Source organism: Myotis myotis, unplaced genomic scaffold (assembly GCF_014108235.1).
Source record: "Myotis myotis isolate mMyoMyo1 unplaced genomic scaffold, mMyoMyo1.p scaffold_m19_p_17, whole genome shotgun sequence".
NCBI lineage: Eukaryota > Metazoa > Chordata > Mammalia > Chiroptera > Vespertilionidae > Myotis > Myotis myotis.
This window is the reverse complement of record NW_023416321.1, coordinates 39,964,328-40,211,677: the sequence shown is the minus strand read 5'-3', so window position 1 is coordinate 40,211,677 and position 247,350 is coordinate 39,964,328. Positions and strand designations below refer to the sequence as shown.

The window sequence follows — 247,350 nt, the reverse complement described above, 5'->3', positions numbered from 1 at the left end:
CCGAGGTGACCAGGCAGTGTGTGGCTGGTCTTATTGACAGGGGCAGAAATAGAATATTGGGGACCAGCTATCATAGTAAGAAATATTAGTCATGCTCTGTTAGCCGTGATTGTTTTGTTCTGATTAAAGACGGCACATTCTAACCTGGCTGGGAGTTGCACGTGGGACCTGGGAGCTCACCTGGAAATGCGGCCCATCCTCCCCATTCCCTCCTCACCCAGGAGCTGCCTATTTTCATGGAAAGATTAACAACTTTGTTGCAGAAACCAGAGCTGCCAGCCCTTTGAAGACCCCCCGCCTTTGCATATGCCCAGGCCTTTGCAAATCTCCAGCCCGCATTACCTGTAAAACTGCCCATTTGGCACTTTCTTTTGCCCACTTCCCCAGGTAATCTTCGTCCTTCTACCCAATATAAGCAGCTGGCTCATGGTGGGGGGTGGGAGGAAGAGCAGATTTTCGTGGATGACCTGCTGCTCTCCCACACTACCGGTAGTATTGGGATAAACGCTCATACAGGTTCAGCCCTGTCTCTGCTGAATTGGCTCAAGTAGTGACAGCAGCCCGGACCCATTGATTGTCCAGTTACATTTTTATTCCTCAAAGGTTCCGGGTTGGGCCAGGGTTGCACAGAACCGACTCAAGGCTCAGTGTAATCAAAATGATATTTATTCAAGGCACCTGGATGCAGGTGGACTGAGTCAGGCGGCTTCTGAGAAAGGAGCCTGGGGGGGAGGAGAAAGCTTTTTATGGGCCCGGGAAAAGCTGCAGGCTTCAGCTGACATTTGTATGTGGGCCGTGCTGCAGGCGGCTTCTGTTGACGTACGTATCTGGGCTGTGCGTCAGGCGGCTTCTGTTGACGCAGTATCTGGACTGGGCTGCTGGCGGCTTCTGCTGAGCACGTATCTGGTCGGTGCAAGAGTTGTGGTCTCAGAAGTTCCTGTAAGATATTCGCTCAAGGGGAACATGTTTTTACAAGGCTCAGGCTTCCAGAATGAGTTTCCCTTTGACATTTGTTAGATTTTTGTAAGACTCAAGCCTTGTGTTCTCCGGTGAACCCTTTCAATTCCCTCAGTCAACATGGTGAGGACCAAAGCACACTGGGATTGTATCAGCGGCACCTAAAGTACTTTCCTGCAAGTAACAAGGAAAGAGCCTGAGAACATCATTAACATGGGTCCTGTTTTCACTTCTTCCAATAAATCAATTGGTAGTTGATTTCAACCTGAGTGTCCTGCAACTAGGTTGAGCAAACTTCTCTAAAGATGCCAGATCCCCCCTCACCACCCCCACCACCCCCACCCCCACCCCCACCCCCACCCCCAGTAGGTGTTCTCCAACGGCACATCTGGAAACACAAGGGCCACGAGCTAGTAACAGGGCTCGCCGGAGCTCGACGTGGAGCACAAGAGCTCCGTAAAGGGATTTAGTAAGAGATGGACCCTTTTTGCTATGGAAACACTGTTGTGATCAGTAAGGCCCTCACAAGTTCATTTAACCTGTACTGTTCACTTCTGCACATTTGCAGTGAGAAGTATTAAAAACACTGGCCCAGCTGGTATGGCTCGGTAGTTGAGTGCTTACCTAGGAACCAGGAGGTCACGGTTCGATTCCCGGTCAGGGCACATGCCCCAGTTGTGGGCTTGATCCCCAGTAGGGGACATGCAGGAGGCAGCCAATAATGATTCTCTCTCACCATTGATGTTTCTATCCCTCTCTCCCTTTCCCTTCCTCTCTGAAATAAACAAACAAACAAACAAACAATTCTGGTGCAAGAGAGATGATTAAACAATAGGGTAAGCAGTGGTTCTGCATAATGTGGGAGCCTCGTGCCCGGTGCCCCTGCTCAGTCCTGCCCCTGCTCAGTCCTGCCCTCTCCCCTCTCCCCTCTACACTCCTCTCTTGCTGGTTCCCTTTCTGTTCTGGAACCTGCTGAACTGCTTTCCTGCTTCAGGGTCTCAGGAACCTGAGCAATCAGACCACCTCCACCCCTGGCTGAAGCCACTTTTGAGAATTTTTCAGATCATCTTTTCTAATTAGGATCTTAACTCCCTCATTCTCTATTCTGGTGCCCTTTCTTTCTTACTTATCACAATTTATAATGACCGATTTGACTACTATCTATCCATCCACATTGTAAAATATAAAATTACATATTTATTGGTTTGTGTGCTCATTGTCTGTCTCTAGAATGTAAACTTTATGATGACGTTATTCATTACGATAGCCCCAGAACCTTGTCAAATGTTGGCTCTCTGAGTAGCACTAGAACAACCCGTTGACAAGACCAAGTTTATTACTTATCCCTTAACACTCTGACTGTTTTACAGGTAATGCGGGCTGGAGATTTGCAAAGATCTGGGCATATGCAAAGGCTGGGGGTCTTCAAAGGGTTGTTTGGGGCTGCTTCAGAGTGATAGTGTAATCATTAAGATGAACACCAAAAAAATGAAGATTTTGAGGTGAGGGATTCAGTCTAACAGTGCAAACTGTCAGTTGATGCTGTCTATTCAGGAAGTTCCTGGAATAAACAATAACATCAATTTTCAACATTCATCTTAAATGTAAAAGTCTTGCAATAATAGTTATGCCCATGAAGAGAATGGAACAGTCGTGTTACTATAGATATAAGTTGTGTGAGTGTAGGTTTCAGTTTTCAACCTACTGCAGTGCCTTGGACATAATAGACGTTTAATAAACATTGTTGGTTGATTGAACAGAAAGATCCAAGGGGGCAGGGATTACATATGTGTTTTCCTCTGTTTATACTCCATGACTAGTGCAGTGTCGAGCATTCAATGAATATCTCTCTCTCTCTCTCTCTTTTTTTTTTTTTTTACAAATCTATCCCTAGAAATTGGGATTGTGTGAGTATGTAGCCAATTATTTATTTACTTTTCAATAAGTTTGAATCCTTGAGGGGTACAGCACTACATGGACCCTGTGTCCATGGCCTTCGCAGGAGGGTTGCTTTGGAATTCGGCATGAACCATGCCACTGTTTCCACAAACATGAGTTACCTTTCCCCAGGTTTTGTTCAGTTTGCCACCTGGAGTCACTGTGTTGTTCTTTCCCTTGTACATATAAGCATATCTCTTGCCTAGATGGAATTCAGGTTCCTGTTGACAATAAGCACCTTCAATTTTAAGAACTGTGTGCTCCCTCTGGTTCCAGAGACCCCACTTAAAGCCAGCAGAGCCCTAGCCGGTTTGGCTCAGTGGATAAAGCGTCGTCCTGCGAACTGAAAGGTCCCAGGTTCAATTCCGGTCAAGGGCACATGCCAGGGTTGTGGGTTCGATCCCCAGTGGGGAACTTGCAGGAGGCAGCTGATCCACCATGATTCTCTCTCATCATGGATGTTTCTTTCTCTCTCTCTCTCCCTCTTCCTTCCTCTCTGAAATCAATAAAAATATATTTAAAAAATAATAATAAAGCCAGCAGAAATGGCCTTGAATCATAGCTTTCCAGGCATATTTTATTAGTCCTATTCCCAGAAGGCCTCCACAGACTCCAAGATGGTGGAGAGAGCTCAGTAATATTTCTTGAATGAATAAATGAATGAATGAATGAATGGACAAATGGATTTTAGTGCGTTGACATTTAACATAGGGGGAAAGAAGGCGCACCGGAGATTTTGGTGAAAATCCCAGAAGGAATTCTGGTCATTTTCTGGAGCTATATAACTCAATGGCACTGATTTAAATTTACTTTTACTTCAAACTTGTGACTCTTCTTTTTCCCTAATGGAAGGACCTCTTTGTCATTATTCTGTGCTTAATAGATACAGTGTTATGGAAGGACTGAGGTCCCAGGAAACCTCACCGTATTGGTTGTGGATTCCACATAAATAACCCGGAGAACTGGCTGTGAAGGACATGGATTTATTAGCACTTACATGTGCACCAGTGGCGGCCAATCGGGTAAGTTCACCGCCACACAGGCTGTCACTGGTGAAGTCGAACCGCTAAGTTCCATCTGGCCTGTGGGCCAGCCGCACTGGTCCATTGTTCCCCCACGCCCAGACTTTCCCAGCACAGGGCTTTCTAACAGAGTACAGAAAACAGAGCAAAACAAGGCATGCGGGGGAGGGGGCGGGCTGTGTGAGAGGAGCCGGCCGGCCTCCCCAGGCCTCACAGTCCGCTGGCTGATAGCCTCCACTGTAGCTCCCACGGGTGGGAGGGGAGTGGGAGCACGGGAAGGGGCCGGTGGTCCCATTTACCACACTTTGGTTAGGGTTATTTGGCTGCATCCCAAATGATATGACGAAAGGGATGGTGGAGTTGAAAGGAGTTTTCTAACGTTAGTGAGCAAGAGCGAGCAAAATCAAGGAACGAAGAGGGAGATGCAAATTGGTACCGGAGACTGCTGAGTTAGTTTCCCCCACGTTCTGTGCGGAGTAGGGTTCGGTATCTGAAAGAGGGGCCGCACACAAATGAGAGAAAAAGACACGAGATAATTTTGCAATATTGGGGGACCAGGCGGGCAAGTCTAACTCAAGGAGAGAGACTCCCCCCATCCGCTCCAACCTTTTATTTGGTCTGGGGTCGCCCTAGGGTAAGGAGGTTTCAAAGACACACAGACTAGGTCATAAACAGCCGTGGGCCGGATCCAGCCGTTTGACGTACCCTTTCATGTAATGATGTTTACTTTGAATTTATATTAGTTCACACAAACACTTCATGCTTTTGTTCCTGCCCTCCGGTCCAGTTTAAGAACCCATTGTGGCCCTCAAGTCAAAAAGTTTGCCCACCCCTGTCATAGCATGACCCTTAGGCTATTTACATGATTAAAGGCAGGGAGGTGGCTTCAGCTACCATTATCTAGGTTAACTGGGTGGTACACAGCCCTGACCTTTGCTAGGGCTTCAAGGTTACTAACTTTTGGGGGTCTCTGTCTATACTCAGCTAGTGAAGACAATACATGGACTCCGGCAGAGACTCTTGTCTGAGCCAGGTGAAGAGCTGAAGCCCAACAAAGGGAGTTTGTACGCAGGCTGGAGGGAGGCTGGCTCTTGTCCTCAGACCTAGGGTGGAGGAAGGTCCTGGTTTTTTCAATCACGGGGGTCTGTGCCTGCCATTAACTCCCTTCCTTAAGGCGACTAAAAAGATCCAGGTGAAAAAATCTGACCCACACAACTGCGACACCTGTGGTTTTTTTTATTTTTATTTTTTTATCTTAGAGAGGAAGGGAGAGGGAGAGAGAGATAGAAACATCAACAATGAGATAGGATCATCGATTGGCCGTCTCCTGCACACCCCACACTGGTGACTGAGCCTGCAACCCGGGCATGTGCCCTGACTGGGAATCGAACCGTGACCTCCTAGAAACTAGGACCTAGTTCATAGGTCAGTGCTCAGCCACTGCGTCATACTGGCTAGGTGACATGTGTGCTTTCTTTTTTTAATGTATTTTTTATGTATTTTATTGATTTTTTACAGAGAGGAAGGGAGAGGGATAGAGAGTTAGAAACATCGATGAGAGAGAAACATCAATCAGCTGCCGCCTGCACACCCCCTACTGGGGATGTGCCCGCAACCAAGGTACATGCCCTTGACCGGAATCGAACCTGGGACCCTTCAGTCCGCAGGCCGACGCTCTATCTACTGAGCCAAACCGGTTAGGCTAACACCTGTGCTTTCTTAAAGTAATTCAGTTTCCTTCCTCAGTTGACCAGCTCTCTCCTCAGCTCCAAGGCCAGGGGCCTTGAAGCCAGAGCTCTGAGATACACATGCAAGTCCTATGTTTGCAACATGACCCTGATACTCAGTAAATAACTCTTCAAATTTAGCGAGCTTTATGAACGAGCCATTACCACGGGCCTCTATCACTCTGGGTACTGAATGTGTAGGAAAAATAGCCCTGGCCAGCATGCTCAGTGGTTAGAGCATCAGCCTGTGTACTGGAGGGTCATGGGTTCGATTCTGGTCAGGAGCCCGTACCTGGGCTGCAAGTTGGATTCCCCGCCCCCGCCCCTCCTTTGTTGCTTGTGGGAGGCAACCAATTGATATGTCTCTGTTACATCCATGTTTCTCTTTCCCCCTCCCCCTCCCTTCTACTCTCTCTAAAAAATATCTCACTCTTCAGGTGAGGAATAAAAAAAAATTTTTTTAAAGAATAAAACAAGGTTCCTGATTCCAGGCCAGGCACACACCTTTGTCTCCAACTCCTCCTGGATCCCATTGAAATAAAGTAGAGAAGAAAAAAAAAGAGAAAGAAAGCAAAGATGGCGTGGCTGTGCCAGCCAAGCCAGGTCAGTTCGGTTGCCAAGGACAGGCAATATCCTTGGTCAGCAGGCAACGGAAGTGGGAGAGGTGGGGCTGAACTTGGAGTTGAAAGCCTGCGAGATAGGCAGCAGCCTCCACTGAGGGCCTCCTCGCCTTTCCTCACCCAGAAGGCATTTTCCCTCAGGCAAAGTGTCAGACATCTTGTCTCCAAAGAAATTAAATCCATTATCTGAGGGAAGTTCAGCTTCTATAGTAATGTTGGTGATCCAGAATGAATGCTTCCATTCTAGCATTCGGGATGACCCACAGTCTGACCGCTGACCATCCGCCCTTCCTATCGAATTTTGAAGCCTTCCATTTGACGTCCTAACTGACCCACAAAGAATTTCTAGGCAGAATTCCCACCAGAGAGAAACTTAGAGGAAAAAGAGTGTGATTTACACACCAGCAGAGGAAATCCAGGATAGCTAGGTAATTCTTTATTTAAATATTACCAATGACCACCATGCATACGAGGAGAATCAGCAGCATGCAAAGAAAGACCAAAATAAATCGGCACGAGGCGTGCTCCAGATAAGGAATAAAAAAATCATCTACTTCTAGATTCTTCCTTACGAAGTTTTAGAACATCCAGCATAGAGGGAACACCCTAGTTGGCTTGGCTCAGTGGATAGAGCATCGGCCTGCAGACTGAAGGGTCTCAGGTTCGATTCTGGTCCGCGGCACATGCCCAGGTTGCGGGCTCAGTCCCCAGTTGGGGGTGTGCAGGAGGCAGCCGATCGATGGTTCTCTCTCATCATTGATGTTTCTAACCCTCTCTCCCTCTCCCTTCCTCTCTGAAATCAATAAAAAGATATTTTAAAAAAAAGAAAAGAGGGAAGATGTTTAAAATTTCTAAAAAAAAAAAAAAAATTCTGCCCAGCCGGGTTGGCTCAGTGGATAGAGCGTTGGCTGGCAGACTCGGATTAGATTCTGGTCAAGGGCATGCACCTCAGTTGCAGGCTTGATCCCTGGCCCCAGTCGGGGCCATGCTGGAGGCAACCAATGTGTCTCTCTCACATCGATGTTTCTCTCCCTCTCTCTCCCCTCCCTTTCACTCTCTCTAAAAAATCAATGGAAAATACCCTCAGGTGAGGATTAACAAAAATAAAATAATAAAATAAAATAAAATAAAATAAAATAAAATAAAATAAAATAAAATAAATGCCCGGCAGGTGTGGCTTAGTGGTTGACCACTGACCCATGCATGGGACCAGGAGGTCACGCTTTGATTCCAGGTCAGGGTACATGCCCGGGTTTCAGACTCGATCCCCAGTAGGGGGGGTTGTAGGAGGTAGCCCATGGATGGCTCTCTCTCATCATTGAGGTTTCTCTCTCCCTCTCCCTTCTTCTCTGAAATCAATAAAAATATATATTAAAAACTAATAAATAAATTACAGTAAAGGTTACATGACATAATATAGTATCAATTAATGACCTTAATGCTTGAAACGTTCTCCTGGATGGTGGAATTGAGTGTATAGAGAAGTGGCTGGAAGCCAGCCCAGTGTTTTGCCTGAGCTTGACCAATACTCACGTCGCCATCACAGTACAAGTACTGCTCAGTGGGCTCAACTTTTAGAATCGCCCGTAGAAAAATCCTGAAGACTTGGTTGTGGTTGCAGAAAAGACTGTAACTACTCAAAATCTTCGTCAATGTGAGGCTGCGAAAAGGCTGCAGGTGGAAATGTGGAGAAAAAGAGGCGTTATAAGCTGGCCTCCCTCCCCAGAGACACTGGCAAAACTACACGGAACAATGGAGGCCTGCTTATATAACCGAAATAATTACCATAAAGCAAAACTACTTAAATCACTAGTCATCCTTGGGGAGAGGGGGGAAGAGGCAGTGCGAGTCAAATGCCTCCTGCTTTATTCTGGAAAGTCAGTGTTCACTAAAGCTGATATATAAAGAAACAGAAGTCTGAGACCTTTAGCTAGGGTTTTGGAAATAACTTTCAGGAGAACAAAAAACAGAAACTGTTGCCCGGCCGGTATGGCTCAGTGGTTGAGCGTCAACCTATGAACCAGGAAGTCACGGTTCGATTCCCGGCCAGGGCACATGCCCAGGTTGCACCCAGGTTGCGGGCTCGATCCCCAGCGTGGGGCGTGCAGGGGGCAGCCAATCAATAATCCTCTCCCATCGTTGATGTTTCTATCTCTCTAGCCCTCCCCCTTCCTCTCTGAAATCAATAAACACAAATTATTAAAAAAACAAACAGAAACTGTGAAAGAGGTTGCTCCTAGGCTGCAGGGATTCGGTGGGTGGAACAGGATGGGAAGGGGTGAGGCCCTGTTGTTTTTCATCATAACCTTTGTTCTACTCCGCGTGTTATCAAGTGAATGCAGCATTTTAATCTGTAAAGAGCAAAAATGTGTAAAGCAGGAAGCCTTGCTGAGGAGAGGGAAAGCCCTTACCCACCGAGGCCTGGCCTGTGCTCACACCTGCTCATGGAAAAATACAGGACTGGCCCTTGGAGACAGCGGGTCATCCTCAGAACCTTTAACTTTGGCTTGAAAAATTAATTCAATACACTTATCCTTTTTTGTTCTTGGTTCGCGGCCAAAATTAAAATTAACTTGTATTTTTTGGATGCTGATCGGAAGTGACTTGGGAAATGTGTAGGAAAAATACTGAAAGGAAGTCTGCCAGTGTGATTTTTTTTCTCTGCCTTCTTACGTTTTTCTTCTAGAATGTTCTACCATTACAATGAGGGAAAATAAAGTTTTTTGAGTTTCCTTTAGAGATCCAGTCTGATTACTATCATTGAAAGGAATTTTACATGGTCTATAAGGGTGGGGATTGTGTATGCTTTGCTGGCCTTCTCTTCTTTAACTGCAATATAACTACCAAATTCTGGATATTTGATATCTATACCAGGGGTCCTCAAACTACGGCCCGTGGGCCACATGCAAACACAAATATTGTATTTGTTCCCGTGTTGTTTTGTTTTTTTACTTCAAAATAAGATGTGTGCAGTGTGCATAGGAATTTGTTCATAGTTTTCTTTTAAACTATAGTCCGGCCCTCCAACGGTCTGAGGGACAGTGAACTGGCCCCCTGCTTAAAAAGTTTGAGGACCCCTGATCTATACAATACCATCATCTAATATAGATATTCAAATGTCCCCCATTGTCCCAAAAATATCCTGTATGGCAACTGTTTCTTCTGAGTTAGGATCACATGTAGAAGTATGTCTTTAGGCTCCTTTGTTGAAAACTGTTCCTAGGTCTTCCTTTGTCTATCATGACATTGATATTTTTGAACGCAGGCCAGCTGTTTTACAGAATGTGCGAAAGAAACACTCACTTCCTCTGTCTGTCTCCTCTGCTCTTCAATACGCTACTTCGCTTCTGTGTGGGTTTTCCAAACATCAAGCCATTCTGTGACACCAACTGGATGAATGTCCTGTCCTACAGTTTAACTTAACTTGAGCACCATCTACCTGCAGATTGGGTCAAATCCCACAGGGAAGGGCTCAGTCCTACAAGACTGTTCCTCTTCCCGACTTCAGGTGCCAGTCGCAAATCCAGGTCACCCTTGCTTCTCCGAATCCGCTATAAATCAGAGCTTCTTGCGAATTCCTCCTCAGGTTTGATTAGTTTGCTAGATTGGCTTACGGAGCTCCATGTTTATTTACCAGATTACCAGTTTATTACAAAGTGATACAGCTCAGGAACAGCCAGGCGGACAAGATGCACAGGGCAAGGTGTGCGGGAAGGGGCGTGGAGCTTCCGCACATTCTCCAGGCATCCTCCCCCCATTCCCCCACCCCGTCCCCCTGCACCTCCACATGCTCCCCAATCCAGGAGCTTTCTGAACCTGGTCATTTCGGGTTTTTGCAGAGTCCTCATTAAGTAGGCACAGCTGACTAAATCATCAACCATTGGCGATTGAGCTCAATCTCTAGACCAGTGGTTCTCAACCTTGGCTGCACATTAGAATCACCTGGGAATCTTTTTTTTTTTTAAATGTATTTTATTTTTTACAGAGAGGAAGGGAGAGAGATAGTTAGAAACATCGATGAGAGAGAAACATCGATCAGCTGCCTCCTGCACACCTCGCACTGGGGATGTGCCCGCAACCCAGGCACATGCCCCTGACCGGAATCGAACCCGGGACCCTTCAGTCTGCAGGCTGACGCTCTATCCACTGAGCCAAACCAGCCAGGGCAAAAATATATATTTCTTATTATGAATCACAATATCACAGAATGTCCCCTAGTTTTTTCTCATGATTAAACTTGGGTTGCCGAAGCTGGTTTGGCTCAGTGGATAGAGCGTCGGCCTGCGGACTGGGAGGTCCCGGGTTCGATTCCGGTCGGGGGCATGTGCCTGGGTTGCGGGCACATCCCCAGTGGGGGATGTGCAGGAGGCAGCTGATCGATGTTTCTCTCTCATCGATGTTTCTAGCTCTCTATCCCTCTCCCTTCCTCTCTGTAAAAAATCAATAAAATATATTTAAAAAAAAACAAAAAAAACTTGGGTTGCGCATTTTTGGTGAGGAAAGCCATAGAAACGCTTTGTGGTCCTTCTTGGTGCCTCTCACATCAGGAGGTACAATACGTCAGCTCCTCCCATGACTGGTGATGTTAACTGTGACCCCTGGTGAAGGTCACATGAGCCAGGCTTCTCTGCTCTAACGCTTCCTCTTCTATCTTTGTAATGAACAAATCGTCTGTGGAAAAACACTTTGAGACTCTGTAAATACCTTGTTTTCTTTTTTCTTTTTACTCTATTTTTAATTTTTGAATCATTATATATTTTTTTAATTGCTTAAAGTATTACAAAGAGTATTACATATGTCTCCTTTTTTTCCCCCGCCCTTGACAATCCCCTGGCCTCCCCTACCCCCCAGTGTCTTATGTCCATTGGTTATGCTTCTATGCATGCATACATGTCCTTTATTTGATCTCTTACCCCCCTACCTCCTGCCCCCCAACCCTCCCCGGCCTTCCTGCTGCAGTTTGACAATCTGTTCGAGGCAGCTCTGCCTCTGTATCTATTTTTGTTCATAAGTTTATAATGGTCTTTATTGTCCAGAAATGAGTGAGATCATGTGGTATTTTTCCTTCATTGACTGGCTTATTTCACTTAGCATAATGCTCTCCAGTTCCATCCATGCTGTTGCAAATGGTAAAGAGTTCCTTCCTTTTTAGAGCAGCATAGTATTCCATCGTGTAGATGTACCACAGTTTTCTAATCCATTCATCTACTGATGGGCACTTAGGCTGTTTCCAGATCTTAGCTATGGTGAATTGTGCTGCTATGAACATAGGGGTGCATATATCCTTTCTGATTGGTGTTTCTGATTTCCTGGGATATATTCCTAGAAGTGGGATCACAGGGTCAAATGGGAGTTCCATTTTCAGTTTTTAAAGGAAACTCCATACTGTCTTCCACAGTGGCTGCACCAGTCTGCATTCCCACCAGCAGTGCACAAGTGTTCCTTTTTCTCCACATCCTCTCCAGCACTTGTCGTTTGTTGATTTGTTGATGATAGCCAGTCTGACAGGTGTGAGATGGTACCTCATTGTTGTTTTGATTTGCATCTCTCCGATGATTAGTGACTTTGAGCATGTTTTCATATGTCTCTTGGCTTTCTGAATGTCCTCTTTTGAAAGGTGTCTATTTAGATCCTTTGCCCATTTTTTGATTGGATTGTTTATCTTCCTTTTGTTAAGTTGTATGAGTTCCCTATAAATTTTGGAGATTAGGCCCTTATCAGATATGACATTGGCAAATATATTTTCCCACACAGTGGGTTTTCTCGTTGTTTTGTCGATGGTTTCTTTTGCTGTGCAGAAGCTTTTTATTTTGATGTAGTCCCATTTGTTTATTTTCTCTTTAGTTTCCAATGCCCTAGGAGCTGTATCGGTGAAGAAATTGCTTCGGCATATGTCTGAGATTTTGTTGCCTTTGGCTTCTTCTAGTATTTGTATGGTTTCCCGTCGTATATTTAAGTCCTTTATCCATTTTGAGTTTATTTTTGTGTATGGTGTAAGTCGGTGGTCTAGTTTCATTTTCTTGCATGTATCTGTCCAATTTTCCCAACACCATTCATTGAAGAGACTATCTTGGCTCCATTGTATATTCTTGCCTCCTTTGTCAAATATTAATTGAGCGTATTGGTTGGGGCTGATTTCTGGGCTCTCTATTTTATTCCATTGATCTATATGTCTGTTCTTGTGCCAGTACCAGGCAGTTTTGAGAACAGTGGCTTTGTAATACAGCTTGATATCTGGTATTGAGATCCCACCTACTTTGTTCTTTCTCAGGATCGCTGCAGCTATTCGGGGTCGTTTTTTATTCCAGATGAATTTTTGGAGAGTACGTTCTAGGTCTGTGAAATATGCCATTGGTATTTTAATGGGAAGTGCGTTGAATTTATAGATTGCTTTGGGCAGTATGGACATTTTAATGATGTTGATTCTACCAATCCAAGAACATGGTATGTTCTTCCATCTCTTTATGTCTTCCTCTATCTCTTTTTTCAACGTCCTGTAGTTTTCTTAAGTACCTTGTTTTCTGCAACTTTCACCTAAAGATGTTAGCATCCATTAATGACTCTTGCCTGAACCAATATCTACTATGTTGATTTCAAAACATGGCCTGGCTCAGTGGTTGAGCATTGACCTTTGAACCAGGAGGTCCCGTTTTGATTCCTGGTCAGGGCACATGCCCAGATGGGGGCTCTATCCCCAATAGGGGGCATACAGGAAGCAGCTGATCAATAATTCTCTCTTATTATTGACTAGAGGCCCAGTGCACGTGCACCGGTGGGGTCCCTCGGCCTGGCCTGCGCCCTCTCGCAATCCAGGACCCCTCGGGGGATGTCGGAGAGCCCATTTCGGCCCCATCCCCGCAGGCCAGGCCGAGGGACCCCACCAGGGCACCATCAGGGCGGGGGAGGGATCGTGGGAGGGCTCCAGGGCGTGTCCAGCCTCCTCTCTCCCCACATGTTCCAGGACTTCCTGGAAGAGGAAAACGAGGACCTGGTCTTGAGGACTGTTACTCCCAGCTCTCCATCCATTCTATATCTGCCTCAGAGTCTGACGGCCCAGACCGGTCCCGAGTTCAGCCGGTGCCAGATTTCCAGGTGCTGTGCGCACTGGACCCCCCTCCTGGGCCTGGCTGTCTGGCCTGAGCTCAGACTTGCTGTGTTGGCAACACGGTGCATTGCCTGACGGTTAATGTGATCGATCGGGTTTGGCCCGGCCCTTGCCACCTGCCTCAGCCTTGGCCCTGAGCTACAGCTTAACTCGGTTCTGGCCTGGCTGTGATAGGTCAGACCATCTGGACTCCCTCCAAGCAGGAGAGAATGTACTGAAAGCAAACACAAGTCCTGAGACCTCAATGGCAGCCACTTCAGACCCTTTGGGGAAGTCAAATAGGAATGCAGAAATCAGTCAAAAAAATACACTGTGTCCGCCAACAGTCACTAAGGCCTTGTCCAGAGGTGGGTCCGGAAACGGGGAGCCTGAATTCTGGTCTCCACTGGCTTCAGGCCTCTGGTAACACCACCCAACTCTCTGGTTCTCAAGTGGGAAAATGGGCTGAAAAGAACTTCGGCCTGGGTGTGTGTCGGGGGTTCTGTTGGCGTGGAGAGTTGGGGTCACATCATGGCCCATTTAAAGCTGTGTATTTGTCATTGTGGAATTGCTTGTGGCAGAAAAATAATGGACAAAATCTAACGCATAGAAGCAATTTAAGGGGAAAAAATCCAAAAATGTAACACACACACACATCTTGTATATGCAAAAACCTGTGTTCCTGGAATGAGACACAAATTAGTAATAGCAGTTTCCTCTGCAGAAAGGAACTGGGCATCTGGGGGTTTGTGGTGAAGGACTTTCCCTCCATATGCATGTCTCATCTGTTCTAAATAAGTAAATAATTAACTGTTCACAAGAAGGAAATTATCAACAACTTTTGTTTGTTTATTTGTTTCTAATATTTACACTGATGTCACACATTTTATTTAATTTATTTATTTTAAATAGATATATTTTTTATTTCAGAGAGGAAGGGAGAGGGAGAGATAGATAGAAACCTCAAAGATGAGAGAGAATCATTGATCGGCTGCCTCCTGCACGCCCCACACCGGTGATCCAGCCTGCAGCCCAGGCATACTAGTATGTCTTGACCAGGAATCGAACCATGACCTCCTGGTTCATAGGTCAATGCTCAACCACTGAGCCATGCTGGCCAGGCAACACATTTTTTAAATGTACATTTTCAAAACTAACCTCAATCTAGATCTAATTCAGATCTGTGCAACTATATATACACACATAGTTAGCACACACTTATAAAGTTTTTTAAAAATATATTTTTATTGATTTCAGAAAGAAAGGGAGAGGGAGAGAGAGATAGAAACATCAATGATGAGAGAGAATCATTGATCGGCTGCCTCCTGCATGCCCCATGCTGGGGATCAAGCCCGCAACCAGGGCATGTGCCCTTGACCAGAAGCAAACCCGGGACCCTTTAGTCCGCAGGCCAACGAGGAGATAAAGTTTTATATATTAAAGATATGTAAAGAGAATTTTGTAGTTATATATGTATGAATAGAAATACAAATATAATTTTTATATTTTAATAAATGTAAATAATTATATAAGTTATACACACGCACACACACAATTCTATATGTTTCCCTGTAGAAATATGAGCAGTGTACACTGGTCTAATTGAGTTGAACGTTAAATTATGAGCAACTTCAAAGGCCCGGTCCCTGCTGGACCCCCACAGCCTAACGCGGCGCCTGCCCGCGGGGGGAGCCCAGGGCAGCCTGTGCGCGCCCGTAGCCCGTACGCGAGCCCCACCACGTGTTGTGCTGGTGTTTAGGTTGCACATTTTTCATCTTTGGCGTTTTAGTTCGTGCTGTCATCGTTTCATGTTTCAGCTCAGATAAAATGCTGCTTTCATGTTTTATCGTCTTTGATTCTCCAAGCAAGCCTGGGAGTGGAGGTTGTTATCTGCGTGTCACAGAGGAAAAACAGCGAGCCTGAGAACCCGGGCCGAGCCCACATTTGCACAGCTGCCCACTGAGAGGACTAACCGCTCCCAGTGCTAACGGCGCCGCTGCCGTTCGGGTGAGTGGTGCGCCAGGAGCCGTGGATGCGCAGCGTTCCTTCCCTTAATCCTCACAACAAACCTCTGTGGTGGTGCTAGACTCCCCATGTTACAGACGGAGAAACACCTAGACGCAGGAGGTAAAGCAAAAGCGTACAAAATCCAGGGCTAACTCAGAGTCTGGTTTCTGCCTGTTGCCTTTTCTGCTGCACATGGCTCTTCCTTAAAGTGACAGAGCAGATTTCAGGGTGCATCTAAGTCACCTAGAGCAGCGGTTGCCAGCCTTTCGGACCTCACGGACCGCTGACCTAGAGGACTTGTCAAAACACCAGTGGTGGCCCTGACCGGTGTGGCTCAGTGGATAGAGCGTCGGCCTGCGGACTGAAGGGTCCCGGGTTCGATTCCAGTCAAGGGCATGTACCTTGGTTGCGGGCACATCCCCAGTGGGGGTTGTGCAGGAGGCAGCTGATTGATATTTCTCTCTCATTGATGTTTCTAGCTCTCTATCCCTCTCCCTTCCTCTCTGTAAAAAAATCAATAAAATATATTTTTTAAAAAAAATCACCAGTGGCGCCCTGGCCAAGCGGCTTGGTTGATTGGAGCATCATCCTGTTTACCAAAAGGCGGCAAGTTCGATTCCTGGTGGAGGCAGGTACCGGAGGCATCCACCTGATGTTTCTTCCCCACCCCCCCTTCCTCTCTTTAAGCTTCTGAAAACAAACAAACAAAGAACACCAGTTGCTAGGGCCCATCCTCAGGCTTTCTGATTCTGCCAGGGAGAATCTGCATTTCAGGCGACGCCTCCGCTGCTGGCTGGGACCTCGGCCCCATGGCTTCAGGACCCCCTCAGAGCGGGGCCAGCTGTGCTGACGTAACACGGAGATGAGAATAGATTCCGTGGAGATGGAGGCAGAAACCAGGCTGCAGGGGTGAAGGTGAAGTTTGGCTGCCAAGGGGTGTGTGTGTTTGTGTGTGTGTGTGTGTGTGTGTGTGTGTGTGTGTGTGTAGAGGGCGGGTAGCTGAAGGGGGCCCTCAGGGATGGTGGGAGGGTATTGTTGGGGCTCAGGGCAGGCCACCCCAAGTTATCTCACACTGGCACGGTGATTATTTCCAACTGAAATTGTGTGAGAAGGCAGCACTAGCTCTGACTCTCATCTGTCTCTCTAGATGCAGAAAATGAATGTCCGTGCCCACCCGGCTCGAGGGCTGAGACAACTTTATCACCAGAGTTATAAAACCCAGAGCCGAACAGCCTGTGCAAACAAACCCTGCACGGCCTTCACTAATTTACCACCCAAGCCCAAAACTTGCTTAGATTCCTTTCGGGTGAACACTAACTTTCTTTGTTCTATCAGTTTCTCACAAATGTATTGTTTCTTTGTCTAAAAGTATAAAAAAGGGGCCTAGTTCATCATTTCTTTCAGCCTCATTTTATGACGCGAGCACCATGTGGTCTCCCATGTGCCTGTATCCACTTGGTGTTTGCCTCTTAATCTAGTCTGTGTCAATTTTTTATTTTAGTATCAGGCCCACCATCAGAACTAAAGAAGGTAGAAGGGAGAATTCTCCCCCTTCCTGACAGCATTTAATCACTTTTGTTAAATATGTTTAATGTCCCCTTTCTGGGTTTTTTTTTTTAAATTGATTTCAGAGAGGAAGGAAGAGGGAGAGACAGAAACATCATTGATGAGAGAGGATCACTGATTGGCTGCCTCCTGCAGGCCCCACACTGGGGATGGAGCCCGCAGCCCGGGCATGTGCCCTGACCAAGAATCGAACCGTGACCTCCTGGTTCATAGGTCAACGCTCAACCACCGAGCCACGCCGGCCCGGCCCTTTCTGTTTTATTTGAAAAAGTTCATGGTCCTGATAAGAATTCACACAGCAAGGGGGTGGTGCTGCCGGCGGAGTGTGCGAGTGGGAAACCTCTACTGTTCATGAGAGTGGGGTTGTGGGGGTGCCCCTGGAAAAAGAGTTTCAGAAAACCCGACGGGAGGATGAGAGGTGGTAGAAGATTTTATTGGCGAGGAGTTACATTCCTCAGTGTCCATTGTCCCATGGCCCCCAGGCCAGTCCTGAAAGAGGGGCAGCTGGGCGTGCGGCAGGGCCAGTGTCCAGAGCTGCCGTTCCATGTTGCAGCCGGTGAAGTTCAGCACCAGCTCAAGTCCATTAGCCCATGTGTGGAGTCCAACATGGCCAGGCGCCACGTGGGCACCAGGGAGGACATCCCCTGCCACAGGAGAGCCAGGGACCCTGAGCATGAGAGGGAAGAGAGAGGGAGAGAGAGAAAGAGAGAGAGAGATGAGGTTATGGGCGCTGGCAGTGGCCACGCCCATCCTGGCCACTAATTTGTTCTCAGGTATGACTGGCAGACAGGTAGGCACCTTCCCATGTCACTCAGATCTTACTGGGCATGCGTCTCAACTGCCTCTGTCTAGTCCCTTCCCCCACCAATCAGCGGGGACAGACTTGGAGAGTGTTAAATGCAAAGCTGTGTACATGGCATGCCCAGATCTAGTCTTTCCTTTCCTCCTTTCCTGTTCAATAACAATCGGTGATTACAGCGGCATCCGTGGGACCCCTAGGGTCCTTCATAATAAAGGAACTCCATACTTCAGGAGGTTGGCACAGTGGTGGCCCCCATCCTGAGTTTCCTGTGTTGCAGGAGAGTCTTGTCTATTTGATTTTTGGTTCTCACCTGGGAGATGCCAAAGCACACCTGAGTGTAGAAGGGAAGGGCCTCAGGGGGGTCCTGGGCCCTCGCCCTGGGCTCGGCCTGGGCCGGGAGAGGAGGGTTTGAGCTGCGGTGTGAAGTGGGAGTCCCCTCTGGCAGCTTCTGCTTTTGCTGTGAAGTCTGTGGTCAGGTCATCGGCTGAGAGTGAAGGAGAAGAATGGGGTCAGAGCTTTAAGGAGAGAGGAGGAAGCCCGAGCAGGAGGCCGAGCTGGCTCCCGGGGTCACTGCACTGGTCTCCTGTGGCTCCAGCTTCTACTGACACCCCCTCCAGCCTCCCACCCCGCCCGCGCCCCCGCCCCCGGCCTGTGCCCAGCAGCCCCACGGAGCCTCTAACACAGTCAGTGAGATGATGTCACTCTCCCACTTCAAATGCTGCAGTGGCTCCTCACCTCAAGACACTGGAGTGCAGTCCTCAGTGCCTCCCCTCCCCTGGCTCCCAGCCCTCCAGCCGCCCGTGGCTCTGAGCAGTTCTGTGAGCACCAAGCACACATCTGCTGCAGGTCCTCACACTGGCTTTTCCCTCCGCGAGACCAGGGATTCTCACCTCCAGCACCATTGACTGTTACAGCCTTTCCCTACTAGATGCCCCAGCACACACACACACACACACACACAAACACACACACACTTGTGACAAGTAAAAATATCTCTGTAACCTGGCAAAAGGCCTCTGGATAAGAGGAGGAATCACAGTGGTTAAGAACCGCTGGCCTAGAATGAGCCGTCCCTGGAGACCCATGGCAGTTCTCCGTCCCCGCCTTCAAGCCTTTGCTCCAACAGCACCTGCTCAAGGTCTGCCCTGGCCACTCCACGTAACCCTGGCCCCCCAGCCCCGAACTCCCAGTCCCCCGGGCCTGTTCTTTCTCTTTCTGCCATAGAATTGTCGCGGTCTCACATGCCACCGGATTTACCGACTTATTACAATTGTTGTGTGTCTTCTACCGTTAAAACGTGAGCTCCCCAGGGCAGGGGCCTTCCTGCCTTGTTTACTGATGTAACCCATGTGTCAGAGCCGGCACCTAATAGCCATAAACTAAATAGTACGAGCTGCTCAATAAACCAGAGGAGCACAGATTGCTGCGTTCCCGGGGGCCCGGTTGAGGCTGGCGTGCAGAGGTTTAGGGTGATAGTCATCTTCTGAGAGGTGTAGTGAGAGGCGACTTTTACACGTGTGGGTCAGCAAGCCCCGCATTTAATGGAGTCCTCAGTGCCCCCCCTTCACCTGGCACAGTGACAGGCACATAGCAAGGAGGGTTGATTGGATGAACTGTGGAGACTGAGTTTGGGGATGGGTTGAAGGAGGTGGAAGGTCCATATGATTAGAGATGGAGAGGGATCGATGAAACAAAGACGAGAGTCACCCATAAGCTGGTGTCCTGGGAAGCACTCAGGCTGGACAGTAAGAGGTGGAGGACGTTTCCAGACCTGAGGCGGGGAGCGGGGCCTGGTCCGAAGGCCAGAGAGGGTGGCATCCACCCTCGGCGCTCCCCCAGCATCCTCTGCTCTGTGGCTGTCATTCTCCCGACGGGGAGGTAAGCTCCGTAAGGGAATGAGCCGCAGCTGGGGCTTCTCCAGAAGTTAATAGCCTAGTTATTGATGTCCTTCACCGCCCAAGAGAAGAGGTAAGATATTTGAAAGAACCCTAACCGGTTTGGCTCAGTGGATAGAGCATTGGCCTACGGACTAAAGGGTCCCAGGTTCAATTCCGATCAAGGACACATGCCCAAGTTGTGGGCTTGATCCCCAGTAGGGGGTGTGCAGGAGGCATCCAATCAATGATTCTCTCTCATCATTGATGTTTCTATCTCTCTCCCTTTCCCTTTCTCTCTGAAATCAATAAAAATGTAAAAAAAAAAAAAAGATATTTGAAAGAATGCGTGAAAAACAGTAAGAGAATACATTAGAAGCAGGGGAGAGCGGTTTCAGGGTGTGGGGCTGACTGTCAAGGACTATGAGGGGACCTTCTGGGAGGTAGAAATGGTCTTTCTTTTGATTTGGGTGTTAGGTCTGAGGAACAGAGTGAAGACATAAAATGGAGTCATTATAGTCAAGCTGCTGAAGACTAAAACCAAGTGGGCTGAGGTATGAGGAACCGATCCTATTATTTTAACTAGATACTTCGTTCCCAATTATGAGTCAAATTGGTGTTTGCCCCTTAATCTAGTCTGTGACCCTAGCTTTTGAACCTAAGCTTTGGAACTTTCCAGTCCTTCAACAAAGCCTGCATATACATCAAACCTCCAGATACCCCGCGAGTTACCCCGAAGGACTGAGGAGAGAATGTCCGGGCACTGGGTCCACCAGGCACCCATTATCCAGGCCCCGTCACCTGCAGGATGGACACCTTGGGCCGCTCCAGAGGGACGCATGCAGGACGGATTCTTCTCAACAATGTTGTTGTCACTGTCAGAACTCATACCTTTTCTTTCTTTTTTTGAACACTCTGGGCATTGCCTAGTTCTGTTTCTGCTTTGCAAACACTGACACCCTTTGGATCTTAATCATTTATTTCCAGCCAAAGCCTCCAGAGTTAGTTTGAAAGGTACATGGTGTCGACATTTGTGTTGTCTAAACTCATCCAGTTGTATACTTAAGACTTGTGTACTTAGTTGGATGTAAGTTTCCCTCAGTAAAGAAAAGAACAAGGAAGAAGAATGAAAAATCAAGGTGGGGCCATCACAAACCAGAAACACCTCTGAAATGCAGACTAGTGATGCCCTTTTGCTTTGTGTGGGAGGCACAAGTCTTCTCTGAATGTCCCCGCAGTTAATGTAGAAAGAGTGACTTTCTCAATAACAGTTTCAAGAGTCCCCGAGATTAACAACAAAGCGATTGCTCAGGGAAACTCCTACTCTTGGTATTAAGATAAATTGCATGGAGGCATTTCTCCGGAGAATCTGCTAAACGGGTGGGGTAGCCCTGACCGGTTTGGCTCAGTGGATATAGAGCGTCAGCCTGCGGACTGAAGGGTCTCAGGTTCGATTCCGGTCAAGGGCATATGCTTGGTTGCAGGCTCATCCCCAGCAGGGAGTGTGCAGGAGGCAGCTGATCGATGTTTCTCTCTCATCGATGTTTCTAACTCTCTATCCCTCTCCCTCTCCCTTCCTCTCTGTAAAAAAAAAAAAAAAAAAAAAAAAAAAAATCAATAAAAATAAATCTAAAAATATAATAATAAAAATAAATAAATAAAAGGGTGGGGTAAAGACTAATCTCACAATGTTTTGAGAGCAACAGGCATGGAGCATGGCTCAGAAAGACCGCCGTGCACGCGGGCGGCAGCCTGGCTGAGGAGCACTTGGGTGAAAACAGCTCTGGAGGTTGGTGATAAGCTCTGACCTCCAGGGCAGTCCTCTGCGTCTGCAGCTTGGCCCGGCCTAAGTCTGAGGACAGCAAGCGCCTTCGGAAGGGCTGAGCAAGGAGTCCTGCTCCCTGACCACGGTCCTCTCACCTGGCTTCCAGCCTGATGGGTGGCTGTGAGGTGGCCGCAGGGCAGCGGTTCTCAACCTGTGGGTCGCAACCCCTTTGGGGGTCGAACGACCCTTTCACAGGGGTCGCCTAAGACCATCGGAAAACACATATATAAGTACATATTGTTTTTGTGATTCATCACTATGCTTTCATTATGTTCAATTTGTAACAATGAAATTGGGGGTCACCACAACCTGAGGAACTGTATTAAAGGGTCGCGGCATTAGGAAGGTTGAGAACCACTGCCATAGGGGCTCAGGAAGATCCATGGCTGGCAGAGCACATAGTCTGCCCCCTATAGGCACGGGGAAGGGCTAAGATCCACAGGCTTGGGGGTGAGGGGGGGGGGGTGCTGAGGAGCAAGATAGAGACTCAGAGCCCCTGCCCCAAGCCTGTCCTCGAGCACCTTCGGCAGGGTAACCGCTTCCAGGTTGCCTGGGATTGAGGTGCTTTACGGGACCCTGGACTTTCAGTCCCAGGTAAACGGGTGAGTCAGTCACCCCACAAAGGGGCTCCTGCAGGCAAAACCAACACCTCCTTTCCAGGGGCCCCAGGAAGCCGGCAGTGGGGGCTCAAATCCTACAGCAGCTGTGCAGAGTTTGACTCCTCAGAGACATGCATGGAGCCAGTAAGTAGGCAACCGATTCTGCATGTTTCTGTCTCCCTCTCCCTCTCCCTTCCCCTCTCTCTGTAAAAATCAATAAAAACATATTAAGAAAACCAAACGAACAAATCACTGCTGAGCTGGCACAAAAAGTATTCCTACAGAGGCCGAAAGCGAAGCGAAGTCAGGAAGCCTAAGAGATAAGGGAGTTCCAAAGTCACTTTGCTCCCAAGGCTTTCTGTTCCACAGAAGAGACCTTGAGTTTTGCACGGCTTGGTTTCTGGGATGCGGGGGGCAGGAGATAAAACTCGGGGCTCTCCCTACCAAGAGAGTGGGAGGTTTGTGCATGTGGTCGGGACTTCCCACAGCCTCTGTCTAAAGACGTACAAAAGCAGCCAGAACGCATTTCCGGGAAGGAAGGACCCTGGGAACTTGCCTGCCTTCACGTTCAGCAGAAGAAAAAAGCAGTCTCCCTTGAGAACCCGAAACCACGATCCAGCCTTTTCGTGGTCTGTGCTGCAATGCCCACTGCGTCAGAGCCCAAGAAAACCTACAGCAGGACGCAAAGGGCTTCCCTGTTGGCAGTGCACCCAGGGACCCAGCACAGCAGACACAGGTTCGTTCTAGAGGTTCGGTTCACCCCCTCAATCAAGGACTCAAAGTTCTCGCACAGATAAAGTTCCAAGGGAAAAGAGCAACGCACAATCGATAGCTATAAAACGCACAAGCAGGGGGTGCCAGGAGGAGGGCAGACTTACACCTACAGACCAGTGTCGTGCTGAGCAACACTGGGGCAGAGGCAAAGGGGAAGCAGTTACTAAGGTTGAGCCTTTATAAATTTAAAATGTTGATATTTCATTCATCATGGATTTTTATACTAATTTTGCTTTTAAAAATATTGCTTTAAAATAGTAATTATATTTTTATTTATTTATTTATTTTTAAAATATATTTTATTGATTTTTTACAGAGAGGAAGGGAGAGAGATAGAGAGTCAGAAACATCGATGAGAGAGAAACATCGACCAGCCGCCTCCTGCACATCCCCCACCGGGGATGTGCCCGCAACCCAGGTACATGCCCTTGACCGGAATTAAACCTGGGACCTTTCAGTCCGCAGGCCGACGCTCTATCCACTGAGCCAAACCGGTTTCGGCTATAGTAATTATATTTTTAATTAGGAGATTTTTGTTCCCCTTAAATCTTGTGCGTGTGTCTTGCTTGCCTCACCTTAGGTCTAGCCCTGGCAACGACTTCACTCATTATAATTCCCAGAAATGAAAGACCAGTGAACACTCTTTACCGTGAGGGGCATTTTTACTATTCACTGATACCTCTTCCTCTCCCTGCAAGCCAGTTACACTTTGCCACCCGCTGAGAGTTAGTCATGACTCACAATGAAATGTGATTGAGAAGTGTTGCATTTTGACAGAAGCTTTTCAAATAATGTGTCACCAGTTTCTTTCTTCCTCTGCCACTGCAACCAACAAAGTTTCGGGTCGGGCTCCCCCATCAGCCTCGGCCCCAGAGTGAGGACAATGACATAGAACACAGGCCCAGCCAAACTGCAGCGGGGGAAAAAGCTTTGTTGTTGGAAGCCAATCAGGTGTTCAGGTTGTTTGTTACCACAGCCGTAACCTAGCTTCACCTGATTGATGTGTTTACAGGGATGAAAAAGATGCTTGGAAATTTGAACAAGAGATAAGAATCTGTAAAGAATGACCAAGCAGACAAGAAGGTTTGAAAAAAGAACCATACAGAACTTCTAGAAAGGAAAAAATATATAAAAATTATATATTATCAAAATGAACTCAATAGAATGAAATAAACAGAATAGGCTTAACTAAAGAAAATAGTGAATCAAAGGATAAATCTGAAGAAATTGTCCAGGATGCATTCAAGAGAGATAAAGTGACAGAAAACAAAAAAGAGAGAGATTAAGTGGCAGGGACAATTAGAGTAAGAAGGTCTAACATACATCTAACCAAATTTCAGATGGAGAAAATAGAGAGAATGAAAAAAAGGTAATATTATCTAGAATTATTGAAAGATATCAATCTTCATAGCTAGAAAGGTTACAACGTTACAGGAGGGCCATGAGAAATAGAAAGGAAGTCACATTTAGACATGTCATAGTGAAATTGTGACGCACCAAGGAACGGAAATCTTACAACAGCCGAAGAGAAAAGACAGATTTCCTACAAAGGAAAAGCAATTGGATTGATGACTAGATTTTCAACAGCAAAAAAGGTAAACCCAGGAGACAAAAAGAATAATCTTTAATGTTCTGAGAGAAAATAACTGTCAACCTAGAATTCAATAATCAGCAACCTGGCCAGGTGGCTCAGTTAGTTGGAGCATCATCCTGTATACCAAAAAAGGTGGCGGGTTCGATTCCCAGTCAGGGCATATACCTAGGTTGCGAGTAGGATCTCCAATTGGGCTGCATACAAGAGGCAAGCTATCCATCAATTGATTGATTGATGTTTCTCTCTCCCTCTAAAAAAAAAAGAAAGAGAGAGAGAGAGAGAGAGAGAGAGAGAGAGAGAGAGAGAGAGAGAGAGAGAAAATCAAGAAACATATCCTGGGGTAAGGATTAAAAAATAAAATCAGGCATACCAACTTTACATGTGAAAAACATGAGCAATCTACAAAAACATACTTTAACCCTCACCCAAGGATATTTTTCCATTGACCTTTAGGGAAAGTGGAAGAGAGGAAAAAACAGAGAGAAATATTGTGTGAGAGAAACACATCGATTGGTTGCATCATGCATGTGCCCCAACCAAGGCCCGGGAAGAGCCTGTAACAGAGGGACGTGCCCTTGGCCGGAATCGAACCCGATCCTTCGGTCGGGCAGGCTGACGCTCTGTCCACTAAGCCAAACCCGCTAGGGCTACAAAAACATTTTTGAAAAATCAGCAACACTATCTTTCAAGAAAAAAGGTAAAAAGAAACCAATCCCAAATGAACACATTCTATGATTCCATTTATATCAGATCTTCAGAATGAGCAATCCTATTCAGACAGCAAGTAGATAAATGGTTGTTTAGAGATGGAGGGGGGGTAGGGCAATAGCTAAAGAGTATGGGGTTTCTTTTTCTCAAGTGATAAAAATGTTCTGAAATTGATTGTCATGGTTGCACATACCTATGAATATAACTAAAGCCATTGAATTGTACGCTTGAAATGGGAGAAGTGTATGATGTGTAAATGATATCCCAATGAAGTTGTTATTAACTTTTAAAGAGAGAGAGAGAAGACAAGAAGAAGAAGAAAGGTGAAGTTTCACCTCCAGGATGGCAGCATGAGGAATTCCATGGACCACTTCCCAAGTGAAACAGATATAACTGGTGAAAGCTATTTCAATTATGGTTTAAAAGTCTGGTGATTGTCCTACGAGGATTCCAGAGGTGAGGAAACATTTATTCAAGAAAACCTGCTAAAACTTAGTAAGAACAGTGAGGATCTACAGCATTTGCACCACAACCTGCTGCTCCCTCTCTGTATCTGCCCCCCCGCCCCCCGGCCCCAGCCCACTTTGATGGGCGCTCTGGGCAGGTGTGGCCAAGAAGACAAGACTTCCTCTCCTCTCAGCTCCCAACCAAGGGACAGGTACCATGGAAAGAGGCTTTATCCCAGGTGTGGCTGGCCAAGAACCCCGGAGCCCCAATTGTCCACGCCTCAGCTCACTCAGGACGGAGGCTCCCTTCTGGGGAGAGGCCAGCTGAGAAGGTCAGAGGCTACTACCACTCCAACCCCGCGCCCAGGGCACTGGCTAAGCGATTTTCCCCAGGGGACAAGGCCGTTCATAAAAACAGAGAGATCTGCCACTCTCTCCAAAGGAACTGACTTTATTCGAAACAGTGCAGAGAAGTTCAAGTCTAAGGGTGCTCTCTAAAACAATGAAGATTTTGTAAGCAAATAAGAGGAGGCTGGTAGTTCATCGTAATTAAAAGCAGTAAGTTAAACCATAGGTCAGCTGGTTCACCAGAGAGGATGGGGGGCAGGAGGCGCAGCTAAGAGTTCTCTTGGGGTGAGAACAAAGCTGAAATAACTGGCCTCAAAAATTCCCCCTGCCTTCCACCACAGATGAGACAATATTTGCAGTTGGGTCTAACCAAGTCAATTGCCTAATAAAACAAAAGTACACAGTCTTTAGAGTAAGACTAGAGGCCCAATGCACAAAATTCGTGCAAGAGTAGGCCTTCCTTCCCCCGGCTGCCAGCACCAGATTCCCTCTGGCGCCCAGGACCCAGGCTTCCCTCGCAGCCCCAGCTTCAGCCGGAAGGTTGTCTGGAAGGACGTCTGGTCTAATTAGCATATTATGCTTTTATTAGTATAGATTACAGAATCCAGAGTCACCATAATATAACATTAATAATGTACAAATAGCCCTGACTGGTTTGGCTCAGTGGATAGAGTGTCGGCCTGTGAACTGAAAGGTCCCAGGTTCGATTCCGGTCAAGGGCATGTACCTTGGTTGCAGGCATATCCCCAGTAAGAGGTGTGCAGGAGGCAGCTGATCCATGTTTCTAACTCTCTATCCCTCTCCTTTCCTCTCTGTACTGTAAAAAATCAATAAAATATATTAAAAAAAATAATGTACAAATACAATCCAAAATTACTTTACATACATAGAACCAGGGAAATATGACAATTCAAAGGGAAAAGAGAAGTCAACAGAGGTCTATCTTGAGAAAAAGGTTGGTATTATTATAAAAAGACTTAAAACAGCTATTGTAACTACGCTCAATGAGGCAAAGAAATATACTCTTGCCCTGGCCAGTGTGGCTCATTTGGTTGAGCATCGTCCAGTGCAACGAAGGTTGCAGGTTCAATGCCCAGTCACGGCACATGCCCAGGCTCCTGGTTCAGTCCCACTCAGGGTGCGTAAGGGAGGCAACCGATGGATGTTTCTCTCTCACATCGATGTTTATCTGCCTCTCCCTTCTTCTCTCTCTAAAACCAATAAAAAAAGACTTTTTAAAAATATATATTCTTTCCTAAAAATATATACTTTTAAAAAAATCTTTTTTTATTGATTTCAGAGAGGAAGGGAGAGGGAGAGATAGAAACCTCAATGATGAGAGAGAATCATTGATCAGTTGCCCCCTACTGGGGATCCAGCTGGAAACCTGGGCATGTGCCCCTGACTAGAAATCAAACCACGACCTGCTGGTTTATAGGTTGACGCTCAACCATTGAGCCACACGGGCTGGGCAAAAACTACATTTCTAAAATGAGTAAAAAGATATGAAATTTCAACAGAGAAAGAATGAAAGGTAAACATGATACACACAGAGTTGATGCTATTGTTTGCTGATTCTATATTCAAATTTGCCTTCTTGCCAAAAATTTATTTGTAAGGCCAAAATCAATACTCATGATGCTTTCATGGTCATTTGCATGACAGGCAGACTGATGAAAATTCAATCACCCAATGTTCACTTTCAGGCTGAGGTTGAAGAAGGCAACACTCTGCCTTCTTGTTTTGGCTTTAATACTTACTTACGTGTCCTTTTTGAGGTATATTTAGGAACACATTTTTCTGCTTTTTGTTTGTGATGTTGAAAATGGTCCCCAAATGATGTGGTGACTGGGAGTGGTGGTGGTGAAAGAGGATATATGGATGATAAACGGTGATGGAAAAAAATAATAAAATAAAGTAAAGGGAGAAAAATAAATAAATAAAACACTCAGTGTTTAAAAAAAAAAAAGGTCCCCAAATGGAGTGCTGAAGTACTGCTGTCTGTTCTTAATTGAAAGAAGGCTGTGATGTATCTTTTTTTTTTAATATATTTTATTGATTTTTTACAGAGAGGAAGGGAGAGGGATAGAGAGTTAGAAACATCAATGAGAGAGAAACACCAATCAGCTGCCTCCTGCACACTCCCCACTGGGGATGTGCCCGCAACCAAGGTACATGCCCTTGGTCAGAATCGAACCTGGGACCCTTGAGTCCGCAGGCCGACGCTCCATCCACTGAGCCAAACCGGTTAGGGCGGCTGTGATGTGTCTTATGGAGAAAATGTGTGTTAGGCCCTAACCGATTTGGTTCAGTGGATAGAGTGTCAGCCTGCAGGCTGAAGGGTCCCCGGTTCAATTCCAGTCAAGGGCATGTACCTTGGTTGCAGGCACATCTGGCAGCTGAATTGATGTTTCTCTCTCATCGATGTTTCTAACTCTCTATCCCTCTCCCTTCCTCTCTGTAAAAAAACAATAAAATATTTTTTAAAAAAAGAAAATATGTGTTAGATAAGTTTCATTAAAGCATGAGTTATAATGCTTTTGACAATGAGTTTAATTATAATGAATCAACAATATACTATATTAAATCAGGTGTCTTTACACAGAAACACATAGCCCGGCTGGTGTGACTCAGTGGTTGAGCATCAGCCAGGATACAAGAGGTCTCGGGTTTGATTCCTGGTCAGGGCACATGCCCCGGTTGCGGCTCGATCCCCAGTAGTGGGGGTACAAGAGGCAGCAGATAGAAGATGATTCTCTCTCATCATTGATGTTTCTCTCTCTCTCTCCCTCTCCATTCCTCTCTCTGAAATCAATAAAAACATATAAGTATATATTTGTTGTTGTTGCTATAAATGCTCACCCTGAGGATATTTTTCCATTGGTTTTTAGAGAAAGTGAAAGGGAAGGGAGAGGAACATCGATGTGAGAGAGACACATTGATTGGTTGCCTCCTGCACGCCCTGACCAGGGCCAGGGTTCGAGTCTACAACCGAGGAACGTGCCCTTGACAGGAGTCCAACCCAGGTCCCTTCAGTCCTCAGGCCAACACTCTATCCACTGGGCCAAACCGGCTAGGCTACTAGGGCAATAAAAAACATATTTTTTAAAATAAAAATAAATAAAAGGTCACTGGATAGGCTTAAAAGCAGAATATACTAGTAGATGACAGGAGGGGAAAAAATCTCAGTGAACCTGAAGATAGATCAATAGAAATGATATAAAGAAGAGAAAAAGTGGGGGAGAAGATTGGATGAATAAAAGCCTCAGGCATAGGGCAAAGTAAAAAAAATCTAACCCACGTTACTGACTGCCAGGAGAGGGAACAATGGGGCAGAAAAACATATTTTAAAGAATAACGGCCCTGGTTGGTGTGGCTCAGTGGTGAGCTTTGTCCTGTGCACTGAAAGGTCGCCGGTCCGATTCCCAGTCGGGGAACATACCCAGATTTTGGGTTTGATCCCCAGTTAGGGTATGTTTGGGAGACAACCGATCAATGTCTGTCTCTCTCTCTCTTTTCCCTCTCCTTTCCTCTTTCACTGAAATCAGTAATAACATTTAAAAAGAGAAACCAATCATAAAAAAAGACATAAACTTACAAAATCAAAAATCTCAGGGAAACCCAGACAGGATAAATAAGAAAACTATGCCTCGGAATATAAACGTCAAACTATTGAAAAGCAAAGACAGCCCTGGCCGGTGTGGCTCAGTGGATAAAGTCTCGGCCCAGGGACTGAAGGGTCCTGGGTTCAATTCTGGTCAAGGGCACATACCTTGGTTGCAGGTTCCCTGGCCCTAGTTGGGGTGCGTGCAGGAGGCAACCAATCGATGTGTCTCTCTCACATCCATGCTTCTCTCTGTCTCTCCCTCTCCTTCCACTCTTTCTAAAAATCAATGGAAAAATATCCTTGAGGACTAACAACAAAAGCAAAGATTAAAAAAAAAATCTGGAAAGCAACCAGAGAAAAATCACACAAGGCTGCAAACTTATCAGAAACTGCGAAGGCCGGGAGATTAGTCGGACATCCTGAAAGTGCTAGAAGAACAACAAACCTGTCACAGCAGAATCTTATATACAGTGAAGCGACCCTTCAGAAGTGAGGGCAGAGGACTGTGGTCACGTGTCACCAGCAGCACTGCTCTATGAGAGACGCTAAAGGAAGTTCTTCAGGCTGAAGGGAAATGATACTAGAGGGAAAAATCACTTTCAGGAAGGAAGGAGAGCATAGAAAATGCTAAATATCTAAGCAAATATAAAAGACTATTTTCCTCGTACTTAAAAAAAATACAATGTATGTGTTTACAGCTAAAAGGCTAATGAATACCCTAGCGGCTAGCTTAGCCGATTTGGCGCAGTGGATGGAACTTTTGCCTGCGGACTAAAATATCCTAGGTTCTATTCCGGTCAAGGGCACATGCCCAGGTTGTGGGCTCGATCCCCAGTGGGGGGCGTGCAGGAGGCAGCTGATCAGTGATTCTCATTATTAATGTTTCTATCTCTCTTTCCCTCTCCCTTCCACTCTGAAATCAATATATATTTAAAAAATAAAAAGCTAATGAAACCATTAAAAGAATAGCAAAATAAACCCCAAAGAAACTAGAAAGTCAGGAAACAATATAGCTAAGAACAGAAATTAATTAGGATTTAAACATCTAATACAATCAATAAAGCCAGAAGTTCATTTAAAAGTGAAAAAGTGATGCCCGTGGGGGGCGGGGAGAGGACTCGGGGGGGGGGGGGGGAGAGGGTCAATGGGAGGAAAAAGAAGGGGACGTCTGTAATGCTTTCAACAATAAAGATAAAGTTTTTAAAAAGTGAAAAAGTGACAACCTTAAGGCAAGATGGCTAGAGAACAAATAACCAATACAGAAGCCCAGCTGGTTGTGGCTCGATCCCCAGTAGAGGGCGTGCAAGAGGCAGCCGATCAAAGATTCCCATCATTGATGTTTCTATCCCTCTCCCCCTCTCCCTTCCTTTCTCTGAAATCAATAAAAACATAAATATATGCATATTAAAAATAGAGGAGACAAAATGGTGACATAACTCCAGAAATGGCAGACATTAAACAAATCATAAAAATAAGATATTATGAATATCTTTATTTGAAAATAAGTTTCTATGAAAATACTATTTACTAAAACAAAGGAGAAATAGAAGTCCTATAATTAATTAAGGATCTGAATCAGTACATAACTATCTTCCTACAAAGAAAACACCTAGCATCTTGCCCTGACCAGTTCAGGTGAGTGCTGCCAAATACTAGTGTTTGGAGAACAGGTAATCCCATACTTTGAAAAAAACAAATAGAAAATGAAGGAATAATCTCAAACACTTCTGAGGCTAGCAAGGCCCTGGAGAAAAAACTATGTTTCATAAAATTTGATATTAATTCATAGTAAGGTAAGAGTACTTCCCTAACTTGATAAAAGTTTATTTAAAAACTATAGTGCCTTGCCGTAACCGGTTTGGCTCAGTGGATAGAGCGTCGGCCTGCGGGCTCAAGGGTCCCAGGTTCGATTCCGGTCAAGGGCATGTACCTTGGTTGTGGGCACGTACTCACTAGGGAGTGTGCAGGAGGCAGCTGATCTATGTTTCTCTCTCATTGATGTTTCTAACTCTCTATCCCTCTCTGTAAAAAATCAATAAAATGTATTTTAAAATAAAATATCTCACCCTAGCTGATTTGGCTCAGTGGGTAGAGTGTTGGCCTGCGGACTTAAGGGTCTCAGGTTTGATTCTAGTCAAGGACACACGCCCAGGTTGCGGGCTTGATCCCCAGCAGGGGGCGTGCAGGAGGCAGCTGATCAATGTCTCTCTCATCACTGATGTTTCTATCTCCCTCTCCCTTCCTCTCTGAAATCAATAAAAATATATAAAATAAAATATCTCAAGTAAACCAGAAATAACTTGCAGACGTTATAGAAAGCTGTTATCTACATAAAGGTGCTAATAAGAGAAATTATGCAATGGCCAACTGAAAACAGCAAATGAGCCCCCAATCCTTTAACTCCAGATTTAAAGCATATTACATTATTTATAATTTTCTCATTGTCAGTTCGAGGTCAAAACAAAAACTGGTTAAAAGTGACTTGAGAAACATAAAAAATACCAAAAGAAAAGCTGCCTCCTGGTGGTCGTGTTAAGCATGGTAGCTTTTCTTCTCCTGTACCACATCATCTTATACTTTTCCAAACTATCTCTATATATAAAAGGCTAATATGCAAGTGTCCCTGCAGGAGTTCAACTGTGAGACGTGGAGTTCTATTACTGGCTGTGACGTGGGCTGACCACCAGGGGGTGGCACCGAACGGAGGCCCCGGCCAGCAGCCAGAAAGCCCCGATCAGCCCTGATCGCCAGCCAGGCCTAAGGACCCTACCCGTGCAAGAATTTCATGCACTGGGCCTCTAGTACAACTGTGGGCAAACTACGGTCCCATTCGGCTGTTCTATCCGGCCCGCGGAGCCGAAAGAGCGGAGGGTTCTCTTGCTCTCCGCTCCTTCACCAGCAGCAGTGTTAACATGGCAACGTCGGGAAACACGGCCGCAGCTCCTCCTTCTGAGTCCAGTTTAAGAAGCCATTGTGGCCCTCGAGTCAAAAAGTTTGCCCACCCCTGCTCTAGTATATTATAATCATGAAAATAGGTTAAAAAGCCATTATGTTCAATATTGCTTTAATGTGGGACAAGTGCTGTATCTGTTTGATGACAGATCCAGAACACTGCCTGGCACATAGTAGGTATTTGTTCAACAGGTGAAATGTACCACCTGCTCTCATGTTCCTGCCTCCCCACCGACCCTACCCCCCCATTAACAGGAAGCACCTGAAACACTAAATGGCATAGCAGCCCAGGCAGGAAGCAGGAGCCTGGGTATGCCTGCCTAGCAATAAGCACTCGATATACACGCTTTTGGTCAAAATTAGTAAACTTTATTTAAATTTCAAAAAATAATACACAGAAAGGCAGCTTTAGCTTTGTTCTTGAGGATCAGATGTAACGACCCAGAGCAGGCACTACCCCTAAGAAGTCAAAATACCCTTTACCCCCAATCAAGCCACAGGCAAGGAGGGAGGGATCCTCGATTTAGGGACAGACTTGGGTGGGTGGGGTAGGAAGAACACCAGTCAGGCGAGTGGGTTCGGAGACAGCACAAGTGGAGAACAAGACCAAAGCCCCACTGGAAACAGGACCAAAACTTCAATGGGGAACACAAGGAGCTATGTACAAAGGAGCCAGGCTGGCGGCTTGCACCCCACGAGGGAGGTGAGAGGACGCCCTTCGCCCTAGCCAGCTGCTGCGCCCTGCTCAGCCTCAGTTCTCCTCATCGCTGTCATCTGGGCTGATGGCTGGGCTGGTGAGACTATAGGTGGGGCTGGTGGGCGAGTAGCCAGGGGAAGTGGGCGAGTAGGTAGAGCCTTTGGGGGAGGTGGGCGAATAGGTGGGGCTGGTAGGCGAGTACTTGGGGGAGGTGGGGGAGTAGGTGGGGCTAGTAGGTGAGTACTTGGGGGAGGTTGGGGTGTAGACTGGAGAGGTCGGTGAGTAAGTAGGAGACGTTGGTGAGTATTTCGGGGTGGTGGGCGAATAGGTGGGGCTGGTAGGAGAATACTTGGGAGAGGTGGGCGAATACTTCGGGCTGGTAGGTGAGTACTTGGGAGAGGTTGGGGTGTACTCTGGTGAGCTGGGACTGTAGGAAGGGCTGGTTGGGGTATACTTCGGTGAGGTAGGGCTGTAGCTGGGAGAACTGGGACTGTAGCTGGGCGAGCTTGGGGTATAGGTTGGAGACTGTGGTGTGTACCGTGGACTTGAAGGGGAGTAACTTGGTGAGGTCGGGGAGTAGCTGGGTGAAGTTGGAGAGTAGCTCGGAGAGGTTGGGCTGTAGTTAGGGCTTGTTGGTGTGTAGTTGGGACTAGTAGGTGAGTAGCTGGGTGATGTTGGGCTATAGCTGGGTGATGTCGGGGTATAATTGGGACTGGTTGGAGAATAGTTAGGGCTGGTGGGTGAATAACTTGGGGAAGTGGGTGAGTAACTTGGTGATGTTGGAGAATAACTCGGAGAAGTCGGCGAGTAGCTAGGAGAGGTGGGAGAATAGCTGGGTGATGTTGGCGAGTAACTGGGAGATGTCGGCGAGTAGCTGGGAGAGGTTGGCGAGTAGCTGGGAGAGGTTGGCGAGTAGCTAGGTGATGTGGGCGAGTAGCTTGGGGAAGTTGGAGAATAGCTGGGAGAGGTGGGAGAATAACTGGGAGAGGTCGGGGAGTAGCTGGGAGAAGTCGGGGAGTAGCTGGGAGAGGTCGGAGAGTAGCTGGGTGATGTGGGACTGTAGTTGGGACTGGTTGGAGAATAGGATGGAGAGGTAGGAGAGTAGGAGGGTGAAGTGGGAGAGTAAGAGGGACTCTGGGGTGTGTAGCCCCCAGGGGAGCGGGGCTCGTAGGCAGGCGATGTTGGTGAGTAGCTGGGAGACATGGCACCACCTGTAGGAAAGAAGCCGAGAGGAGGTAAGTGAGACTAGCTCCAGAGGAAAGATCAGGAAGAAATGAACTTGGCAGTGAGAGACAGACAGCTCACCTGGTGACGGGATGTACGGGCTTGAAGGGCCTGGGGAGCCTGGGGAGCCGGGGGTGGGAGACCAGGCAGGGGAGTAACCCGGGCTGAAGCCACTGGCATCTGAAGCAGCGCTGGGAGAGAAGCCGGCTGCCCCTGGAGTCATTCCACTCCCTGCGAGAAAAGTTACGTTAAAACCAGAGCGGGAGCCTGTGCGCAGTCGGCTCTCCATCTCAGGGCAAGTGGGAGAGCCGTCTGGGAGGCGTGAGGCAAGGGAAGTAAATCTGTCCAATTCAGGAGGAACGTCATACACCCACATGGCCTCAATCCCAAGTCATATTTTCTGGCTTTACAGTAATGAAGTTAACATATTAAACTTCAAAAAAAACCAAAACCCCAAAACAGAGCTGGAGTCCAACACCCTCCCCAGAGCTCCATGGCCTCGTGTTCCAACCTGGTGACCCTTTGCGAGCCCTCGATCCACCCAAAGAGCTCTCTCCCGGGCGGGGACACTCACCAACACTGGGGGACCAGGCGCCGTAGGCTGGGGTTGCACCCTGGTTCCAGGGCGTCATGGCTGGAGAAATGCCTCCCATGGGACTGGGTGCTGAGCCGAAGAACATGCCGGTGGCTGCAGAAGGAGCACAGTGACTCTGAGTAACAGCCACCCTCCCGTCCGGGGCCTGCCTCCCCGTCAAAGGCCCAGCCAGGTTCTGGGCAGCTGAGACCCTCATACTCACGTCCGGCAGCCCCCAAGCCGGGGATGTTGGTGGGGATCTCCATGCCGTACTTGCACTTCTCTGCATCGAGGAGGAGGTCGAAACAGCCAGTGCCGGCGGGAGCCAGCTGGCCCAGCATGATGTTCTCAGACACCCCCTTCATGGGGTCGCTCTCTCCGTGCGCAGCTGCTTCCATCAGCACATCCACCTGAGCAGCCAGAAGAGGGCCAGGCCCCATCAGACCCTCCACGCAGTCCCAGGGCCGCTCACCACCGCACGGCGCACCCCCCCCCCCCCGCACCCCCGCCAGGGAGGACAGCACCAGTGCCACAGCACTCCCCCCTCCCACCCCACCCAGCACTTCTGCCATTACCGTTTCCTCGAAGGAGCATTTCATGAGAGGGCCAGTATCTTGGCGGTTGACTCCGTGTCGCGTGATGGCCATCAAGTGGCCACGACAGGTCATGGTATCACACAAGAGAGCCAAGTGCCGGTAATTAACGTAGGAGCCATCAAAGGAGATAACATGGTACAGCTCCCGCTCCAGGGCCTTCCGCACGGCTTCAATACCCAGCACCTGGAGTGGGGGTTGGGGGGAAGGTCAGGGCGGAGTAGCTCTGCTCGCAGCTCCTACCATCACACAGATCCAGAGGGGCAGCCAGTGAAGCCCAGAGTCAAAAGGAGGTGCAGGCTAAAGACACTGACCACGGACACCCCAGAGTGGAAAACACAGAATGTGTCTGTTGCCAAGAGCCCCAGGGACGGGGCCTTGAGCCGGAGACACAGGACAGATTGCGGGCACGGGGCCGCAGGCTCACCGTGAAGATCTCCACGATGTCATTGGACGTGGTGCGCACGGGGTCCACGTCCTTCTCACTCAGCACCCGCATCAGGCTCACACCGTCCGTCTCCAGGATCCACTCCTGCAGGGCCTTGAACTCCCCGTCCTCGGTGATAATGATCTTCTTCTTATTGTCTGTCTGTGGCAGGTGCATGTACACCTGGAGGGGCACAGAGTGGGTTCAGGTGGGTGGGGCCGGGGGTGGGAGGGAGAGGGGTAGGAGGTGGAAGGCTGCTGGGGAGGGAATGGCAGACCTTGCTGATCTGCTCGATACCCTGCAGGGTCATATCTGTCAGCATGTTGGACTCAATGCAGCGCAGAAAAACATCGTCATCCATCTTGTCCACCACCTCTTCCTCCTGCAACGAGAGTGAGGTGAGCTCCTGGAATCCGGTCTCTTCCCAGGCTCCCCACAAATTCTAGCCTCCTCAGGGACCTAACCGTCAAGTCAGGCCCAGACTCTCCCCCTTCAGTTGCAGTGAGGTTATCTGTTCTCCAACAGTTCCACAGTAGGTTCTGATTTTTCATTATTAAAGCACCAGGCAGGCACCCACACCTGCCGAACAAGGAGCTACGCCCAAGAGTGAAGCCGTTAGTCAAACACTTTCTTGGGTCTTGTTGCACCTGCTCTCACACCACTCTTCCTAGGGCACAGCAACTCCTACTGTCCAACCTGCCCCCAACTCTACCCCCTGCCCGCATGCCGGAGCTTCAGGGAGGAGAGCGCCAATGACAGGGCTACCCCACTCCAACGCTACCTGCTCTAGCTATATGACTACTACAGATTTCAAAGACTTTTGATGCTAGAAGTTTTGAAAATCATTGCTAACCACAATTACCCATTCCTACGTTAGGGGGTGTGACTGGCACCTCCATGCTGCTGTAACTTCTTGGTCATGAACAAGATCTAATGGCTTCTTAGATCTGACATAACAAGTTCCTCCTGGCTCCCACTGACCTCCTGCATCTTGTTTTCATCACTGTTCATGATGCGGATACGGAGGACCAGCTTCTCCGCGTTATCGTCGTTAAAGATGCAATTCAAGTCATCGCCAAAACCTGGGGGGAGGAGTCACGAGAGATCACACCTATTGGACTTGCTTCGGTCACTGTCCACCTGCAGCTCTCTCCTTACAGGGCGCTCTTTTGGCTCCCCACCCCCACCCCCACCCCCTTATAGAGCCCTTTGGGAAGAGGGGAAACACTGAGAAGGAAAAGGGGATGGCGAGGGGCCTGGAGGAGAGAGGCCCTGGAGACTAGGGTGCAGTGACACGACAGAAAGGGACCCCAGGCTCAACTGAGCTGGGCTGGCCCTCCCAGCCTTACCAGCATTGATCTTTTCAGCAATCTGCTCCATGGTCAGCTTCCGGTCAGTCATGTGCTTCCGGTCCAGCTCCACCCGCAGAAGCCAGGGGGAGATTCGGGCCACATCAAAGTCAGGCATCTCATAGTAGACATTCACCCATTCCTGATCCTCTGCCACCACCGTGCTCTGAGGATTGGGGTCATAGTAGATGGCTGTGTTGGCAGTCACCTTCCTCAAGGTCGTATGTTCCAGGCGGCACAGAATGTCCTGGGAAGGAGGAAGGATCCATGACACAGTGTTTGGGTAGCTCCAAAGGCCTCTTCAAACCCTCCCGTAGAGAGATCCCAAACTTTCTATTCCAGAGAAAGAGTTCCCCTCCCTTTCCCCGGCCAGGAAGCCCATCCCCTCAAGTCCTACCTTGGCTCTCTCAGCATCTCGCGCAGACTGGCCCAGCAGGAAGACCGTGAGTGAGGGGGTCTTTGGCTTCTTGGAAATGTTGATGAGCTCCTTAAGTCGGGGCACACCCAGTGTCACATTCTTGGCTGACACACCAGCGTAGTGAAAGGTGTTCAAGGTCATCTGGGTTGCAGGTTCTCCAAGGGACTGTGCAGCCAGAGCTCCCACCATCTCCCCAGGATGGGCCTGGAGTAAGCAGAGCGAGATCAGAAAAGCCCTCCCTTTTGGGGAATGAAAGCGAGGTGCAGTCAGGGCTGAAACTATCTTCTCTTCTTAAAGGACATGGGACAGAGGCATTTGGAAAAGGCAGAGATTTGAAAAGGTGCCATACCATCTAAATCCCAAATCTCTAAAGTATGCTAAACTTACAGGGTAAATGTTCATTTGGCAACAGTCTTCTAAATAAGGTGCTCCCCAATGTATTATTTTAATTGAGATATAATCACATTTGATAAAATATAACCTTTCAATTGCAGTCATACAGTAGACAGTCTTTTTAGATGGGGTTCTTTCACTTAGTTGTTATGGATTTAAGGGTCATTACTGCCCTTTATGGCTTGATAGCCTATCACTTTTTATCATGAATAATATTCCCTTGCATGGCCGTACCAATTTGTTTTATCCATTCATTAATGGAAGAACATTTAAATAAGTCGTCTTTAATTTCTTTCAGCCATGTTTTGTAGTATTTCCTAGTGAATTTTAATTATTTAGTTTATAAAACTAGATTTAGATCAAATGAATTCTAAGGCATGCCTATAATCATAATGCTTCTCTCCTTCAATTAACCTGTAAAGTCCTTAAAGAGAGTGATGGTATATTCCAGTACCTATCAATCTCTTTTCCGCTTACTGCAATTCCCTACCTCCATCTAACTTAGAATTCTGCACTCTGGAAACATTTTAATAGATAACAATAGTACCATTTCATATCCCAGCCATGCCACTTATTTCCTGTATGACCATCGTATAAATCCAGTCACACACTCTCCAAGGCTGTTTTTATCTCTGCAACATGGGACTACCGGCCCCCTCCGACTAGGGCCGTCCTAGGACCCTCAGGAATAAAGGTAGAAAGCCTCAAACACAGGACTTGGCGCACAGCAGACTCACAATGAGTGAGTTATTGTTAGGTGTCTGTGGGCAGAAGTGGGCTGTTCTCCAAAGCCCAGAGAGGTCAAAGGAGAAAAACAAGGCTGAGGTGAGATAATACTCACAATGGCTTGGTTGAACTTGGACTCAATCTCTCCAAGCAGCCAGTCGAAGGCCTCTCCGCTGAGCCGAAACTCCTCAGCCATGCGGCGGGAGCACAGTGTGGACCGCAGGTGAATGTTGAAGAGCAGTGTGGCGTTCTCCTGGGCCTGCCGGCTCAGTGGGTCATCCCCATTCACAATCACCAGCTTCTTGCTCAAGTCTTTGACTCCTGGGACCAAATGAGAGATGAAGAGCTTGCAGACCATGGCCCAGCAAACTCTTGACGGCTATTCCTGCCTGGAGGCCTCAGAGCAGGTACTCACCCTCTACCACCTTGATGGGGTGCAGGTCCGAGGGAAGGCGAGGGTTGATATGGAAGATTTTCTGAGCGTTCCAGATCATGCGCAGCAGGTTACAGGGGAGGACAACCTGGGGCAGGGGCGAAGGGAGGAGGGATCACAGGTTGGGGACAGCCACACAGGGGACCCTTGTCCAGCCCAGCCCTGCCTGTCCACACGCACCTTGCTGTCCCCAGTTGGGAAGATGACCCTGAGCACCTCCCGATCCTCGCGCATCCTTTCAAATTCTCGCTCCAGCTCGTTCTGAATGTGCGCGTTGCTCAGCACGTCCTTCACCAGATCCTCCTGCAGAGTTCGCCGCAGGGCCCTCTCATTGGTGTAATCGAAGCGGAACCTGCAGGACACGGGGCGTGGTGTCTAGGACCAGGCGGGCTCTGGGGCCTGATCTCTGCAAAGGAGCCTGTGAGGCTCCCCAAGGTGCGCGTGCTTCAGGAACAGAGCTTTGGGACAAGAGTCCTGGGCAGGGAAACGTAAGATCTAGGCCCAAGGACTGCCAACGGGCCCTGAGCCTGCGCCATGCCCTCTAAGCTTGCTTTGTGCCGTCACCAGGAACAAAGCAGTGACGGGTCTCAGCTCCGCCCTCCACCCTCCCTCCGCCATCGCACAGCTGCTGTCAGAGGGCGGTGAGGTCCACAGCAGGACGCCTCCCAGTGATCTGGGTGGGAAGGGGAATCCCACAGCTCTGGCCTGCGCTGCTGGAGGGAGAACCACCCGCCTGCCACTCCTCACTTCTTCTCAAAAGCCTTGTTGGACGGCTTAAGGGTAGCCAGGTTCTGGAACTCCACGCTCTCGCCCGCCAGGCCGTCCTCGCCGTAGCGCAGCTGCACCACCTGGTTGATGGAGTTGCGCACAGTGGCGTCATACTTCACCATCACCGACTCCATGGACTTGATCAGCCGCCGCTGGATGTATCCTGGAGGGAGGTAATCAACCATGAGACCCAAGGCAAGAAGAGGCTGACAAAGCCATAAGAGTCCTCCCTATCTCAGGATGAGCCTTGCTGGTTATTCTGAAGCCTTAACCGACCTGAAGAGCCGGCTAGTAGCCCATCATCCCTGAGATCTCGTACTAAAAGCTCAGTCCGCTACCAAATGGAACCAGGGCCCAGCAGAGTCCCCGAGGAACCAGCCCCCATGCGACAGGTCAGTAGCAGGGAGCCCCGAGGCCCCACCCCTCATCCTGAAATGCTATAGAGCAATCAATGAGGCCATCTGCCAAGCTCTTGAGCTGTAATCTCTATTTTTTCCACAAAGGCCAAATTCCATCTCTGGGAATAGACGACTTTAGCCCAAGAACCCCGCTCCCCACCCCAGGCACTTTTCTGCCTGTGGTGCACCCTGGGACCAGCCACGGGAAACCCTGGCTCTGAAGGCCTCACCAGTCTCAGCAGTCTTGACCGCTGTGTCGATGAGCCCTTCACGCCCGCCCATGGCATGGAAGAAGAACTCGGTGGGCGTGAGGCCGGCCAGGTAGGAGTTCTCCACGAAGCCGCGGCTCTCGGGCCCGTAGTCATCCTTGATGAAGTGGGGCAGAGTCCGGTGCTTGAATCCAAACGGGATCCGCTTGCCCTCCACATTCTGCTGCCCGACGACAGCAATGACCTGGGAAACACAAGGTGGGGTGCGTCTGACTCCCTTTGCCTTGAGAGTGAGTTCCCCGTTTTTCCCCAACTGCTCCCCCAGCAACACATACTTTCCTCCCCTCTCAACCCTCAGTGTTGGCCCCAATCTGAAAAGACAAGGCTCCCACCTGGGAGATGTTGATCTTGGAACCTTTAGCTCCAGACACAACCATAGACTTAAAGTTGTTGTATTCAGACAGGGACTTCTGGGCAGAGGAGCCAGTCTTGTCTCGGGCGTCGTTGAGAATGCGGTTCACCTGGTTCTCAAAGGTCTGCCGCAGGGTGTTCCCTGGGGTGGGCTCCAGCTCGTTGTTATGCGCCTTCTCGATGACCTGGGTGCGAAGATGGAGGCAGAGTTCTCAGTGAAACACCAATCCCTGTCTTACTCGCCTTCTCTCTAATCCGCACACCCTCTTTGTTAATTAAGTTCAAAATCCATGAAAGGTTCTTGTTCAGTCTTTGCCCAGCCTTCACTCTCACCTCTATGACATCCTGCTTGGCCTTCTTGATCGTGTTCTGAATGTCCTGGTAAGTCTTGGAATCAGCAATAGAGTCCCCAATGCCAATGGTATGACCTAGAGATAAGGAGAAGCATCAGCAACACCTTCTTTGGTCTCCCAAGAACCATGGGACAGAATCACAGCCGAGAGAGGAGGAGGAGGGACACCCAATCTAAGGACTGAGAGAGGGAGGGCAGAGAACAGCCAACAGCGGCAGAGGATTCACAGAGGGCTTAGAGCCCTGTACTTACCCTCAATGAGGAGCCAGTTGTTAATGACAGTCTGAATGTTGGAATAGAAGAGGCGAGTGATGTCATGGCCCATCTCGAGGTAAGAGATGTGGACCAGGGAGCCAGCTGATGTGCCCAGAGACTTCTTACACAGGATGCCCATGATCAGCTCCCCATTCTCCACCACCACCTGCAGACAGAGCACCCACTCAAGGACCCTGCTGGGGTTCCCATGTCCAGGTCCTGTCCCCACACCCCCAGAAGCCAGGCCCTACCTTAGTGTCCCCGGGAGAGATGTGCTTGTAAGGGCCGCTGTCCTCGTCGTCGGGGTGGGTGCTGTGGGTGCGGATACAGTTGATGTGGCCGGGTATGATGAGGGAGAAGATCTGCTTGCCTGTCCACAGGGGCCGGGGCTTCAGGATGGCCGGCTGTGGGACCTTCCCGTCCCACGTGGACAGGAACATTAGGAGGTTCATCACTTCACCCTGTGAGATACAGAACAAGGACGATGGGAACTGAGAACTGCAGGCCTCAACCCCTGGAAATGCCCGGGGAGGCTACCCTGCCCCAGGAGGAAAGCCAGATTTTGGAGGCAAATAGATAAAAAAAAAAAATGTTTTCCAAAATTTTAATGTAAAAATTTGTCATAATGAGACTTAAAAAAACCCCACCAGTAAGTATAAATTACTTGTAATAATTAGGAAATAAGTGAAAGTAAAAAAAAAGCAGATAAACAGAATTTTAACAAGATCACTGATTTTCCCCTTCACCTTTACTTCCCAGACAATACCTGAAATTACATGACATTTTATGGAATTAAATGGGGAGCTCAAGTCGTACACCCTTTTGGCCTCTGATCTTTCTTAACTTACACTCCTTCCACCTCACAAGCAAGTTAATCTCACAGGACAGGACAGAGCAAGTCGGGGCAAAGGTCACAGCTCTTCCTCCCCAACCCCAGCCGCACAGCCCGGACCTGCGCCTGCCCAAGCCAGGCCCCCTCTCCAGGACACACACCCGCTCCAGGAAGACGTCTCTCTTCGTGAACTTGCGCACGGCCGTGAGTGTGTCCTGCACGATGCCCATGACCGGGCGGTTGCTCTGGGGCGTGACGATCATGCGTGGCACCATGGCCAGCTCCTGGATCTCGGCCCGAGTCTCGAGAGACTGTGGAAGGTGCAAGTTCATCTCATCGCCATCGAAGTCAGCATTGTACGGGGTTGTCACACTGCAGTGAGAGAGAGGAGTCCGAGTTGGGAGGATGCCTGACGCCGGCAGGCAAAGCACAGGGAGCAGCCCAGCCCCAGTCCGACGCCCTCGGCCAGCGGACTGACCTAAGGTTCAAGCGAAACGTCGACCAGGGGAGGATGCGGACCCGATGTCCCATCATGGACATTTTATGCAGAGTTGGCTGCCGGTTGAAGATAACAATGTCCCCATCGCACATGTGCCGTTCCACCTGGGGAGGGGAAGTGTGGAAAGTCTCGGTGAAGGGGGGATGCTAGGGATGAATGACGGGGGACCTAACATGCTTTGTAGACGGAAAGGGATGGTACTTTGGTATTATTTCACTTGAAACACTTGTCAACCACCCTCTTTGGGCCGGGCCCTGGGTTAGATACCAGGTTATCAGAGATGACCGAGAATAGTGCCCACCAACCCCAGGGAACTCAGTGTGCGGAGAAAACTAAGAGATTCTAAACAAGAAGCCTCTGTCTGTTCCTCCCTCTTCCCTGCCGTGTGTGCCCCGCATGCTGCCCTTGGGATTATGTGACTCCCCCCTAGACTGTCAGAGGCTAACAACCACAATCTAGCCTAAGCAGCAGTGTTTTGAAAAGAGAGTCAATATGAGTCTGGATCCTAAGGAACAGGACAGCCACAGCCAGCCCCCATTCTACACAGCTCCCTGCTCAGGTGAGTGGAGGCCTGGCCTGTTCCGTACCTTGTAGCCAGTCTGTAGGTGGAGGTCACTGGGCTTGGGGTGGAAACGCAGGTCAATGCGATCCCCGTTGTCTCGGATGATGTACTTGGCCCCTGGGTACTGGCTGTTCCCCCTGCGCACTAGTTCCTGAAGTCTAGGAAGGAAACACATGAAATAAAAAACTTCCCCTAAAGCTCTCATTGGCGTTCCTCAAAGCCAAGCCCAACGGAAGCCCAGCTGTGAATGTCAATGCTCCCTTCGGTTCACTCCGAGCCCATCACCCTCAGGTCTCCCCTGCAACGCCAGGCAGGACTTCTGAACTGCGCACACCTGTCAATGTTGAAGGGGGTGACAATCTCTGCAAAGGTCATGTTGGCGGCAATGGAGCGAGGCACGCCAACCTGGTCAATGGAGAGGTTGGGGTCGGGGGTGATGACCGTGCGGGCTGAGAAGTCCACTCGCTTGCCCATCAGGTTCCCTCGCACCCGGCCTTCCTTGCCCTTTAACCGCTGCTTCAAGGACTTGAGGGGACGCCCAGACTTTTGCATGGCCTGTGAGCAAACACAGGGTGAGGGGCACCCCAGCAGTCAGCACTGGCCTCTCCTCCAGAGCTCGGAGGCCTCGTGCTGGCCCCCTACCCGTTCCTCTCGTGCCCCGAGTAGGGAGTGTGCTGACTCACACGAGGCAAGCCAGGCAGCTCATTGTCCACCATGGTGGCCACATGGAACTGGAGGAGCTTCACGTCCTCTGCAATGACGTGGGCCGCCGCGCCGTTCTGCTCATTGCGCCGAAGCTGGTTGTTGATCTTCACGATGTCGGCCAGTTTGTGAGTCAGGTCATCCTGAAGTAGGAATCAGCACAGTCACAACCCAGCTCCCACTGAGCACTCAGCACGGGTGTGTGCACACAGCGCCTCTGGCGTCCTCACCCCACCCTGAGGCAGGTCTGCTCTCTCCTTTCAGTCAGAGAAGCACCTCCATGAACTTTAACCACCTTAGGGGCCTTGTTCAAGGTCATACAGCTAGCAAGGGGCAGGTATTTTCAGACTCAGGTGATCTGTCCGTCATCCATGCACACTGTACTCTCCCAGTGGCTCCTGTACGTACACCCCCCCCCCCCCCGCCCCCCGACACCTGCCAGTCAGCTGAGAGGAAGAGTCCAGAAGCCACTGACCTGGTTGCGGGCAGAACCCTGCATCACGACAGCAGGCCGCACAGAGAGCGGAGGCACCGGCAGCACGGTGACAATCATCCACTCGGGCCGGGCGTAGCGCGGCTCCATGCCCAGCACGAAGCACTCCTCGTCGGAGATGCGTTTGAAGATCTCATGCACGCGCTCGGGACTCAGCAGGATCTTCTTCTCCTGCGAGTCCTCGTTGACGTGCTTCCACTCCGCATACAGCTCCAGGCCTGAGCGCCGGATCCTGGGCTGGTACCGCCCACAGCCACCATGGCCCTTCCCAGGGAAACGAGGGGCCTTTAGAACCCAGGGATCGGGCCTCTGGGACCCCCCCGCCCCCACAGTGCCTCCCTGCCCCAGCTACCTTTTCTTTGGTCAAATCCTCATCACCTTCAGGTTGCTCCACACCAAACTTGTTGTCCATCTCCTCCCCACCCTCGCAGATGTTTTTGCCCTTGCAGAGGTCATAGACGTGTGTGAGCCGCTTCTTGGGCTGCCCCTTAGACTTAGCCAGAATGTCCTTGATCTTGGGGTTGTTCTGGGGACAGAGCAGAGCAGCGTCAGGCGGGCCTGCCCCTCTGCCCCCGCATCATGTAACCCCTCCCCTGGGCCGGGCCCACCCCCACTCACAGAGTCCACCAGCAGCTTGGAGCAGAAGAAGCAGACACAGCGCAAAACTTTCATTGTCTTCACCAGGAAGCCCACATGAAACACAGGCTTGGCCAGCTCGATGTGGCCGAAGTGGCCAGGGCACTCTGTCATGTTTCCTGTGGGAACACACACCTGACGTTTTCCTCCCAGCTCTCGCCTCAGAGACGAGGTCTCCAGGGGTCCCCGCACAGGCCTGGGTTTCTTTAAGGACTTAAGCTCCCCCTTCCCTTCATGACTCCACACCAACCCCCCCAACACTCACCTGCACATGTTTGGCAGCGGCCAGTTCGCTCAATCACCCCTTGCCTCGGGTCCATAAGCCCCCCGAGCTTGGGGCGGCCTCCCTCAGTTGTCTCAGGGTACTTGATACCACCCTCTGTCACAGACATTCGCTTCTGAAGGAAGAAGAAGGCCAAGAACAACTAAATAGGATTCTTAGTTTCCAGACTTTACACACCTAAAGCCTCCAAGGCCCACAGCTATTGGCAGAAGACTAAGCAAGTTTACCCCGGAGTGAGGGGAAGGGGGGCAGTATGTGAACACCTCTGGGAGTAACCAAAACTGAGTATCACAAGTCATGACCCCGTCCGAGTCACTGTCTGAGTCAGGGAGAAGTAGTCAGACCAGCATTCAGTTCATCTCAAGCTCCATGCAAGCTGCGGCCTCTAGGACATGACCAGACATCCCTCCAGGTTGAATTCTAAGCCACTGACATATATAGGATTGGACAGCAAAAAAAAAAAAGTTGTTTTAAGAAAAAAAAACAAAAAACCCCACCAATGCCTGTTTCTTCCCCAAAGCTGAAATCAAGCCCAGAAACTGAGCCCCTGGCAGGAGCCTGTTCCCCTGGAATGGCTCAGGTGTCCCGCTTCAAGACATGCCTGACAGCTCTACGAAGTCAGGCAGCCCATCCTCATAACCTCCCCTTCTCAAGGGTCTGGCCAGCGTGAACCCTGCCATGTTCAGATAGAGATTTTATAATAAGGCAGGAGAGCCAGGAGCTAGAGTGAAAGGTTGGTGGAATTACTTGGAGCAGACGTAAACCCAGGCCCTCGCGAGATGGAGGCAGAGGCGAGGCCTAGAAGTCTGAGAAGGTGGGGCCAGGCACCACCGGCACCAATTCAGTGAAAGGAAGGTTGAGATGAAGAGCTCAGAAGTAGATACGCACTGAAGGAGAGATTTCTGCCCTGGGCTACAGGGCGGTTGAGGAAACCTTTAGTTTTCACACACCAACCACCGAAGACCTTTAAAGTAGGTAAGGTTTCTGGTCCACTAAGCTTCCAAAGGGAAGAACTCAGACACGAGAAACCAGAGGCTGAAGTGAGCTGCTTGAGGAGCCAGCTCAAGAAGTCACACCCAAACCTTTCTGCTCCCAAACATACGCTCACCCACCCTACCATGCTGCAGCGTAAGTGACGATTTAACCTCTAGGACCCATCTTGGTGCCAAGTGCAGTGCTAGCTGATTCATTCTTATTTTCATAATTTATAAAATAGGTGCCATTTAATTTTACAGATCACAAAACTGAGGCCCAAGGTCACGCAACTAGAAGGCATAAGAGCCAGAATTTGCCTGTGCATTCTTTCCACTGCATCATGCTGGGGGGAAAACGGGTGAATTCAAATCAGCAAAGGGCAAGATGATGATATATATGAGTGCTTATTATATAGCCATCGTCCTAAATATCCCCTCCTTCACTACCACCGCTCCCTTCTCTGTCTTGGCTCGTGGGACCACTCCTTGACCATCTCTCTCCCTACCTCTCTGGCTGCTGCTTCTTCGTCTCTCCCCAGGCTCCTCTGCCTTGGTCTGCTCCTTAAACACTGCTGCTCCCTGAGGTTTCGTTCGCCCCCACTCCTCACAGCACTCTAGGCTACCCCATGATTTTCACTATATACTGATGAGGCCCAAATTCCCTCCAGATCACCCTTCTTTTGGATTTTGGAGTTACATATGAAACTACGACTAAGCCCCCTGCAGATACCTACTGATAAATCAAATTCAACATGTCTAAAATCAAACGCCTTTTCCACAAAAATCTCTCCTTTTCCTTTAGTCCCCTCTAAGGTGGTAGCACTCAAGATCCAACCCAATACTTACCCGTTCTCACTGTCAGGTCTGATGGAATAATTGAATGGACACCCCTCCCCTGGGAAGTAACCTTTAGATCACTTCACAACAGACAGTCCCTTTCCCTTAGCATCTGAGAAGACCACATTCCACTTGCTCTTTTCTGTCAGGACCCGCTCAGAGAATTCCCCCGCCCAGAGAATTCCCCACCCAGAAAAAGCCCGCCCAGAGTCCTTTAAAAATCTCTGACTCCCTGTCCCTGGATGCTGGCACCATTTTGGGGCTCAGCCCATCTGGGTAGCCAGATTACCTAATAAATTCATCATTCTTTATCCCTTTGGCTTCGTGTGTTCCTCCTTTGGCGACCCTAACACTTACCCTCAGGCATAAAACAGTAGAAAGAGCATGAGTGGAGGCCAGAGAATCTTGGTTTAGAATTATGAACTGTGTAATCACAAGGACTTAATAAGCCCAGGATGTAATTACCCATTCATTCACCAAGTACGTGTGTATCTCGTCTGTAACTCCTAAATATTTCTTGAGTTTGCCCCCTCCTCCATCCCTTCCAGCACAGCCCCAGGTCAGGCCTTTCTTTGTGGTCCGCATCAGAGCATCCCATAGGCCATCAATCTATGTCTCTCCAATCCATACATGCCACAATGGGGGTGTTCCCTCTAGAATGGAAATCTAACCCTCATACCCTCTTATTCTCAGAATGATGTCCGAATTCAGCAAGACAGCTTACAAAAGGGTTTTATGATGTTCTCACCTTCCTTTCTTTTCCCACATCTGTAACAGACTTCCCTATCACCTGGCTGTGCCTGCACTCCTCTGGGTGTTTGTACATGCTATTATACATCCTTGAAATGTCCTTCCCCGAAAAACAAAATGCTATTTAAAGACTCAGCTCAGGCATTACTTCCCCTTCCCCCTTTTTTTCCTTTTGGTTAATCCTCACCTCGGGATATTTTTCCATCTTTTAGAGAGAATGGAAGGGAGAGAGAGACAGAGAGAAACATCAATGTGAGAGAAACACATTGATTGGTTGTCTCCTGCACTCGCCCTGACCAGGGGCCAGGGAGGAGCCTGCAACCAAGGTACATGCCCTTGACTGGAATCGAACCCAGGACCTTTGGGTCCGCAGGCCAACACTCTACCACTGAGCCAAACCGACTAGGGCAGGCATTAATTCTTCACAGCCTTTCCACAGCCTCCCAAGGCAGACTGGCACTCCTCTGTGCTTCTGCAACCCCTCTATATCCCTGTACATCTCATTCAATGAAATTATCTACTGGGGTCTGTCTTCCCCATAGATTTTAAGCATCTCTTGGGCAGGCAGCATTTCTCTACCATCCTGGATCCCATGGCTCCCAATAAAGGTTTGTTAAACTGAACTAAACTACTTAGGACCCTCAAAGACCTTGGAAAAGAGAGACTGTCCCCTCCAGTCAAACCAGCAATCCCCTCCTAATGGATCTGATTGGCCACTGCTGGGTAGGAACCAAAATGTTCTCCAGATGAAGGCTGAAGAGGTTCTGAGCACCCATGACACTCCTCAAGATGACCTGATGAAATCTCAGGGAGACAGGTCTGGAGGGTGACTGAATTCACAAAGTTGGAACCTCATCAGCTGCACTGAGAGAAACACAGGGAGGTTGCTCACCTTGAATGAAACACAAAAAAGCCGAAGCAGGTCTGAATCTGGCTGTGAAGAGAGTTGCTACAGAAGGCCTAAGGGAAATCGCACGTAAAACTTTTCACCTCCCTCTCCTCCAAGCTCATGCTGACCGAGCCAACCACCTTCTAAGGACTAATTCTGCTCCCAGGCATTGAGACTGGGCCAGCGGCTGTCCTGGACTGTCCCTCTACCATAAATTAACAAATTGTCATTCTGAATTATATACAATCTGTTTTAGCCCCCAACCCTTTACCCAAACACTAGGTCTCACTATCCACATGATGAAGGTTAGAATCCTGAGGAGTGGCCGGTCCCAGGTGCCCCTGAGGTCACAGAACAAGAGGCGTGCCCTAGATTGTCAGTAAAAACTCATTCTCTTTCCTCTGCCTTTAGCAAGTACACAAGGTCCTTACAACTTGGCTTCAATCCAGTCTTACAATAGATTTTAAAATATATATATATATATATATATATATATATATATATATTTATTTTTAATATATTTTTACTGATTTCAGAGAGGGAGGGAGAGGGTGAGAGATAGAAACATCAATGATGAGAGAGAATCATTGATCGGCTGCCTCCCGCATGCCCACCACTGGAGACAGCCCGTAACCGGCATGTGCCCTGACCAGGGATTGAATCCAACCTCTGGTTCATAGGTCAACGTGCAACCACCAAGCCACACTGGTGGGGCAACAGCTTTAAAACATTGTATGGGGGAAACGTGTTTACACGTTTTACGTATTTATACGTTCTACCAGTGTAGTAGAGTGCGGGACACGTATTAATACGTTTTTTATAGACTAGCGGTAGAGTGCGGGTAACGTATAAATACGTAAACTAAAGTTATCGTAATTTTACTGAACGTTGCCATTTGCGCAAAAAATTAGCAAAAATGGCCCGCGCCACCTGTTAGCGCGCGATAAAAACTACCCGCAAACAATGTGTTAATTGGTGTCTCTCCACCCCATTTATGCTCCAACTGCCAAAGAGTTCTCAAAATTCCCTGTCTTCACATGCCCCTCCTTTCCAGTAAACTTCTTTTCACTCTTTAAGACCCAATTCAGCCCTGGCCAGTTGGTTAGCGCATCATCCCGATATGCCATATTGTGGTTCGATCCCCAGTCAGGGCACATACAAGAACCAACCACTGAATGCATAAATAAGTGAAACAACAAATCGATGCTTCACTCTCTCCCCCTCCCTTCCTCTCACTCTAAAATCAATTTTAAAAAAAAAGACCCAATTCAAATGTCACCTCTCCAATTCTTCGAAGCCTTATCCACACCCTAGCAAGGTCCTCAGTCCAATTTTTAATTAGTTATTTACACATTTGTCTCTCCCATTGGACTGTAATCCTTGAAGGCAAGGATTATGTTTCATTTATCTTTTCTATCCTCAGCACCTAGCACAGTAACCAGCACATGGTAGAGGCTCAGTAAATATTTGTTGCACGTGTAGGAAATCCCTTATTAGATTGTAAGTAATTTGAAGACAAGGATAGCTTTACACTACCTAAAAGATAGTGTGGGCTATTACTGTCTTAAATCCTTCTTGGAATAAGTTGGGGTATAAATAAATTAGGATATGCTTTCCATGGAACAAAGTTGCTTTTAATGAATAGGAGTCAATGCCTTCAAATGTATTCAAGCACCCATTTCCCCTGACTTTGCGCAAGCTTTTCTTTTATTTTTTTTAAAATATATTTTATTGATTTTTCACAGAGGGGAAGAGAGAGGGATAGTTAGAAACATCGATGAGAGAGAAACATCGATCAGCTGCCTCTTGCACACCTCCTACTGGGGATGTGCCTGGAACCAAGGTACATGCCCTTAACCGGAATCGAACCTGGGACCCTTGAGTCCACAGGCCGACGCTCTATCCACTGAGCCAAACTGGTCAGGGCTGCCCAAGCTTTTCATAAACCCCAGCACCAAACCTCCCTGCTTCCTTCCCCTTACTCTGCAACATCAAAACACTTTTTTTCTTCTTTTTTGAGAGAGGAAAGGAGAGGGAGAGAAAAATATTGATGTGAGAGACACATCGATTGGTTGCCTCCAGCATGACCCCCAACCAAGAGCCCGAAACCTGGGCATGTACCTTGACCAGAAATCAAACCTGACTCTTCGTGCATGGGATGACATTCCAACCAACTGAGCCACACTGGCCAGGGCCAAACATCTTTTAACAGCAAAGACAATAGCTTTACCTTGCAGTCAATTCTCAGAGCCCTCAGTATCTCAATATACACCCCACCTCAAGACTTATGAGAAAATATTCTACCCTTAAATTTATCTGTTCCACGAGAGGATTCTTACCCATCCTCCTCCGACCCAAAGTGGAAATTTCATTCCCTCAAAACTGGCCAGTGTGACTTGGTTGGAGCGTCATCCCGTGCACCAAAAGGCCACAGGTTCCACTCCTGGTCAGGATACATACCAGGTTATGAGTTCAATCCCCCCCGCCCCCAGGCGGGGTGCATATGGGAGGCAACCGACTGATGCTTCTTTCTTTCTTTTTAATTTATTTTAGAGAGGGAGAGAGAGAGACATCAATGTCAGAAACATCTATCACTGACTTTCTCTTCTCTCTCCCTCCTTTCCTCTCCCCCCGCTTCCTCTCTTCCTCAAATCAATAAAAGCATATCCTCAGATGATTAGACAACAGGAGCACTATATAAACAGCAAGCAATGACCCCTGTAAGTTTTGTGAACAGCCTTTCATGCTTTTTAAAAAATGAAAATGTTCCGGTTTGTTTGTTTTTCCATAAATGGGGCCTTATTCTGCATATTGTTCAATAACGCTTTCATTTATCCAGATTCCTAAACTTATTGGTCCAATGCCTTAGTGTCTCAGTAATTTTCACAACACTCCCTAGACAAAAACAAACAAACAAAAAAACACACAAAAACACCACTTACTAATTACTTAGATCCAAACAGCTTAAGTATTTATGTCCTACCAACTTAACACCATTTGAAAAAATACACTGAATTTGAGAAAAACACTTTTAATATATTAAAGCATTCCCCCCCCCCCCAATAACCACAATTATTTACTTATGATACCTGCTGGGCACTGCTCAACTTCTCAAATCTTAGAATCAGATTGGACAGGACCACCCTATTTCTTGCTCTACAATGATCTTGCCCAGAATTTAGCAACTGCTAAAATCCAAGCTTCACAAAGACATGACGTCATCTGAAAGGGTTTGGTGCCACCTAATGTTGAAAAGGAACTACCTGGCATTAGTAGTTCCCAGGTGTGCTTGTGTTTCTAGAAAATTTAAAATCTCTCACGGGCACCTGTGAGTTTGCTGCAGAGCCTCACATTTAATTTATTGGGAAGGTCTTGTTCTATTGTAAAAACAGAACCTGAGTTATTCAACAGGATTCCTATTAGTAAATTAATACTTAGGAAATTTATAATTTCAAACAATGTTGCAATAAAATACTTCTACATGTATCTTTGTGTACTTGTTCAATTATTTCATTCACTCATTTGACAAACTTTTTATTTACATGCCTTATGTGCCAGGCACTATTTGAGATGCTGAAAGAAGAGAGTGAAAACAGTCTCTTATAAAATTTACATTCTATTGAGGGAGCAAAAAACCACACACAGAAAAACGAATCCTCTCAGGTAGTGACAGGTTATGAAGTAAAATAAATCAAGACTAGAGGTTATAGGGCCATGTGACTGGTTGAGCGTCAAACCCAGGAGGTCACGGTTTGATTCCTGATCAGGGCATGTGCCTGGGTTATGGGCTGGATCCCCAATAGGGTGTGCAGGAGGCAGCCGATCAATTATCCTCTCACATTGTTTCTATTTCTCCCACCCTCTCTGAAATCAGTAAAAGAATATATTTTTTTAAAAAGACTAAGGGTTGGTTATAGAATGCAGAAGGATGTCATTTAAATAGGGTGGTGAGGAAAGAGCTCCCTTGACATGACATCTGAGCAGAGAAACATCGATCAGCTGCCTCCTGCACACACCCCCACACCCCCACTGGGGGTGTGCCCACAACCAAGGTACATGCCCTTGACTGGAATCGAACCTGGGACCCTTCAGTCCGCAGGCCGATGGCTCTATCCACTAAACCAAACTAGTTAGGGCCAAACACTCAACCTTCGATGAAATATCTGGAATTGTGTTTGCTAACTGCCAATATTAGTTTCTTGGTGATGGAACTTGCAATGGGCCCCTAAAATTCGTCTGATTTCGTTTCATGTCGGGATCTATGCCGTGCGGTGCCAGTCACCCTTCTCACGCTCCAGCCTCAGCTGCGGCCAGGCTAACACCCTAACAAAACTGAACTCTGAGGAGCCTCTAGGCTGGACCCCACGTTGCCTAGGGCTCTGGGCGTTGCGAACCCATAGGCCTGTCGCCTAGGGCTGCGAGCAGCGCCACACCCCGCCCGCAGCGAGGAGGGAGGAAGAGTCGAGGGCAGATCCGCTTACCAGTTCATCCGGGCTGAGAACTCCGAACTGCACGCGCTTGATGGTGCGCAGCGGGCATGCGCTGTCCCCGGAGGGGGGGCCACCCCCGTGCATCGCGGAGGCAGGCGCGCTGCGCAGGCGCAAACCTCACTACAAAAAGCCTGCGCCGCCTCCGCCTAAGAGCTCAGACCCCGTCGGGGCGGCCGCCGGGAAGGATCTTCCCTAAGTAGGGAAGAAAAGGCCGGAGGAGGGAAAGGTAGGGGGAGGGAAGGAGGCGGGGAAATAAAAAGGAGCGAAAGGAGTTTTCCTCCCTGTTTCCGGAGGTTTTTCGTTTCTCAAAAAGGAAAAAAAAGGAGGAGGGGGAAGGAAGAGGGTTCAGAGGGGGGAGAAGAAAGAGGGTAACAAATAAATAGTTAACCGGGCTCCCGAACGGCAGAGGTTACGGCAGTTTGTCTCTCCCCCTTCCGGGAGCCGCCTTCTTCTCCAACCGTCCCGGCCGCGCTCTCGGCGCTTCTGAGAAGAGAACTGAGCGAATGACGCCTTTTATAGATCCGTCCCTGCATCCCCGCCCCTTCCTTTCCCGCCCTCCCTTGCGCTCTCCAGGGCGGTCTGCGCCGGCCCGCACGGGGGCGCGCGCTCCAGTCGTTGCTCCTCCCTTCCCGGCTCCGGGGTTGAGCGACCTTTGAAATGACGGGGGGAAGGGAAATTGAATCCCTCCACCTCCCTAAACTGCTCGCTCCCGCGCTGAGGTTTGAGGCTTGGAGGATCGAGGGTGAATATAGGCTGCTTGGAGTCTAGTTTGGAGTGTGTTTCGTCTTCAGCCCAAGTTTGTCATTAATATCCCCCCCCGCCCGCTGGAAAATGGTCTGTTCTGTGACTCGGTAATGAAGGAGGCGGGGCCGGCGGGGGTTCCCGCAGGGGGTAGTGCTGGGGCCGCCCTTGGTCATGAATATGCAGTAGTCGCGCTGAATATGTATGAGTCAATCCAGACGGCCAGGCCGAGTGTTTGTCCGGAAGTAGCTATTTGCCGAGAGGCCTCCTGGGACGGGTGGGCATCTTCTGGCCGCTCACGGAGGAGCCCTGTCCGCGGCCCGAGTGCGGGATCCCCGGCCGGAGCCGCTCCGAGACCTCGGCTCAGGCCTGTCCGGAAGGAGGCTGGCCGCTGCCTGGGAGGGAGATCGCGGACCGTGACGATCCAGGAAAAGCAGATTAGCCGCGGGGCGGGACGCAAGCCCCGGGGGGTCAGGGCCTAAGCATCCGAACGTTAGGGAATCCTCTCCCTTCTAGAATATTTCAGAAAAAAGGTGGGGGAGGGGGGCTCCCACTATCCTTCCACAGCGGAGATGACACAAACTGTGCAGCCACATTCAGGGTGATCCTTGTTTGATGTCAATGTCACGTCACCACCCCAAATTGGCCAGAGAGGGGGGACGGGTTGGGGTGGAGGGAGGGAGGGGGCACAGCCACTGGGAAGGCAATCTCACGCAAGGAAAACAGGCAGACGCCCTTCCCCCAGCGCAGCTGATTGCTCTGCTGGCCTCCGGACGCCCCAGCCCCTGGCCTTCTCCCTGTGCTGGGGTGCCATCTCCCCGTGACTCATGGCCTGCCTGCCTCAGCTCCTTGGATCTGCTCCTCGGACAGTATTTATTACTCTTCTCCGATCCTCTCGCCCCAGGACAGTATTTATTACTCTTCTCCGATCCTCTCGCCCCAGCCTGGATTCCACATGTCTTGGTCCCCAGGCTTGTGCCAGGTCTTCCAGGCAGTCCCTTTCCACCAAGTCCCGGTTCCCCTGGACCCCAAGGTCTGTCCCTGTCCCACACCAGTTCTCTTCCAGTCGCTTGTTCTCCCAGGTTTTTATTCCAGCCCCTATTTGCCCTTGCCTTTCCCCCCACCCCCAGCTCTCAAGTCAGTCTCACTCCTCCACCTGCCCTACCCTCTCACAGCTGAGGTTCTGGGCAAGCTGTGGGCAAACTACGGCCCCCGGGCCGGATCTGGCCCGTTTGAAATGAATAAAACTATTGAAAAAAAAGACCGTACCCTTTTATGTAATGATGTTTACTTTGAATTTATATTAGTTCACACAAACACTCCATCCATGTTTTTGTTCCGGCCCTCCGGTCCAGTTTAAGAACCCGTTGTGGCCCTCGAGTCAAAAAGTTTGCCCACCCCTGTATCTGGGCCTTGGTGATGGCCAGCACAACCACTGCCCCAATGATGTCAGAGGTGCCACCATCTCTCTCGCACTGGCCAGTGTGGCTCACTCGGGTGGAGCGTCTCCTGTACATTAGAAGGTGGCATGCTCAATTCTCGGTCAAGGCACAAATTCAGGTTGTGGGCTCAATCCCAGTCAGAGGTGCGGGGGAGGGTGTGGAAGGCAGCCAATCAATGTTGATATTTCTCCCTCACATCCATGTCTCTCTCTCCCTCTCCCCCCTTCCTCTCTCTAAAAAAAAAAAAAAAAAAAAAAAAAAAAAAAAGTCGTGGCTGGTGTTGCTTGGTGATTAGAGCATAAGCTCACACACTGAAGGGTTTGATTCCAGTCAAGGCACCTGAGTTGTGGGTTCACTCTCCCCTATTAGTCGATATGGCTTTTTCACATTGATGTTTCTCTCTCTCTCCCCACCCCTTTCTCTCTTCCACTCTCTCTGAAAAAGCAATGGAAAAAATATCCTTGCCCTACCCAGCATCAGCCTGCGGACTGAAGGGTCCCGGGTTCGATTCTGGTCAAGGGCACATGCCCAGATTATGGACTTGATCCCCAATAGGGGGTGTGCAAGAGGCAGCTGAGTAATGATTCTCTGTCATCACGGATGTTTCCATCTCTCTCTCCCTCCCTCTCCCTTCCTCTCTGAAATCAATAAAAATATATTTTAAAATATATATATCCTGGGGAGAAACCAAGATGGCGGCATAGGTAAACACCTGAAATTGCTGTCTCGCACAACCACTTCAAAAATACAACTAAAAGACAAAACAGACATCATCCAGAACCACAGCAAGGCTGGCTGAGTGGAAATTCTACAACTAGAAGGAAAGAGAAAGGCACACTGAAACTTAAGAGGAGGTGCGGAAGTAAAGTGCAGAGGTACAGAGGCACGCACAGAAAGGGCTGGCAACTGAGGACACAGTTGTCTTTTTCAATTGGGAGGGAGTCTCAAGCTCCCAACTGCTCTGAACTCCAGTTCTGGGTGAGTCTCTGGGGACCCAGACTCATACGGGGAGAAACTGGACTGTCTGGCATCAGGCAGAACTCGAGGACGGCTTTCTCTCAGAGGTGCTGGCAGCGATTACCTGGACACTGAGATGCGGGGCCTCTTAGGGCAGGACTGAGGATCAGCCATAGCTGTTTGCTCCGCCCTGTTGATTCCCTGAGACCCCACCCCACCCAAGCTGTGAGCAGAGGCTTTTGCATATGAAAGGTCTGGCCCTTTGCAATCTGAAATTTACCTAACAAACTGCAGCTGGGTCAGAGAGACCCAGAACATCCAAAAAGGCCCAAGGCCCCACAGCAGCTTGCATTGCTTCACAGCTGGGCCTCATCTAGGCACCTCCAAACCCCAAACAAAGAAGAGGAATCTGCAGATCTCTCCATAGCTCCTGCTGGGTAGCCTCAGGCAGAGGCTAAATTAGCACCTCCTTAGAGATCCAAGAGCCAGTGTACCCAGTGGTCAGAGGTGGACCATCCAGATTACAATTCCTCAGATCCATAAGGGACACACTCAGGGGGCAGACTCAGTGAACACCAAAGCCCCACTGAAGCAAGTCTTGCCCCAGAAGGGCGTCTCCAGCACAGAAGTTCTCCCACTGTAGACACAGCTGATTTTCACAGCCAATTGGCCTGGAGGTCAATTCCTCCCAGTGATACCTACAGCAATCAAGGCTTAACTACAAGACTGTGCACAAAGCCCACAAAGGGGTTTACCAAGAGTGTCCACCTCAGGTAATTGGGGAGGCTGAGCCACTGGGCCCTACAGGACACCTAGCACAGAAAGCCACTCTATCAACACAGGGAAGCATAAAAAATGCGGAGACAGCCGTAACCGGTTTTGCTCAGTGTATGGAGCGTTAGCCTGCAGACTGAAGGGTCCCAGGTTCAATTCCGGTCAAGGGCATGTGCCTTGGTTGTGGGCACATCCCCAGTGTCGGGGGGGGGGGGGGGGGCGGGTGTGCAGGAGGCAGCTGATCCATTTTTCTCTCTCATTGATGTTTCTAACTCTATCCCTCTCCCTTCCTCTCTGTAAAAAATCAATAAAATATATTTTTAAAAAATGCGGAGACAAAGAAACAGGTCACAAATGACAGAAATGGAGGAAAGCAAACTACAGGATATAGAGTTCAAAACCACACTTATAAGGTTTTTCAAGAATATTCTAGAAACCGCCGATAAATTTAGTGAGACCTTTGAGGATATGAAAAAGGACCAACTAGAAATTAAGCATACACTGACTGAAATAAAGAATATTATACAGAGTTCCAACAGCAGACTAGAGAAGCACAAGAATCAAGTCAAAGATTTGAAACACGAAGAAGGAAAAAACACCCAACCGGAAAAACAAAAAGAAAAAAGAATCCACAAATATGAAGATTGTGTAAGGAGCTGAGACAACTTCAAGCGTACCAACATCCAAATTATGGGGGTGCCAGAAGAAGAGAGAGCAGGATATTGAAAACCTATTTGAAGAAATAATGACAGAAAACTTCCCCTACCTGGTGAAAGAAATAGACTTACAAGTCCAGGAAGCATAGAGAATCTCAAACAAAAGGAATCCAAAGAGGCCCACACCAAGACACATCATAATTAAAATGCCAAGAGCAAAAGACAAAGAGAGAATCTTAAAAGCAAAAAAAAAAAAAGTCAGTTACCTACAAGGGAATACCCATACGACTGTCAGCTGATTTCTCAACAGAAACTTTGCAGGCCAGAAAGGAGTGGCAAGAAATATTCAAAGTGATGAATGCCAAGAACCTACAACCAAGATTACTTTATCCAGCAAAGCTATCATTCAGAATTGAAGGTCAGATGAAGAGCTTCACAGATAAGAAAAAGCTAAAGGAGTTCATCACCACCAAACCAGTATTATATGAAATGCTGAAAGGTATCCTTTAAGAAGAGGAAGAAGAAGAAAAAGGTAAAGATACAAATTATGAACAACAAATACACATCTATCAACAAGTGAATCTAAAAATCAAGTGAATAAATAATCTGATGAACAGAATAAACTGTTGATTATAATAGAATCAGGGACATAGAAAGGGAGTGGACTGACTATTCTTGAGGGGGAAAGGGGTGTGGGGGGTGCAGGAAGAGACCGGACAAAAATCGTGCACCTATGGATGAGGACAGTGGGGGGTGGGGTAAGGGTGAGGTGGGAATCGGGTGGAGGGGAGCTATGGGGGGGAAAAGAGGAACAACTGTAATAATATGAACAATAAAAATTTAATTAAAAAAATATATATATCCTTAGGAGAAGATTACCAACAATAAATAAATAAATAAAATAGCCCAGCCAGTGGGTGTGGCTCAGTGGTTGAGCATCGACCTATGAACCAGGCATAGTTCAATTCCTGGGCAGGGCACATGCCCAAGTTTCAGGCTCGGTCCCCAGTAGGGGGTGTGCCTATTGATGATTCTCTCTCATCATTGATGTTTCTGTCTCTTCCTTTCCCTTCCTCTCTCTGAAATCAATAAAAACATATTTTTAAAAATAATAAATAAATAGAAAATAAAAGAAAAGGTGCCACAGTCTCATAGAGCACCCAATACTGCAGTATCGCGGGGGCCACCACCACCTCAGAGTGCAGGATAGTGCACACCAGGGCAGGGTGGACCTTGGTGACCGAATAGCTCACACACAGGAGACCAGAGCAAAGATCACCACTGCCCTCACACAGCTCCAGCTCAGAGGAGAGGATCAATGGGCAGCAGGGGAAAGGAGAAAGGCCTGGTACACAGCCCACCGGGTCCATCAAGCCGAACAGGAAGGCACTGTTGGTAGGCAGGAGGGGAAGCCCCAGCGATAGTGCCAGGCCGCCCAGAAAAGCGAGCACATAGCTCAGAGCCATGCAGAGGCCCTTCGTCCCCTCGGTAGTATCCCTCGTCCAGGTCCCACAATGATGATGAGTCCCACGGTGCTGCCCACTAGGCCATACCAGTCCTGGTGACTGAGACCCTGGCTCTCGAGACAGAGGGCGAGGAGAACAGAGCAGATGATGGAAAAACTTTTGTGGACGAGGACAGTGTTGCCAGCAGGCATCACCTGAGTGAGGGCATACAGGCAGGGGCCAGGCAAAGGGGAGGTGGAAGAGGCATCAACGGATGAGCAGCTCCAGCAAGGATAAGTGGGAAATCTGGTAAGACGCCTGGGAGAAGGGGCCCAGCCCGGCCACAAACAGACTCGTGGGTGGCAGTACAGGTGCCAGGGGGAGGCTGGGCGGAGTGGAGGGCCAGCCATGATGACTGGGTGAAGTTGGCAGGTTGAAGGAGGGGTGAGTGCCAGCTTGTTAGGGAGAAAAGAGCTCAGGCATTAGGGCAGCCATAGTCCAGGGGACCTGAGACAGGGCAAATGTCAGGCTGGGGTCTAGGACCCCGTGGACTGTAGAGGGGCAGGCCGTCTTGCTGAGGAACTCGGGAGCGAGAAAGGGCCTGAAAGAGGGATGAGGCAGTGCAGTGGGGTAATACGGCAGGAAGCAGGGCGTGAGTAGTCCTGGAGCACCGTTTCTCTGGGTAAGTTGTTCCTGGGAGGAGAAAAGGAAGAGCCAGCGATGCTCAGCTGGTATGAGGAAGAGGAGGTGGCCTCTGACGCTATGTGTTTATGTGATGTCACAGGTTCCAGGGACATCTGGGCACACCACGGTGAATGTCATTTGTTCCTTCTCTAGGACAGCTGGCAAGTGCTAGGGGCGGGAACGGGGAGCAGCCAGGAGCTATAAGGAAGGAGGCTATGGCCCCTTAGCCCTCACCATCTTTCCTTGGACTTCCTCCACTCCTCCTGGCTCAGGGCCCCTGGGACCCTTAAGAGCTCCAGCCATTGTGACCTGATGGCAGGGGTGGGGTTCTTCCCCGAACCTCCCCGAGATGGGGGTGGGCCTGTTTCTCTCTGTGTCCCACTCTGCTGGCTTTACATCTCTGCCTCGGTGATTCCAAAGTTGTTCTGATTCTTTTTTTTTTTTTTCTCTTCTCTTTAAGACTAGCTCTGTGATGAGACTTCTTTGGTTTTAGCTTGTCATGTCTCACCTTGTTTCAGAAAGGAGCTCTGAGGGCTGGTTCTTCGGTCTCCTGGGTTTTGGATTTTTGAAGACCAGGGAGGAGCCTTGGGGACGGTCCCTCTGGAGTTGCAGGAATGTGTTTCTTCCGTGTGTGCTGTCGGTGCTGTCCGAGGAGGCCCACACCAAGGCCTCTGCATTACGGACCAGTACATAGAATTGGATATTTCCTCTGGTGGACAAAATACCTAGCTGCCTGCTCATCTGCGCTGGTAGCCATCGATGGGCCTGTTCCCAGAGGCTGGGCATTCCTGGGCCTGGCCTGGTGCGGGTGCCCTGCATTTCCGGGGAGGGTGTGTGTGTGTGTGTGTGTGTGTGCTGGCTCTGTGAGTGTGCTGAACCTGGGTCTGCGGGTCCACCGAGGCCGGATTGCGAGCCGAGCCTGCCATGTTGTGGGTCTGCGCCCTAACAGGCTGTGCGATCTCTGGGCGGAGTGCCACGCCGTGGAGGGCAGTGTGTGTGTGTGTGTGTGTGTGTGTGTGTGTGTGTGTGTGTGTGTGTGTTGGGGGGAGGGGGCTGTCCCTTCCTAGGAGTGGGTGGTCGTGCGCCCTGCGGGGGTGCTGCAGCCAGGCCCGCGCCCCGCTGGGTGCCCAGCCGCCCGGCGGCCCAGCGCGAGCCCTTCCTCCCCCGGGATCGGTCCGGTCCGGGCAAAGGCCGCAGGGTGCGCCGGCCCCAACCCGAGCCCGGAGCCCTGTGTCGGTGTCGGCTGCGCTACGCCGGCCTCCTCTCGGCGGCAGCGGCGCTGGGGGGGACTGTTTCCGGGGGTGGGGGTGGGGGTAGGACCGGGGTGGGGGGGGAGCCGATGATGTCAGCGGCGGCGGCGGCTGCGGGGCCGGGCCGGGGCCGGGCGCTGGGGGGGCCGGGGCCGGAGCCGGAGCCGGAGCTGGAGGCGGGCGAAACAGGAGCGGCCGGGGGCGGCCACGGTGATGAGCCGGGCCTGGCGGACGCGGCGCCATCGCAGTCAGGTGGGCCCCGGGCGAGCCGGGCAGGGCCAGGCGGACCGGAGCCAACAGCCGGGCCCCCTCCCCGCTGCCCGGTGCCGCGGGGGCCAGGGTCGCGCCCCGCGCCCGACCGCTACCCTTTGGGGTTGACCCGGGGGCTCCGGGGTCGGGGGCTGAGGCTGGCCCCGCCCCCAGGCGCGCACGGCGCTGGGAGGGGGCGACTGAGGGGCCCGGGTTCGGCGTCCGACCCAGCGGCGGCCGGGGCAGGCGCGATCGCGGGGGCCGGGGAAGGGGCGCCCTCACTCCCCATTTGAAAGGTTAATTCTGCAGCCGAATGCCCCCTCCCCTTCTGGGGCAGGTTGGGGGTAGGGTTGGGCGGGCGTGAGCCCCGGCCGGCGCTGCTAGCGGCTGGGAGGGCGATGGCGTAGGAGCCAGGCAGAGCGGGGGAGGGGTGGGCCGGTGAGCGCCCCGGAGTTAGGGTGCGCGGGGTGCGCAGGACCAGCCGGGGCCCGGAGCCGCTGCGCCGTCGGGGCAGGGTGGTGGCTGTGGGTCCCGGAGATTGCGTGTCTCCTGCGTGTTGTGCGGCCAGGTAAACCGCTCCTGCGCACCACCGTTTGCTGGCCTGGCAGCCAGGGGTCTGGGGAGCGCCCTCCTGGGCCATGGGGACTGGAAGCCCGGTGGTGGGGTGCCCGGGGTTGTGGGGCAGAATTACAGCAGGTGGCCCCGTGGCTTGGGGTGACAGGTCCCCGTTCCAGGCAGGATCCGGTACCTGCAGAGTTTGCTGGATGTGGGGCGTTGGGCGGGTTTATAGCAGCAAGTGTTTTCTTCTGCCTCCTGCACGGATGAACTATTTATGAACTGTTGTTTTCCGCACAGCTCGCTGGTGTCAGGGCTCTGGGCGGCCGAGCGCAGGCGTCTGGTCTGCGCCTGTTTGGAGGGGCGGCTGTTTACCTTTGAGTTGGAAGGTGTCACTTCTGGGCCCCGCGTCTGTGCCGCTGAGGTGTGGCCCGTTTCTGTGCTGCTCGGTGAGGACGGCCCCGCTGGATGGGTTCCTGTGTCTGTGCGATGAGCGGGTTGCCTGGGGAGGTGGCGCACGTCTAGAACTCAGGTACCACCCATCGTGAGGGACTTGAGAAACCCTAGGGTGTGTCTCAAGTACTTGTGGAGCAGCTGGCACTGGTGTGAGGGGCTCTGGGTGGAATGTGCAGGTCGTGTTGATGGGACCGCGGGCAGCCTAGCGGGGGGACGGTTGTGTGTGCGCTGAGGGATTCTTTTGTGACATTGTTTGTGGGGAGCCTGTCCCTGCTGTTGGGCTGGGAGGCGAGCTGCTCAGAGAACACTTGTGGGGAGGGAGGTGGCGTGACAAGGGCGTGTGGGCCTCAGCCTCGAGACCAGCCGCAGCCGTGTGTGCGTGCCTGCCTTTCGTGTGTGTGAGTGGCCTTGTGGGGCTGTGTTAGGAAGAAGGCAGGGAGATAAATGTGGGGCAGAGCAAGGGCAGCAGGCAGGAGGCTTGGGTGACGTCCGGTGGCCAGGCTCGTCTTTGTGCAGGGTCTGTGCGCTGGCCTCTCGCTGGCCTGCCCAGCGTGCCAGGGTCACTGGGAGGAGAGGCCTGGCGGCTGCGAGGAAACGGAGCTTGGACAGAGTGGCTCCTTGGTCGTGTTTACGTAAAGGTCGGGTGTGACTCTTGTCACTGAAATGGAAAAAAGAAACACGAAGTTTTCAGCCTCCGCCTCCTGCTTCACCCTCTCTCGGCCCCCCTTGCTGGTATCTCTGCTTTTCCATCGCTTCTGTGTCTGTGACGCACACTGGCAGCTCCTGTGACCGTGGAAGGGTCTGAATTCGCTCACTAGACAGATTCCTCGGAACCGGTTTTCCTCACCTTTGGGGCCTGGGCCCTTCTGTAGTGTGTGTGTGTGTGTGTGTGTGTGTGTGTGTGTGTGTGTGTGTGTTCCGAGTGTGTACACACCACTGGGTACTGCGCCTCGCCTGGCCTGGAGGGTGGATATGCATGGGGAGCGGCAGGAAGGCACGATGGCTGGGGCCTCCTGCATGGAGGGGCTGCTGGGCGCTAAGCGAGGCCTGCACAGCAGGGGCGCCGCTGCCTGGTGGAGGGGAAGGAGGTCTAGGTAGAACTGACGGGTTCTGGCCCTCCTGCTTCTTCACTGGCACTTTCCCTGAGTGAGCCTCGGTTCCCCATCTGTAAAATGGGACTAATTGTCTGCCCTGCCTATCTCCCAACAGGGTTGTAAGCAAGTAGCATATGGGAAATGTGCCAGAAAAGTAGCTACAGTTTGGGGACTATGCCAGCAACTGTCAGCCCTCTGCCAGCGCTGAGCCCCTGTTGGGGCTTGGCTCATAACAGTAGCAGTAAGCACTTATTTAGCACTTACTGTGTACCAGGCACTGTTCTCAGCTTCACATATGATCACTCATTTAGTCTTCACAGTCCCCCGTGGAGGTAGGTATTCTAATTACCTCTCCTTTTCAGATGAGACCGCTGAGGCCCACTTAGCTAGGACGAGGGAGAGCTGGATTTGAACGCAGGCAGTCAGGTTCCAGGTCCTGTGCTCTTCTGCGCTGCTTTCTGCTGCCCTTCTGCAGTTTTCTGCGGGCCTCTCTATGCACACACTTCTCCCCAATTTCTGTCTCCCTCAGCACCTGCACCAATCCATTTCAGAAGACCCATGTGCTTAGCAACTCAGCAAGGCCTCGCCTGGGGAGTGAGCTAATATCTGCCGCTGGGTGCTGGCCATAGAAGCAAAGAGATGTGGATGAGCCAGGCGAGGGAGAGCTTGTCGTCCTGTGGGCTCGGTAGGGCCACGAGGGAGGTGGCATTTGAGTTCCATCTTAACATTTTGCAGGGCTTTGGAGAAGAGGTGGAGGAAAGGCTGCATTTCTAACAGGAGGACCAGCATAGGCAAAAGCATGGAGGTCCAGGATGTGTTGAGGTTGTAGAGCACACTGGGTGCTTGAAGGGAGACGAGCACAGGCAAGACTGGAAAGGAAGATTGGAAGTAGACCCCTGAGTGCCTGGCTGAGGAATTGGAGCTTTATTCTAGAGTGAGTGGGGACCAGTGAAGGGTTCTGAGACCAAGGGTAATACCACCTGAGCTGCATTGGGGAAGTTGACCTTCAGTGAGAGGTAAGCCTGGAGGCAGGGGAATAGCTGGGAGACCATGACCTTGGACCTTGCGAGTGTTCACAAGGCCCCGAGCTAATTTGGGGGCCGGAGGTGGGTTGAAGGGAAGGCTTCCAAAGCCTTTCCCAAGTCGGGCTGCAGATTTGACCAGACTTGGGGACTGCCGGATGTGGGGAGCGAGGGAAAGGACAGAGTCAGACATGACACAGTTAGCATTTAGCACGTGAGACCTTGTGCGGTGATTCTGCAACCCGCTCGCTGGCCACAGGCCCTTTCGGGGCAGGATCCAGCAGTATGGCAGAGGGCAAGACTCAGCACCTGGATCCACACAGGCCTGGATTTGAATTTTGCTCTGCTCCTCACAAGCTGTGTGACCTTGAACAAGGTATATCCACCTCCCTGTGAGCTTCGGTTTCCTTATTTGTAACATTGGGATAATATAAATACCCACCTCGGGTGGTCGTTTGGGGGAAATCATTACATCAGGCAATGCATGTAAAGCCCTGGGGCTGTGTCAGGCACGGTGTGAGTGCCCCAGAAGTGGTCGAGTTACCGTCATCATCCCAGCTCCCGACCAGCCCAGTCCTGCACTGAGGATGACTTCCTTCCCAAGGGTGGACAAACTACAGGCAGACTTTGAAGAAGACAGGTTCATGCATTCACCAAATTTTTAAAAATCTCCCATTACATATCAGACACTGTTCTAAGCACTGGGGATAGCAGTGAACAAAGCAGACAAAAATCCCTCCCTCCCTCCCTCCCTGGCCAGTGTGGCTCAGTTGGTTGGGCGCAGTCCCGCACACCAAAGGGTTGCCAGTTCTATTCCCAGACAGGGCACATGCCCAGGTTGTGGGCTTGGTCCCTGGTTGGGGGCATGCAGGAGGCAGCTGAACGATGTTGCGTTCTCACATCAATGTTTCTCTCCTCTCTCTCTCTCAAAATCAATAAACTTAAAAAAAAACTCTTCTTCCCTTGGAGGTTACATTCTAGAGATAAATGAACAATATGTTTTACTAAGTGTCAAAGAGAAAAATAAAGTAGGGGAGAGTGACAGGAAGTTTGGGGAGGCAGAGGGTGGCCAGGGAAGACCTGGGGTGGGGTGGGTGGCTTCTGAGTCTAGACTTAAAGGGGGGGGGGGGGGGCAGCAAGGCATGAGGCTGAGAAAACATTCCCGGCAAAGGGAACAGCAGGAGGCGGAGTGTGTCTGGTGGCAGTGCTCAGATCACCACCTCAGTCACACCTCTAAGGCCACACCGCCAGTCAAGAGTAGAGAAGCAGTAAAAACAAATAAACTGAAAACCACAGAGCCACCAAACGTACCATGAAGCCTGATTTCTGCTTCTCTTTCTTCACTTCCCCGCATCATTTTCTGGGACGACGTTCTGAGATGATGATAAGAGTGAGCATTTACTGTGTGCCAGGTGCTCTTCTAGGTTCTACCAGTTATCAGCTCACTTATTCTTCAGAATAACCACACAAAGTGGGGACTTTTCCCTTCTCATAGACAAGGAAACGGAGATACAGGAGGTTAAGTAACTTGCCCAGAGTCATTTAGCTAGTTCTTCTCCACCTCCCACAAGCCCTCGTAGGGCAGTGGCCCGTGGTGGGGCCGTTGAACTCAGCAGAGCTGGGTTCAAACTCTGTGTGGTTAGCAGTAAGACCAGGGGCAAGTCACACTGCTACCGTGTTCTCTATACCTGAAAGTGAAGCGTGTAGAGCATTTAAAGCCTCAGTTTCCTCATCTGTGCAGTGGGGTTGATGACAGCCCCTGCCTCACTATGGTCCTTTTTGAGTGTTGAGATGCGATGATGCGGATAAAGCACTTAGCTCTGTACTTGGGACATAATAAGTATTCCATAAATGGCAGCTACAAGTCCGAACCATGATTATGATGTTTCTAGGACGGCGGTCGCCAACCGGTGGCCTGGGGACCACTGGTGGTCCGTGAGGCCTGAAAGGTTGGCGACCGCCGTCCGAGGTGACCTCTAAGGGCTGGGCCGGCTTTGGACGTCTCTGGTTCTAAGAAGCCTCAACGGGCCTTGTCCAAGTCAACACGGCCACCCTCGGCAGGCACCACGCCTCAGCGGGCGCCATGCGGGATGGTGGTGACGGCGGGCCGGCCTGGCCACGCGAGTGTGGGGGCTGGAAGTGAACCTTTGCTTTGCTCACTGCAGGGCTGCTGCTTCCTGGAGGAAGGGCTCTCCTCTAATTTTAACATGTGGGCTGTTGGAAGAAAAATACACTATTTTTCTGTGCTCTACGCAAACACTTCTGGCATCAGGTGTGTGGGTTTTCCCCTCACTGGGTGTCCTACAATTCACTTCTGACACCAACTGCCTGGAAATAGTGTCACATCCCCCCCCATTCAGATGCCAGTTGCAAATTCAGGCTTCCTGTGTTCTGACTGACCAGCTATAAACTGGGGTTTACCGTGACCCCTTCCTCAGATTTGATAATTTGCTAGAATGGCTCACAGAACTGAGGGATAATAAAGCATATGATAATAGAGATGAATAGACAGTGGGGAGGTGTGCAGGACAGGTCTGGAAGGGTCTTGAGCGCAGGAGCAGAATTCTGTCTCCGAAGAGTTGTGATGCGCCATCCTCCCAGCAGGTGGATGTGTTTGCCAACCTGGAAGCTCTACTGACCCCGCAGTTTAGGAATTTTTATGGAGCCATCATCACGTAGGCATGATCAATCATTAACTCAGTCTCCAGTCCCTCTCCGCTCCCCAGAAGTTGGGGGTGGGTGGAGCTGAAAGTTCCAAGCTTCTATCATGGCTTGGTCTTTCTGGCAACCAAACCCTATCCAGGAGTCCACCAGCAGTCACCTCATTAGAACAAAAAAAAATGCTCCTGTCACCCAGGAAGTCCCCAGGGATTTAGGAGCTTGGTGTCAGGAAGCAGAATCAAAGACCAACCATTAGAACAAAAGATGCTCCTAATGCTCTTACCACTTAGGAAATTCCAAGTTTTAGAGGCTCTCTGTCATGGAGATGAAGACCAAATCTGTATATTCCTAGTATATCAGAATAGCATAGCTCATAGCTGTAAACAAGCCCTTCACCTGGTTTGGTACAGTCAAGAACACAGGCGTTGGCGCCAAACTTCCTGGGATCAGGTGCCAGCCCTGCTAGCTGCTCATATATTCTTGAGTGAGCTACCTAGCACCTCTGAGCCTCAGTTGGTCACTAAAAAATGGGGAAGCTGCCCTCACTGATTTTGCTTAGTGGATAGAGCATCGGCCTGTGGACTGAAGGGTCCCGGGTTCGATTCCAGTCAAGGGCATGTACGTTGGTTGCGGGCACATCCCCAGTGGGAGGTGTGCAGGAGGCAGCTGATCGATGTTTCTCTCTCATCGATGTTTCTAACTCTCTATCCCTCTCCCTCCCTCTCTGTAAAAAATCAATAAAATATATTTTAAAAAATATATTTAAAAAATGGGGAAGTTAGCCTGGCCAGTGTGGCTCAGTGGCTGAGGGTTGGCCCATGAACCAGGAGGTCACGGTTGGATTCCATGTCAGGGCACATGCCCTGGTTGCAGGCTCCATCCCCAATAGGGGGCGTGCAGGAAGCAGCTGATCTGATGTTTCTCTTATCGATGTTTCTATCTATCCCCCTCCCTTCCTCTCTCTAAAATCAATAAAAATATATTTAAAAATAAAATGGGGAAGCTAAGCTACTTTTTAGGGTAGTGAAGAGGAAGGAGTAAATGAGGTAATGCAAGTAAAGCATTGACCCTTGGGGGTCCCAGTGGGCCAATGGCTGTCATGGGAGGGAATGCTCTCTTTCCTCACATTACAACCAGACCCACCTGCAATCCAGCAACTGACGGGCAGCACCGACCCAGGTCTGTGCCTGGCCATTGGGGCTTTTGAACTTGTGCGTTCACCTCTGTTTATTACCTGCTTCTCCAGGGGAGGAGTCAGAGGAGTATTTTGGGGAATTGAAATGGACTTCGGAGGGAAGGCCTTTTAATCCAGATAGTGTGGTTACCAAGTGGGAAGATAAGGTTTTTATGGGGTGGTGTGAATTGTGTGGGGAACTCCTGACGCAGGACACGTCAGAGAGCGTGTGACCCAGGGCATTCCGAAGGAGATCGCTCCCAGGGCAGACGAGAGGGGCCAAGAGCTCTGCTCTCAGGTCAGCAGGCCTGGCTCTGTGCACAGGCCCCACCTGTTGTTATCAGCTCTGTGTGACTTTGGCTAAGTCACTGTATGGCTCTCGAACTTAGATCTTCAACTGAAAAATGCAATCCCAAAGCCCTGGCTGTGCCCACAGGGGAGAGAGCAGCTGTGACGTGCCTTCTGTGTGGTGATTGCCACAGCTCGCCTTTGGGTTGCCTACTATTCCTTTTGGATGAGCTTCCCAGAAAGAGGTGAGATAGGAGTTGTGTCCCACCTGCTCCCACAACCCCTATTTTATTTATTTATTATTATTATTATTATTGATTTCAGAGAGGAAGGGAGAGATAGAAACATCAATGATGAGAGAGAATCATTGATTGGCTGCCTTCTGTACGCCCACTACTGGGGATGGAGCCCGCAACCCAGGCATGTGCCCTTGACTGGAATCGAACCCGGGACCCTTTAGGCTGCAAGCCAATGCTCTACCCACTGAATCAAACCAGCTAGGGCCACAACCCCTATTTTAAAGCCAAAGTCCTAAGGCCCCTAGCTCTCAGAGTAAGGAGTGGGACCCAAGTTTCCTCACTCCTGATCTGGTGGCCTTTCCAGTGCCTCCAGAAGCTGGAGCAAGCTGGGCACTTGTGTAAGAATTGTGGTCTTTGGTGGTCCCCTGGCACCTGGGCCAGAAATCCCCTCAAAGATTTATGGGGCTGGCACCTGTGAGAGGAGGTCCTTTCCTAATTTGAATATCTAGCAGCTTGGTTCAATAAAAAGTCTCAAACAAATCTATTTTGATATGTAAATGAAGCCATTATAAAAAAGACAGTATGCAAATGTTTGACTTCCTTTGAACTTTAAGATTGGGCCAAAGGGACTTGAGAGTGATCCAACAGGCCTCCCTAGGCCTAGAGCACTGCACGAAGCTGCTGTATGTTTTGAATTGGGGATATGCAAATGAGCTTGTTCCTGTGCTGATGGGGCCAGCAGAACCAGGCTGCACGACTCTGTGTGGCCTCCTAGGTCCCACTGGATGTGGCTAAGCAAATAGCCTGACAGGCCCCTGGGAGGGTCAGGGTCTGCAGAGCAGCCCGTGTCCTCTTTGACGCTGAGCACTCTCCCACCCCCTAGCTCCTGGGGTGCCTCCCATTTCAGGTCTCTTACCGAGGACATGGTTTGTTCCTTCACAGAGGCAAGAGGCCTGGCCGAAGGGACTTGCTGAGCCACCCTCATTCTGCTCCATGGTGGCTGTGCTCTCAGGTGAGGCGGTGAGAGGTGTGCAGCTGGGAAAATTTGGACGTGAGGCAGCAGGCCGGCCATTTTGTCTAGCCTTGCGAGTCTTATGAAATGGTCATTAGTCCCATGGGAAAGAGGTGTCTGTTGCTTATTTTTCTAGCCTGTGACTCTGGAGGTTTTAACCTTGGACCTTCATCAAGACCTGAGGTGTCCCTGGCATCTTCCAGCCCCAGATGTCTGACATACTGGTGCTGGATGCTGGCCAGACGTGGGTGGCTAAGGTTAACCCCTGACTTCTGTGATCGGAAGTTAGTCAGCCTTCCACTAGTCTCTGACCAACAGCACCTGGCCCCCCACCCCCACCCCCAGCTCACCTCCCTGAGTTTTGAGGCCCCTGCTCTCTGCCCAGCCTCTGAGATGCTCCCCTGACTTCTTCTCCTCTGTCTAGGCTGGTGCCATGCCCCCCCCAGCAGAGGTGACGGACCCATCCCATGCCCCCGCTGTCCTGCGCCAGCTCAATGAACAGCGGCTCCGCGGCCTCTTCTGTGACGTCACCCTCATAGCCGGAGACACCAAGTTTCCTGCTCACCGCAGCGTCCTGGCCGCTTCCAGTCCCTTCTTCAGAGAGGCCCTGCTTGCTTCAGCTCCACTGCCCCTCCCACCAGTTATTGGGGGCTCAACCCCTAACCCTGCCACCACCACAGCTGCCTCCTCCTCTTCTTCTTCCTCTTCCTCCTCTTCTCCGCCTCCAGCCTCGCCCCCCGCGTCCTCCCCACCCAGGGTCCTAGAGCTGCCAGGGGTCCCAGCAGCGGCCTTCTCTGATGTCCTCAACTTCATCTACAGCGCCCGCCTTGCACTACCTGACGGTGGCGGGGATGGGGCAGCCGTGGCAGAGATTGGAGCTCTGGGGCGGCGCCTGGGCATCTCCCGCCTACAAGGCCTGGGGGAGGGAGGTGATGCCTGGGTGCCTCCTGCCCCAGCCCCCATGGCCACGTCGCAGCCCGAAGAAGACAGCTTTGGGCCTGGGCCTAGGCCAGCCAGGGAGTGGGAGAGTGACAGGGCTGAGGCCCAGGGCCCTGACTCGCAGCCTGCCCTGTCCCGACAGCCCCTGCCCTGTCCCCGATGTGGGAAAAGCTTCATTCACCCCAAGAGGCTCCAGACCCACGAAGCACAGTGCCGCAGGGGGGCCAGCGTGAGGGGCTCTGCGGGGCTGGGAGCCGGGGGCTCTGGCCCGAGTGGCCCCATGGGCGTGGACGCCTCAGCCCTGCCCCCCACCGTGGGCTTCAGAGGTGGCCCGGAGCACGTGGTGAAGGTGGTCGGCGGCCACGTGCTGTATGTGTGCGCGGCCTGTGAGCGCTCCTACGTGACCCTGTCCAGCCTGAAGCGGCACAGCAATGTCCACTCCTGGCGGAGGAAGTACCCCTGCCGCTACTGTGAGAAGGTGTTCGCCCTGGCCGAGTACCGCACCAAGCACGAGGTGTGGCACACCGGGGAGCGCAGGTGAGTGTCTGCGAGGGCGGGGGGTGGGGGCAGTGAGTCAACACCAGCACTCGGGCACCACATGGGCAAGGGAGGGAGTGGGCAGAGCATGGAGCCTAGGACGTCATCCTGAGACTCCTGCTCGCCACTGGCCCCGCTCACCTGCTCTTCATCACTTACCCATCTGCCTCCTTTCAGCCCCAGCTCCTTCTGCTGATACTTATTAGCACCTCTAGGTGCCACGACCCTGCTTGGTGCTGTGAAGACCAAGGAGGAAAGATAAAAGTTACCCTCACAGGAAAAGACTATGCCCATCAGTCGTTATAATATGTATTTCCATAATGTGTCCCTGTTCATAAGACATTTCCCCTGTCATTTGAGCTTAAAAGAAGGCCTGGTGAATTAGGCAAGGTGTGTGATTATTCCCAGTTCGCAGAGGGAACAGCTGAGGCCCACTGTCTCACAGCTGGGTGGGACACTGAGCTCAGCAGGACTGGTGTCCCTCCCGAGGCTGGCAGGGTGGGATAAGCAGCAGGAAAGGAGGGTGAGCAGGTGGCTGAGGGAGTTCTAGGTCTGAGTGGAGGGCAGTAGAGGTTATGGGAAGCTGAGGCCCTGGCTTCAGGGCTCCTGACTCAACTGGCTCTGTCCCTACCCTGTTTCCTCTGTCCCGGCCCAGATACCAGTGCATCTTCTGCTGGGAAACCTTTGTCACTTACTATAACCTGAAGACCCACCAGCGAGCCTTTCACGGTATTAGCCCCGGCCTCCTAGCCAGTGAGAAGACACCCAATGGAGGCTACAAGCCCAAGCTCAATACCCTCAAGCTGTACCGCCTGCTTCCCATGCGGGCAGCCAAGCGACCCTACAAGACCTACAGCCAGGGAGCCCCTGAGGCCCCTCTTTCTCCAAGCCTCAACACACCGGCCCCTACAGCAATGCCAGCCAGCCCACCGCCTGGCCCCCCACCTGCCCCAGAGCCTGGCCCCCCACCCTCCGTCATCACTTTTGCCCACCCAGCTCCCTCCGTCATTGTTCATGGGGCCAGCAGTAGTGGTGGAACAGGGAGTGGGCTGGCCAACACCGGTGGGGCCCAAGCCGCCTCGGTCATCACTTACACTGCTCCCCCGAGGCCCCCCAAGAAACGTGAGTACCCACCTCCTCCCCCAGTGCCTACACCCACACCAACCAGCCCAGCCACAGCGGGCAGCCCCGCCACACCTGCAGGGCCTGCCACGGCCACAGAGGAGACCAAAGGCCGCAACCTGCGGGCCGGAAGGACTCTGACCTACATGGCCAAGCCAGCTGGTGGGAGTGGCGGGGACGGGGGTCCTCCCGCAGGGCCTGGCCGGGGGCCTCAGCTTCAGGTGCCCCCTCCACTGTGTCAGATCACTGTGCGAATTGGCGAGGAGGCCATTGTCAAGCGCCGCATCTCAGAAACTGACCTGCGTCCTGGGGAACTGAGTGCAGAGGAAGTGGAGAGTGAGGAGGAGGATGAAGAGGAGGACGAGGAGGAGGACGAGGAGGAATCGAAGGCTGGCGGGGAGGACCAGCTCTGGAGGCCCTACTACTCGTACAAGCCCAAGCGCAAGGCTGGAGCTGCAGGCGGCGGCGGCGGCGGTGGGGGCAGCGGGATGCCCAGAGGCCGCAGGCCGCCGCGCTGGAGACAGAAGCTGGAGCCGAGGAGCTGGGAGGAGACCCCGGGGGCTGAGGCCCCCACAGGGCGTGCCTGCGGGGAGCGGAGGCACCGCTGCGGGGACTGTGCCCAAACATTTGCTACCCAGAGGAAGCTGCGCAAGCACCAGGAGGCCCACGGTGGGGGCTCCCACAGCTCCCGGGCTGGACGGAGGTCTTCCACGCGCTTCGCCTGCCCTCACTGTGCCAAGGTGTGCAAGACGGCAGCCGCCCTGAGTCGCCATGGGCAGAGGCACGCTGCTGAGAGGCCTGGGGGCACCCCCACACCTGTCATTGCCTACTCCAAGGGCAGCACTGGCACCAGACCTGGGGATGTCAAGGAGGAGGCCCCCCAAGAGATGCAAGTCTCCTCATCCAGCGGGGAGGCCGGTGGCGGGAGTGCTGCGGCGGAGGAAGCGTCTGAGGCCGCCTCGGTCCAGGACCCTGTCATCTCAGGGGGTGAGGAGCTCCCAGTGGTGGCCGGAGGGGGCGCCTATGCATACCCACCTGTGCAGGAGTTCCCACTGGCTCTGATTGGAAGCGGCCGGGAACCTGGTGGTGGCAGGGGAAAGCCTGGCAGTGAGGGGCCCATGGGGGCCGGGGAGGGGGACCGAATGGAAGGGATAGGAGCTGCCAAAGTCACCTTCTACCCCGAGCCCTACCCCCTCGTCTATGGCCCCCAGCTCCTTGCCGCCTACCCTTACAACTTCAGCAACTTGGCTGCGCTCCCAGTTGCTCTTAACATGGTCCTACCTGATGAGAAGGGTGGGGGAGCCCTTCCGTTCCTACCAGGGGTCTTTGGCTACGCAGTCAATCCTCAAGCAGTACCCCCTACGCCCCCAACTCCGCCTCCCCAAACTCTTCCCCCACCAGTCCCCCCTAAGGGAGAAGGGGAATGGGCAGGGATTGAAGGAACCCAGAAGGGAGATGTGGGGTGAGCTCTGGACCCAGATCTCCCCTTTCACCAGAGGCCACCCTCCCTGAACCCCCCGCCACTACCAGCTCCCTGGCCTCCTTGCCCCTTGGGAGCCCCTCCACACTCTTGTGCAGGGACTTAGGGGCCCCTGGAGCTCAGGGGTCAGGCTGCTTTGTGTGAGATTGTAGTTTTCCTATCTCCTGGGAAGGGGTCTTTGGTGGTTCCCCTCTCGGTTCTCCTCCAGGGAATGACCTCCATGAGGGGCAGGGCCAGCTCCCATTCCCTTGGCCAGCCCTCGGGGCAACTGAGCAATATACTTACATGAATCTCTACTCATGGCCCCCACCAGCTCTGAATGTCTAACCCGCCCCCCCATTCGTATTCCTAGGGGGAAACCATCTCTCTTCCCTATGCTCCTCCCTCCTTCTGAAGCGTTCTCTAAGCCCGTGCCCAGATGCTTCCTAGCACATTCCATTCTTGGCCCAGGGACTGGACCAGACCATTGTGATACCTGACACCCACCCACATGGGAGCTCGGCTTTGGATTCTATCTTCCGGTGGTGGATTTCTGCGTCCCTTTTTCCTTCACGTTAAGATGCCATGCCTTCCTTGGCTTCCATGCCTTTGGATCTTCCATATCCCTCCTCAAACTCCTAGACTCTGGAGATGGCCTCTTCCAGTCCAGGTCAAGGGGGTGTTGGGGAGGAGGGCTACCCATCTGTTTCTTTCCCAGCCCAGGGCAGCACCAATCTTGGTTCTATCTTGACCCCCAAATCCAGTGAGTCCCAGATTCTTCCAAGGCAAAAGAGGTGAGTAGATCACATCTCTTTCTGCCTCTACATATGGCCTCTTCTGGGCTAAGCCAGATTTGGGGGCTAGGAGGGAGGACCTCCATATGGAATGGGGAAGGGAATCTACTTTTTCCCTGTGGTTTTTGTTTTTTTTTTTCTTTCTTCCTGATGGTTTCTCCCAGACTAGACCAAATAGCCAGAAAAATAATGGGGGTTGGATGGGTGGGTAAGCTCAGATTTGCACATGACCTCCCATCCTTACCTTTACCCCCATCTTTCCCAGCACCACTTCCCTCACCAATCACTCCAGATGGTTTTGGGGAAACCATACTATTCCCTTGGTGGGCTTTGGGGTATCCCCACCAATTTCCCCTCCAAAATAGCACCTTATACCCCATCTCTGATTCAGTTCCCCACACCCAAAGATCCCAGCCTAGGGATGGGGTGCAGGGACCTTAAAAAGTCCCTAATCCCTAATTTGCACTAGTTAACCCTGGTCAGGGTCCCTATGTTTCCTTCCAGTGGGTTGTTGGAGAAACATTTGCTCCTAATTCTCTGATAACAGGGCCTCCCCACTCTGTGATTGGATGAGCATTTCCCATCTGACCCACCTCACCCAAAAACACCCAGCTCATAAGGGGAGAGCCAGTTCTGGGGAGCAAATTTGAAAAATGGGAATTAGAGGAGTGCAGTTTTAGAAAGGGGGAAAGTTGCTATCATCAAAATGGCAGCCTTTTTCCCAGCTACTGTTTTCTGGGGCCAAGATGGCTGCCCTCTCAAAAGACGCTGAAAGGGCAAGATCATGGCTTTTAGAGGGAGGTGAATTTGGGGGAAGGGACAGGAAGATCCTCCTGCCCCCTCTTACCCTCCCAGACTACACAAAGGGGGAGGTTCTTGACAGGCTCCCTGAATGCTAACTATTGAGGAGTGTCGGCTCCTTCACTACTCCTCTGTCTCTTTGCACTTTTCTTGGTCTTGGCCACAGTCCGAGTGAAGAGTTTTCCTACTGAATGTACCAAGTTCCAATTTTTATGGGAGAAAAAAAAATTTTTTAACAGGGAAAAATGCAAAAAAAAAATCACTAAAACGTTCCCACAAATCTTGTTTCTGGCACTTTAGAAAAACTGCGAAAAAAGTACATAATAAAGAATACATATATATATCTATATCTACACACAGATTATATATATATATATACACACACAGCGGAACCACAAGAGAGACTGAGGAAGGCCTTGGAGGCAGGGGCAGATGAGATGACAGTCCCCTTATATCCTTAACCTGAACCGCTGAGGCAGAAAGGCACAGGAGATGGAAGGGGTGGAGGATGGACCAGGGAATGGTAATTTCTGCAGGTCACAATTCTAAAACCATTTTGGGAGAACTGAGATTGTAGACGTTTATTTTTTTGAAAATATGGTTTAGGGGAAAGTTTCCAGAATTTGGTGTTTCTGGGCAACAAATGAGATTGTGGCAAAATGGCGATTAAAAGACATGGGGAACTTGAATATTGTGAATTTCAGATGTTGGAAATTGGGGGTTTTGCAATTTCATCTTTTGAAAAGTATCGTCTTGTCAGTTTGGGCCCTTTCCTCATGTTCCCTGGGAAGAAGGGTGATGGTGGAGTAGGAAGGCCACTGGTTCTGTGCCACAGCACGCGAGATTTAGAATTCTACAGACTCTAGTTCTATATGTAGTGAGGACCCAGATTTAGAGAAATTGACCAATATTTATCTCCGCATTTGTGTGTGTGTCCAACTCTCTAGGCCAATAAACCAACAAGACAAACAAACTGTGCTCTGCAGTGGGATACCAGGTGCAATTATTTGTGTGGTCGGTGGGTCTGGCTGGACAGGGACATACTGACCTTGTCCCACAGGGATCCTTGGGAGCTGTAGCCCTATTCTCCCTCTTAGGACAACAACCTCCAGCAATTGAGTTGGTGTGAGGTACTTCATTGTAATTGCAGCAGCCTACTAGGCTCCAGCTGACTTTGGTCTGACCTCCAGGCAGAAACATTAAACTCCGTTCAGTTCACACAGCCTTCTGGGCACAAGATCCTCCTGTCCCAGAAAGGCATTGCCTTAAAGCAGGTGTAACCCTTTCTCCAAATTGAAAGGAAACAGGCACAAAATATGGGATGGCCGTAAGAGACACAACAACCTTTCTTTTTTTCCTCCCATTGGCTTCAACTCCTGTCCCCCATGCCCTCCCCTGTATTTTGTCTAGTGTTATGGAGGGATGGGTAAGTAAAATGAGTGAAGCTGGTCAGGTGGGTGGGGGCTTTGAGGAATTGATCAGAGTGGGCAGCCACTAATGAGCTCTTGCAGGTTGCTGCCAACAGGGGAATCAGGCCTGGTGTTACTGTAGGTTTTTAAAATTTTTTCAAGAGGAGCCAGAAATCCAAATTTCTCTGTGAAACACCCAAATTTTAAAATTAGCTAACTAATTTAAATTTAGCATTATTCAGGCCAAACCCTAGCCGGTTAGACTCAGTGGATAGAGCGTCGGCCTGTGGACCAAAGGGTCGCGGATTCAGTTCCAGGCAAGGGCACGTACCTTGGTTGCAGGCTTCCCCCCACTCCTCCCAGGCTCCCGGCCTTGGTTGGGGCTTGTGCAGGAGGCAACCAATCGATGTGTTTCTCTAACATCAACATTTCTCTCTGTCATTCCCTCTCTCTTCCACCCTCTCTAAAAATCAATGGAAAAATATCCTCAGGTGAGGATTAAAAAAAAAAAATTATTCAGGCCAATGCCATGGGCCAAACAAAACACAAGTTTACAACCTCTGATACATACTACATAGTGCTTTTGTTCCCATCTATAATTATAAAATTGTAATATGCTAATTAGAACGGATGTCCTTCAGGATGACCTTCTGGACGAAGCCTGGGCTTCGAAGGAAAACTGGGTCCCGGGTGCCAGAGGGAAGACTGGGTGCCGGCAGCCGGGGAAAGGAAGGCCTACTCTTGCACGAATTTCGTGTATTGGGCCTCTAGTCTTCTCATATGATCCTTAGAGTAAGGGGCAGATACTATTATTAGCTCCACTGTACGATTTAGAAACTTAGGGCAGTTTAGTAGCTTGTCCAAAGTTTAAGCACCAAAGCTGGAACTTGAAGATTTTTTAAGTGCGATTTTTCTCCTTTTTACAAATACATCCTTTTAGAAATACTTATCTTAAAGATAATACTTATTTCAAAACATATTACGTTACAGAACGGTAAAAACAAAAATGACCACTAGTCCCAACGTGCAAACATAAGTGCTATTAATTGGTGTATTTCCTTCCAGAAAAAAAGTTCCCTATTTATTCAACAAATATTAAGCAGGACATGTGCTAGGTGCTGGGGGTACAAGACACAGTTCCTGCACTCATAAGGCTTACAGTCTCATTCTTGCTCTTTGTTCCTTTTTACTGGGAACCTGGGTGTTGATAGTCAAAAGAGTTTCTTTAAGAAGCCAAAGAGTAAATAAACTGATAGTGCATTTCTGGTGGGCCCAAGGCTTCCGTATGCCCACTCCCACCTAGGTTCTCCCTGGAAACAAAATGACACGACTGGATCCCTAGTGAAGGAGTTAAGAGGCAGAAAGGGAAAGGGCCAAGCTCTCAATTCAGCTGACCGAGGACTTAGGTCTTGACTCTAGGTCCTAGGGAAAGGGGTCGGGCGGGGGCAAGTGGTATGTGGCGTCCAGGAAGATGACGAGGGTCCCGACACTCGTGAAGATGATGAAGGTCCACAGGAAGAGGCGGTCCACTACCATGGCCACAAATTGCCAGTCTTCCTTCAACTGGGGGTAAGCAGAGAAAACTGTCCCTGAGCTCCAGACCCCAGGGAAGGCCACCCCCCAAGTCCCTGGACCCTGTCCTGGTCCTCCTACAACAGCTCTGAGATCAGGGCAGGCTGCGAAACTACCAACGATTGGTGACGGTAAAGAACCAGTCAGTTTAAAAAAAAAAAAAAAAAAAAAAAAAAGGAAAAAAGAACCAGTCGGAAAACAGGGGGCGGGACCAAATGAGGAAGCTTCCAATCAAAAATAGAAACGTAATATTAGAGGCGGAGCCTGAGTTTGAGGGTGGAGCCAAGGCTGTGCCCGGCTCCACCCTCACCGGACTTACCGCATCGTGGTCCTCCTGTTCCTGCAGCTGTCGAGCGATGTAACTGATGGAGGAAACGACCTCCCGTAACTCGGCGGGCAGGCCCACAGCCCGGTTTGGACCATCGATAAATCGCCGTAGATCCAGGGCAGACAACTCAGGCTGGAACCTGGAAGAGGCGGGACCGTTTGGTCAGGTCCCGGGTGCAAAGACACAGCCTGCGTTCGGGCCATAGCCCCCGCCCCAACATCCTGCCCCTTTGCACACGCTCTCAGGCTCTCCCCGCCGGCAGCGGTGACTTCGCCAGCCTCCCGTAATTCCTCCCGTCTCTATGGCGTAGTCTCCCCCTTTCAGCAAAGGGGGCAGCAGATACTACAACTCCCATGATGCTCAGCATCTTTGGGGAGCTTAGACCGCCTGCCTCCGCACAGACTTCTGGAAATTGTAGTTCTCCCTCTCTGAGTAGGTTCTACCTGTTGGGTTTGGGGAAGAGGAAATCGTTCGGTGGCTTCCGGATGAAGTATTCATCTGTTCCCCGACCCCAGCCACTCCCCGGAGACTCCCTGAGGGCTGCAGGGGGCGGCTCCGGCATCTGGTCTCTCTCAGGCTTGGGCCTCTTCAGGCCCAGGTACAGAGGCAGCTTGTGGATAAAGATCTGCAGAGTAGAAGAGGCGTGTTGGAGGGGGTTCTCATGCTTTTAGGCCAGAAGGGAAACAGCCAGCCACCCCCACACCACATGCCCATTCCTAAGCATGTGCGCATATGTCCCCCAGAGCTCCACAGGCAGGGAAAGGCAGCCACGCAGCCTTCAGAAGCTGAAGTGGACGGGAGCCATCCTGACTGGAGAGGGAGGTTATGAGGCTCCACCCTGATAGTGCCTAACCCCGAGGATGTTCCCCTGGGACCCAGGATGGGCCGTATGGATGATGAGAGTGTGCGGGGGTTCTTGTCCCAGCATCAAGAAGGGTTCAGGAGTCTGGAGAAGGGGCTGTGCGTAGGTGACATAGGAATCCAGAGACTAATAAAGAGTCCGGAGACGAAATATAATGTTGTAAGGCATTTTGGGGGTCAGAGGAGCTTAGCTAAAGGAGCTAAGTTCTAAGATCTTAAGTCTAAGGCAGCGGTTCTCAACCTGTGGGTCGCGACCCCTTTGGCGGTCGAACGACCCTTTCACAGGGGTCACCTAAGACCATCCTGCATATCAGATATTTACATGACGATTCATAACAGTAGCAACATTACAGTTATGAAGTAGCAACGGAAATAATTTTATGGTTGGGTCACAACATGAGGAACTGTATTTATTTATTTATTTATTTATTTATTTATTTATTTTTTAGGAACTGTATTTAAAGGGCCAGAAGGTTGAGAACCACTGGTAAGGCCTTGGGTTCTCTCATCGTCCCCAGGACCCCATGCTTCTTATTAACCCAACTTGTCCTGAGGCGAGACAGAGATATACACTTCAAAGGGTCAGGGTTTGGTACAGAGTCCATTGTCAGAATGGGGGAATTAGCCTATGGCTGTTCAGGTGTTTGGCCAACAGGAGGCAATAACATGTAGATGAAGATGCCCTTTAGCTGTCTGGCAGCCACAATCAGTTTCCTATTCAGGTTTGGGGAAATGCCTTTAGCCATTCCCAACAGGTGACTACATGTGTGACTCAACCCTGCTGAGTCCCCACGTCTCATCAACCTTTTGATGAAACTCCTGAAATTATGACATGCTGGAATTGGTCTGCGGCAAGAGTGTGGGATCTATGAAATGGTCATGATGGGAGGGCAAATGTAACTGTGCAACGTCTGGACACCCAGCAGGCCTTGGCACTTCAACCGTCCATGAAGAGTTGTAGTTCTCCCTCAGGTCTGTGAAAGGGAAGGTTGAAGTGGTAGGAGGGAGAAGTCAGACCTGGACAAAAAGCCAAATACTAAGATTAAGAGTTAATACAAGCTAGAGGAGGAGATTCTCTTACCTGACGGACCCAAAGGGGCATTTGGTGGGTGTGAGGTGAGCGATGGTGCAGGTTGAGGACAACAACGCTGAGGATGACTGAGAAGGTGACGAGGACCATGGTAAACATGAGGTACTTAATGATGATGGGGACAGCCAGGGAGGTCTCGGGCACTTTGTCTGCCAGCAGCAACAGGAACACAGTAAGAGTCAGCAGGGCAAAGATTGAGAGCCCCATCTTCTCTCCTTGGGGGGCAGAGGGGAAGGCAGAAGAATTAGGCTTTGCCGGAAGACAATCTCCATGGCATAATTGGTGACCATGTTTCCAGCCCACTCACTCAAGACAGACTTTTGGAAGGACCAACTGCATGGCAATGATTCCTACATTTATACCTCCAGCCTGGACTTACTCCCTTACACTTATATTCACCTGCCAACTAAACCTCTCCGTTAAGTCTGAGATGTTAAGTAGACATCTCAAACTTAACATGTCTAAAACCTAACTCCCTCATCACCAACTCCTCCCATAGTCTTCCCATTTTATAAATAACAACTTCATCTTTCCTGTGGCACAGGCCAAAACCCTTTCAGTCATTCTCAGCTCCCTTCTCTCTCTCATCCCACATCCGATTCATAGCAAATCCTGATGATTCTACCTTCAAAATATATTTTATCACATCTACCCCTAACACTCATGTAGGTATAAACCACCATTACCTCACGTCTGAGTTATTATAAAGGCCTCCTCTTTGCTTCATCCTTTACCCATCCCCCCCCTCTGTTCTCAAGAGAGCAGCCAGATTGATCTTATTTTTAATTAAATATTTTTTATTGACTTTTAGAGAGAGAGGAAGGGAGAGAGAGAGAGAAACATCAATTGGCTGCCTCCTGGACACCCCCTACTGGGGATGGAGCCCACAACCTGGACATGTGCTCTGACCTGGAATAGAGCCAGCAACCTTTGGGTGCACAAGACGAAGCCAACCAACTGAGCACCACTGGCCAGTTAAAATGTAAATCAGTCCCTGCCCGCATGGCAGCGTGGCTCAGTGGTTGAGCGTCAACCTATGAACCAGGAGGTCACAATCTGATTAATATGTTACACAGATTAACTCAATTCTAACCTTTACAACAACTCTGTGAGGTAAGTACTGATTACCTTACAGCAAGTGCTCAAAAACAGCAACGACAACACCACCACTTACATAGAATTTACTGGGTATGCTCATGAACTCACGTGATCCTCAAAATAATCCTATTCTGTAGGAACAACCATTGTCCTTGTTTCTAGATTAGGAAACTGGAGACACATAGAGATTAAGGAATTTGCACAGGGTTACTCTTACTATATTATGCTGCCTCCTAGAGAAATGTTGGCTATTACTGCCAAGAGAAATAGGAGTTTAAGAGACTAGTTAGGTGGCCCAGCAGGTGTGGCTCAGTGGTTGAATGTTGACCTATGAACCAGGAGGTCATGTCTTTCTCTCCCTTTCCCTTCCTCTCTGAAATAAAAAAAAAAAATTAAAAAATTAAAAATAAAAAAAAACAGAATAGTAGCCCAGGAACCAAGAGGTCACTGGTTCGATTCCCTGTCAGGGCACACGCCTGGGTTGCAGGCTCAATCCCTAGTAGGGGGCATGCAGGAGGCAGCCAATCCATGATGTTTCTCTCCAATTGATGTTTCTATCTCTCTATCCTTCTCCCTTCCCCTCTCTCTCTAAAAATAAAGACATATTTTAAAAAAGAGAGAGAGCCCTAGCTGGTTTGACTCAGTGGATAGAGCATTGGCCTGAGGACTGAAGGGTCCCAGGTTGGATTCCAGTCAAGGGCACATGCCTGTGTTGTGGGCTCGACCCCCAGTAGGGGGCGTGCAAGAGGCAGCCGTTCAATGATTCTCATCATTAATGTTTCTAATCTCTCTCTCCCTGTCCCTTTCTCTCTGAAATCAATAATAAAATAAAATAAAATATAAAAATATATAGAGAGACCAGTAGGTGTCTAAAAAGTGAAGGAAGGAGGATACAAAGAATGAGGACAGGGAACAGGAGAGTTGTCTAAATCTGAGAGATTGTTGGCCAGAGGAGTAGAGGTTTCGAGGATGAGATACTAGGATTCTGAAGTATTCAGAATTTACTGGGTGAAAAGAAGTGAGCAACAGAAGACAGGCAGAGCCTGAGGCTGGAGGAAAAATCTGGATCCAGATAAAAAAGCTCTGGTTGCCCTAACCGGTTTGGCTCAGTGGATAGAGTGTCGGCCTGTGGACTGAAGGGTCCCAGGTTCAATTCCGGTCAAGGGCATATACCTTGGTTGCGGGCACATCCCCAGTAGGGGCTGTGCAGGAGGCAGCTGATCGATGTTTCTCTCTCATCGATGTTTCTAACTCTCTATCTCTCTCCCTTCCTCTCTGTAAAAAATCAATAAAATATATTTAAATAAATAAATAAATAAATAAATAAATAAATAAATAAAAAAAAAGGCTCTGGTTGACGAGAAAACCTGAGTGAGATTGCTGAAGCACAATCCGTGCTGGCTTGACAGGAAAACCTTGCCTGGATTAACGATGGAGAGGAAGAAGCTGAGCTCCTGGTAAAAATGGGGGCTGGGCCTGACCAGTGTGGCTCAGTGGTAGAGTGTCAACCCAGGAACCAAGAGGTCGAGGTTCGATTCCAGTCAGGGCACATACCTGGGTTTCAGGCCCGATCTCCAGTAAGGGGTGTGCAGGAGGAAGCTGGTCAATGATTCTCTCTCATCATTGATGTTTCTATCCCTCTCTCCCTCATCCTTCCTCTCTCTGATATCAATTAAAACAACAACAACAACAACAAACACGAGTGCTGGGGCCACTTCTCCCTTACCTGCATCTGGCGGCAGGTAGAAGACGAAGATGGCCAGGAGAGTGATGAGGATGCATGGGGCAATGACATTGACCAGGTAGAAGAGAGGTCTGCGGCGAATGATGAGGTAGAAGGTGACTTCTTGATGCTGTCCCTCTCCCGCTCCCCTAGGATCCCCTGGAGGCTGGATTAGCCGAGAGGGCTTGTGGATAATCTCCCATTGGCCATTCTCTTGGTGAAGGGGAAGAAGAACAGGAGAAGGGGACACAGATGTGGGGCCTGGTCCTTGCTGGTGCCGGTTATGGCTTGCTCTACCACATTCTAGAGCAGCGGAGGCTGATGCGATAAGGGGTTAGCTGTGAACACTAGGCTGGACAGCCCATCATTAGTAAACTGAAATAAGTCTTAATTTCCATATTTGCACAATGTAGCTAGTCATACCTATCTTGCTGACACCACAGGTTTGTATTGGCATTGCTGATGGAGTATATTTACCAGCCTGTTAGAAACTGGAAGCCATACAGCCATAGTTGTGGGATCCAGGCCCACTCACCAATGAAGGTCCCTTCATGAATGTCCACTTCCTGCCGTTCCTGCCCATCCAGGCCCACACCAGTGTGCAGGCTGACCTCTGAGCTGTCATAGCTATAGGAACGAAACACCATGGTGCAGTTCTGCCAGTCAAAGGGGAAGTAGGTGACCTGAATGGAAGGAGGAGTCACTAGAGCTGGCAGAGAACTGGTCAGGGCTGGGGGAGTTAAGGCGATCACAGGGCAGACAAGGGTCATAGAATATGGAGCACCAGGAAGATGAGGGCCACCAGGATCGGTCACAGGGAAGTGGGGGTCACAAAGGAATTGGAAGGTTATGGGGGGGGGCAGGGGCAATGGAGGGGAGTTACTGAGGAAGACTGGAAGTCAATGAAAGTGAGCAATGAAACAATGGAAAATCAGGAGGTTAAGAGAGATGTGAGGGTCAGGAGGGGTAACGAGGAGGGAGGGGTGGGAGTCAGGCTATCTGAGAGAGGGAGGGTTTCTATGAGCGCCTGGAGTTCCCCGGGTGGAGCCCAGAGACCTGGATGCTGCAGCTACTGCGATAGTTGCCAGGGGGCTTCCAGCGCACGGAGCCATCGGAGGTGACCACGACGTTAATGTCCAGCGCGACGTCAAAATTGCCGTCATTGCTGCGGGGAAGGCATCTGCTCAGGTGGGACCAGGCCCCGCCCTCCGGCTGCCGCGCCCTCCCAGAGGCCTCGGCCCCCCCCAACCCACCACCCCGTCCTGGAAAGACCCTACTTGTTCAGTAGCACCACGTCTGGGAGCCACACGGATCCAGCCGTGATGCGCAGTAAATCGATGCCTTCGTACTCGGCGGGGTCCCAGCTCAGCCTGTAGTCATTCCACTCCTAGGAAAGCAGAGGCCGAGGGGGGCTGTCAGGGGCTGGAGGCTGGGGGGAACCTTGGACGGTCCGAGGGAAGCGCGCAGTGAGCGCGAGGGTGGGGGGCAGCGCAGGTGTGGGTGAGATTCCGGAGGCAGAGAGTTCTGGTTCCGGCTCCCCCTGCACTGGCTCGGACTCCAGCAGCTGATTCCCCTTCCCTCGCAACGGGTCCCAATTTTTTAGTCCGTAACAACGAAGACGTCGCACTAACTATCCTCTAAAACAGTGGTTTCCAAACGGCAGTTCGAGACCCGTTCGTGGGTCAGGAATCAAATTAGGGGCCCCCAAATAGTTCAAAAAAATTAGAATGAAACAATGCACGAAGTACAACTCCCGCAGTAAAGATGGCATTGTTTCCCGAAGCTTCTGTTTCAGTTTGTTTGTTTTTAATATATTTTATTGATTTTTAATAGAGAGGAAGGGAGAGGGATAGAGAGTTAGAAACATCGATGAGAGAGAAACATTGATCAGCTGCCTCCTGCACACTCCCCACCGGGGATGTGCCCACAACCAAGGGATGTACCCTTGGCCGGAATCGAACCTGGGACCCTTCAGTCCTCAGGCCGACGCTCTATCCACTGAGCCAAACCGGTCAGGGCTGTTTCAGTTTTAAATGTGTTTTCTTTTTTGTTTGTTTGTTTCTTGTTTTAGTTCATAATGAAAAAATTATTTTTGACTGGGCCGGACATTCGAGGACATTTGTAAAGGCAGCGGGACACCCTTTCCCATCCCGGGGGGGTCTCCGTACCAGGTCTAAGTACACCTTTGTGCTCATCTCCTCATCCTTCTCGTTCTAGAAGGGAAAAGTTTAAAAGGTAGAGGTTATATAAGTGGAGATAAATGAGGGGGTTCGGCGGTCCAGCTCTCCCTGGAAACTCCCCGCTTTTTCTGAGTCCCACCCGCTCGGGCCCAAGCCCCGCCTCTACCTCCGAAACTTCCTGCGGTCTCTACTGTCAGTCAATTCCCCCGCAAGTCCCGCCCCAGGAGCCCCACCCGCAGCTCCAAAGTCGGACCCTGAATCTCCGCCCGCTGCTGATTGACGCGACCAGCACCAAGCTCCGCCCAGCCGGTGACCCCGCCTCAAGGCCCGCCTCCCAGTCCGCCCATCAGCCCCGGTTCCACTCCAAGGTCCGTCCGCAGGCGGGTTCATCCCCGCACCCGGCCCCACCCCCGGCCTGTCCAGCAGTCACGCCGATGTCCACCCAGGCTCTGCTAGCGACCGGTCCATCTCTCAGCCTCGTCCCGCCCCCGTCGTCCCTCGGTCCGGCCCTGCCGATAGCCACGCCCCCAGCCCGCGGGCGAGCCTGACCTCCACCGCCCGTGCGTCCTCACCAGGCTGATGAGCTGCGCCAGTTGGAGACCAATGCTGACCCCGACGCGGTCTCCGACCTCGCGCGCCGGCCGCACCGAGCTGTCATAGCCCGAGAAAAGTTTCTTGCGGAGCCGGCCTTCTGCCTCCGAGCCGCGGGCGCCTGGAGGAGGGCAGTCAGTGAAGCAGGGTGCCCGGCCATGACCTCTGGCCCCGTCACTGTCCCTCTGAAGCCCAGACTTACCCGGGGCGAACGGCGCCCCCAGCAGCAGCAGCAGCAGCAGCAGCGCTCCTAGGGTCATAGCCCGGCCGCGTCCAGTGAGTTCGCTCAGTGAGCCACCGGGATGGCCAGGGCAGGGGAAGTGACGAGGCGCCCAAGAATGTGCACCTGTTGTTGGGGGGCAGCCGCCAGCCCACCCGCCCCGCCCCTGGGACTTGATCCCGCCCCGAACAACTGCCAGTGCACGCCACCCACGGATAACAGACAACACATCCGTTGTATAAATCTTCTTTATGTGAGAATGCAGGGAGTGGAACATGCCCCCCCCCCCCCCAGCGGAGCCAGGACACGATGGGGCCCGGGCGGGGTCTATGTGGGGGAGGGAAGCATCAACGGCTCTGGCCCTCCCCTTAGGCCTCCCCAGTCTCCCCTGCACAGGTCTGAGGCTGCCCAGAGCCCACCTCCTAGTTCACTAGTGGGTTCCTGATCTTTTCCAGGCCTGCCCCTAGCTCTCCGTGGTTGTTTTTTCAGAAGAATCAGGTCAGGCCCTTGTTAGGTACCTAACACACAGCTGAGGTTATAAAGCTGTCAAATAAAGCAAGTTCTATTCAGGTAGAAGCTCTGGGGTTATATGAGTTCTGGAACCCAAGAGAGGCCCTCACCCTCCTTGTCCTGACTTAGGAGAGAGTGGTGGGACTTATTGCTGAATTGGGGTATCTTCACTGGGATGGTCAAGTCTATATCATGTTTTTTATTATTATTGGGGGTGACACTGGTTAACAAAATTATACAGGTTTCAGGTGCACAATTCTACAACACATCATCTGTACACTGTAAGGTCTATGTCATACTCTTCTTATTCTAGACCCATTTCCCTAAAGACCTCAGCTTTGGGGGGACCTGGGAGGGATTCTTGCTGAGGTAGCTGTGTTCATGTCCCCCAAACCCAGACACAGGTCCAATTAAGTCACGATTTTGACCCCTTCCCCATCCTAGCTCCCCCATAACGAGCCATGGATTCCTTCTAAAACTCCTCAGCCCTTCCTCAGATTTCTTTCCCTGGGCCCCAGCAGAATTAAACTGCATGTAAAAATAAGGTTAGCATTCTCTAGGAGGAAGAGTATGATTTTTAGAAAATTATCTATGTAAAACAAGTAGTTCTTAATTCATCCAGGACTTAATTCTTTTTGAATAATAGCTGGGTCCTCCCCAGAACTCATTCTTAATAGGTATCACTAGAGAAGTTGGGAGGATGGGTCTACTAGAACTTACTCTAGAGCAATAATATGGCTATATAGGCCCCAGTTCCATCCTGGAGGGAAGGGTGGAGAGTCGTGGTCTATATTCTAGAGCTGAGGTTCAGAAGGAAGTATGGCTCCATATGTGTCTAGAACACCATGCTCTAGTATTGGGTATCTCTGGGATAAAAAAAGTTAAACCTGTAGTAATCTGAGACTGGCCCCAATTCAGGCCAAGGCCAAGAGCTGGACAGGGCTCAAATCCAGCCTCTCTCTACTTGGAAGCCCGGGGTCTGTCTGGGTTGAGGAAGCCTGGTGGATCCAGCACAGAGCCTTAGTGCAGAAGTGGCCCTGGCTGAGGTGCCTGGTGTTGCAGAACCTGTTCAGAACAAGGCAGAAGGTGGAGGAGGGAAAGGACACTAACCCTGAGCTCCAGTAGATCTATAAATCTATGGCTCAGAGGCCATGAAAAGGGCTCCAGGAACTGGCTGAGCCTGGGGAGGGGGGTATTGGAGTCCTGTTCTCTGTTTGGAAACCCCCAGTGCCATCTTAGGAAAAGGCTTTGCGGGGGGCGGGGGGGGGGGTATAAGTGTGGAAGGAAAGAAGTGATCAGCCAGGACATTTTCAGACATCCACCTCTAAGGTCCAAGCATCTAAGGGTTTCAGCAGTTCCTAGGCTCCCTCAGGGTAGAGCACCTGGTGGGACCTGGCTGCTCAGGGCATGAGTATGGCAGCTGGGGTGAGAGCAGGTCCAGGAGCAGGGCTGGGAGACAGGCTGTGGCGGTGGCTAGACCGGTGCAAGTGCAGGAGTGTCCAGTCCAGGGTCTATATTTCAGGGGGCAGGGGGACTGGAAGGAGACGTCTCGGGGACACTGTGGAGAGAAGGCTCCCGGTACATGGCCACTGTGAAGGGGAGAGAGAGGAGCAGAAAGGAGAGTTAGGCACAGAGAGACCTAGGCAGAATCAGAGCTCTGAAAGGGCTCCCTTCCCCTATAGTCATCCTCTGAGAACCCCAACCCCATAGGAGAACTCCCCAAACCCCCAAAGGCCAAAGTCTTCCTGGCTTGGTCCTCCTCACACTTGTAGCCCCTGAGATGCGTGTCACTAAATGTCCATGTCAAGGTCAATACCCTTCCACGTGGCCCCCATTTTCTCCAGTCCATACTCACCCTCCAGGAGCTTGGGCACAAAGTGGGCAGCTGCCTTGGTCTTCTTGACTCGATTTCCCTTCATGACTCGACCCTCTTTGTCCAAGCCTAGGTACCAGGCCCGGCCAGAACGGCACTGACGGTAGAGAGCAGAGGCGTACAGGACATAGTAATTCTCAAAGACACACTCCTTAAAGCGACACTCAGCTGTGAAATGTTGCTGAGGAGACAAAGACCCAGGAAGGCACACACAGACAAAGAGACAAAGAGACACATCACTGGACAGAAGGGAGCCCTGGGAAGAACAAGACAAAATATAATCCATACATTTCAGGCTGGGAGGGCCAACTTCTGATCCATGTGGGAACTGGGAGGAAGAAAGGACAAGGAAGAGTCTGGTAGGCCCCTGAGGGTGAGGAACTAGACCAGTGGTTCTCCACCTTCCTAATGCCGCGACCCTTTAATACAGTTCCTCAGGTTGTGGTGACCCCCAATTTCATTGTTACAAATTGAATATAATTAAAGCATAGTGATTAATCACAAAAACAATATGTAATTATATATGTGTTTTCTGATGGTCTTAGGCGACCCCTGTGAAAGGGTCGTTCGACCCCCAAAGGGGTCCCGACCCACAGGTTGAGAACCGCTGAACTAGACTCTCCACTCTATTCCCAGCCTCTGACCACGCCCTATCCTGAATGACTCTGGGGCAGTGAGTGATAATGAAGCCTGGAAGGGGTAGGAAGAGAAATCGGGGCCCTGAAAGGCTAAAGGGGTTGGACAGTCAAGAAGCCTGGGGGGTATCTGGAGGGCAGTAAAGACAGGACACCAGCAAGCGCTGGCGTGGGAGGGAGTCCTGAACCGTAAAATAGCTGTAGCTGAGAAAGGTGTAGCTGGGGAATCTGCAAACCCCGAGCCACTCAGCCTCGTTGTCTCACCGAGCTGTAGAGCAGCCCCTCAGCATTCATGGCCATGTAGTGACCCAGCTTGGCACTCTGGATGGTAACCACACGGAGCCCCACGGGGATCAGATTAAAGTGGGCTGGGGATGGAGAGAGGGGGCATCAGTACCCCAGGCCTTGCATCCCCATCTGAGCCCCCCGCCCCCCATCCTAGCTTCACTTCCTCCCTTGGGAGTCAAAGAGGCCGACTGTAAACAGAAACTCAAGCAGGCATGGGATTGCCCTAGTCTCCTAGCCCCACTAGCCCCTTCCCACCCAGGGGCCGGCTTCCCCTCTCACTGAAAGAGCTGGTGTCCTCTGGGGTTCCCTGGATGCTCCCGTCGGGGTTTGCCTGGAGGTAGAAACCCTGGCGGCAGAACAGTTTGGTGACGATGCCTTTAAGTTGAGGCTCTAGAGAAAGACACATTCATCTTTAAAAATGACATCTCTGTTCCCAAAAACATTCCTACACTTGGTGGGATCAGAGAGGGGAAAGAAGGGAGAGGGGAGGGGAGGAATAGAGTGCTAGGGCCCCGGCTTTCCCACCCTCCAGGAAAGCTCTCTCCCCCCTCGCCTGGGTTCCTGAGGAGGCTGAGGTGTGGGTCCCTCCTGCTGCCTCTAACCACCGGCTTTCAGTGTCATGTATTGAAATGAATTGAAATGGATTAATTCCTACTCCACAGCTCAACCAGAACAGGGGTGGAGGAAGAGAGGAGGAAGGGCACAGGTTCATCAAAAAGCAGAGGGAGACAGGCAGGGCTGCGGAAGTGACATTGTGTTTGCGAATGTGGGGGGCCGCAAGGTGACCACAGGGTAGGGGCGCCCCCTCAAGAGTGGGGGTGGGACTGGGCCTGACGCTGACTCAGCACCTGCTGCTGCTGCTGCTCCCTTGGCACGGGCCTCGCCTTGGCCCAGCGCCGGCCAGTCTGACACTGACCCACTGTCTGTACCTGTCAGTCCGCTGGCTCGGGGGCCAGGGCCTCCCCGAGGCTCAGCCTTTCCCCTTCAGCCAGGTAACCCGCCTGGGGTGGGGGGCGCCCGGGACCAAACCTAGGAAAAGGGGGAGGTGGGGAGGCAGGGTGAGTCACGTGGCGGCCGGGTCCCACTCAAAGGGTGGGCTGCGGACCGTACCACTGCGGCGGGCCGGCGGTGGGGGGGGGGCGCGGGAGGAGGGTGCGAGGGGCTCACCCTATCGGAGCTGGGAGCGGGCGGGAGCAGGGCCAGAGGGACTCCCTGCCTGTGGCACCTGGACGGGACCACGCGCGAACCCGCACAACTCTCCATGCCGGTCGCTTGCTGTCGGCCGACTTCCGCGTACCCCCTCGTAGGTGGTACGACCCCCAGCCTCCGAGCGGGTCTCCCGCGGGCCTGGTGCGGTGTCTGAGTTCCTCGCAGCAGAGGGTCCCCTGAGCTCGTGGGGCCCGGTTTCGGAGTCTCGTGGAGGGTCATGGGGGGAACCCAGCTCCTCTCCTGAAGCTCAGGTCAAGGGGGGAGGGCGCACAGAGGGGCGGCTTGGCGAGGGAGCTGCAAGGACACCCAGGGGAGAGCTGGGGAGATTGGCGCTGAGCCAGGCCAGCTCGGCCAGGAGGAACCGAGCCAAGACGTGGAGGAGCGGGAGGAGCGGGGTGGGGGCGGGGCCGCCGGAGCCGCAGAAACTCTCGGGGTGACCCAAGCGTCCGGAGCCCCCAGGCCCCTCGGCTGTGGATGGAAAGAATCGCGAGAGCCTGCACGTAGGCGAAGCGCTGTGGGGGTGGGGATCGGGGGTGGGGGTGGGGGAAGAGCAGGAGCCACGAGGCTTGGGGCGCCAGACTGAGCCCCTCAAGCCTTCCCCTTGCCCTCAAAAGCAAGGAGACTCGGGGTTACGGGCAACAGAAGAGGGAAACTGAGGCAGGGACTGGCAGAGACTTTGTGGTCCACCCCCTTTCACTTCCCGGGAGCCTCCCTCAGTCGGGCTCCATTCTCCTCATCTCGACCTCCCAGGCAGAGAGACCCCCGTCCCGGACACCCCGCCCCAGCCACTCACCGGGGCCGCGGTCCAGCCGCGCGGGCCGCCCCCCGCACAGTCGCACCTTGGACAGCAGGATGAGGAGCTGCTTCTGGCAAAGGGACTTGGTGCCGCGGGGACACACGCGCCGCTGCGCCGACACCGGCCGGCTGCCCCCGGGCTCGCGGACCTCCCGCTTCTGCCGGATCAGGCTACTGGCCAGCGCCGCCATGGCGCCCCGGGAGGAGACACCCCCAAACCAGCAGGCGCTGGGAGCGCGCTGGGCTCCCCCGGAGAAGCCCGCTCACCACGGCATGCTCTGGACGCTCTTCCCCGACTCACCGCCCCACCCACCGGACCTTAGGGACAAGCCTCAGCACCCCGCACCCCCCCCCCCCCCCAGCGTCGGCTCTCACCCTCGGGCCCCCTTGCTAGCTCCACTGGATCCAGCAGCCTATGTACCTCTCAGGCAACCCACCCTGGACTTTTGCCCCCTCCCCTGCTCTCCAGTAGCTCTGTCCCCACTTACCCTATCCCAAAGTCATAACCCTCAACATTTCCAATACGTGGTTCCAACATCCCCAGGCATCTTTTCACCCTATTTCAGGGCCCCTGAACTCCTGCCAAATCCACTTTTATAATCTCAAGGATGTGGATCCTTAGCTTTGGGAATATTAGCTCACCCCACCCCTGCTGGGGCCCTGCCAGTGTCAGGGCAGAACCCAACTTTGCCACCCTCGAAGTGAAGAGGATCTCCCACGTTTCCCCGCTGAAATCCCCCCAAACTATGTCTGGGAATATCCAGGCTGTTCCTGTTCAGTGAGAACGGGTTATCAGACTCCGTCTCTAGACAATACCTTTTTTTTCTCTCACCAAGTCACCCGCATTTCTAGTGGCTCAGGGTTCAAATTGCTGAGCCCATGTTACCCTCCACTATTTTTGAAGTCACCTCCAAATCCACCCTTCCTGGTGGATACACCAGGTAGGTGTCTGGGGGCCCTCTGTCAACCTGGAAATAAGGAGCATCCGTTTTGGTGGTGGTTTTTTTTTTTCCTCTGGCCGCCCCTTAATTTCCTCAGGAACAGCTGGTGCTGTTTAGATCCCACCCCCTCCAATCCAACCAGCCCCGCAAAAGAGTGCGCTCATGTCACCAGTTCCCAAATGTGAACAGGCCCCCTACAAGTCTGAGCGCATCACTGCTACAGGGCTTCCTCCTCCTCCCTGGGACTACCTATAGCAACCCCCTTTTCCCCGACGCCCCTCCACCTGTCCTGTCTTGTAGATCCCGCGACGGGTGGTGCTGGCCCGGGTTCCAGGCTCCTCCCTCCCTGTCCCCCGCAAACGGAGCTTCCCTCCACGCCTGGCTAGGCGTCCTGGGCCCCCGGAAGAGTGAAGGTGTCCCCGCAGAGCGCCCTGGTCCGGCAAAATCAGAGCACGGCCTGGCGGCTGGACCAAGTGCAGCGGCGGTAGAGGCGGCAGCAGTAGCAGCAGTAGCAGCAGCGACAGTGGGAAGCTGAGGCGGCCGCGGCAATCGCAACCGCAGCTCGCGCTTCCCCAAGAGCCAGCCTGAGGGCGGGGCAGGGGGCGGAGACGCCAGGAAAAGGGGGTTAAGTTGGGCGGTAAGAACCCTGGGGTTCCTTAGAGGCAGGGAGTGGGGATGGACTTAGAGGCAGGGGGAGCTGAGGCAGGGCCGCATATCTGGGTGTTCAGAGGAGGAGGAACCAAGGTGACTCCATTGAATGGAACCCTGGATGAGGGGAGGGAGATGGGGCTTAAGATCAATGGAAGGGTGAGCACCCAGAGTGAAGGGACCCTACGGCCCAGGATGGGAGGACAGAACTGACTGAGGAAAGTGGAGGTAATAACTGAAGAGACTGGGGGGAGGGAGTCGAGATCTAGCTTGGGGCGAAATCCGGCCTCCTTAATATGATTGCTTTTGTGTGAGACGAATTAGTCTGTCTCTGATGTCCATACCGCTCTCCTTTCCACTTATCCTCCCCCTCCCGCCTATAGACTCCGAAGAGACCGTAAGAATTGGGGGAAGATAGTTGCTAGAGGCTATACTAGGGCAAGAGGGCTGCTGGCCACAGGTTTGGAGAGCAGAGAAGCCAGACGGGAAAGACCTGTACCCGGGATGAAGCGCGAGGCGAGTGGAATGATGGGGAGGAACCGTAAGGATGCCTTCTTGAACGGAATTTTGGATCCAGGATGCTCAGTGTCTCCCAAGTGAGGGACTTTCCATGCTGGTAGAAGTCCTTAATGGGCCCCGCCTCCCACACCAGCTAAGCCGCCCCCCTTGCGCGCAGTCTTGGCCTCCTCCACCGTGGCGCACAGGGCCCGGGCAGGGTCCCCACGAAGCCGGGCCAACGCCATAAGCAGCGCAGCCGCTCTGTCCCCTGCCCAGAGCTTTCGGCCGCTCAGAAAATAGTGGGGCAGAGTCCCGGCCTCGAGCGCACGGCTCAGCTCATCCAGCAGCCCCAGGCAGCAGGCGCCGGCATTCTCCGGCCGCGCCAGATAGAGCGCAGGCAGCCGCTCGCAAGCCCAGTAGAGCAACGTCCGCAGAAGGTAGGGCGCCGCGGCCCGGGTCCCGGCCACCAGCGGGCGCAACAGCGCCTGGGCCGCCGCGTGCGCTTGCAGCAGCGGGGCGGGTATGAGCGCCTTGAGCGCCAGCTCCTGGCGGGCGAAGCACAGCTGCCAGCCGGAAGCGCCCGGCCGCTCTGTGTCCCCGCCCGGCACCAGGTAGAAGGACGACGACTCGGAGGCCAGCGGGCCGGCCCACGAGTGGCTCCGAGCCCCCTCGGGCCAGCCATTCACGGACACCACGGGGATCAGGTCGAAAAGCAGGAGACGGCGTGGGGGCCCTGGAGTAGCCAGGAGGATGGTGGTGAATCCCGCGTGGCGGGCTGCGTGGACCAAGAGCGGGGCACCGGGGACCGGGATCAGGGACTCGGCGACCTCAGCCAGCACAGCAAAGAACCACGCAGCCACCTTGGCCGGGCACAATGTGGGCCACGCCTCCGGAGCCTCGGACAGCGGCGGTGCAGGACTCTCCGTGGTTGCTTTGGTGACGTCACCACCCAGTTCTTTCGGGGATGCGGGAAAGCCGAGGTCGGTTACATCTGGCCGAGGCGACTCGGGCCCCGAACGGTTACTAGGTGATTTTTCCAAAGACACGTGCGGGTCCAGCTCGGTGACGTCACCGGGCGGTTGGTCCACGGAGCTTTGCTGATCCTGGGGACTTTGTTCGCTTTCGGTGCGGGGGACCGAGTCGCGTCCTCCCGGGACTGGGGGTCCCAGGCAGTCCTGCCATGCCTTTCGCACCGAGGTTCCCTGCATCAATTCCGGGAGGCAGAGCCGGGCATAACAGGATTCCATGTCCAGTTGCAACTCCTGCCCGATGCCATCGAGAGAAAACACGGGCACCAGCAGGGTGAAGCCGGCGTCGTAGTGAGGCCCCCGGGCATAGGGGCCTAGGGGTGAAGGCCCCAGATCCACGGAGCCCTCGCGAATCCCGCCACGAAGCAGCAAGAGCTCTGCTTGGGGCGGAAAACGGGGGTCTCGGCGGTGAACCAGACCTACGGGAAGAGAAGGGATTGTGATACGCAACTCCGGGGCGGGGCTGAGCTGCGCGTTTCTGAAGCCGGGGAGGGTTACTCACCGAGTAAAGAAAAAACAAAGTCCTTGGCCCGGAGGAGGTCTGGGCCCGTCTTGGGCCCGTCTCTCCAGCTCTCCTGCACTCCGAGCTCCTGGATGAGCTGGGTCAGTTCCTGGAGCTGCGCTCCGGAGCAGAAGTCGATGTCCGTGAGCGGGCGGGCTGGGGCCGGGGGCGGCGGGCCCCACCAGGGGGCACTCCCCCAGACCGCGGAAGCCATGCGGCTCTAGGGTTTGGGGCCGGGGAACGACACAGACGAGAGGAAGCCTAGACCGGCCAAAAGGCACCTCCGCCCTTCTCTCTTTCCGAGGCCGACAGAGTGCCTCAGGCAGGTGCGCCAACGGGTCTGCAGATAAAGGGCTGTGAGTTCCGTCTTGAAAACGAACAAATAAAGACCTCCTCTGTCCTTGCCCTTTCTCCTATTCTGGTCCCCGCCCCATGGGCCGGTTCACCGGACTCACCCCTCCTTCGGCACGTGATAGCCCTCCGGCGTCCCTGTCTACCTCCCCGGACCTCTTTTTCGGAAAAGGCTTAAGGTCTGCGGCTTCCCTAAGGGGCAACTGCAAGAGTTGGGAAGAAAATGGCTAAAGCAATCCAACAGGTAGCTTCTTCCTGCGGCCCGCAGGGCCACGCCCCGAATTCCAGCCTCGCCCCTTTCTAGGAGGCGTCCAGGTGGCTCGGGCCGGCCCCGCCTCTGTCAACACTCCCTTCGCTCTTTTCAGATCTCGCGCTGTCCGGGGAGTTGCAGTTTGTTCCGTTACCAGAGCGATGGGGCTACGCCCCCACATCCTTTACTGTTCCTCTGAAGTGCCTGGTTGGAGTTGGAGTTTCTATGGAGATAAACTGTTCTGTTTCTTTCCAAGCCCAGGTCAGCCCCACACAAACATTCCTTGGAGTTGGAGCAGAAGGGTGATAGGATATATCTAAATAGCAAACAATAATGGTGGACACACCTCAGGGATTGGGGAGAAACAGGGGCCCCTCTATCCCATGTGAGTAGCGGAGCCTTGGTCATGTAGGTCTAGAAGGGTTCTTCCATGTACTTATAACTGCATCTTGGAGATGAGACTGCGTCCGAGAGAGGCTGCACAAGACCTGCCCAAGGTCAGAGCTGAGCCAGAGAGGTGTTAGAAAGGAACTCCCCTTGGAACCGGTGGTAGTCGTGTGAGGCAAGAACACACAGGTGGTGACCCAGGAGTGGACATCTGACTCGGGGAGGGGACATATTAATGATACCCACCTCAGTTACACATGTGTGGTGACGGGAAAAACACTTTGGAATCTCATACCTGGTGTGTACACAGATGAGTTATCAGAACTGAAAATCAAATCCAGAGGAAACTCCCAGTTGGGTGGGGGGGGGGGGGCAGAGCAAAGGGAAATTATGGGGAAGAAAATTGTTTTCAGTTACCAATGCTTTCAGGGACGAAGCTTAAGTCCAGGATGACAAGGGAGCCAGAATAACGGGACAAAAGTTAGGACACCAGGGACAGGCTTACAGATCAGACCTATGCATTGCTGGACCAGGACTTCTTACATACCCTTTCCCCTGGGGACTATCTCTGGAGTGATAGCCCATGGGCAAGAGAATTAAACAGAATCACCTAGAAAAATTAGAGGCCTGTAAAGGAAGGGACTCTCAGAATCCAGGGCTCAATTTGGGAAGCCCAGGTCTCAGGCGTTCCTAGTCACTGACAAAGAGAGCTCTTCTCCCTTAGCAACTCAGAGCCCCAAACACTGCCCAGAACTGGAGAGGCAGGTTTCCATACATCCGGTTGTGACCCAAGAGACCAGATCAGGAAAACTGAAGACTGGGCTCTCTCTCACATTCTGGGGTAATCAGGCATCTGGCATCCCTACATCTTACCTCCTCCCCAGAGGTGGCCTCTGAGCCACCCTAAAAAGAATTAAGTTCTCTGGGCTCTGTGGGAGTTTTGAAGAAGCTGGGGATGGATGACAGGGTAAGGAAAGTGACTCTAAACTCTAAAGCATTACTGCCTAGTAGGATTTTCTGTAATGATGAAAATGTCCTAAATCTGTCCTGTCCAATGTAGTAGCCACTAGCCACCCATGTCTATTGAGCACTTGAAATGTAAATAATGAAACAGAAAAACAATTTTAAATTTTAATTAATTTACATTCTAAAAGCCATGGATAGCTAATGGCTAGTGTGTTGGAAAATGCAGCTCCAGGGCCTTGGGGATCATGGGTTTAGCTCTGCAGCTTTGGAGGAGAAGGGGCAAGTATAGTTCCAGCTCCCATCAGACCCTGAGAGTGGCCAGTGTCGGCAGTGGGGCTGGGGTGGATGTCCTCAATCAATCACAGAACATTTCTCTCGCCTCTTTATTCCTAATGCACCTTGGTCCCCTCTTTTTCCGAGGGCCTCATTACACACTGATATCCCCACTCAGTGTTCTCCGCTGAGTTGCTGGGTGCCTCTTGGCGAAGGCGCCTGGAAGATAGAGCTTCACACTTGTCTCTGCCCATTCCGAACTGCCTCTGGCGGGCATCAAAGACCACATGCCCTACCCGGCTGCCTGACCCAGCGCAGTGAGTCTTCAAGTTGGTTTTGGGAGGCATAGCCATCTGGTGATAGTTCTGGCTAGCTGGAGGAGCTGTATTCACAGGACGGTACACCCATTCTTGGCCACCTACTCGATGGGAGGATGGTTGTAACTCAATCAATACAGGTATCTCTGAGAAGGTTTGCAGGTCACTGTAGATCACCTGGGCCTTGGAAGGGCAGGAGTGCTGACCGAGTGGGTCAGGAGTCCGTGGGAGATGCTGCTCTGCATTCTTCCGAGGAGTCTCTTCATATACAAATGACTTTGTCGAGGGCAGCGAGGACTTTGGAGTCTGAGAGGGACCCAAGACTTGGACAGAGTTAGTACCTAGAGCAAGGTCTGGGTTCTTGTGGAAGTCAGGATTTGGGATAAGGCATGAGTCCTTGTGGAGGCTTGATTCCTTGGTAAGGCCGTGAGTCATGGGGAGGCCAGAGTCTTGGGTAAGGCGTGGGCCCTTCTGTGGGCCAGGATCTTGATTAATTCCTGCGTTCTTGTGGAAGTTAGGGTTTGGAATATGTTCTGGGCTCCTGTGAATTCCAACATCTTGGGCAAAGCCACATTTCTTTTTTGCTTCATTGGCTTGGATAAGGCCTGGATTCATATAGGGGTCAGAATCTTTAGTCAGGCCTAGATTTCTGTAGTCTCCTGAGTCTTTGGTGAGGCCTGAGCCCTTATGGAAGCCACAGGTTTGGGCAAGGCCCGGGCTTTTGTAGTGGCCAGATTCCTGGCCTGAGCTCTTGTTTACTTCCGAGTGTTTGGCAAGGCATGGGCTCTTCTGTGGGCCAGAATCTTGGGTAAGGCCTAGACTTCTGGAGACTCCCCAATCTTGGGCATTACCTGTACTCTTGTAACCTCCAGAATCTTGAGAAAGGCCTGGGCTGTGATGGAGGCCAGTTGTTTGGGAGTGATCTTGACTTTTGCAGAGTACAGTCTCTTGCACAAAGCCTGAGCTCCTCTGAATGTCAGAATTTTGGAGAAATGTTAGGTTCTTATGGAGGCCAGAGGGTTGGGTGAGACATGGGCTCCTAAGAATACCTACATTTTGAGGCGGACCTAGGCGCTTTTCAGGGACAGACTCTTGGGTAATTAGATTCTTGCGAAGGCCAGAGTCTTGGGCAGGCCCTGAACTCTTGCAGAGATGAGGATGTTGGGTAAGGCCTGGCAGCTTTTTTAGGCCTGGATCTTGATCGAGGCCTGGGTTCTTGGAAACTCTAAAGTCTTTTGAAGGGCCTGGGGTTCTTAGGAGGCCAGAGTCTTGGGTGAGGCCTAGTCTCTCATGAAGTTCAGAAGATTGGGGTTGGATTGGGGGTTGGAAAATGGTGGAGAACTGGGAAGGGATGGGAAACTGGGAAGAGGGTATCGAGATTGGAGGTAAGGTGGGGGTTTGTGTTGAGGTGGAAGGCTTCACCTGGTGGTTGGTAGATTGTTGAAGAACAAAGGATCTGGGAGAAACAAGAGGGAGAGAAAGAGTGCATGGTGGAGGAGCAGTGTACATTGAATTCTGGACACTGGTGGGAGAATGAAAGCAAGGTTGAGAAGGTGAATCATCCTTGGAGTAGACCAGGAATTTGGGATAGACTGGAGGCTGGGAGTCTGTTTCTTTCCCCTCAGAATTGCAAGGATGGAAGCTGCTGTAAGGGAAGGTCTTAGGCTGTAAGAACTTGTCTTTGGCATCATTTGAGTTATTCCATCCCATATTCTCCAACTCCAGGTAACCTACTGTGGATCCTGTGGAGGTGTTGGCAGTATCCCCACTAAGTTGCTTCGATGTTTGCTCGACTTTACAAGAGTTTATCAGGCCCTCTCTGTCTTGGGGCCTGGAGAGGCTACCCAAGTCCTTTCTGGAATACCCAGTGTTCTGGGTGGGGCACCCATAGAATAAGTTCTTCTTTACCATGGGGGTAGCATAGATCACATGGCCAGTGGAGAGGTCTTGATTGAAGACAGTCAGGGTAGAGGGAATAGGAGTTAGGCTGTGGGTAAGGGTGGAGGTAGGGGTAGGAGTAGGAACTGGAGTGGTAGTTGGGGCCATGACCAGTGCTGGGGCAAGGATTGAAGCAAATTTTGGAACAGGGGCTGGGGCAGGAGTAGTAGCAAGGGCAGAAGTTAGAGGAGGGTCTGGGGCAGAGGGTGGGGGAGGGACCAACGTGTGGGCATGGGTATAGGTTAGATGAGCAGGGTTGCTGGTTGGGGTATGGACTGTTAGATGCTCAAGTATGTAGTCCATGGAGTGGCCTAAGGCATGCGAGGAAACCTTGGCTGGGGCCTGGGCCAGGGTGTGGGCTGAGGTATGCTCAGGGCCATGGGCCTGGGTGCCAGTGTGCTCAGGGGTGCAGACTATGGAGTGGACCTGGGCCTGGGTGGGGGTGTGCTCAGAGGGGTGGACTGGGGGGCGGGTCTGGGCCTGGGTAGGGGTGTGCTTAGGCGTGCAGACTATGGAGTGGATCTGGGCCTGGGTAGGGCGGTGTTCAGAGGGGTGGACTGGGGGGCAGATCTGGGCCTGGGTGGGGGTGTGCTCAGAGGGGTGAACTCGGGGGCAGATCTGGGCCTGGGTGGGGGTGTGCTCAGAGGGGTGCACTGGGGGGCAGATCTGGGCCTGGGTGGGGGTGTGCTCAGGGGGTCGGGGGCAGGTCTGGGCCTGGGTGGGGGTGTGCTCAGGGGGTTGGGCTGGGGGGCAGATCTGGGCCTGGGTGGAGGTGTGCTCAGGGGGTTGGGGTTGGGGGCGGACCTGGGCCTGGGTGGGGGTGTGCTCAGGGGGTCGGGGTTGGGGGCAGATCTGGGCCTGGGTGGGGGTGTGCTCAGGGGGTTGGGCTGGGGGGCGGATCTGGGCCTGGGTGGGGGTGTGCTCAGGGGGTCGGGGGCAGGTCTGGGCCTGGGTGGGGGTGTGCTCAGGGGTTTGGGGTTGGGGGCGGACCTGGGCCTGGGTGGGGGTGTGCTCAGGGGGTTGGGCTGGGGGGCAGATCTGGGCCTGGGTGGGGGTGTGCTCAGGGGTTCGGGGTTGTGGGCAGATCTGGGCCTTGGTGGGGATGTGCTCAAAGGGGTGGAGTGGGGGGTGGATATGGGCCTGGGTAGGGGTGTGCTCAGGGGGTCGGGGTGGGGGGTGGGTCCGTGTCTGGGCTGGGGCATAATCTGGGGTCTTAGTCTTATTCCCTTGGGGCAAGCAGAGTGGAACTGGATCCAACTTGCTCATCTTGAGAAACTGGGAAGCTGTCTCTTGCCTGCAGAGATAGGTGCCTGGGGCCTTTGAGGCTATGAGTTGAGGGGCCTCCCTAGCTCCCTTCATCCCCTCCTTCCACAGTCCCCTTAGAGTCTCTACGGGAGCCCTGGCGTGTCCATACTGAGGCTTCATCCAGTAGCACCTAGATTCCTTCTCATCATTCGTATCTGGTATGCAGGAGTCAAGCTGGTTAGGGCTCCTGAGCAGGAGGCTTGGACAACGATGGAAGCGGGAAAAGGCTCTTGAGCATAGGTTCTTGGGGTCCACAGAGGAGCGCATAGCCACGGGATGGTTGCCTAGAGAGTTGGGTTGCTTGTCTGCAGGGAAAGGTGGGGTAAGACGAAGCCTGAGGTCCTGAATGGCTGAACATGGGGACAGGGACAGAAGAAAGGGGATAGGGCCAAATCCCCTCGAGCCCATGCTGGGGACCACTCACTCACCTTTGGGGAAAAAATGATGGAAAAGAATCCGCAAGGAGCTCTTCAGATGCCTCCAGAGCTGAGGAAGCAGGGGAAGGGAGAGCCCAGAAGTAAGGTGAGCCTTGAAGTCCAACCCTAGCCAGGCCACATCCCAGCAGCCCTCTCACCTCACCCCCTCCCACCTCAGACCCTAGGGCTTCCCCACCCTGGTGCCCAGGCCCCGCCCTGACCAGAGTCACCACATTGATCCCCACGTTGAGCAAGATGAAGCTGCCCAGAATCAGAAGAATCGAGTCTCCTAGGTCCTGGCATCTCCTGGAGCTGGTGCCAGAGCACACTGGGGCTGCGTGGTGGGCTTGCTCACCCATGACCGGGGGTCCCAGGACTACCTGGGCCCCCTGGCCCCCACATACTCACTAGGAGCCAAACTCTTCTGGTGGGGGATGGGGAGAACTGGGTCATAATGGAACAGGAGGTCACAATGAGGAAGGCGGAGGAAAAGGAAGGCCAAGTGTCATTCCCTGGTAACTGGGCTTGCGTAACCTGAGCCTGGAGAGTCAAATAGGGCCCAGAAGCCAACACCCCCCCCCCCCCCATCTCACCCTCATTTTTCCCCCTCATTGCCTGCTGACTCACTCATTCGAACACTCACGCAGCAGCCCATCCCCTTCTGAGACTATGAAGACCATGGCCTCAGAGCCCTGGGGAAAGCCAGGCTGAAATCCAGAGCCTTGCCTTCTTCCTGCCCTTTGCGAGGCTGCAGGCCTGGATCTACCCCGACGTGGAACCACCACGTCTGGAATCTAACCTCAGCTTCTTACGTGGGGCGGAGCCTCTGAGTCCCCTCTGGGGACCGAAAGAGCCTCCACAGAGCAGGTGCCCGGAGACCAATGGTCTGGAGCAGGGGTCCTCAAACTACGGCCCGCGGGCCACATGCGGCCCCCGAAAACATTTATCCGCCCGCCGGGTGTTTTTGCCGCCACTGCCTGTTGCTTAGCAGCCGACTAGTTTTTTTTTAAACTATAGTCCGGCCCTCCAACGGTCTGAGGGACAGTGAACTGGCCTCCCGTTTAAAAAGTTTGAGGACCCCTGTTCTGGTATCTGCAGCGGCAAGATCTGCTGAGAGCCCTGGCGCAGGACCAGGAGGGCCCCTGCCCGACGGGGAGCCTCATGCCAAGCACACCGCTGCTCATTTCCGGGAGCTAAGGGCGGGGATCCAGGCTGGCAGAAGTGGCGCGTCTCAGCCACAGACCACACAGGGTTTCCTGGACTCTGTTGCTCTTTATTCCTCTTTCAGGGCCTGCCCCACCGCCCCACCGGTCAGTTCAGTTTCCCAGCCCGGCTCCTGTGCAGCGAGGGCCTGGAGGCGGAGGTGGAAGGTGGCGGCAGGGAGCTGGCCCTCGCTCTGTTCTCCTGCACCTGCCGCTTCAGCTCCAGGCTGTCGTACACCTGGTGATTGGCATTGCCCCCTGGGCTCCGGCTGAGTGGCATGAAGGTGATTGCGGGCGGCTCAGGAGTCTGGGCTTCAGGCAGGGCCTGGCTGGGAGCCAGGGTCCGTTGGTATGAGACCTCGCCCAACACAGTGAGGGAGGCAGATGTCGTCAGGGGGTGCTGAGTGGGGAGGGCCTCAGCCCATTCAGCTGCCCGGCGCCGTACCTCATGGGGGTCCCGGGAGGTGTAGCTCAAGTGTCCTGTGGACGGGTAGGGGCTGTGGCTGTAAGCATGGCCGGGGAGGCTCCGGCGTTGGGCCTGTGGGGAGCAGTACTCCCGGGCCTCGGGCCGGCAGCTCCGGGCCATCAGGGCGGATGGAGGCTCGGAGGCCTCCAGGCCACGCCGCCGCTGATCCCAGCAGTCATACGGGAGCTGGCCCCTTGATTGGTAAGGGCTGTGCCCCCCATGGGCCCAGGAGGGGTTGGGAGGCAGCCGGTGGGGAGGTGGAGGGGGCAAGGGCCACTGCTCAGCCTCCATGTTGCCCCAGGCGCGGGACTGGGAGCGGTGGAGCCCATAGCACTGCAGCCTCAGCTCCGACTTGGCCTCCACGCGCTTGGGCATGCGGCGCAGCTCAGGGGCCTGGTAGATGGAGGGTGGTGGCAAGCTGGCCAGGATCCCGCCCTGGCGGCCCCACAGCCTCATGTTGGAGGGCAGCCCCATCCGATGGCGCGGCCCGCCCCAGCCCCACGGCGGGGACTTGGGATAGGGGAAGGACAGGTTGTTGTCCTCCTCCAGAAAGGAGTCCGGGTCCTCCTGATCAAAGATGGGTTTTGGCCTCAGCTGTGACCTCCTGTGTCTGTGAGGTGGGCTGTGGAAGAGCATGCAGTTTGGGGGGAATTGTCTGTGGTTCTTCCGTCTCTGCTGGTAGCCGTAGTGGGGGCGGCGGTGGTGGTGGCGGCGCGGGCGGCGGCTGCGCTTGCGGGGATGGTGATGGGAGGAATCCGAGAAGCAGGAGGGCCGGGTCACCTGCACTTCGACAGGGTCCAGGGCGCAGTGGATGTGGATGTCTTGGGCCTTGGCTGGGGCGTCTTTGGGGGGACTTTTACAAGCCTGCAAGATTGCATCTGGGGAACGCAAGAGTCCGTGAGGGCAGGGCAGTGGTCGGCTGGGAACATGGGGGCTTGTCTTTCTTGGGCTGTGGTGGTAGCAGGGGTGTGGGGGTGTCCCCTCCCTCGCTAGCTGCCTTACTTACTTTTCTGAAGGATCCAATTGATCGTCTTGTCTATGACATTCTGGAGCCCACGCCACATCTGGGGGTGAGGTGGGGTGGGAGTGAAGACCAAGCTTTCCACCAGCAACCTCCCCCCTCCCCGCCAAGACGGCTCTTGCAGATGGGGTTACAGGCTGAAGCTGGCTCCCACCCTCCGCCCTCTGCGCTCCCAGGGAGGGCCCGCAGCCAGCACTGACCACAGTTGTCAGGTTGATCCCAATGTTGACAAGAATGATGAGGCCCAGCAGCAGGAGGACGAAGTCCTCCGCATCCTGGGGATTTGCTTGGTCTTGATTGCAGTTCCCCAGGGTGTTATGCCAAAGCTTGTTTTCCATGGTGGGGGGGGGGGTCCGAGGGCCACCAGGGCCGCACCCCCCCACCGGCCCCGACCCACACTGCACTCATGCCAGGACCGGACCTGGGGACCCTGGCCAGCTGGTGAGGGAGCCGGGTCATAATGAGGCACATGGCAGGAGTCACAATGCAGAGGCGGCAGCCCCTGTATCCACTCCGCTGGCCCTTGGCTCAGTCCCCAGATTTCCCAGAGTTCCGTCTGTCCTTTGTCCCCAGGGGAGCTTGCTTAACTCAACACCTGATACCTGATTTGGCAATATGGTAGCTACAGTAGTGAGACAGTCTTCCTAGGGATTGAAGCGTGCATAAAGGTTTCCTCTACTAGTATTTCATTGCTCTAAGATACGATGGCAGTTTATGTAGCCTGTTGGTATTTCCCACCCACACCTACTTGGGGCTAGCTAGCGTCTAGGGCAGCGGTTCTCAACCTTTGGGGGTCGAACGACCCTTTCACAGGGGTCGCCTAAGACCATCGGAAAACACATATATAATTACATATTGTTTTTGTGATTAATCACTATGCTTTATGTTCAATTTGTAACAATGAAAATACATTCTGCATATCAGATATTTACATTACAATTCATAACAGTAGCAACATTACAGTTATGAAATAGCAACGAAAATAATTTTATGGTTGGGGTCACCACAACATGAGGAACTGTATTAAAGGGTTGTGGCATTAGGAAGGTTGAAAACCACTGATCTAGGGTGACTAGATGGATGGGTGACAGCAAGAGTCCCCTCTGTAGTCACCTCACTGTACATTCGTCCTGACCATTTCCCTGTCATACCTCTGGCCCTACCCTAACCATCCTTTCTGGCCAGGGATTTCAGCCCTCGGTGTTGGTGGTCACTGAGCCTATAAGCCCCTTTGCTTCAGAGCAAGACTTGTTTCTACCTTGCTGGGGTTGCTGCCTCTGTCAGGGACCCCCTCCAACCATGGACCTGGTCCTTAACCAATTGCCCTCCCACTGAGCCACCCCTTCAAGTTGAAAAACTGTTAGCTACCACCTTAAGAAAACCACATTATCCCTGGCTGGTTTGGCTCAGTGGATGGAGCGTCCGCCTGTGGACTGAAGGGTCCCGGGTTCAATTCTGGCCCGGGGCGGGGCGGGGGGGGGCGCGCATGGCTGGGTTGTGGGCTCGATCCCCAGTGGGGGGTGTGCAGGAGGCAGCCAATCGATGATTCTCTCTCATCATTGATGTTTCTATCCATCTCCCCCTCTCTTTTCCTCTCTGAAATCAATAAAAAAAATTTTTTAAAAAAATAAAACCACATTAAACTCACAAAGCACAAAATAGATGTAATTGTTGATATGACAAAGTTTTTTATTTAAACCAGGTTCATCACTGGTGTCTGTGAAAGGGGTGCCCTGGGAACCAGAAGTCATTTGTCTGCACAATAAACTACTCAGCAGAAATAGAGGAACAGCCAGTAGGCATTTTCCATCAAGGCTCCAAACACAGAGTAGGTGCTTGGTACACGCCCCCTGAATGCAGTCAGCTGCAAAGGATCGGGGGCATTAACCGAATGAAAATGAACAGAGAAGCAGGGCGCCTCACGGAAGGCCTGTCTGCTCACATCCCGGAGCCCATCTGGAATGAAGGTGAGGTCCGGCCGCTTCAGCGTGGTGCGCTCACACGGCTCCTCGTTCCCAAGTTGTGTGTGTGCACATGTGTGTGTATGTGAGTGTGAATGTGTGTGGTCCCAGCTGCTCTCAATGGAAGGAATACTCTGGAGAGTTCGCATGGCAAACTCAGGCAGGTGGGAGACTACGATGGGCGAAGCTGACTCTGGCAATGAGACTCTACCTGCAGAAGCAGGGGGTGAAGCATCTGAGGCCGTGAAGTTGATCCTTGATGTCTGTGTGACCGGCCCCCACCACCAAACCACCACAAACCAGCTTCTCTCTCTCTCTCTCTCTCTCTCTCTTTCTCTCTCTCATTTTTTTTAAAAATTCTTTTCCAATCACCTCTCTGTCAGGGGATGCACTTGCCTCTCTGAGCTTCTGTCTCCTCACTTGTGACATGACCATAGGAATCAGAAGAGGGCGGTCACAGCCCTGAGAGTGTCCCCAGTTTCTCATCCTCTGCTCTAAGCCTGCTTAAGGATACAGGAACTTAAGGTTCTGACTGGGGAACGGTGAGGGCTGGCTGCCTTCCCTCCCCAAAGAAACAAGGGTTGAGCCCTGACCGGTTTTGCTCAGTGGTTAGAGCATCAACCCGTGAAGGGTTGCAGGTTCAAGTCCTGGTCAAGAGCATGTACCTCCGCTGCAGGATCCCCAACCCCAGTAGAGGCCCATGTGGGAGGCAGCCAATCAATCTCTCTCTCTCTCTCTCTCTCTCTCTCTCTCTTCTCCCTCCCTTCCACTCTCTCTGGAAATCAATGGGAAAAATATCCTGAGGTGAGGATTAAAAAGAAATAAATAATTTTTTAAAGAGGAAGAAAAAAGGTTTAAAGATTTAAAAAAGAAGAAGGAAGAAACGAGGGCTGAGAGGGAACCACACCTCACCCACAGCTGCAGCCTAAACCGGGGCTCTGGCAGGAACCAGACCACTGAGGGCCCAGACCATGCGGGCGGAGGTCTCCCTTCCAGTGTGGGGCTGCCTGGGCATCTGGGGTAGGATTGGCGGGGGCCCTTTCTGGGCACTAAAGAGAACTGGGCGGAGGCAGATGGGAACCGTAGAACCCAGAAGGGCCTGGGAGAGGTCTGAGGACAGGGTTGATAGATTGAGGCCAAGAGGTGGATGAGGGTCCTCAGGGCTCTCCAGGCCCTGTTCCCAAGGAGATCGTTTCCTTAGCAACCAGGGCTTCTAGGAGCTGTGTGGGCCCTAGCACTGCTCCCCCTCTCCCGCCAACCCCGCGCCCCCCCCACCCCCCGGGGCTCCAAACCACCACACACCAGCTTCTCTCTGTTTTTTATTCTTCTCCAGTCACCTCTCTGTCAGTGGACGGTATACCCAGTCCTTGTCCTTGTTCGCCCCTTCGGCAGCGTTGGCTCTGGTGGCCATGGGGTAACAGTGGGCCAGAGACTCCACCTCCTGGGTCAGCTCCCGAAGCCGCCGCCTCACGTCGAGGGCATCATACACTAGGTGGCGTGAGGGGTGCCTCTGGGGGATATCTGGGACAGCTGCTGGACCCTTGGGTGCTGGGTGGTCAGGCGAGCACGGCTCATGCCCCCCCTCAGCTCCCGCCCGCCCTCCGTTCTTGTGGCACTGTGGGCTGGGGGGCGGGGGATTCACAGGGTACACATAGGCCTCTAAGCTCATCTCCGACCGCATCTCTCTTTTGAGGGGTCTTCTCTCTACGGTCTCCTGGAAGCGAATGCCCTGGGTGGGCAGCCCCGCAGTGTCCTGGGCCCAGGGATCCCAGAACCCCTGGGCGGATTGGAAGCCGTCCCAGTCCGAGGGGTGATCCCAGTTGTAGGAGCAGATCGCCCCGTGCCGATGAGGGTGCTTCTCCTCGTCGTCGGTGTCCGGGGCCCAGGCTACTGGGTGGTGGGCACGGCGTGCTGAGCAGCCTCGATGGCGCTGGCGGCGAGTGGGTCGGGGGGTCACGGTCATTTTCACAGGATCCATGGTGCATCGAAGGTGGACTGCAGGGGGGCTCGGCTTTGAGTGCTGGGTCTTCTTTCTAGGTGAGGATGACTTAGACGCTTCTGTGGATAGGGAGAGGGGAGAGGCTGCGGGGGACACGGGCGCCTACGGGGCAGAGAGCAGGGTTCGGGGAGAGAAGCTGCACAGCTATGGCATGTGAGAGGGGAGACTGGGAGGAGAAGGGGCCAGCTGAGGGTCAAGGGCAAGAACATTGGGTATCTGCCCCCCTCTGCCCTAACCCCCAGGGCTCAGCTTACCTTTCTCAGAAACAATTCTGCAGAACATTTCGTGTAAGAAGAAACGGAGTCTGCGCCAAAGCTGGGGGAAAGGCACGGTGACCCCACGTAGGCCCTGGCCACCAGGCCTGCCCCCCGCCAGCCTACCGGCACCCTTCCACCCAGCCCTGCCCTCACCAGCGTCACCATGTTGATGCCAATGTTCATGCAGATGATGAGGCCCAGCAGCAACAGGATCGAGTTGCCCAGGTCCTGGCAGCTGTTGGTGTTGGGGCTGTGATATGAGGTGCACCTGGGCCATGGCTGCTCAGCCACAGCCATGGGGGTCCCTAGGACCACCGGGGCCCCTAGACCCCCAACCCACTGTGCCACAGTCCCCAGCAGCCCGCCGGCCTGACCCAGAGGCCCCTGGGGGTAGGCGGGTCACAATGATGCCGGGGCTCCTCCTCACAATGTGCCAAGAGGGAGAGTCCTGGCCCGGGATTAACCCTCTGGCCTGGGCCCACACAGTGGAAGAAACCAACCCCGCACCTTGTATGCCCCTCCTGTGGCCAGCTACCTGGACCAGCTAGCGAGGCCTCCAGCCTGCCTAGTGTCCGCGCCCATCAGCCCATCTGGTCCTTTTCTACACCAGGCTCAGTCCTCTGCACAGACACGGGCCCTAATCTTTTTCTTTTTTCTTTTCTTTTTTTAAAAGAATCCTCATCTGAGGATATGTTGAGAGAGAGAGAAAGAAACATCAATCGGTTATCCTCTGTACACACCCAGATCAGGGATCAAACCCACCACCTGGATATGTGACCAGGAATCGAACCCGAAACCTTCTGGTGTATGGGACAATGCTCCAACTAACTGAGCCACTGGGCCAGGGTGGGTCCTAATCTTATCTCCCTAAATAGCCCCATTACCATGGCAACCTTACTCAGCACCCACTCCCCTTCAGTGACGAGGCCTCAGAGCTATTGCTGAAAAGGGCCGTGACTACAGACCTCCCTCATCAGCAGTCACATCCCCAAGGCTTGTTTCTTCAAAACCCCCTGCCCCCACCCCCTAACATCACAGCAGGCACAACCAACAGTTAAACTTTATATTTACAATATTCTCTTCATCTTTTGCCAGGTTTAAAAATGTGTACAGAGCTGCGAAGGGCAGAGACATGGGGTTGTCAGGGAACTGTTCTGGGGAGAGGGATTGGGCATTGGAGTCCGTGGCTGAATCATGGGGTCCCCCAGCCCCTCTCCCATGCCCCAATTTGTGAGACATCTGTCTGTAGGGTTCAGGGCCCAGGGCCCTGGCATTTAGAGGGCATGGCTGTTTGGAAAGGAACTAGACCAGGCAGGAGAGGGGTGGGAAAAGAAGGTCCCATGGGTGGAAGTGGGAGGAGGGACGGTCAAGGGGCAAAGTTCTGGGGAGCCAAGACCAGGGATTCCGGATCCGATGTCAGCGGAAGACAGCACCCCAGCCCCAACTCAAGTTTGGCACTAACAACCCACAAAAGGCCAGCGGACAAGGATTCTCTCCTCCCGACAGGCTCCTTTCCCTGTAGGCTCAGGTCCCCTCTGGGCGGTCACCTTACACATCCTTTCACATTCTTCCGGCTGGTGTCTGACCAAGACCTGGCCCCATTGCCCCCTCCACCTGCTTCTCAGTGAGCTGACCTCATTCTCTCCCCAACCATGAAGCCTTCCCCCCTGGCTCTCCTCCCTTCCCCCTCCATGTCCCCTTTCCTTCAGCCCTGGCAGCTGAGGGCAGAGGGGGCAGGTCACAGACAGGGAATGGGCAGCTGAGGGGAGGGGCTGGTCTGACACAGACACAGGGATGGCTCCTAAGAGGGAGAAAGAGGCGTGGGAAAAGGGAACGGAGGCACAGGGGGATGAGGAGACGAGAGACACAGGTAGGACCCCTATAGCTGCCACTTCCCCCTCCTGTATCCCACCTGCTCCCACATCTACCTACTCTGGCCCAGGACTGGGGAGCTCTTGGCAAACCCACCGACCCAGTTTGGCACAGATGAGTAATGGTCTGAGGACTGAGGGAAAGGCTGTCCGCAGACCCCAGTGAGGGCTTTGGTCAAACATGCATGGCCTCTACAGGTGGCAGGTCCCACGGCCCTGACCCCCAACTCCGCATCTCTGGGGGAGGGAGGAGCAGAGCTCTCCCCTGAGCGTCTATGCACCCCCCTCCGCTTCTGCCAGTGTGAAGTCTGTTCCCACCTGCTGTGTGAGGAGGAACTCGGTGCTGGGCCTGAGGCCTGGGGGATGCAGGGAGGTACTGGAGAGAAGGGACCATCTGCATGGGAAAACACACATCCACATGCAAGAACATGTTTCCACTCAGAGTGTGCCTGGACCTATGGGACAAGCTCCCGGGCGGACAGGCTGCCCGGGTCTCCCGCCCCTGCAGGGGCTGTCGGCTATGGAAGGCGAGGCCTACCCAGGAGACCATGCTTCGCTGACTTGTGCCACGGGCGGGAAAACATGCTTCCCCAGGGCGGAGGGGTGCGGCGTGGGAAGGGGGCTGGTCCTCACTGCTTCCCAGAACCACCCTGTGTTATCCTGTGGCCAAGGGTCGCTGTACATGAGCACACCACTTCCAGGGTCTCCACGGGGTGGGGGGCGGAGAGAGGAGGCGGGAGAAGGCATGAGGGAGTATGATTCTGGGGTACAAATCCCCGCAGAAACTCTTTGAGAGGGCCAACATGTGTCCAGGGCGGCAAAAAAAACCTCACCCTGCACATGGGAAAATACCCCCCCGTGAGAAAGCATACCTCCGCGTGGGACACCCCCCCGAAGGCTGGGGTCCCGATGGAGGGGACAGAGCACCCCCCAGTTGTTCAAAGGCCCAGGTCCAGAGAAAAGGGGCCTCTGTGCATGGGAACACACGCATCCTGGTGAGGAGACCCACGTCCACCTCGTGTCCCTCCACGTGGGACAAGAAAAGCCTGTTGCAGGTCCTCCTCCCTGCCTTCCGGGTGGCACTTCCTGCCGATGGGAGGGCTGGGGAGGAGGCCCCCCCAAGCTGTCCCCTATACCCGGGTAGTGGAGTGGGGGTGGGGTAGAGTGTTGTTGTGACTGGTAGCGGTGGGAGGAGGTGGGGGGAAGGGCCCAAATGGGTGGAGGGAGGGTGGCGGCGGGGGAGGTGGCGGTCCCAGGCCACTGGGCAGCAGGGTCAGGGCCCCGGGGGCCAAGAGAGGCACATCGTCTGGTGCCCGGCGCAGGGCCAGGGTGTAGTCGGGTGGGCAGGCGGGGCGAAGGGCCTCAGCGGGGTCTGCCCCGACGCCGCCACCCCGTTTCAGCTGCAGTGACACCAGCTCCTCTTCTGGTGGCAGCTCTCGGCCCGTGGTAGGGAGCAGGGGGCCCCCACCAGGCACACCGGAGCCTGACCCCCCAGGGGGGCTGAGCCGCCGGCACCGCAGCTCCTGCCGCCGGTCCCGCTTGTAGTAGAGGGCAGCAAAGGCCAGGATGTTGAGGAAGAGAAGGGAGGCGCCCACGGCCACAGTGACGCTCAGCTCTGTGGAGTAGTCCCGGGAGTCCCCAGGCAAGCGGTCGTAGGCCCTGGGGCCTGGCTCGGGCTCGGGCTCAGGTGGCAGCGTGGCAGGTGAGGGGGGCCGGCGTGTGCCCGGGGCGCCGGGCGGCGGGCGAGGCGGCCAGCGCGTGGCGTAGGGAGGCAGGCGCGTGGTGGTGGTGAAGATCTCCGTGTGCAGGTTGTGCAGGTGGGGCACGAGCTCCAGCCAGAAGGCCACCTTGTTGGCACGGTAGTTGTCGCGCACACGCGGCTTCAAGCCAATGTGCAGGTACTGCTTCTCCTTGCTGTTGAACTTGCTCCACACCACCTCCTCGAAGCGGTTGGGCTTGGTGTGGATGAACTTGGTGTCCTGCGGCACCGGCTGGTTGGGGTCGCTGTGGGCACAGGAGGGCAGGGAAAGTAGGAGTGAGGGTGAGGCTCCCACAGGGCGAGAAGGTGGGGGAGGGCAGGGGAGGGAGACAGAGATGCAGAGAGCCAGGGAAACAGCGGAAAGGCAGAGGAAACCAGAGGCAGAGATGGATACAAAGAGAGAGAAATTGCCAGAGACATAGAAAAACAAAGAGGGAAAGAGACAGACTGCTAGAGACAGAGATGAGGACCGAGGGACAGAGATAAGCAGAGACAGAGAAATAGCCAGTGGGAGAGGCAGAGGCTGAGACTGAGATAGAGACACGTAGAAACAGGAAGACAAAGGCACATGAGAGGCAGCCAGGGTGAAATCAGCAACAAGAAGCAAACAGATCAAAGGGAAAGGGAGAGATATCAATGGCTTTCAAGGGTGAGCGATGTAGAGACAGCAATAAAGACAGACAGACACAATCGCTCACACATACTCATACACAGATGGGAGTAGTCAGAGGGCAGAGCCCTGGGAGAAGAAAGAGAGAGGGCGACCAGGCAAGGGAGGGATGAAGAGACAGGCATGGAGCCAAAGCCACCAAGGGAGCCCACCCCAGAATGGACAGGGACCTCTGTGTTTAACTGCTGAGTCTCCAACACGCAACTCAGTGCCTGGCACAGAGCAGGTGTCCAGCAGGTGTCTGAGTTGGAAAGGCAAGAGTGCCGATGACAGAGGGCCTTGTGAGGGAGTGAGAGGGAGAAGGACTGGGGGTGGAGGTGTGTGCACCTTGGCCTGCATGGAGCCCCGCCCAGCCCCTCTGGCCCTCACCCAGTCTTGGCGAAGTTGGTCCAGTAGGTCATGACCACGGCGCTGAGCATGACATCATTCTTAGAGAAATTGCAGGGGAAGAGGTCGGTGGCACCCACCATGGGCACCCCGAAGACGTAGGGGAGCTCGTCCCCGTGCGCTGCGTCTGCCCACTCGGGCCGGCCCTCAGCCTGGCAGTGGTGGTAGAAGGTGTAAAAGTAGACGGGGGACTGGTAGTCGGCATGCAGCTTGGCGGTGGCCACGGCTGGTGCCACCCACTGGTGATCAGTAAAGAGTGCCAGCAGGGTCTTGCGGCGCATCTCACCGTTGTCCCGGTCGGCCCAGTCTGTGTACATAAACTTGATGGTCTCCCGCAGCACATCCTTGCCCCCTGGGTAGGAATACAGGTTGTCCACAAAGTTGGAGACTGTGAAGTCAAAGGCGCTGGCGGACACGCCGTCCTCGCTCTCTGCTGAGTCCTCCACGAACTTGAGGCCCTCTCCTTGGTTGACGCCGATGAGCATGTCGTAATTTAGGAATTCTCCCTGCTGCATGAGGATCTCAGGGTCATCAGGGACGACGTCGCCGTCCACCACGGGCCCGAAGGCGATATGGTAGCTGGGGAGAAGGGGTAGGGTCTCGTCACCAGCTCGCTGGCCTCCACTGGGCTCAGAGCTTGCTGAGCCTTTGCCCTGAAGACACTGCTCCTTAGTTAACATCTAGGAACCCTCAAGGGCACTTGGCCTGTTGGGAGGTCTTCTCTGAAGCACTTTCGGGCACCCTGTGCATACTTGGGGAGAGCTCCCAAGAATAGAAGACAGGGCCATCAGAAAATGCCTGCAGACACCTCTCACCCTCAACCTCCCTGGAACCAGCAAGGTGAGCGCAGACCTGACCCTGGCCCTCTCCCACCCCCGTCCCAACACCCATACCGGGCGGGCTGCACGTCCTGGTCCACCAGCTCCCGGGAAGGCTTCCGGCGCAGACACTCCACAGCTTCAGCGCTGTCCTCCCGGTCACAGCCCACCTTGGCCGCCAGCAGCCGCGTATATTTGAGCGGCTGATAGTTGACAGACCAGCTGGAAATGGCAGTGCCACTCTGGGCGATGGCCTTCTGGAATAACCCTGGGGGGACAGGCAAGCTTCAGGCTGGGCAGTGTCAGCCCAAGAGAGAAGGGGGACCCGGCAGGTTCAGGGATACGGGAAAGGGGACGGGACTGGCAGGCTGATGAGGTTGCCGGTACCTTCCGAATGGTGGGAGAGGATCAGAAGGTTGACACAGGATGCGCCTGCGCCAGACCCAAAGATGGTGATGCGCTTGGGGTCGCCCCCAAAGTGGGCGATGTTCTCACTGAGCCAGCGCAGGGCCTGGATCTGGTCCAGGAGTCCGTAGTTGCCTTTTGCAGCCTGGTCCCCAGTGCTGAGGAAACCTGGAGGTAAAGGCAGAAAGGGAGCTACCTGGGGGTGTTACAGTGTCCTTGCCCCTTATCTGGGCAGCTCAGTCCATCCCAGAAGCAATTTTGTTGCTGCTGCTGGGTTTAAAGGACCCCACCCACCAGGCCCCCCTCCCAGACTCCCTAGGTTTGGCTGCCCTCCCTCACCGAGCACCCCAAGCCGGTAGTTGAGCGTGGCTACAATGACGTTGCCATAGGCGGCCAGGACAGAGCCATCGAACATGTTCCCGGTGCCCTCCATGTAGGAGCCGCTGTGCAGAAACAGCATCACAGGCTTCTTCCCCGAGTCCCGGATATCTGCGTGGGGAGGGGGTGGGCAGGTGGGCCAGGAGTGGGGGACAAGGACACAGTGAGACCAGAAGCAGCTCCTCCCAGCTCCCAGGCCTGCTGAAGACCAGCCCAGAGCTCAGGGGACATGCCATTCCCATCCCTGGGGGGCAAGACCGGATTCCCCGCCCTCCCTCCCCAGCTAGCTCTGGGAGCTGGTCCCTCCCCACCTCCTGCCAGTCTGCTCCACAGCACTTCTTCCAGTGCAGGCAGACCTTCCAGGAACCCTAACAGAGGCAGGGGTGGGTGTGGCCCTCCTCAGGGCATCTGGATCCAGGGGACCCCCTCCCCCCCACACACAGCAAATCTCCTTCCTGCTCCTAGGGAGAGTGTGCTCCTAAGGCTGGCGCTGGAGCTAAAGATGCTGGGAGGATCCTGGCCTTTTCTCAGACTTAGGCCTTGGGCCTCAGCTCCACATGGTAGCCTAGTCTGTCCATGAGGGGGTGCCAGGCCCTAGGGTCCCTGGGGGCTTGGTCTCCTCCCCGCCCTAATTCCTTTCTAGGTCACCTCCCCAGTCACCATGGCAACCCCCAGCCTAATTACTATGGCAGAAGGAGGCAGGGTGGGAAAGAGCCTGCTTAATGAAGCCAGGGTGCCGCTCTAAGTCTCGGAACCCCCTGCAAACTAGCCTGAGCCCTGGGTTCTGCACCGGACCTTTCTCTTGCCATGTCCCCAGAGGATCCCATAATCACTGCGACAGGTAGTAGACTTTGGGGCACTCCAGGCTGGACTAAGGAGTGGGAGTCTGAGAGGACTTGCCACAGTCCCCAAGGCTACATACGTAGGACGTGCCCTCCCCTGCAGCCTCTCCATGATGCATGACAGCACCAGGGCTGGCTGAGCCCTGGCCCACAGACCTTCCTTTCTTGACACCTGCAATCTCTCACTAAACTAGGCACTCGGCAAACAAGGGCCAGGCCCGGCCTCCACAGTGGGTCCCCATGGCCCTGCCGGCCTCCTGCATCCCGCTAGGAACTTTCTTCTAGCCAGAGGGTCAACAGGTCACTAAGATACTTCCCTCCACCCCCAGCGGCTTCCGGCCTCCTATCTCTTAGGACCTGCTCCCACCTCCCTCTGCCTGACTTGGCCAGGAGCTTCTGGGTGGGCAGTGCCCCCTGGTGTCCTCCCCAAATTTCCCTTTGCTCCTGAACCGCCAGTGGCCTTCCAGTAGTTCAAGCTGGAGTCCAAGTCCTGTCCTAAATGTCCTTAGCTCTCCCCTCTCCTCCCCACCCAGCACCTCCACTCCCGAGTGGGGGGAGGGGAGTCAGACAGGGAAGGAGCAAGAAGGGGGGCTGGGGCAACAAGAATTCAAAACCCACAACAAAAAACAGGATCAAGAAAGAAAAAAACAACAACCAAAAAGCAAGAAGCTCTTGGGGCAGATTCAACAAGAAGAAGAAGAAGAAAAAAAAAAGATCCGTTTTTTGGAAAAAAAGAAAAAAAGAAAAAAGTTCTTTGCATTTTTTTTTTTTTCAAAATTTTGTGGTGAAACTTCAAGATATTGGGCCCTGTTTTCAAAAATTTCCAAATTCTTTAATTTGCTTCAAATGTTTGCGTTTCCTGCATCTGACAGGCTTTTGGAAATAGTAGCAGGTTTCTGATGTTTCGATTGTGTCATCAATTTGCCATCTGAAATTTTTTTTTCAAATGTTTTGCTACAAATTTAAATTGTTTTTTCAAATGTTACATTTCACAAGTTTCAAAACAGTCCAAATTTCGGTCAAACTCTAAGCATTTTATCCAATTCTTTGGTGTTTTATTTTTTTTCTGACATTCCAATTTCTTTTTTCATTTTGTTTTCGCCAGGTTTAGCTTTTCTTGCAGGTTTTCTAGTGGGTCCAACATTGTTCAAATTTCGTTTGAAGTTTTCATAATTCTCTTTTCCAATTATTATAAATTTTTCTTTTCTTTTCTTTCTCGTTTTTAGTTGGGAGAACAACTGAGGGCCTTGAGGGCTGTGGGGCATTTAGTTGGGGGCAGGGCCGTGAACGTGAACGTCCTCTTATCAGCAACCACATGCAGCAGCGGGTTTTAAATCTACCTGTGTCTGGCGGATTGAGCGTCGCCTCGTCACGTTTTTTTGTGAGCGGACCTAAGACCGGGAACACAAAACAGAGAAAAAAGGACAATTTTGTGGGGAAAGATGGGGGTCGGGGGAGGTTGTGGATGGGGAAGGGAGGACAGAACGCAGAAAAGGGGAGGATGGGGGGGCAGAAAAAATAAGCCAAAAAAAGCAAAATTTGTTTGCAAGAAAAAGAAACCAAGAAAAGAGAAAAACGTTTCTACAACCCAATTTTGTTCCCCTCCCCGGAAAAAGTCATGCCCCAAAGAAAAGGCTTGTTTTGGTGGTGGCGGGGGGGTGGGGGTGGGGTGCCTAAGTGGGCTGAGGCCTGTCTTAAGACATACTGACTTGGCTGGAAAGGATCTGGCTTGTCCATGTGTTGGCTAGTCGCTGGAAATGAAACGGTGTTAGAGGCAGGTTGGAGGAGAGGGGAGGCCTGCCCGGGAGACCAAGGCCAGCTGTGCCACCTGGCCACCACTCACGCAGACCCTCTTCAGGGCCAGCCAAGCACCTGCCTGCTCCCCAAGGCTGTGGAGAGGAGGGGCTGCAGCAGAAAGGACTCTGCTTCCCTCTGGACCAACCTGGAGGGCTGGGGGTCGGTCAGCTAAGGCTGCCTGCCCACCTACCCAGCCTCTCAGCCCCAGCACTGCTCTTCCACCCGCACTCACAGGCCTGGCTTCTCACCCCATCTCCCCAATGTGGGGCAAAGCAGGGAAAGGGGTCATCAGGTCTTGCCCTCCACTCCACCTCTTCCCTCTGTACCCCTCCCCGCAAAACCTCATCCCCTACCCAGGCCTGCTCTCCCCCCGATGGTAAATGTCCCACCAGGGGCACTCGCCCCTCATCAAACCTTGTTTTAATGCCAAAAAGCCCCCTCCCCCAGTGCAGGGGTTCAGTCCACAAACAGGGAATAGGACACACGGTGCCCTGGGCCAGCCGGACACATAAGGTGCCAGGAAGCACTCGGAGGCACAAAGCGTGGCCACTGTCAAGGAGAGGACCCAGACGAGGCCGAGTTTGGCTCCAGGTTTCTTTCAGGGGAGATTTGGAACCCAGGGGCCTGAGGGGGCTCAACCACAGAGGGAGGGATGGGTCAACAGGGCCCAGGCCAGCCTGGGGAAGGCTTCTCCCAACGGGCAATAATGGCCCATGAGGACCCATTAAGATCAGGGCCTGTTCTCTGTGACAGGATGAGAATGGGGCGAAGTCAGCAAGGCATGCGTGTACGTGAGAATATGAAGTGTCTATGCTGTCTGTGTGTGTGTGTGCCTGAGTCAACCTCTTCCTTCCACAGCCGGTGTGAAGACTCAGTGAGATCACCTGAATGTATCGGGCCCCCAGCAGGTGGGCAGTAAGTGACGGTTAAAAATACAGAAGGTGTGGGCATGGGTGGCGTGGGGCAGGGTGGGTAATTTACACGGAGATGTTGGAGTAGATAGTCCATTGGCGGGAAGTGTTGGATGGATGTTTCACACGGGGGGGGGGGGGGGGGGGGTGATGAGACCACCCACTGAGGAGGACAGGGGTTGGACAGCCTGTATGAAGATGTGGGAGTGGAGAGTCCACGAATGGGGAGTGTTGAGATAGACAGTCTGTGTGGAAGCCCTGGGGTGAAGAATTCACCAGAGAATACTGGGTGGGGTAAGTAGTCCATGGGCGTGCAGGAGAATGTGGAGTGGATGGTTCTCACACAGAGGGTGTTCTGTAAATGTTCTATTAGGATGCTTGGAATCTGGATGAGATTAGAGCAGTGGTTCTCAACCTTCTGGCCCTTTAAATACAGTTCCTCATGTTGTGACCCAACCATAAAGTTATTTTCGTTGCTACTTCATAACTGTAATGTTGCTACTGTGATGAATCGTAATGTAAATATCTGATATGCAGGATGGTCTTAGGCGACCCCTGTGAAAGGGTCGTTTGACTGCCAAAGGGGTCGCGACCCGCAGGTTGAGAACCACTGGATTAGAGTAAATGATACTTCTATGCATTGTGTGTATGGGTTACTATGAGGCATGGTGTATATGGGTAGTTAGGGTACATGGTTGGTATGAGCAATATAAGGTAGATGGTCCATAAAGTTATTGGAAAGGACATGTGTTGGTTGAGGTACATGAGGGGTTCTGAGGTTGGCATGAGAGGACTTTGAGTACAGGGACTGTGGTCTGAATGGCCTGGTGGAGCACATGGTCCAGGTACAGTGTTATTGGGATAAAGATCTATCTGTGACTGGGTGTTACTAGACACATGATCTATATCCAGGGATATTGGGAGCCACAGGTGTGGGTGATGGGATACACAATTTTAGAGAAGTACTGGGGTGTGTGCTGGGTGAAGGTGTGGGGAATTATAGTTTGTAGGGTGTTGGAACACATACTCAGGGGTGGGGGACCTTTTTTCTGCCAAGGGCCATGTGGATATTTATCACATCATTCACAGGCCATACAAAATTATTAACTTAAAAATTAGCCTGCTATATTTGGTCAAACATTTCCTTAACTCACCCCTGATGCCTTGACAGGGCCAGACCAAATGATTTCACCGGCCGGATGTTCCCGCCCGATATATGTGGTCAGTGCGTAGGCTGGTTGGGTACACAATCTGAATGTTGAGTAGTTGAGATCCCTGATCCGTTGAGGGACTTGCGTACCTGATGTGGGGGTGCTGGGTATGCAGGGTGTACATAGAGGGGTTCCTGGTACCAGACTTATGTGTCAAGTTGTTGGAAAATGCCTGTGGGGTGTGGTGGGAGTGGATGGTCTCTGCTGAGGGGTGGGGTATTTTGGAGTAGTGACATGGGTGTTAGAAGGGGAGCATGGGCTGTGAGGACGGTCTGTTGAGGTGGCTGGAGTTCTGACTGCCTTTGTTGTAGACAGCTGGGAGTCACCCTGAAAGACCCTCTGGTTAATCTTAGTGTGCTGCAGGAGGGCAGGCGGAGGCCGTCCAGGGGACTATGGGCAGAGCTGTAATGAACTGAGAGCTTATTGACAGCCAGCCAGCTGAAGAGCAGGGAAGCTGTTCTGAGGGGAGGGCTGGGCCGTGCTGTGAGTGGAGAGGCCCTTGGCCAGGAGTTCCCCTGATCCTTCAGGATGGTCTGGGAGTCAGAGGACATAGCATCCTGGAGAAGAGGCACTCAGCTTAGGCCAGGGGCTCTGGACGTGATGTGACAGGTGGAAGTCTGCAGTACTGGTCTGGGGGAGAGGAGGAGTCTGTGCTGTCCTTGAGGGATAGATGTTGCTAAAGTGGACAAGCCAGGGACAAGTCCAGGCCTGGGGGGAGGGGGGCGCGGGCAGAGCTGGAATGGCTGCCTAGGCAGGGTGGTGGGTGCTCCCTCTGTGGGGTCGGGGAGGGTCAGTCCAGCCTAGTGCCTGCTGACTCTACCACTGGCTCTCTCTGGGCACAATGAACTCCTGGGTGGCTGTCTATATGGGAGTCAGTCATTCCTGGGACTGCTCAGCCAGCACCCAACCCACCCGGGAGGGCATGCAGAGCCGGCCGGGATATACTGTCCGCTCACTGTCTCCATAAAGCCCAGCTCCCATCCCGGACTGTGCCAGCGCCGGAGGTTCTGCATGTGTGTTTGGGGGCTGTGTCCACGGGATGCCCGGCCTGGTGCCCGCGCCCTTACCGTCCTCGGTGGGCACGTAGAGGTTGAGGTACAGGCAGTCCTCGCTCTGGTTCTGCACGTAGGTGGCGGCTGCCTCCAAGTTGTCCGTGAACCACACAGGCAGCATGATCGCGGGCAGCGCCCCGTGCAGGTTCTGCGGGCAGGCGGGTGGCAGGGTGGTGGCGTTGCGCACGCCAGGCCACGAGGCTGGGGCCTCTGGCGGCTGGAAGCGACGGGCGCCCAGGGGTGGGGTGGCGTAGGGCACGCCCAAGAACTGCACCACTGGGCCCAGGATCTCGTTGTTGAGCTCACGTCGCACACCACGCACTCGCCCGTAGGCCGTGTTCACCACTGGGAAGCGCTCCTCCCCGAGGCTGCTGAGGCCCAGGCCAGGGCCACCTGGGGAACCACCTCCGGGACCCCCTCCCCCGCGTTGAGCCCCCACCAGCCCCACCAGCCACAGCGCCAGGAGCCACATGCTGATAGGGGGACCCCCCCTCCCTCCCCGGGACCCCCCCCTCGGAGAGAGAGAGAAGGGGGGGGAGAGGGAGGGAGGCCCCCCCTCGCCCCAGGAGGGAGGAGGGGGTGGGAAAGGAGGGAGAAGGGGAGTGGAAAGGGACCTGGGTTAGACCGGACAGAGAAGGGGTCTGTTCCTTTCCATGGAGGGGGCAAGGGATAGGGAAGGGGAAGGAAGTGGGAGAAGGTGAATGCAGGCTGGACCTGTGGGTGGAAGGGAGAGGGTACGCAAGATACAGACAGACAGACAGACAGACACATACACGGGAGAGGTGGGAGAAGGGAAGGGAAGAGGGGCAGACAGAAAGGAATGGGGAAACAGAAGAGACAAGTGGTTAGTGGCTTGGAATTCAGACTGGTTGACCCCCTTCTTCCACCCTCAGGCCCCCCAGCACGTCTCCCCACCCGAAAACGCCCCTCCATCAGCAGGGACCCAGATAGAAAAGTCTGAGGCTGGGGGTCAGGTCAAGATGTGGTAAAAGTCCAGGACACAAGCAGAGGGCAGGACGGGCGGCTCCCCACGCCCGGCCTGCCTCCTTCCAGCCGCTTTATCCCAACCAGGAGGCTCTCCTCAGGGACTCAGAGTCCCAGCTCCCACCTCCCGGGGAGGGATGAGATAGACAAGGAAGAGAAAATAAAAATACCAAGTCATTAATTAGCAGGAAGTGGAGGGTTTGTTTATACGTGTTAATTACTCCGGAGCTGTGACTTCATGGCATTAGACCCCCACCTCAGGCCAGACTCCCGATCTTTCCTGGGACTGCACAAGCCCAGCACCTTCTCCTGCCTTCAGCACCCCATTCCCTAGGCATTTGTGCATCAGTGTGTGTGTGTGGTGGGGGGGTCCTTTCCCCAGGCTCTCTCCATTTCTCCCCTCAGAAGTTACGATGCCTTGAGGCAGGGGCTAGAATAGGGAGGGGGTGATGGAGTGGGGGCAAATCCAGGGACAGATGCGTGATCCTGCAGCCGGTTGCCCAGCGACAGGGATGCTGCCCCGCAATGTTACCTCGGCAACGGGCTGCAGCTTTAACCCTGGGGGGGGGGGGGGGTTCGGGTCTGGAGGAAGAGGGTAATGGACTGGCTTGGTTATGGGGTCCATTCTGGCCATGAGGGCAGAGGCAGGACTCAGAATGCTAGCGTGTCCCCAAACCTTAGCACAGAGGAAGAAGTATATATGTTGAGGGGAGCAGAAGATTGGGGGCATTAAAGAACCCTAAAGGACCCGCCTCTTGGCCCTTGTTGGCCAATCAGAGCCTAGTCCTAGTGACCAGGCCTCTGGCTGGGTAGAAGGGGTGCTGAGGTGGGTTTGGAGGCCATCACATGCACCCACTGACTGCCCCCCCAAGTCTTGAACAGCCTAGTACTACAGGCACTTCTCTCATGCATGGCATTTTGACCCATGTCCTGGGGGCAAACCTAGGGTTTCTCCTCATCCCATCTCAGCTATTCACCTGCCCTTCCCCTTGCCAGTGCCCCACAGATGCTGCTCTGAGGCCTGAGTGCTCAGGACAGAGGAGCAGGGCAAGGGAAGAGATCAGACTGAAGGGTCATTTCAGCACCACCCCCCCGCACCCCCCAGCTGCCAGAGCTGTTTGCTGACGCGGGGTTTTCAGAGCCAGGCGCCAGCCCGCGGGTGGCTCTCTGCAGGTGTCAATTTATTCCAGAGATGAGGACACAGGAATCCTTACCACACACACCTAGTCATGCCCTCCCCCTCTTCAGTTCCTCCAAAGCTCCTGCTCCCCCATCACCTGGAGAGGGCTTGGGGCTGGCTCCCTCAGGGTCTCCTCTGCCCATGCCAGTCTGGGCTCTGCTTCCATGGCCTTGCCACCCCTCCCCCTCCTACTAACTCAGTCTATCTGCCTGTCACCCCTCCTCCCTGAAGGTACTTTGGGCCCCTGGCCCTCTCCCTGCCAGCTTCTCTCCCTTCTCCCTTCCCTCTGCCCCCCATCTCTTTCCTCCCCATAGCACTCCCAGAGCAGCTCTCCCAGCCGCTTCCCCACTGCTCCAGCTCTCGTCTTCAGTCTCACCCTGTCTTCTTTCATCACTCTCTTCTACATCTCCCTCCTTAGTGCTTCCCATCTTCCTCTCTCCTTCAAACCCCTTCCCCAAATTTCTCCCTCGAGCCTTCTCTATTTCTCTCTCTCCTTCTCCTCTTTCCCCAGCTCTGTCTCCCCCATTTCCTCTCCCCTTCTCTCTCCTTTCTGTCTGCCACATCTTGCCTCCCCCCCCCCCCGCCCCCCTCCTATTTCTCTGCCTTGCTCTCTCCATCCCTGCCCAGGCCTGACTCCCCCAGCCGGGAAGAGTTGAGGGATAGGGGCTCAGGCCGCAGCCCCCCCTCTCCCTGCAGTGGGGGAAATGGCTTGGCCGGGAAGGGGAGGAGGGGGAGGGGAGATGGGAACACACGGGGTCTGTGGGCCCATTCAAAGGATCATTCATGGGCTGGAGAGAGGCAGAGACAAAGAGACGGAGACGGAGAGACACGGGAGAGCATCCCTAGGCGGAGACAGGCAGACAGGCAGGCTGGGGGGAACCAGGCGCAGAAAGAGATGGGGAGTGGGAGACCCCAGCGGACCGCCACGCAGCCCCTCCACCCGCCCGGCTTAGCTCCTACCTGGCTCAGCCCTGGGGCCGTGGTGCCTCCATCCAGGGCTCCGAGGAGGGGGCGGCGGCCTCTGAGCCCCCGCGGTCCCGCAGGCCCAGCCCCCGCCCGCAGCGCCTCACCCAGCGGGGGAGGGGGATCGCCCCAGCCCCAGGGGGCGGGGCCGGGATCCAGTCGATCCCCGGGGAGGGGAAGGGAGGGGGTCAGGAGGAACCCGAGAACAGGGAACCCCGCAGTGGGGCCAGTGGAGTGAGGAGGAGACTACGGGACAAGACTGGAATGAGGATCCACTGGCTCCGTGGGCCGGCTTCGAGGGGCCAGGAGGTGGTACAGGCGGAGGATCCTAAGGAATCGGGTGCGGGAGGAGGAGTCCACCGCAATCCCCAGGGGCCCGAAGCCCGGGAGAGCAGGATCCGCGGTGCAGGGGCAGAGATCCAGCCGGAATCCTCGGGGAGAGGGAGGGATCTAGTCGATCCCGAGGGCGGGCGGGAGTGGGAGGTCCGGGGAGTCAGAGGAAGGCGGGAGTGGAGTCTGGAACCCCGGGGCGGGGGTCAGCACTGCTCCTAGAAGGGAAAGGGGGGGGTCAGGGGGAGGTTTCGGGGGACGCTCAGCAGCCGGGAGGCCCGGACTCCCGGCTCCGTGCGCCAGGGCCCGCCCGCCCCGCGTCCATCCCAGCCCGAGAGTGATGATCCGTCGGCGGAGCAGCCGCAGCAGCCCCGCGCGTCACCGCGCGGCCGCCTCCCCCGCCCCCTGCAGAGAGAGCGGCGCACACCCCTCGCTCGCACCCGCCCGCCCGCCCGCCCGCCCTCCAGAGTGTGGGGGGATTGGAAACGGTGGAAGAGGGCGGGAGTGGACAGACCGACGCATGGACGAAGCGGATCGGGGCAGGATGGAGACATCCACCCAGATCTCCCATCCTCGGGGCTCTCGCGGCTGGTGGCGGTGGGGTGAACTAAAGGGGGCGGGGCATCATGTGAAGGAGGCGGGGCCTGTGTGCCTGGAGGAGGGGCCATATGGACAGCGGGCGGGGTTTCATGGAGATGGGTGGGGCTTGGGTGTCCGTGGGGTCGCCTGGTTTGGGGTGTGGGCCTGGTTTAAAGCTGAAAAGGAGGAGCCTGTGGGGGAAGGGGCGGGACCTGCTTGGGGACCTGGATCTTTGGAAATTGGCCGGAGGTGGGAGGGGGTGTGAGAAGAGGCGATCAACTTGGAAAGTGGGCCAATCCGTGACGCAAATCTCCTAGCACCGCCCCCAGCCCCACCCCCCACTGCTCCGCTCCTCCGCTCCTAATTGGTTCCGATTTCTCCGCCGCCAGGCGCCTTCGCCATTCAACAGGAGCTTTACAAAGGCGCAAGTACCGGGGTGAAGACCTGGACGCTGAAATAAACACGGCCCTGATTGGGCACCTGTGCACCTTATTTGCATGGAAGCTCGGGATTGGCTGGCCTCTTGGGTGGCCTGGGCGGTGTTCGCCAGGCTCGTGACCGTCCACTGCCATGGCCGGACCTGGCGCTGCTTTCCGCCGCTTGGGTGCCCTGTCTGGAGCCGGGGCCCTGGGCTTGGCCTCCTACGGGGCGCATGGTCAGGGGCCTGGGGATGGAGCTGGGTGTGCTTGGGGCGACGTAGGGGGTCTGGTGCAGGGATGGAGTCTGTGGGAATCGCGAGGGCTGCCAGCCACCAGCCAGCCTGCAAAGCCCGCAGCCCTTTAGAGCCCCTCCGCCCGGTCCACCGGTTCCCGCGGCGGCCCATGCGTGTCTCCGCCAGTGAGGAGCCTCCCGGGGGTGCCCTTGCTCCCCGGTGCCCACCGGGGTCCTCCCGGGACTTGGGGCGTCAGAGCTGATAACTTCTGCCTCTCCTTTCCACAGGCGCCCAGTTTCCGGATGCCTACGGGAAGGAGGTGAAGTAACTGCGCTGGGGCTCCCCGATTTCCGGGTCGAGGAGGGCACACAGTCGGGGGTCCCCTGCGGGGAGGGGCGGAATGCGGGGCTTTGCAGCTGCAAGGGCAGAAAGCCTGGGGTGTCGGGGGCCTGCGGGAGGGGCAAGCTGAGACTCAGACCTTTTGCCCCTGGGGATCCAGGCTCCTGTGTTGCTTAGGAAGTCCCCCCCTCACCCAATGACTCTTTCTCTTCTTCTTACAGCTCTTTGACAAGGCCAACAAACACCACTTCCTACACAGCCTGGCCCTGTTAGGGGTGCCCCATTGCAGAAAGCCCCTCTGGGTAAACTTTCCCCCTCCCTGACTCTGGCCCAGCCCCACCCACTCCGCAGTCTGCCCTTTGCTTATCGCCTTGTTTTCTCCTCTGTCTCCTCCAGGCCGGGCTACTCCTAGCCTCCGGAACCACCTTGTTCTGCACCAGCTTTTACTACCAGGCTCTGAGTGGAGACCCCAGCATCCAGACTTTGGCCCCTGTGGGAGGGAGCCTTCTAATCTTGGGCTGGCTTGCCTTGGCTCTTTGAGCTTCCTTGTGTTTAATTTCTGGGTACATTTTTGAGAGGTGACACAGAGAGGGGATTAAAAGAGAAAGGCAAAGAAGTATGGAGTCTTTGTTCATCTAACCTCCTGGAGGAAGAAGGGTAGGGATTGTCAATCTCGGAACTTCCTCCCTTTCTTAAGACGGGACCAGTGAGCTTTGGGTCTGAGGATAATGTTCACTTCAAGTTAATCTGTTACGAGGTTCTTAAACTCAGAGTGATAAATAATGCTTGAGGTAATGCAGATTCTCAGGGAAGTCCTCAAGGCCTGCGATCTGTATTCTAATAAGCTCATCACGTGGCTACTAGAATTTGAAGATTACTGTAGGGTGGTGGTTTTCAGCCCTGTCAGTCCACAAAGTGATTGAGCACTCATTTACTCTGGAAGCCAGGTGTAAGGCCAGGCAGGACAGGAGGAATGCCATTACAGTAGTCCCCCCCTTATCTGTGGCTTTACTTTCCACAATTTCGCTTTACGCAGTTTTCGTTACCCATGGTCACCTGTGGCCCAGAAATACAAAGGAGGAAATTCCAGAAATAAACAATTTATACTTTTTAGAAGGTGTGTTGTTCTCTGCCATCCCTCTCTGTCTCACTGTGATGTGAATCCTCCCTTTGTCCAGTTGCCAGCCGGTCAGTCACTTAGTAGCTATCTTAGTTATCAGGTCGACTATAATGGACTTGCTGTGCTTACGTTCACGTAATCCTTACATTGCTTAGTAATGGCCCCAAAGCACAAAGTAGTGATGCTGGCAATGCAGCGTGCCAAAGAGAAGCTGTGAAGTGCTTCTTTTAAGTGAAAAAGTGAAAGTGCTTGACTTAACACGTTAAGCGCCATGTCAGTCACCGGGTGACTGACACTATACTTTCCGTCCGGACCTCGTCAGTCACTGGTGCCGCCAGCATATCGGTGAAATCAGATATCTCGGGCTAAATGGAAAGGAAGACAACAGGCTTGGCGCTTAACATGTTAAGGAAATAAAGCCGTGCTTAGGTTGCTAAGATCTATAGTAAGGACACGTATCTATGAAATTGTGAAGGTGGAAGAAATTCATGCTAATTTTGCTATTGCAGCTCAAACTGCCAAAGTTACAGCCACAGTGCATGATAAGTGCTTAGTTAAGATGGAAAAGGCATTAAATTTGTGTGTGGAAGACATGAACAGAAAGCATGTTCTGATATAGATGGCAACCTGTCATGCCAGACAGCATTGAGCCTATACAGGAAGAAACTGTATAGCAGCGGTTCTCAACCTGGGGGTCGAACGACCCTTTCACAGGGGTCGCCTAAGACCATCGGAAAACACATGTATATAATTACATACTGTTTTTGTGATTAATCACTATGCTTTCATTATGTTCAATTTGTAACAATGAAATTGGGGGTCACCACAACATGAGGAACTGTATGAAAGGGTCGCGGCATCAGGAAGGCTGAGAACCACTGGTGTATAGGGTTCGGCACTGTCTGGTTTCAGTCACACACTGGCGGTCTTAGGACGTATCCCCCTTGGATACAGGGGGACAACTGTACTTACACTATACTTTGGGATTCAAAGAAGGGACAGAACATTATGTATTAGGGGTTAGAAAATGCTTCACAAGCCCTAGCCAATTTGGCTCAGTGGATATAGCATCAGCCGGTGGACTGAAGGGTCCTGGGTTCAATTCTGGCCAAGGGCATGTATCTCAGTTACAGGCTTGATCCCCAGCCCTGATCGGGGGTGCCTGTGGGAGGCAACCAATCAATGTGTGTCTCTTCCACTCACTAAAAATCAATGGGGAAAATATCCTTGGGTGAGGATTAATAAAAATAAAAAGGAAAATGCTTCATAGTGCTTGAGATGATCCTTGAAAGAACTCTGCTGTCTGAAGGAAACAGTAAACAAAGACAGAGGTAGGGAGCAGAGGAGGATGGGACTAAAGGACTCTTCCCTGTGGGCCACGTGTCTGAAAAAAGGAATGGGAAAAGGTGGCAAGGCAGGCTGGAGTAGCACCCACAGCATGTGGCGAACTGGCAGATATTTAGGGGGCAGTATTTATTAAGCCAGTGCTCATCAAGTATTGATCAGGTGTCAGACACATAAGGAAATTCAACTGTGAACAAGACAGATGCCAACTTTCCCTCATGGAGTCTTCCATTTAGTAGTGGAAATGGACCTTAAACAAATTTATCATTGTGAGTTGCGCTGTGCTTGAAGGAAAAGACCAGGGAGGCCGTGGGAGAGTGGGGTAAGGGAAGTTATGTCCTTTCAGATGGGAAGGCCTTGCAGGCTGAGGTAACCATGCACAACGCTGGAAGGAAGTGTATTTTAGGCAGAAAGAATAACTGGCAAAACAGGTCCAGAAGAAGCAGTACAACGTCTCTGAGGCCAGAGAAAATTGGGTGAGTTGGAAAACACGACATGTGGCAGGCAGACACTCAGAATTTCCTTGTAGTGAACCATAAATCATTGAAAGGCTTTTAAAGCGAGAGAGTTAGAATCTGTGATGTTTACAAGATCTGGAGAACTAATCAGAGGATGGCCACAGGGAGACCGGTCAGGAAGCCACTGAAGAGGTCCAGGTGTGAGGTGAGGGCTTGGCTTAGGGTGAAAAGGATCCAATTCAATATACATTTAAGATAATGCTGATAGGACTTGCTGATGGATTGCGCATAAGGGATGAATGAGAGGGAGATTTCTGGCTTATATGCCTGACTTGGTGGAGGTGCTATTACTCCGATGAGAAAAACTGAAGGAGGTTGCAAATTAAGGGGAGGCAAGTCTGAAGGTCAGTTTGGACATGTTGCTTCCAAAATGTCCAAGGGATGTCCAACTGGAGGCACCACGCAGGTAGTTGAGGAGCTCAGGGAGGCATCTGAGCTCAGCAGGAAAGTCCAGACTCAAATTTACTCTGCAACCCACTCTGGTCAGGCTTCCATCCCATGTCTTCCCCATAAATACTCTTGGAAGGATCCCATAACTCACTATGACCTCCTTGTTGCCAGATCTAATGGATGATTTTCGATCTCATTTTTCTCAGCCTCTCTGCAGCATTTGACACAGCTGGTCATACTGTCCTTGAAACACATCATGTTGCTTCTGTGACACCACTGTCTGGTTTTTCCTATCTCTGTGGCTACTTGTCAGCTTCTCCCCTTTGCAGTTTAAATCAATGGTTTCCAAATTTCAATGAAAAAAAATTAGAACTACTATGCATACATATTTTAATTTCTTTTTTTTTTTTGCGGGGGGGGGGGCTCTCAATATAATTTCATTTTTTAAAATTTCTATCTTTGTGTATGTTTTATAAAGTGCCTATCTGTAGAGTATATTGGAGGTGCATACCTAATTTTTCTGAAGGTGTGCATTCGAAAAAGTGCAGACCGTTTCTCTAATTAAGGATGCTTAGACAACCTCATTCAGCCCTGCACCTTTAATCTGCATAATTTTAGATCCAGGATTCCTGTCTCCCACCCTAGTTCCTCCTGAACTCCCGCCTCCTGTGGCAGCTGCAGTGTAGCTGAGTGCTCAGTGGAGCCTTGAAGGAGTTGGGTGATGAGCGAAAGGTGTGTGTTCCAGACCAGGCAACAGCTTTCAAGGCCGCCCTGAAGCAAGAGGGAGCCCAGAGCACTTGAGACCTGAAGCAATTCCTGGTGACTGGCTTGAAGATCGTGAGAGGGTCAGCAGTGAAAGATGCGGATAGCACTGGTCAAATGGTAGAGCGACTGTGCTGAGAGGTTGGACAGTTCAGTGAGGACAGTGGGAAGCCACCGAAGCATTTATATCCAGGGAGGAGACATGATTTGAGGTGTATTCGAGCATCACAATAATTCGTCACTGAAAGATGAGTAAAATAGGCCCCAGCGTGACCTCTAATGCCAGTGGCAGAGCCAGCACTGGATCCTCAGGCTTCTACCTCCCCGTTTAGTGCTCTGGATGCATTTCTATCCTCATCTCAGGCAATGCCTGGGAACTTCCAGGGGGAGGAGAACTCGGTTGGTTTCTGGAATGGCCACCCTCCATGTAATGTGATCCCTAATACCCGAGCTTTGTCCTGCCAGTAGGCGGGCTCTTGGGGAAGCAATATAAATGAGGCCTGCTTGGTCCTTTGTCCTTATTGTTACTATACGTTGTATCTCAACAGTCCTGAGAGTTGGTGGGAAGTGAAACTAAGAGAGGTACAGGAACTTGTTCTGTATCGTACAGCTAGGACCTGGGTAAGCTGTGATTCAGACTCTCTTCTGTTCAGTTCCCAGAGCTAAATTCTTGCCTTCATGTACATACCAAGAAACAGTGAGGACAGACCCTTTAAAACACGATTTGATACGATGAGCTCAGTGTTACAAGTAGGAACAGGTGGGCTGGCTCCACCTTTGGAGGCTGGTGAGACTTCCAGCCACCGGCTGGGTTTCAGCACGCACAGTTCACCAGAAAAGAGGGACAAGGTCGCCCTGGTAACAGCGAGAGGCGAACAGGGCGCCTGGAGCTCAGGATGGAGTGGGCAGCAGGAAAAGGCAGGAAATACAGAGGAAGTGCGGAGCTCACACTGAACAGCCTCCTGGGCCAAGCTCGAGTCAGCTTTGACTTCCCTTTTCCTCACATCCTCTGTCCAAGCCATCGTCAATCCTGTTGGCTTGAATACATAACTGGAATCTGACCATTTCCCACTGCTACCCTCTGGCCCCTGGCCCATGCCCTCATTAAATCTCCCCTAGTTTGCCTGGCTGGTGTGCTCAGTGGTTGAGCTTTGACCCATGTACCAAGAGGTTGCCAGTTTGATTCCCTGTCAGGGCACATGCCCAGGTTGCCAGCTCCATCCCCAGTAGGGGGCATGCAGGAGGCAGCTGATCAATGTTCCTATTTCTCCCTCTCCCTTCCTCTCTAAAATCAATAAAAACAGCTCTAGCCAGTTTGGCTCAGTGGATAGAGCATCGGCTTGCGGACTGAAGATTCCCGGGTTTGATTCCGGTCAAGGGCACATGCTGGGGTTGTGGGCTCGATCCCCAGTAGGGGGTGTGCAGGAGGCAGCTGATCAATGATTCTCTCATCACTGATGTTTCTAACTCTCCTCCTTTCCTCTCTGAAATCAATAAAAAATATATATTAAAAATATTTAAAATCAATAAAAACATTTTAAAAAAAATCTCACCTAGTTTTATGCAAGAACTTCCTTCTGTCCTTGATTATCGACAGCCTACTGTGGACAAAGGAGAGAGAGAGAGAGAGAGAGAGAGATCCTTCTAACACAGTAGTCCTCAGCCTTTGCTACATATTAAAGCCTGCTGAAGAATTCTCAAAAAGTTCTTACGGCCTAGCTGGTTTGGCTCAATGGATAGAGCGTTGGCTTGTGGACTGAAGGGTCCCAGGTTCGATTCCAGTCAAGGACACATGCCTAAGTTTTGGGCTCGATCCCCAATAAGTGGCGTGCAGGAGGCAGCCGATCAGTGATTCTCTCTCATTATTGATGTTTCTATCTATCTCTCTCCCTTCCTCTCTGAAATCAATAAAAATGTTTAAAAAAAAAAAAGTTCTTATGGCTCTGGCCCATGGTGCTCAGTGGTTAGAACATTGGCCCATGCACCAAAGGCTCAATTCCAGTCAAGGCAAGTACCTGGGTTGTAGCTTCGATCCTGGGCTCAGATGGAGTGCATTCAGGAGGCAACCATGTGTCTCTCTCGAATTGATGTTTCTCTCTCTTCCTCCCTCCCTCCCTTGCACTCTCTCTAAAATAAAAAATAAAATCAACGGAAAAATATCCTCGGGTGAGGATTAACAACAACAAAAATAGTTCTTGTGTCTGCACCTCACACAAACTATTCTAATTTAGTTGATATGAAGTGGGGCCCAGGCAGAGGTATTTTTAAAGCACCCCAACTGATTCTAACTTGGGGCCAGAGTTGAGGACCATTATTTCAGTATGTGAGGCTCATGTCTGGTCTCTGTCCAAACCCTCCAACACTTCCCATGTCACTCAGAGTATAACCCAATCGCCTACAGGCCATATGTGATTCTGCCTCTTACCTCCCTCTCATCCATTCTGTTCCTCCCTCATTCACTCTATCCCAGCTACACTAGCCTTCTTTTTGTTCATTGAACAATTAAGGCACATTCTGCCTCAAGACCCTTGCCCTGTGGCCTATTCGTGAAGCACTCTTCACTTAGAAGTCTGCATGGCTCAATCCTTGACCTCCTTTAGGTATTTGCTCAATGGTCACCCTCGTGGTGATGCCTTCCTAGTCTGCTCTCTTTAAAATTGCAACCCCATGCCCAGCTGGTGTTGCTCAGTGGTCGAGTGTTGATTCATGAAGCAGGAGGTCACCTGTTCTATTCCAGGTCAGGGTACATGCCCGGGTTGCGGGTTCAATCCCTAGTGGGGGTGGGGAGGGTGCAGAAGACAGCCTAACAATGATTCTCTCTCATTATTGATGTTTCTATCTCTCCCTCTCATTTCCTCTCTGAAATCAATAAAAACTATTTTTAAAAATTTAAATTGCAACCCCTGCCCACCACTCTCTATTCTCCTTATTCTGCTCTATTTTTCTTCATCGCACTTGTCACTTCTGATGGATTTATTTACATTATCTGTCTCTTCTTCACTAGAATGTGAACTCCAGGGGATCAGGAATATTAGTTAATTGTTTTGTTAACTGTTTTTAACTGGTAAATATTCCTATCACCTTAAATGCTATCTGACATACAGTAGGTGCTCACTAAATCTTTGTTGAATACCTGAATTTCTGTATGTCTATGTATTTTGGTGGAGGGCAGTCAAGCCCTTGTCTGAAGAAGATGATACCTGAAGCTGTGGGAGCAGATGAACGTCCAGAAGAACATGGACATACCGGCAAAGGAGCCCCCCAAATCAACTCCCATATTCATATTGGTGAGTTTCTCCTTCATCTGCCTGGTCAACAGAGGCACCTGAGGTTGTCCTGGACTCTTCACCCCCACATCTCATCCTCCCGACAAGTTCTGTATTGTCCACTCTGCACTCCCACAGCCATTCTCTCCCCCAGCCTGGGTGCCCCATTGTTTCCCACATTACAGTTTTTTAAAAATATATATATATATATATTATTGATTTTTTACAGAGAGGAAGGGAGAGGGATAGAGAGCTAGAAACATCGATGAGAGAAACATCGATCAGCTGCCTCCTGCACCCCCCCCCCCCCCCCCCCACACACACACTGGGGATGTGCCTGCAACCAAGGTACATGTCCTTGACGGGAATGAACCTGGGACCCTTGAGTTCACAGGCCGACTCTATCCACTGAGCCAAACCGGTTAGGTCCCCACATTACAGTCTTAATGGTTTTTCTAAAACAAAATTTTGACGGTAACTTTTTCTTAATTAAATTTGGTCAGAATCTTTCAGTAGGTTCCCTGCTGCCCTTGGGGCCAAGGCCCAGCTCCCAGGGGCCCTTTGTGCACTCGGGCGGGCCTCCCTCTCTAAACGCTTCCCTGGCCACTCCCTCCGCCTATGGGCCCCAAGGCATAGGATCCCTCACACCTCGGGCCTCTGCTCAGGACCCAAAAGAAGGGACTTTATGCGGGAAGCCTTTCCTGCTGACTGCACTGCCTCATCCGGTCTCCCTGAACTTAACCTCCCGCACACTCACTGGTGAACTGGTTGGCAGCCTGTCACCCGCGTGGCTGGGCACGACTTTAGGAAGTACTGTCATCGCAAGGCATCCGTGTGGGTCACTGCTGCGTCAGGAATAAGAGACAGCGAGGTGAGCTGCAGGGAGGCAGGAAGGGGGCCGGGAGCTAGTCCTAGAGGCCACGGGGTGACAGTGTGAAGGGTGTCCCGCTGCGTCAGGTCAGCGAGGCCCGAACCACCCTGGGAGGAGGGGCCTGGGTCCCGAGCGGTGCCAGCTGCCCTCGCCTCTGCGGAGGGCGCCGAGCTCTCCGTGCGCACACCCGGCGGGGTTGCCGGGTAGGACGCCGTCGGCTGCCTCCCCGAGAGGACTTCCTCTCCGGCCTGCTGCAGGGAAACGGAAGAGGCAGGACGCCCACCACGCGGAGGAGCCCGCGGTCCCGGGTCCGCAGCCGGGCAGGGGAGCCGGCGTCCTTCCTGCGCAGGCGCGGCTCCCGGGCCGGGAGGGCGGGGCCCAGGCGCTGAGGGGCGGGGCCAGACCCCGGGCCCGCCTCCACGAGCTCGCGGGAGCCTCGGAGCGCTGGGCACCCCGACTGTTTTAGGGGCTTCAGGTGAGCGGGGGACGCAGAGGGGTCAGGAAAGCTCCCTCGAGGTCGGGCCATCGGTCTGATCGCGGGTCCATCCGTCCTGCCGTCTGCCAACAGCCGCCTCCGCGGAGAATGGGGGAACAAAGGGAGGGGGCGGTTCTGCAAACCCCGGAGGGAATCCAGGGTCCCAGGTGCTCTGCCCCGCCCGCTGACACTTTCGGTTTCTCCCCGAGTCAGAGGCGCCGCCCGAGAGACCCTGGGCGGGCGCCGGGCGCAGCCGCCTCTCCGCGTTTGCCTGTGCGTCTTTGTGTCTGTCTGTGTCTGTCAGGCTGTCCCCGAGCTTGGCTCCACTTCTAGAACCAAGCTTCCGGCAGAGCGACAACCCGCGGACCTCATCCCTTCCCTATGGCAGGTAGGTGGGCCCAGGGCGAGGGTCTCCGTTATCCCTCCCCCCCCACTTGGGAGCCGGGTGTCGGACGCACCCTCCCGGAATGTGCTCGGACTGGCTGGGTGGGCCCCTCCCTTCCTCTCCGGAGCCGCCGCCCTGCTCCCCAACCCCATCTTTTTCAGTCTCTTCTCACCACGTTTCCCCCGCAGCCTCGAGGTCCCCCAAGGGCTAAGGGGCAAGAGGAGGAGGTCGCAAGTCTCTCTAATGGACCCCTGCCCCCCTACAGGATACTTGCCCCCCGCAGGCTACGCCCCTTCGCCCCCTCCTCCCTACCCGGTGACCGCTGGGTACCCGGAGCAGGTGCAGCATCCCGGGCCTGGACCGGCGCCGGTGCCCGCCCACGTGCCTGTCCCCGCGCCCGGCTTCGCTCTCTTCCCCTCGCCCGGCCCCAGTGCCCTGGGCCCTGCGGCCGGGCCAGCCGCCCCTCTCTTGCCGCTGCCCGGGGTGCCTTCTGGCCTCGAATTCTTGGTGCCGGTGAGTGGGAGATGGAGAGGGAGCAGCGCCAGGGCGGGGCCCCGGCGCTCGGGGCTGCGCGCTGAGCGGGGCGCGACCCCGCTGTCTTTCCAGATTGACCAGATCCTGGTTCACCAGAGGGCTGGGCGCGTGGAAAGTGAGTGGAAGGACGAGTAGGTCGGGCCTGGTGACGGGCAGAGAGTGGGCTCCTGGGCAGGCGCGGGTGCCTGAGCCCCCGTGTCACCCTTTGGCAGCGCGCCTAGGCTGGGAGACAAGTAACCGGTATGAACTGCGCTCGGGGGCTGGGCAGCCCCTGGGTCAGGCGGCCGAGGAAAGCAACTGCTGTGCCCGTCTGTGCTGCGGCGCCCGCCGGCCCCTTCGTGTCCGTCTGGTGGACCCCGGGGACCGAGAAGTGCTGCGCCTGCTCCGCCCCCTCCACTGTGGCTGCAGCTGCTGCCCGTGTGGCCTCCAGGAGGTGGGCGGGAGGGATGGGTCCCGGAGAGGTGGGAGGGGGACAGGAGGTCATGCCATGCGGAGGATCAGTGATGGAGCATCACCAGCATGAGGCCTGGGAGTGGACGGGTGGGACTGGAGGTCTGCGAAAGGGGATGGGAGGTCTTTGAGGGGAGACCAGTGATAGAGCTGGAGGGGTGAGACCCTGTCTACCTCCCTCTCCAGATGGAAGTGCAGTCGCCACCAGGCACCACCATTGGCCATGTGCTGCAGACCTGGCATCCCTTCCTCCCCAAGTTCTCCATTCAGGACGCCGACCGCCACACCATCCTGCGAGTGGTGGGGCCCTGCTGGACCTGCGGCTGTGGCTCCGACACCAACTTTGAGGTATCAAGAGTAAGGGGCGGTTCCTGGGACCTTCACACACCAAGATGGCAGCTTCCAGGAGGCAGGATGGCCAACGCTAAAGTCAAGACACAGCTCATGGATCCAAACTCACTGTGACTCCTGCCACACTTCCAGTGTTCCTCCCTGTAGAAATAGGATGGCTCCCTGGTCTTATAAACGCATGAAAAGTGGGTTTCATCTTGAGGGCCAATGCTTATTGTTCCCTACAGCCATATTGAGAAGGAGAACTAGCCACGGCCAGGCTGGATTTAGAATGGAGAAGGACCCATGTGACGGTTGTGCCTGAGTTTGTGAGCTCAGACGCTGAAGCAAGTAGTAATTTAACTTATTAACCCCCTGTGGCTTGCCTTGCCGATCTTGAAGTCCAGTGGCCTCTCCAGCCTGGAATTCGGGTGAGACCCTTCTTACCATGCATTCCTGTCACCACCTGGACCCTGGAGAATCCAAGTGGTGGCAGTTTCAGCATGAGGCTGGGGAAGCACCTTTGCTTGTAGAAGACAAAGGCACTTTACAGACCCTTGACTTTTTTTTTTTTTTTTTTTAATATATTTTATTGATTTTTTACAGAGAGGAATGGAGAGGGATAGAGAGCTAGAAACATCAATGAGAGAGAAACATCGACCAGCTGCCTCCTGCACACCCCCCACTGGGGACGTGCCCACAACCAAGGTACATGCCCTTGACTGGAATCGAACCTGGGACCCTTCAGTCCGCAGGCCGATGCTCTATCCACTGAGCCAGACCAGTCAGGGCCCTTGACTTTTTTTTAAGTTTTATAATTGATTTTTAGAGAGAGGGAGGGAGAGAGAGTGAAAAAGAAACATTGATGTAAGCGCAAAACATCAATCCACTGCCTCCTGAACATTCTTACAGGGACTGAGTCCACAACCTGGGCATGTGCCCCAACCAGCAACCTTTCAGTGCAGGGGACAATACCCAACCAACTGAGCCACACTGGCCAGGGCCAGATCCTTGAATTCTTTAAGGGATAATTACCTGTGCAGATAAGGAAGAAACAGTAGGTTATAATCCAGTAGACTTTCCAAGCCATCTGATGAGGTGTCCTCCCTAAGGTTACTTTTAAAAATTGAGTCACCTTAGCAGCTGAGGGAAGATTCCATGATAGGAACTGGTTGGGAACAACATAACTTGGTCACTTCTGGGTGGGAATGTGTAGACTGTGGGGTTCTCGTAGGGCCAGTCTCCCTCTTACATAATTATGAATGGTCCATGTTTGGGGCTGTACTCTTGGGACCACACAGTTGGCTGTGAGAGAACCTGCCCAGTGTGGGACTGATCATCAGGAAGTGCCCCAGAGGGGTAGGCCAGTGAGGGAAGGGGATGGGAAGGACATAGGAAATCGTGATAGTTCTAGTCACTGGAGAATGAGCACAGGAAAAGGACCAGGGAGTCGCTGTGAATTACCATCTACATCAGCAGGACCTATTGCCGCTGGGCTCAGAGGGTCTAGTGGAAAGCATGGTCCTCAGAGGCTGCCCTCTCTAGCTGAGGCTGCAGTGCTGGACAGGGCCCTCCCTACTTTGCAAAGGAAAGGCAGCCCTTGGGGCAGACACAGTCTTCTAGGCGCCTGGTTGGCTGACAGGGTGCAGTCAGAATTTTAGCAGCCTCCCTTGCCCTCTTGGTCAAGCTTCTTGGTGTAGGGCAGTGGTCGGCAAACTCATTAGTCAACAGAGCCAAATATCAACAGTACAACGATTGAAATTTCTTTTGAGAGCCAATTTTTTTAACTTAAACCATATAGGTAGGTACATTGTTATTAACTTAATTAGGGTACTCCTAAGCTGGCCTTTGCTAAAAACGTCCTCAATCTGATTGAGGTACGTTCGCTGAGGTCGACCCCTTCCAACTCTCCCATCCACACTCGTCTTGTATACTTGTTTCTTATACAAGTACGGTTTCCGAAAACCGACTTCTGCGCATGGGCCACGAAGTTTCAATCGCACTGTACGTGCATGCCCGCATGTGGTATTTTGTGGAAGAGCCACACTCAAGGGGCCAAAGAGCCACATGTGGCTGGAGAGCTGTGGTTTGCCAACCACTGGTGTAGGGCACAAACTGTGCTAAATGTGGGTGGCAGGGACTTTGGTAATAAAAACAAACCTAACAACCAGCCATACATACACTACGGAGACTGGACTCTGTTATGCTTCCGCTTCTCTCACCACTGATGTTCCATTGACACGTATGGTCCTTCGAGAGAAACACAGCCAAGTCTGAATCCTGATTTTTGCTGTGTATTTCCAGTGTGACTTATGGTGACTCGGTTTCCCCAGAAGTCACATGGAAACCCAAGGCTGTGAGGATTCATTAAGCGTAGAGCCGCACAGTTCATACAGGTGCCTGCGGGAGTAGGACTGAAGACAGGCGAGAGCAGTTGCATCCACCCTAGTTGGGTCTTTTCTTCTTGCCTCTCTCCCTCCTGACAGGTGAAGACCCCCGATGAGTCCCGCAGTGTGGGCCGCATCAGCAAGCAGTGGGGCGGGCTGCTCCAGGAAGCCCTCACAGACGCGGACGACTTTGGCCTGCAGTTCCCGCTGGATCTGGATGTGAGAGTGAAGGCCGTGCTGCTGGGAGCCACGTTCCTCATTGTGAGTTGGCTGCCCCGCCTTTGCTCCCACTGGAGGCTTGCACTTCCTGGCCTCCTGCTAGGAAAGCGTTAGGAACAGACTTTATGGGGGGGGGGGGTGTTGCAGTTCTAGACCTGGGTGGTGACCGCTGAGCCAGGCCGGCCCAGCCGCATCTCCTGTTGACAGTCCCCTCCCCTCAGGACTACATGTTCTTCGAGAAGCGAGGAGGCACTGGGCCCTCTGCCATCACCAGTTAGACGGCATCTCAGGGTGAGGACCATCACCTCAGCCAGAACTCAAGATGGTCACCTGGCCTGGCCCGGCCCCTCTTCAGAGGCAGCCCCTTTCCTCCATGTTTACTGCAGCGGACAGACAGGGATGCCTAAGAGGCTGGGGCCATGGTGCCCCATCCCTACCCTACTCCCCTGGCCTCCTTCACCTGTGGCCCCCACAGAAGGGTATGTATGAGAGCCCTTCCCCTGCTACCTCTCACCGCTGTCTCCGGCCATCCCTCAGCACACAGGCGTATCGGCTTTCAGACTTGCCCTACTCACTTCCTCTCACCCCCTTCCAGGGCCTCTGCTCTGCTCTGCTCTGGATGGGGCCTTGGGAATCCAGAGCCCTGGGGTTTTACAACAGAGCTGGGGTGGGGAAGGGTAAACCGCACCAAAGATGGCTGATATGCCACCCACCTCTGCCTCAGCTTGACCAATTAGTTCAGCCTCAGAACGTGGCACTCAGAGGGGATCCCTACTTCCCCAGCAACGGCTCTAGGGCCTCGGCCCAGTGCCAACGTCCTCTCCCCCTGGGCCCTCCCCACAGCTGGTGCTTGCTGCAGCTCCGTGTGCCTTAACCAACCACCCCTTCCTTCCCTGTTCCTATAAAGGAGGCTGCATCTTTGTATGTTATATTCATATAAACTTTGTAACGTTTTGGACATTGGAAGATCTATGTCATGGGAGAGGGCAGAAGAAAGAGTTGGTATGGGGAGAAACAAAGGGAAATATGGCAGCTGGGCCGGGTGGGGCTGGCCCGTCTCGTCTCGTCTCGTAATCCATGCTGCCAGGATCAAGTGTCCTTGCATCCTAGACAGCAACTTTCTTCACCCATGATGGCTGCGGCCCCGGCCCCGGCAGTTTGGGCCACGTGCCCCAAGTCAGTACGGCTGCTCCCATCATCCGAGATGGCTGTGCCCCGGAGCTCAGTGTGGAGCTGAAGGCAGCTCAGGATGGCTGTTCCCAGGGTTCAGTGTGTCCGCTTGGGCATTCTCTGTAGCAAGGACAAGCTTCCTATGGGGATGGCGGGTAGCAGCTCTGTTCCTCCAAGTCCTCCTCCTGGTTGGCAATGTGGTGAGCAAGGGTGGACTAGATCCTTCCGTGGCCCAGCCAAGGGAGCTTGAGCCTTCAGAGGCCAAGAGGCAGGGTCGGAGACACGCGTCAGTGCCCAACCTTGGACTCCTGGACCTGCCTATGGCAGGCTCTCTTCAGATGAGAACATACACCCTTTCAGGACCTTGTTCTGCTCTGCTCGCCCCCACAGGGTCAGCTCCTTGGTGCATCTGGTGTCCATGTCTAAAGGAGCAGAGCTAGGGCCGAGCCAGGACATAGCGACTGGCCGCTGAGAGGTCCCAGTGGTAATGCTCCAAGATGTGCCGGCAGTCGGCTCTGGACCGGCTGCTCAGGTGGAAGAGCTGGTCTACCTGTGGAAGCAGGAGGGAGGGCAGCTGAGTGCCAGAGGGCAGGGGCAGGAGAGGTGGGAGCCCAAGAGAAGGGTCTGCCTTTACCTTAAGGTTCTGGATGGCAGAAACCACATCTCCTCCAGTGGCTCTCAGTGCCGCCTGGCACTCCTGGTGGGTGACTCCATGTACGCTCAGCTCCACCTTAGGGGACAAAGCCTCACTTAGGCTCTCACCCCGGCCTGCAGCCCCTTCTGGACACCAGCCACTTCGGGGACACCTCACCTCCATAACCCTCTTCTGCAAATCGGGGTCGGGCAAGAGACCTCCGGAGAGAACAGCGGCTTTGCTGGCTCCAGGTGCTCCCAAGGGGTGACTGTGCAGGGGTTCTCTTTTGGGCCAGGGAGGCCGCTCCCTGGGGGGCTGGTTGGACTGAGAAGAGCCGGAGGCAAAGGGAGGGCGGGGTGGCAGGCCTGGGGGCCCCTGGGGGACATCTCTGGCTTTTCGAACTTCAGGGGGGCTCAAACCACCTCCTGTGGGGCAGGGGCCCAGGGACAGAACAGATTCCAGACTCTTGGAAATGCCTGCACAGCGAGAAAAAACATCTTGAGAGGAAGCCTGGGTGCAGGGCCCTGCCTTCGTCCCACTCTGTCTGCTCGTGCTGTCCTCGGGTGGTCCTTGTGTGAGGTGGGACAATAAGACAGCTGCCAGGCCTGGGCAGCTACGCCCCCAAAGAACGGACAGCGCAGGCGCTGCAGGTGGAGATGCTGGGCAGTGCCCAAGGCAGATTTAAAGGGCAGCTGGGATGTCAACAGGCAGAAGGAAGTGGTGGAAGAAGAAGTCATATGTGGGGAAGTCATATGTCAAAGGCATGGATCCAGAGCAGGGGGCAGAGCTGAGGGCTGTTCTTGATCCCAGAGACCCTGGGGACCTGCCCTTCCCCCACACTCACCCTTTCTCCTCTGCAGGGGCACGTTCCTTCTCTGACCCTGAGCCGGAGGTGGCTCCCGAAGCTTTGCCTTGGCTCTGGCCCTGCTGAGAGTGACCCAGTTCGTTTTCTACCCCAGCCCCACCCGACATCAGTGTCTCCTCCCAGAATCTCTGGGGCTCCCCTTCTGAGACCCAGAGTGAAGCTTCTAAAAGGCACGTCCAGCTCCCAGCTTGACCCCGGCCCCTCCCCAAGCTTCCCTTGCAGAGCAGTTGCTGAACTTGGTCGGTTCCCCAGCCCAGCTCTGTCCCCACTCTTTCAGGTCCTTACCCGTCCACGCTTCCCCGTCTCTGCTCTCCCCAGGCAGGGGAGCCTCTGTGGACTGGACAGGTTGCCGGCGAGCCCTTCAGGTCCGTCAGCGTCACTGCCGAGGCTGGGAAACTGCCCACTTTTAATGTGCGACCATTCTGGCCCTTCCAGGTTGTGGAGCTGGGGCTACGGAAAGAGGGTGAAAACAAGGGGGGAGTGGAGGCTGGGCCCCCACATGCGTTCAGCTCACGAGCTGTGTGCCGTGGAGCTGCATCTGCCTGGAGGAAGGAAAGCCTTTTTCTCCCCAGCACAAAAGGGCTCTGTGGGCATGCTCCAGCCAGGAGGCCAGGACTGGAGCTCTCAGGGAATGAAGCAGAGGGTTAGGGTTGGAGGAGCTGCGGAGGAAGCAGAAAAGCAACCAGGGTCAGGCATGTTGGGAGGGAGTCCTCCTGGGGATTCGTAGGAAACAGGAGGCACTCACCTGCCCTCGATGATAGTGATGGGATCACCACACTCCATCCTCAGGGCACCTGGCTCTGAGACGTCCCTCACACAGCGCCCCTCAGGAGGCCAGGCCTGTAGAAACAGGGGGAAGGGGTGGCTGTGCTGTGGCCTGAGTGAGAGGGTACCATGGAGCAGGGCAGAAAGAGACTCCTCTTAGTTTATGCACCCACCAATCCAACCCATTCCAGGTATGTCCTCTGTTCTGGGCCCAGGATGGGACTGTCCCTCCCTGTCCCCCAATTGTAGTCCAGTGGAGGAGGCAGACCTGGATTCCATGCCAAGCTGGACACAGCCCAGGGGCCAGGGAGCAAGAGGAGGGGGGTCTGTCTCTAGCTAGGGAGATCACGGGGGCGGCATCCTGCATCCTGCTTTTACTCCACACCCGGGCCCATCACATCCACCTCCAAGCACCTCTGGAAAGTTCCTGTTTCTTTCCAGCTCCAGTGTCTCAACCCTCACCCAGACCTCTTCACATCACTTCTGCTTCACAGCTATTGTCTCCTATCTGGGCTTCCCATCTTCAGTGTCACCCCTCTAATCCTTTCCTGCACCCACCAAGCCAGAGTGATACAATATGTGAAGTCTTGTTCCTTCCCTGCTTAAAATTCTTTCATGGCTTCCAAGTACCCTTAAAGACTAAATTCCTTTAACACGTCCAGTCAAAATGGCAGCGTAGGTAAATGTGACACACATCCTTCCACAACCACATAAAAAATACAACTAAACTACATAACAACCATCATTCAGAACTGCCTGAAATCTAGCTGAATGGAAGTCCTACAACTAAGGATATAAAGAAGAAGCCACATCGAGACTGGTAGGAGGAGTGGATATGAAGAATAAGCAGGTCTGATACCCTCGTATGGCAGATAAAATTTGGGAGGGATATCTTGGCTGCAGAGGTCCTCCCCTGAGTAGTGAGGGGTCCCAGCCCCACTCCTGGTCCCCCACTCCAGGCTTGTAGTACTGGGAAGAGAAGTCTCCATAGCTGTGGCTGTGAAAACCAGTGGGGATTGTGGCCGAGTGAGTTGGGGGACTTATGGAGTCACAGGAAGTTCCTCTTAAAGGTACCAAGCACAGACTTACTTGGATTCACTCCCTCTGAATTCCAGCACTGGGGCAGGAGCTCAAAAGGCACCAGGGACATATGGGGAGGAATGGAAGTGTCTGGGATCAGGGCAAGAGCTGGAGGGGCAGCTTTCAGACAGAAGAGCAGGCAGAGGCCATATTCCTTTTCTGAGCCCTTCCCCCACAGAGCTGGCAGGAGGGTACCATATCTAAGTTTCCATCAACCTGGCTATCACTGTTTTCCAAGTCCTGGTGATTCCCTGAGACCTTGCCCCACCAACTTTCAGGCCCACCCAAGTTGTTTCCAATGGCTTTTCCATATGAATGACCTGTCTTGGCTCATGCTTCAGACATTCCCAAAATCTCTCAAACAAGCAGCATCTGGCTTCGGCATGCCCCATACCTCTTTCTAAGTGGCCCCAGGCCCCATACTAGTGGCAGCTGTCCTTGGCTTGCAGCTTGGCCTCTCCTGGACACCTCCAAGCTGAGCACAAGTAGCGGTCATGTGCAGATTGCTTTGTAGCTCATGCCAGGTGACCTGGGCAGAACACAGGTGGCTGTTGATCTTTGCCTGCACCTGCAGGAGGCTCCAGAGCCAGTGCACCCAGTGAACAGCTTCAGACCCACAAGCAACACACGTAAGGAGCGAACTCAGCAGGCACCAGAGCCTTGCTGAAGTAAGTCCTACTTTGTGGGATGGGCCCCTGCACAGCTGACCCTCCATGGTGGTCGCAGGCAGCCCTTGCAGCCAGTTGGCCTGGGTAAATCCCTCCAACAGCAATCAGCAAACAGGAGGGTGCACACAGCCCACAGGAAGGGGTGGGCACACCTGGAGTGCTGAGGTCGTGTGAAGGGGAGCCTGTGCCTCTGACCCTGTGGAACACATACTACATTAGGCCTCTACCAAGCCTGGGAGGCAAAGCAGCTCAACCTAATACATAGAAACAAACACAGGGAGGCTGCCAAAATGAGGAGACAAAGAAACACGTCCCAAAGGAAAGAACAGAACAGAACTCCAGAAAAAGAACCAACCAAAATGGAGATAAGCAAGCTGCTAGAAGCAGTTCAAAGCAGTGGTGATAAGGATGCTCAACGAACTTAGGGGAAGAGCACGTGAACTTAGCAAGAACTTCAACAGCATTAAAAAAAGGACATGAGGCCCTAGCCGGTTTGGCTCAGTGGATAGAGTGTCAGCCTGCGGACTGAAGGGTCCCAGGTTCGATTCTGGTCAAGAGCACAGGCCCGGGTTGTGGGCATGATCCCATTGTGGGGCATGCAGGAGGCAGCTGGTCAATGATTCTCTCTCATCATTGATGTTTCTATCTCTCTCTCCCTCGCCCTTCCTCTCTAAAATCAATAAAAACATATTTAAAAAAAGAACATGAGGCCCAGCCAGTGTGGCTCAGTTAATTGAGCCTTGTCCCATGCACCAGGAGGTTGCTAATTCGATTCCTAGGTTGCGGGGGCCCTGCAGGAGTCAGCCAATCAATGTTTCTCTCTCATTTATATTTCTCTCTCTCTCTCCCTTCCTCTCTGAAATCAATAAAAACATTTTTTTTTTTTAAAAAAAAGGCATAGAAACTGTAAAAAGAATCAGTCAGAAATGAAGGATACCCTAATTGAAATGAAGAAGAACTTACAGGAAGTCAATAGTAAAGTAGATGAAGCTGAGAATCAAAACAGCGATTTGTAATATAAGGAAGCAAAAAACTCCCAATCCGAACAGCAAAAAGAAAGAAAATCCAAAAAATTGAGGCTAGGGTAAGGAACCTCTGGAACAACTTCAAGTGTTCCAACGTTTGCATCCTGGGGGTGCCAGAAATTGAAAACCTATTTGAACCAAGATGGCGGCATAGGTTAACGCCGGAGTTTGCTGCTTTGAACAACTACTTCAAAAGTGAAACCAAAAAACGGAAGGGACATCACCCAGAACCACAGGAACGCTGGCTGAGTGGAAGTCCTACAACTAGGAGGAAAGAGAAACGCATATGGACACTCAGAGGAGGCGCAGTGCTGAAGTCAAATTCTGAGGTGCGGAGTGCGCGGAGCGGGCTGGCGGCGGAGGGCGCGGTTGGCGTTTTCAATCGGGAGGGAGTCGCAGACTCTGAGCTCCAGATCCGGGCGAGTCTTTAGGGTCCCAGACTCAAACGGGAGAAGCGGGACTGTCTGGCTTCGGTCAGAGCGAGTGCAGCTTTCTCTCTGAGCTTTGCAGCGGGTGCTGGGACTCAGAGAGGCAGAGCCCCTGGGGACAGGACTGAGAGCCGCCATAACTGCTCTCTTTGGCCCACCCTGTTGATCCTGTGCGACCCGCCCCGCCCAAGCCCTGCACACAGGCATTTGCCGGATAGCCTCAGGCAAACGCCAGATTAGCACCTCCCTAGAGGACAGAAGTTCTCTCACTGCTGACACAGCTGATTCTCATAGCCACTTGGCCTGGAGGTCAAACCCTCCCTGGAATTAGCTACAACAATCAAGATTTAACTATAAGACTGCGAACAAAGACCACTAGGGGGTGCACCAAGGAAGCATAACAAAATGCGGAGACAAAGAAACAGGACAAAATTGTCAATGGAAGATATAGAGTTCAGAACCACACTTTTAAGGTCTCTCAAGAACTGTTTAGAAGCCGCCGATAAACTTAATGAGATCTACAAGAAAACTAATGAGACCCTCGATCTTATATTGGGGAACCAACTAGAAATTAAGCATACACGGACTGAAATAACGAATATTATACAGACTCCCGACAGCAGACCAGAGGAGCGCAAGAATCAAGTCAATGATTTGAAATGCGAGGAAGCAAAAAACACCCAACCGGAAAAGCAAAATGAAAAAAGAATCCAAAAATGCGAGGATAGTGTAAGGAGCCTCTGGGACAGCTTCAAGCGTACCAACATCAGAATTATAGGGGTGCCAGAAGATGAGAGAGAGCAAGATATTGAAAACCTATTTGAAGAAATAATGACAGAAAACTTCCCCCACCTGGTGAAAGAAATGGACTTACAGGTCCAAGAAGCGCGGAGAACCCCTAACAAAAGGAATCCAAAGAGGACCACACCAAGACACATCATAATTAAAATGCCAAGAGCAAAAGATAAAGAGAGAATCTTAAAAACAGCAAGAGAAAGAAACTCAGTTACCTACAAGGGAATACCCATACGACTGTCAGCTGATTTCTCAACAGAAACTTTGCAGGCCAGAAGGGAGTGGCAAGAAATATTCAAAGTGATGAATACCAAGAACCTACAACCAAGATTACTTTATCCAGCAAAGCTATCATTCAGAATTGAAGGTCAGATAAAGAGCTTCACAGATAAGGAAAAGCTAAAGGAGTTCATCACCACCAAACCAGGATTATATGAAATGCTGAAAGGTATCCTTTAAGAAGGGGAAGAGGAAGAAAAAGGTAAAGATACAAATTATGAACAACAAATATGCATCTATCAACAAGTGAATCTAAGAATCAAGTGAATAAATAATCTGATGAACAGAATGAACTGTAGATTATAATAGAATCAGGGACATAGAAAGGGAATGGACTGACTATTCCTGGGGGGGAAAGGGGTGTGGGAGATGCGGGAAGAGACTGGACAAAAATCGTGCACCTATGGATGAGGACAGTGGGTGGGGAGTGAGGGCGGAGGGTGGGGCGGGCACTGGGAGGAGGGGAGTTATGGGGGGAAAAAAAAGAGGAACAAATGTAATAATCTGAACAATAAAGATTTAATTAAAAAAAAAATAATAATAATGATGGTGGGCTCAGGTGGTTAGAGCATCGTCCCACACACCAAAAGGTTGCAGGTCCCACTCCTAGTCAGGGTACAAAGATCCCCAGTTGGGGCACATACAGGAGGCAACTGATCAATGTTTCTCTCACACATCAGTGTTTCTCTCTCCCCTCCTCTCCCTTCATCTCTCTCTAAAAAAATCAAAAATAAAAAAATCAATGGGAAATATCCTCAGGTGAGGATTAAATATAATAATAATTGTTCTGGCTGGTGTGTGTCAGTTAGTCGGGCATTGTCTTATGCAGGGAGAGGTTGCTGATTGGATTCCTGGTCAAGGCATATGCCTGGGTTGGGGGCTCAATCCCCAATAGGGGCATGCAGGAGGCAGCTGTTGGATATTCCGCTCTTGCATCAATGTTTCTCACTTCTCCCTTCCTCTCTCTAAACATCACTAAACTATTCTTGAAAAGGAACTTAATCAATAAATAAATTTAAAAAATAAAATAATCCCTGAGGGGGCAGCAGTGCCTCCATCGAGTAGCCACTACACTTAACCCAGGTGCATAAGGTTCACAGCAGAATCCTGGAATCATACTATGACAAAAATAGAACAGTGTCTGTCTTTGGATTTTGTGATTTTTCCTTTTTTGTGTTTTTCTGCAGTTCCACAGTGTGAACATTATTCAAATATTAAATACTTTAAAATAAATAAATAAATAAATAAATAAATAAATAAATAAATAAACAAAAATAAAATAAAATAATGATGAAAAGCTTCCCTAACCTGGTGAAGGAAATGGAATACAAGTTCAGGAAGTGCAGAGAGTCCCCAGTAAGAGGCCCAAACCAAGATACATCATAATTAAAATGCAAAAGGTTGTCCTGGCTGGTGTTCTCAGTGGTTAGAGCATCAGTCTGCACACCAAAGGGTCTTGGGTTTGATTCCCAGTCAAGGAAACATATTTGGGTTTCATATTTGATCCCCTGCCCTAGTTGGGACATGTGCGGGAAGCAATCAATCGATGTATCTCTCTCACATCAATGTTTCTCTCTCATCCCCTCTACCTCCCTCCATCCCTTCCACTCTCTTTAAAAATCAATGGAAAAAATATTCTAGGGTGAGGATTAACAAAAATAATAATAAAATGCAAAAAGTTAAAGACAAAGAGAAAAATATTAAAAGCAGCAAAAGAAAAGCAGTTAGGCCTGGCCAGCATGGCTCAGTGCTTGAGCATTGACCTATGTACCAGGAGGTCATGGTTCGATTCCTGGTCAGGGCACATGCCTGGGTTACAGGTTTGATGCCCAGTGGGGAGCGTGCAGGAGGCAGCCAATCAATGATTCTCTCTCATCATTGATGTTTCTATCTCTCTCTCCCTCTCCCTGCCTCTCTGAAATCAATAAAAAAATATATATATTTTTTTTAATAAAGAGAGAGAGAGAAAAGCAATTAGTTACCTACAAGGGAGCTCCCATAAGACTGTCAGCTGATTTCTTAACAGAAACTTTACAGGCCAGAAGGGATTAGCAAGAAATATTCCAAGTAATGAAAACCAAGGATCTATAACCAAGATTATCCAACAGAGCTACGTTTAGAATAGAAGGACAGATAAAGAGCTTCTCAGACAAGGAAAAACTAAAGGAGTTCATCACCAACAAGCCAGTATTAGATGAAATGTTAAAGGGAGAAGAAGGAGAAGGTGAGGAGAAGGAAAGGAAAAAAAAGATTAAAAATACGAACAGTAAAATGGCATTAAATACATATCTATCAACAATTGAATCTAAAAACAAAATAAAGAGACAAGCACAACAGAAACAGCCCTGGCTGGTGTGGCTCAGTTGGTTGGCATCAGTCTGTGCACGGAAAGGTTGCTGGTTCGATTCCTGGTCAGGGCACATGCAAGAGTTTGGAGTTCAGGCTCAATTCCCAGTAGGGGGCATGCAGGAGGCAGCCAATTGATATTCCGTTCTCACATAAATCTCTCATGGATAGCAGCAGAACAGTCATGGGGGTGTAAAGCAGGGAATATGGTCAATATTATTCTAATGATTATGTGTAGAATCAGATGGGTACAAGATTTATCGGGATGATCGCTTAGTAAGTTATATTGTCTAATCACTGGGCTATACACCTGAAACGAATATAATATTGTATGTCAACTGTAATTGAAAAATAAAAAGTGATTTCAAAAATGTTTTCAAAAGAATACCGGAAATAGTATAGTCATTTAGGGAATAGCCCTGAAGTCAGAGAGACTGGTTCAGATCCCAACTCCTCCGCTTACGTGTACCTTTAGGCAAGTCACCTAAACTGGCAGTGCCTGAACTGCCCAGTCTGTAAAATCAAGGTAACAATGATCTTGTTGGGTTTCTGTGAGGATTAAATGAGTGAACATGCATAAGGATACATGTAAGGCACTCAGTACAGCATCTTACACAGGTCAAGTGCTCCATAGGTCAGCTCTGGTTGTTTACCAAGCCTTACAGATCCTCCCGTGGGGCAGCGTGCACCCGGGCCTTCCCCTTCCACGCTGAAACTTTCCTCGAAAACGCCCACTGCAACCTACGGCTCTCGGCTCTGAGCTCCCCCTTCTCTTGGCCTTCAGCCCTCCGCCCTTCAGCCTTCATCTATGTAGCACCAAGCTGCTCCCCAGGGCTCTTAGTGCCCTGCAGGTAGGGACTGCTCTGTTCAGAGCAAACAGGGGTCCCAGACCCCAGCCCAGGAGTCAGTATGGTTAGTCTTGAGCACGGAACCCTGGGAGAAAGAATGGAGGGAAGAGAGATGGGGGGATGCAAGGGTTCCCACCTCTTGGATCAGCCCCTCCAGGGAGGAGAAGCTGGGCCGATCAGCAGGGTGGAGGGCCCAGCAGCGCAAGGCGAGGGTGTAGAGGGCCCTGGAGCAGAGAGGAGGCCTAGGCAGCCGGGCTTGGTCCTTCTCCAGCCGCTGCAGGATGAGGTAGGGCGGGACCCAGGCCCAGGGCTCCTTGCCCCCAGAGAACATCTCCCACAGCGTCACGCCGAACATCCACACGTCCGAGGCAGAAGAGAAGGCCCCCTGGCGTAGGCTCTCTGGGGCACACCTGCGGAAGTGGAGCTGAAGGGGGCTGGATATGTGCCCTGGAGCTTCCACCTGCCACTGAGCATGCCCCCCAACCCCCACCCCCACCCCGTGCTCCCACTGTCCTCGGAAGTCCTCCTCCCCAAGCCCTTCCAGACCCACGGACTCCTCTGGGTCCAGCCTCCCTCAGAGGACCAGTTCCCTCCGCTGCTGCCCTCCAGACCCGCACCCTCCCGACTGGCCTCCGAGATAAACTGCGGGCGCACCCCTCACTCACCAGGCATAGGGGATGGGGCGGGGGCCGCCCATCACATAACGGCCCCGGGCGCCGCCCAGCGGCCGCACCAGCCCGAAGTCGGCCACCTTGATCGTGCAGGGCGAAGTCAGCAGCAAGTTGCGTGTAGCGAGGTCCCGGTGCACCAGCCCGCGGGCCCCCAGGTACGCCATGGCCCCTGCCAACTGCCGCAGGAAGAGGCAGAGCAGAGCCACGGGCAGCGGGGGTGCCGGGGCCGGCGCGGTCAGGCGCGCGTGCAGGGAGCCCAGCGGCGCCAGCTCCATCACCTGCGGAGCAGGGCGCCTCATGAGCGGAGGTCCGGCCCCACGGGGCTCTGGCCACCCACCCTCCGGTCTCACTTCAGCCCGGGGCTGTCCCGGGAGCCATCGTCAGGTCTGCTCACCATCTGCAGAGGCTGGCCCAGCACGAGCCCGTGCAGACGTAGCAAATGTGGGTGCTCCAGGTTCATCATGACCGACACCTCTCGAAGGAAGTCCCTCAGCTCCGTGCCCGCGGAGCCTTCGGCAGCCACCCGGAGGGACTTGACAGCCACTGGGACCTGGGGGTGTGGGAGAAGCACCATCAGGCACCGCAGGGAGAGCTACACCAGAGCCAGAGCCGAGAGGGCAGCAGAGCGAGGGGCAGCTGGCCCAGGCACCCAGAAGGAAGCAGGCCCCCCGAGGACTCACACTCTGACCGCTGGGCAGTGTCCACAGCCCGCGGTGCACCACACCAAAGCAGCCGGAGCCCAGCAGCTCCCCTCTGCACACAGCACCATCTGGGATCAGACACTTGAGTCCCCCCTCTGGCTCAGGGAGGGACGGAGGGTTGTCTGAAGGTGGGGTGGTCTCCTTCTGCTCAGGGGCAAACCCCCCAAGGATCTGAAACAGGGGTGGGAAATCAGGGGTGTGGAAGCCTGCAGAACCCTGCCACTCAGCACAGCCCATTCCCCAGCCCCTTAAACCTCCCGTCCCCGCCCCAAAACACACACCTTGTAGACCCAGTTCTTAGGCTTGTGCCCCAAACGGTGCCTCTTCAGAGCTTCAGCCAGTCTGCGCTGGGCTGGGGGAGACCAGAATGAAAGGGCTGGGTGGTATGGGGGGGGGGGGGGCATGATGCAAGGAATTTAAAGGTAAGAAGAGGGCTGGTGTGGGAGGGGCATTGGGGGTTGTAGCAACTAACAGGTTGGAGAGAGAGAGAGGAGGGCCTCGGGGCTAGGGGTCCCTCACCAGGCCGGCCCATGCCAATGCTGTCCAGATCCTCAGGTCTTACAAAGTCGAAGTGCTCTGGCCGGGTAACATTCAGCTCCTCGAGTATGGATCTGTAAAACTGGGCCAGCTGGGTGTCCCGGAGTAGCCTCAGCAGCCACGGGGCGCCCGCCTCCGGGAGCATGTCTGGAGAAGGAACTCAGGATGGTACGCTCTCCTTCAGACCCAGTGCCGGGGGTAGGCACCTCAGACACCCAGACACCAGGGATGTGGTCCCCAGCTCCACCCTCAACCATCAGAAACCCTCAGGTATAGAAGGAGGGACACATCAGAGACAGATGTCCTCCACTCACAAACACACCCCAGGAGGAATGCTCCCCATGCCTGAGACCGAGGCCTCTACCCCATCACTGAGAAACCTGCCTCCTCCACACCTGAGACCTCACCACTGCAGACTCCAGCTATGTTTCCCTGCTCACTCCCGAGATATGGCACAGTGCCCTGTACCCCTAGGACACCCAGACACACTGCCTTTTCAGACCGAGACACACCACTGCACACCCTCATACACACACCAGACATTTTGACCTACCACAGACATACCAGAGATGCCCAGATATGCTAACCACACCATACCTCAGAACCTCAAACATGTAGGCACACACACACATACACGTGTGCACATACACACAAAGGTACCCTGCCTCCCACACCCAGATACACACACACTCACACACATTCTAGCATGCTGCCATAAAACCCAGGCTTACTGTCACATACCCTCTCACATACATGTAGTTGAGACAGGGCCATTCCCTGCCCCCCTCGACATCGCCCCATAGCACCCAGGTCCACATAAACACACACAACATGCAAGGCATCAAGGTCCACTGTCCACAGACACCTGAGTTCTGCAGGCAGACTGCCCCTCCGCCCGGAGCGTTCAGGTCCCTGCCTCTCCTGCACAGGCGGCAGCAGCACCTGCAATCGCTCAGGCCTGGATCTAAGCTCGGACACTTCCTAGGCCACCTCCCCGGCAGCAGCACCTGCAATCGCTCAGGCCTGGATCTAAGCTCGGACACTTCCTAGGCCACCTCCCCGGCAGCAGCGAGCCCCGCGTGCGCACCTGAGTCACTCTTACTCAGCTTCGAGCAGCTCCGCCAGCCTTTAGGAACCAGGCTCCGGGCGCTCTGGGCGCGGGCTGCCAGCACAAACAAACTCCCCGCACACGCCTGCACCAACAAACTCTTCCTTTCAACGCACACACAGGTCAGCCGGGAGGAAGCGCGGGACCCCACGCTGGGACCTCGGGGGCGGGCTAGGGACGAGGCGCGAGCAAGGGCCCAGGGCGGGAAGGAGAAGGCCAGATCTCTCCATTCTCTCTCCCTCCGGGTCACCTGGCGGCCGGGACCGCTGGCCAGGTGAGAAGAGGAAAGCGCGAGAGAGGGGACAGGAGGGGAAAAGGACCGAGCAGGGGAGGGGGAGGCGGGCAGGCTCAGCGCCCCGCCAGCCCCAGCCCCGGGGGCCCAGGACCCTCACCTGGCAAAGGCGGAAGCGGCGGCTGCGCGGCCTCGGGAGCTGCCAGGACTAAATCCGAGAAGGGTGGGACCGGGGCCGCGCGGGGCGGGACCTGGCAGCGGGCCGGGCCAGGTGAGGCTGCGTGGGCGGCGGGCCCCTCCCCCCCGGGTCAGACCCAGAGCAACCTCCCTTCCCACGCCTGTGCTCGCCTCCCGCCTCTCCCCACCCTCCCAGCCTCCGTCCAGCCTTCCCCAAAGAACTCTTCACGCCTCCCCAGACTCTCCTTTGTCCTGTCCCTCACACCCTTTCTCGCCAATTCCTTCGCCCCTCTCATCCAGGGCCCGCCCCTTAGGTGAATAAGCACCTGACCGAGCGCACCGGCCCCAGCGCTGGGGAGATAAGGCTGAACCGGAAGTCGCCCCGGCCCTGGTAGGGAGAGACAGACCTTCCTGGCTCTCTCCTGGGGAAGGCTGGCAGCGCGGGGTGTTTGGGGATGAAGTTGGGGCAGAGAGGTGGTGCGGAAAGTCCCCAGTCTAAACTGAGTTCCAGACGGAAGACATCGTCCTTTTCCCAGCTCTGAAGTGTGAGGACCTTTGGGGTGCTCATGCGGGAAGTCGTGTATTGGGGTCGGGACAGAGCTTCTGAGTAGCTCCTCAGCCCTACCCCAGCTTGGTACCTGTTCTTGGTGATCAAAGCAGCATTCCCTACATCCGGGCACCCCTCCCCAGCCCCTGCGCCTCCTCGCCCCATTCTGGCATAACTTCCATCTCCCCATGTAACCTCTGCTGATCCTGGGGTCCTGTACACTGCTACTTGGCCTGTGGCTGTGGGGACACAGTCTGGGACCGTGATGAATGCTCTCTTCCTTTCCCTCGGGGCTTCTAGGGAAGCCACCAGTCTTAGGACATCTTTTCTGTCTCCTGTCCCAAGGCAGGATTGGTGAGCACAGCAGCTACTGCCCTCAGAGCCCCTTGGAAGAAAAAGCCCACCCCATCTTGATAAACACCTGGGATCTTCCAGCATTGATGGGAAAATCTTAATAGTTCGCAGTTCTATCTGTATGGCTTTCTTGCCAGTTCTCTTCACCCTACCTGGGCCGGCTCATCGCACTGTCATTGCTCCCTTCACATCTGTTGTTCTTGGTACACTTGTAGGCGCCACAGTGCAGGGACTGAGTCTGTCTTGTTCATCATGTGTTCCTAGTACTTGAGCCAGTGTAGGTATATAATAGGTGCAATGCATATTTTGAAGAAGTCTGCTTCGTCTAATTGTCATCCCTTTGTAGGTGATGTCTTTTCTCACTGATTTTAGGACATTATTGGTGTTTTGTAGTTCTATTACAAAGTATCTAGTTATGGATTCTTTTCTATTTGTTCTTCTCAATATGTTGTATTTCCTGTACCTATGAATTTGCATCTTTCATCAGTTTTGGAAAATTCTCAGCCAGTATCTCTCCAACTATTCTTTTTCTCCATTCTTTGTATTCTCTCATTTGGGGACTCTGAGTAGAAGTATGCTAGACCTTTTCATTCTGTCCTCCATGTCTTTTAACTTCTTTTCCATGTCTTTCATTCTTTTTGTCTCCATGATGCAACCCATGTAATCTCTTCAGCTCTTTCTTCTAGTTCACCAATTCTTTCTTTGGTTATGGCTAATGTGCTGTTTAATTCATACACTGAGAGGGTGTGTCTTTTTTATATTTTTGGTCATTGTTATGTCATATGAACATTACTTCCTATGCTGACAGTACTTTAATAAGGTATAACTTACATTCAGTAACATGTACAAATTTAACTGTATAAAATCAAAGCACTTCAAGAAATGCACACATCCCTTAATGCAGATAAAAGACCTGGAACAATCCTACAATCCCAGAAAGTCACCTTGTGCCCATTTGCAATCAATCCCATTCCCCAGAGGCAACTACTGTTCTGATTTCTAAAACCCATAGGTCACTTTTGCCTGCTCTTGACTTTCTTATCAATGGAGTTACACAGTGTTTATTATTTGCATTTAGCTTCTTTCATTCAACACATTTTTGAGATTCATCTTAGTGTTACATACTCTTTTGGTGGAAACACAATGGCTCCATAAGTTCCTTCAAGGAAGAGCATGTGAAACCTGATTTTTCTCTGAATGTCTGGTGTCCTCACAGGTCTGAGTGTACTAGAGGTCCTCTGGGAGTTGAATGAACACATGAGTGTAGAGCACATGGGGAATGTAGAACATATGGGCAGATGCATCCAGAAAGGTTGGCAGTAGCAGAATAGGCATCAATTTATCCTTCCAGCAAGCTTTCATTGTGCCAGATTATGGGCACTCAGGTGAACAGTAGACAGAATACCTGCCTTGGTGGGATTCATTCTACAGAGCCTTGCAGAACATGGTCAGGAGCTTGGGCCTTACCCAGTGACTCTGGGAACTGTGCTGCGTCAGCCTGGCCAAGGGTGAACCTGAGGAGGGGTGGTGAAGGATTGGAGAAAATACAGACAAGAGAATACGGCTGGGGCTCAGTGGATCCCCTGTGCCTGGATGAGGGCACAAAACACCCAGCCTGCAAGCCTTTATTTTATAGTCTGATTAAAATAAGAGTAGATTAACTTTTATACAAATGTTCTTGCTTAGGCAAACACTTTCTGCACCTCCCACAGCCCATTAGCTACTTAGGAAGGAATTAGGGAGGGCTACAAGGTCAGGCTTAATTATGCTAGGAGAGCTCTGCCCTCCAGGCTGGGACTTCTTTGTGGCCCTGCCACCCGGTCAGCCCAAGGCTTGACCCTAGAGCCCTACAGGGAATCACTGAAGGGTTTTTAATAGGGAATGACAGAACCAGCTTGCTATAGAAAGAGACTGGGAAAAGGTGAGAGAGGAGAAGTAGGAAGCTCAGGAAAGCGACTCTTACCATTGGTTCAGGGGAGAGAGATGGGCCCTGGCTAGGCCCTGCCTACGTGATGGAGAAGAGGCTGATGATGGGGCACTGTCAGCTGGCCTAGGTCCTCCATGTTCCAGCAGAAAGTCAGAAGTAGAGGCTCAGCCCCACCTTTGTCTTTGGCTTGGAAAAAAACAAACAGGTAATCAGAGGCCTCTTTATTCCCCCCCTTCTCCCTGTTGATTTCTTACTTTGGGAGTTAAGTGCCTCTCATCCCCACCTTTGCCAGTAAAGGAGGGTGGGGTGTTGGGGAGCACAGTCTGACCCTCCTCACCACCCTCAGGGAGCATCTCCTTCATGCTAAGATGAATACTTAAACCTGGAGGCCCAAATCAGGCACCATCCCAACCTCTGCCATGCCCTATAGGCTCTGCATTCGAGAAGAATGAGCACATTCACACCGCTGGGGCCAAGTCTTTCCTCACTGGGCAGAGATCCAGGAGGATCAGCAGAGAGGGCACCTTCCCCGCTCCCGCCTTGGGTTTAGCTTGGAGGTGGAACCCATCCCTCCTTCGAAACCTCTCTGCTCCTTTCGGGAACCACATTAGTGCCCCCGTGGCATCTTTTCTGCTCTGACCCCTGAGATCTCTGGGCTCTTTCCCTTCTACCTCACCCAGTCTCCTTCTCAGCAAGGGAAAGCACCTTCGTGTTCTGCATCTCGCTCTCTTCTGAGCCTTTGCATGGCTGTTCCCTCTGCTTGGAAGAGTGTTCCCACCCTTATCCCAGCTTGACGCTGCTAAAGTGTAAGAAATCGATCCCTAACTGCTCAGGTCTCTGTCCTTGCACCCTAACATCCCTGTGTTTGCCCTCATTGCTCTGGTAGAATTTGCCAGTAACTTGTCTGTCTCCCCTGCTAGACTCAAAGCTCCAGGTAGAAAAGGACTTCATCTTGCCTGGGTATTGCTGTGTTCCCCATGCCCAATCTACTGCCTGGCTCAGATGATAAGTACTCAGTAACCTTTGTGAACAAACGGATGAGATAGTCGTCTGGCTAGGGTGAAGCTAAGGTTTTTGACATTAAGAGATCCTTTGCTGGGAGTGATGGGGATGGGAGTTTCCAAACATAACCCATAATTATTTTCCTGGTGAAACCATCCCTGCCTCCCTCCCCATTTGGTACTCCATGTCCCCATGTGGTTGGCTCTTCCAAGATCCTTAGGTAAGACCCTCCTGTTCCATCACCCCATCTCCATCTCCCCGGACCTTGAGGCCTCATCCTTTCCCAATTTGCATTTGTCTCACTAGTTTCCAGAGTTACCAGCCCACCACCTTGTATGTATCTGCTGGTTTGCTTTCTCAGGGGTTTGCTTATACATACCATATTCTTTCAAGCTTACAGTGCAGCTGAGGGCATTTATTTATTTATTTAATATATATTTTTATTGCTTTCAGAGAGGAAGGGAGAGAGAGAGATATTGAAACATCAATGATGAGAGAGAATCATTGATTGGCTGCCCCCTGCACGCCCCCTACTGGGGATCGAGCCTGCAACCCAGGCAGGTGCCCTTGACTGGAATCGAACCTGGGACCCTCCAGTCCGCAGGCCAACGCTCTATCCATTGAGCAAAACTGGCTAGGGCGAGCTGAGGGCATTTAAAGCACAGTAGGTTGGGCCTCACCTCTGGAGCCCGACTGCCTGAGTTTGAATCCCAGCTTTACCACTCACATCCTGTGAATCTGAGCAAGTTACTTCATATTTCTGTGCCTCTGTTTCGTCATCTTCAAGATAAACCTATTAGGAGTATCTCACCTTTGAGGTTATTGGAGAATTAACTGTGCCTACATGTGCGGTAGCCAGCCTCCAAGATGGCTGCCAATGACCCTCCCCTCCTGGTCTTCACACGTTGTGTAATGCCTGCCCACAATGAATGGTGCTAACCTGTGTAATCAGTGGGCTGTTCTGAAAAGGATGGTGTGTGACTTCTGAGGTCATAAAAGACAGTGTGGCTCTTGCCTTTCTCTCTTGAGTCACTCACTCTGGGGGAAGCCAGCCCCCACATCATAAGGACACGCAGGCCCTCTGTGGAGAGGCTCTACATATCGAGGGCCTTCAGCGCCAAGTTCTAAGCCCCTTTTTCTGCCCCACTGTTCTAGTTATCTATTGTTGAGTAATAATACCTAGCGGCCAAAAAAAAAAAAAAAAAAAATCATTATGCTCCTGGATTTTGAGCATCTGGGATTCCTGCAGAACACTCTGGGGATGGTTTATATCTCTGCTCCACTCTGTCTTGGGTCTCAGTTGGAAAAACTGAAAGTCTGGGGGTGACTTGACAGCTGAGGGCTGTATTATCACTACTATGTCTGGCAGTAGATGCTGGATTTTGGCTGAACTCTCCCACGTGGACTTTGCATGTAGGCCAGGAGTCCTCATAGCATCGTGACTCTGCTCCAGAGTGAGAATCCCAAGAGGCAGAGGGCAGAAGGTGCCAATTTCTTAAGGCTGGAGACCAGAAAGTGACCCAGCATCACTTTCGCCAGTCAAGAAGCCCAGGTTCAAGGGTAGGATGCATAAGTCCTTCCTCTGTATGGGAGGCAAGTGAGAGAACACGGGGGCCATTATTTAAAACTGCTGTAGCAGCCTCCCATGTATGGCGAGGGGCTCAGAAAAGCCAGGCCTGCCCTGAACGGCCACACTCTGGGTGAGTTGGCCTTATGTGCTCAGAAAAGAAACACAGACTCTACCAGCCTCCTGTGCTACGTGCTCAGCAAGAGCTTCCATGGGGAGGGCATGCCACAAGGGTTCAGAGAAAGGGCTGGAGTTGTCAGGGTGCTTCCTAGAATCTACCAGGTGCCAGGCACTGGGGAAACAAAAACATAAAGCTTGAAGCAGTGGCTTTATAGGGTAAGGCGTGGCGTAGAGCTAGGACGTGTAAAGAAGCACTACCACCTGATGGAACAGGTGCCCCATGAGAGACAATCCACCCTGCCTCAGGGGCTCAGAGGAGGTTTCCCAGGAAAAGCGATGTCTGAGCCAAAGGAGAAGGGTATCCCAGGGGTAGGAACAAGCCCAGGCAAAGGTAAGGCAACATGAGAACACAGGGTTTGGCCAAGGATGGGTGACTCAGAGTGGCTGTGGGGTGGACAGAGCTGAGAGGTAAGGCTCCAGGGACATGTTGGGGTCAGGTTCCAAGAAGCATTTCAAAGGCAAATCACTACTGGTGAGAAGTAGGCAAGTGACATGAATGGCAGAGGGTGCCCGTGATGTGCTGGCACTGCCATTAGGCCTGAGAGAGATCACAAGAGGCGGGTGGGTGGGGTCAGGGGGAAGGTGAGTTTGGGCATGTGGAGTATGAGATGCCTGTGAGGCATCCGAGTGGAGATTCCAGTTTGATATGTTTGGACAGGTCTTCCCTGAGGACTAAATGAGACAGGGGAGCTGGTTGCTGATGGAGAGCCTTGAACGCCAGGGTCAAGGGCCAAGTCTATCTTCTTTTTTTTTCCTTTTTAAATGTTTTTATTGATTTTTAGAGAGAGAGGAAGGGAGAGGGATAGAGATATAGAAACATCAGTGATGAGAGATAATCATTGATTGGCTGCCTCCTGCACACCCCACACTGGGAACCGAGTCCGCAACCTGGGCATGTGCCCTGACCCGGAATTGAACCGCAATCTCCTGGTTCATAGATCGATGCCCAACCACCGAGCCATGTCAGCCAGGCCCAAGTCTATAGTCTGTAGGCAAGGAAGAGCTAGGGAAGGTTTTAACTAAGATATCATAACGGCTAATGATTAATGAGGGCTCCTTGCAATAATATTGGGTACAGTTCCAAGTATTTTATATGAACTTATTTGGACCTCACAGTAATCCTATAAGGTGAATACTGCTGCATTCCATGGAATTTAAGAAATCACCAGTCGTAATATATATACCATTATATATCTTCAATTTAAGATGGATTCTTCAGAGATGTTAACATGTAAACAGGAAAAATAAGGTCATAGAATCAATGAAATACATGATCTGCATTTAAAATATAAAGAAACAAGAACTGAGAAGTTCGATAACTTGCCCAAGGTCCACTAAGAGACAAAGTCAGGATCTGAAGCTCAATTCCAAAGCCCAAGTTCTTTTGTTTGTTTTTTAAATAATTCTTTATTGTCAAAAGTATTACATATGTCCCCCTTTTCTCCCATTGACCCCCTCCAGCCCACTCCCACCGCCCACCCCAGGCCCTCAGCGCCCCGTGGTCTGTGACCATGGGCCATGTGTATATGCATACAAGGTTCTTGGTTGATTACTTCCCATCCACCCACCCTCCCCTGCCTTCCCTCCGAGACAAAGCCCAAGTTCTTAACCATCATTTGATATTGGACCGAAGGTTGTGAGCATGTGGAGTTTTAAGACCAGTGTGGCCTTTGTACTGAGGGTACAAAGTACTTGAGGGGAGCGGGCAAAGTCAGATGGCATAACTTGGAGACAAATCCACAGTGAGAGGGGTCTAGAATGGGCTGGGTGCCATGGGGCGGGAGGAGGGGACAGACGGGGTAGAGGTCCTTCGTGAATGGGCAGAAGTGGTTGCCCCACTGCATGCTGGGTGTGAAAACAAGGACAGCTCCGAAATGTGGAGCCTGGGAACAATGGCACAGCACAGGAGGGAAAGGGGCAGCTGCTGCAGACCAGAGGAGAGCGGCGGTCCCTGGGCAGCTAGGACTGCGGCTTCCCATCCCAGCTGGGGAAGTGACGCTGCCTGGCACCTGGTGGGCACTCACTAAGTATTTGTCAAATGAATGGATGGACGAGTTGGTGCTTGATCTTGGGCAAGTTGTATAATCTGGCTGTAAGATCTCTGGGTCTCATTCTTTGTGTGTGTAAAATAACGGGATGGGACTAGAACATGTAAAACAACATGGGTGGTACTCTCCTGGAAGGAGTAGGCATTCTTCTCCCCATCCCAGGACATTCTTGGGTACCCCCAAAACAGTGCTCCCAACCCTGGCTGTAAGGTAGATGAACCCAGGCCCCATAAGAGACCACTGAATTCAGAATCTCTGGAGATGAGGCCCAGGCCTGGGTAATTTCTAAAGCTTCTCAGGTGACTCTGATGTGCAGCTGGTTGAGAACCTTGACCCTGGAGCCTCCAAGTATCCCATTTGAAAACCACTGAGGTCAGTGAGGGCTGGGACCCCTTCCAGGCCTAGGCCCTGTGCTTGGTGACAGGCCTCTCTTTTCTTTCTCCCCCCCCCCCCCAAATATTTTTATTGATTTCAGAGAGGAAGAGAGAGAGAGAGAGAGAGAAACATCAATGATGAGAGAGAATCATTGCTTGGCTACCTCTTGCATGTCCCCTACTGGGGATAGAGCCTGCAACCTTAGCATGTGCCCTTGACTGGAATCGAACCTGGGAGCCTTCAGTCCGCAGGCCGACACTCTACCCACAGAGCCAAACCGGCTAGGGCTAGCCCTCTCTTTTCATGTCCCACCTCCCATCTCCCAAACCAAAACTCCTGACAGCCAAGGGACCAAACACCAGGGTTTCTCAACCACATGCTATGGACATTTGGGCTGGATAATTCCTAGTTGTAGAAGACTCTCCTGGGCATGTTAGGATGTTGAGCAGCATCGGTGGTCTCTACCCACTGGGTGCCAGTAGCATATCCCCCCCAATCAAAGCAATCAAAAATGTCTCCAGACGTAGCCAAATGCCTCATGGGGTGCAAAACCGCCCCAGTGGAGAACCACTGTGCTCCCCTGAGTTTCCTGCCCTTCACCCCAGTGGCAGACAGAGACCAGGCAGGGGCGGAGGCCATTTCACAGCACATTTAGTTGGGCCCGGCAGGAGGGAGGCCGCAGTGGGAGGCCCAGGCTTCACAATGCTAAATGGGGGGAGAGCCTGCCAGCAGACTGACTGATGTGGTCTTGCTCCAGAGGGAGGACGTTTTCCAGAACACTCATTCCCGGATTCCCAGTCAGTCACAGGAGGGCCAGGAGTCGCTTCTGGGGCAAACAGCCCCCGCATTACGGGAACAGGCAGGCCGGGGTGTGGGCGTGGGAGTGCGTGTGGAGGGGATTCTTTCCTTCTGTAGATATTTTCCTGGCATTGGTGACGGCCCTATCTGATTGGTTGAGGGCTGCAGGGGAGGAAGTTTCCAACTGTGGGTGCCTGGGCCCCTGGAGGCCTCCGACAGTAGGATCATGGGGACATCTGGGTTTCAGAATCTGGAAGACTGAACCTTTGGGGCTGGAACTAAGGGGCTGGCTGCCTCACACCTCCCCCGCCCCCAAGCTAAGTGGAAGGTATGGGTATGGGCACACTCTCTTTACAACTGGAGGCTAGGATCTGTCAGCGTCTTCGTAAGTCGATTTTTGCTTCAAGGAAGTGGAACCTGAGGGAAGATGGAGGTGGGAGGTCTGGGAAGGGAAGGGAAGGCAGGGAATGGGGGGGGAAAGGGAAGGGGAGAGGAGAGAGAGAGAGAGGAAAGAGGAGGGGAGGGGAAGGGAAGGGAGAAGAGGAGAAGGGAAGGGATAGGGAGGGGAGGGGAGGGGAGAGAAGGGGATGGGAGGGGAGGAGAGGGGAGGGGAGAAGAAGGGAGGGAAGGGAGGGGAGGGGAGGAAAGGGAAGGGGATGGGAGGGGAAGGGAACTGGGAGGGAAGGGGATGGGAGGGAAGGGAACTGGGAGGGAAGGGGATGGGAGGGAAGGGAACTGGGAGGGAAGGGGATGGGAGGGGAGGGTGGTGGAAAGCACTGGGCGGGTCGGAGGCAGTGAGGCTGTTTCCTGCCCCCCCCCCCCCCCCCACTCACTCCACCACAAGGCTTAGGACGCCCAGGAGCAGGATAGTTCCAAAGACACAGAGGAGCAGAATCCTGGCTTCCCGAAGATCGTGACTTCCTGCGGGAACCCAGGAAACAGTGAAAGATGCTGGAGACCACACCCCTGGACACTGGGGGAGCCCGAGAGCTCAGAGGCCTGGGTGAGGTGAGGCAGGCAGGGCGGGGCATGAGGACCTGGGAAGCAGCGCTTTTGGGGCCAGCAGAGCACCTCAAAGCCCTCGCAGGTGGAGCAGTTGTACAGGATGGTGCTGCCCCCTGCAGGAGACAGCGGGACAGAGCTGGGGAGGGGAAGCCCCGACTCCAGCCTCGGACTATCCCACTTCCTCCGCCCACTGCAGGCTCTCCTGGGAGCCGGGCCCCTGGTCCTCACTGCCTCTCCTTTCCTACTCACAACAGGCGGGACTGCAGAGAGCTGAAACGGAAGACAAGGAGGGGTGGGCACGGATGAGCCGTTCAGCCACACACCCCTTCGCCCCAGGCCCCAGGCCCTCCTCCCATCAGTACCTTCCCTGTTGTACTCAGGAAACTTGGTCTTCTGAAGCCATTGCCAATATAGAGGGAGCGAGGAGAAAGACCTTTTGATCTCTGGGGAGGCAGAGAGCAGCCATTCTGCCGGGGCCTCACAGTCCTGTGGACCTCCACCCTCTCACCCAGCACGTCCCCAATCACTCCCTTCTGTCTCCACCTGCCCTCCACCCTTCCTGCCGCCCAGCCCCCTCCTCGGTGTCCGTCCGAGCCCCTAGGTTGTGCCTTCCCCGGTGACCTCACCCATGACCCTCAGGACCCTGTGAGTCTTCTCCGTGACCTTGTTCATGGACTCCTCATCTGTGGGGATGGGCAAGGACCATGATTTCCTCATCAGCCCAGAAGAAGATTCTTCCTTGACTTTGCCACGGTCCAAAGAAGCCCTCCCACAGGGAGAGGCCAGTGAGTCCAGGGACTCAGCTGAGGGCACAGCTGGGAAGCCACAGGCTGCCCTGCTTGGGGCATGGGGGTGACTACTGCTGAGCCCGTCCCTGGAGGGCTGGACTTACCTAAGGCAAAGGTGGAGAAGTTCCAGGAGGCCTCACAGTCCTTCCACTGGGCCTCTATCTGGCTGCAGAGCCGAGCCAGGCGGCCCGACAAGCCATGCGCTGGGAGGCGGCAGAAGAGACAGGCCTGGGCAGCCTCCAGGAAAGCCACACTTAGTGCCAGCGTCCACATGAGGCCCAGTGGGGGTGCTGGCACCACCTGGGATAGGAAGGCTCTGTGATCCTGGCTCTGGCCCTTTGCCTGAAAGTTGCAGAGTTCCAGAACAGTTGGAGGTTCTAGAGCATTCCAGAACAGTGCCACTGCTCCTTCCCTGGCCTGGGTGAACCTGGGGCCCAAGGGACTGGGGACCAGAAGACGACATTGATGTGCTGATGGGAGAGGGGCAGAGAAAGCAGGACTTCTGTTGCGAGGGAGACAACACTTGACAAGTTTGTGGTTCCAAAAGCAACTTTATTTTTCTTCTTGTGATAAATAATAAGCGACTCTCCAGAGAAGCTGTTCATGAATATCCCATCCCCTCAGAGATGCAAAAATCCCACCCCTTCCCATATCCTCACCGACTCTCCCAAACTCTTCTCTTCAGCTCCTCTCTGCTCCCAGCAGCCTTGAGTCTTTCCCCAGCTATCTCCTAGCAACAGGCCCACGGTTGCCTTAACAACCAAGAATTCCATAAAGGTCTCCAAGGGCCCGCTAAGCCCAGTGACTTCTCTTACCCCTCTCACCAGGAAGATCCCAGTGACTTAAACCCCACCAGGCCCCTCCTGCATCCGTGGTGACGTGAATGCACGTGTATGCATAGACATACACACCCCTTGTGGTTAAACTATTAATTTTCAGTCTATTCACACCCATAGACACACCTGGTGCCCAAACAGCTTCTGAGCAACCTCAAACAGGCCTGGACATGCGGAGACCACAGAAAGACCAGCACATAGACACCACTGCCCGCAACACAGATGGAAGCCCGGATGTCAGGGACTCACACATCAGTCAGACACATACAAACACGCACGTACACATGAAGGAAGGTAGGCCAAGGCCCAAAAAGATGCTGCCCTCCTCCCCATGGCCAGCTCCACCATCAATACCAGATACTTTAAAAAACGTGGGTGTCAGAGGGATGCTCCACCCCATAGTGAATAGGGATTCTCCTAGCTCCCTTCTGCAGCCGAGGGTGGGGTGTAGCTGTTCTGCCCCCCTCAGTAGGTGACTTGGGACACAGCAGAGTCTCCCTCCCTATGTTCCTTCTTATGTCATCAGTCAGGCCAGGCCAGGCCACTCAGCTCAGGAGAAGTCACAGTCCAGGAGACCACATCAGAGCAACCCGAAGTCCCTCCTCCTTCCAGGCCTGTGTCCTGCATTGTTCTGCTAGGCCTAGCCTGGGCAGAGACGTGTCCCCACTTTTCCAGACCCCTGAATACTGAGCTCCAACCAAGGACACTGGAGGTCCCCAGGCTCAGGCGAGAATGAGCCAGGGCAACCTGCCGGCCCTCCCAGGATCAGCACCCATCCAGCCCCTCGGTACCGCTTGTGAGCCCTCAGTGGGCTTGGGTTGGGGAGTCCCGCCCACATTTGGGCTCCGGTCAGGTGCAGTGGGACCTCTGACTCACAGCCCCAAAGCAGAGCTAGGAAGGGGCTTCAGGGGAGCCTTCATCCCCTTTGCTGTCCCCTTCTTCCTCCCCCCCTCCCCCACCCCCCTGCAGTCAAACCAAGGGCAGTATTCCCAGCTTAGTTCTTAGTGTCGAACAAAGCGCAGAGACCTGGAGTTGAGTAGGTCTTCAGGGTCAGGGAACACGGAGTCCAGCCGGAAGCCATGCTCCAGAGCCACCCGGAGCACCTCCTCCAGGAAGCCCGGTGTGCCGGCCACTTCCCGTCGCTCTCCCGGCCCCCCAGTCCACAGTGGCTGCAGCCCCAGTTTCCTGTACTCCACTTCCGGAAGTTCCGTGGGGCGGGGGGCCCACTCCAGACGAAAGTGTGGTCCCCCCTCTGCTCTCTCCTCATTGGCCAGACCAAATCGGGCCCTCAAGGCACCCAGGCACTCTTGGTCGGTGCAGAAGAGGTTGGCTCGGAAGGTGTCCACCCGGGCAGAGCTCAGCTCATAGTGGTGGGGGCCCTGGCGCGCAGAGAAGTGCACCACGCGGGGGCTGGCATCCACATCTGCGTGGAGCAGGGCAGCTGTGGGTGCAGGGGTCCCCTGAGAGGCCTCCAGTTCCCGCAGGGCATCTAGGAGGGGCTGGATCTGGTAGAAGTCGGCCTCTGCCCTGAGAAGCGCTGTCTCCCCATATCCCAGGGGCAGGTCCAGGCGGCCCAGCCGCAGGAAATTGAGAATGTGCCGGAAGGCCTTGCCATCCCGGTCGATGAAGTAGTAGTGGCCACCGCCCTTGGAGTTGAGGTTGGGGGGAATAGGGGTGTCAGCCCTAAACATGGCCCCCAGCATGGAGTCTGGGAAGCGAGTCAGGGTCTCCAAAGTGGTGGAATATAACGTGCCCCCCACATTCAGGGTCACGGGGCCCCCAAAGGAGGGGGGTGAAGAGGGCACAGGAGGAGGGGAAATTTTGGGGAGTGCTGGAGACACCCAAAGAGAAAAAGGCAGGACTGCCTGGGTGTGCGCGGAATGGGGTCGGAAGGTTCAGACTCAGGGGGAGGCACTGGTTGGAGTCGAAGGCAGCAAGATTCGGGGCTCCCCCGGCTACCGTGCAGTGGGGGATGGCTCCTGGGCACAGAGCGCCCAGGGGCTTGGAGGACTGATGCGGAGCGCGCAGCGAAGTCCAAGAGGATGGCAAGTTCCGTCCAGACGCGTCCACCTCTGGGCGGCCAGCGGTCCGTTCTGCGGTCTGTAGACGGGGCTTCCGGACCCAACCGGCAGGTGACGGTCGAGCGCCAGGCCGCCTGTTTGCGGGTCCAGCCTCCGAGTCCTCGGGCGGATCGCCGTCGCCGCGGGCAGACCCCCCGGGTCCTGGGGGCCAGTCAGAGGCCTGGCCTGGGCCCGGCTCCAGCGGGTCCCGGGGATGGAGGCGGGGCTCCCCGAGCTGACAGCGGAGGGGCCTCGGGTCGCGGGGGCGAGGACGCACGCTGACTCCCAGCTGCGACGGTGCGGGACTGAGGGGAGCGGCCGGGAGTCTCGGGACCGGGTGCCTGCAGCTGCTTCGGCGCTCTCCGCCCCCAGGAAGTGCCGGGGCCGCCGCGCCGGTCCTTTAAGAGCCGGCCCCGCCCCCGCCCCGGCGCCCCGCCCCCGCCCCCGCCGCTCCGAGGGCCCCGGGGACGCGGGGAGGACCGGCCGGACCGGCGGGCGCGAGCGGGGGCGGGGCGGCGGTGACTCGTGCGCGTCGCTCCGGATGTGGCCGCGCCGCCCGCCGGCCCAGGTGTGCGGGGCCGCACGTCCGCCGCCCGCGGGGCAGGGGCCACCCCCGCGGCTGAGACACCGGGCGCGGCCCTCGGAGCGCGGGGACCCGCGCGCCCTTCCCGTCCCCCCCGGGAACTCCCGCGGGCGGTGCTGAGCCGCACATTCCGGGGATGCCGCGCGGCCGGGGTGGCCGAGCGGCGCCTCCCTCCGGCCCGACGCCAGCTCCCCCCGCCCCCCCGGAGGCCGGCACAGCCCCCGCGAGCGGCCGCGCCTCGGCCCGACGGGTCTGGCCACGTCGCCGGCGCCCGAGTCCCGCCCCAGGGCCTCCCGCCGCCCGCCCGGGGGTCGCCCCTCGTGTGATCCGAGCTCACGACTCCCAGGCACTCGCGTCCCAGGAGCCGCAGCCCCGGACAGCCTGCGGGCCCGGGCGGCGCCAGTAAAGGAGGATGGAGGGAAGGTCCAAGCACGGAGGCTTTAATGGCCGGGCGGGGGCGGGGGGGGGGAGGTGCGGGTCGCAGGCCCTCCACGGCCCGGCCTCAGAGCGTGTGGAGGTCCTGGGCCCGCCGGCTCAGCTTCTCGGGGTCGTCGGAAGCCATCAGTGAGAAGTCTCGGAAGATGTCCAGATACGTCTCGTCTCCTGGGGGGAGGGAGGGAGGGAGGGAGGGTTGGGAGCCCCGAAGGCTGGGCCCCCGGCTCCGGAGCGTGTGCTGGGGACGGTGGGGCGTCCCGGTAAGAGCGCGGCTGGAGGAAACACCTGAGCCAACAGGGCACAACTCTTGCCTTCTTCACTCCGTTTTGAGGCCCGGTGTGTCCCATTCGCCCAGCACAGATTTGTTGAATAACAGACATAAAGCTGGTCACCAGGGGCCCGAAGCCCGGAGTTACGATGAAGAGCCTGATGGGGCTGGGCTGGGGGTACTTTACCTGCCTGGCCCTGGGCTGCCTCTGCCTCTCTCATCTTTGCCAATCGAAGCCTGAGGAGGAGAGAATTAAAGAATGAAGGACATCCTTCCCCCACCCCCAGCTTCCCACCCACTGAGCCGGGCTGTTTATTCATCTGTTTGCCCAGGGTCTAGGCCAGGGGTGGGCAAACTTTGTGACTCGAGGGCCACAATGGGTTCTTAAGGGCCGGGACAAAAGCATGGATGGAGTGTTTGTGTGAACTAATATAAATTCAAAGTAAACATCATTACATAAAAGGGTACGGTCTTTTTTTTTTTTTTTTAGTTTTATTCATTTCAAACGGGCCGAATCCGGCCCGCAGGCTGTAGTTTGCCCACGGCTGGTCTAGTCCTTAAAAGACACCTGACAGCAATGTTGACAAATAATGACTCTCGGGATGAGCTCACCGTCCTTGGACCCTGCCCACACCCCTGCTACTCCGTTTCCCAATCAACACTTGGGAGCATCCTGCCCGCTGCCACTCCCCTCCCCAGGCATCTCTGGCATCGAGGTCTGGGACTTAGCCACTCCCATGTGAAAGGTGCTGGTCCTGCCCCTTCAGGTATCCTCACAGGGTGACGATGTCGGCATTGGCTGTTTCCATGGCGATGGTCAGAGGGTCCCTGCCTTCAGAGTCCTGAGCTCCCAGGTCAGCTCCCCGTTTCAGGAACAGGCAGGCCAGTCTAGAGAGGAGAGCCAGGTTTAGCAGCAGCTCCTCCCGTCCGGAACCTTCCTCCCCAAGGCCATCATCGCTGTCTGCTACCCAGTGTGGCCAAGGATGGTTGCGTGGTGGAGTGGGCCTCGGCCGCGACTGTCTGCTTGGTTCACATTCGCCCCATTCTGGAGGAGAAACTCACAGGCCAGAAGAGAATTCTGCATTGAGAAGCAGAGACAGGGAGAGGGTGGCATCTTTAGAGGCAGATTTAAAGATTCATACAGTTCAGAGGGCAGGTATGGGACCAGGAGTTTAGGGGTACAACTAAGTGTCAGGCTCGGCTCTAGCTCTTTACGGGTATCAATACATTACACCCACAGCACCACCTGAGGAGGATGGGATCCCTGGTTTACAGAGGTCCGCAACTGTACTGGTAAGTGGTGAGAGCCTGGACTCCAACTCAGGTTGTTTACCTCCTAATCACTCTTAGCAACAGTCTGTATTGGCTATCACTGCTATGAGGCGGGGGAGGGGTCAGAAAGTCAGGCGTAGGGAAGAAGAGGAGGTGACGCAGGGTGGGGTGGGGAGTTGGCTGGACCCTCACAGCAGCGGTGGCTTGGATCAGCGGCGTGGCGTTCTCCTGACCCGTGTTGACCCAGTTGACATCAGCTCCATGGGCGAGGGCATCAGCCATGGTGGGGAGGGATGGAGGATGCCCAGCAGCTCGAAACAGCAGGGCCCCGGGGTGCAGGCTGCCCAGGTTATCAGAGGGTGGCTCTGTTTAGGGGGAATCAGCTTTGAGTCTGGGAAGAAAACCCTCAGCAAAGTCCCCTGATGCTGTATTGGGGTAGGTCACTGCTCAACTGTGGGGAGGCCTTCAAGATTCTGGGGATCGGTGGGAAGTGGAGGTGTATGTGAGTGTGTATGTGTGTGGCGTCCCTCGGGCCAGAAAGCATCACCCACCTCTTCCTGTCCAACCACCCTGACTGGCTGGGATGTTGTGGGTGAGCTGACTCACTGAAGATTCGCCTCAACTCTCTTGGCTCCCTCTGCTCCAGCCAAACTCACACCTGCCTTCTCAGGCCTTTGGAGACCCTAGCTCATTCTCACTGCTGACTTTTCTCACGCGGCTAACTCCCTTCCATAGCCCTCCCTGCCTACTCCCAGCCCCCTGCTCCTTCCTATTCTTCACTATAAGCCCAAGACCTCTTACCTTCTAAAACCAGTGCTGATGTGGTCCGGCTCCTCAGCACTCACACAGGGAAGGCCTGGGCCTCAAACTCTGGACCTCCCCACCAGGTGTGGCCCAGTGCTGAGCACACAGCAGGTGCTCAATGATTGCCCAACCAACCCTATACCTGACTTGGATCTGTAGCTCCCTGGCTGGGGCTTAAGGGAAGGCTTTGGGGGCACAGGAGGCTGCCCCCTCGGCGGCCCGCGGCCACCTCTTCGCCCTCGAATCTCAGGAAGCTTGGTCAGGAACTTCTTCTCCACGTATTTGGCATGAATCCAGGCCTCTTTCTCCTGCCTGAAGGGGTGAGAAGGAGAAGGAGAAGGTCTTCCCTCCTCTCATTCCAGACCCTCCTCTCTCCCTGCAAAGAGGGCGGCCCAGCCCCTCCCGCCAGCCTCACCGGGAGCAGCTGGGCCCTGGCTTCTTCACTGCCATGGCCTCCACACGGGCCTCGTAGATCTGGTTGATGACGACATTTCCCAGCTCGCACATAAGCTTCAGGTGCCAAGGCAGAGGCAGACGATGAGGTAGGGAGCGGGGAGAGTCTGAGCCCTCGGGCTCTACAGCCCTGCCCTCAACCCATCGGACCCCCACACTCCTCATAACACCCCCAAATCACCTTCACTAGTTCCGGCTCCCATGAGTCAAGTGTCAGAGACCGGACTTTGGAGAAATGAACTCCCAGGCTCCTGGAGGGCCAGAGTGGAAGTCAGGCCCTATGTGAGGCAGCAGCTGTGGGAGCAACTGCTGATCCTAAAAGGACTTGGAGACAAGGTCTTGCATGGGGGGACATGCAGGGGCCCTAGGCCAGGAGGCAGCAGGGCAGCTGGGGCCCTGCAGCCTTGACCTGCATCTGGCAGGATCTTGCCTGTTCACATCCCCTCTTCTCACTTCTCCTACATTTCATTTTAAGGGCCTCATCCTCTCTATCCACCTCCCGTCACTCTTGGTGCTTTGGCCTAGACCAGTGGTCGGCAAACTCATTAGTCAACAGAGCCAAATATCAACAGTACAACGATTGAAATTTCTTTTGAGAGCCAAATTTTTTAAACTTAAACTATATAGGTAGGTACATTGTTATTAACTTAATTAGGGTACTCCTAAGCGGGCCTTTGCTAAAAACGTCCTCAATCTGAGAGGTTGACCTCAGCGAATGTACCCCCCACTTCTTCTAACGCCACTTCTTTTTTTTTTTTTTTTTTAATATATTTTATTGATATTTTACAGAGAGGAAGGGAGAGAGATAGAGAGTCAGAAACATCGATGAGAGAGAAACATCGATCAGCTGCCTCCTGCACATCTCCCACCGGGGATATGCCCGCAACCCAGGCACATGCCCCTGACCGGAATCGAACCCGGGACCTTTCAGTCCGCAGGCCGATGCTCTATCCACTGAGCCAAACCGGCTTCGGCACTAACGCCACTTCTTCAAAATAGACTCGCCCAGGCCAAAAACCGACTTCTGCCCATGGGCCACGAAGTTTCAATCGCACTGTACGTGCGCGCCCGCACGTGGTATTTTGTGGAAGAGCCACACTCAAGGGGCCAAAGAGCCGCATGTGGCTCGAGAGCCGCAGTTTGCTGACCACGGGCCTAGACCACTCTTTCTTGCCATCCTTCTACCAGACTGACTCGGGGTGAGGGCTGGATAGACTTGCTAAGGCCTCACACCTCTTCTCTCTCTGCTCTTCCTTGGCTCACCCATCCTCAGCAGTCCTGACCCCACACCTCCTCCAGTCAAACCAATAAACTACTGTGGGTCCCCTGTTGCTGATTAGATCGAGAGGCTGGATCCACCTGGTGCCCCACAGGCTCAGCCCGGCTTGTGCCCAGTGACAGCCAGAATCTAAGAGAGGAAGCCAGGGCAGGGTGAGGAAGGAAGAGCCGTCTGATGGGCTCTATCTTGGTTCCCCCAGCAGCCAGAAGGAATGGGGCCCGTGCTTGGGGCTTTGGGGAGTGACCTGTGGATGCCGGAGCACTGAATGCAGAGGGTGACACCAAGGTTGATGCTGGCCCATTCAGGGGCTGGTTCCCGGCAGTCGCAACACTGGGCATTGCCATCCACACTCTGCACCTGGGCTGCCACATGCCCCACTCCGCCAGGCTCCCTTCCCCTGGTCGTCCCGCCGGGGCCCAGTGTGGCAGCAGAGCCCATGACCAGGTGTCCTGAGCCCTGGGGCAGATGGGAAGAAAGAGTGGCCATGGGGTCGGGGAAGGGATGTCCCATCTCCCTGGGCAACCTGGCCCCGGACCCCCACATTAAGGTACCTGGCCTGAACCCCGGGGGCTGTCATCAAGGCGAGACTGGCTGAAGGCCGTGGCAATGCTGCTCTGCACAGCACTGACCCACAGCTGTAGGAGGCGCTCTGAGTCAGCCTGCAGGAAGCAGGACCTGGGCAGGAAAGGGGACAGAGAGCAAGGAGGGGTCTGAGGCCTGGAGAGCATGTGGCAGATGGGCAGGCTGACATTCAGCTAGTCTTCAGCTGGTACCAATCAGACGGAAATATTTCTGCACCGATAGGTTATGTCCTTCTAAATATCCCCCATCACCCTATACCCTTCCCCCAGGCTGCCCCACAATCCAGCCACCAAAGGGTTAATGCCTGGGGCTGCATGGGGGCCTCCAGCCTCTGCTCCAGGGGAGTCTGGGTGATGGGCCCTACCTTTCCAGCTGGTAAAGATTTAGAGCTTTTAGAGCATCACCTCTGGGGGCTCTACTCACTTGCTAGGAGATACCACCTCAAAGCAGAACCGCCTTTCGGAGTCGGGGCAGAGCTTCACTGTGCAGAGACGAAGGTCGTCGACCACCACAGTCACGGGGTCCTGGCAGGGGAAGGTGAGAAGGGGCAGATGTCCAGCCAGAGGAAGCCAGGGCTGAGTCTCCCTGGGCCCAGGCCTCCAGCACCCGGGCTACCCACCTTGTACTTCTTCTGATAAACCAGTTGGTTGCTCTGAATAGTAAACCAGCGTCTGCAGGAGGGGAAGGTAGAGTTTGGACGTGGGCAGCATCAGGATGAGGCTGGGACGGGGCAGCAGAGAGGCTGTGTCCTTTACCCCATAAGGATCTTGCCGATAGGAGAGGCCCGGGCTGAGTGTCCCAGATGTTCCAGAGGAGGGGACGGTTGCGTAGACTGTCTAAGGGGCACCCATCACATCTTGGACAACCGGATTTGATATATTTATGAAGTCAACTTTACAGCAGATGACAGTAAGATGCCTCTTCTAACAAAAGAAGTCTATTGCTACAATTTGTTGTTGTTGTTGATAGATGGCAGTATCTTGGGGAAAGGGCTCAGTGTCTGGGGGAAGAAGCCCCTATAGGATCTGATTTGTACAAAGACCCCACATGGGCTGGCAGTGGCCCTCGAAGGGGAAGGAGTCGAGTCAGAGCAGATCACCATCCTGTTCTGCACCCTGCAATGGCTCCCCATTCCCCTCAGAGTTGAGCCCAAGTCCCTAGAGAAGCCGACAGGCCCTGTCATAATTTACACCCCTATTAATTCCAACGTCGTCTCCTACCACTTCCTCCTTCCTTCCTCTCATCACACCGATGGCCTCCTCTCTGGTCCTCCCACACGCCAGGTTTCTCAGGGCCTTGGTGCTGGCTCCCCTACTGCCTAGAACGTTCTTCCCCCAGAAGTCCTCGAGTCTTCACTCAGAGGTCACCTTCTCATGAGGCCTGCGCTGACCACTCTATTAAAACCACAACCCCTCCTCAGCTATCCACATCCCTTACTTCATCCCTCTCCTCTGCCACTCTTACCTTCTAACGTAATAGATATGAATAAACATCTCCTTAGTTATTGTATTATTGTCTGCCTTTGCTGATGGGATAGAAACTTTCTGAAGGCAGGGGTTTTTGTCTTTTTCCTTGCTGTGCTTAGCACACTACAACCACTCAAACAATATTGAATGGGCCTGGCCAGCGTGGTTCAGTGGTTGAGCATCCATCTATGAACCAGGAGGTCGCAATTTGATTCCTGGTCAGGGCATAAGCCCGGGTTGCGGGCTCGATCCCTAGTGTGGGGAGTGCAGGAGGCAGCCAATCAATCAATGATTCTCTCTCATCATTGATGTTTCTGTCTCTCTCGCCCCTCCCTTCCTCCCTGAAATCAATTTTAAACATTGAAAAAAAAACCTGTAATCCCGGATGGGTTTGGCTGATTGGAGTATCCTCTCCTCACCTGCTCCAGGTCTTAAATGCGTTGCTGGCCCTTTTGAAGAGATGTCCTTCCATGACCAGGCCACCAGGCCCCTCCTTGAGGCTTGGCTCTGGCTCCTCGCCGCCCAGCTCCTGAGGGCACAGAAAGGTCAAAAGGCAACTTTGTGAGCAGAGAGCAAGGCCCTATGCCCACCTGCCTCCCTCCAGCAGTCCCAGCCCTCACCTATTTATTTATTTATTTATTTAATTTATTTTTATTATTGACTTCAGCGAGAGGAAGGGAGAGGCAGATAGAAACATCAATGATGAGAGAGAATCAGATTGGCTGCCTCTTACACGCCCCCTACTGGGAATAGAGCCCAAAACTTGGGCATGTGTCTGCCCTGACTAGGAATAGAACCATGATCTCTTTGTTCATGGATCGATGCTCAACCACTGAGCCACACCAGCTGGGCCCAGCCCTCACCTTTTGTTTCAGCAGCACATGTCTTTGCTCCATGTCCCTCTTCTGTCGAGCTGAATTCAAGACCAGCTGGTGCAACTGGGCATAGAAGGGGCATCTCAGATGGCCTGAGCCTCCCCCAACCAGGCCAGGGAAGTCATCTCAGAGCCCACTATCCCATCCCATCTGCCTGTTCCATGAGGCCCTACCTGGGCACCCAGCTCCTTGCGATACTGGGCCAGCCGGCTCAGCTCCTCATGGCCCTGCTGGAAATGTGTAGCCTGGGCTTCCACCAAACGCAGCACCTGGGGTCAAGGTGGGGAGGGGGCAGGGCTGAGGAAGGACCCCTCAGTAGTTCCCTCTTCCCTCCTGTTCTCCATCAGCAGGCTCCTCCCCACCTTGCCCTTGCAACTCACAAATTCCATGATGTCAAACTTCCTCTTGTCCTCAATCACATTGATCTGAGGGCCCAAAAACACGTCAGGTCAGTCTTGAAAAGACAGGGCGCCCTCCCAATGCACCCCAGGGCCTCTCTAGCCTTCAGGTGGCTGAGGCCCTGGTACTCCAAGAGGGCGGACAGGCACCTGCAGGGCATAATCCAGTGCCCGTCCCCGGTACCCGGCTCGAGCCGTCTTCAGCGCGGCTCCTGCCTCTTCTGCCTCCTGGGCCCGGCGCCTGGGGACCTCCGCATTGTGGGTGAGAGCAGCCTCCAGGCTCTCAGCACCTCGCCAGAAATCCCGGCGCGCCTCTCGGAAACCCCGGAGACCTCTGGGGTGGGGGATACAAAGCATCACAGACACATCCACCTGCCCCCGCAGAGAAGTCCCCAGGGCAGGCCCACTCATAGCTGTCAGTCAGCCTCTGTACAGTCAGAGCTCCAAGGGGGTTCTTGGGATGGGGGGTAGCAAGCAGGTCCCCAGAAACCCTCAGTCTCCGCCTCATTCAGGGAGGCTGCTGTGGGAATGGGCTGGAGGACTGGTTTCCCTCCCAACACTCACTCCTTGACCAAGGTTTGGATTTGCTGCTGCAGCGTGTGCTGGGTGGCATCTAGAAGCTCCTGAGGGGAAGCGGAAATTGGAAGGTAAAGGTCAGGGCTACAGACAACCCTGCTCTCCCCACCTGCCCTACTTACCCCCACTCACCGCATGGCTGTCCAGCTTGTGGTTCAGGCTCTCAGTGAATTTGTCCAGACACTCCTAGGCAAGAAGAGGCAGAGAGAGAGAGAGAGAGAGAGAGAGAGAGAGAGAGAGAGAGAGAGAGAGTAGCAGGCATGGGGGCGAGGGTAGGGTCGGGCCCTTACCCTCCCATTTTTAGACCAGCCTAATGGCTATCTCAGGTGGCAGCACCAGCCCTGCTCTGGCCTGGGACCTGCAGACCCCAGACCACCCCTCCCCCAGCTTCCACGGGATCGCTCATCTTGGACCCCAGCCCTACACATACCGCCATCATGGGCTCTGGTGGGCCCAGGCGGGCCAGGTCACTAATGCCGACAATGAAGGCGCGGCCAGCCGCAACGTAATGGCGCCCACTTTCCAGGAGGCCATTGCCCAGCTTGAGGAGCTAGGGAGCAACAGGGCAAAAGGGAGTCGTGCCATGCGCCACCGTAGTCGGTAGCAACCCCCATTCCTGTCCACTTCCTCTCCCCTTCGCCTGGCCTGAGACCCTCCCTCACAACCTTGCCTGAACTTCTCTGTAGCCCAGTCCAGCTCTCACAGTTCCTAACACAGACCTGGTGCTTTCTCATCTCTGTTGCTTTGCTCCCACTGCTCTGTGCCTGGAACAAAACTCCTCCCAGCCTGTTACCAAAGCCATTGTCAGCTTCATCTCCAAAATGTCTCTCCGCAACTGCTTGGATTCAGAGCTCCCCAGAAACTCCATCCTCAGGCACTGTCTGGCTCACAGGATGAATGCTCTACCTAATCGGCGGGAATTCCACAGCAGTGGCTCCCACCCTGTTCTTGGCCATGCCCCACCTCAGCATCTCTAAAATCCTGATGCCCCACCCCCCGACATAGAATTCTTATTATTCAAAAAGTGAACTCCTATTCACGTGGAGGAAGCCTAAAAGGCCATTAACTTCGTCTAAACAAGCTCCCAAAGAACATGGCATCCACGAAAGAGAAAAATAAAAGAATGAAAGGACGGTTGAAGTACTGCTGAAGAAATCACTAAGAAATTGTTAAAATAATAATAATATAAAGTGATAGGAAAAAAACAGCAAATAAAGTTTCAAAACATATAATAGAGAATGAAATGCATAAGTATGTCACCATATATATTTATAGAACCACAAGAAATGCCAAAAAAATTCACTGTTAATAACTCCCCATTCTTGAATTGCCCCCCCTTAAAAATCAAATTGTCGTTCCCAGTCCCCCGCCCCCGGATGACATGTGTCCCACATTGGGAACCACTGCTCTGCAGCGCTAACTGTCTGGACTTGTCCCATTCTATGCTTATTGAACACTCCCTCATAAATATAAATTGATCAGTTGGCCAGCCAGAGGGTCAGGACAAAGATGGCATGCTAGGGGGCTCCTAAGGCCCCTCTCTCTGGTCCCATTGACAAACAAGGAGGCTTGATAAACAAGGGGACAAGAGACTAGCCCAAGGAGGGTCTCACTAGGCGAGCCAGGTAGCCGAGTCCGAAGCCAAAGTGAGGTCTCCTGACCCCTGGGCCTTGTTCCCTGCAGGAGCTACGCTGGCCCTGAGGTGACGCCACTTGGCTCTGGCCTGAGTCACTGTATCTGGGATAGAGCAAGTGACTGCGGAGCCTGTCAACTCATCCCAGTGAACTTGTTTTTTTTTCTTTATTGATTAAGGTATTATATACTAGTATGTGTCCTTATCCCCCATTGCCTCCTCCTCCCCCCCAACTCATGCCCTCACCCCCCTGGTGTCTGTGTCCATTGGTTAGGCTTATATGCATGCATACAAGTCCTTTGGTTGAGCTCCCAGTGAACTTTTGTTGAACTGGAAGACACTTTTTAGAGCTAGCGAAGGCCTCAGGGAAATGTAGGTGGCTAGCAGGATCAGTAATGGTCAGGAAACTGGTCATGATCAAACCTTATCAGATGTCCCCATGGGGTGTCTGTGACAAGTGACAAAAACCCATTGTGTGGAGCTGGGGGACTGAGTGTTCAGTTTTTTTCTTTATCCACCTCTCTCCCTCATATATTTGAGTAAGAAACTTTCCTAAGACTGAGCTAGTGACAAATTGGTACATCCATACAATAGAATGGTACACAGCTAGCCTCAGGCAGAGGCTAGATTAGCACCGCCCTAGAGATCCAGGACAGGAGTTCTCCCACTGCAGACACAGCTGATTCTCACAGCCAGTTGGCCTGGAGGTCAAATCCCTCCCAGTGTTGCCTACAACAATCAAGGCTTAGCTACCACAGGACTGCGCACAAAGACCACAAGGGGGTGCACCAAGAGTGTCTACCTCAGGTAATTGGGACACTTAGCACAGAAAGCCACTCTATCGACACAGCGAAGCATAAAAAATGCCAAGACAAAGAAACAGGACACAAGTGACAGAAATGGAGGAAAGCAGGCTGCTGGATATAGAATTCAAAACCACACTTTTGAGGTCTTTCAAGAGTCTTCTAGAGACCGCCGATGAACTTAATGAGATGTACAAGAACTCTAATGAGACCCTCGATGTTGTGATAAAGGACCAACTAGAAATTAAGCATACACTGACTGAAATAAAGAATATTATACAGACTCCCAACAGCAGACCAGAGAAGCACAAGAATCAAGTCAAAGATTTGAAATGCGAAGAAGCAAAAAACACCCAACTGGAAAAGCAAAATGAAAAAAGAATCCGAAAATACAAAGATAGTGTAAGGAGCCTCTGGGACAGCTTCAAGCGTACCAACATACGAATTATAGGGGTGCCAGAAGATGAGAGAGAGCAAGATATTGAAAACCTATTTGAAGAAATAATGACAGAAAACTTCCCCTACCTGGTGAAAGAAATAGATTTACAAGTCCAGGAAGCGCAGAGAACCCCAAACAAAAGGAATCCAAAGAGGACCACACCAAGACACATCATAATTAAAATGCCAAGAGCAAAAGACAAAGAGAGAATCTTTTTTTTTTTTTAATATATTTTATTGATTTTTTACAGAGAGGAAGGGAGAGAGATAGAGAGTCAGAAACATCGATAAGAGAGAATCATCGATCAGCCGCAACCCAGGTACATGCCCTTGACCGGAATCGAACCTGGGACCTCTCAGTCCGCAGGCCGACGCTCTATCCACTGAGCCAAACCGGTTTCGGCAAAGAGAGAATCTTAAAAGCAGCAAGAGAAAGAAACGCAGTTACCTACAAGGGAGTACCCATACGACTGTCAGCTGATTTCTCAACAGAAACTTTGCAGGCCAGAAGGGAGTGGCAAGAAATATTCAAAGTGATGAATACCAAGAACCTACAACCAAGATTACTTTATCCAACAAAGCTATCATTCAGAATTGAAGGTCAGATAAAGAGCTTCACAAATAAGGAAAAGCTAAAGGAGTTCATCACCACCAAACCCGTATTATATGAAATGCTAAAAGGTATCCTTTAAGAAGAGGAAGAAGAAGAAAAAGGTAAAGATACAAATTATGAACAAATACGCATCTACCAACAAGTGAATCTAAGAATCAAGTGAATAAATAATCTGATGAACAGAATGAACTGGTGATTATAATAGAATCAGGGACAGAGAAAGGGAATGGACTGACTATTCTTGGCGGGGAAAGGGGTGTGGGGTATGGGGGAAAAGATTGGACAAAAATCGTGCACCTATGGACGAGGACAGTGGGTGGGGAGTGAGGGCGGAGGGTGGGGTGGGAACTGGGAGGAGGGGAGTTATGGGGGGGAAAAAGAGGAACCAATATAATAATCTGAACAATAAAGATTTTTTTTTAATATATTTTATTGATTTTTTACAGAGAGAAAGGGAGAGAGATAGAGAGTCAGAAACATCAATGAGAGAGAAACATCGATCAGCTGCCTCCTGCACACTCCCTACTGGGGATGTGCCCGCAACCCAGGTACATGCCCTTGACCGGAATCGAACCCGGGACCCTTCAGTCCGCAAGCCGACGCTCTATCCACTGAGCCAAACCGGTTTCGGCAAAGATTTAATTTAAAAAAAAAAGAGTGGTACACAGCAATGCAAAGGAATAAACTATTCGTAGATGAACTATTGATAATGAACTACTGGTACTACTGATACACAACAATTTGAATAAACTTCAAGGACATTATTCTAAGTGGCGGAAAAAAAGTCAATCTTAAAAGGTCACATAAGGTAAGATTCCACTAATATAACATTCTAGAAATGACAAAAGTCTAGAGACAGAGGCCAGATGAATGGTCATGGATTAGAGAAGGGGACAGGGAGGTATCATTACAAAGCTTAATACAAGAGAGTTCCCTTGTGGTGATAGGAGTTTTGTATTTTGTGTGTGATGCTGGTTGTAAGACTCTATACAGAGGGGAGCATAGGGGGGAATAATAGGAGATATCTGTAATATTATCAATAATAAAAAATATATTGAAAAAAAGAATCTATACACATGATAAAGTGTCATTGAATTATACACAAAGTTTTTTTTAAGGGTATATGCAAAACAGGTGAAATCCACGTAAGACCTGTAGACAGTTCATTGCAATTTCCTGGTTTTGGCAGTACACCACAGTTAGTACACCACAGTTATGTAAGATGCTGCCATTGGGGGCAGCTGGGTGATGGGTTTGTGGGACTTCCCTGTACTGTTTTTGCAACTTCTTGTGAATGTATCATTTACTCAAATAAAAGGTTTCATTTTATTTATTTATTTTTTTAATATATTTTTTTATTGATTTTTACAGAGAGGAAGGGAGAGGGATAGAGAGTTAGAAACATCGATGAGAGAGAAACACCGATCAGCTGCCTCCTGCACATCCCCTACTGGGGATGTGCCTGCAACCAAGGTACATGCCCTTGACCGGAATCGAACCCAGGACCCTTCAGTCCGCAGGCCGACACTCTATCCACTGAGCCAAACCAGTTAGGGCAAAAGGTTTCATTTTAAAATATATGTATATTATATTAGTTGGTCATCCACTAACTTTCAGGCCATGGTAGAGGCACTGGTGACTGAGCAAAAACAAAACATAAAGGTCCCTCATGATACTTAGAATTCCAGTGAAGAAAAGAAAAAATATCAGCAAAAATAGCATGACAGACACATGCCAGGGTGACCCCCAGTGATTCCCACCCTGGCATGATCTCTACCCCTTGCGTGTGAGAGAGACCTGGGACTTGCTTCTAGCCGTAGACTATGGCAAACGCGATGGGGCGACACTCCTGTGATTAGGTTACGCCACATGGCAGAGGTGACGGGCTCGCCCCTAGGGGTAATATAAACTGGCACTATCTTGCCAGCTCACACAAGGGAGGCTCGCCTGCTGGCCTTGAAGAAATGAGCTGCTACGAAGTAAACTGCCTGCGGACAGGGCCACACGGACGGGGACCTGGTGGCTCCTAGGACTGGAGGGCCTCAGTCCCCAGCCTGCGAGCTTGGCAGAGAAGCCCGAGCCTCGAAGAGACTGCAGCCTGCCAGACCCTGAGCAGAGGATCGGCTGAGCTCCGACTCTCGATCCACCAAAACTATGACAAAAGACACGTATTAAAGTCACTAAATTTGGCCCTGACCGGTTTGGCTCAGTGGATAGAGCGTCGGCCTGCGGACTCAAGGGTCCCGGGTTCGATTCCGGTCAAGGGCATGTGCCTGGGTTGCGGGCACATCCCCAGTGGGGGGTGTGCAGGAGGCAGCTGATCGATGTTTCTAACTCTCTATCCCTCTCCCTTCTTCTCTGTAAAAAATCAATAAAAATATATTTTTTAAAAAGTCACTAAATTTGTAACAATTGATTATACAGCAACAGAAACCTAAAACAGCAGGGAAATACATAATGTCAGATTGAGCTAAATGCTAGAGAGAAAAACAAAGCCACTCAGAGGAGGGGAGTATATGTACTTGTACCTGCACATGCATGGGCTGTTCTATAAAGGCGGCCAGGGGAGGCCTTACTGTAATGTGTTTGAGTGTTTCGCTGGTTTGTCCTCCAGTCCGTCTGCGGGCTCCGAGGCAGAGAGTCTTGCTCCACCCAACAGCCCGGGGCTGGTATAATGCAGGGCTCAAGAGCGGACAGGGTAAGTCTACAACTGAGACTTTTTTCCCCAAGATCCCAAGCTCCTTGAGGGTATAGAACTACCTTTTTGCTTCTCTGTTGCCCCTAAATATCTATTCCACACGACTGGCACTCAATAATCCCTGGGACTCATTCTCTGCCTCTAACGTTCTTCCTGGTCCCACCCTCTTCATTTTAAAGTCAGACCCTGAGTCACCTTTTCCAGTCGGGTCTCCAATTCCGACACTTCAGCTTCCACCAGCTCAACAGAGGCTCTGGGAAAGGAGGGATGGTGTCAGGGGAACAGAGCTTGGGTCCGTGTAGTCTGTCCACCTTGGCAAGGCCAGGTCAGGGGTTGGGGTTAGAGCGTGGAGGGTGCAGACAGAAAGAGCTGGTGGGTTAAGAAGGCCCACCCACCAGCCCTCTTTAGCTTGCTCACGCCACAGTGTAGGAGCTACTGTGGCCCAGGCCAGAGCAGGAAGGGTAGAAGGAGGGTGGATGTGGTAAGGGCAGGAAGTTGCTAACCGCCCACAGCAGGTGCTGGGGGAGGGGCAGGGGTCCCAGTGAGAGGAAGGATGATGGAATGCCAGCTCTGGGGGTGAGAGACCTCTGGGTTTGGTAGCAGAGGTACTGCTTTGGCCCACACGCTTGATCTTGTCCCTTTGAGACCTATTCCCTGCTAGGACATCTGGCCTGGGGAAGGGTGTGTGTGTGCGTGTGTGTGCGTGTGTGTGTGTGTGTGTGTGTGTGTGTGTGTAGGGGGGGTGTCGGGCCGCCCCTCCTCTACCCCCCAGACCTGTGCACACTTACCGGAAGCGGGGTGAGTCCTTAAGACACTCCTCGAAATCCAGTTTGACTGTCATCTCAGCTTGATCACTTCAGGCCAATGGATCCTGGGGCCAGGAGGGTGGGGATGCAAGTGGAGGCACTCCCTGCCCCCAGAGGGGCCTGGATGAGGAAGGAGAAAAGCGTTCTCTCCTGGGTAGAGTCTGGGAGGGGTGATAATTCGTTCCCCAAGGGGAAGGGGTGTCCTAGGAGGAGCTCTCGCCCCACACTTCCAAGCAGTGCTGGGAGGAGCAGAGGCGGGGCCTGGGCTGAGGAGAGGGGCCTGAGATCAGAGAAGCCACAGCCCCGCCCTCAGAGATATGCTGTCACCTTCCTACTGGGTCAGGTCTCTGCTTCTTTCTCCTTTAGTGGCTGAGTTTTGAGAGCCCGGCAGATATAGGTTCAAATCTTGTGGTCGCTTACAGGGTGCATGACTTGAGCGAGCTCTCTGATTCCTCAGTTTCCTACCTGGAAGATGGGCATGGCAACCCCTGCCTCCAGGGTTCTTGTAAGAATTAAAGATGACACTTGTGAATTTATGTCGACTGAAGCACACCAATCACTGTCATCCTGCTGCAGCTGGGCCTTCTCAGACTCCCAAGACCTTCTGGACCCCAGTCCCCCGACTACTCCGAGCTTTCTTCTCGGCTCTGGCTGCTCATGGTGGTTTCCTGTGTGTGAATTTCCCTCCCCCCTCTCCTCTCTTCAGTGACTGAGCAGGTCCGCTTGGGCCCCCAATTCACGGCACCAAGACTGCTGCTGCTCTTCTTCTCTTTATTGTCCACCCCTTGGGTGGTGAGGGCAGGGGAAGGCTGGCCCCCTCCCCATCTCCAGCTGGCTACATTTTCTATTGTGTGGCTTCCCCCTCCTGAGTCCATCAAAGCCGAAGGGATGCATCTGGAGAGTGGAGGGTTGGGTGAGTGGTTTTCTTACAGCAGATCTGGCTCCTGTGACCCCTCCGACTCCCTAGAACCTACCTGAGCCCCTCTCCCGCCCTGGCCAGTGCAGGCAGCCACTTGCCCTGCCCAGGCTCACATCTGCACTCCTTTTGGTTTGAGGAGTTGGGGTTGCTTCTAGTTTTCCTCTCTGAGTTTTGTGGGCTTGGGCAGTTCAGCCCCTTGGATGCCAGACACTGACAGTAGCCAGACACTGCTTGGGACCCACTTCTTTGGAAAACAGGGAAGTACCCAGAGTGGGGTAGGTGGCAGAGAGAAGTGGGGAGGAGGCTTGGGGCCAGCAGATGGTGTCAAGCTGGAGGGGGTCCCAACCACTTGTGGTCGTCCCTGGTTCCTCTCTGTACAATGTGGCCCTTGCACACTAGGATGGTTAGGGCCTTAGCACCTGTTGCAGATCTACTGGCCTAAAGGGAGTCAGGGGTTGGTAGATGGGAGCTTGCCAAGAGCCAGGCCCAGTGGCATGGTGTCCTCACCAGGCTGTAATGGTGTCCCTGTCACTGTCAGGGAGTTCTCGATGGCCTGTGATCCCGAAGGGGGCTTCCTCTGTGGTCCAGCGAGCGGACCTCAGTTCCTATGGAATTCTCACTCGCCCAGCGCAAGCTTGTAGAACCTGGAAGCATCCCCGGATCAGGGTTGGGGCACCCATCAGTCTGTTAGTTCTCAGTCCTCCCGGCCCCAGGCTGACCCGGACCCACTGTCACTGTCGCTGTCACTGTCCTGCTGCTCATCTTCCGTGTCCTCCTCAAGCTCCGGGTGAGAACAGCACCTCAGGTATCTTCCTTTGCTATAATACTCCTTTCGCTGCAGATCAGCCTCCTTGTCCGACACGATGATGGCCGGAGGTGGGGACTGATTTCTGAAGGTAGAGGAATCTGAGGAGTCACCCACATTCATCTGAGTCTTATGGCCATCGAGGGGATCCAGGCCCCTAGGTGTCCACTGTGGCCCTCCCACCACCAGAGGGGAGGAGCTCAAGCCCCAGGTTCTCATCTCACCTCTATACCTCCTTCTATTTTAGAAAAACGTTAGTGACCTTTCCATCCCCCACAGGTCTCTTGGGTTTTCTGTGCTTCCTCATCAGCCAGACTTTCCTGGGGACTATCCTGACGGGGAACTTACCTCACTGCCCCTCTGTCTCTCCTAGGGTCACCTCCCAGCATTACCTCCCCCTCGGGCAGCAGGGCCCTTGGCCAATCCACGCACACGGAGGAAGAAGGCTCTGGACTACAATTCCCTTGAGTCCCAGGAGCCCCACCACAGCTACTAACCCTCAGCTTCTTGGATGTGGTTCCTGGTCACCAGGCCAATCTTGTCTTTGACTCCTCTGGCCAGTCCTCCTGCCCAGCCTCTCTCCACAGGCCTGGCCTCTGGGCCCAGCATCGCACCTCGACCACCACTGCCCAAACTTCCACTACCCCCGTTGCTCTTCTTCTTATTACCCGAGGGCTGGTTTTTCTGAGCGACGAGGAACTTCCCTTCATTGTAGTGTGTCTTGCGGTGCTTCTCAAAACCACTGGAGTCTGTGGGCCAGTTTAAGAGCTCGGCTTTCCTGCCATGCTCCCGCTCAAGGTTCACTCCGCCTCCCCTTTCCATGCAGTCCCCGCCCCTCATCTCACGTGTTTTGGAAAAGTAGTCTGAAGACCCTGAGCTTCTGTTATCAGGGTGCTGAAGGACCTTGGGGTAGAAATTGTCCATTGTTGCAAACCTGAAAGGGAGGGAATCTAGTTGGGAGTCCTGAAGTGAAAAGACAATGGGGGCAGCTGGTTGACTCCCCACCTCTGCCTTGGCTGGATGAGAAAGGCAGCACCTCCCATTTAGGGGACCAAAAAAGCAGAACTGGCTCAGATCCCAGAGCTCAGGAGTGGAAGGAGGAAGACACCCATCCCTACGGATCTCTGGCAGCACTCTTACCTTTCCCTCAGTGCCTCCGGAGTCACTGTGACGGAGGGCTCATCACTGGCCTGCGGTGACAGCCTGCAGAGGAGGGAGGACGCAGGGCAGAGAGGAGGGTTTCAGGTAGCATCCAGTCCCTGAGGCCTCTCTGCCTTCTCCGCCCCCTCCCCTCCCCTCCTTCGAATAGGTAAGAGAGTGTGGGTTGAAGGATGAGGGCTGAAAGCTCAGCGCACCTGTGGTAGGGAGTGTGAGGCTCATCCACCTTCATAAATCCGTAGTCCTTGTCAGCAGGGTGGTAAGTGGTCATGATATTCATTTCATCCCAGTGTTGAGACTTTTTCCTGCAGCCGGGAAGGACACAAAAAAAGGGGTAGGAAACCTTCGAGTGACCTCCTCCTCAGAATTAGGACTCTCCCTAATTCTTTCAGTCATTCAGAAACTTCTTCTCCCCCCTTGCCGTTCCAGAGAAGCAGGAGGCTAGGGATGAGGGTCACACCTAAGGACAATCACGTGCTCTGTAGCGAGAGGCCCTGCTGCTCTCCCAAAGGCTCGGACCCTCACATTTCCCACTCCATGGCCCTCACATCTAGTTCCCAGGACCCCGCCCCTTCCCTCCTGGCCCCGCCCCTCCAGTGTCCTAACCTCCCTCCTTGCTCCGTGCTGCCTGCGAACGAAGCTGGGCTCCTCACCTGTCCGCACTGGGGGGTTTCTGTATCAAGGTGTGGTTGCTGGTTTTTAGGATGTTATGGGGCAGATCCTCATAGGGTTTGTGGGGGTGCAAAGAAGTTGAACCGGAACGCGGACTGCATTCCGAGTTGTGCACCCCAGACCCCTTGGACCCGAAGTCAGACGTCCCGGCTGCACAGGTTCCAGGAATGGGGGCGTTAAATCCGCCAGGGTATGTGCCAGGCGCAAGGCTGTGGCCCACAACCTCCCCAGGAGGCTGCTTGGGCCTGGAACCAGGAGCCGCTACCACTCCGGAGCGCAGGCTAGAAACCAGGCCTCTACTGACTGTTCCGGGGCGGCCAGAACATTGCGGCGCGACGACTCCGGAGGGCAGCCCGGAGCCTGCCGCGACTCCTGTGATGCCTCCTGGCACTTCCCTGGTGGCCCCGCCAGGGGATTCCTGGGTGAGACTGCCAGCAGCCCCCCCAGACTCCTGCTTTTCCATTGCCCCACCAGGGGGCCACTCTCAGCTACCCCGCCCCTGCCCGCATAACCCCGCCCCTCGGCCCCGCCCCCACCGCGCCCGGCGGGGACTCAGGGGCCAGGACCGGGCCCCGCCCCTGTGCTCCTTGGAGTCGCGGTGGGCGGAATAAAGACTACGTGAGGACCTCGGGCTGAGAGCCCCGTTGCCCCTCCCTCAAAAATCTTTGTCTCTGGGATTTGTTCCGGTTTTTCTCCGGGGGGGCGGGGGGGCGAGAAGCCTTGTGACCTCACAGTCATCCAACCGTAGCGCGAGCGTCGGAGTTGGGCGGGGGGCTTGTTAATAGCTCTGGGGCAATCTTTTGGGGCCGTCAGCGCTGTTGCTTGAAACTGTCTGCCGGGGTTTCGTTGGGCTTTTCATTCGTAGCTTTAAGACCTAAGTATGAATGAATTGGAGTTCAAGGTGGGCTTGACTGGAAACATCCGCAAGCCCTTTTTCCCCCAAAAGTCCGCCGCCTGGCCTCTCGCGAGAGGTGTGTTATAAGGTGGAAAGCGGAGGGATTGCGATCCTGTCGCAAGACACATCCGATCTCAGCGGTGTGGCGGGCAGAGGTTTCCGTGTACAAAGCTCCCGGCTCCCGGCTCGCGTGCACACAGCCGGGACGCTGGTAGCTTGAGGGCAGACACCTCCTCCTCTTGCCGTAAAGCGAACACTTCAAGGCGGGGCTGTCGGTGCCGCTGTCGCAAAGGCACCCCCTTCCGTCGTAAAGATGGCTGCGGCCGTCGTTTCTTTCACTGTCGTAAAAACTCCCAGCCCAAGTCTTCCCCGCTCTCGGAGCCACCCCATCACCTCGTCGTGCCGTAAAGCAAGCCTCCGACCCCGTCGTCCTTCTGTTCCCACCGGGTAGCCGTTAATTCCTTAGCCCTCAGCCCGGGATGCTTCAGCGCCCGGCAGTGCCGTAAAGCACATCTGGCCCCTGCCCCGGGTCCTATTCCTTCAGGGTGTTTGTGCACCGCCGTTGCTACGGTGCCGCCAAACGCGGCTGTCGTGCGGCCCCGGCGTCAGCGGCGATGGCGGCGGGGTCGGGTGGGAGTGGGGGGTCTGGGGGAGGCCCCGGGCCGGGGCCTGGTGGGGGTGGAGGCCCCGGAGGGAGCGGCCCGGGACCGGGGTCTGGCGCGGGTTTGGGCAGCGGCGGGGAGCTGCACCCGCGCACCGGGCGCCTGGTGAGCCTGTCGGCCTGCGGGCGCACAGCGCGGCGGCAGCAGCCGGGCCAGGAGTTCAACCACGGGCTGGTGTTGAGCCGGGAGCCCTTGCGCGATGGACGCGTCTTCACCGTCCGCATCGACCGCAAGGTGCGGAGCTGGGGCCGCCAAGCCAAGATGTGGAGGCTGGTGGGAGGGGACCGGAGGGAGCCCCACATTGGGTACCGCGGGGGAACCCACAGACTCAGAGGCCAGGCGACGTGCAGGGAGGGAGCGTGAAGCAGGAGCTTTCGGCCTGGAGGAGCCGGGAGAGCTGGAGCCTCCCCAGACCCAGGAGCAGGCAAGGGGCACGGGGCCTCGCCCGCTAGAAGGAGTAGGGGACCAGCCCGGACAGTTTCTGGGAGATGGAGGACGGAGAGATGTCAGCGATGTGAGGGGCAGGGAAGAGAGAGAACCTAGGAAAGAGCCGACCATTGAAGGACAGACTCCGGGCTGGTGGGGAAGGTGGGTAGGGAGAGCTACTCGGAGTGGGAGGTGTGTGCGATTCAGGGAGGAGGCCAGGTGCACAGAGACGGCTTTGGGCAGAGAGTGCATCTGAGTGGAGCCAGAGCCTAGGAGAGAGTTAGGGCGGGGGGGCGGGGGGGGGGTGATATACAGGAGCAAGGAATGTGGACCTGGAGAGCTAGCTGTGAATTTGTGTTGAGGAGCCACAGGTCCAGCGAAGTTAGAGGAGGCAGGGAGCTGGAGCCGGGAAATTAGCCAGCACGCTGGGGAACGGACTGGCGCAGACGCCGAGCCGGGTGCAGGGCAGAGTGGACCTAGCGCAGAAAATCACTCGTGGGACTGCAGCTCGGGGTAGTCTCTGGTGTCCGAGAGAGAACGGTCAGTTAAGCGGTCTGGGAGGTGGGGAGAGGAGGACACAGCGGCCTGTGAGTTGTGGTTTCCTCGTGGTGGGCGGCCCACCGGTGGCCCATCCTGAGCCTCTGTCCACCACCCCTATCACAGGTCAACTCCTGGAGTGGCTCCATTGAGATTGGGGTGACGGCACTGGACCCCAGTGTGCTGGACTTCCCAAGCAGCGCCACAGGGCTGAAGGGGGGCTCGTGGGTAGTGTCGGGCTGCTCGGTGCTGAGGGATGGACGTTCTGTGCTGGAGGAGTATGGTCAGGACCTGGACCAGCTTGGCGAAGGGGACCGCGTGGGCGTGGAGCGCACAGCGGCCGGGGAGCTGCGGCTCTGGGTGAACGGGCGGGATTGTGGTGTGGCTGCCACCGGCCTGCCGGCCCGGGTCTGGGCCGTGGTGGACCTTTATGGCAAGTGCACCCAAGTCACTGTGCTGCCCCCTGAGCCAGGCTTCAGCTCCCCCACTCCCATCCCCACACCTCCCCTCGAGCCCTCCGCTCCCCCTGAAGATGCTGCCTTGGCTGAACAGGGGACCTCCAGGGATGAAGGTGAGAACACAGGGAGGGCCGCGGTGGAGGGGCGGGCACGGGGGATGGCTGAAGGGACACGGAGGGACAAGCCGGGCCACTCAGACCCCCGAGTCTGTTGACGGGGAGAGCAGGGGCTCGAGGAGGGGGGTCTCCTGGCTGTGGGCTCTGCAGCAGGGGCTGAACCCTCATTCCCCTCCCATCCTGCCTGGTTCCCAGCCTTCATGGTGTCCCCAGCGCAGGCCCGGCCGGAGACGTTTCCTAACAGCCTTGAGTCGCATAATGGTGAGGGCGTCCGGGAGGCCCCGGGAAGGGGAGTGGGACATGCGGTGGACGAGGGAGGGGCCTCCGGAGAGGGGTAGGGAGAGCACTGCAGACCCGGGCGTAGGGCCTCATGTCAGCTTTTCTCTCGTCCCGCTGCTGCAGACTTCGCCAGTGTGGAGCTGTCTGAGGTGGTGAGCAATGCCATCCTGTCTGCCTACAGTGGGGGGCTCCTGAATGTGAACCTGAGCTCCCCGCCAGCAGGGGACGGAGCAGGGTCTAGCGGTGCTGCCACCTCCCCCACGCCCACTTGCAATGACGCCCTGCTCTTCCATGAGAAGTGTGGGACCCTCATCAAACTCAGCAACAGCAACAAGACGGCTGAGCGCCGCCGGCCCTTGGATGAATTCAACAATGGGGTTGTCATGACCAACCGCCCGCTCCGGGACAACGAGATGTTTGAGGTGTGCAAGAGCCGGGGTCTGGCTGGCACCTCCCCCTCTGGGAGCTCAGGGTGGGGCTTGACCCTTTCTACTGGAAGGGTGGGGACTGGGGAAGGACCAGGGGCTGAGAGTCCATTCTCCACATTTACATGCCCACCTCTCCCTTCTAATGTTCCACCCCAGATCCGCATCGACAAGCTCGTAGATAAGTGGTCAGGCTCCATTGAGATAGGTGTCACCACCCACAACCCCAACAATTTGGAATACCCAGCCACCATGACCAACCTGCAGTCAGGTACCGGCCACTGGCAGGGGGCGCGGCTGGGGGCCTGGGGAACCCGAGGGGAAGGAAACTCGTTCCCCAACCAGGGCGTGTGCTTTCTCCTAGGCACCATTATGATGAGCGGCTGTGGGATCCTGACCAACGGCAAGGGCACCCGCCGGGAGTACTGTGAATTCAGTCTGGATGAGCTGCAGGTGAGGGCGGGCACCGCAGTCCAGGGACGGCCGTTATCTTTTGCTAAACGTTCTGTCTCAGCAGGCAGGGTTGCCAGCAGTTAGGCACTCAGTTTTTAGAGTCAGATGGGTTCGGGGCCTCTTCCGGGTTGGCCGCGTGTAATAGTGACCCGAGGCAAGAAGCTTACCCCTTCGGTAGTTTTTTCTCTTCTGCAGAGTCTAAAATGAGCCTGTTAGGGGTGTTTTACAGATTGTTGCGGGCGTTAAGCAAGTTCATGGTGGTAAGGTGACTTGCTGCAGCACTGACTGGCTTGCAGGAAGCGTTCAGGGCGGGAGAACTTTTGGAGCTGTTTCCTGTGGTGTGGTGGCGGGAAGACTCCAGGACGGCTCTGTTCTCATGGTTCCCACACTGTCTGGAGCCTGACTGTGGATGAATTCCAGGCTGTTCCTTTTTGTTTGTTTTGAATAGGAGGGTGACCACATTGGTCTCACAAGGAAGTCCAACTCTGCCCTCCACTTCTTCATTAACGGCATTGACCAAGGTGAGGGGAAGTCAGCGAGGGCTGGCGGGCCAGGGCTTCGGGTGGGGTGGTCTGTACCTCCTCCTCCTGCCTCTTTGATACTCCGTCTCTGTATTTGACTCTTCTTCCCTTACCCCCCATTCCTGTGCCTTGCACCCCCATAGGCGTGGCTACCCCGTTGACACCCCCAGTGGTGTATGGTGTGGTAGACTTGTACGGGATGGCAGTGAAGGTGACCATCGTCCACAATAACAACCACAGTGACCGTCTGCGCAGGAACAATGCCATCCTGCGGGCGCTGTCCCCTGAGGGCGCTCTCCGCCGTGCTGCTCCTGCTGCCCAGGCAGAACCTGAGCGCCTGCTCTTCCACCCCAACTGTGGGCAGAAGGCAGCCATCACCCACGAGGGACGCACTGCTCTGAGGCCCCAGTATGGCCCAAGGGGTGGGGAAAGCCTGCAGAAGGGGCTCTAATGGAATTGGGGGGAGGGGGAGGAAGTGGGAGGTACAAGGAGTCTGATCTGGGGTGTCCTGGACAGAAAGGGGGGAGCCTTCTGAGTATGATGTTTATCTGGTTGACTTGGGCTAAAAAGATGTGGCACGTTCAGAGTTTGTGTTGGGGGGTCTGAGTCCCCACTTGCTGTGCCCTCAGTGCCACCGATGACTTCAATCATGGCGTGGTGCTAAGCAGCAGAGCCCTGCGGGACGGAGAGGTATTCCAGGTGCGCATCGACAAGATGGTGGACAAATGGGCTGGCTCCATTGAGATTGGTGTCACCACCCACAACCCTGCCTACCTCCAATTGCCCTCCACCATGACCAACTTGCGTTCTGGTGAGCTCCTGAGAGGGGCAGGGCCAGAAGAGGGTCCCAGGGAGGAAGCCGTCCTCACAGCCTGATGCTTGTTCTCCAGCCCTTTCCCCTGGTCACACTTGTGACGGCTGAGTCGGTGGCTGAGGAGGCCCCTGGACAGGGCCTGTGGCTGGCGTGAGAACAGCAGTTTTCTTGTCTTTCTCTGGGGAAAAGCCGACTGTCAGAGAAGAGGCAGGCTGGGCTAAAGGCTCCGGGGAATAACGTGGGGGCTGCTCTACAAAGGAGAGGCGTCCTGGCTTCTCCCTCATGTCCTCTGCCACTCCTTGACCCCTAGGGACCTGGATGATGACTGGGAATGGGGTGATGCACAATGGGACAACCATCTTGGATGAATATGGGCACAACCTGGACCGCCTCAAGGTGGGAGAGTGGGTGTGCTGGCAGGTCTCAACCGTGGGGAGTAGACACGGGGGGGCTGCCGCAGGACCAGCCCCGGCAGGGACTCTGCCTGACTCCTCACTCCAGCCCCCCTTCTTCCAAGGCAGGGGACACGGTGGGCGTGGTTCGTAGGGAGGACGGGACTCTCCACTTCTTTGTCAATGGGATGACTCAGGGCCCTGCTGCCTGGAATGTGCCCCCGGGTGTCTATGCTGTTGTGGATCTCTACGGCCAGGCTGCCCAGGCCACCATTGTGGACGACGTGGGTGAGGGCCGGGCTGGGCAGGGGCAGGACGGGGGGGTGGCCTCCTGAGGCCTCAGAGACAACTGTATGCCTAATAGGTGATGTCCCCTCTTGCAGAGGTGACCCCAGTCCCTGAGCCACTCCCTGAGGGGAACAACCAGGTGTCTCCCAGCTCCCCATCCTCAGGGGCGGGGGGCTCCGACCTCCGCTTCCACCAGCTGCACGGCAGTAACGCCGTCATCACTAACGGCGGCCGCACTGCGCTCCGTCACAACTGCCGCAGCGAGTTCAATGATGCCATTGTTATCTCCAACCGGTCAGTGTCTGGACTGGGATGTCCCCACTTTCCTACTGCCCAGCTTCAGCAACCCAATAGGGCCTGTCTGATCGCCATTCTCCTGGGCAGGGCCCTGCGGGATGGAGAGCTGTTTGAAATTGTCATTCAGAAGATGGTGGACCGCTGGTCAGGCTCCATTGAGGCTGGTGAGGGGCAGCTGTGTCTGTGTGTGTGTGTGTGTGTGTGTGTCTGTCTGTTGTGGGAGGTGCCTGCCTGCCTATGCCTGGGGGCTTGGCTCTGACCTAACCCTGCCTCCTCACAGGAGTGACTGCTATTCGGCCGGAGGACCTTGAATTCCCCAACACTATGACAGACATTGACTACGATACTTGGATGCTGAGGTTGGGCTGCTTGCTTTGGGACCAGCTGGGTGGGACTGGGTGGAGCTGGCTGGGACAAGGGAAGCAGGGTCTCAGGCCTGCTTCTGTGATAGACTAGGGGATCTGGCTACCTCTTCTCTTTAATTCTGGGAACTCACCTCCCTCCTTCCACACGGCTCAGCCCTCCTTCCTCAGGGTATTTATTACTTTTTCATGAGAGAGATCCCAGGGATGTAGGAGACAGGATTGGGTCTCAGACCCCAGATTGAGATGCTAATCCAAGGCCCTGGAAGATTCTGACAGCAGAGACTGGGCAGGGACCTGTGTGGGGAGGAAGCTGGGAGGCTGAACTCCCCCTTTGGCCATCCCTCCAGTGGCACAGCCATCATGCAAGATGGTAACACAATGCGCAACAACTACGGGTGCGACCTCGATGCGCTGGGCACAGGTGCACGCATCGGCATGATGCGGACTTCCAAGGGCGACCTGCACTACTTCATCAACGGCCAGGACCAGGGCGCTGCCTGCTCAGGCTTGCCTCCGGGTAAAGGTGACTATTCTGTGGCTCTCGGCCTGCCCCCTCAGCCTAGCCCTGAGGCTGTCAAGGTTCTGACTCCTCCTTTCCTACCAGAGGTGTATGCGGTTGTGGATCTCTATGGCCAGTGTGTCCAAGTGTCCATCACCAATGCTACCGGCCCCATGGACAACAGCCTGGCAACCAGCAACACCGCCACTGAGAAGTCATTCCCCCTGCACTCCCCAGGTTCAGCCAGCAGGGAGGGAGGGTGGGCTCTGCTGGACTGCTGTGCGCCTGAGAGAGACAGCTTCTGGGTCAGGGAAGCTGTTGCAAGACAGACTGACTGCAGCAGCTGCAGGCAGAGGGGAGGGAGCATCCCATGGTGGGAAGCAGCCTGGAAGAGGACAGGGTTATGCCTGGTACCCAGGGCCTGGATGCTTCCCTGCCACTAAGGGGCTAGGACACCATAAGCTGGGTCCACCAGGTTTGGGGATGAGTCTTAATGTGGTGAAAAGAGGTGTCACGTGTCTTAAAGGGGTGATGTCAGGTGGGACCTTTATGTCAGCTTCCTGTTTCACCTGAAAGCTTTGCTCTGTGTGCGATCTAAAGCTTGCTGCCCCAATTCTACTCTGTTCTTCGGCACCATCTTTCCGCAGTGGCTGGCGTGGCTCACCGATTCCACAGTATTTGCGGCAAGAATGTCACTCTGGAGGAAGATGGCACAAGGGCGGTGCGGGCAGCTGGCTATGCTCATGGCCTTGTCTTTAGCACCAAGGAGCTCAAGACTGAGGAAGTCTTTGAGGTGGGCTGTGGAGATATGACAAAGGAGGCTTCCAGGCCCTTCACAGCAGGACCAGACTGCTTCCTACCTGCCCCTTCCCCTGCCCCATCTAGTGCAAGCTCATATTTTCTCACACAGGTGAAAGTGGAAGAGCTGGATGAGAAGTGGGCAGGTTCCCTCCGGATAGGGCTAACAACACTGGCTCCAGGGGAGATGGGGCCTGGAGCAGGTGGTGGCCCTGGGGTGCCTCCCTCCCTGCCAGAGCTCCGGACAAAGACCACCTGGATGGTGTCCAGCTGTGAAGTGAGGCGTGACGGGCTGCTCCAGAGGATGAACTATGGCCGGAACCTAGAGAGGCTGGGGGTGAAGCAGCTGGATCTGGGGATAAGGGTGGGGTTGGGAGTTGGGATGGCAGAGAGGTGGGCCGAGCATCTGTCCTTATCTCACCTCGGTCCTAGGTGGGGAGCCGTGTGGGCATTCGCCGGGGGGCAGATGACTCGATGCACATCCTGGTAGATGGAGAGGACATGGGGCCTGCAGCCACTGGCATTGCCAAGGTAGACCCATGACTTGCCTTGAATTCTGGGAGTGGGTTGAGGTCCTCACTCATCTCCAACTTCCTGGGTCTTGTGTGCCTCCAGAACGTGTGGGCTGTGTTGGATCTGTACGGGCCAGTGCGGAGTGTGTCTATTGTCAGCTCCACAAGGCTGGAGGAGCCAGAAGGCACCCAGCCTCCTTCCCCCAGCTCGGACACCGGAAGCGAGGGTGATGAAGACGATGAGGACGAGGAACACGGCCTGGGAGTAAGAGGCTGCAGCAGGGCCCTTTGGGCACATGGACGAGCAGTTGGTGGGCCCTTGGCCACCAGATTATTTTTGGGTTCTCCAGTCCTGTCCAGGATGGGTAGAAGCCTATGCACAGAAGCTCTGAACTCTAGTGGGGGCTTGGGCCTCACCTTGGCAGCCCTAGCAGCTCAGTCTCTCCTCCACACCAGGGCGAGGATCACGTGTCCATTATGCCTACAGCCCTTGAATTCCTGGAGAACCATGGGAAGAATATCCTCTTGTCCAATGGGAACCGGACAGCTACGCGGGTGGCCAGCTACAACCAGGGCATTGTTGTCATCAGTCAGCCCCTGGCGCCCCAGCTGCTGGTCCAGGTGGGCCTTCCTTGTCCCCTTCTTGTCCCCAGCAACTCTTGCTCAGGGCGACCCAGGGCCAACCTTCCTGGAGCAAGGCCTTTCCAGATTGAGGACAGTGAAAGGCATGTCCCTTGAATGACCTTCCCAGGCTTCTGTTTATACCCTGTGGTGGGAGTTGCAGGTCAGTGCCCACCTGGTACCTGGTGAGGGAAGCAGCAGGGAGGAGCTGGGGTATTCCAGGGAAGATGCCGGGTCCTGTATATGGGAGCAGGGAGGGCTTTCCAGAGGGCCCTGTCGTTGCAAACTGAAGATGTCACGGTTAGCCAGGGGAAGGGAGCCTTGAGGAACAAGAATCCTTACAGAGTCCACAGCAAGACCAAGGCGGAAAGAGGAGAGGAAATAACTGAATTTGCAGTTTCCAGTCCCTCCAAGCGTTAGAAGGGGCAGCATCCCAGGCCACAGCCTGGGAGATGTCATCTTCCCTCCCTGGCTGGTGTGGGGAGCGGGGTGTGCTGGGTGGGTGGCCTCTTCCCCAGGCGGCCATGGCTGGGAGTAGCTGCCTTCTCTCCCAGGTGCGGATAGACTTCCTGAACCGCCAGTGGACATCTTCCCTTGTCCTGGGAGTCATCACCTGCCCACCGGAGAGGCTTAACTTCCCTGCGTCTGCCTGTGCCCTTAAACGGGCAGCCTGGCTGTTGCGGGGCCATGGGGTCTTCCACAATGGCCTCAAGGTGGGTGGGGAGCAGGGAGAAGCAAGAGGCCAGGTCTCTGAGTAGGGAGGGGCTGGCCAAAAAGAAGGAGAGGGGCCCCAAGCTTGGAGGTAGGATCACAGATATGAAGGGGCACTGTAGTGAGTGGACTCACATGAGGGCGCAAGTATCGTTATCTGGACAGTCTCGGGCTTGCTGCCTCCTATGCTGGTAACATTGAGAATGTTGCAGTGGGGGGAAGGGGAGGTCACTGAAGCGGGGGCGGGGGGGGGGGGGGGGGGAGAGCCCAGGGACTGGCGACCTGCAGCAGAGGGAAGGGTGCGGGTGCTGCTGCTGGTGGGAGTCTGCTCTCTGGGAAGACAGTAGATCTCTCCCTCCCAGATCTGCGAGAAGTTTGGGCCAAATCTGGACACGTGTCCTGAAGGCACCGTCCTGGGACTGCGGCTCGACAGCTCTGGGGGACTGCATCTCCATGTCAATGGGAGGGACCAGGGGGTGGCTGTGCCAGACGTCCCCCAGCCCTGCCATGCGCTCGTGGACCTCTATGGGCAATGTGAGCAGGTTAGTGGCAATGAAGGCCGGGAGGAGGGAGGGTCTGGAGACGACTGTCCAAGATCAAGGAAGAGATCAGGAGGCTCTAGAGCAGTGGTTCTCAACCTTCTGGCCCTTTAAACACAGTTCCTCATGTTGTGACCCAACCATAAAATTATTTTCGTTGCTACTTCATAACTGTAATGTTGCCACTGTTACGAATTGTCATGTAAATATCTGATATGCAGGATGGTCTTAGGCGACCCCTGTGAAAGGGTTGTTCGACCGCCAAAGGGGTCGCGACCCACAGGTTGAGAACTGATGCTCTAGAGGTTGGTGACACTGGCTGACCACCCCTCTGTGCTGCAGGTGACCATTGTGAGCCCTGAACCAGGAGCTGCCAGTTTGAAGAGTACTGGAACCCAAGGGGACATGGAGAAAGCGGACATGGTGGATGGTGAGCCAGCCCAAAGGGACCAGGATCCTACCCCACCCCATACCTCTAGCCCATCTCCCATGACCTGTGCCACATGTGCTCCCTCAGGGATCAAGGAGAGTGTGTGCTGGGGCCCACCGTCTGCTGCCAGCCCTCTGAAGAGCTGCGAGTACCATGCCCTTTGTTCCCGATTCCAAGAACTGCTGCTGCTTCCTGGTGAGGCCCCAGTCCCCTAGAATCTGCCTCACTCCCTGGACCAGTGAGAGCCCTAGAGACCAGTCAGAGGAGGCTGTGTAGTTGAGACCCAGGACAGGAGCCATAGCACCAAGTCTGCCACTTACTCTCCCACAGAGGATTATTTCATGCCTCAACCAAAGCGTAGCCTGTGCTACTGTGAGTCTTGCCGGAAGATGCGCGGGGACGAAGCCCACAGGCGCCGTGGGGAACCTCCCCGGGAATACGCCCTGCCCTTTGGCTGGTGCAGGTTCAACCTCAGGTACATATGGGGCCTGTCTCTCTCTTACTGTTCTTTGCCCCCTTGAAAAAGGAAGGTCCCAAGAGGGTGCATGGAAGTGACAGAACTGCATGTCTAGGGGATGACCTTGGGGAGCCAGTAACCTTTGTCCCATCTGCCTATCTGCCCACTCCCTAGAGTGAATCCTCACCTGGAGGCTGGGACACTAACCAAGAAGTGGCACATGGCATATCACGGCAGCAATGTGGCAGCCATCCGGAGGGTGCTGGACCGAGGGGAGTTGGGAGCAGGTACTGTAGCTCTGACAGAATCGGAGCAGGCTGGGCCTGTGGGCTGGAGCCTGTGGGCTACTCTGACCCAGTTCTCCTCACAGGTACTGCCTCCATCCTGAGCTGCCGGCCCCTGAAGGGAGAGCCCAGGGGAGGGTTTGAGGAGCCGGGTGAGAACTGTGCTCCTCCTCGGGAGGAGCAGCCCCCTCCAGTGCTGCTTTCTCCCTCCCTCCAATATGCTGGGGCCGAGACCCTGGCATCCAAAGTGCAGTAAGTACACAGGAGGTGGCCCCAGGGCCACTTGGGTCTCCATGATTTGCTCTCTCCTTTCCCATCTTGTTTTGCTAGTTCCTCAGTCTCCACCCAGCCCTTTCTCATTGTGGCCCAGTGGTTGAGCATTCGCCTATGAACCAGGAGGTCACGGTTCAATTCCTGGTCAGGACATATGCCCGGGTTGTGAGTTGGATCCCCACTAGGGGGCATGCAGAAGGCAGCTGATCAATGATTCTCATCATTGATGTTTATCTCCCTCCCCCCCTCCTCTCTCTAAAATAAAAACATTTTTTAGAAAGTGTAGTTGGAGCAGGCATATTAAAAAGGGTTGTCAGGGTAGATATCATTAAGGTGAGATTTGAGCAAAGGCTGGAGAAGAGGTGGAGTTAGCTGAGCAGGCATTGGGAAGAAGGCCATTTAGAATAGAGAGAACAGCTAGAGCCAGTCCCTGTAAAGTAGAAGTGATTCCTAGGACTAGCAAGGCCCGTGTAGTTGCAGTTAGGAGAGGTGACTGTGGCCAGAGGCCTCACCACCCTATTTCTGCTTTTTGCCTGACAGATTTCGGGACCCCAAATTTCAGCGGACACACCAGGCCCAGGTGGCGTTCCAGGTGTGTGTGCGCCCTGGCTCCTACACCCCCGGCCCTCCTTCCGCGATCCTCAGAGAGCCTCCTGACCCTCACTTCAGCCCAGCCGAACTGGAGTGGGTAACCAAGGAGAAGGGGGCCACACTCCTCTATGCCCTGCTGGTACGGGTGGAATGAGGGAGTGAGACCTCACTACGACAAGCACAGCTGGGCCCTGGGCCCGTGGACTCTGAGTGACGGCTGCCTCCACCTCATTCCAGTGACCCACAGCATGCACGGTGCTCATTCTGGCAGATGCACAGGAGCATGGAGGCAGTCTCAGATTTAGGTGGGAAGTGGAGGACATCTCCATGTCCAGGGCCTCAGAACACTCCCTCTGCAGTGGAGGAGCTGGTGGGGAACCCGGCTCCAGGCCCTGGGTAACCCCTCTTCATGCACTGATTTGGGGAACACGACTCCCTCTGACTCCCTCCCCTGTATCACTTAATTTATTTCCGTTTTTGTTCCTGGTTACTGTGAATCCCAGAGTCTCCCTGTGCCCCACACGAAGCTGCTTTTTCCTGCGGCAGCAGGCAGGAAAGGGGAAGGGCGGCGCAGTGGAGGGGCTGGGTCCTCTGTACAGTTGTCATGACTCTGATTTCGAAGGAGCCAATAAACACCGTCTCTGAGCACCTACGTCGCCTCTTGCACTTCCTAAGGGGGTTCCTGGCCCGCCTCGTCGGGCCCAACCGCGGGACCAGAATGGGAGTCCAGGGCTGGTCGGCGTGGGGCGGGCCTAGTGGAGGAGTTTGGACGCCACAGGCACCCGTCCTCGACACTTCCGCCTTTTCCTTCCGCCCAACCCTTAAAGCCCCTGCTGTGAACCCGGAAGGATTAAGCCCAGTTACCGGATGTGACGTATGGCCAAGGCGCGCAGTGCGGAGCGAAGCGCGGAGAAAGAGGGTAGGGAGGGGCCGGGGTCGCGGCCGGTGGGGCCGGAGGCGAGAGCCCCGAGGCTAGAGACCCCTACGCGCGCGTGCGCGCTGGAGCAGCGGGGGGCGGCCCCGCGGTCGGGCGGCGCGGGGCGGTGGGTCCCCGACACGTGACCGGGGCGGTGGGCGGACTTCGGTCTCGGCCGAGCAGGCGCGCTTGTCCCTGAGCGCTCGCTACCCGCAGGCCCAGTCCGAGGCCTGGCAGTCAGCGACAGAGCCGGGCGCCCACGGCCCGTGCGCCCCCGGCAGCACCATGCCTGCGCTCCTGGAGCGCCCCAAGCTTTCCAACGCCATGGCCAGGGCGTTGCACCGGCACATCATGATGGAGCGGGAGCGCAAGCGGCAGGGTGAGCCGGGGCCAAGGCGGGAGGGCACACACCCGTGGACACCGCTGTTCCAGGCCCCACCCTCGGGCCGATCAGTGCAGCGGCGGCGGCAGAAGCTAGGAGGGGGGTGGAACAGCCCCGTGGTGGTGGGAGTTCGAGCCGCCAGGTCTGACCTGCAGAATTCCTCAGCCGGGAAGGACCTTGGAGAGCACCTAGTGAACCTTACCTCTCCGTCCCCCTGCAGTGATCGGAAGCCTCTTATCGAGATCACTGGGATAACCATTTTTGCTGGCTTCAGTCTCTAACATTCTAATTAACCATTCTGCCCCTTTCCCTGTGTGACCCTTCCTCCAGAGGAAGAAGAAGTAGACAAGATGATGGAACAGAAGATGAAGGAAGAGCAGGAGAGACGAAAGAAAAAGGAGATGGAAGAGAGAATGTCCTTAGAGGAAACCAAAGAACAGGTATGTGTAGTCCATCTTTCCCAGCGCTTTCTTCCCTTGGCTCTCCTACCTTCTTCTTTTCCCTCCCTTTTTCCAGATCCTGAAGCTGCAAGAGAAGCTTTTGGCCCTTCAGGAGGAGAAGCACCAGCTTTTCCTGCAGCTCAAGAAAGTTTTACATGAGGAAGAAAAACGGAGGCGAAAAGAGCAGAGGTGGGATTGGAGCTAAAATTAAAATTGGGCAAAACGTATAGATGGAGTCATGTAACAAAAGATCGGTGTTTGTGGCAAGAGGGCACTTGTCCTTGATGTTTGACCTGCCTTCCTTTCCCTCTAGTGACTTGACGACTCTGACATCAGCCGCATACCCACAGAGCCTGACTGTTCACACGGGAACTCATCTCCTCAGCATGCAGGGTGAGGGTTACAGGAACCACCTGCCCGTGGGCCCTCCTGGGTCTTGTAGACTGCACTTCAGCATCATGAAGCCCCTCTCCCTCTCTAGGGAGCCCTGGAGGACACAATCGCCCAGGCACCCTCATGGCAGCGGACAGAGCCAAACAGATGTTCGGACCCCAAGTGCTTACAGTAAGAGGAGTCAGATTGGTGTTTCCCCTACTACTTCCACCACCTTGCTAAACCGCTATTCCAGCAGTGAGTGTGACACTGACATGTACGGAGAAAAATGGGAGCACACACAGTCCATTGAGATTCTGCTTTCAAGTTTACAGTGAGTTCTCCTCCTCCTTAGACCCGGCATTATGTGGGCTCTGCAGCTTTCACAGGGACCCCAGAGCACGGGCAGTTCCAAGGCAGCCCAGGTGGTGCCTATGGGACTGCTCAGCCCCCACCTCACTATGGACCCGCTCAACCGGCCTATAGCCCTAGTCAGCAGCTCAGAGGTGAGTGGTGGGAAAAGAGGGGAGGGGGTACTTTCGAGGCCCAGAGGGTTAGAGTGCTGTGAACAGACTAAAGGGAGGTTCTAATGGCTGTGCTTCCTATCTTTTTCAGCACCTTCAGCCTTTCCTGCAGTGCAGTACTTGTCTCAGCCACAGCCACAGCCCTATGCTGTGCACAGCCACTTCCAGCCCACCCAGACAGGTGATAACACCCCATTCAGGGACCCTGGTTCCACAAGTTCTCCCTTTCCCGTTCTCTACTCACTTCACACACCCTTCTTTCCCACCTAGGGTTCCTCCAGCCTGGTGGTGCCCTGTCCCTACAAAAGCAAATGGAACATGCTAACCAGCAAACTGGCTTCTCTGACTCAGTGAGTGTGGAGCTTGGGAGATCAGGGGAAGGGTTTTGCTATGGGGAACCCCAGGCTGCCACAGGTTCTGACTCTGTTCTCTGCAGTCCTCCCTGCGCCCCATGCATCCCCAAGCTCTACATCCAGCCCCTGGACTCCTCGCCTCCCCCCAGCTCCCTGTGCAGATGCAACCAGCAGGGAAGGTAAGGGTGATAATCGTACCTGTCATAGTCTCTGCAGTACCATGGAAAACAGGATTGGGTAGGACAGGCCCACACCCATGGTTTTCCCTTCTTCCTTGGGGGTGGTTATATGGGTGTGGAGCAGAAGGGAGAACATGCACACTGACAAACCCCCCTTTCATCACCACCAGTCCAGCTTTGCTGCTACTAGCCAACCTGGCCCCCGGCTCCCATTCCTCCAACACAGCCAGAACCCAAGATTCTATCACAAGTGACCATCAGATTTCATCTTCAACCTCACCCCACCCCCTACCTTGGGTGAGAGTCCCTGGTATGTCCTAGGCCAATAAAATCTATCTGCCATTGCCCCTGGCTACTACTGTTTGTGTTCACCCCCACCTGGACTAGGCCAGGGCTGCTTAAAGGGTGGGGGATAGGTAACAGGTCCATGGCAAGTTAGTGTTCCCAGACTAGGGACAGTGGGTTGATTGTGATGAACTCATTGTCACAGTCTAATCTATAATCTATTTTTGGTTCCCAAGTTTTCCCTTCTAGTTAGCAAGTACCCATTTATTCAAAGTAGCCAAGTTGGGGCTTCATATTAAACTTGTAGTTTTATTCAGGTTTGATTTTAACAAATGTGTCAGGGTGAGAGCCCACAGGAAAGGGTGAAGCCCATAGGGGCAGGGCCCTCCCAGATGCCTGAGGAGGGGGGCAGGTCCCCTTTCCTCTCCTCCTCTTCCCTCTCCTGCTAAAGGGATTTGGGGAGAGACATAGGCATGGGGAAGGAGCTGGTCCCCAGTCTGTGGGGGTGGTGCTTGGGGTAAAGGGCTATAGGAACAGGGACCGGAAAAGGGACCAGAGCAGGGATGAGTGGGGGGGAGGGCACACGGACCATTTGCCAGAATCCACAGCTGATTCCAGAATTTAAAAAAAAAAAAAAAAAAAAAAAAAAACCTAAACCACAAGCAGCACCCACCCCATCTCCCCCACAAGGGCTGTAGTGTGAGGGGAGAAGAGGAAGGCAGCTTCACCAAGGCCATGGCTCGCTCACTCCTGGCCAAGGGAGCAGGATGAAGGGCAGGGGCTCCCCAACAGTTTGAGGGGGTGGAGGAAACCAAAATAAAACATCAAATAAATTGTGTAGGAGTCCAGCCAAGGGCCGGGGCCAGAGCTGAGCCAGGCTGGGGGAGGGGGCCTCTGCAGGCTCGAGGATCACTGCGCCACCACCGCCACCCTGAGTACAAAAGAGAAACCAGGTAAGACAGGATAATACCTTTAACAGGAGGAAGGCTTAGGGATCAGAAAGCCTAGAACAATTAAGATTAAAGCATCCACAAAGTATGTGAAGGGGACTTGAGGGGGAGTTTGTCACACTTACCTGGGAGCCAGTTATTTTGCCATGGCCTTGATTGCAACAGCTGCCTCCTCCGTCATGGCAGACAGCACTGTAATCTTCAGGGAGCAAAAGGGAGAATCAGAAGTCTGAGCTCAGGGACCAAGCACAAGGAACAAAGCTGGGCACAAAAGAAAGTGGGTGGGGCACTATACCAGGATCTCCTCTCCACAGTCGTACTTCTGCTCAATTTCCTTGCCAAGGTCTCCCTCAGGCAGACGAAGGTCCTCTCGCACCTCCCCGCTGTCCTGGAGCAGTGATAGATACCCATCCTGGATGCCAATCAGCTGGGGGAAAAGAGGGAAGAAAGCTGAAGGTTGAGGAGACAGGGTCTGACATACCAAATACCCTCTCCTCCCAGCACAAGCTCTTCTGATCAATCAGTATCTGCGCCCCCACCCCAACTGACTAACCCTACACCAAGACCATCCACATACCTGGAAATCATTCCTTTTGATGTTGGGAACGTCCATATTATGAGTTGACGGGCAGATATCTTCATATTTCTTCCCAGTAAAGATGTCAATACCAACCAGGTGGACCTGTATGTATGCATCACATCAAAGAGAAACCCAACTAAACTTCAGGATGGAGGAGATCAAGTTCAAGTTGTCCCTGGCTGGTGAGGGAAGTCAGACTAGATTGGGCAAAGATTAGGGGAATTGGTAATGAGCCATAAATTCAAGAAATACTAAAACTTCCAAAAGGAACCTGAGGGGAAAAGACCACCATCGAGACTAGATTGACAGCACAAGGGAAAATGTAGGCCAGCTTTGGAGTAGTCAGTTACCTCAAGCTTATCAAATCATTGGTAAATAAAAGGCTAAAAACTTGGAAAATAAGGTAGAAGGGAAAGAGCTGAGAATACAGGAAGGACTGAGAAAGGAAGAGAGCTGAAAAGAAAAAAATTACTTGGGGGAAATCAGAAAGAACAAAGCAATTAGGAAATAAGAAAAACATGAAATAGAAGAATCTAGGACAACAGGGGGTAACCCAGGATTAATGCCAAGTCAACAGAAGACAGGATTGAACTTTTGAGGAAAAAATAAGTCTGAAGTGCCAAGGAAAGCACTGGGCAAGAATGTTAGGACCCAATGGGCAAGGAGGCTCTATTAACTCAACGAGAGGGGGCAGCTACCCTGGCCCCCTTCAGGGAAGGCTACAGTTCATTTGGATTGAAGAAACCCTGGGCAAAGTGATAGGAATAAAGAGCACCTATAGAGATTCAAGCAAAGAAAGACCAACAGAAAAAGTGAAAGCCATGAATAAGGATGGAGCAGCTAAATAGCCAGAGCATAAAGGACCATGGACCACCAAGAGAAGTTATAGAGGGAGTTATCACAGAATGTTGGTGGAAGAGGCTCAAGGCTGGTAGCAAGTGTAGAAAGAACGGTATCGGGGCTGAGTGCTGAACAAAACTGGATAATAAAAAGGAAAAGAGTAAACAGAAGGCTAGGACTACTGATAGCTTGCTGCCAGGAGCCCCATGAGCATGGGAAATGTGGGGAAGGCAAGATGTGAAGAGGTGGAATTCTAACCTTGGCATGGCCGTGCTTGCCAGTCTTGGAGGTGGACATCTCCACAATCTTACATGGCCGTCCTTTGAGCACCACAAAGCCATTCTTCCGTAATGCTGAGCACTGCATTGGGAAGGTGGCTGAGGCCCCTGCATCTCCTGTCTCGAAGTCCAAATCATCTGCCATTTTAAGAGGCTTCGATTCCAACTAGTCAAGAAAAAAACTGGGGTCAGCAAGGATGGAGGCTAAGTGTCTCCAATTTATCCCACTCTCTAGAAACTGCTTCATTTTCATTCCAGATGTTTATTCCATTACCCACTTAAAATAAAATACAAATTCCTAGATTAAATACTGATTGGAATCACAAATACTCAAGAACTCCTGTTGGGGAGAATAAGCTGGATCCCCACCCCAACTGAAAGTTAAAGGGGACTTGGGAAAAGAAGTTTGGGGGCATTAGGATGTCAAATCTGAGATGGGCAAAGACCTAATCCCTGGGGAGGACGAGGACTCAGGTGCTACTTGCCACTGAAACCAACTACCCCTTTAGCCCACACATAACCAGGGCTATAATTAGGTGAGCAGCTATGAGCCAGCCAAAGGGCGGGGCTAATGCGGAGGGGAGAAGGGCGGGTGGATACCGGAGGGCAGGGCCCCACCCGTCTCTGTTACACCCCCCCCACCCTGTCCACACACAAGCTAGTCATTGGTACAGGAAACCACAGGGCTCTTTGGGGGATTCCCGCTTCTCCAACAGGCATTTGTCGATGCAGCCAAGGGGGAGAAAGTAAAGTTGTTTTCTAACTGATCCCCCTGCCAAACACCTCAATCTTGTTTCCCAAGGGGAACCCAGGAACCCAGCGTCTCCTCGAGGGCCCTCCCACTTTTCCCAAGATGCTTCGGTCCTGTCGGCTTTTCAGACGGGGCCTGTAAGTCAGTAGAAAGTGAGGGAGTGGGGAGTGGTGAATGACAATAAAACGAAAGCAAAAGACTGGTAGTAATTAGTACTATAACTTATACTAGGTTAGTAGAATTAAGACTCTAAAGCCAGAACTCCCCAAAACACACACATCGGGGGAGACAGTGACAAGGCTCTGAGCACCTAGAACAGCGGGGAACTCATCCGCCCCGGACTTTAAGGCGCTGTCAGCACCACTGAGTTGGGCTCCCGTCCAATCGCCCTCGTTTTCTCCATTTCTCTGACTTCCTAGCAAGGACCAGTGTCACTTACACCTGGCTGGCCCCCCTCACTTCACCTGAGGTTTGGGGGAGCGCTCCCGGGGCCCACGAGGTGGGAGCGCGCTAACATATGCCCGCAGTGGGCGCTCTCGGTGATCGCGGTCCGGGCCTCCGGCTTCTCCCACTCCTCCAATACCCAAGCGCCCTTAGGCGCCCACGAGGACCCGCTCTCCCCGCGCTGAGGGTTGCCGACTCCCGCCCATGTGGCCGCCCGGGGCTTCCGGTGGCCGGGACTTGGGGGGAGGGGTCCCCGCGCTGCCATGCGGACCCAGTCCACGTTTGGCCATGCGGCCTCTGACCCCGAGGGCAGCCTTCCGTACGGGGCACTTCCGGTGCCGCAGCTGCCCCCTCCTCAAAGGCCGCGCCAGTCCGGAGCCACGCCGCCTCCCCTCCCCCCGCTGGCCGCCAGCCCCCCCTAAATGCCCTCTCACCGAATAGCCCCCTCCCCCACCTCACGTGGCCGCGCGGCGCCTGGTTCTCAACCGCCCAGGTACCCTTGTCCCGCCGGGCCGATCTGGCCCCCGGCCCTCGCCCCGGCGTGACCGCCTGGCGGCCTCTCCCGCGTGGCGGCCTCGCGGCTCGCCGTCCCCCGCCCTGCGTCGCTCCAACGTCACCCGGCAGGACCCAACCGTCACCGCACGCGCTAACCAGGGCACGCACCCGCGCCTTTCCGCACCTCGCGCCGCTCGCCGACCGGACCCCGGCGGCGGCCACCGCCGCTCCCTTCTGCCCCCTCCCCGACCCCCGCGCAGTTCCATCTCTACTCCCAGACCCAAGTCAAGGTTCCGCGCACGCGCGCCCTGCCCGCTCTCACCTCGCGCGAACGCAATAACTCGACCCCGTCCGCTCGCCGCGAGCCCAACCGCTGCCTCTGAGCCCGCTGCCGCCGTCGCCGCCGCCGCCGCCGCCGCTGCTGCACACGGGTCTTAGTACGCAGGCGCCGACTCCCCACTGACCAACCAAGCAGCCCTGTGACAGCCGCGCAAGCGTGCTATCTAGCTCCTCCGCCCTCCACCCCCGCACTGCGCAAGCGCAAAGATCCTCCCCAGGCTCCATCCTCCCTCCCACCTACCCATCCAATGACGTGTATACGTGACTCCGCCCCTCAGAAATCCTGAGTTCAGCCCACTAGTAGGCAACGCGCAGGCGCACCCGGTTTTTTAATCCTTTAACCTCCTCTTCCCTCCCCGTGACAGACCACTAGCCCTACCGGACAGTTCTTGCGCCTGCGCAATAAGGAGCCCTAGACTCCGCACCCTCTGAAGGAAACGCCTCGGCCACAAAGCGCATGTGTATTGGGAAGCTTGACCACCCCTTCCACCTCAGACGTCGTTTGTACGCCGGACGTTGAAAAGACCACGCCACCGTATCGTTAGCCTCGTCTAGAACGCATGCGTTGTAGGAAACGCCCCACCACGGCTGTAACTGGACCTAAACGACTCACACGTTTCAGAAAACTTGCCGTGTGGGGTGGGCTCCTTGTCTCAAGACCGCCCCCGCACCCCCAGCCGGCCTCCGGCCCAGTCACACATGCGCAGCGGAGCTCCCTGCGCTCCGGTCTTTCCAGGCGCCAGTGTGGTCGGCTTATCACCCCTCTCAGCTTCAGCTCTGCGCCCCGCTCTGCCATAGAGTTTCATCCGGAAAGATAGAGCGGCCCTGCCGCGGCCACCATCTTGTTTAAACGCTTGATCCGCATTGGTCCCTACGGCTCACGCAGGGGCTGCTCTACCTCTGAATCCTGAATTAGGATACGTATTTGTAATTTCTCTTTCCCCTCACGCCAACTGTTCTCGGTGGTCTCCAAAAACAATTCTCTTCGAGCACACTTAGAAAAAAAATTATAAGAATGGTATGTTAACTTCCACTGACGTTCTCATAAATCATAGAGGATGTCCATGAAGATGGAAACAAGCTGTGTCTTGGGATGCATTAACCCGGCCCTCGTTCTAGAGGAGAACACTGCATTTCCTGAAAACTTCCGGTCTCCCACCAGTTCTAGGTGTCCAGACCACCTTCGCGGCTCCTTGGTTGACTTCAGTAAGCTAGGTGAACAAGACCAGCAACGAACCATCTGGCATTAGAATCCAAAATCCTGAATCTGGTTCTTTTATTCTTTTTAAATATTTTTATTGAACATAATAACTCGACCAAGTTCAGAGAGGAAGGGAGAAGGATAGAAACATCAATGATGAGAATCACCGATGGGCTGCCTCCGGCACGCCCCCTACTGGTTTCCAGCCCCACCGACGCATGTGCCCTTGACTGGAATCCAACTCGGGACCCTTCAGTACACAGGCTGCCGCTCTATCCACTGAGCCAAACCAGCGAGGGCCTGAATCTGGTTCTTGTTTAAGAATCCTGTGATGATAGATGTGAGCTGCAAACATCAGCTTGAATTAATACATTTAGGTAGCACACTAGAGGCCCAGTGCACGAATTCATGCACTAGTAGGGTTCCTCTCCCGGCCTGCGGGATTGGGCTGAAACCGGCTCTCCGATATCCCCTGAGGGGGTCCCAGATTGGAGAGGGCACAGGCTAGGCCGAGGGACACCACCGGGAGGTTGGCCAGCCAGGGAGGGACCATGGGAGGGCTCTAGGGCATGTCCAGCCCATCTAGCTCAGTCCCAGTCACCAGACCCCAGCAACAAGCTAACCTACCTATTGGAGCGTCTGCCCCCTGGTGGTCAGTGCACATCATAGCTACTGGTCGACCGGTCTACCTTCTGCCCCCTGGTGGTCAGTGCACATCATAGCTACTGGTCGACCGGTCTACCTTCTGCCCCCTGGTGGTCAGTGCACATCATAGCTACTGGTTGACCGGTCTACCTTCTGCCCCCTGGTGGTCAGTGCACATCATAGCTACTGGTCGACCGGTCTACCTTCTGCCCCCTGGTGGTCAGTGCACATCATAGCTACTGGTCGACCGGTCTACCTTCTGCCCCCTGGTGGTCAGTGCACATCATTGCGAGTGGTTGAGCAGTCTTAGCATATCATTAGCATATTATGCTTTGATTGGTTGAACAGATGACCCAAAGACCAGACACTTAGCATATTAGGCTTTTATTATATAGGATATAGGATTATACTATCACCCCCAGCTCTTTCCACTCAATTTTCTGAAATGCCTGCCCTTTCCTTTGTAAAACAAAACTTTTTGGCCCTAGCCAGTTTGGCTCAGTGGATAGAGCATTGGCCTGCAGACCATTCTGGGTTCTATTCTGGTCAAGGGCATGTACCTTGGTTGCAGGGCCCTAGTCAGGCTCGTGGAGGATATTTCTCTCTGCCTCTCCCCCTCCCTTCCACTCTCTCTAAAAATCAATGGGGGGAAAATATCCTCGGGTGAGGATTAACAACATACATGAGACCACAATAAACTGTTTCTGTGTTTCATGTAAAGATAAATTAAGCCAGCTGATGAAAAGAATTCCCAGAGAGAGAGAAATCAGGCAAGGATTGGGGTTGAGGTAGGGGTTCTCTGTGGTACAAATATTTCACAGTGAACTGATCCTTATCCAGGGACCTGGGCAGGAACTATTTATTCTTCCTTCCACCCTCAAGGGCCTGCATAAAAGTCAAATACATCTAATGGACCTTGAGAATGGTCAAATAGGTAACCCTTTGGAGAAGAACAGGTCTTGAACCTGCTCTCACAACACCCAGCTGCTGGGATCATAGCAGAAATCTTGACTGCACTCACTCACCCATTCATTCAGTTAATATTTACTGAGTCTATTAAGTACCAGATACTTGGGACACAAAGATGGTGAGCTTAGCAGTATGATCTCTGCCCCACAGTTGGGGGGAAGGAGATTATCAGATAATAAACAAAAATCTAATATTGGTCTGTGTGCTCAGGCCAGTGCGGGTCTACCACCAGTGAGTGATGGGTTTATAATGAGAGCTGGTAGGAGGAGCAGCACCCTGAAGGATGCCTGAGGGATCTTTGTGAGTCTGACCTTGCCTCTTTGGAAGTTAAAGAAAAGAGGCTGCAGGTGGAAAAGAATGAGACTGGAGTTGTTCTGGGCCTGGAAGAAAAGACCTACCCACCCTCCATGAGATCTTGCTCAACCTGGGTGCTAGAAAAGTCAGAACATTTCTTAGAAAATGGACCAAGTGAATAGGAACGAGGCTGGGGACAGAACATAGATGCGGCTCGTAGAGGAAAGAAGCTCAACGAGTCAATCACAAATGACTATAGCGTGTTGACTATGATAATTCACTCATTCATTCACTCTCCAGGTGGTCTCGGAAGCCTTGCTCTGGGCCATGCTTTATGGCCAATGGGGGAAAGCCAGGCAACTGTAGAGCAGTGTGACGCAGCCCTTTGTAAGGAATGTGGAGTTGAGTGAGCACCAAGATGGGACCAAACCCAGTCTGGAAGGCTGGTAGGTCTTTTGGCAGTGGAGACCCAGAGCTGAGGAATCAGAAGGATCAGCCCTCAACAGGGTGAGGAAGGATCTGGGAGTTCTGTGGATGAGATAAAGAAACTAGCTGGTTTGGCACAGTTGATAGAGCATCAACCTGCGGACTGAAGGGCCCCAGGTTCAATTCCGGCCAAGGGCACATGCCTGGGTTGTGGGCTCGATCCCCAGTAGGGGGCGTGCAGGAGGCAGCTGATCAATGATTCTCTCTCATCATTGATGTTTCTATCTCTCTATCCTCCCTTCCTATCTGAAATCAATAAAAATATATTTTAAAAAAGAGAAAGAAACAGCCCAGCTGGTGTAGCTCAGTGGTTGAGCATCAATCCATGAACCAGGAGGTCAGCTTTCAATTCCTGGTTAGGGCACATGCCCAGGTTTTGGGCTTGATCCCCAGTGGGGGTCCTGTAGGAGTCAGCTGGTTGATGATTCTCTCTCATCACTGATGTTTATATCTCTCCCTCCCTCTCCCTTCCTCACTCTGAAATCAATAAAAATATACTTAAAAAAAGAAAAGAAACATTAGCTGGGTATCAACCCATCTTGGCTGGTCTAGAGCCATAAGAATACCTCAAGATGTAAAAGAGGAGGTGAGGAGCAGGGGACATCTGTGTTCAGAGAAGAAAGATTCAAAGGGCAGGTTGGGCCTCAGCTGTAGGCCTCCAATCCGAGGGGACACCCTTGCTGCATCTTGTGTGCCTTTCAGAATGGGATCTAGCTTCTCCTCCCGCTGAGGCCATCCCAGTCGCTCCCAGGCTGACCTGGATGGCCTCCTTTCTGCCTCATTACCTCTGTGATGACCCCAACCTAGCACTTGTCTTACAGACAACATGTCTGTCTACCCCTCCAGACTATAAACAGAGTCTTTCCACCCCCAGCACCCACCACAGAGCTGGGCATATGGCCAGTTCTGAGTGTTTATAGAATGAATGAATTGGAGGGAGGAGGCAATCTGAGCAGGAGAAACTGCCAAGAACTCAAAAGGAATTCAGGAAGGAAGAGTGTTGAGTCTTCTTAGCACTTCAGGTAGATGGTCTTCCTGTGCTGGGGGCTCTCCTAGAGGGAGATGAAAGCTCGCATCATTTATGCATCAGTTTGGTAACAAATGATACATAATACACCCAGTAATTACTATTTTGTTTTAGATGCTTCAGATACATAGTCAAAGTAGTCTTCAGATCAAGAGGAAGTCTACTTGAGAAACCACTACTGGGGAGCCCAATCTATTCATGACCTGATTTAGAGGATGAGGTCTGAAACTGTCCTGATGACATAATTAATTGAGACTTTGGAGGTCTTGGGAAGGGTGTAGTGCATTCTGCAATGGGAATGAGGTGAACTGTTGGAGAGAGGGCAGACTATGTTACATTGTATTATCCAAAGATTGTCACAGTAATATTTCTCATCTCACATGTTCTTATCCTGTGTGACCTTCTATTCCCCATCAAGAAGTCTGATGGATCTGGGCAGGCTTGTGGTTGCTTTGGCCAAAGCATAGGGTGAAAGTGATGCCATGTGGCCTTATAAGGCTGAGTCATGAAGAGTGATGCAGCTTTCACCTTATTGTTTTATTTTTTTAAACCTCACCTGAGGATATTTTTCCATTGATTTTTAGAGAGAGTGGGAAAAACAGAGAGACATATCCATGTGAGAGAAACACATCAATTGGTTGCCTTCTGCTTGCGCCCTCATCAGGGCTCGAGCAGGGGAGGAGCCTGCAACCGTTGTACGTGCCCTTGACCGGAATCTAACCAGGGACACTTTGGTCCGCAGGCCAACGCTCTATCCACTGGGCCAAACAAGCTATTACCTTATTTATTTTTTTACACACTTGCACCTGATGCCCTGGACTATCATGCAGGAAATCCAACTAACATATTCCAGGCTGTTAGGAAACCGAAGCTATATGGGAAGGCCATGCATAAGGACTCCTGTCAACAGTTCTAGACACGAGGCATGTGAGTTGTCCTTGCTGAGACCATGGGCATTGTGCAGAGACAAGCCAACATCATCAGGCCATTCATGTCCAAATCCTAAGCTATAGGATCCATGAACCTAATAAAATAGTTGTATTTTATACACTAAGCTTTGAGGTAGTAACTGGGACAAGTGAACAACTTAAACACCACACTATAAGAATCATTTGATCTTTTGGTTGAAGATTAAAGAGGCTTCATAATGAGTCAAGTATGAGTTCCAGTAAAAAAGTTTATGACACACTTTAGCTGCTTAATGGCTTATTTAGTCATTTCTTTGGTTTTAGGATATTAAGTCTTATGGTTTCATCTGACTGCACATTAGTTTGTACTGGTTTATTTGTAAACATTCCGTTTAATTTGCATTTTGTTCTCCCACTTGATTGAAAATTCAATAAATATAATGATTCTTAAAAAAGAATGTTGTGCTCTGACCAGTTTGGCTCAGTGGATAGAGCATCAGCTTGTGGACTGTAAGGTCCCAGGTTCGATTCCGGTCAGGGGCATGTACCTTGGTTGCGGGCACATCCCCAGTGGGGAGTGTGCAGGAGGCAGCTGACCGATGTTTCTCTCTCATCGATGTTTCTAACTATCTCTCTCCCTTCCTCTCTGTGAAAAATCAATAAAATATATATTAAAAAAAAAAGAATGTTGTAAAACAGTGGGATGGGAGTTTGAAGTTAGAGATTAAAGAATACACTCCTGGCACACTTCAGGAAACAGGCCGGAGGCCTGCATGCCTTCTCCCTCCTGTGCTCGCCTCCTCGCCTCCTCAGGGTGCTTGGTCCAGCTTAGAATATCTGATTCTTTTGGCACTGGTGCTCTCAATTTCTTTGAAGGGAGGTGGCTGGATGGCTCAGAGACAAGTGGGATTCACCAAATCCTAAACTCTACAAAGGGGAGAGACCAGCCTTAAAGATGTAACTTATACAAGAAGAGGATCCCTCCTCTCCCTGGCTTGAGGCCCAAGTCTCCTGCCTATTTACAGAAGAGGGAGTCCCCCCTCCCGCCACCCTGGAGAAAACAGTCCTCCAAGTCAGCCCCACAGTTCATCTGAGCAGTCCATCTTATGGGCGACCTTGGTTCCCCAGACTGAGCTGTCATGTCAGAGTTTGATTTGAGAGGCCACACAGATCTGCCTGTCCAGAAAAATACCCACCACCCTCACTGCCCTCGGGAGTTGCCAGGGAAGCCTAAATCCCTACCAATGGCATCAGTCTCTGAGATGATTCAATTCAACCAAGAACCCAGTACTAGTAAATGGCTTCAGACAACCATGCAGGGGCCACTCAATTCAGAACAAGTTTCTGCAGGGATTCAAGGCCTGCCAGAGTTAGGTGCCAACCTACCTGTCCCAGCTGTTCCTTTCCATAGCCCCTGCAGGCCTCCTGTATTTGACATAGTAGTCATGCCTTTCCCACTCCTGGGCCCTCACTGCTTTTTTAACTTTGGCGGTGTCCCTTAGCCTCTCTGAGACCATTTCCTCATCTAAGAGAATAGAGAGATTAACACTTACTAGTACCTTATAGAGAGCTCACCAACCCTAGGGCTATACGCCTCATCTGTACGCAGGACTCCAGTTCTGTCTCCTGAGTTGCAGACTCCTGCCTCCAACTGCCTGCTTTGTTAAATTATTTTAAACTGGAGGCTGGTGCATGACATTTGCGCACTATGGGCGGGGGGGGGGGGGGGGGGGGATCCCCTCAGCCCGGCCTGGACCCTTTTGCAGTCCAGGAGCCCTCAGGGGATGTCTGGCTGCTCCTAAGCCATCAGCTGGACATCCTTAGTGCTGCTGTGGAGGTGGGCAAGGCTTCTGCTGTCAAAGCTGCACTGGCCAGCCATGAGCCAGGCTTCTGGCTGAGCGGAGTTCCCCCTGTGGGAGCACACTGACCACTAGGGGGCAGCTCCTGCCTTGAGCGTCTGCCCCCTGGTGGTCAGTGCACATCATAGCAATCTTTGCATATTACCCTTTTATTATATAGGCTTGATCTGAGAGAGAAAGAAAGGGGAAGAGAGGGAGATGAGGTATAGAGAGAGAGAGATTTTTTGTTCCACTTATTTATGTATTATCCATTGGTTGATTTTTATATGTGCCCTGACCTGAGATCAAACCCACATTGGTGTATGGGACGATGCTCTAACCCAGTGGTTCTCAACCTTCCTAATGCCACGACCCTTTAATACAGTTCCTCATGTTGTGGTGACCCCCAACCATAAAATTATTTTCGTTGCTACTTCATAACTGTAATTTTGCTACTGTTATGAATCGTCATATAAATATCTGATATGCAGGATGTATTTTCATTGTTACAAATAGAACATAATTAAAGCATCGTGATTAATCACAAAAACAATATGTAATTATATATGTGTTTTCCGATGGTCTTAGGCGACCCCTGTGAAAGGGTCGTTCGACCCCCAAAGGGGTCGCGACCCACAGGTTGAGAACCGCTGCTCTAACCACTTGAGCTACTCCACCAGGGCTCCAACTGCTGGCTTGAGCTCTCCTCCTGGGTGTTTCAAACCAAACTCCTGACTATGTTCCTCCTCTAGGGTTTCTCACTGAAGTAAATAGCATCATCACCCAGCAAAGGTCACCTAAGCTAAAAACCCAGGTTCCTTGATTCCTTTTCACACATTCCCACACATCCATTCCACCAAGTCCTGCACACACTATTTCCAAAACATACTTCATGCTGGTCTACGTCTCTCCATCCTCACTGCCCCCACACTAACCCATGCTCCCAGCATCTCTGCCTCCCTCCAACTTATTTGCACAGAGTAGCCAAATATTTAAAAAATAAATTAAGTAGGGAAGATTGTGCATGGAGGGGGGTATATGAGAAATTTCTGTATCTTCTGCCCAATTTTGCTGTGAACCTAAAAATGCTTTAAAAATAAGTTCATCAGGTCACATGACTCACTCCCCCTTTTAAAACCCTTCAAAGACTTGCCATCATGCTTGGAATACATCCATTTGGTGGATCTGGCTCTGCCTACTTTACCCTCCTCCTTATTCACTAAACTTTTCCCTCTAATGAATTCAGGTCTCTGCTGCCTCAGGGCCTTTGCACTAGTTGTTTCATGTGCCTCAAACTCTCTTCCCTCATCCCTTCATTTAGCTGTCTTCTCCTCAGCCTTCAGGTCACAGTTTAAGCTGTGACCCGCATCCTGGCAGTGTCTTCTTGACAGCCTAATCTAGATTAACCCCCACATACACATCCTTCTCTGTCACACCAGTCTGTGCATTTCCTTCAGGGCTTTTATTGTATCTATAATTAGCACATGTAACTAAACAGATACACTGTCTTGTTTACTAGACTGTGAGTCATATGAGGGCAGGGATCTTGTATGTCTTATTCACCACTATATCCCCAGCACCTTTTATCACACCTGGCACACAGTAGATACTCAGTATATATTTGTTGAAATAAATGAATATGCATATTTTATTGTAAACTATCTGAAATATTTTTAGAAGTCACAGAGTTGCTAACAAGCACTGCAATTACCATTAGTTATTGGTGCACTTGTCTTCCTCACTTCATGGTCAGAAAATGGTACTCAGTAAATGTCAGTGAAATTAGAAAACAGATGATTTAGTATCATGAAAGTTAAGATTTAAAGAGATAGATCTGGTCTGGCCAGTGTGGCTCAGTGGTTGAGAATCCACCCCGAACCTAGAGGTCACCAGTTCAATTCCCGGTCAGGGCACATGCCGGGTTTCAGGTTCAATCCCAGTAAGGGGTGTGCAGGAGACAGCCAATCGATGTTTCTCATCAATGTTTCTCTCTTTCCCTTTCCCTCTCTCTCTAAAATCAATAAAAACATATTAAAAATATAGTTCTGTAGTAGCACTATTTACTAGAACTGTGTTGATGAATATTCCGTATCTGTGCTAATACAGTATCCACTAGCCATTGCTCTTGAAATATAGCTAGTGGTTTCTGTATTGGACAATTCAGACCAGCGTCAGGAAGACCTGTCAGGAGGAATGTTTGGGGCCCGGATGGGCAGGGACTCAATGGGAAGACAGAAGGCTGAATCTTGGGTCTTCAGAGCTAATCTAAGAGATTCGAACTTTACCTGTGTGTCTCCAATGGGGAGTCATGGAAGAGTTTTAAGCAGAATAGAGTATTTCATTCATAGTTTATTTTATTTTTTAACCTTTCTTTTTCTTTTGTTAATCCTCACCTGAGGATATGTTTTCCATTGATTTTTTAGTGACAGAGGAAAGAAGGGAAGGAAGAGGGGAGGGGGGAGAGAGAGGCCCTGACCAGGACGGGGGATCGAACCTGCAACTCAGGTACATGAATTTGACTGGGAATTGAACCATCGACCCTTTGATGCTCTGGCAGATACTCTAACCACTGCGACACACTGGCCAGGGTTCTTACCCTATTCTTATCCCCTTCCTTCCATAGGCAATTGTGCTAGTATATATCTTTTTATTTTCATGTATTCTGACAAGACATAATTGTTATTTGTGGGAATGTCTTTTTTTTTTTTTTTTTAAAGTGAAAGAGAGTTTATTAGGGAAGCAGTGAGACTGAGAGTGACTACTCCACAGACAAGAGCAGCTGGGAATATGTGTTTTTAAGTAAAATCATTGCATATGTCATTCTGTTTCTTACTTTCTCTAAGCATCTATTTTACCATAAGTACTTTTTTTTTTTTTTACCATAAGTACTTCTAACCGGTTGTTTCTAATTGTGCATAATATTCCATGGTATTCACTCAGCTCACCACATCTTACCTATCACACTCCCAGCGATGGATGCCCAGGATGCCTCCACCTTCCCACCTTCACGCACTCATGCCTGTCTCCTTATAGACCTGTAAAAGAATCTCTTTACGTTACGTGCTCAGAAGATGCATTTCTGGGTCATAGGGAATGTGTATATTTAATGTGCCTAAATATTGCCAGAAAAAAAAACATTTTATCAAGATCTTTTGGCTGCCTTCATTCATTCAGCCAAATATTTACTGGTCATTTACTAGATGTCAGGTATCGCTTTAGGTACTGAGAATACTGCAGCGAGTAAGACAGACAAGATCCCAAGCTTACATATTAGAAACAAGAAAACAGGGACAAGGAGATATCAGGTACTAATAAGTACATAGTGAAAATAAAGTAGGCAATGGAACACAATGACTGGGAGGAGCTTTGTGAAAAGTGGGCTGGAGGGGTGGAAGCACTGGAGGTGAGGAAGCCAAGTAGGCAGGAGGCTGTTGCAGTGACGGAGGTGAACGTTGCTGATGGTGTGAACCAGAGATGGTGGAGCCTTTTACCAAGACAGGGCACCCTGGAGACGTCCAGCTTGCAGTTGGCCATCATGGGTCTGGAGCTCAGGTGTTCTAGGCTGGAGGCAAACATTGGGGAGTTCTCTGTGTTTGTGCTGTTTACTGGTTTCCTAGAGCTATGGCAACGAAGTACCACAAACTTGGTACTAAAAACAACAAAAACTCCTCCTCACAGTTCTGTAGAAGTCTGAAATCAAAATGCTGGCAGGGCTGTCCTCTCAAAGCCTCGCAGAGGATCCTTCCTTGCCTCTTCCAGCTTCTAGCAGCCCCAGGTGTTCCGTGGCTTGCAGCTGTAGCACCTCAGTCTTGGCCTCTGTCGTCACACGGCCTTCTCCCTTTGTGCCTGTCTTTCCGTAGCAGTTTCCTCTTCTAAGGACACTGATCATATTGGATTAGGACCTCCTAGTGACTCCACCTTAACTTGATTACATCTGCAAAGATCCTATTTCCAAACAAGGTCACATTCACAGGTGCCAGGGGTTAGGGCTTCAACATATATTCTTAGGGGACACAATTCTACCCACAACAGGGCATATCTACAGCAGTGGGAGAGGATGAGTCTCCACAGAAGAGGTTACAGAGCCAGAACAGAAGAACTGGGGACTCTGACCTTTAGGAAGGGGCAAGTAAAAGACTGAGGAGCCCATGAAGACACGTGAGAGGGAAATGGCCTCCAGTTGCATCTGCCACATAGACAGAAATAAGAGCAAAAAAGTGTTCATTGAACTAAGTAACATGACAACTGTCAGAGTCTTTCCTGAATGCCGACTGAGAGAAGCAGCAGCGCCTGCGGAATGCAGACAGTCTCTCAAGAAATTTAGTTTGGGAGGAGAAGCCTGATATGTGGGAAGAACTGGAGGGGACGCGAGGCCATAAGATGGTGAGGAAGATGGAAAGTGCAGTCCCAGCGCTAGCCGGTTTGGCTCAGCGGATAGAGCGTCGGCCTGCAGACTCAAGGGTCCCAGGTTCGATTCCGGCCAAGGGCATGTACCTTGGTTGCGGGTACATCCCCAATAGGGAGTGTGCAGGAGGCAGCTGGTCGATGTTTCTCTCTCATCGATGTTTCTAACTCTATCCCTCTCCCTTCCTCTCTGTAAAAAATCAATAAAATATATTTTAAAAATAAAGAAAAAAAGAAAAGTGCAGTCCCAGCACAGCAGAAAGAGGCTGATGACTTGGAAGTTGGGCTCTGGAGTTAGGCTGATCTGCATTTGAATTTCAGCTCAGTGTGTTCCACAGTATTATGAGTTTAGGCTGGTTGCTTCACTTTACTACACCTCAGTTTCCTTATCTGAAAAATGGGATAATTTTCATAGTATCCACTTCCCAGGACGGTTGCAATGACTCTAGAGGCCTCTAATGTGCTTAGAAGTGTATATGGGACATAGTAAATGCTCAACAAATATTAGCTGTTACTGTGTTTAGGTTAAAAAAACAACAAGGTTTCCAGAAGGAGGTGGTAAGTAATATCAGATATGGTCGAGAGGATAAGGAGATGGACGGTGGAGAAACGATCAAGGATTTGGCAGAGTGCGAGCAGAGCCTGGAAACGGGAGGACAGGGTAGCAGCAGCTAAGGAGTAGATGGGAGAAGGTGGAGGCTGTAGGCATGAGAAATAAGAGATCAGGAATTGGATGAGAGAAGAAGTAAGATCTGATTTGAGCTGCAACAAGAAAGTTGGAGGGGAATGTTGCTGGGAGTATTTGGTACCAGAGCAGAGGTGACCCCTTTTATTTTTTTAAATATATTTTTATTCATTTCAGAGAGGGAAGGAGAGGAAGAAAGGGAGAAACATCAGTGATGAGAGAGAATCATTGATGGACTGCCTTCTGCATGCCCCCCACTGGAGCTCAAGCCCACAACCCGGGCATGTGTCCTGACTGGGAATCGAACCATGACCTCGTGGTTCACAGGTTGATGCTCAACCACTGAGCCACGCTGGCCAGGTAGTGACTCCTTTTAAACCTTTCAAGGTTTGATGTCACAGTTTGATGCCACAAATCTCCGCCTTTGCTATCTTTGCTATGCTAAGCCTGGACATATCCAGGAGGAACTGCCCTCAAACGGAGAATTGGTACTAAAGAATGATCCCTTGTGGGAATGTGGTGATGTAACTCAGCAAGGAGGAAGTGGGAGGGAGGAAACAGAGGAGCTGAGAGGTAGGCTTGTCAAGTTTCAGAAGCCTGTGGAGCAACAGGCTACAGAGTGCCTGGCTCAGAGTCTGACAGAAGGTGGGAAGGACACAGGGCTGGAGACACAGGTTTAAGTGTCACAGTAGCAGGCAGTCACCCAAAGCAGGGGAATGCATAAAAACTCCTACAGATAGATGGCAGGTGGCAAGAGAAGACAGCCCAGGAAAGAATGAGGCTGGTGAGAAGGGCAAGCCACAAAAGGAGAGGTATAAAAAAGGTTGGGCAGTGGAAGCTACAGAAAGAGCACTTCTCTTGGTGGAGTAGAAAGAGAACCAAAAAAACATCCACTGAATGTCTCAATTAAGAAGGATTGGCCCGGCCGGTTGCACAGGTAAATCTTAAAAAAAAAAAAAAAAAAAATTAAATATATTTTATTGATTTTCTACAGAGAGGAAGGGAGAGAGATAGAGAGTCAGAAACATCAATGAGAGAGAAACATCGATCAGCTGCCTCCTGCACATCTCCTACTGGGGATGTGCCCGCAACCCAGGTACATGCCCTTGACCGGAATCGAACCTGGGACCGCTCATTCCGCAGGCTGATGCTCACTGAGCCAAACCAGTTAGGGCTAAAAAAAATTTTTTTTAAAGAAGGGACTGTAAGACCATTGCTGAAGCCATCTCAGTGGAGTGGTAGAGCAGAAACTGGATTTGGGTTGGTGGGGTGTGAAAGATGAGGGAGTAGCGACAGTAAAGACTGCTTTCAGGAAGCTTGGTGTTAAATTAACGGAAATATACGGGGCAATAGCTAAAGGGGCATGGCGGTGTTTGTTCTGTAACAGTGAACAAAGAAGGCGAGACAACTTCAGGTGGCATGAGCAAATGCAAAGAGAGTGACAGAGGAAGGAGGCGGCCTTCCTCCGAATGACTTGGAGTCCTTGTTATCCACAGCACACAATGATATTTAAATACCCAGAACATTACATCACAAACCCTCCAACTGAACAGGGACATTCAACTCCCCTGAGCATCTCTGGGTGGCATCTGCTAATTCTTATCCACGGAGGTAGAGAGTCAGTAACTGTTGTATGTACGCATGTTGTTTCATGTCTCAGAGGCCTCAGTGGGAGTGCTTTTCCCTGCAGCACCCCCGCCCCTCGTCTCCTAATTTTTAATCTTTTTTGTTTGCTTGCTTTAAATGTATTTTTATTGATTTCAGAGAGGAAGGGAGAGGAAGAAAGAGAGAGAAACACCAGTGTTGAGAGAGAATCATCAATCGGCTGCCTCCTGCGCGTCTCCCACCCGGGATCAAGCCCGCAGCCCCTGCATGTGCCCTGACGGGGCATCAACCAGAGACCTCTCGATTCGCCATAGGCCCGGGCCCTTCTTTTGTTGCCAGGGACACACCGAACCGCCTTGCTTGCCTTCCCCAGCCTCGAATTGAATTCAGGGGTGGGCACAGGTGAGTCGGTCCTTAACAGGCTAAAGGAGGGTGATCATTTCTGGATCCTTCACTGCCTCGCCTCGTGATTTAGTTGTTTTCTCATCTTTTCTCCTTTTTTGTCCATTGTGTCCTGGGAAACAGAATCCTCCATTCGGAAACGGTGGGGTAAGAGGCACCGGATTGAAGGACGGCAAGGAAACCAGTGCCGGCGGCCCCCGGGACCCGCCGGGAGAGGGCGCTCCAGGACCGGGACAGGCCGCGGCTGGGGAGCCGAGGGCGGGCTTGGCGTGGGGACACCTGGACCCGGGAAGCGCACGTGGGGCCGAGCTGCGCCCAGGGGCACGTGTGCTGTCCCGGCTAAAAATACACGCTGCCGGGCGCGGGCCAGGTCCGCCCCTGGCCGCGGAGGCGCCTGCGGGAGGAGCAACTTCTGGAGCCGCATCATTCCAGGAGGGAGATGGCGGCTCCCGGGGCAGACCTCCGAGGCTCCCGAGAAACCCAGCCTTCTCATCTGTGGAATGGGGGCCATTCATTTATTCAAGAAATATGGAGAGTCTGTCTGTGTTGTGGCTGGCACTGTCCCAGGCGTCAGGCATAACTACGGAATTCTTGCCGCTGTGGAGTTCACAGTCTAGCGTGGCAGAAGGGACCATGGGGGTGGGGGGCCAGAAATAGAATAAAGGGGCAAATGAACAAACAGGATACTCCCATATTTTCAAAAACACCATGAGAAAAATAAAGGATGATGTCGTAGGACGGATATGTACGCTGGTATTTAAAGAAGTCAACCTGCAAGACTCGGAGGACACGTCTAGGCAGAGAAAACTGCCGGTGCAAAGGCCCTAAGCCTGGCCAGCTGGACAAAAGAAGGGAGAAGGGAGCTGGAGAGGGAGGCCCCGCCTGACCGGCGACCACCGCGCCCAGCACGGACCCGGAAACGCATCTAGGGTGGTCGCCGCGGTGGTCCGCGGGGAGGCCGATCGTCTGCAAGGAGCTCGAGGGAACTGCTGGGGGCGAGGGAAGAACACCTGGACGAGGACACCGACCACCTGGACTAACGCGGTTATCAGAGCTCGGTGGAGTTGTGCATTTGGTTGTAAATTTTACCTTGAAAGCAAAGGCGGGAGTCCCCGGCTGTGAAAGCAAGCGTGAGCCGGGAAAACTGTTGTGCTGCGCCGTCCAGCTGGCTCCGCGGGCAAAGGCCGCAGCCCGGGGGGCCCGAGCCCGCATCCTCTAGAGCGGGCGGAGCGGCTGGGAGGAGGCTTTTACTCGCGAGCCGCGGAGCGGGCCGGGGCCGCCTCGAGGGTGCAGGCGATCCGCGCCGCTCACGCCGGAACCAAGACTGCGGCGTCCGGCCCCCACCCAGGTCGTTAGGGGCAACCGTGGAGCGGCCGGCCCCGCCCCGCCCCGCCCCGCCCTTCGCGCCGAGCCCAGGTGGCCGTTGGGGCGCCACCAGCCCGTTTGATTTCCCGCGGCCGGTGAAAAGGGGCGGAGGGGTGGGGAAAGGGGCCGCCGACCAATGGGTGTGGCCGTGCGCAGTCACGTGATGACGGCGGGGCGGGGCCCAGGTGTACTTACGGGGCGGCGGGCGCGGGCTGCGGCCGCGACGCGAAGCCCGGGAGGCGGGGCGGGCGTGCGGGTCCGCGGGGATTGGCCTGCGGCCGGGAGGCGGGGTCTGCGCGCGCCGCGGCTGCGGGCTGCGATTGGCCTGGGGTCCGGGCCCGCTGCCGGCGTGCGGGCGAGGCTCGGGGCGCGAGGACCGAGCGGGGTGGCGGGTGCGCGAGCCAGGGGGAGGGGCCGGGGCGGTGGCGGCGGTGGTGGCGGAGGAGGCGGTGGTGGCGGGGGCCGGTACTGGACCCGGCGGGATGAGCGAGGCGGAGGCGGCAGCGGTGGCGTCAGCGGCCCCCGCGGCGACGGTGCCCGCGACGGCGGCAGGGGTGGTAGCTGTGGTGGTGCCGGTGCCGGCGGGGGAGCCACAGAAAGCAGGCGGCGGGGCGGGCGGCGGCGGGGTCGGAGCCGCCTCCGGCCCAGCCGCTGGGACCCCGTCGGCGCTGGGCCCCCACACTCCTGGCAACCCGGCGACGGCGGCCTCGGGGACCCCCGCGCCCTCAACCCGGAGCCAGGCGGACAAGCCGGTGCTGGGTGAGGGGGGAGGACGCGAGCCAGGGCGGTTCTAAGGGGGCGGGCGGGCTGGGCGAGGGGCATCGTGGAGCCCGGCGGGGTCTGGGAAGCCCCGGGCTCAAAGGACTGGCCGGGGTAGGGGCGGCGGACCGGAGTGGGTCCCTGGTGGGAGTCCTGCCGTGCCTTCTGGGCGGGGGTGGGGTGGGGGGCGTGGTGAGCAGGTCCAGCGAGGGCCTCGGGTGGAGAAGGAACCGCAGGGTCTGGCCACGCCCCGGGCGGAAAGCTTGGCCTAGCAGCCCTAGCTGGCGCGGGTTAGTCCCACGCAATGGCTAAGCCCGGGAAGCAGGTGCACTAGGGACTCTGACGTTAAGACTTGGTGCAGCAGGTGAGTGCACGAGTCTAGGTGCAAGGCCTGGACTGGAGGCCTCGAGGAGCCAGTCTCAGTGCTGGAAGGTGTGGAAAGCCCGCGCCTCCCTGTGGGGGCACTTCCACTTGAAGCTAAGTTAACTGAGGCCGTAGGAAGGTAGGTTAGGCTTTGGGGTGTCTCCAAACTGAGTCCGACTCCATCTCTTCCCCCACCTACTGTCCCTACGGCACCTCTGCCTGGCAGCAATCCAAGTCCTGGGCACTGTCAAGTGGTTCAACGTCCGAAATGGTTACGGATTCATCAACAGGTATCCGAGGAGCCTAGGGAGGGGGAGGAAGGGGCGTCTTCCCGGCTGGCCCGTGGGAGTGGACACCTCCCCGACCTCATCTCCGCCCCTGCCTGCCGAAGCACATGGTTGCAATGTCCAGCTGACGTTGATTGAAAGCCTTTAATCCTAACACAAATGTGGGCGAGATGAAGCTCCTCGTCTTCAAGGGCAGCGGAGGGTTAAGGATCTAGGAAGTTGGCAAACCTGCTCCGACCCTCCCAGCTTGTCTGTCTCACCTCCTGGTTTAGTTTGCCTCACCTTTGGGGCAGAATGTACCTGCTGTCTGTGCCCCGGGGCGCTGGGCCGCACTCACTTTCCTGTTTCGGGCAGCACACATAGCACTCTCATAACTCATCTTCCTTACTGGGTTGTTGGTTCATTTGAAACCCCCACCTGATGGGACTGAGGCTGGTGGGGGTTGGGGAAGGAGCCAGCCCAGCCAGAGGCTGCTGCTTTTCTTCTCTTTGGCAGCCTCACTCCGTCCCCCACCTCCCACCCCACCCCCCCACCCCCCCATGCACTGGGAGAGGCCCTAGTGGCAGATTCTGAGCAAAGCCAGGTCTCCCCCTGTGGGCCCTTCCCCAGCCTGGGCACCTTGCCCAGCCCAGCCCTCTGGGGAGGCCCTAGTTCCCTCTTAGCAGGCTGACCTTTGTGCAGATCCAAGTGCTTTACAGCTAGAATATTTGTTCTAGGGGAGGGCCCTTCTCTAATTTTGAAAACTGAGGACTCCTGGGAGATTTGAAGGAACATCTCTCCCCTCCCCGCATTGGGGTGCTAGGATAAACTGGGGTAATAGGCAAGCCGTAATAGAGAATGGCCGAATATTATCTTCTCTCTCACCCTTGGTCCCTCGGTGTGTTGAAAAGGGGCCTGACCTTGGGGTTCACCTCCTGGTTGAGGCTGAGAATGAAGTTTGGGGCTGTTGAGAGCAAGTTCTTGACACATTGTCCCCATCTCAGACTTGTTCTGCACCTCTCCTCCTGCCTGCACTCTCTGACTGTAGAAGGAAGGAGACAGGAGTGGAATTTTCCAACCACGATGGGGGGTGGGGATGAGGGGGTGTTGACAGGGACAGTTATACCCAGCCCTACCAGGTTCTAAGCGGTAGAGGGTGGAGTGCTCAGCTCCTGCAAAGTGAATTTCCTTTCCTCCTCCACCCTTTCTTCATGAAGCCCAGGTTTTCCATGGAGGGATAGGTATACTTCTCTTCATACCGCCAATCAGCCACGGAAGGCTAGGGGGTGGGCCTGCGGAGTTTAGGGATGGGCAGCTAGGGCGCCCCCGGGGGAGGTGAGCACCTCACCAAAGCCACCCCCTAACAGCCATCCTGTCCTGCAGGAATGACACCAAGGAAGATGTCTTTGTTCACCAGGTAAGAGCTAGGCTGGCTTTCTGAGGGAAGGAACCTGCCCTTTCTTGAAAGGCTGTTGTCATAATCCTGAGCAGCACAGATCATGCTCTGCAGCTTTTACCTCACAACAGCATGTCCACCAGGAAATGGTTTCCCTCCCCATCTGCATCAGGTGCCCAAATTAACTGCCATTGGTCCCACTTGTGTTGGGTTGTCCGTCAGAAACGTATGCGCTGCCCTCTGTGCCTGGCATGCGCAGTACCTACTGTGACCTGTTAACACCACAGGGATGAATCACAGGCGATGTCCGGAGGGAAAGGACACAGGCTAGTGGTTCTCAAAGTGCGGTCCCTGCACCAGCAGCATCACCTGACATCCAAATTCTCAGGCCCCACCCCAGACCTACTGAATCAGACTTGGGGGAGAGGCGGCAATCTTTTAACGAGCGCTCCAGGTGATTCTGATGCCCGCCACAGTTTGAGAACCACTGCTTTGGTGGAAAGAGCTCTCAGTGGGATCGAGGTAAGAAGCACAGTACATTTTCCCCACTTTGCAACTTAGGACTGTCTGCTTTTTGTTGCGGCTGTTTTTGTTTTGAGTTCGTGTTTCTTGCCTCCCTTTTTTAAGTCCCTGAGGGGTAAAGGAGGAGGGAGTGTGTCCTAGGGATGGTGGTAACTGCACAATTGTTCTTGAGGCCCCTAGTGTATGGCTCTTCCCCTACTAAACTCTGACTACCTTCTCCTTGCTCCACCCTCCAGCCCCAGCCCACAAGTAAAATGCTGAAAGGAGTTAAAAGCGGGTGGTGGGCCCAGCAGGGGTGAGAGAGACTAGTCCTCACCTTTCTCACGGCCTTTCCCCTAACCAGACAGCGATTAAAAGAAACAACCCCAGGAAGTTCCTGCGCAGCGTTGGAGACGGGGAGACTGTGGAGTTTGATGTCGTGGAAGGAGAGAAGGTTTGGGGGCCGTGGCGGGAGACCGAGTGGGAGGCGGCCTGGATGTCATCCCAGGGCTGCCCCCCTTCCTCTGGCGTGTTAGCCCGGACTGTGTCCGCACGCAGACTGTCATCTTTAACACTTTGGCTGCTTTAAGAGACATCCTAAAGAACATGTCCCTTTTATCACTCAGTATTTCATATCTGGGTTTCTTTGTACTTCAAGCATTTCTGTCTGTTCACACGGGGCCCTTCGCAGGCCCTCAGAGGCAGTCAGCTCTCTAGTAACATGGACAGTTGCCAGGCCTTTGCACCCACACCCCTCGCCCTCCAGGCTTAAAATCAAGAGGGTTCAGTAGCAGCTATTCCAAAAGGACAAGTTGCAGAGGTGGCCCCTCCTAGAAGGGCCCAAACGTGCCATTGCCCCCCTGAGGGAGGGTGGGCAGAAGTTAGAGGGGCTGAAGAAAGCTGGAGAGGGGATTTAGCTGGAAGAAGGGGGAGACAAATGATTCGAGCCATTTCGGGAATGTTGTGCATTTGTTGTTGGAGCAAGTTCTCCCCACCTCTTTTCCAGGGTGCAGAAGCTGCTAACGTGACTGGGCCTGGAGGGGTGCCAGTGAAGGGTAGCCGCTATGCCCCCAACCGACGTAGGTTCCGCCGATTTATCCCCCGGCCTCGCCCGGCTGCCCCACCACCCATGGTGGCAGAAGCTCCATCGGGTGGGACAGAACCGTGCATCGAAGGGGAACGAGCTGAGGACCCTGGGCAGAGGCCCAGGCGACGGCGCCCACCGCCCTTCTTCTACCGACGGCGCTTTGTGCGAGGCCCAAGGCCCCCCAACCAGCAGCAGCCTATAGAGGTGAGGGGAACTTGGGATGTGGAACCAGCTTCCCAAGTCATAGGAAAGGAGTGGAAGTTGGTGAAGAGAGAGCCAGAGTCCCCAGAGGATGGAACCCAGGGCTGGGAAGAGCTGTGGACACCTGGCTCCCAGGCAGCTGCTTTACCCCGCTCACCAGGGCCTCTCTGTGTTCCCAGGGCACCGATGGGGTAGACCCTAAAGAGACAGCCCCATTGGAGGGGGACCAACAGCAGGGAGATGAGCGGGTTCCCCCACCCAGATTCCGGCCCAGATACCGAAGGTAAGACTCACTTTCCAGGGTCCTGTCTTACCCTTCACTGTCCAGTATCGGATGGGGGTGGTGGGTGTAGGGGGATGGGAAGGGTTGGGAGGATGGGAAGGGGAAGAGCAAAGTTCTCAGACAAGCCTGAAGCTGGTGGTTTGGGGTGGGGTTGCCGGGAGCTGGATAGCGAGAGATTAATGCATAGGTGCCACGGGGAACCAACTCCAAGGGCTAAAGAAGCTGGCTCCTGGGGTGGAGACGGGGATGGGAAGCTGGCTGGCCCACCTCTCCTGGGGGAGTCCTGAGAGGGAAGGAGGCAGTCTGCACTGGGCCCCTCCATGCCCTTTAGGGCCCCCACTTTTCTCCCCAGGCCTTTCCGCCCCCGGCCACCCCAGCAGCCTACCACAGAAGGTGGGGATGGCAAGACCAAGCCCAGCCAAGGTCCCACTGATGGTTCCCGGCCTGAGCCCCAGCGCCCACGAAACCGCCCCTACTTCCAGCGGCGACGGCAGCAGCCCCCTGGACCCAGGCAGCCCACAGCCCAGGAGGTGAGGACCTTGGGCTGCCTTTCTTTCCCTTCCCCTTCCCATATCACTCTATCCTCCTATTCCCCCATCTCCTGGCCCTGCCCCCACCCCACCCCACCCCACTCCTTCCATTCAGCCTGACACCAGAGCCAGCACTGCTGGGCCCACCTCTGGCAGGCACCCCACCCACCGGGAAACCCCAGCGGAGGCAGTCCAGCCCGTGTCAGCCCCTGCAGATTCCTCTTTCAGCTCTGCTTGGTGCCACAGCACCAGCTATGGATGTGAATTTGAGGAGGAATGGGAAGGGGTTATAGGAATGGGAAGAGAAAAGATGGGAGAAGATCGAAGTTGGGGGGCCCTAACGAACAAGGTCTCAACTGACCACCCCTCTCTCTAGACCTCAGCCCCCATCAACAGTGGGGACCCCACCACCACCATCCTGGAGTGATTCCAACTCAAGGACACCCAGAACTACCATCTGGTGAGTGGCTGCGCTCGGAGAGGGCCCAGGGTGGGGAGCCAAGAGGGCGGAGACTGGGTCCTGAGAAGTTACTAGTCATGACTTGTCCATTTCTTTTTCTCTCTCAGGTATCTGCCAGGTTTTCCAACTGACCTCCACCCTACCCAGCACCCCCTCCCCCTTTCCCATATTCATGACATCAAAACACTGGCTTTTCCCCCTTTTCCATGAGACTCAGGAGGGCCAAAGCAACAGCTTTTTGCTTTTTTTTCTCTTTCCCCTACCAAGGGCTGAAGGAAGGGATCCATCCTTTTTGTTCAGAGGCATCAACTCCCTCCCCTAAATCAGGCTGAGAAGGAACCAGCCAGCTCTTACCTCCTCCTGGTTGTTTTTCTTTCCCACCCCAGTTTATTTTTTGTTTCCCCTCGACCCCCTACCTCTGAAGCCATTTTATGAACTGTCATGTGCCACCTGAGCCTCCAGTAAAAACAAAAACAGGCTTTCTTGTTGTCTTGGTCTCTGCCTCTTTTCTGTTCGGAGAATTGCTGGTAACTTGCGGGTGAAGGTGGGGAGGAGGTTGTGGGGCAGTGGGCAGGGCCTGGTCATGAATCGTTGTTCCCATGTTTCTAGCTGTGGAGCTCTGAACAAGCACTTTCATACCTGTGAGAGTCATCTGTAAAATGGGGATAATATTTCCCTTGCAGAATAAGTGTTTTGTAAAGTGCTGAGAGCGCAGTCTGACACTTCCAGCTACAACTTATTAATTTACTGTTAATTAAAGCAATGACTAGAAATATAAGTGGGGCATGAGTGACAGCATCCAGCGGATTCTTCAGCCGGGAGCTGAGGGGTGGGGCGGGATAGAGAGGAAGAGGGGAAGGGGAAGTTGTGGTCCATCCCTGTCTGAGCCCATCCTCGAGTGCCTGCACAACAGGACGCGTGTCTCATACAGTGACTTTATACACGTATCTATATATTTACATTTAATACAACAGACTTTTGGTTTCTTCTCCCTGTCCCTTCTTTTTCAAGCAAATACAAAAATATCCGAGGATTCCTCCCAGCCTAATGTTGCAGGCAACCTTTCAAATGTCTCTTTCCCTTAGTTGGTCAAAAGCCTTTGGGTTCAACACCTTCCAGAATGGGAGAGGAAGAAAGACCTGGGCCTCTGTGAGCAGAGCCCTGCGTTTAGAGGCGAGAGCTTGCTATCCCTTCCTCTCACGTATGGGCAGGTGTGCCCTCTCGCCCTGGAAGGTGAGCAAGAGGACTGAGCCTTCAGTGAGAGCAGTGAGGTTAGACCTTGGGAGGGTGCATCCTTTGCCTTGGAGGGGTCAAGACGGAGCCCTCTTCACCCAGAGTCTATGTGACAAGAATTCAGAGAGAGTGCCAGAGAGTGGGAGGAGTCCAAGGTGGTAGGAAACTGGATTTCCCTTGTCCACTCCTGCTCTGTACTTCAGTTCACCTTCCCTAAAGTCAGTCCTAGAGCCTCTCCTCCAATCCCTCCTCTCTAGCAGAGGGGCAAAGTATTCTGGAGCTGAGGCGGGTTGGGGTGAACTATGGAGGAAGGAGGAGGGGGACAAGGGGGGAGAACGGCCTGCCCTGGTGGCCACAACCTAACCACAACACATAAATAATCCAAGAAAGTCACACGAGGGAAATGAGGGGGTCTCAGACCACCCCCTCCCTCCAGCTTCCCAATTCCACCAGGCAGCAGGGGCTTCCCCCACCCTGGGAGTGCTGGGGACAAGAGGGTTAAAGTGCCACCGAGGAAAGGAGGGGGTCAGAGAGGACTGGCTCTCCCACCCCTGCCTGGTCCCTCAGTCATTCTCATCGGGCCCTAAGTACTCAAGTTCCGTGCTGGGCTTCACCTCCTGCTCTAAAAGAGAGGGTGTCCGATGGAAGGCAGCTGAGATCTGGTCAAACGTCCGGCCTCGGGTTTCAGGCACTTTTAAGAAGGTGAAGATGAAGAAGCCGAGCAGGAGGACCGCAAATAGAAGGAAGACGTAAGGACCCATAGCATCCTGGGACAGGCGGAGAAAGAGGTGTTGACAGAGAGGAGGGGGGGGAGGGGCCGTCTCAGGCAAGCTAGGAACTAAAGTCTCTCCTAGGGAGCAGGGATACTGCAGGTAGCAGGTGGCTCCTTTGCAGGGTAATGGAAATAGCCAGGAATGAGAATTTAGTGAAAAAAGGATCCTCTGAACCCCAACTCTCCTATAGTTTTTCACCCTCTTACCATCCTGAGTTACTGTACTGAGATTGGATTCCCAGACATTCACAGTATTAACAATGAAGTTTATAATTTTATTCCTAGTCTAAATAAGTTATGCCATAGTTGGTTTTGAAGACACCTCTATTGCTATGCAATCTAGTTCAGCTCCCTTCTTTCCTTTGATGCAGGTGGGGCAGGTGTCTTCAGGGTCCACCAAAGTGATCTTCAAGCCCAGTAGTCTGTGAGCTGAGGGAGTGCCTGACTGGGAAGTGAATGGGCTGAGAGTCCCCGCCCCCCCTCTGGCCTATGGTGGGAGATTGGATGGGAGTGGGCCACCTACCGCAACATACTGGAAACCCATGCCAATGAGGAAGTTGCACGTCCAGTTGGAGAAACCAGCCAAAGCCATGGCTGCTGGGCGAGGTCCCTGGCTGAAGAGCTCGGCCACAATGAACCAGGGGATGGGGCCAGGGCCAATCTCAAAGAATGCCACAAAGCCGAAGATGGCCACGATGGAGACATAGCTCATAGCTGGAACGCGCTCCTGGGGACCAGGCAGGGAGGGTGGGACTTCAGGTCAGGTCTTTCTGCATCTTCCTTTGCCCTCAACCCAGAGAACTAAAATCAACTCCTCCCAGCAGCTCGTGGGGGACGGGGGTCTGCCACCCTAGGTTAAAGCAGACCCCTGAGCATCTCTAAACACTGACATTCAGCTGGTTTCCCTAGGCCAATTCAAGGCCGAGGGAATGGTACGGACTCTCGGCTATTAAGCTGATCAATTCCCCTTGGTTCTAAAGCTGGGTCCTTAGGAATTACTGTTCCCACGGCCGGTTGGACAGCGGCTCTCCCTCCTGGCTGCCAGAACTGTGCTACAGCTCCCTCCCATCGTGGGAGGAAGTGCAACCTGGGCCTCTAGGGAGCACAGACCATGATCCCAGCACACAGGCCAGCTCCAGGATCAAAAGCACATGTGTTGAGGAGTGGCCCTGGCTGGACACAGCCTCTTGGAGCAGTCCCCGTGGGTTTGGGCCACTGGTCCCCTTCCTACTCCCCAGGCCTCACCAGCAGAAGCAGAGCCACAGTCATCAAGATGGCGCAGCCACACATTCCTGCCAGGCCTAGAAGATGGAGAGTCCGGCGCCCAGCCCGCTCCACCAAGAGCACCTGCAGGGAGAGTCAGGGCCTTCAGAATGGGAAGTGGATGGAGACAACCAAGGGGTGCGAAGCCAATAGTGGTGGCCACCCCAGAGGCCCGCAGTTACCGAGATCAAGGTGAAGACTGTGTTGACCACTCCAGCTCCTATGGTGGCGTATGCCGGTTGCCCTACCCCCGCCGTCTCAAAAATGCTGGTTGAATAGTAGAAAACCTAGACGTGGGGGAGGAAAAGAGGGGATGGGAGGGATGTTCCTTCCTTCCCTGCGGCCCACCAGCCTGGACTGACCCCGAGTTTTAAGGAAGGGGGCTTGTTCCCTCTCCCCTCCTCTCCGGCTGCTCCCTGACCCTGCCCTTCCTGGAGGCTGCTGCATACATACGGCATTGATGCCGGAAAGCTGCTGGCTCAGCTGCAGCACAATTGCAATGATTAGGGGCTGCCGGTGGGTTCGGCTGCCCAGGAGCTGCAGCAGGGACAGTGGCTGCTCGCGCTCCAGCTTCCGCTTCTCCTCCTTCAGCTCAGCCAGTGCTCCAGACACATCGGCCCAGCCTGTCAGGCGCTTCAGACCTGGAGGCGAGGAGGGTCAGGACTGAGAGGACAGGGAGAGGCTCACGGGTGGGAATAGGCACTAGCAAGTGGGGTGGAGGCTCACTCCTTTTGGCGGGCCCCTCCAGGTTCCGGATGATGTAGAGGTAGCGGGGGCTTTCTGGGCAGAAGGGCAGCAGGACCAGCTGCAGAAGGGCAGGCAGCACTGTGATGCCCAGGAGTAGTGGCCACAGTGTTGCAGTGCCCAGCATGGACTCCAAGCCCAGCACCTGTGGGAGGTTGGCAGATCATTCAGCCTGTGGCCCCAAGCCCCACCCCAGACCTCTCCCCACCCCCATGTGAGGGCAGGCCCAATCACCTGGGCAATCAGAATGCCAATGACGATAGCCAGTTGGTTGAGTGTCCCCAAGGCGCCCCGCAGGTGAGTGGGAGCGATCTCCCCCACATACATGGGCACCAACCCCGATGTGAGCCCTGGGCAGAGTGAAGAAGAGGGGGCTGAGGCAGCTGGCTGCCTACTCCTTCCCACCAAACCCGGGGATAGTAAAGGAGAGCAGGGCACTGGGCAGGGCCATGTGCCCTTGGGTACCTGAGTAGGCACCAATGAGGAACCGTCCAAGGATGAGCATCTCATAGGAGGCAGCAGCGTTGGCCAGGCCCATGAGGGCGCCCCCCAGCACTGCCAGGGCGTTGTTGACCAGCATTGCCCTCTTCCTGGCAGGCAGAGAGTGGGCTGTGAGAGTTAGGGTGCCTGTACACCAGACCCCTTCCTGTTCCCTACCCTTGTCCTTTAGCCCCGTACCTTCCCAGCCACTGAGAGATGACGCCAAGGAGAAAGGAGGAGACCATGCCGCCCACAGAAAAGATGGCCACGGAGAGAGCCCAGAGGGTGGTGAGGGTGCTTGGGGGGATGGAGCCAGGTCCCCCAGGCCCCTGCCTCCCCAGCCATGTCTCATTGTAGCTCTGTTCAATCACCTGGGGAGACAGCAGAGGAGTGAGTTCCTGCAGACCCTTCCCTCTCTGCTCATCCCTGCGGTCCCCTGCCTTCCTTGTTTGGGCACCCCCGCTCTGCCGGCCACTGGAGCCTCACCTTCTGTGGGGCATTGATGACCCCAATGTTGTAGCCAAACTGCAAGGAGCCAAGCACAGCAGAGAACACGGCGAGGACCAGGGTCCCGGTGACGCGCTGCTGAGGAGGTTCTCCTTCCTGCGCAGGCAGAGTGGAGAGGAGACATGTCACCCGGAAACATGGTTTCATTCCTTCTTCCAGCGGCCTGGGCCTGCGCCCAGCCAGAGCCTATGCTACTGGGCTCCATCCAGCACGCTGGGTGAGGGAAACTGGGCCATATTAGGACTTTCGGGAAGACCTCAGCATAAACAGGGGCAGGAAGAACCCCACAGGAACCAGGGCGTGGAGGAGACACTGGGTGTTTGCGTCCAGCCAGCAGAGCAATGTTTGAGGACCTAGGTCTCACCATTCCTGTGACCTTGGGACAGGTTTGGCCTTGAGAGACCTGAGCTCAGGTTGATGTGACCTTGGACAAGTCACTTCCCCCCTGAACATAGCTTTCCTCTGGGGGAGGGGGAAAGGGGGCTGGGCTGTGGCTTGCTTTGCCTACAATGAACGTGTGAAAATCAAAATCAAATGTTAACGGCATCCTGGACAGCGCTGGTTTTGTAAACGGACATTTATAAATGTGCATTTCCATCGGCCCCTCCGTCCTCTTCCCTCCCCGCTGGGGGTTCTCTCGGCGGCTCCGGGAGGCCCCCAACAGGCTCCAGAAGAGTGATTCCAGAAAGGACATCGCGGTCACTGCTCCCTGCCCATGGCCCTGGTGGTGGCCTTCTCTACGTTCGCCCGCCTCCCTCCCCCTAAGCCCCGTCGAAGGGCAGGGGGCCATGCCGAGCTTTCGCGTGGAAGAGCCGTGCCCAGGGGATGGGGCGGGAAAGTGGCGTGAGGGGCGGTGGCGGTCGCTCACTGGCGGCACAGACTGTCTCCGAGCAGAAACCTGAGCTGGGGGGGGGGGGGGGTGCCCCTCCTCTCTGCCCCTCCGCCAGCCCCGGGGCCCAGGGAAAGTTCAGCGTTCTGGAGAACCACCAGGAGTGGGGGCGGGGGCCAGCACGGGGCCTCGGGCCCCGAAACACTTCCCAGGAGCCGGGACGAAGCTCCTGGAATTCAAGGCCCGCCCGGATCTGCTTTCTCAAGCTGGATCGAGGGCAGAGTGTCCCCGATTCTGGCGCAATTCGCCGAGCGCTGGAGAAGGGGCAGCCCTGGCCTCACACAGTCCGGCGTGGCCCGTGGCCCGTGGCCCTGAACAGCCCCCCAGGCTCCCTCAGCTCCGGGAGGGACTGGAATCCGACTGTCACGGGTTGTCCTGTCCGGAGTATAAATAGCCAGGCTGCCACCCCCACCCCTGCGCCTGCGCGGGGACCGCCCCTCCGCCGACCCCGGCAGCGACCCCCGCCCGGGAGAAGCGGGGCCCGGCCCCGTCCCACCACTCCATGCCGAACCCTACTTCCGAGCCGATCTGTTGGAAGCCCGACGGCATCTTGTCTTAGGAGCTGGAGGCAGGCAAAGGAGCTGCAGCAGTTAACGAGACGGAGGCGACTGGGGGTCTTCGGCCCAGCCTGGCGGGCGGAGGGCGCGGGGGCGACGGGGGTCCCGGGTGAAGTGCGGAGGGGTGCCCAGCGGGACCCACCGCCGCAAGCCAGGGAGCTCGAGAGCCGCCGGGCTCCGGGGATCTGGCAGGACCGGGCTCGAGGGAAAAGACCCGAGGAGCGCCCCCACCTCGCCAAGGGCCACGCCCTTCACGACACCCATTGGCCAGGGTCCCGCACACCCCGGGAGGCCACGCCCCTAAGCGAAAGGTTTAAGAGCTTGGCACCTGCTAGCGGATTGTCAGCCAGGCCACACCCCACAGCGTGCCGGCAGGACACGCCCCTCGGATTCCCTCCAGGTTGGAGGAGGCCCCGCCCCCTCGCGTGAAGACTCCTCCCACCAGCCGAGGTCTGGGGGCTGGAGAGGCGACTGGAAAGTCTGGCGCCGAAAGTTGGGACCGCGGGTTCGAGTGGAGGGAATGGGCCAGGTATCCTCGCCCGGGAGTGCACTCGGGCGGCCGGAGAGCGTGCGAGCCCGCGCGCGGTGCCTGAGAAGCGGTGGCCTAAAGTAACCCACAGCGATTATTTTTAGCTCCCACGTTGGGAGAAGCCAAATGTCAAGTCCCGGGTGTCCCGGCTTGTCCTGGGCTGGGGAGGGCAGGGAGATGGAGCCTTAAAGGGTCCGCGACATGTTTCCCACGCGGGGGTGGCCATGGAGGACGGGGAATTCCGTTCCGAGCGTGTCGGGGGGTCCTTTCCATGCGTCCCTGCTCCCGGCACAGCCCATCTGGCCCTTTCCCTGCCCCCGGTCCCCACGTCGGTTCCTGGAAGCAGCCCGAGGGACAGGTGGTCACAGCAACCACGCCACGCTGAGGTCCCTGCGCCCCCACGCATGTGCTGGTCGCGTGGGCAACTTGGACACTCTCTCTGGAGGCCGTTCCTGGTTTGAATCCCCAGCTCGCTCCGGCCCCGCGGGGAGGTCGCGACCTAGAGGAGGCGCGGACTGAGAAAAGCGGACCAAGGGGTGAATACCGAACGCACGCGGCTCGGGAAACCGGGCTCAGGCGCGCGGGGCAGCAGTGCCACCTGGAGGGAGAGCGGGGACGCGCTTGCGGATCGGGCCGGCGTAGCCTCCCGCCCGTTGTCCCAGGCCCTGCTGCCTTTCTAGGGCTTCTGCTGTGTCCAGCGCAGGCCTCTTTCTGGAACTCCAGCTCCGAATGTTCAGCTACTGCCTGAACGGAGTCCAAACCTGCTCCTCCTACCTTTCTGATCCCTCTGAGTGGTCTCAATAGCAACCCTGTCACTCCTACCAGAACCTTGGAAATCTCTAGCCCGTTTGGCTCAGTGGATAGAGCATCGGCCTGCGAACTGAAGGGTCCTGGGTTCTATTTCGAGGAAGGGCACATACCTCGCTGGCAGGCTCCTGGCCCTGGTGTGAGGCATGTGGGAGGCAACCAATCCATGTGTCTCTCTCACATCGTGTTTCTCCCTTCCACTCTCTCTAAAGATGAATGAAAAACAAATTATCCTCGGGTGAGGATTTAAAAAAAGAATCTCGGAAGTCATATTTAACTTCCTCTCTCCTGCAGCTCCCTTTATCCAGTTACCAACATTGGTGTCTGGACCTTCGAAACTCACAACCATCTGATTTTCTTCACCTGTTCTGCTGCCAGTTTGGTCCAGACCACCATCACCCTGCCTGTTACCCCTGATTCTCCTTTTCCCTTACACGGAGCGTAGGGTGTAATACAAAAAAGTTCAACCTCATCACTCCAGCCTCAAAAGTCGCTGGCTCTTGGTTGCCCCCACTCTCAAGTTCAAAACCCTTTTTAGAGTAAACAAAACACCCTGTCTCTCCTCTCCTGTCTCTTCCTCACTTTCTATCTTCTCCACTCTATACCTAACTACTTCCTGTGCCCAGAACACACGGTGCTTTGTCATTCCTTGGTGTCTTTGTCATACTAATAACCCCTCAGTCTGGAATACCACAGGACTCCTTTCATCCTTCAGAAAAAAGGCTCACCCCCTCTGTGAAACCTTCCTTGGCTTTCCTCCAAAGTCATGTGTCCCCAAGAGTATATTGTTATCACTTCTTCCCTGTACTGTAACCTTGAGGACAGAAAGTCACCTTGTTTACCTGTGTCCCCAGCACCCAGGCTAGGAGTGGGCACTCAATAAATGTGTTGAATGAATGAAATGAGGGTCTGCTCCCCGTGGCCATGTTGGGGAGCAATCACAAAGGAGAGAACCATTTGGTAAACGGCTTCCCCCTCTCACTGAAGGGGAGTAGATGAAGAACTAAGGTCTGAACATTAAGAACCAGTTATTTATGAGCAGAAAGGAGAAGAAGCAATAGATGGCAGCGGAGAAGACTGATCTGGACGGTGAAAGGAGAACCAGGGACGAGAAGGTCAGGGAGACCAGAAAAGCAGAGAAAGGTGCCAAGAAGAAAGAAGGAAATGGGCAGGAAGCACAGGCTGGGGGCAGATGAGAAGTCCGTGTAGGTGAAGTGCAGGGCTGGGGCCCATGCCTGGGGTCTGTGCTGCCACTCCTGCAAAGGCACATTCCTGCTCGCCTTCAGATGCCTTGTTTCTGATGCTTCTCAGGGACCAGTCTAGGGATCTAAATCCCAGGAAAAGCAGGATTAAGGGAAGCAAATCAGATCTAGATATAAAAAATGTGGCGAAGTGATGGGGAAGTAGAAGAGGAGACAAAAAAAAAAAAAAAAAGAAATAAGGAGCCCCGGTCAGGGTGTGCACAGAAGGAACCAATTGCTCTTTCTTTCTTTCTTTCTTTCTTTCTTTCTTTCTTTTTTTCTTTTTTTCTTTTTTTCTCTCTCTCTCTCTCTCTCTCTCTCTCTCTCTCTCTCTCTCTCTCTCCCTCCTTCCCTCCCTCCCTCTCTCTCTTTCTCTCAACAATAAAAACATATCTGCAGTAAGGATTTACAAAAAAAGAAATGAGAGAGTGGGGAGAGAAAAAGAAAAAATGCCATGGAAAATGGGGGGAAAGATGTTGACTGATAGAAGATTAAAAATGAAGGAGAGCCCTAGCTGGTTTGGCTCAATGGATAGAGCATCGGCCTGCGGACTGAAGGGTCCCAGGTTCGATTCCAGTCAAGGGCACATGCCCGGGTTGCAGGCTCAATCCCCAGGGGGGTGTGCAGGAGGCAGCCGATCAGTGATTCTCTCTCATCGTTGATGTTTCAATCTCCCACTTCTCCTTTCCTCTCTCTGAAATCAATAAAAATTAAAAAAAAATAAAATGAAGGAGAGAGCCTGTTTTGCCTGGCTCTGGTTGAGCATCAACCTATGAACCAGGAGGCCATGGTTCCAATTCTGGTCAGGGCACATCCCCTGTAGGGGGCATGCAGGGGACAGCCAATCAATGATTCTCTCATCATTGATATTTCTTTAAAAAAATATATTTTTATTGATTTCAGAGAGAGGAAGAAAGTGGGAGAGAGAGATACAAACATCAATGATTCGCTCATCATTGATCAGTTGCCTCCTGCATGTGCCCTGACCTGGAATCAAACTGTGACCTCCTGGTTCATGGGTCGATGCTCAACCACTGAACAACACTGGCCAGGGGCCTGGCTATCATTGATGTTTGTATCTCTTTCCCTCTCCCTTCCTCCCTGTATATATTTTTTAAAAAATAGGAAAGAAAATAAAGGAGAGAGACTTATGAAACAGTGGGAACTTTGAATTGGAGCTCTGCATGTGTGTGTGTGTGTGTGTGTGTTGATTTCGCATAGTAATCCTGAGCCCATGTGATTTCAGAACCAATTGCAGCCCTTCCTAAACTCTGCCCTATATCATGGGGAGCTAAATCCTGCAGGCTTTTGTTTTCCAAGCTCCTGTGTTCCCTGCTTTCTGGCTGAGTTCAGCCCGTGGCAGTAGGAGATTGGTGGGCTAGAGAAAGCCAGCGTATTCCTTCACACAACACCCGCACCCCGCCTCCAGCTCCTACTCTAACAGGGCCTCTTTGCTTCTCGCTTCTGGAGGGAACTTGACTTCTGAGCTCCAGCAATGCTATCTCCTTTTGTCCTTTCACTGCAGCTGTCTATGTACTAGGGTCTCAGATGTGGAGGACTGAATGAATAACACAGTTTTTGGTCCGTTGTTTTCATTGATCTATGCTTTATTTTTATGTTGAAAACTATTCTCTTTTAGTTACATATCCATTTCTCGTTTGTTCTCCTTCCAAAGGCAACCATTCTAAATGCCTTTCATGCTCATTTTTTACTTGTGGTCCTGCAAGATATGAATTGTTTTGTGTGCAAACATTTTAAATTAATATAAATAGCATCTTGTTATATCTTTCATTCTGGTCTTCTTTTCAGTAAGCACTGTTTTAAAAACTCATGTTCTGTGATTATTAAAATTGTTATCGGTCACAGCACATGTTATCATCCCACTGAGGAGCCCCATGTCACTTCTAGTTCCCAGCTGAACAAACAATGTGCCGATGAACGTTTTCATACGAGGGTCATCATGAACTTCTGCGAGCGCTTCTTTGGAAGATCTATCTCTCCTCCGCCGATGTCTAGGTCTTTATTTATATCTAGCTCCACAGTGGAACTGCTGAGTCACAGGGTATACTTATACCTAATATGACTAAGAGCTTGCTGTTAAGAATGACTGGCCCCGGCTCAGCTCCCATCAGCAGTGTGGAAGGCTTTCGCTACCACCACACCCTCTCAGTCACTGCCACCCAAAGGCTGCATAGTTAAGAGTATGGACTCTGGGGCCCAAATGGCCTGCATTTGAGGCCCAGCTCTGGTACTTGCTAACATTGTGCCCTTGGGAAAGTTACCTAAGCTCTTTGTGCCTTATTTACCTCATCTGTAAAATGAGAAGGGAGATAATAATAGTGTCTACATCTTAGAGTTTTAATGAAGGTGAATAATGTGATACTCATATAATGCTTAGAATAGATTGAACTGAGTAAGGTTTTTTGTTTCTTTTTAAAATAATTATTATTTGAGAGAGAGAGAGAGAGAGAGAGAAACATCGATGTGTTGTCCCACTTAGTCATGCACTCACTGATTGACTCTTGTATGTGAACTGACCAGAGATCAAAGCCAAAACCTTGGTGTATTGGGACGACGCTCTAACCAATTGAGCTACCTGGCCAGGGCTCTGTTTCTGTTCTGTGTGTGTGTGTGTGTGTGTGTGTGTGTGTGTGTGTGTGTGTGTTTGTGTTTAATTCTCACCTGAGGATATGCTTTATTGATTTTATTTTTTAAAATTCTTTATTGTTTAAAGAATTACATATGTCTCCTTTTTCCCCCAGTGACCTCTCCCCGGCCACTCTCACCCACTATTTTTAAAATATATATATATTTCAGAGAGGAAGGGAGAGAGAGAGAGAGAGAGAGAGAGAAATAGAAACATCAATGATGAGAGAGAATCATTGATTGGCTGCCTCCTGCATGCCCCACACTGGGGATTGAGTCCATAATTGAGGCATGTGCCCCGACCGGGAATAGAACCGTGACCTCCTGGTTCATAGGATGATGCTCAACACTGAGCCATGCCGGCGGGTTGCTTATTGATTTTAGAGAGAAGGGAAAGGGAGCGGGGAGAGAGAGAACATCAATCAGCCAACCTCTGAACAGGCCTGAACCAGGAATTGAACCCACACAAGTTTTGGTATATGAGATCACACTCCAACCAGCTGAGCCACACCGGCCAGGGCTGTTTCTGTTATTTTTTTTTTCTTTTTTTTTTTTTTCCCCCCCACCCTTGACAGTCCCCTAGCCTCTGTTTCTGTTATTTTTGTTTGTTTGTTTGTTTGTTTGTTTGTTTTTAAACAGCTTTATTGAGACATAATTGCCAAAAATAAAGTACACATATTTAAAGTGTATAGTTTAACTTTTGATATTTGTATATACCCATGAAACTGTCCAAATAATCAAGATAATAGCCCTAGTTGGTTTTGCTCAGTGGATAGAGTGTTGGCCTGGGGACTGAAGGGTCCCGGGTTCAATTCTGGTAGGGAGCACATGCCATGGTTGCAGGCTCAATCCCCAGCGGGGGGCCTGCAGGAGGCAGCCAATCAGTGGGTCTCTCTCTTCATTGATGTTTCTATCTCTCTCCCTCTTCCTTCCTCTCTGAAATCAATTTTTAAAAAAATAATAAACATTTCCATTATCCCCCAAAGTTTCCTTGTACCTCTTTGTAATTCTTCCCTTCAGCCCTTCCCCTATCCCCTAGGTAACCACTAATCTGCTTTCTGTTATTATAGACTAGTTTGCATTTTCTAGAATTTTGTGTAAATGGATCATACAGAATGTATCCTTTTTGTCTAGCTTCTTTCACTTAACAATTATTTTGAGATTCATCTATGTTGTTCCATGTATCAATAGTGCATTCCTTTTTATTGCTGAATATTATTTATTTGATTATTAATAGTAATTAGTCTGATTATCCATTCACCTGTTGATGAACATTTGGGTTATTTCCAACGTCAGGCTATTACGAATAAAGCTGCTAGGAACATTCATGTACAAGTGTCTTTGTACAAATATGTGCATTCATTTCTCTTGGGAAATACCTAGGAATAGAATGGCTGGATTGTATGATAGGTGTATATGTCACTTTTTATGAAACCGCCAAACTGCTTTCCAAAGTGGTTGTAGCATTTTACATTCCCATCAGCAGTGTTTGAGAGTTCTGACTCATCTACCCCCTCAACAACACTTAAGATAGTCACTCTTGCCCTGACCGGTTTGGCTCAGGGGATAGAGCATCGGCCTGTGGACTGAAAGGTCCCAGGTTCGATTCCGGCCAAGGGCATGTACCTTGATTGCGGGCACATCCCCAATAGGAGGTGTGCAGGAGGCTGCTGATCGATGTTTCTAACTCTCTATCCCTCTCCCTTCCTCTCTGTAAAAAATCAATAAAATATTTTTTATAAAAAGATAGTCACTCTTTTCTTAAATTTAAAATATTTAATTAAATTTATTGGGGTAACATTGGGTAATAACATTATATAAATTTCAGGTGTACAACTTTATAACACGATATGTGTATACTCCATTGTGTGTTTACTACCAGAAATCTAGTCTCCCTGCCACCACATACCTGCCCCCCTTTACCCTCTTAGTTCTCCCCCAAACCCCCTCCCTCTGGTAATCACCATTCTGTCGTCTGTACCTATGAATTTGTGTGTGTTTTCATTTGTTGCTCTTTTGTTTTATATCCCACATATGAGTGAAATCATATTATTCTTGTTCTTTTCCATCTGACTTATTTCACTTAGCATGATACTCTCAATTTTCACCCATGTTGTCACAAATAAGTTGATCAGTCTTTTGTTTTAAAATACATTTTATTGATTTTTTACAGAGAGGAAGAGGGAGGGATAGAGAGCTAGAAACATCTATGAGAGAGAAACATCAATCAGCTGCCTCCTGCACTCCCCCTACTGTGGATGTGCCTGCAACCAAGGTACATGCCCTTGACCGGAATGGAACCTGGGACCCTTGAGTCCGCAGGCCCACCCTGAAGGGTGAGTGACCAGCTGCAAACAGCCATCATCCCCTCATCCAGGCTGGCCAGGCACCCCAGTGGGGACCCCCACCCTGATCCAGGACACCCTTCGAGGCAAACCAGCCGGCCCCCACCCATGCACCAGGCCTCTATCCTATATAGTAAAAGGGTAATATGCCTCCCAGCACCGGGATCAGCGGAGCCGCGAGGCCTCCTGGCACTGGGATCAGCGTGACAGGGGGCAGCGCCCAAACCCCCTGATCGCCCTGCGGCTCTGTGTGTGACAGGGGACGGTGCTCCAACCCCCCAATCGGCCCTACCCTGAGCATGACTGAGGGTGGCATCGCAACCTCCCGATCTGCCCTGCTCTGTGCATGACAGGGGGCGGCGCCCCAACTCTCCAATCAGCCCTGCTCTGAGCCCGACCAGGGGCTGCACCTAGGGATTGGGCCTGCCCTCTGCCACCCGGGAGCGGGCCTAACCCAGCAGGTCGTTATCTCCCGAGGGGTCCCAGACTGCGAGAGGGCACAGGCCGGGCTGAGGGCCACCCCCCCGAGTGCACAAATTTTTGTGCACTGGGCCTCTAGTCTATAATAATAAAAGCATAATATGCAAATTGACTGAATGGCCAAACAGCAGAACGACCATTGGGACAACCACACTATGACACACACTGGCCCCAGCCAGCCAAGGTGGGTGCCATATGATTGGTGGGAGGCCCCGCCATCGCCCCACGATTGCCCCAATGAGGGAGGTAATCAATCCCTCTGCCAGGCGATGGATCGCAGAGCTCCTGGACTATGAGAGGGCGCAGGCCCAGCTGAGGGATCGCACCCCCTCCCAAGTGCACAGATTTCATGCACCAGGCCTCTAGTATTAAAATAATATTGCAAGTTTCCAAAGTTTATCAGTTTTTCAGAATTCAGAACACTTTCTTATAGAAACAAACAAGTTAGTCAGGTTTCCATACCAGGTTGCTTACCTCATCATATCACCAGTCATTTCCATGCTGTGGTGTATATCCTCTAATCTGACCCAACCCCCCAGCCAGACTAGATCTTTCACTCTCTGTGACCTTTGAACTCCTTATATTCCCAGCCTGTTCTCTGAATGTTCCTTTCCTAGACCTTATTAAAATCTGGCTGTCTGCTCTAACCGGTTTGGCTCAGTGAATAGAGCATTGGCCTGGGGACTGAAGTGTTCCAGGTTGATTCCAGTCAAGGGCATGTGCCTTGGTTGTGGAGTATGTAGCAGTAGGGAGTGTGCAGGAGGCAGCTGATCGATGTTTCTCTCTCGTTGATGTTTCTAATTCTCTATCTCCCTCTCTCTTCCTCTCTGTAAAAAATCAATAGGATATATTTTTTAAAATGTGGTATATATTTAAAAAAAATCTGGCTGTCTTGAAGGACACACTTCCTTGTCAGCTCTCTTAACAGAGGCTTATTTTTTATCTTTTCAAAAAATCCTCATCTGAGGATATTTTTTCCAACAAATTTTTAGAGAGTAGAAGGAAGGGAGGGAGGGAGAAAATGAAGGAGGGAGAGAGAGAGAGAGGGATATGAGAGAGATACATCGGTTGGTTGCCTCCCACACATACCCTGACTGGAGCCAGGGATGGAATCTGCAAGGATTCATAGTCCAGGAGCTCTGCGATCCATCGCCTGGCAGAGGGATTGATTACCTCCCTCATTGGGGCCAGGAATCGAACCCGTGACCCTCCAGTCTGTGGGTGGATACTCTAACCACTGAACAACCGACCATGGCTTGGTCTTATTTCTTATACCTCAGGGTCTGGAGCTGGGAGTATTGCTCCCCAGTGCTGCTTCTAGACCATTATTCTTCCTTCATCCTTCAAAATCCTCTGCTCCTTTGAAGTTCATGTTTGCAAGTGCATCACTCACTGCCTCTAATTGTTGCTAGGGTCTCCCAGCTGCTCTTTCACCCACACTCACCGATGACTTTAACTCCCTCTTCACACTATGTCCCTATCACTGTTGCTGAATTCACAATCCGTCAGGGTTCTCCACCTAATTGTAGCCTCTCGACCTTCAGTCTCATTTCCAGTGGTTTTTCTCTCTGGCTCATTCCTAGGCTTTGCCGCCTCCAAAATCAACCTCCTCTGATCCACTGAGCTTGAGCCTCCCACCCCTGATGGCCACCTCCCAGCCTTCCAGTTCATTTACTCAGGCACTCCCTTCACGTCATAGAGGCCTCTAAACCATTGATCCTATCCCTTCTTGTACCATCTACCAACCCCTTTTTTATGTTTACGCGCCTTCTTACCCAATTCATGTCACTGATCTAACATAAAACACTCTCGTGCAAATACCTTAAAAATCCCTTCTCTCTCTTTTTAGTCATCAACCTTGGTTAATCCCCATGATCCCTCTACTTGCTCCTTGCACCCATTTTTTAAATTATTATTAATCCTTACCCAAGGATATCCTTCCACCTTTCATTGATTTTTAGAGAGAGTGGAAGGGAGGGGGAGAGACATACACAGAGAGAGAAACATCGATGTGAGAGAGACACATTGATTGGTTGCCTCCTGCCTGGGGATCAAGCCTACAACTGAGGTACGTGCCCTTGCCTGGAATCAAACCCCTGACTCTTTAGTCTCTGTCTGTGGGCTGAGGATCTATCCACTGAGCCAAACGAGCCAGAGCTGCACCCCCCCTTTTTTTTTTACTGTCACATTGGGGTTCAGGGGTAGATTCTACTGGCATCTAATCAGTAAAAGTTAAGGATGCTAAATATCCTATGCACAGGACCATCAGCCGTATCAAAGAATTATCTGATCCCAAGTATCAAATGTGTGAGGTTAATAGAGCCTGCTTTAAATTAATACTCCAAGTCTCAAAGGGGCAGGTGACACAGGGTCTTAGCATCTGCTGTGACCTCTGACTAGAACATGATTTTTACATGGCTGGCTTCTTATTCACGCTTCCCAGAAAAGTCTCCCTCGGGAGTGGAGCCAACCTCATCACATTCACCTGGTTTATTGCCTTCAAAACATCAGCCATTTTGTTTGATTTTATTGTCTGCTTCCCTCTCTCTAGAATGTAAGTCACGTGAGCAGTGTCCTTATATTTCTTGTTTACAGCTGTGTCCTCAGTGTCCGACATGGTGCCTGGTACATTATACAGGCACTCAGGAAGTATTTATTGAACACATGGGTGAAAATATAGTTAGTTTTCAAATTTATTCATCAAATATTTTTTAAATATATTTTTATTGATTTCAGAGAGGAAGGGAGAGGGAGAGAGAGAGAGAGAGAGAGATAGAAACATCAATGATGAGAGAGAATCATTGATCGGCTGCCTCCTGCATGCCCCACCCTGTGATCAAGACGGCAACCCGGGCATGTGCCCTGACCGGGAATCGAACCACGACCTCCTGGTTCATAAGTCAACGCTCAACCACTGAGCCACGCTAGCCAGGCTATTAAATATTTATTGATGATAAAACCCAGACACATCTCTGCCCTCTTGGAACTTAGTATAATGGGAGACTGACATTGAATAAATAAGCACACAATGTAAATAGTTTCAAACTATGATAAGAGCTTTGAAAGTAAAGTATAGGTAAGTAGCGGTGACAGCGTTCAGCAGGTGATCTGACTCAGTCTGAGGTGGGGTAGCCAGGCCAGGCCTCCTAGGAGAAGTGATATTTGAGCTGATAGCTGAAGGATTACTTGGCTGGCTGGGTAGAGGAAAGTGGGTGGGGGGTACATGGAGAACATCCAGGCATCGAGAACAGAGTGTGCGAAGGCAATTTGGTGGGAAGTATGTTTCAGGAACAGAAAGATGCCAGTGTGGCTCAAGCAGTCTGGTATGGCATTTGCCAAACCCAGCCGAACAATAGGAGCAAAGGAGTGCCATTGGAAGATATAAGGCTTTTCAACAGGGAGTGACAAGATTCTCGAAGTTTGTTTGGAAAAAAAAAAAGTCACTTCCAGAGACTAGATTTTAGGAGGACGAGAAGGGAAGCAGGGGATTGGTTTGGAGACAGTTAGTGTCCAGGCAAGAGGGGACCGGTGGCTTGGCCTGAGGTGGTGGCAGTGCGTGTGGAGAGAAGCTGTATCTACCTAAGTAATGAGGAATATGGAATTTTAGAGTTGGAAAGCGCCTTTAAAAAACACCATTGACCTGGCTGGTTTGGTTCGGTGGATAGAGCAGCGGCCTGCGGACTGAAGGGTCCGGGTTAGATTCCAGTCAAGGGCACATGCTGGGTTGCAGGCTCCATCCCCAGTAGGGGGTGTCAGTGATTCTCTCTCATCACTGATGTTTCTATCCCTCTCCTCCT

At 53.2% G+C, this 247,350-nt stretch overlaps 22 protein-coding genes across 54 annotated transcripts; 6 read left to right on the top strand and 16 right to left on the bottom strand.

The window, feature by feature from the left end:
- Positions 1 to 32,797: 32,797 nt before the first annotated feature.
- POLR2A (RNA polymerase II subunit A) lies at positions 32,798 to 54,119 on the bottom strand. Its single transcript, XM_036341424.1, has 29 exons — positions 53,616 to 54,119; positions 45,667 to 45,799; positions 45,384 to 45,520; positions 45,118 to 45,291; positions 44,748 to 45,029; positions 44,254 to 44,415; positions 43,905 to 44,125; positions 43,596 to 43,728; positions 42,988 to 43,112; positions 42,671 to 42,881; positions 41,929 to 42,138; positions 41,675 to 41,843; positions 41,404 to 41,498; positions 41,052 to 41,255; positions 40,681 to 40,903; positions 40,032 to 40,215; positions 39,465 to 39,636; positions 39,267 to 39,372; positions 38,967 to 39,172; positions 37,712 to 37,936; positions 37,315 to 37,561; positions 36,947 to 37,047; positions 36,243 to 36,347; positions 35,966 to 36,148; positions 35,521 to 35,724; positions 35,169 to 35,355; positions 34,946 to 35,059; positions 34,453 to 34,602; positions 32,798 to 34,358 (listed from the first exon to the last, which is right to left on the bottom strand). The coding sequence occupies exons 1-29, from the start codon at positions 53,706 to 53,708 to the stop codon at positions 33,202 to 33,204; spliced, it is 5,913 nt and encodes a 1,970-aa protein (XP_036197317.1). The 5' UTR covers positions 53,709 to 54,119; the 3' UTR covers positions 32,798 to 33,201.
- An 841-nt stretch (positions 54,120 to 54,960) lies between these two features.
- On the bottom strand, positions 54,961 to 60,837 carry SLC35G6 (solute carrier family 35 member G6; the record flags this gene model as incomplete). The annotated part of the gene is given in 9 exon segments (XM_036339831.1): positions 54,961 to 55,588; positions 55,794 to 55,821; positions 59,333 to 59,452; positions 59,455 to 59,537; positions 59,539 to 59,683; positions 59,686 to 59,882; positions 59,884 to 60,098; positions 60,558 to 60,611; positions 60,613 to 60,837. Coding segments are annotated over 9 exon segments (1,146 nt in total), but the record flags the coding sequence as incomplete, so codon positions are not given.
- An 861-nt stretch (positions 60,838 to 61,698) lies between these two features.
- Positions 61,699 to 76,948, top strand: ZBTB4 (zinc finger and BTB domain containing 4). 7 transcript variants are annotated; one of them, XM_036341423.1, is made up of 5 exons: positions 61,711 to 61,825; positions 62,678 to 62,909; positions 70,254 to 70,323; positions 70,748 to 71,799; positions 72,455 to 76,948. In XM_036341423.1, the coding sequence occupies exons 4-5, from the start codon at positions 70,757 to 70,759 to the stop codon at positions 74,385 to 74,387; spliced, it is 2,976 nt and encodes a 991-aa protein (XP_036197316.1). In that variant the 5' UTR covers positions 61,711 to 61,825; positions 62,678 to 62,909; positions 70,254 to 70,323; positions 70,748 to 70,756; the 3' UTR covers positions 74,388 to 76,948. The 7 variants fall into 7 exon arrangements, with proteins under 7 accessions (XP_036197312.1, XP_036197311.1, XP_036197316.1 ...); XM_036341421.1 differs by lacking the exon at positions 61,711 to 61,825 and adding an exon at positions 64,457 to 65,325 and having other exon boundaries at positions 62,794 to 62,909; XM_036341419.1 differs by lacking the exon at positions 62,678 to 62,909 and having other exon boundaries at positions 61,699 to 61,825.
- Positions 76,949 to 78,438: 1,490 nt separating this feature from the next.
- Positions 78,439 to 87,170, bottom strand: CHRNB1 (cholinergic receptor nicotinic beta 1 subunit). Of its 2 annotated transcripts, none has more exons than XM_036341970.1 (11): positions 87,030 to 87,170; positions 86,809 to 86,948; positions 86,225 to 86,269; positions 85,334 to 85,443; positions 85,113 to 85,221; positions 84,592 to 84,739; positions 84,060 to 84,374; positions 81,227 to 81,450; positions 79,728 to 79,909; positions 79,276 to 79,423; positions 78,439 to 78,947 (listed from the first exon to the last, which is right to left on the bottom strand). In XM_036341970.1, exons 1-11 carry the CDS (start codon positions 87,085 to 87,087, stop codon positions 78,807 to 78,809), a joined length of 1,620 nt encoding a protein of 539 aa, XP_036197863.1. In that variant the 5' UTR covers positions 87,088 to 87,170; the 3' UTR covers positions 78,439 to 78,806. The 2 variants fall into 2 exon arrangements, with proteins under 2 accessions (XP_036197863.1, XP_036197864.1); XM_036341971.1 differs by having other exon boundaries at positions 84,060 to 84,269.
- Positions 87,171 to 87,736: 566 nt separating this feature from the next.
- FGF11 (fibroblast growth factor 11) lies at positions 87,737 to 92,699 on the bottom strand. 2 transcript variants are annotated; one of them, XM_036341415.1, is made up of 5 exons: positions 92,356 to 92,699; positions 90,633 to 90,743; positions 90,330 to 90,433; positions 89,413 to 89,611; positions 87,737 to 89,146 (listed from the first exon to the last, which is right to left on the bottom strand). In XM_036341415.1, exons 1-5 carry the CDS (start codon positions 92,546 to 92,548, stop codon positions 89,076 to 89,078), a joined length of 678 nt encoding a protein of 225 aa, XP_036197308.1. In that variant the 5' UTR covers positions 92,549 to 92,699; the 3' UTR covers positions 87,737 to 89,075. The 2 variants fall into 2 exon arrangements, with proteins under 2 accessions (XP_036197308.1, XP_036197309.1); XM_036341416.1 differs by having other exon boundaries at positions 90,633 to 91,382; positions 91,521 to 92,497.
- Positions 90,633 to 96,610, bottom strand: TMEM102 (transmembrane protein 102). 3 transcript variants are annotated; one of them, XR_004972973.1, is made up of 3 exons: positions 95,975 to 96,610; positions 94,446 to 95,891; positions 90,633 to 90,743 (listed from the first exon to the last, which is right to left on the bottom strand). XR_004972973.1 is itself a non-coding variant. In XM_036341414.1 (2 exons), exons 1-2 carry the CDS (start codon positions 96,186 to 96,188, stop codon positions 94,573 to 94,575), a joined length of 1,533 nt encoding a protein of 510 aa, XP_036197307.1. In that variant the 5' UTR covers positions 96,189 to 96,610; the 3' UTR covers positions 92,727 to 94,572. The 3 variants fall into 3 exon arrangements, 1 of the variants encoding a protein (XP_036197307.1); XR_004972975.1 differs by lacking the exon at positions 90,633 to 90,743 and adding an exon at positions 92,727 to 93,882; XM_036341414.1 differs by lacking the exon at positions 90,633 to 90,743 and having other exon boundaries at positions 92,727 to 95,891.
- A 1,640-nt stretch (positions 96,611 to 98,250) lies between these two features.
- Positions 98,251 to 102,536, bottom strand: SPEM3 (SPEM family member 3). Its single transcript, XM_036339830.1, has 4 exons — positions 102,399 to 102,536; positions 102,190 to 102,247; positions 101,501 to 102,066; positions 98,251 to 101,170 (listed from the first exon to the last, which is right to left on the bottom strand). Exons 1-4 carry the CDS (start codon positions 102,534 to 102,536, stop codon positions 98,318 to 98,320), a joined length of 3,615 nt encoding a protein of 1,204 aa, XP_036195723.1. The 3' UTR covers positions 98,251 to 98,317.
- Positions 102,537 to 103,474: 938 nt separating this feature from the next.
- Positions 103,475 to 105,204, bottom strand: SPEM2 (SPEM family member 2). Its single transcript, XM_036341958.1, has 3 exons — positions 105,067 to 105,204; positions 104,852 to 104,909; positions 103,475 to 104,723 (listed from the first exon to the last, which is right to left on the bottom strand). The coding sequence occupies exons 1-3, from the start codon at positions 105,202 to 105,204 to the stop codon at positions 103,489 to 103,491; spliced, it is 1,431 nt and encodes a 476-aa protein (XP_036197851.1). The 3' UTR covers positions 103,475 to 103,488.
- A 2,920-nt stretch (positions 105,205 to 108,124) lies between these two features.
- Positions 108,125 to 109,991, bottom strand: SPEM1 (spermatid maturation 1). The gene is made up of 3 exons (XM_036341502.1): positions 109,237 to 109,991; positions 109,081 to 109,141; positions 108,125 to 108,885 (listed from the first exon to the last, which is right to left on the bottom strand). Exons 1-3 carry the CDS (start codon positions 109,378 to 109,380, stop codon positions 108,161 to 108,163), a joined length of 930 nt encoding a protein of 309 aa, XP_036197395.1. The 5' UTR covers positions 109,381 to 109,991; the 3' UTR covers positions 108,125 to 108,160.
- A 141-nt stretch (positions 109,992 to 110,132) lies between these two features.
- On the bottom strand, positions 110,133 to 125,246 carry NLGN2 (neuroligin 2). Of its 4 annotated transcripts, none has more exons than XM_036341501.1 (9): positions 125,156 to 125,246; positions 124,309 to 124,859; positions 121,200 to 121,332; positions 117,554 to 117,604; positions 115,333 to 115,482; positions 114,976 to 115,161; positions 114,664 to 114,856; positions 113,753 to 114,349; positions 110,133 to 112,958 (listed from the first exon to the last, which is right to left on the bottom strand). In XM_036341501.1, exons 3-9 carry the CDS (start codon positions 121,303 to 121,305, stop codon positions 112,085 to 112,087), a joined length of 2,157 nt encoding a protein of 718 aa, XP_036197394.1. In that variant the 5' UTR covers positions 121,306 to 121,332; positions 124,309 to 124,859; positions 125,156 to 125,246; the 3' UTR covers positions 110,133 to 112,084. The 4 variants fall into 4 exon arrangements, with proteins under 4 accessions (XP_036197394.1, XP_036197393.1, XP_036197392.1 ...); XM_036341498.1 differs by having other exon boundaries at positions 112,085 to 112,958; positions 121,200 to 121,898; XM_036341500.1 differs by lacking the exon at positions 117,554 to 117,604 and having other exon boundaries at positions 121,200 to 121,898.
- Positions 125,247 to 125,718: 472 nt separating this feature from the next.
- TMEM256 (transmembrane protein 256) lies at positions 125,719 to 127,327 on the top strand. Its single transcript, XM_036341955.1, has 4 exons — positions 125,719 to 125,875; positions 126,160 to 126,191; positions 126,433 to 126,513; positions 126,608 to 127,327. The coding sequence occupies exons 1-4, from the start codon at positions 125,791 to 125,793 to the stop codon at positions 126,749 to 126,751; spliced, it is 342 nt and encodes a 113-aa protein (XP_036197848.1). The 5' UTR covers positions 125,719 to 125,790; the 3' UTR covers positions 126,752 to 127,327.
- Positions 127,328 to 134,858: 7,531 nt separating this feature from the next.
- On the top strand, positions 134,859 to 140,220 carry PLSCR3 (phospholipid scramblase 3). 5 transcript variants are annotated; one of them, XM_036341409.1, is made up of 8 exons: positions 134,859 to 134,957; positions 135,171 to 135,345; positions 135,531 to 135,855; positions 135,949 to 135,991; positions 136,089 to 136,309; positions 136,513 to 136,674; positions 139,143 to 139,304; positions 139,470 to 140,220. In XM_036341409.1, the coding sequence occupies exons 3-8, from the start codon at positions 135,586 to 135,588 to the stop codon at positions 139,749 to 139,751; spliced, it is 1,140 nt and encodes a 379-aa protein (XP_036197302.1). In that variant the 5' UTR covers positions 134,859 to 134,957; positions 135,171 to 135,345; positions 135,531 to 135,585; the 3' UTR covers positions 139,752 to 140,220. The 5 variants fall into 5 exon arrangements, with proteins under 5 accessions (XP_036197302.1, XP_036197300.1, XP_036197301.1 ...); XM_036341407.1 differs by having other exon boundaries at positions 134,876 to 134,957; positions 135,608 to 135,855; XM_036341408.1 differs by having other exon boundaries at positions 134,879 to 134,957; positions 135,262 to 135,345; positions 135,608 to 135,855.
- Positions 140,221 to 140,373: 153 nt separating this feature from the next.
- TNK1 (tyrosine kinase non receptor 1) lies at positions 140,374 to 153,706 on the bottom strand. Of its 8 annotated transcripts, none has more exons than XM_036341398.1 (13): positions 153,575 to 153,706; positions 152,057 to 152,221; positions 151,819 to 151,913; positions 151,517 to 151,708; positions 151,231 to 151,386; positions 150,831 to 151,114; positions 150,302 to 150,575; positions 142,677 to 142,771; positions 142,217 to 142,381; positions 141,911 to 141,993; positions 141,244 to 141,542; positions 141,067 to 141,162; positions 140,374 to 140,982 (listed from the first exon to the last, which is right to left on the bottom strand). In XM_036341398.1, the coding sequence occupies exons 2-13, from the start codon at positions 152,217 to 152,219 to the stop codon at positions 140,869 to 140,871; spliced, it is 2,016 nt and encodes a 671-aa protein (XP_036197291.1). In that variant the 5' UTR covers positions 152,220 to 152,221; positions 153,575 to 153,706; the 3' UTR covers positions 140,374 to 140,868. The 8 variants fall into 8 exon arrangements, with proteins under 8 accessions (XP_036197291.1, XP_036197292.1, XP_036197293.1 ...); XM_036341399.1 differs by having other exon boundaries at positions 141,911 to 141,990; XM_036341400.1 differs by having other exon boundaries at positions 141,911 to 141,990; positions 151,819 to 151,889.
- Positions 153,707 to 163,218: 9,512 nt separating this feature from the next.
- On the bottom strand, positions 163,219 to 164,481 carry TMEM95 (transmembrane protein 95). Its single transcript, XM_036339827.1, has 4 exons — positions 164,287 to 164,481; positions 164,021 to 164,077; positions 163,427 to 163,837; positions 163,219 to 163,310 (listed from the first exon to the last, which is right to left on the bottom strand). The coding sequence occupies exons 1-4, from the start codon at positions 164,453 to 164,455 to the stop codon at positions 163,219 to 163,221; spliced, it is 729 nt and encodes a 242-aa protein (XP_036195720.1). The 5' UTR covers positions 164,456 to 164,481.
- A 258-nt stretch (positions 164,482 to 164,739) lies between these two features.
- On the bottom strand, positions 164,740 to 167,504 carry KCTD11 (potassium channel tetramerization domain containing 11). Its single transcript, XM_036341411.1, has one exon. It carries the CDS (start codon positions 166,719 to 166,721, stop codon positions 166,020 to 166,022), a length of 702 nt encoding a protein of 233 aa, XP_036197304.1. The 5' UTR covers positions 166,722 to 167,504; the 3' UTR covers positions 164,740 to 166,019.
- A 588-nt stretch (positions 167,505 to 168,092) lies between these two features.
- On the bottom strand, positions 168,093 to 183,374 carry ACAP1 (ArfGAP with coiled-coil, ankyrin repeat and PH domains 1). Of its 2 annotated transcripts, XM_036341394.1 has the most exons (22): positions 183,043 to 183,374; positions 182,450 to 182,507; positions 176,500 to 176,619; positions 176,202 to 176,255; positions 176,058 to 176,116; positions 175,644 to 175,827; positions 175,476 to 175,520; positions 175,269 to 175,364; positions 175,084 to 175,158; positions 174,640 to 174,749; positions 173,374 to 173,425; positions 173,178 to 173,278; positions 172,724 to 172,847; positions 172,417 to 172,628; positions 171,075 to 171,144; positions 170,856 to 170,950; positions 170,583 to 170,752; positions 169,829 to 170,001; positions 169,333 to 169,442; positions 169,142 to 169,252; positions 168,552 to 168,601; positions 168,164 to 168,264 (listed from the first exon to the last, which is right to left on the bottom strand). In XM_036341394.1, exons 1-22 carry the CDS (start codon positions 183,093 to 183,095, stop codon positions 168,164 to 168,166), a joined length of 2,223 nt encoding a protein of 740 aa, XP_036197287.1. In that variant the 5' UTR covers positions 183,096 to 183,374. The 2 variants fall into 2 exon arrangements, 1 of the variants encoding a protein (XP_036197287.1); XR_004972968.1 differs by lacking the exon at positions 169,333 to 169,442 and having other exon boundaries at positions 168,093 to 168,264.
- Positions 183,375 to 183,525: 151 nt separating this feature from the next.
- Positions 183,526 to 187,751, bottom strand: LOC118672059. 2 transcript variants are annotated; one of them, XM_036341403.1, is made up of 7 exons: positions 186,596 to 187,751; positions 186,140 to 186,247; positions 185,925 to 185,987; positions 185,282 to 185,718; positions 184,709 to 184,885; positions 184,487 to 184,623; positions 183,526 to 183,954 (listed from the first exon to the last, which is right to left on the bottom strand). In XM_036341403.1, the coding sequence occupies exons 1-6, from the start codon at positions 187,075 to 187,077 to the stop codon at positions 184,514 to 184,516; spliced, it is 1,377 nt and encodes a 458-aa protein (XP_036197296.1). In that variant the 5' UTR covers positions 187,078 to 187,751; the 3' UTR covers positions 183,526 to 183,954; positions 184,487 to 184,513. The 2 variants fall into 2 exon arrangements, with proteins under 2 accessions (XP_036197296.1, XP_036197297.1); XM_036341404.1 differs by lacking the exons at positions 183,526 to 183,954; positions 184,487 to 184,623 and having other exon boundaries at positions 184,731 to 184,869.
- Positions 187,752 to 187,933: 182 nt separating this feature from the next.
- On the top strand, positions 187,934 to 199,860 carry NEURL4 (neuralized E3 ubiquitin protein ligase 4). 5 transcript variants are annotated; one of them, XM_036341389.1, is made up of 29 exons: positions 188,124 to 188,405; positions 189,261 to 189,705; positions 189,904 to 189,969; positions 190,111 to 190,409; positions 190,572 to 190,683; positions 190,777 to 190,865; positions 191,314 to 191,386; positions 191,530 to 191,794; positions 192,016 to 192,197; positions 192,511 to 192,596; positions 192,718 to 192,880; positions 192,976 to 193,174; positions 193,265 to 193,341; positions 193,458 to 193,536; positions 193,890 to 194,065; positions 194,147 to 194,278; positions 194,689 to 194,834; positions 194,952 to 195,176; positions 195,272 to 195,370; positions 195,455 to 195,616; positions 195,808 to 195,972; positions 196,527 to 196,685; positions 197,046 to 197,225; positions 197,565 to 197,652; positions 197,740 to 197,847; positions 197,983 to 198,127; positions 198,284 to 198,396; positions 198,480 to 198,645; positions 199,207 to 199,860. In XM_036341389.1, exons 1-29 carry the CDS (start codon positions 188,124 to 188,126, stop codon positions 199,409 to 199,411), a joined length of 4,686 nt encoding a protein of 1,561 aa, XP_036197282.1. In that variant the 3' UTR covers positions 199,412 to 199,860. The 5 variants fall into 5 exon arrangements, with proteins under 5 accessions (XP_036197284.1, XP_036197286.1, XP_036197282.1 ...); XM_036341390.1 differs by having other exon boundaries at positions 193,890 to 194,059; positions 199,207 to 199,411; XM_036341391.1 differs by lacking the exon at positions 189,904 to 189,969 and having other exon boundaries at positions 187,934 to 188,405.
- A 158-nt stretch (positions 199,861 to 200,018) lies between these two features.
- GPS2 (G protein pathway suppressor 2) lies at positions 200,019 to 202,768 on the top strand. The gene is made up of 11 exons (XM_036341405.1): positions 200,019 to 200,176; positions 200,390 to 200,552; positions 200,886 to 200,995; positions 201,072 to 201,184; positions 201,309 to 201,388; positions 201,477 to 201,559; positions 201,723 to 201,873; positions 201,983 to 202,072; positions 202,162 to 202,241; positions 202,328 to 202,423; positions 202,594 to 202,768. Exons 2-11 carry the CDS (start codon positions 200,459 to 200,461, stop codon positions 202,675 to 202,677), a joined length of 981 nt encoding a protein of 326 aa, XP_036197298.1. The 5' UTR covers positions 200,019 to 200,176; positions 200,390 to 200,458; the 3' UTR covers positions 202,678 to 202,768.
- A 222-nt stretch (positions 202,769 to 202,990) lies between these two features.
- Positions 202,991 to 207,527, bottom strand: EIF5A (eukaryotic translation initiation factor 5A). Of its 2 annotated transcripts, none has more exons than XM_036341412.1 (6): positions 207,369 to 207,527; positions 205,337 to 205,522; positions 204,236 to 204,340; positions 203,954 to 204,085; positions 203,784 to 203,857; positions 202,991 to 203,639 (listed from the first exon to the last, which is right to left on the bottom strand). In XM_036341412.1, exons 2-5 carry the CDS (start codon positions 205,499 to 205,501, stop codon positions 203,795 to 203,797), a joined length of 465 nt encoding a protein of 154 aa, XP_036197305.1. In that variant the 5' UTR covers positions 205,502 to 205,522; positions 207,369 to 207,527; the 3' UTR covers positions 202,991 to 203,639; positions 203,784 to 203,794. The 2 variants fall into 2 exon arrangements, with proteins under 2 accessions (XP_036197305.1, XP_036197306.1); XM_036341413.1 differs by lacking the exon at positions 207,369 to 207,527 and adding an exon at positions 207,006 to 207,028.
- Positions 207,528 to 223,651: 16,124 nt separating this feature from the next.
- On the top strand, positions 223,652 to 229,548 carry YBX2 (Y-box binding protein 2). The gene is made up of 9 exons (XM_036341385.1): positions 223,652 to 223,973; positions 224,563 to 224,626; positions 225,986 to 226,019; positions 226,864 to 226,953; positions 227,506 to 227,790; positions 227,967 to 228,070; positions 228,423 to 228,600; positions 228,977 to 229,060; positions 229,168 to 229,548. The coding sequence occupies exons 1-8, from the start codon at positions 223,697 to 223,699 to the stop codon at positions 229,025 to 229,027; spliced, it is 1,083 nt and encodes a 360-aa protein (XP_036197278.1). The 5' UTR covers positions 223,652 to 223,696; the 3' UTR covers positions 229,028 to 229,060; positions 229,168 to 229,548.
- Positions 229,549 to 229,981: 433 nt separating this feature from the next.
- SLC2A4 (solute carrier family 2 member 4) lies at positions 229,982 to 235,724 on the bottom strand. 2 transcript variants are annotated; one of them, XM_036341383.1, is made up of 11 exons: positions 235,465 to 235,724; positions 234,039 to 234,155; positions 233,751 to 233,923; positions 233,538 to 233,662; positions 233,307 to 233,422; positions 233,055 to 233,217; positions 232,782 to 232,969; positions 232,511 to 232,615; positions 232,311 to 232,412; positions 231,589 to 231,792; positions 229,982 to 231,060 (listed from the first exon to the last, which is right to left on the bottom strand). In XM_036341383.1, exons 1-11 carry the CDS (start codon positions 235,495 to 235,497, stop codon positions 230,857 to 230,859), a joined length of 1,530 nt encoding a protein of 509 aa, XP_036197276.1. In that variant the 5' UTR covers positions 235,498 to 235,724; the 3' UTR covers positions 229,982 to 230,856. The 2 variants fall into 2 exon arrangements, with proteins under 2 accessions (XP_036197276.1, XP_036197277.1); XM_036341384.1 differs by lacking the exon at positions 233,751 to 233,923.
- Positions 235,725 to 247,350: the final 11,626 nt, after the last annotated feature.

Bases quoted from the DNA above. Each gene is read 5' to 3' on its own strand.
- POLR2A (XM_036341424.1), bottom strand. From the start codon at position 53,708: ATGCACGGGGGTGGCCCCCCCTCCGGGGACAGCGCATGCCCGCTGCGC. The intron at 39,637-40,031 runs GTGAGGAGTGGC...CGTGTCCTGCAG, and splicing joins AACAAGGCTTTTGAGAAGAA to GTTCCGCTTCGATTACACCA. The intron at 39,173-39,266 runs GTGAGTACCTGC...ATTTGGTCCCAG, and splicing joins CCCCATCAAGGTGGTAGAGG to GAGTCAAAGACTTGAGCAAG.
- ZBTB4 (XM_036341418.1), top strand. From the start codon at position 61,787: ATGAGCCGGGCCTGGCGGACGCGGCGCCATCGCAGTCAG. The intron at 61,826-70,747 runs GTGGGCCCCGGG...TCCTCTGTCTAG, and splicing joins CGCGGCGCCATCGCAGTCAG to GCTGGTGCCATGCCCCCCCC. The intron at 71,800-72,454 runs GTGAGTGTCTGC...GTCCCGGCCCAG, and splicing joins TGGCACACCGGGGAGCGCAG to ATACCAGTGCATCTTCTGCT.
- CHRNB1 (XM_036341970.1), bottom strand. From the start codon at position 87,087: ATGACCCTAGGAGCGCTGCTGCTGCTGCTGCTGCTGCTGGGGGCGCCG. The intron at 86,270-86,808 runs GTGAGGACGCAC...TTTCCCTTCTAG, and splicing joins TGGCGCAGCTCATCAGCCTG to AACGAGAAGGATGAGGAGAT. The intron at 79,910-81,226 runs GTAAGAGAATCT...TCTACTCTGCAG, and splicing joins TGCCCCTTTGGGTCCGTCAG to ATCTTTATCCACAAGCTGCC.
- FGF11 (XM_036341415.1), bottom strand. From the start codon at position 92,548: ATGGCGGCGCTGGCCAGTAGCCTGATCCGGCAGAAGCGGGAGGTCCGC. The intron at 90,744-92,355 runs GTGAGTGGCTGG...GTCTTTCTCTAG, and splicing joins GCGGCTGGACCGCGGCCCCG to AGCCTCAACTTAAAGGCATC. The intron at 89,612-90,329 runs GTGAGACAACGA...TTGTCTCCTCAG, and splicing joins AGGGGCTGCTCTACAGCTCG to CAACATTTCACAGCTGAGTG.
- TMEM102 (XM_036341414.1), bottom strand. From the start codon at position 96,188: ATGGCTTCCGCGGTCTGGGGGAGTGCCCCCTGGTGGGGCCCGCCGCCC. The intron at 95,892-95,974 runs GTGAGTAACCCT...CTCTTCCCGTAG, and splicing joins CTTTGTTTTTTCTTTACTCG to GTCTGGTTCACCGCCGAGAC.
- SPEM3 (XM_036339830.1), bottom strand. From the start codon at position 102,536: ATGGGTGAGCAAGCCCACCACGCAGCCCCAGTGTGCTCTGGCACCAGC. The intron at 102,248-102,398 runs GTCAGGGCGGGG...CTGCTTCCTCAG, and splicing joins GGATCAATGTGGTGACTCTG to CTCTGGAGGCATCTGAAGAG. The intron at 102,067-102,189 runs GTGAGTGAGTGG...CTTTCCCTGCAG, and splicing joins CCATCATTTTTTCCCCAAAG to ACAAGCAACCCAACTCTCTA.
- SPEM2 (XM_036341958.1), bottom strand. From the start codon at position 105,204: ATGGAAAACAAGCTTTGGCATAACACCCTGGGGAACTGCAATCAAGAC. The intron at 104,910-105,066 runs GTCAGTGCTGGC...CCTCACCCCCAG, and splicing joins GGATCAACCTGACAACTGTG to ATGTGGCGTGGGCTCCAGAA. The intron at 104,724-104,851 runs GTAAGTAAGGCA...TGCGTTCCCCAG, and splicing joins CAATTGGATCCTTCAGAAAA to ATGCAATCTTGCAGGCTTGT.
- SPEM1 (XM_036341502.1), bottom strand. From the start codon at position 109,380: ATGGCTGTGGCTGAGCAGCCATGGCCCAGGTGCACCTCATATCACAGC. The intron at 109,142-109,236 runs GTGAGGGCAGGG...CCTTTCCCCCAG, and splicing joins GCATCAACATGGTGACGCTG to CTTTGGCGCAGACTCCGTTT. The intron at 108,886-109,080 runs GTAAGCTGAGCC...CCCTATCCACAG, and splicing joins CAGAATTGTTTCTGAGAAAG to AAGCGTCTAAGTCATCCTCA.
- NLGN2 (XM_036341498.1), bottom strand. From the start codon at position 121,656: ATGTGGCTCCTGGCGCTGTGGCTGGTGGGGCTGGTGGGGGCTCAACGC. The intron at 114,857-114,975 runs GTACCGGCAACC...CTGTCCCCCCAG, and splicing joins CCTCTCCCACCATTCGGAAG to GGTTATTCCAGAAGGCCATC. The intron at 114,350-114,663 runs GTATGGGTGTTG...CCTTCTCCCCAG, and splicing joins CAGGACGTGCAGCCCGCCCG to CTACCATATCGCCTTCGGGC.
- TMEM256 (XM_036341955.1), top strand. From the start codon at position 125,791: ATGGCCGGACCTGGCGCTGCTTTCCGCCGCTTGGGTGCCCTGTCTGGA. The intron at 126,192-126,432 runs GTGAAGTAACTG...TTCTTCTTACAG, and splicing joins CGGATGCCTACGGGAAGGAG to CTCTTTGACAAGGCCAACAA. The intron at 126,514-126,607 runs GTAAACTTTCCC...TGTCTCCTCCAG, and splicing joins ATTGCAGAAAGCCCCTCTGG to GCCGGGCTACTCCTAGCCTC.
- PLSCR3 (XM_036341409.1), top strand. From the start codon at position 135,586: ATGGACCCCTGCCCCCCTACAGGATACTTGCCCCCCGCAGGCTACGCC. The intron at 135,992-136,088 runs GTGAGTGGAAGG...ACCCTTTGGCAG, and splicing joins GAGGGCTGGGCGCGTGGAAA to CGCGCCTAGGCTGGGAGACA. The intron at 136,675-139,142 runs GTATCAAGAGTA...CCCTCCTGACAG, and splicing joins GCTCCGACACCAACTTTGAG to GTGAAGACCCCCGATGAGTC.
- TNK1 (XM_036341395.1), bottom strand. From the start codon at position 152,219: ATGCTCCCGGAGGCGGGCGCCCCGTGGCTGCTGAGGCTACTCCGGGAC. The intron at 151,115-151,230 runs GTGAGCAGACCT...CCTGCTCCGCAG, and splicing joins TGGGCCAGCCTCTGCAGATG to GTGATGGAGCTGGCGCCGCT. The intron at 141,994-142,216 runs GTAAGGACCTGA...GGTCACTCTCAG, and splicing joins AGACGGGGAAGCGTGGACGG to CAGGGCCAGAGCCAAGGCAA.
- TMEM95 (XM_036339827.1), bottom strand. From the start codon at position 164,455: ATGTGGACGCTGGCACTAAGTGTGGCTTTCCTGGAGGCTGCCCAGGCC. The intron at 164,078-164,286 runs GTAAGTCCAGCC...CCATCCCCACAG, and splicing joins CTTCTCCACCTTTGCCTTAG to ATGAGGAGTCCATGAACAAG. The intron at 163,311-163,426 runs GTCCTCATGCCC...GGGTTCCCGCAG, and splicing joins CCAAAAGCGCTGCTTCCCAG to GAAGTCACGATCTTCGGGAA.
- KCTD11 (XM_036341411.1), bottom strand. From the start codon at position 166,721: ATGCTGGGGGCCATGTTTAGGGCTGACACCCCTATTCCCCCCAACCTC.
- ACAP1 (XM_036341394.1), bottom strand. From the start codon at position 183,095: ATGACAGTCAAACTGGATTTCGAGGAGTGTCTTAAGGACTCACCCCGC. The intron at 182,508-183,042 runs GTAAGTGTGCAC...CTCCTTTCCCAG, and splicing joins AAGGACTCACCCCGCTTCCG to AGCCTCTGTTGAGCTGGTGG. The intron at 175,365-175,475 runs GTGAGTTGCAAG...CCTTGACCCCAG, and splicing joins AGTTTGACATCATGGAATTT to GTGCTGCGTTTGGTGGAAGC.
- LOC118672059 (XM_036341403.1), bottom strand. From the start codon at position 187,077: ATGGAAAAGCAGGAGTCTGGGGGGGCTGCTGGCAGTCTCACCCAGGAA. The intron at 186,248-186,595 runs GTGAGGAGCCCA...TCCCGGCTGCAG, and splicing joins AAACCCCCCAGTGCGGACAG to GAAAAAGTCTCAACACTGGG. The intron at 184,886-185,281 runs GTTAGTAGCTGT...GTGACTCCTCAG, and splicing joins CCACATCCAAGAAGCTGAGG to ATTCCTCTACCTTCAGAAAT.
- NEURL4 (XM_036341389.1), top strand. From the start codon at position 188,124: ATGGCGGCGGGGTCGGGTGGGAGTGGGGGGTCTGGGGGAGGCCCCGGG. The intron at 192,881-192,975 runs GTGAGGGCCGGG...CCCCTCTTGCAG, and splicing joins CACCATTGTGGACGACGTGG to AGGTGACCCCAGTCCCTGAG. The intron at 193,175-193,264 runs GTCAGTGTCTGG...TCTCCTGGGCAG, and splicing joins GCCATTGTTATCTCCAACCG to GGCCCTGCGGGATGGAGAGC.
- GPS2 (XM_036341405.1), top strand. From the start codon at position 200,459: ATGCCTGCGCTCCTGGAGCGCCCCAAGCTTTCCAACGCCATGGCCAGG. The intron at 201,185-201,308 runs GTGGGATTGGAG...CTTTCCCTCTAG, and splicing joins CGGAGGCGAAAAGAGCAGAG to TGACTTGACGACTCTGACAT. The intron at 202,073-202,161 runs GTGATAACACCC...TTTCCCACCTAG, and splicing joins CTTCCAGCCCACCCAGACAG to GGTTCCTCCAGCCTGGTGGT.
- EIF5A (XM_036341412.1), bottom strand. From the start codon at position 205,501: ATGGCAGATGATTTGGACTTCGAGACAGGAGATGCAGGGGCCTCAGCC. The intron at 204,341-205,336 runs GTTAGAATTCCA...GCATACATACAG, and splicing joins GCAAGCACGGCCATGCCAAG to GTCCACCTGGTTGGTATTGA. The intron at 203,858-203,953 runs GTATAGTGCCCC...TGCTCCCTGAAG, and splicing joins ACTGTGGAGAGGAGATCCTG to ATTACAGTGCTGTCTGCCAT.
- YBX2 (XM_036341385.1), top strand. From the start codon at position 223,697: ATGAGCGAGGCGGAGGCGGCAGCGGTGGCGTCAGCGGCCCCCGCGGCG. The intron at 226,020-226,863 runs GTAAGAGCTAGG...TCCCCTAACCAG, and splicing joins AAGATGTCTTTGTTCACCAG to ACAGCGATTAAAAGAAACAA. The intron at 228,071-228,422 runs GTAAGACTCACT...TTTTCTCCCCAG, and splicing joins TTCCGGCCCAGATACCGAAG to GCCTTTCCGCCCCCGGCCAC.
- SLC2A4 (XM_036341383.1), bottom strand. From the start codon at position 235,497: ATGCCGTCGGGCTTCCAACAGATCGGCTCGGAA. The intron at 233,423-233,537 runs GTACCCAAGGGC...CACTCTGCCCAG, and splicing joins CCTCATTGGTGCCTACTCAG to GGCTCACATCGGGGTTGGTG. The intron at 233,218-233,306 runs GTGATTGGGCCT...AACCTCCCACAG, and splicing joins TTGGCATTCTGATTGCCCAG to GTGCTGGGCTTGGAGTCCAT.